The 276,760-nt window shown below is 38.9% G+C and overlaps 3 protein-coding genes across 7 annotated transcripts; 2 read left to right on the top strand and 1 right to left on the bottom strand.

Annotated features, from left to right (window-relative positions):
- Positions 1–1,064: 1,064 nt before the first annotated feature.
- LOC127415070 (ras-related protein R-Ras2) lies at positions 1,065–74,103 on the top strand. Its single transcript, XM_051653612.1, has 6 exons — positions 1,065–1,390; positions 62,741–62,828; positions 66,856–66,958; positions 69,476–69,584; positions 70,190–70,308; positions 70,996–74,103. The coding sequence occupies exons 1-6, from the start codon at positions 1,289–1,291 to the stop codon at positions 71,081–71,083; spliced, it is 609 nt and encodes a 202-aa protein (XP_051509572.1). The 5' UTR covers positions 1,065–1,288; the 3' UTR covers positions 71,084–74,103.
- A 3,997-nt stretch (positions 74,104–78,100) lies between these two features.
- Positions 78,101–210,929, top strand: LOC127413044 (tubby protein homolog). 5 transcript variants are annotated; one of them, XM_051649908.1, is made up of 12 exons: positions 78,101–78,225; positions 154,698–154,749; positions 173,784–173,946; positions 179,717–179,851; positions 188,816–188,992; positions 189,811–189,932; positions 198,857–199,048; positions 199,585–199,697; positions 201,010–201,124; positions 201,434–201,532; positions 203,291–203,462; positions 206,223–210,929. In XM_051649908.1, the coding sequence occupies exons 1-12, from the start codon at positions 78,164–78,166 to the stop codon at positions 206,354–206,356; spliced, it is 1,536 nt and encodes a 511-aa protein (XP_051505868.1). In that variant the 5' UTR covers positions 78,101–78,163; the 3' UTR covers positions 206,357–210,929. The 5 variants fall into 5 exon arrangements, with proteins under 5 accessions (XP_051505868.1, XP_051506182.1, XP_051506016.1 ...); XM_051649986.1 differs by lacking the exon at positions 78,101–78,225 and adding an exon at positions 147,783–148,246; XM_051650139.1 differs by lacking the exon at positions 78,101–78,225 and adding an exon at positions 150,688–150,727.
- A 10,886-nt stretch (positions 210,930–221,815) lies between these two features.
- On the bottom strand, positions 221,816–229,393 carry LOC127439760 (protein RIC-3-like). The gene is made up of 6 exons (XM_051695989.1): positions 229,276–229,393; positions 226,322–226,530; positions 225,769–225,847; positions 224,868–224,955; positions 222,735–222,880; positions 221,816–222,651 (listed from the first exon to the last, which is right to left on the bottom strand). The coding sequence occupies exons 1-6, from the start codon at positions 229,391–229,393 to the stop codon at positions 221,816–221,818; spliced, it is 1,476 nt and encodes a 491-aa protein (XP_051551949.1).
- Between the last annotated feature and the right edge of the window lie 47,367 nt (positions 229,394–276,760).

The raw sequence follows: 276,760 nt of genomic DNA on the forward strand, positions 1-276,760 counted from the left end.
CAAAAACATTTTTTATTTTTTTTTAAATTGGAAAGAAAACGTAATATGTAATGAAAAATATTAATATTTGTTTTGACAAGTATAAAAATACATTACTTAAAACAAAATGTATTTATTTATTTATTTGTGATGGGGCCAATGAAAATGTTGGCAGGGTAAGTAAAAATCTAAACTACTGGCCCGACTGGGTAAACTGAAAAAATCCTTAGTGCAGAATAACCTAAAGGTTCACCCAAAAATAAAAACTTTCTCATCATTTACTCACCCTTATTCCATCCCAGTTGTGTATGACTTTTTTATTCTGCTGAACACGAACAAAGATTTTTAGAAAAATATCTCAGCACTGTAGGTCTGGTTAAATCCATGTCTTCTTAAGTGATCTAATCGGTTTTGGGTGAGAACAGACCACAAACCTCCTTTTCTTACTATAAGTCTTGGCATCAGCAGTCTCATTGCCGATCATGATTTCAAGCTTGATTACATTTTCTAGTGCCATCTAGTAATGATCTGTGCATGCGTCAAGCACTAGGAAGAGTAATCGAGCTTGAAATCATGATCATGCCTAAAGACTGCAAAGGCAAAATGTACAGTGAAAAAGGAGTTACATTTTGGTCTGTTCTCACCCAAAACCGATTGGATTGCTTCAGAAGACAATGGTTAAACCACTGCTAGTGTCGTATGGATTACTTATATGCTGCCTTTATGTGCTTTTTCATTTGTTTTTTGTTAAGTTTTGGTTACCATTCACTTGCATTGTATGGACCTACAGAGCTGAAATATTCTTCTAAAAATCTTAATTTGTGTTCAGCAGAAGAAAGAAAGTCATACACATCTGGGATGGCATGAGGGTGAATAATGATGAGAAAACTTTCATTTTTGGGTGAACTGATTATTTAAACTCCACCATACAATGTTCAAAAGCTACAAAATAACCATTAGACGATTATTATTACATGAGTGAGATTGTTAAAATCCACACATTCTGGCTGTTGTGGGCGCCCCCTAGCGTCGGCTGTTTGTATTATACGAACACATTACTACCCCTATCTTCCCTTCATCTTGCAGCACAGTCAGGGCGTATGGGCTTGAGGCAGCAGTGAATGCATTTCCCCGCTGACTGTGGTCGTACTTTCCTCATCTCGTACGGATTACTACCGAGTTCACACCACGATCAGTCGCCGCTTTGCGTTTCCCCGCTACATTTCCCCATCTGAAGGCCTGTCACAGAGTACAGTGGCTCGGTGTGTGTGTGTTTAGACAGCGGCGAGAGAGCAGCAGTGTGTCCCCGATGGCTGGCTGGAAGGACGGCTCAGTGCAGGAGAAATATCGCCTGGTGGTCGTCGGAGGTGGTGGCGTTGGGAAATCAGCACTGACCATTCAGTTTATCCAGGTAAGTGGACGGATGGCGGAATGTTGTTTTCTGCCCTTTAAAGAGATGTGAGGGTGTTTGAGAGATTATGGGTGTATCTTGAGCACAGAAATGGGGACCCCACAAGCGGTAAAGGGGGTTCAGGAATCCGAGCGAGGCCTGCGTCACTTTAAATCGTCGCTTTATGCAAGAAAAATCATGCTTAAACACAATTATAAACACATCAGGAGGAGTTTAAGTGGGAATTCATTTAGGAAGAGTGAAAACTCTTCGCATGTAGTTCATAGGCAGTCAGAAACACTTTCGGAAACTGTTGCGTTAGACTGTTGCAAAATCATAAAAAACACACGACAAAACTACTACTTAACCCTTGTGTTTCAATAAAAAAAAGTTACTTAGAGGTCCTTCGAGGACAAAAAAAAAAAAAAAAAAAACACTGCCATAAAATTTTATATATTAATATTATTTTTCCACTTTCACTGACTTTTCACTGACAGTGATTTTTTTAATCAACATCTGCACAGATAAATGCCATAACTACCAAATATTCATTCATTTTAAGGATTTTAACCCTTTAAATGCCAGTTTGTTTTTATAATGCCACCGTTGTTACACACACCCACACACACGAAACACACTCTGACATAAATACCAACACACCCACACAATTTTAGCTGCATCATTTATTCAGCTGGCCTGCAGTGCTCTATAATACAGCAAACAGAAAACAGGAGAAAAGCATGTATTTGCTCCATAGGCTAAACATGAGAAAAATGGCGCCATCTGGTGGAAAATATAAATGTTTTAAATTTTGAAGCCAGGACTCAGAAATGAAAGTATAATATCATACAATTCATGATTTTATGCTTTAATGGCACTGGGATCAAATATTGCAGTTTTAATGGGTTTCAATGTGGACATTTTTGTCCTGAAGGTCCTGAGTGTAACTATTTTGTGTACACAGTGTATTATAGATGTATTATAAGAACTAAGGTTGAAAAATCAAAATTCCCCCAAAAATGCACACCTTTGGCAAAATTTATGCCATTGGCATTAACACAGCCAAAATGATTGTAAAAACAAAAATGAAAAAGACAAAAAGTCCCGAAGGTCGCACAAGGGTTAATCTGTTTGATTAGACTTAATTCAAATCAATAAAATGGAGTAAATTAAATAACTGCTTTCAAACAAAACTATACAACATTGTGTGTTTTGTAGTACTAATTTTTTCTCCCCATTTTCTCTTTTGGGTACTTGACTGAGTCCCTTGCTGAAATTCACAATGGTAACCAAAGTTTTCGGAAAAATACCAGTTAGACCTAATACAGTTTTATTGTTAACATCAGAAAGGCCACCCGCCTACCTTCTCTCTAACAAAAACACTTAAATCTTCATTTGTCATGCTTAAGGGATAACTTTATTAAAGCAGTTCACTAGGTTTTGAGACCTATCCCAAATCTGTCCCTCATATATGATATGGCCACATCATTGTTTTTTCTGGATTAACCTCATTCAGCAGGGGATTAATAACATCTAGCTGCAGTACATAACAGCAAATTACAGTGTAACTATATAAAATAATAAATCGGGATTGGAAGAATGTCGATAAACTATTTTGGACATTATATGAGATTGTGTTTATATGCCATAAGGGGTTGAATTATTGTAGTGATTAAATAGAATTTCAGTTTCACCTCTTATATTTGGGCCTAACTATTGTGTCTAGACTTGCTTTAAGAGAAAGTATCTTAAATATAAGTGTATTTTTTTCACTTGGTTATACTTCTGCGAGTGCAGTGAAGACAAAATATACTTATATTCAAGATCTATTCTCTAAAAACAAGTCTAAATATCTTAAATGCTGCTTCTCAGGTGAATGCATCTTTTTTTTTTTTTAGGTATTTTAAAATATTTTATTTTTAATATTATATTCATCATTCTCAGATAACACTTTTTTTCTTCTGCAGTATAGCTGCTAAAGAAAATGTACGATGTTTTAAAGAAGTTTTAGATATTTATATTGGAAAACAAACAAAAACAAATAAAAAATGTATTTTGTTGCAGTGTATAATGGGGCGAAGACTACCCTCTCTCACCTTTTTGTTCACTTCAATCCATCTTTAACTCACAAAAAACAAACATTCTTATTAATAAAGCCGTGTATTGCCAATTTTTTTCAAGATAAAAAATGCACAGTGACATATATTATGATTCAATAAGTCGCAAACCATCACAAGCAAGCGTGCGTGCTCGAGGGACAAGCGTCCCCGCGACAGAGTTTGCATAAGCCGGATGCAGTTTCAAACTCTCCCATTTAGATCGGGACACTTCGCACAACTCATAGAAGAGGCGCTGACCGCACAGAGAAATGACAGTTTTGGAATTTGTAGTTATTTATATGACCTGCTTCCTTATTATTTGAACTTTAATAAAGCTATAACAAATTAAATATAACTGCATTAAAGATGTAAAGAAGTGTTTCCTTTAAAGACGCTCGACATGCAAGTTTTGCTTCAGCAGAGCGGCAGCTCCGGCTCCGCTTATTCCACACCGAGAGTGCTTCTGTATTTACTTATTTTGCATTTTTGTATAATTCCCTCATACTTTGCGATCTACATCACCTGAAGCTGGTTGGAAAATTTGGAGTGCGTCTGTGAGCTGTTTTCTTCCCCTCTTCAGTCAGGCGCGAGCTGCAGTGCTGCTTTCACGTGCCATCATTAGAGTTTAATGTGATCTCATGTTACGTTAAATGAGATCAAATGCCTATTCGACAACGAAAATTTTTGTTGACCAATTTTTATGTTATCGATAACATCGACTAATCATTTTAGCCCTACTCATAAACTACTTGATATTAATGTCTACTTTTCATAAAAACAGGTATTCTCACGGGTGGACTGGGAAGAGAATTCGGCCCTGGGTTTTACATAGAATATGGCCCAAATGGGGGGTGGGTGTTGCTGTCCTTTTCTGCATATCGCGGCGCCATCCAGCATATCGTGGCGCAATTTTGCAGCCCTCTTCAACCAGTCGCGGTCTGTTCTGCATAACGCAGTGGCCCGTTTCAGCTTATCTCCGCCTGCTCGGCCCCGTTTTGCGGCTGGCCCACCGGGAAAAGTCCCAGTTCTCCCCATGGCCAGTCCGCCCCTGGGTATTCTCACTCTCCTGACCTGATGGTCTTAAAGGAATATTTCAGCATAAAATCAAAATTCTCTTATCATTTACTCACCATCATGTACAGTTGTAACGATTATGAAATTTGGCTTACGATTAATTGTCAAACTAATAATTGTGATTATGACGATTAATTGTCTGTTTAAGGGCTATGATGATTATTTTAGGGCTTTCACAACTAATTGTCATATAAAGTGTCATATTTCTTTAGGTGCATGTGTGCTTCATACACCTTAAGTAATTTTTACATACTTAAATTCAGAAATATAAATCAGGGGCCTGGGTAGCTCAGCGAGTAAAGACACTGACTACCACCCCTGGAGTCATGAGTTCGAATCCAGGGCTTGCTGAGTGACTCCAGTCTGGCTTCCTAAGCAACAAAATTGGCCCGGTTGCTAGGGTAGGTAGAGTCACATGGGTTAACCTCCTTGTGGTTGATATAATGTGGTTCGCTCTCGGTGGGGCGCGTGGTGAGTTGTGTGTGGATGCCGCGGAGAATAGCGTGAAGCCTCCACACACGCTATGTGTCCGTGGTAACACACTCAACAAGCCACGTGATAAGATGTCACTATGCCACCCCGAGGATTTAGAGCGCAATGGGAATTGGGCATTCCTAATTGGGGAGAAAAGGGGAGAAAATAATATATATATATATATATATATATATATATATATATAAATAAAATGTATATATAAATCAAATAGGGATATATGAATTCCTTTTAAGGCTTTAAAAACGTATGAATGACATGAAAAATAATGTTAAATATCAAAATATTTATAATTACTTAAAATATGTTGTTGGTCAACTTTACATTTACACTGTTTTTGGAACTCATATATTTTATATTATATATTTAAAAAATATATAACTGTTATATTTATATATATATATATATATATATATATATAATTTTATATTTTTGTTAAATATAAAATATCCTAATTTCTTCACTTTCAAACATTATTTTAATTCTCTGATTAAACCCACAAGTACTTATTTTTCATGAGATTTGAGATTTCGTATCATCATTTTATCACTCCACAGAAACAGTGTAAGTGTGCGTCTCCTCATCTATGTCAGTGCGTGTCATTAACACTGCTTTTATGAACCTGTTATGACCAGGAACATTTGCCATTAAGTAATCGTTCAAAAAGAAGCCGTTCACTGTCAAAATTTATATTTGTTTGTTTCGCGGGAATATGGCGTGAGCCTCTGCTGACAGCATGCGCATCAGAGTGCTTGAGAAACGCTTCATGCACTCTTCCAGACAGGAGCTGCTCTGGATGACATTTGTGGTACGGCTCAGTGACGCTCGGAGTTCAACTAATGTAAATGACACAATAATGCGCCATTCGCTTACAATTCGCTTATTTGGGCATTAAAATGTGTTTGGAATTTGAAGTGCACAATAATCGGTTATTTTAGATAAAATAACTGCGATCAGATGATTAATAAATAATTGTGACATGCTTACCCTCATGCCATCCCAGATGTTTCTGACTTTCTTCTGCAGAACACAAACAATGATTTTTTTGAAGAATATCTCAGCTCTGTAGGTCCATACAATGCAAGTGAATGGTGGCCACAACTTTGAATCTCCAAAAAGCACACAAAGGCAGCAAAAAAGTAATCCCTAACCCCTAAGCGGTTAAAACAATATCTTCAGAAGCGATATATATGATAAGTGTGGGTGAGAAACAGATTGATCTACTTCTCACCCACACCTAACGCTTCTGAAGACATGGATTAAACCACTGGGGTCGTATGGATTACTTTTATGCTCTTTTATGTGCTTTTTGGACCTTCAAAGTTCTGGCCACCATTCAGTTGCATTGAATCTTTGTGTTCTGCAAAAGAAAGTAAGTCATACACATCTGGGATGGCATGAGGGTGAGTAAATTATGAGAGTATTTAAATTTTTGGGTGAACTATTCCTTTAAATGTGTTTGTTATAAACAACAATACAGGCCAACAATTGATGTCTGAACTAAATCAGGTATGTTGATCAGTTTAAAGAAGCAGATCGATATCAGAATAGCCTTTATAGTCTTTCTAGTAATATTGCTTGTCTTCCTTAATTCCTTCATTCATGCCAGATTACTAGTGGCCTTTACTTGAAATAACTAGTCAAACAGATCTCCTCACTATAAATCACTAACTGAAATGCCGTTGTTATTAAACTTTGTACTTGTAGGCTTTTTTGTCCACATTTTTTGCAAGCAATTTAGAGTGGAATTATCACTGTGTAAAAAGCTTGATCACCTTATGACCTAATGATTTTTACTAATGCTTAACTGCTGCCGGAAATGCCACACATGAGCTTAACAATCAACATTTGTTGATATCATGATCTGTTACTGGCAAATGAGCTGATTAAAATCCCTTAAAATAGTTATGAATGGGAAAATTAGACTACAGTTATTCAATAACTAAACACGCAAAAAAAGAAATCAACTGTTTTTTGTGTGTGTGTGTGTGTGTGTGTGTGTGTGTGTGTGTGTGTGTGTGTGCCTTTTAGAAATCTGTCTACTATTCTGTATATATACTCTTATTCAGCATATGAAATTATACTGTTGATTTGCAGGGGCGCCCACAGGATTTACTCTGAGGGTATGCACAGAAAGCTGCCTAATAAATCTTATGTCTAGGGGTGTCCGGGTGTATGCTCCCCCGTGAGTTTTTTTTTTTTTTTTTTTTTTTTTTGTTGCTGCAAAAAACAACAACAAAACGTTCAGTGATGGTGACTTTGAGATAAGCATTTGTTTTATTTTCTCGAGTATGAGTAGCATTCATGTAACTATTGGTTAAAGCATTTCTTCCAGTAACCGTTCAGACAGACGCGTTTTCATGCTAAAAAAGCAAATCGCACCACAACCAATAGAGCAGAACGCAGGTGTCTCGAGATGTGTTTTTATCAGTTGAAGAAATTCTTTTTAACTTGACACTGCGTCTAAAAATGCAGCGCTCCCGTGAGAGATGCTAAAAACACAGTGAAACGTGAGACATCTATCTAGCGATTGTTTATATGGAAAACGATTGAAAAACGGCTCGAGTGGACACGTTCAGTTTGAACAGCCCCTTGTTCACATGACAGCACTAGTTGAAGTTTCTCAAAGTTACCTCTGAAAAAGACAGACTTTTGTTTCAGTTCACTGTTGGTACATTTCCACTATATCCAGCGCTGTTTATTCTGTGTGTTCTTAAATATCCCGATACTGTTTTACTGTGTGAGGAACCACTCCAAATGATTCAGTGAGAGAGCGGTCCGAACGAATTGTACTGAATCACGAATCGATTCAGACAGATTTGCAAGCCCGTTTGGCCAATTCACTGAAAAGAACCGACTCCAAAGAATTATTCATTCGCAAATTGGGCATTGCTAGTTCTTTTAAACAGCCAACAGAAATACGGAACACATTTCATGATTGGTGAAATATTCTGTGAGTAAATATTTCTCAGGGCAGTTGGAGCACTCATGGTACGCACAGTGCGTACAGCCGTACAGCTGCAGGTGCCCCTTTTAATTTGTAAATGTACTAAATGTGTGAAAATGAGAGTGGTCCAAAGAAAACCTTAGACTCCATAGAAATACCCTTCCTGTTCGAGTGTTTCTAGAAGTCACTGCTGGTGAGAAAGCAGCCCAGCTGTTTTCTGGCTCTAGGTTTTCCCATTCAGATGTGAGTTATTAAGGTTTCATCTGAGTCATGTTGGGTTAATGACCATGGAGAAGCCGGAATCTGGCCTCTGAAAGAGGATGTCCCTCTACTCCTGCTCAGTCTCTAAGGACCTCCTGGATGTATATGAGAAACTGTGTGCTGCCTCTTGACTCGCACTGATTTGCGACAATGTGTTAGGTGCTTGTATGACATTCTTCATTAGTTATGCTGACTGGAACCTAACTGATTTCTGTCAAAGTTTGATTGAAGATACTGCTCATGTTATTGAGCTGGGAATAATGCATTAACTTCAGTGGACTGCTACACATTTGTAACACACAGACTGCACAGTGCCGACACAATGACTTCACTACAAAAACAGACTGGTTGATCTCAAATAGAGTCATGACATGAGCCATGAACAGTGCCAGCCAGGCATGTGACTCAGACCAGAATGGATTAGTTTACATCATTGTGATGCAATCCAAGCTGCAGGACTGTTTAGCATTAAGCATAGCATTTGAGGTATACACTTATTACCAGCCCGACATGGAATCTGTGCCCGCAGGCAGAAAGCTCTGCAAATTTGGCAGAATTCACATGCACAAGTTCTAGACAAAGTTCTACACATTCCTCTCCTTTTGTGTGTACAATTATTACATATTTTGGGTAATTTGCTAATGCTTTCAGTTACCAATAAAGCCAGGTTCACACTACGATTTTGACAACGATTTTGCTGTCTGAGACAATTTTAGGGATAAAAAAAAATTACTGTCTTGTAAGGCAAAATCATCAGTCTTCGTTCACTTAGTTTAACGTGTTCAGCCGGCCAGTTAATTTAATTTGCAAATTTTTTTTTTTTTTTTTTTTGCTTTAAAAATGGACTTTGTGTGGTAACATCTAAATAAGCTGGTTTGATTTGAGTCAAAACTATTATTTAACATGTCTCAAACACCCTGACTAGATTAGGTTACACCAACAAAACTATTTTTAAGAGAACATTTAGGTTAAAATTGCTCCTTAAGCCAACAATTGCATGTTACCACGTTTTCAATCCATTCCACTAAATTCGGCATATTTTTTTCCACAAATTAGTGCAAAAATTAAAAATATACAGAATATAAATAACAATAAAATCTGACAATAATAGTATCATAAATATTGCCTCTTTAGCTCAGATTATACAAAAAACAAATTTTTCAGGCTGATAGAGCGAATGCATTCTAGAATATTTTGATGTACTCTGCGCATTCCAGAGTAAATAAAACAAGCAATATGTCTATTAAAAAAGTCTATAGGCTCTTTTAATTGAAATGTTGGACTATTCCTACAGTCGCCATGTTGAGTGTTACGATTTTGTTTTTTTTTTTGTCAATTTTAATTTCACTTCCAGTTGATAGCCTATTTACGTCCACTATGTCCATGTGAATTTGTATTATTTTATCTTTTGTTAACTTTCAGACCGTTTTTTTTTTCTGCAGTTAATATCATACTTAATGATTTGTGTCGATTAAAAGCTACAATGACATCAAAAAAATTCCTTGTGTCATTGATGGTGTTAGTCTTCAGCTATTCACTGATATGAAAATCTCCATTCACATGAGCAACTTGTCAGTAACAGCTCTTCCTCAGTAGTTTAAAATGTAAAGTGTGAAAGTGAAATTGTTGCAGGCCTCACTGACCTCTCCTCAGACTGTCTCTGAGAGAGCGTAGCATGGACACGATCACATGTTAGCTAATATTAGCTCTTATCGCTGGCTCTCTCATTTCTGGGAGAACGGACTCCCTGCAGCACAGTTTCCTTGCAATTGCACCATGGTCAGACCTTGACGGTGTTGTATGAGAGTGAATTAGCTTTAAACAAGGCCCCTTGTATAATAATAGGGAGCAGGAACAATTATCACCAGTTAAAATGCAAATTTTAACAGTTTAAATTACCAGTATGTGTTGGTTTAGGGCAGGGGTGGGAAACATTTAAAGAACGGATAAGGCCCGCTAGGCCATTTTAACTGGCCCTTGAGGCCATTCCATTAATTAATTTAAAAAGCTTAAAAATGGCCTTGATTCTGTAAACTGTAAAAAATAAATAAATAAAAGAATTAGATAATGATTAAAAATAATTTAAAGCTGCACTATGTAAGATTCTTTTAAAGCTACACTATGTAACTTTTGGCCCTCTAACAGTTGAAGCATAGAACTGCAAGTTACTTGTGGAGGAACATTGTTTTGGTAATTACGTGAGCTGGGATTCGGCTCTGCTCTTCTGCGCGGATGAATCTGATAATCTGATGGTTTGAGGAGTACCGGTGTAACCATGGTTACAGGTGATCAACTTATCAGAGCGAATGTCACTAATAACAACAAAACTTGCCCCCTTCCCTCAAAAAATAAAACAAATAAATAATGAAAGGAAGAAAAAGACGGAAATCCGAGGAATATGTCTTATTAGCAGGTAAGTAGCATATCTTCCGCTGTTGTTTTGAATTATAGAAAACAATTGTTTTAAAATAAATAGTGTTACAAAAGTTAGGCAACAATGACATTAGACATAACGATTGCTAGTCATATCAAAATTAGCTGGCAAATAGACCAATGTAGTAACTGGTGTAGAGATTGGCATTGTTACCAGCATAAAGTTATTTTTTCCCATTGTCTTTCCTCGAAAATGAAATCAAGCACTGCATTACCAATCCATAATAAAATGCCCCATTAGAGTGGCTAACGCTATCTAACGAACTACAGCATTAAAAGAGCTTCCTGGCTAACTATCGGCCCAGTAAAATATCTTAGCTGTCGAGCAATAAAAGCCATCTCTGTGTCAGTTTATATCTTATCTGATCTCAGAGTTGTTGCCACCTCTGAAAAAGCCACGGCGATGTTGTTTCGTGTTTTATTATTACTGGCTCTTTCGCTTTCCGTTTTTGCTTGCATAACCTTCTCGGTTCGAGGTTCCTTCGGTTCAATCCCTAGAGGGTTGCCCTTTTGAGTGATCCATGGTCAATGAAGCTTTCAGCTTCAAACTACTACCACACCTATCACCACACATATACATGCGCTGTTGTAGCTCGGGACCTTCTTTTCTTTATTTACGGACATGACGTAAAAACGCATGGACAAATGATGGAAGTATGCAATTTCCCACCAAATCCATCCCGACAGCTCTAAAATAAAAATAATTATTATAGACTTTCCATAGTGAACCAGGGTGTGGCAAATACATAGTTTGGAAGACAGATTGTTGGTGTACTTGATCATTTATGAAATTTCGTTCATTTCTAACAAAAAAATCTAACATATAATGTAGCTTTAACAAAAGGACATCAGTCTTTAGATGGATGTTTATCTGTTTGGTGAAGTTGTTTGCTTGTTATAATGCTTGGATATGTTTTCTGGTATGGTTATTGAACCTTATATTGGTTATCATGCTTTACTGAACCGAACATTACTCGGAGTATATTGTGTTTACTGATCGCGATGTGTTTAATAGGCTACTTTTTCCAGTGAAGTTACTTTAACGTGTTTACTAATATTCACGACCTCTGAGTATTTTATAATGTTGCTGCAATATTAGAGATTCCCTAAACTTGTGCGTGCCACTGTTTTCTTAATTCTTGTACCCCAGTCGCAGAAATTGTCACTTTCCATTGGCCTTTTAGCAGATGTGTTTAAATGTAGACAATTTAAAATTGCATCTAAAAGCCACTATAGGTAAGGTAGTTCCCCCTAAATGTATGCTCATCTCAAGGCATTTAAAATGTACAGATTTTATATCACAGTAATGTACGTATTATTTTATTTAGCATGTAACCATCTATCTATTATAACTTTACTTACAAAGAACCGATTAAAGAAACTGTTTATTGTTGTAATTGTTATATTTCTGCATATTATTTTCATGTTTAATAAAGTATATTTTATCCCCATCATTTCTGAATCCTCTTTTTGTTTTGTTTTTTTAAATTACAGTCTTATTGTTTGCATGCATAGATCTACTATTGTAGTATAACGGTTTACTTGCACTGTCCACTGAGGCTGTCGATTGTAATATACAACAGTTAGTTCCAGTCCTCGAATCTGATTGGACGAAAGACGTTCCATGAGCGCTGATGGACTCACACCATAAGCACTCGGACACTTCACTGTGTGTATCACTCCGCTTGTGTTCATCCCGTTCTAAACTAATGTGTAAGAGCAATGCCGATGTGTTAAGAGCTATCTGTCTCTTTACATTTCATTTTGTGACATTACATATTTTAGCCAGCAGGTGGAGGCAAAAGACCATTTTTGTGTGTAATATGATCCAGTTGGTGATGTGAAGTGAGTCAGCGTAACTCAGTGTTTATATTCAACAGCACTCCGTGATTGCTCATATTACTACTACACTACTAAAGCTAGGAAATAGCTTTAAACTAACAACTTCAGCATTAAGGCTCATCACAGCTGAGAGACACAACAGACTGATTAATTACATAAACTCAAGGCGCTTAACTCTTACCTGGACTGGTAGGCTGGTAACATTTCTGTAAGAAAACATGTAAAACTTGGATTTTGGTGGGCTTAATTGGGTCCCTTTCCCTAACTTATATAGAACACACAGATTCGAGATCATTAAAACTTCACGTTGTAGATCGTGGGATATTTTAGACCATACTGTTTTATTTTGAAAGTAAGTCAAATAATAGCATGCTGTGTGAATACAGTTAATAACAAACTGTTACTCAACCCTTGTGATGGTAATATTTTAGGTGAATTTACCTGCATGCTCTCCCGGTGAGGACTGACATGATTGTCAGAGTAGATCAGGGATGGGCAACTTTGAAGGGGGCGAGGACCACATTTTTTCTCCTTTCTACCAAGGGGCATTGTAACTTGCATTTTTACTAAAACATGCCGTTCACTTGTACAAATTCATGTTCAATTGACATGCAATGTACTTCAGTCTCATTTGCATTGTCTACATTTGCAACAGACAAACACACTAATGAACAGACAACATTTTAATAAAACAGCTTATAGGTATTAGTTAAAATCTAAATATTATCATCAATAACAATACTGGAAACAAGAACATAACATTTCAGTGCATTAATACAAAACATTTCAGCACCACAACATACACGCACAGACCGAACAGTCCCGTGCGTCAGAGAACATTCTTTCTATTCGCAAGACTTCAACAATCAGTCAGGCATCTCAATCGCGCATTTCTTCAAAGTTTCTCCCTCTTATAACAACTTTTCCGTTTTTCACAAGCACGAGCGAAACAGCATTAGATGTCTTTGGTGATTCCCACACTGTCATGGATTTCGTAAAACTTTTGATACCTTTTACCCTTTACATCTGTGAGAAGAGCAGCTCTGGAGTATATATCTCTCATACTGTACGCCTCTTTGATCACTTGGTGTATTTGCGAATCAAATTGAAATCTTTAATGACAGTTTTCATATCCAGTTAAACAAAAGACATGGGTTCCACCTGCATACATTAACAATATCGTGCACATGTCACTGACAAGCTGAGGTAAAATTTAGCTCAATTGACCTTATAAATGATGAGCAAGTGTAAGATGTTGCATGCTATAATGTGATCACCTAGAGTGATCAGCAGGTCTGCTAAGAACAAGCGACCTCTTCTGGCCAATATTTGTAATAACATCATAAACTGAATGCAGTCTTTACATAATCCCTTTTTCAAAGAAATAAAATCAATCCTCAGTCCTGTCCGACGGGCCATATTCAACAATACAGAGGGCTGTATATGGCCCACGGGCCTCCATTTGCCCTTCCCTGGTGTAGATAATACAGGGAGACTGGTGGATCAACAGTGCTTGTTGTCATGTTGTACTTTAACACACTATCACAATTTATGCAGTAAGCGTAATGTTTATCTGTAGAGAAATGCTCCATTGATCCACTTCATTTTTCTCCTCAATTAGGAATGCCCAATTCCCAATGCGCTCTAAGTCCTCGTGGTGGCGTAGTGACCCGGGTGGCGGAGGATGAATCTCAGTTGCCTCCGCGTCTGAGACCGTCAGTCTTATCACGTGGCTTGTTGAGCGCGTTACCGCGGAGACATAGCATGTGTGGAGGCTTCACGCCATTCTCTGCGGCATCCACACACAACTCACCACGCGCCCCACCGAGAGCGAGAACCACATTATAGCGACCACGAGGAGGTTACCCCATGTGACTCTACCCTCTCTAGCAACCGGACTAATTTGGTTGCTTAGGAGACCTGCCTGGAGTCACTCAGCACACCCTGGATTCGAACACACGACTCCAGGTGTGGTAGTCAGCGTTTTTACTTGCTGAGCTACCCAGGGCCACCTGATTGAATATTTATTAACATCCCTAGTGTATGAGCTCATACAGAGCACACCTGTACTTTAATTTGAACCCACAATTAGAAATGGCAAGCCATTGTATTGCATGCAAGTAATTTTGTTAATGCTCGAATGGCACTTGATAGGAAAACGGTTCCCCACCCCTGGTTTAAAGGATACCTTCATCTTAGTTTTTTGGTTATGAGAGGTGGAGGAGAACATTACACCACATATCCAGAAGGTTGTCAATTCAAAGCACAAGGTGTCTAAATGCAGCCCTTGCTATTTGGACTCTACTATGCATCTGAGAGTTATCAGAGCTGATGTTACATCACTAACCAAATCACTGATTCAGAGGGAGAAGAAATGTATCACTATTTGTGTCTGGGATTCACCACATCCCTTGAAAAGCAGTTCATTTTCTCAAGCCATTCTTTTAATATAGAGCACAACAGAGTCTTTTAAACTAATTTCTGTCTTTTAATTCTTTGAATTAAACAAACCAGTACATTACCAGTGTGAAGGACTGTGTGTGTGAGGCAGTGTGTTTGAAAGTACTACGTGAAGCAGGTACAGTGTACTCCAGGAGAGTGTAGTTGTTTTTTTTCTTCCTGCAGACTCACCTGTTAAATTCTCACACTGCTGATTTAGCGAGTATACTGATAAACACGGTACTGTTTATATCTTTCCCAAGCCTTATGTGACTTAAAAGCTTTGTAAATGTAGATTCTCTTTTCCAAGTTTAAGAGGACCTCCAATTTCACATTACCATTCACATTCCCAGGATTGGCAATGAGGTTTTGACATGTACACGTAATTGTTTGCTTCTTTTATACAGATCCATTGACGGGAAATTATTGGGGAGAGAAATAGAGGAATGTAATAGTGATGTTGTTGGTCAGTAAAGACCTTTCATTAAGCATAATGCTTTAAATAATAATAATAATGTAATTTAATTTAATATAATGAACTTGAAAGGCTTTTTGAGCACGTACAATCACTAAATGGTGACGGAATGTGTAAAACGTATTAAACAAAAACTTGACTGGTGTATACAAGAAACGGAATGTATTGTTTTTTTCTTGTTTGAATTGAAGGTGCCAGAACACAGTTTTGGACCACTCTGACCTAATTTATCCCATGACCCTAACAAAATAGTATACGTTTTTTTTTTTTTTTTCAAATAAATAAAATTGTGGATACAGTGATGCTGGGTAGTTGAATAATCTCAATACTTAGTGACGCTGTTTCACGTGCTCAGCTAAATTGTAGTCTTTCCTCTTCTTTCCTCTATTTTAATAGCTGTCAACTCAAGCAAACCAGCTAGCTAGTAGCTCAATAATATTAGTTATAGTGTTGTCACAGTACCAAAATGTCAGTAGTCGTTACCGATACCAGTGAAATTTTACAGTTCTCGATACCAATTTTGGTACCACAGCATAAATATGCTAATATGACAATGTGCTATTGAACACACCCATTTAGCCTATTTAAAAAGTTACATTTCAATGTAAATAATAAATGAAAAGAAATGCATTTTTCCTTTAAGTGTTTTTCGATCAAGGATATATTGCTTAAGTGTTTTTAAGGAGCACCCTACTGAAATCTGTTTTATTCTTTACCAAATCATGTTTTCCTTGTTGTTGTTGTTGTTATTATTATTATTATTATTTTCCAGAACTCCATGTTTTAGTTTCATTTCATTTCATCATCAAAATGGTGTTTAATCAATTAATTCTTAAAATTTTAACAAGTGAAAATGGAACTTTTCAACATGTCATTGCATTTTACTGCTAAACTTTTATTCAACAGCTGTCTTGCTTGTGATATATTGCATTATTATTATAATTATAATTATCATTACAGTGAATATAACATTTTACTATACAGTTGTAATATATTTCTGTCACAGTTTCTTCAATTTCAGGGCTCTAGCTTATATTTTGAAATGGGCTTTTTATTATGACATGTATTTTTTGTATTGTCTGATCAGCCTGTTAATGGAGTTGCCTTGTCTAATAGCCTACAACAAATGCAATACTTCAGCACTGGTAAATTGTAATGATAAATTTATCTATTAACCTTTTTTTTTTTTTTTTATTTTTTTTGTTTAACGACATTAACCGACAAAGGAGAATTTACTTGCTGCTAAACATTTGATAACTTTTAATTTGACATGGAGGAAAAGAAAAGAAACTAAAATTTCAAGAGCTGGATGTTCTTGTTGAGGAAATTACTGCAAGGAAAAAATTCTCCTTGGGAAGCTTGATAATAATATCATGTTGGAAAATAAGAGGTGTGTAAATGGGAAAAGGTGGTAGAGGCTATCTCCGTTGTGCGGATAGGTGGTGAAAAAGAAAGTCTCAGCTTTCTAATGTTATAATTATTATGTTTCTATGAACTCTAAAGATTGCGGAGAGAGCTCTATATGCAGCGCATCTGTTTGAATAAGCATGATTGGCCACCACATTAAGAAGCTTCAAAACAACTTTTATTGTTTGAATTTGGTGATAACATTTACATGGTTTACAAGCTGAAAATAAAAATATAATTAAACACAAAACAGTCAAAAATTTCTAGGTAAACAGCCCATTGCGACTTAAGACTCAACATGAAAAATTCATTAAACATTTTACCTTTTAGGATTTAAGACATCTGTGAGGTTATCCTAACTTTAAGATGTAATTTACTTTTTTTTTTTTTTTTGAGAATTTGAATGCTTACGTTTTTTTGGGAATACAAAATATTCTTACCTTTTTTTTTTTTTTTTTTAAGTTAGAAAATGGTAGTTAAGAAGAAAATTCTTCTTAAGAACGTTTCGTGAATCCAGCCCCTGGTGTTTGCGTATGTGGTAATTTTTAAATGTTATGTTTTAAATTGTATTACTGTAAAGCACTTTGGTCAACTCTGTTGTATTAAATGCTCTATAAATAAAGCTGAGTTGAGAGATTAAAGCGTAAATGCTGCAATTTAATTATATAATTATATAGTTTACATGTGCGTGGTTCACAGTAGATTAGTGCTCTGCTCTGTCATTTGATACAACATGTCTTGAATGATTCTCAATGTCTGTGGAGTTTCAAGTGTATGAGTGGTCAGGTTGGACTTATGCATTCATTCAAAGTACGCATTTCTTCCACACTAAGATTGCAGCATTTAGCAGATTAATAAATCACACTAGGACATGTCATGATTTTAATTTGATTAACTGTCCATTTAGTAACAGAGCACGTGCTCCAAATTAGAATTTTAAAGCAGTCGTGTGTCAGTCATACTGCGCACTGGTACCGGATTGAGTCGGTGCTCGGTACTACCGGTACTTTGGACAACACTAATTATTTATAAGTGTACTCTGACAATTCACACAGCAAAATCTGAAAACATTGGTTATTACAATTTGGAATTAACCTGATGTTTTTGTCTTGTGAGCACTGTTGAGGTTAGCATGTCAGCTAACTCAAAACTAGTGATAGACATAGCCGGCCAGGTTAATTAACCGGCCAAAATTGGCCATTTTAAGATTATGGAATCAGCCGATGACCATGTCCTGATTAACAGATACCTCATGGATAATAAACAGTTACTGTTTTCAAAGTTTGTAAGTGAATTTTGAGTTGCTTAAATATTGTGTACAAAAGGTGTTCATTTACATAAAAAATGTTCAGTACTTCTAAGTTGCTGTCATTAAATTGTTATTTACAGTATAAATCAGCATTAAATCGGCCATCAGTCACCATCAAAATAACATTATCGCCATTTTTTTTTAGCAATCAAGTTGTTAAATTCTCCATGCTTATAGCATGTGTGTTTTTTTTTGCTTTGAATTCGTAATTTCATTTTGTTCATTGTTGTTCCTTATGTATCATTTTTTTTTTGTTAGTGGATTACACAGCTCTCTTTTGGCGAAGCCTGAAACACGCTCTGTGTTCATATGGAGCAAATATATAGTACAGCTGTAATGTGATCTACATGTCATTGATATCACATGCTAGTGGGAGAGGGTGTTTTTTTTTACCTGTCAGTGCTGAAAAACCACACAGAAAGTTGGTGAGTCAAAGACAGAGATCTAATGTCTTGTCATGTCTTTGTCCACCCTACATATTGTGCTGAAGGCCAATTGTAAGGACCACTTTTGTAAGTGCTGGCAAAGAGAAATAAACATTATAGTTCAAAATGAGCACAGCAGAGTTTAAAGAACCTATATGGCAGGGGTGTCAAACTCAATTTCAACCCGGGTCGCATCAGAGTTATGTGTGCCCTTAAAGGGCTAGTTGAAAATGTGGCACCTGATTTGGTAGCACCCATGCAATTACCAATAATATTGTATCTTGTAATATTAAATTCACATTCAACAGTAAGCACTGATTTTGAGGTTGGGGTGCAGATGTAAATGTTTATGCTAACAGTAACTTCTTTGAACAAATTAGGCTAACACCTATTTTATAAAGGGCTAAACTGAAAAATCTGACAGAGCAACTAAGTTGGGTTTTCTTTACATATTCCTTTCACCAGGCTCCTAATACTTATTATAGTCATCTTTTGGAATTTCTGAAGGCAAACAAAACCAGTTACATTTTCCACAGTCAGAGAGCATTACAAGAGAACAGATTTTACACAGAAGGAAAACTGATACATCGGTCCATAATAATAATGAAAATGTATCATTGTTCTTCCATAGTTATAGAAATGTTATTTGTGATAACACAGTGGTGACCACATGTAAAACCATGCATGTCTCCTCACTACCATGGTTAGTAACTGTGGTTCCAATAATAATAATAAAAAAACATCTATGGCATTTTTGTAATGAAAAACAGTAGTTTAAGTACATTTAGAAACAGTTAGTGTTATACAGTTAATCCATGGTACATTTTAGGAAGGTTTGTGATGTGTGGATTACAAAAACCTTCTAATACAGTATATGGCACAGTGTTTTCTCCTGTTTTCTTTGTCAGTGCTGTTAAGAATGTGTTAAAATGATCTGAAACTAGTTTAATCACAGAGACATTTGGAGTTTTGCAACAGAATTGTATGCTTCAAACGGGATTCGCGATCTACGCCGCGCTTCCCATGAGCGCATCCCATTCCCGCAGTGCCCTTCAAGGGCACAAAAATGCAGTTTGGAAAATGGCCAGTAATGGTCTGAGCTGCTGTGTGTTCGAGACCAGTCCACGAATAAACACATCTGCTTTGCTCTCGCGTAACTCTTTCCATGTGGTTGTGCTGATAATTGATCCAGGTAAGGGCTAGCGCTGTTGATAATGATCTGTGCAGCACAATAAACACAACTGAGTCTGCATTCACTCATGCCGCTCTATCCAATGACCCGTGCTGATAACTGGTGCGGCCATTTCATTCTGCTTTAGGAGCGAGTAAAATGTGCTTCAAAAAATATGGTTAGGATGACGAGGGAAGGCTCATTAATATTGACGAGGAAAGCGCTAACTGATTGGTCAGTGACACATTCTGCTGACCTGCCATCCTACGTTTCTGAAATAAGTTTGCGACATGAAATGAGTTGTCGGGTCGGAGTTTGACACCTGTGCTATAGGGCCATAGCATACAGCATTCCAGAGGGCATGATAGCACACGCTATTCACAGGGTGATATGCAGCCATATCACCCAGCAGCTTTCGCCTGGTAACCCACTGAAACTAAGTAGGGTTGAGCCTGGTCAGTACCTGGATGGGAGACCTCCTGGAGAAAACTAAGTTTGCTGTTGGAAGAGGTGTTAGTGAGGTCAGCAGTGGGTGTTCACCCTGTGATGTGTATGGGTCCTAATGCCCCAGTATAGTGACGGTGACACTATACTGCAAAAAGGCACCATCTTTTGGATAAGACATTAAACCAAAGTCCTGACCCTTTGTGGTCTTTAAAAATACCAGGGCACTTTTCTTAAAAGAGTAGGGGTGTAACCCCGGTGTCCTGGCCAAATCCCATCCCCCCCTTCTCAGTCAGGGCTTCCTAATAATCCCCCATCCATTAATTGGCTTTATCACTCTTCTCTCTCCTCTCCACCATGTGGCGAGATTATTGGCGCACTGTGGCCGTCATTGCATCATCCAGGTGGATGCTGCACACTGGTGGTGGTTGAGGAGAGTCCTCTGGTCACTATGTAAAGTGCTTTAAGTGTAGTGTCTGAAAAAGCCCTGTATAAGTGTAACATTCATTCACATAATTCCCTAAAGCATCCATCATCTTTGTTAAAGGTGCACTCAGTAATTCTTTAGTAATGTTGTCTTGGACTTACTCTGACACTTAATGGTGTAGATGCAGCATCATTTAAACACAATAGTTTTCAGTTTCATGTGCCATTGTAGAAATTCAGTATTCACAGTCAGCCATGATTAATTTAATCCATAAGTAAAAGTGTCCAATAACAGGGTGCTTCCTGGGATTAAGCAAGTAGTATTTGGCTGGTGATCATGTGATCCTAACATGGCAGCCCTGATGAGGGGGCCCCTTTCCATGGAGAATAAAACAGCTTTTATAAGGTTATTGATACGACTGGAGTCTTTGGCTGTGTCTCATTTGGAAGGCTGCATGCTAGGTAGCACGCGTTCTTTGAAGGCTGCAGTATACCGAGTGTCCTCCTTTAAACAAGCCTCGTTTAAACGAGACGGCATTCGTAGGACAAATGGAAATGAAACGTAACATGGTTGCTATGGCAGCACGCCACTCTTTAACAAGGAGAGTTATGATGTAAAGAGAAAAGAAAATAGATTTTACAGGTGTACTTTTAGTCTAATACTTTATTTTAATTATATATTATATAATTATACATATTATATACTCTGCACCCATCTACTGAGGTACTTCAACTTGGGAATTAACATTCCTTGCATTTGAACATCATATTTACGGGCAAATTGACATTCAAAGGCTGCAATCGAAGTGTCCTACTCGCTTTTCTGAAACGAGAGATATTTGCATTTAAGATGTTCCTTCTTTTCTAAGAAAACAGACCAAAAATAGTTGTGACTCAGTACGCACTAAGATTCTTGTCCAATCAAATGCTGTCTAGAATGAGAATGTCCCTCACCCTTTTGCTACCTGCAACCAACTAGTAAGTAGCAAACCAAAATCCAACAGCCTATTGGCTATTTAAAATAAGGGGACAATCCCTTTTTTTCAATTGGGAAAAACATCAACACAAAACTAGACTCGTCAAGCAAATTCATGGGGTCTTTCAGTGACAGTACCTTGATCAGACATGAGTCAGGGACTGATAAAGACGGGCTTTGCTTAATTTGAATCAAGAAAGAGGATCTCGGCCCACACGCTTCACCATGATCCTCTAATCGGTTGCCTAAAAGAAATCCATTGATGCAAGCTAGCACATTAGGCAGATGCTGTAAATGTAAACATCTTGGGTTACTCTCTCTGTCCCAGTTGTAGCTCTGCTGACTTATCCAGTTCTTTAATAAAGGACACCGACAGGCCAATTCATCCCAGTGTCTCAGGAGGTTGCGCCTCTTTATCAGAAATGGAGCACACAACGTACCTCATTTACTTAGCTGTCTATTGTAGGTTACACACGCTGGGCTCATCTAATAATATGCTGCTCATGTTTTTCATCTCTCATTTAAATGTAGTTACTCTTTTTAGATTTGCATTGCTACTGACAACACGGCTTTTCACTAGTTATAGTAGCAGTTTGCAGAAGTGGTAAATTTTTTTTTAAAAAAAGTTTTGAGTATGCGTGTGTGTTTAAAGGAGAGTAGATGAGTGTATAGAGTCTTCAGAGGAGGGGGAAGGTGTGTAGGCTGTGCGTCTGTTTGTCTGATGTTTGTTGAGTGGCGCCCACACGTCTCTTGCTCACATACTGCCTCTTTCGTTAACTTTTGTGGCTTTTATGTGGCTTACTTTCTTCTGAGGTATCCTGTTTACTTGTGCTATCTGTTGGATGAAAATATATGGGCTAAGTCTGCTTCACACTATGCTACACAAAAAGACAACATTTCCATTATGCAACAAACATATAATCGGAGGTCTTTGTTTACTTGAACAGATGTTAAAAATACTCTTAGCTTACCTTGAAATCATTCAGGTTATACACTGGTGGTCAAAATTATGGAATAATGTACAGATTTAATAATTGTATTTATTTTTCACACATTATACATTTGCACATATACAGTGAAATTCTTTTTTTCCACATATCCCAGCTAAGCTGGGGTCAGAGTGCAGGGTCAGCCATGATACAGCACCCCTGGAGCAGATAGGGTCAAGGGCCTTGCTCAAGGGCCCAACAGTGACAAATTGGCGGTGCTGGGGCTTGAACCCCCGACCTTCTGATCAGTAACCCAGAGCCTTAACCGCTGAGCCACCACCACTGAGATTTTGCTCTTATGGAAAGCAATTATTCACCAAAGTGGCATTCAACTGATCACAATATATAGTCAGGACATTAATAATGTGAATAATTACTATTATAACTGTGTTTGATATAATGGCAAGTGATTTTCTAGTACCAATTTAGCAATTTAGCATGATTACTCAAGGTTAAGGTGTTGAAGTGATGGCTGCTGGAAATGGGGCCTGTCTAGATTTGATCAAAAATGACTTTTTTCATATAGTGATGGTGCTGTTTTTTACATCAGTAATGTGCTGACTATACTTTGTGATCAGTTGAATGCCACTTTGGTGAATTAAAGTACCAATTCCCATCTGAAACAGCAAAATCTGTACATTATTCCAAACTTTTGGCCACCAGTGTATATTTGTGTTGTTTGAAAAAAGATATTTGTGTTCTCCCAAAGGGACTTTCAAAAGTTTGTATTTCTATAATGCTAATAGTTTATAAGCTTATAAAAGGAGATCTGTCATGTCAAGCAATCTGCACAGAAGGTGCATCTGCTGAGCATTATCATAAGTCAGATATGTCATCTGCTTTAAGATCATCTTTTTGACGTTTCCAACATTTCATTACAATCAAAAGTGTAAGAAGTTGTTATTGAGTCAGAATTTATATCAACAGCAAACATGAGATGTTTTTTTTTACTTTTAAGGCTCAAGATTTAAATATCTGTTGCTATAGGGTAGTTGGCACATAACATACCCATAAACTTGTTTTTTTCCAATTCTTTATTCAACCTTTACATTTTATTTTTTATTTTATTTTTTTAAAAAGACATTTTGTTTTTCACAATTTTGCCAGTTAATTTATTTGTCCTTCTCCAACTAAAATAGTTCCAAAAGAAGCCAAGGTCCTCTCATCTTTTTAAAGATTGCTTATTTTCAGCTTTTCACCATTTTAATAACCTTTTAGCTTATTTGCAGTTCACTTACTGTAAATGGCCATGTGGTGTGACAAATATAGTTTTTCATGTACAAATTTTCCTTCTAGCTCCTCAGTTAATATGAGATCATAATAACTGCATGTAGCTATAATAATTACCCAATAATAATTATAAAAAAAATACTGTTTAAAATAGTTTTAGATGAAGTAAAGCATGCCATACTGCGGGACACCGATGTCATGGCTTGAAAGTCTATGTCAGCAGCTCAGCAGCTCAGTATCTGGTCTCTCTTCTTGCAAAGTGGATGAAAAGTTGTTTGGTTGCTAAAGCTGGGTGGGTAACAATACAAGTATTTATTGTGGTAATAAGTGTGGAACAGTCACACACAGGAGAGATGTTATGAAAGTGCTGATCTGATATCACACTCCCAGACAATTGCTCTCTCTCTCTCTTGCTCTCGCTATCTCTATTTCATTATTTATTTCATTGTGTTGTGGAGCAATGTTTAAGCCTTTTGGCAGTGCCTGCTCTGTTTATTTTCCACACAGGCACGTGCCACAGGGTAAGTGGATTTATAGTGGACTTTGATGAATTACAGTTCAGCTGTTCTGTCAGTCACTGAGCTCATGGCCCCTTCCCCCAGAAGCCTGGCCAGTGAATTAGCCCCTCTGCCTTGCATTCCTCATGTGCCCTCAGTATGCATGCATACCCCACACCACACTCTGCCTCAGCCCTATAGCACCATCTGCGTTCTCTCTCTGCCCCAGTCCAGCACCATCTACCCTTTCCCACAGCCCCAGTCAGCTGTAGCCTTACATCATCCACATTTTACCCCACCCTTCACCCACCCATCTCAACACTGTCCACCATCTCCACCAGCATTTGCCCAGCACCATCTACCCTCTCCCTCTCCCTAGCCCAAAACCATTCACCCTCCAGCCCAGCACTTTCCACCCTCTCCATTAGCTGTACCCCAACACCATCCACTCTCTCCACCAGCTCTTGCCCAGCACCATCTATCCTCTTACCAGCCCTAGCCCAACACCATCCACGCTCCAGCCCAGCACGATCCACCCTCTCCGCTAACTCTAACCTATAACCATACAACCTGTTCCCAGCCCTAGCCCAGCATTATCCACCCTCTTCTCCAACCCTCGGCCAGCATCATCCACCTTCTCCCTCAGCCCAAGCCCAGCACCTTCCACCCTCTCCCCTAGCCCAGCACCATCTACTTTCTCCCCCAGCAAATAGCCCAGCACCATCCACCCTCTCCTCCAGCCCTAGGCCATCACTATCCACCCTCCAGCCCAGCACAATCCACCCTCTCCACCAGCTCTAACCCAGTGGCATTCAGCCTCTTCCTAGCCCATCACCATCCACCCTCTTCTCCAACCCTAGGCCAGCACCATTCTCCTTCTCCCTCAGCCCTAGCCCCACACCTTTATACTCTCTCCCCCAACCCTAGCCCAGCACCATCCACTTTCTCCCCCTGCCCAAGCCCAGCACTATCCCCCCTCTCCATCAGCCCTAGGCCAGCACTCTCCACCCTCTCCCCAGCTCTAGCCCAGCAAAATTCTTTCCCACAGCTGGGTAGCCTAGCATCAACCACCTTTCCCCCCACCTTTAGGCCATCACCATCATTTTAAAAGAAGACATTTGAAAACAAGTCTCCTGACCTTAATCTTTAGACCTTAAATTGGCAAAAATATTCAAGGTGCCAGTTAATAATTCATTGATTATCTTATCTAAAATATTGAGACATTTTGTTGACCCATTATTATGTACTCTATTATTTAAAGCTAGGGGTTATGACTCTTTCTGCTTAAAAGTAACTGCAAATTGTGAATATTAACTGAATAACCAGAATGTAAACTGATAAAAATGTTTATTTTCTTTGAATGTTAGTAAATTGATGTAACCAATTAGTGCATCCTCTAGTGGTCTAGTTATTTTTCTTCTTTCTTTCTTTGGAGCAACATCAGTGTTAGTATAAACAGTATTAGTTGTGCTTAGAAAATATTTTTCTTCTTCTTGGTGGCTAGTTCTGTCATAAGTGACTGAGGTTACATCAGTAAGAACTTTAATCGTGGAATGTTCTTCATGGTTTGTCAGTGTTTCTGTTTGCTGAGCTCTGACAAACTACTACGGTCATCTAATGCCCTGGATTCCTGAAATTCATTTGCATTGCTATTGCTATATTTGCTTGTGTAAAGCAATGAAATGAGTTTCACTCGATATTGTTCATAATAAAAAATGGAATCAACTTTCCTTACAGAACAGCAAAATCCCTCACAATTTTCAGACAGAGGCTCAAGACTCACCTCTTTTAACGATACTTGGATTAATAAAAAATTGCATTGGTTGGATAGATTATTTGCTCTAGGTTCTTATTTTATCTGCATTCTGTATTCAGTTAATTTGTGCTAGTTAGCATTTGTTTATGTTCATACAGCAAGCACTTCTTTTCTGTACAGATAATGTTCTAAATTTCATGCCTGCCATTTATTAATCACAACAGTCACAAATGTGAATATAAAATACTTGTTGACTACTGCTGAAGCTGTGGGTCCAGTTCACAGGGAGCTGGGTCTGCTCAGTTGTCACAAAGAGAGACAGGTTCAGTTAAGGTGGGGCGCCTGGTGAGTTGCGCGTGAAGCCTCCACACGCACTATATCTCCGCGGTAATGCGCTCAACAAGCCACATGATAAGATGCGCGGGTTGACGGTCTCAGACTTGGAGGCAGCTGAGATTCATCCTCTGCCACCTGGATTGAGGCGAGTCACTACGCCACCACGAGGACTTAGAGCACATTGGGAATTGGGCATTCCAAACTGGGAGAAAAAGGGGAGAGAAAAAAAAAAAAGATGGCTAAGCTGAGTCCATTTGTGGTGCAGCTGTTGCAAGGCTGTTGGACAGAAAGCAGGGGGCCGAGAGCTTCTCAACAGGTGATGGACGTGTGTCTCACAGGCTGCTTCATTACCCAGAGGAGAAGAGACCATGTGGCTCACAAGAGCCACTTGGCCTCAGAGCACAAATGTCAAGTGGGTCTGATAAATGTTTGGAATACCCGACCAAAAAAATTTATTTTCCTTAAGCAAGGCCTGACCCCTGATTGCACTCATATGTTGCATTCAAGTTGTGTCGAATTTACTGTTATTACGAGATGACAATATTGAAGATTCTACTCAGAGCAGTTCACGTCCTCTGACTCGGAAATTATTTGTTTCTATGGCAATGCTCGTGGCACAGATTCATGTGCGGCTTCGATGTTTATGACAGCTACATTTTTAATCACTTCTTTTGATTAATTAGTTCACCTCTATAAGTCCTTGCTAAATGTTTAAGAACAAAGAAAGCACACCATAACACTGGCTGCAATAAAATGGCATATCAGATAGAAATATGTATAAACTACAAATCTGGTTCTTTTTACATACCATTACAATGGTCAAGTCAGAGTTTTCAACTTATAATTAGGCTGCAAGTTTGACAAAGACGTGAGCGGCAACACAAGTCGGAAACTTGTAATTATGGTATTTCGGACATGTGAATGCACCAATAGTTCTGGTTGTGGTAAACTCTAATCTGCAGCAATACTTTTGGGATTAGGAGCCAATTCCTCTATCAGAATAAAGTGGTGTTTGTTGAAAACGAGGAGCGCTTTGATTTAGCGTGATCCATATCAGCTTCCCTGGGTGTAAAATGGTGTCTGGATATGAGTTGTACTGCAATCTCCTCGTGTTCTCCAACAGAAGGGCTTGTGAAGACAGCCGGTGCGTAGTGCCATTAGCTCATATTTATTACGAGCAGTCTGGTGCTTTAATAGCATTTCTGTTCTCTGTGTGTCGGGAGATTGCTGGCCTAAAACGGTAATGGTGCTGTATTTCTGTCAGACTGCCAAGCAAAGATCTCACTCTGTTAGTTTTTCTGGAACAACGCACAAGCCTGTCTTAAACTTCTAAAATATTACAATATCACGTAGCTAGAAAGCATTGTGAGGTTTTTCAGAAAATTCCTCTTTTGTCTTTAGAAAGCAGCCATGCCAGTGGAATTCTGACCATGTGGGTGGTTAACATTGAGCTGAAGAGCACCAGCTATATAAAATGTTTTTTGATTAGACAGAGGTCGAAAGAGTGACAGCTCTTGGCTCTCTTGTTCTGCTGATAGTTGTTTTTGACATGGCTGACTTGTTCCACATTCCAAGCATTGAATGACTGCTGTATGCTAATGCATGACCTCATCTAACTGTGTCGTACTTCTTGGAATTTGAAGTGGTCCTGTAATAGGTGGTGCTTGCTTAGGCAAGGAACACTATTGCTCCTACTTAGTTTTAGGGATTTTAACAAACTAAGTATTAAAGGGGTCATGACTTACTCTTTTTATAATTTTATTGTCTTTCCTGAAGTCCACTGATAATCTTAGTTAAGGTTTTTTTTTTTTTTATTTATTTATTTATTTATTTATTTATTTTTTTGTTGCACCAAAACAGTCATAATGTAGTAATATATGATAATTTCCCACCCTGTCTCTGGCCCTCAGTCTGAAACTCTCGGTTTTGGCCTAAATGCCTCTTTTAAACTTCAATTTAAACACCCAATGTTCTGATCGTCTAACATCGTGCAGTCCCTCGAATACAGCCATATTTGAAACTCATTGAAGAGAATTAACCAGCTCCACAACATTATAAAACTAAATTTCAAGGTTTACACATAACACACACCCAAACGGGGCAGACTGGGAAGAGAAATCGGCCCTGGATTTTACATAGAAACTGTCCCAAAAGTTGTTGAATATAAAATAATTTTGTTAAACAAGTACAATTTGTTTAAGGAACAACCTTCTTGATATAAATGGCACTTACAGTTGAAAGGAGCCGTCCGACTCCTGGTTGTCCACTCCCATATTATCACAGGATAGAAAAGTGTCAGTGTATGCACACTTCAGAATCTCGCCAGAAATCGGAGCTTTATGGATATTGATGATTCAGACATAATACTCAATTGACATACTGCTTTTGGCATACTATACAAAAGGGAAGTATGCAAATTCTGATATGGGTTTACATTGAAGGAGGGACCAGATTAAAATAGAACCTTGTGGGTGGGCTCTTTTGATTCGGGCCAGTAAGCAACCACCTAGAACACCCTGGGACGAATTCACTAAGCAGTTGCCCCACTTTTGCGTGTGGTGTTTCAGCACAAAAACCTTTGTCTTATTCAATAACCATCCCCAATATAAATTAAGCAGGTGCAATCAGTGCTGAAATTGTACTGCATCTTGAGTATTTAAATGGAATGACAATCCTGCGCAAACACGTATTGGTAAAATGAATTTTATTTAAAAGAGTCACGTGTACATTTCCTATCCATCATATCAGCAGTAATTCATTAAGTAGGCCTACTGTATCTTAATGTGTTTATTTAGCCTAATGATCAAATGATGGAGAAGAGTGTTATAACCTGGCATATATTCAGATGCCTGTTGTAGTCAAGTGCATTTTCGACATGTTAAAGAAATGACTCGGGTGTCTGGATCGCAGTAGTCAGTGATACTGTTCAGTCCTACCAAAGTGTGTCAGATAACGGTGGTCTACTGCATCTTCCTCTATATAGTGCTCAGTATTGGCCCACAAGATTGTAATTTGTGGGCGCGTTTATGCTGTTGCCTGATTTACATAATTCCTTTAGTGAACCGCCGCTTTTACCCACTGCAATTCATTCTTAGTGAACCCCCCCCTCCCTTTAGAATATTTACAAAAACGAATTGTTGTATGTAAAATATTTTTTAGTATGATTCATTAAGAGGTGAAAACCACATTAAGACTCTTTTAAGAATGGCTAGCTCACTTGACGTTTCACTTGTCCGGATTTTTTTTTTTTTTTTTTTTTTTTTTTGTGGTTGTCCTAGACAAGCAGACAACCATTAATGTTGAATCCTGACATGGACATTAATAGATGTATGAGCTCATGCATAGGATAGTTTTACTCCATTAGTCAAGCCACAAGTTAGCCTACTTGTGATGAATGAGGTTGAATAGTTAATTTTAACCATGATGTATTGATTTTCTTGGCTTAAAATGGGCATACGACCAGTTGGCCAAACAACACAACAGAAAGGTACTCCACTATAGTTTGTTGTGCCACAAAAAAAAAAAAAGAAAAGAATACTGTGGTCCCAGTATTCAGAGTCTGACGCCAACCATTACAAAAAGTGTTTTCCTCTCACAACAACATCAGCGGAGGGCACAGTGGCAGCTTAGCAACATTGGTAGCAAAGCTCTGGCTCTGGGGCAGTTAATGGAACGGGAAGGCTGAGAATGTTGTATGACCCCATTCAGTAGAGCTGTGGAACGTGAACGATTCTGCATCGATGTATAAAAACAAAAGAATCGATTTATAAAAAAATTCATTAAATATCATATACAGTATATGCCATACTGTTTTTAAATAAAGTAGTCTTATTAAATATTAATAAAAAAGTTGCCTATGTCCTTGATAGGAGACATGGCGGAGGGAGAGCAGCAGCCTGTGCTTAAAAATGCACCTAACTTCTTGAAAGCAGATATTTGTGCACATTTCGGTTTTGCTAAGATAAGTAGAAAAATGAGCTTGATAAAAAAATATGCTGTATGCAAGACATGTCGAACCAAGATTAAATACTTCGGCAACACAACATATATGAGGAATCACATCTCCCTTTTTCACCCAGAGCTAAAGTTAGCAGCAACCCCGCAAAACGCAGCTAATCAGCCAACAATACAACAAGCGATGGTATCAAATTTACCTCAGAACTCTGAAAGAGCAAAGAAGATCACACAGTCCATTGCCACATTTATTGCAAAGGATCTCCGTCCTTACTTGGTCGTGGAAAACACCAGCTTTCGCTTCCTTCTCCATACCCTGGAGCCACGATACAGAATCCCTTCTTGGAGTTTTTTCACAGACACCACTATACCTGTTCTGTACAGTGACACAAAATCCAGAGTGATGGAGTCGATGTGTAACGCCAGCCGAGTGGCTATCACCTGCGATTCCTGGACATCCATTGCCACAGATTCATATGTAACGGTAGCTGCTCATTATTAATAAAAGAATTGGAGGACAAGATGCATCGTGATGCATCGAGAATCGTTTTATAATCGAATCGTTACCCTCTGAATCATAATCTAATCATGAGGCAAGTGAAGATTCACAACTCTACCATGCTGGGTTGCAGACTGCGACTAAATGGTCGCATTTTGAGACTGCTTTTCCTGCCAGTGCGACTAAGTTTATGCACTGCCATTTTCTGTAAAGGAGTATCAACTGGCAAGCGCATCACCCGGATCAATGGACAGATCAGCGTGAGCGCAGATCAGATGCGTTAACTCATGGACAAATCTTGAGCTTTCAACCGCGGTGCGCAGCGCTGATCATTGACGGTACGTGTCCACTTGCATCTTTCCAACTGTAAATGCACATAGAGTATATAAGATTATATTTTTGCTCGTGTACTGAAAGCTGTGATAGACTATTCACACTGTCTTTACATGTTACAAACACACGCCCCAAAGTGGCTGCTCTCTCGGGCGTTGTGAGCGTCATTGAGTGCATTTCTTCTGCATAAGTGGACATGCACCGAGAAGCAGTGAGAGCAATGCAAGAGTCGTGGAAACCATTTGAATTCTCTGGTGCAAGCCTCTATAAAAACCCTAAATGAGTAAACTAGATTAAAACCACATTAAATGGCCCGATATTTTAAACAACATTTAAAAGATGAACAGGATTTACTGTGACGTGCACTGATATAAATCAGCAGACTTTTCACACATCACTCTTAAATGACCATGAATTTACTATTCCAACTGTATTAAATATAGTATTTTAGAAAAAAATATATTCATAATAAATATTATCATATAACTACTACTTTAGTTCTATTAAATTCATAATATGCTACATAGAAGTGAGGGAATAACATACAATTTATTGCAACTATGGCAGTTTATAAATGTTTATATTTTATATTTATAGTTTTTAATTGTGTTTAGGGTACTGGTTTTCGTTACAAAAAAAATGCCATAGTCTGTTTTATAGAAATCATGTTACAACTATGGTAGCGAAAATGCTTGGTTTTACCTGAGGTTACCATGGTCTTGTTAAAAAAAATAAAATGTAATAATTATAAAAAAAAAATATAAAAAAAATAAAAACTATGGTAAATTTTATAGGGACAAATGGAATATAGAATCAAGGGCTTTAAAGCCTGGATCTTTGTGAATTATGGACATAGCTAGTTTTTCTTCTGTGTAAAATCTGTTCTCTTATAATGCTCTCTGATTGTAGAAAAATCTAACTGGTTTTGTTTGCTTTCAAATTTTCAAGAGATGACTGAACTTGAATCAGCATTAACCTGATGAAAGGAGTCCAAATTCAGTCACACAATCAGAATAAATTAGCCCTATCTAAATTAAGTGTTAACTTTTTACCTTTTATAGATGTTATAGATAACCTTATAGCCAGTAAATTTAAATCAAATCATATCACTTTTATTGTCACACAGCCATATACACAAGTGCAATAGTGTGTGAAATTCTTGGGTGCAGTTCCGAGCAACATAGCAGTCGTGACAGTGATGAGACATATACCAATTTACAATAAACATCAGATTAACACAACACAATTTAAAATCTAATATACACATAATTACACACAACACAATATATAAAAAAAAAAAATTAAATATACATTTTTTTAAATAAAAAATAAAAGTATTTAGCTCATCCGGGAGAGAGGCAGCAGTGTTCACGGCGGAGTTTTTATTCCCTTTAAAGTCCGTGATGATATTAATTCCCTGCCACATGCTTCTAGAGTTGGTGGTGTTAAACTGTCCTTCAATCTTGTTCCTGTACTGGCGTTTTGCTGCTCTGATAGGTCCGCACATTTAGTGCTTTGCGAACATCACTATTAATCCAAGGTTTCAAGTTCGGGTAGATCCGTATTGTTTTGGATGGAACAACATCCTCTACGCACTTTCTGATGAAACACGTTACGCTATCAGTGTAAACCTCGATGTCGTCATCAGAGGCGGACCGGAACATCTCCCAGTCCGCGTGATCAAAACAGTCTTGTAGCGTAGAGTCTGATTGGTCTGACGAACTCTGGATCATTCTGAGGGTGCGTGCTTCCTGTTTCAGTTTCTGCCTGTAAGCGGGCAGAAGCAGAATGGAAGAGTGGTCCGATTTGCCAAATGGTGGGCGGGGGAGGGATTTGTAGCCATCCCGGAAGGGAGAGTAGCAGTGGTCCAAAATCCGGTCCCCTCGTGTGTTGAAACTGATGTGTTGGTGGTATTTTGGTGCAGTTGATTTAAAATTGGCTTTGTTAAAGTCACAATGAACGCGGCCTCAGGGTGCGCGGTTTCCTGCTTGCTTATAATCCCATACAGTTCCTTGAGTGCCCGGTCTGTGTCGGCTTGTGGGGGGATGTACACAGCTGTGATAATGACTGCTGTGAATTCCCTCGGTAGCCAGAATGGTCGACACAGAAGCATGAGAAATTCCAGATCAGGAGAGCTGAAAGACATGATAGAATGTAATTTTTTTTACATCTGCATACCAACTCAAAATCAATGCCTTAACATCCAATGAGCATTTCAATGGGGGGAAATATGCAATATTATTGGTATTGCACTTATTTTTGTAATATAGTAATAATATCACTTTTATTATTAGTTTCTGTCTTAAAATGTTTAGGCCGCAGACCCCCACCCCTCACCAGTGCTACCAAATTAGGTGCTGGTGCCACCAACTGTTGAACTGCCACCACTCTTAAAAGTTAGTCTGAAGCCCTGCCATTGGAAAGAAAATTTACAAATTAGAATGAATATTTCTGTTGTTTCTTCTAGACAGTGCAATTATATGCTGTACAAATTGAGTCATTTGCTTTGACTGTCTGCTTCTCAGATTTTTCTCCTGACAAAATGAACATAGTAATCTCACATGTGTCTCCTCTCGAGTTTAGAAGAGATCTCAACAATGTCTCAGACTTTGTTCAGATTTGGTAAGAAACCATAATCTGAAATCAAAAGTCATAGATTTCAATTTGAAATATTAAAGGAGGACAATGTAGGGGAAGGCATTCTTTTTTTCTATTCTTTGGGTGCATATTTCACTAAATGAAAATGACAATGATAATTCACCATATGCTAAGCAATTTCACATTGATCAGAGGAGTGATGACCCACTTGTTTTCTTTTTGTTCCAGTTTGGCTTTGGTGTGATTTAGAGCAAAGCCAACTGTGCAGGTGACAAGGAAGTTTCTTTCATAATCAAAAACCAGTTCCTTAAATTGCAGTAAAATATAGGGCACTACGTACAGCAGTCAGCTGTCAGTTAAAGCCAGTTGCGTAAAATGAGTGTGTTGGTTGGGGAGGTGTCTGGTTGTGTGTCTTCATAGGGCCCCCTGGTGAGTTCAAACGGAGAGTTTAGATCACAATGATCTTTTGCAGAGCTATTGAAGCCCTAATGCCACTGAAAGTATTGGGAGGGTTTGGTCAGCTCTCTCATTCTCTCTTTTGTGTTCTTTTAATCTCTGTGGGAATCCGCCCCTTGCTGTGCATTGCCATCAAGTGGCTCTTTGGAGCAAGCATTGAACAAGTTCAGGTGTATAAAGCTTCCCGTTCCCCTTTTCGTAAACTAGGCCTATTCACAGGTGTCCTCACTCGTACTACACACTCATCTATGTGAAGAGATCAGATAGCGTGGACTTCACATGATCTGTTTATGCAGCTTTGTGTGACGTAAATGTCTTTTTAAAAGTATATACTTTATTTTATAGCAGAACATCTGCAGATACCTTCATCCAAATGCAGATAGAGGTTTTCATGCTTGACCTGCTGCTCTGAGGAGTTCCCTGGGCTCTCAGACGATATGCTTGGACCACTGCTGGGAATGATCTGGCTAGAATCCTTGATTACATGCTAAAATAAAGAGAGTCATGTGTCTTTCTGTTGGTGCTGCAGCATTCTGCCTCCAGCTGTGGTTCATGTGATGAGAAAATCCATGGCAATGCATTTTGTTGTCTGAAGAACATCAACAGGAAGTTTGCCGTGTCCCTCAGGTTTCGGATAAGGACCAGCCCATTTCATTAGTTACAGAGGATGGGGGCAGTTAGATATTGTAGATGGGGAAGATTCAAGATTAATTTCATCAGGTGCTGTTGTGCATCTGACATCTGTACGAGCACTTATTATACACTACATCATTACTCAAAACTTTTGCATGAAACATTGCAATCCCCTGCACCCTTTCAAGAATTACTCCCTACACGCTCACTGTTCTCGTTCATATTGTTATTACTAAATGACCTTTCTGGCTGTTGCATGAGCTCATGGGGAAGGTAGGCGTTTCCACAGGAAATGGAGGCTCTTTTGTGTGTTGAGGTTGGGCAAGTCAATCTGTGCTGAACAAGAGGGAAATTGAGGCCCATGTGGAGGCAGCATTCATGGGCTGTGTCCAAAACTTAAGGCAACTGCCTTGCTGCCTCACTGCCCAGTCATGCAATGACTTCATAGGCAGCATGTTAGTATGAAGGTTCCTCCTGAGAAAATTGGTTTCAGACAGGCTTGCAAATCCAAAAAAAAAAAAATAAAATAAAAAAAAAAATAAAAAAAATTAGCTGGTCATCAGCATATGTTTGAATTCTGGTCAACAACATGGGATGCTGGTGTGTTGGTATTTCAACAAGGCCTTTTGACTAGATTAACCAGAAAGTCTTCTTTGTTAACCAGCATTACCATAAAACCATACTGGTCACCAGCTTCAGCAGCTAAGTTCAGCAGCTAACATGACTGTGGTACCCCAGCTAGACCAGCACCAAACCAACACTGACCGCATAGACCAGCATGGAAATTGTATGCTGGTTAATTTGATCTTCTCAGCAGTGAAGGCACAATTAAATCATGTCCAATTATCTGGAAAAATAAAAATAAATTGTGCCAAGCAAATATTTAGAGATAAGTTGAAAACATGGTTCTTTCAACAACTACATTTCAACTACCATTTTTATTTGTCCAAAAAATGCACACACTGGATAGTGGAAATCCAAGGGAGCACTGCAAAAAATAATTTTCTTAATTAGTATTTTTGTCTTGTTTTCCAGTATAATTATCTAAATTCTCTTAAAACAAGATATACTTGACAAGTAGAATGGCATAAGATTGAAAGTCTTGTTTTCAGAGAAATTTGCTTAGAACAATAAACAATCTGTTGGTTGCTTAAGCAAAAATAAACTTGTTTTCCTTTTTAAATAAGTTTATTTTTCTTATCCCATAGGAACATTTTTTTTTTTGTTGTTTTAATCCTAAACCTCACTAAATTTAGTCAGATTTCTCTGAAAACAAGACAAAATATCTCATGCAATTTTGCTTGTCAAGTGAATTTATCTTGTCTTAAGAATGTTTAGATGTACAGAAAATTGCTAAAATTTCATTTAACTTTTATTTATCATTATTTTCACTCACAATTTCAGCCATCCTCAACTTTGTAAAAATATAATATATTTATATTTATTATTTAATAAAATAATCGCTGCGATGGCAGCTTCTCTTCGTTTATTTAGTCATATAGGGCTGGGCGATATCGCTACAAAATTATATCTCGATATTTGTTAGCTTAATGAATATTTACAAAATGTTTAACGAAGCCATGTTTTCAAAATGTTTTCCACTATATGAACATAAGGGAGAATGATATTTAATCATTATTTACCAACCTTTTCTTTTCTTTTTTTTTTTTTTTTATGGAATGAATGAATGAATGAACAAGGTGTGCAAAATTACAACTTCACACTTTTTGGAAGCCAGAATGTTGAATGTGGGGCCCAGTCAAGTTTATTATTATAATATAATACTGAATTATTATTTTGAGGATTAGATATGTTTTAGACAATATATTTCTTTGGTATTTACTTTACCTTCACCTGGTGCTTTTATTAGAACTGAAAAATGAAAGTGCAGTGTGAATCGCATCATTTTCTTTGATTGGCCTACTGTGTGGAATTTATATAGATGTATAATAAATTGTAGCTCTACAGATGTTTGGAATTGCCTGAAGGAGTGAACCTGCAGCAGTTTGCTTTCACATTGCACAGGAACTGCTCTGAGACACTGACACGGCCGGGATAGCCTTCTTTTAAGTGTCACAAACTGACACAACATTTGTGAGCCAGAGGGACACAGTTTTGATCCAGACAGATATTATACACGTTTTACAGGAAGAAATATGAGCGCTTCACAGGAATACGCCCTTCAAAGGAAGAAATTGCTGGATTTGTGCACGTTTTGTGAGGTTAGTGAATTAAATTTGAAAAGAAATTGTTTTCTTTAAACAAAATATCTGCATTTTTGCAGATGATATGATATGATTTGCTTGTCCAGTGTTCAGAGGAACACTATAAGCATAGACTGGTAGCCTAGTTTAGAGTCTATTGCTAAAGAGGATCATTCAGATCTTGTAGCTGTGTGATGACCAAGTCCCTGGCCTTTCTGTATTTTGTCATCTTGTCTTTCATCATGTTTATCTTCAAGACAGGGGGTTTTCTTGTAGAAAATAGTCACTATTTAAGCTGGAACCATGAATGGCAGTCAGCTGCACAGTTTGATTGATACATGTCTCTTTCTTTCTCTCAGCACTGTGTCTTGGAGCCAATTGGCATTGGAATTTTCAATTTAATTTTAACTTTCCCAGAAGTAGCTCCTTCTCATGAGATCGGTTTCCTAGATTTACTGTTTGTAAACTAGATAGAAATTCTGCATGTGTGTGTTATTTAGTTGTCTCAAGTTGCACAGTATACACAGTGAAGCACTATAACCACGTTCTCACCTTATCGCTGTGCTCAGTGCTATCACTCTGTCTTTGGTAATGTCATATTTCATATCCTGTCTGAAGACAAACACCACTTGCACACCTGAATAGTTACGGGTTTGTAGGAAACACTGACGGGCTTGCGAAAATTAGTTCAGTCCATTAACCAACGATGTTACGGTCAAACAACCTTTTACAGGCATATATGTGCCTGTATGCTTGAAGTATCTCTAAGATCGTTTCCCCAAAATGTCTCTGCTTAATAAATAGATGGAATTTTGCAAGCTCGGCCAGCACCCAAGACTTACTTTCTCCTTTGCTTACGTGTGAATGTCATATTTTCTACTCCCTACATTTCTAGGGGCATGGGGTCATACATGTGGATGGGTAAATGTAAAAAAAGTGTGTGCTTCTGTTTAAGATCTGGCATGGAGCCCTTGGAGCGGATGTGTTTTGGCTGTGTAAGAACTGCCTTGCTTTAATTAAAGAAGCAACACTTGTATCAGGGCCTCCGTTGAATCTGACTCCAGGCCATACACCTGTCGTCTAAAAACACACTCACTTCACATACTCATGTATACATACACACACGCACACTCAATGAGAAACAGAGATAAGTGTCTGAAGGATTTGCTTCATTCTTGCACAATTCACGGTCCCTTTAGCCATGGCAGCGTTCACCCCAGCATTAATGAAGCTTTAGGTGAGCAAATAAGCATGCACTTGTGATTTAAATTATTTATTTACAAATGTTGAATTTTTTTTCCCCCCAAAAGGTAACACAGAATCTAGTTTTGACAATATGTTAGTAAAAGTGATGTAATAGAATAGTGATATTTTGTTTTTTCATATTGAAGTATTTTTTCCTATCCCAGCTTAATATGCACAGACAAATATATAGTGAGACATTTGTAAGCTTATTTCAGTGGATCTGTGGTGCTTTTAAAATATTGCTTGATTAGTTTGAGTGGCTTGTCTTAATGACAAAGTAATGACATCACATCAGTGGTGTGTGTTGGACTTTTAAAATTAGGCAGCAGATTGCCATCTCAGTTCTTTTTTTTTTTTTTTTTTAATAAAATTTTTTTTTTTAATTTATTAATACTTAATTTCCATTTAACATTTACATTGTTTTCAGCTAGGGCTGCATGATATATTGAATTATTGAAATATTGCAAATTTACATATACATTTTTGGCAGATGCTTTTATCCAAAGCAACTTACAAAAGAGGAAAACATAAGCGAATCATCTTAAGGAGACAGTGGTACTAAAAGTGCCATATTACAAAGTTTTACTAGCATCAGAATAGCATTCAAAACAGATTAAAGTGCAACAAGGAAATAATTTTCTTTTTTTTTTGACTGGTTAAGTGCTCATGGAAAAGATGTGTTTTAATCCGTTTTTTTGAAAACAGAAAGTGAGTCAGCTTCACGGATGGAGTTGGGAATGTCATTCCACCAACGTGGTATGATGAAGCCGAAAGTCTGGGAAAGTGTTTTGGTGCCTCTTTGTGTTGGTATAACAAGACGACGTTCCTTAGCCAACCACAGGCTTCTAGTGGGTGCGTAACTCTGCAGAAATTATTTTAGGTATGCTGGCGTAGACCCAGTGACTGTTTTGTATGCCAGCATGAGAGCCTTGAACTTGATATGTGCATCAACCAGCAGCCAGTGAAGAGAGACAAGGAGTGGTATAACATGCGCTCTCTTTGGTTGATTAAAACCAGATGTGCTGCTGCATTCTGGATCATTTGCAGGGGTCTAATTGCACATACAGGGAGGCCTGCAATGAGAGCGTTACAGTAGTCCAGTCTAGTTATGACAAATGACTGAACAAGAAGTTGTGTGGCATGTTCAGAGAGGAAGGGTCTTATTTTCCTGATACTGTAGAGTGTAAATCTACATGATCTTGTGGTCTTTGAGTTGTGGTCTGTGAAATTTAGCTTGTTATCGATGGTTACCCCTAGATTTCTGACCGTTTTGGAAGGCGTTACTGTAGTTGCACCCAGCTGTACGGTGATGTTGTGTTCAACAGCAGTGTTGGTTGGAATGACAAGGAGTTCGGTCTTGGCTGGGTTAAGTTGCAGGTGGTCTTCCTTCATCCAGGCCGAGATGTCTGCCAGGCAGGCAGAAATTCAAGCAGTCACTGTGGTGTCGTTGGGCTGGAAAGACAAGTAGAGTTGCGTGTCATCAGTGTAGCAGTGGTATGAGAAACCATGTGCCTGAATGATGGGTCCCAGTGATGTTGTGTATATAGAGAAGAGAAGTGGCCCAAGCACTGAACCTTGAGGTACCCCAGTAAGTAGCTGATGTGGCTTGGACACCTCACCTCTCCAGGCTACCATGAAGGACCTACCTGAGAGATCAGAATTAAACCAGTCAAGCACAGTTCCTTTGATGCCCAGCGAAGAGAGGGTGGAGAGTAAGATCTGATGGTTGACTGTGTCGAAGGCTGCAGAAAGGTCCAGTAGAATCAGGATGGATAATCTGGATTCAGCTTTCACCTGTCTCAGTGACAGACACCAGGTCAGTCTCGGTGGAATGTCCACTTTTGAAGCCTGACTGATTGTCATCCAGCAGCTTGTTCTGTGAGAGATTTGATTGAAAACTGCCCTTTCAAGTGTTTTTGCCATGAATGGGATGAGAGAGACTGGTCTGTAGTGTTCTATTTGTGTAGGGTTAAGTGCAGGTTTCTTCAGCAGCGAGGTTACTCGAGACTGCTTGAATGTAGTGGGAAAAGTGCCTGTAAGTAGAGATGTGTTAATTATGTAAGTGAGTGGAGATAAGATGGACGGAGAGATGGACTGGAGAAGGTGAGAAGGACATAGAGATGAAGGAGTTGCATACAGGAGATGGGTGTTTGACAGGGTATGGTGCTGAGAATGTATTGCTGATGGTTGTAACCTTATTAGTAAAAAATGTGGCCAAGACATCTGCTGTCAGTGATGTGTCATGTGGTGTAGGAGGAGGGCAGAGAAGTGTGTTGAATATTCTAAACAAGCTGCGAGTGTCTGTGGTGCTTTTGATCTTGTTCTGGTAATAGGATGTTTTTGCAGATTTAACGTTATCTGAAAAAGCTGCAAGCAGAGACTGATACTTACCTTGATCTGCTGGATCTTTAGATTTCCGCCATCTCCTCTCAGCTGTCCTGAGGTCAGTCCGATGCTCACGAAGGACATCAGAGAGCCAGGGGCTGGGTGGTGTAGTACGTGCTGTTGTTAAAGTAGAGCTTAGTGTGTCTGTGGCAGTGTTTATATCAAGGGTGTAATACATTTTGTGTGGGAAGAGAGGTAGAGACAGCAGTGGAAATGTTTTTGTATTACCCAGATTCACTGTGGTAAGCCTATAATAATTATTTTTTTAAATGATTTTAGAGCTGTCGGGACGGATTTGGCAGGAAATTGCATACTTCCGTCATTCGTCTGTGCGTGTTTACGTCATGTCCATAAATGAAGAAAAGAAAGTCCAGCTATACAGCACATGTATAAACTGATGAGCCAAAACATTATGACCACCTGCCTAATATGCTGTTGGTCCTCCGCGTGCTCCCAAAACAGCACCGAACTGCTGAGGCATGGACACTACTAGCCTTTTTCCACCAAAATTGCGATGGTTCTCGTGCCGAGCCTGTGCTCCGCTGGTTCACGGCCAAGTCAATCTGGAGCCTATCGTAAACCAGCCGTGCTTTTTCAGTGACCTGAGAGCTGAACGGTGACGTAATGGATCACTGTTTACGTGGTAGTTTCACATGACTACCTCAAACATAAAAAAACATGGCGCGTCACAGTGTGTTTGTATATAGCTTTTACTCTTGCTTTTGAGGACATATTTAAACATACGGATTAATGCAATCCATCATAATTACATTGCTCAACAAGATTGTCAGAGACGACATCTACACTAAAGACGACTGGTAATGTAATTACATTATATTGTATGAACTATGGCTTAACTTGCTAAATTCTGTAAACTGTTACAGTGGAATCATTATTAACGTTGGTGTAGCAGGTGGTTGTATTTCGATTTTTACCATAGCATATTATATTATTGATTGAGAATCCCACCGTTTTACTTAACAGATAGCTGAAATCTTCCAAACTTAGTGAGTAGCTCGTCAAAAATCCCCTTACAGAACAAAACAATGCACAAAATAAGATGACAACCGTGTAAAAGCTAACAAAGTTAGCAAATATAACAACTTACTGAGATCAGCTGCAGAGGACACCGGCGATTCACTGTTTATCACGAGCATTACTGGCTGAATTCAATGTCCCGGTTAGTTAGCAGGCTGGTTGGTGTTCGAGTCCAAAACATCGTTGCTCCGTCCACTGTCTCTTTTGCTTATGTCCTTCTTATGATCCCTGTACTTCCTTAAGTGTTTTTCAGTTTGTTTATGATTTGGTCAATTGTCCAATTGAAGGTGGCGTGCATCATTTCATGCTGTATCTTCATTCTCGTAGAGATTTTTTCCTTTGCGATCTCTCAGGTTGATCTCGGATCTTCGTAAATACCATATCGCAAATAGAGCAATCATTGCGTTGTGTTACCTGAATACTTCTGATGTCTGATAATTCTGTGGGTTTTCTATTGTTGTTATAGAGCGAAGTACTCCTTGCTGCAGATGGTACCTACTGTTGTTGTTTGGGAAAACTTTACCATGGTGACGAAACATTATCCCGCCCTCCGTCCCCTGACATAATCGGTTCCTGTGTAGAGACCAACAAGCTTTTAGGGCCAGTGCGGAACCAGGTTTTCGGCCCAGGAACATATTTTTCTGCGATGGATATGCATGGAACAGTTCCACCATGTCGGTGGAAAAGGGCTATACAAGACCCCTGAAGGTGCCCTGTGGTATCTGACACCAAGACATTAGCAGCAGATCCTTCAAGTCCTGTAAGTTGTGAGGTGGAGCCACCGTGGATTGGACTTGTTGGTCCAACACATCCCACAGATGCTCAATCGGATTGAGATCTGGGGAATTTGGAGTCCAGGGCAACACCTTGAACTCTTCATCATGTTCCTCAAACCATTCCCGAACAATGTGTGCAGTGTGGCAGGGCGCATTATCCTGCTATGAAGGGCTATACCTGGTCTGCAACAATGTTTAGGTAGGTGGCACGTGCCAAACTGATGTCCACATGAAGGGCCAGACGAACATTGCCCAGAGCATTACACTCCCTCCACCGGCTTGTCATCTTCCCTCAGTTCATCCTGGTGCCATCACTTCCCCAGGTATACGGCACACACTTACACGGCCGTCCACATGATGTAAAAGAAAACGGGACTCATTGGACTAGGCGACCTTCTTCCACTGCTCCAAGGTCCAGTTCCGACTCTCACATACCCATTGTAGGCGTTTTCGATGGTTGACGGGTCATCATGGGCACTCTGACCAGTCTGCCGCTACACAGCCCCATACACAGCAGGGTACGATGCACTGTGTGTTGTGACACATTCTTCCCATAACTATCATTACAATTTCCTGTGATTTGTGCCACAGTAGACCTTCTGTCGGTTCGGACCAGATGGGATAGCCTTCGTTGCCCTTGCTCATCGATGAGCCTTGGGTGCCCAACAGCCCGTCGCCGGTTTGTGGTTTGTCCGTCCTTGGACCACTGTTGGTAGGTACTTACCACTGCTGACCGGGAGCACCCCACAAGCCTTTCAATTTCAGAAATACTCTGACCCAGTTGTCTGGTCATAACAATTTGGCCCTGTCAAAGTCCCTCAGGTCTTTACTCGCTTCACCAGTGACTGGTCATAATGTGCGGTGATAGGTGTGTTAGTATTTTGAAGCTGAAAGCTTGTAGCCACAACAAATGAGCATCACTGACCATGGATCATTCAGAAAGGCAACCCTCTGGGGAATCACCCGTTTTCAAAATAAAGAATCCTCAAACCGAGAAGAGTCTGCAAGCAAAAAGAGAAAGCGACAGAGCCCATAATAAAACACGAATCAACATCAGCTTGGCTTTTCAGAGGTGGCAACAACACCGAGATCTTAAAGGATTTAAAACCGACCCAGTGATGGAGTTTTTCTTGCTCAACAGGTAAGATATTTTATTGGACCGATAGTTAGACATGTGGGTCTTTTAGCCTGGTAGTTCATTAGATAACGTTAGCCACTCTAATTGAACATTTTATTATGGATTGTGGTACTGCAGTGCTTTCAATTTCATTTTCGAGGAAGGACAGTGAAAATAATTTCACATTCTGCTGGTAACAATGCCAATCTCTAAACCAGTTACTACCTTGTACTAATTGCCTGCTAGCTAAGTTTTGTTTGTATAATAATAGTAATAATAATAATAATAATAATAATAATAATAGTTTGACACTGTTTGACTTTATCTGCAATGACTAGCAATCGTTATGCCTAATGTCATCATTGCCTAACTTTAGTAACACTATTTATTTTAAAACAATTGTTTTCAATGAGTCAAAACAACAGCGGAAGATATGCAACTTACCTGCTCATAAGACATATTTTTCGGATATCCGTATTTTTCTTCCTTTCGTTATTTATTTATTGAGGGGAGGGGGTGAGTTTTGTGGTCATTAGTGGAATTTGCTCTGATAAGATGATCACTTGTAACCGTTGTTACACCAGTACTCCTCAAACCATCAGATTATCAGATTCATCCGTGCAGAAGAGCAGAGCCGAATCCCAGCTCACGTAATTACCAAAACAATGTTCCTCCACAAGTAACTTGCAGTTCTATGCTTCAACCGCTAGAGGGCCAAAAGTTACATAGTATAGCTTTAACAGGGTAACTAATGAATATTCAACAATTAAATAGGCTAAATAACTATAACCTCTTATCCCACAAAACTATTAGTAAGTAAGGAAAGTAAGAAACGTGAAAAGCTCCAATACAGACTACTTATGCACATCCCGGACACAGATGACGTGTTTCAAGTGACTGGAGCTCATAAGTCATGACACAGGACAATCCACGCTGTGCATTCAGAACTGCATAACTGTTAGATTATACATTTTGCGGGGGCACAACCTGTAGCTTTTTTACTGTTAAACCATTTATTAATGCAGTGTCAGATAGAATTTGCAGAATAATTCCTGACAAATACACTCCACAGCACCTCACAAATAAACCTGTGGATTATGCATAGTACATTATGCAAAGCAGAGGATTTGACGTCAAACAGTGAACAAGCGGTGCTTTTGATGGCTGCAAAAGCGGTGCATTAAAGGACTGAATGTAAAGAATAAAAGGGAAGAAACTTCTCAGAGAGAACATCTGTTCATGTTGAACTCTGCACAAATATAGCTTCCTAGATTTATCTATCAATCATTGTATTAGCATTAAGCTAATTAAGATAAGCTGTAATTTTTCTAATAAAAAAATAAAAAATAAATGTTTTTTTTTATCTGGTAGATGATTTTAAAATCTTTTGTCTCAGAATCAAAATATTTTTCCATTCCTAAAAGTAATGCTGATGGCGACGCAGATAGCCAAGAATGGAGACCAGATGGCGTATTTAAAACTCAGACTTGGCTTGTTTATTGGCTGCGGTGGATCTGTGTTAATGGATTATCTCATTAAATCTTTCCTCTCAGTCTGAAGTTCAGCGTGGACTGAGAACCGGTATGATAAACCAACGCAGAAAGCAAATGTCTATGGAAAGTGCTTCTGGACAGCCTTTTTAAAAATGAAAAATAGCTGTTTTTACCATTATGGCTTTAAAAAATGTGTTCAAAGCAAAATATTTTTTATATATTACTTTTTAAGACAATATCCCCTGAAATTGTATCACATTTACAATTTGCAAGATAGCTGTAAATTACAGATTTATGCCTTATATAACCCCATATAAGTGCTTTACAGAGATTAATTCATTATATTAACCTCAGCCATACTTCCATTTACACGTGTGTTTGATGTCCTGATACCATTTATTTTGAGAACGAGTACCGATACTTCATTTTTGGCACTCGCCGATACTGATTTTTAAAAAAAATTTTTTATTGAACTCCATATCAACAGTTTATTTCAATTTTATCATCAAAATGGTGTTTAAATAAATGAATTCATTAAAACTTTAATCAAATGAAAATAGAACAATTAATTTTCAACATAATACTGTATTAGTTTTTTATCAAATGAAGTGCTTATATACAGTACCTCACAGCACAATCCAAATACAACATTGGAGTTATATTTTGTCAAATAAAGTGCTACATAACAGAGCATCACAGATGTTAGATATTGCTTAAGTATAATACAATTTCTACTGATTTATTATTATTATTATTATTATTAGTAGTAGTAGTAGTAGTATTACAGTGAATATAACATAACTTTACAGTAGTGATATATTTCTGTCATACTTTTTTTTTTTTTTTCCTATATATTTTTCTTATATTTTTGACAGAGCTTTTATTTTGAAGTGTTTCTGTGTTGTTTTGACCAAGGAGCTCTGACATTATGACGCCAGCTTCCCACTCTGGAAAAGCCGGTCGTTACTTGACTTAAGTGATTATTAAACCGCAAAAGGCAGCTACTTAATTAAATAAGTATGTAATTTGTATGTACCTCGTGCTACAACGTGAATTTGCACTCTGTTTACTGTCATCTGCTACGAACAGAGTGCGCAATGCTCATGACAGTGTTTTCTCTGTATGAGCCAAGGAAGAGCCTTAAAAGGTATGAGCAGCCGGCATCAGCACTACACTGTCTCCCACAAATTCACAAGCACTCACATTTGAATTACACGCAAACTATACATTTTCTCATTAAATCGCAGCTTTTTCGGTTAAATAGTCTCACAAGGACATAACACTATTTTAATTTGTGGGCTGAATGTTTATGTAATGACATTGATACATCAGATGGCATCGGTTTTTGGTATCAGAGCATTTTTATGAGTACCAGTACATGAGTGCGGTATCGGACATCCCTGGTTTTCGGTCACCCGTTTAGTCATGCTGTCAACTTTTGGCTGGTGTTTTCACAATCATGATCAAAGATTTAGTCACCGAGTTAAAGATTTTATTGTTGGCTGAATGTAATTATAAACATGAATCCCTGAGAGAGGAGACCTTGCTACTAAATTGGTTGTGACGTAATATATATTAGGTATATATTAGGCCTAATATATTATTTAAGAATGTGGATATAAACATGAAATTAGACAACCCAAACATGACCAAAACTGACTGACACACAATGCACAGGATTTTACCTAGTTCAGAAATGAGACATGTAATGGGTGTGTTATGAGGATGAAATAAAATAGGATGATATAAAGTAGTTTTAAATGTCTTCTTCGACTTGAACAGCTCTGATTTTAATAATAGCCATAGTGATTTTGCTTCTTTTTCTATATCAAATGCCATTAGCATGTCAAATTAATGATTACATTACAATGATTAACATTACCTAGTTGTTAAATGTAATACATTTTGGATCCTGAGCAGCTCAGATTTTCAGCCACATGTTTAATCAGGGTTTAACCAAGCTTATTACGTTTCATCAGTGCACGATACATTACAGTTAAAAAATGTGACGATGTGCATCATGGAGATTATTTATATATATATATATTATACCACGGGTCTGTTAATGCTTGATTCTGATTGGTTCACGGACATTCTAAGGTGTGCAATTATTTTTCAAGGAAATGCACGGCTATGAAGTAGTTCCAGGTCTTGACCGCATAATGGTTCCATATCACTTTGGCAAATTATTTCAGTTATTTCAAAGAGCCCTACAGGCTAACATAACAAAATAACCAGTTAAATCAAAGACATAGGTTAAAGTAAATCAGTTAAGAAAGTCAAACAATGTCTTAAATATCCTACATTTGTTTCAATTTCAGTTAAAAGCCCTCGCACTCCCATGTCTCCCCCGCACTTACACACGCTCACACACACATATGCACACACACACATTGAGACTCAAGTCTCGACCAACAAATAGAGCTGCACCCCCACGACTTAATCAACACAGCAATTTCTATTATTCGAAATAACTTTCAATGTTTCAATGTATTTCATCCTAATCAGCATCCTCCGTTGCTAGTTCTAACATGACGATTTCGAATTAGCAACGAAGGCTTGAGCTGTATCAACGCTAGATACACTTGATCAGTACAACAGTTCCTATATTATCTGAAATATCTCTGTGAAAAACCCTCGTGCTCCCCCTCTCTTTACACACTCCCACACATGTGGACACACATTATACACGTAACGCACACACTTAAGGCCCAAACTTACTCGTGAGAGAAAAACAGAGTAATCATGTCAGCGCACTCCTGCATCTCAGTGGGGATGAAAAAAAGTTGTTAAGGTTTATAACGGGAATATGGCGACACACATCTTGGCGATTTTGAAGCGATGTTACTTCTGACGAGAGCTGCAAGAAAAAAGGTAATCCCAGAAGCTATCTCTCTAATTTTCTGAGTTTCTCTCTTTCGCTCCCTCAAATACAAACACACACACACACACACACACACACACACAAACACACTACCTTGTTACTCCAGTAAGTCCTCGAGTATAGCAGCGCTAGACTCCGTTGTTAGTTCTGAAGTGACATTTTTGAATTAGCAATGAAGACTTGAGATGCATTAAAGTAAGATGCTGAATCTGTGGCAGAAGAAAGTAGTTCCTCTCATAAGAGCATTTTAGGGAGGAAAACCAGAAAATGTCTTGAGATAAAACCCTGAACAATGTCTTAAGGTGTGGACCGTGGTATAAGCAGCATAACTGACTCCGGTCTGTTGAAAATAATGCACACTCCGCTGCGCGTCGTGACCGCATTACCACCTCGGGTGTGCATTATATATATATATATATATATATATATATAATAGATACACATATACACACTGGCGGTCAAAAGTTTGGAATAATGTACAGATTTTGCTGTTTCTGAAGGAAATTGGTACTTTAATTCACCAAAGTGGCATTCAACTGATCACAAAGTATAGTCAGGACATTACTGATGTAAAAAACAGCACCATCACTATTTGAAAAAAGTCATTTTTGATCAAATCTAGACAGGCTCCATTTCCAGCAGCCATCACTCCAACACCTTATCCTTGAGTAATCATGCTAAATTGCTAATTTGGTACTAGAAAATCACTTGCCATTATAACAAACTCAGTTGAAAGCTATTTGGTTTATAAATGAAGCTTAACATTGTCTTTGTGTTTGTTTTTGAGTTGTCACAGAATGCAATAGACCGGCATGTCTTAAGGTCAATATTAGGTAAAAAATGGCAAAAAAGAAACCGCTTTCTCTAGAAACTCATCAGTCAATCATTGTTTTGGGGAAAGAAGGCTATACAATGCTTGAAATTGCCAAACAAAATTAAGATTTTTCATACAAAAATTAAGATTTCATACAAAGATTTCATACAAAGGTGTACACTGAGATGCTCAAGATGGCGCGGAGTATGGCTGCTGCGTTGCAAGCGCCGACCCAATGTTGCAGTTTTTTTTGTCTACAATGCTTATGTTTTTTGTCTTGGATGTTGTCTGCCCTATTGTCTACGATAGACAAACACTTTTAGACATTGGTTCTGCAATAGCACACCAAAAACCGGACTTTAAATTCCTCAATGCCGACCCGCTGTTTACAAACACGACAGCGTAGCCCTTTGTCTGGGCAGCCCGGCCGCAGAAACTTAGCCGGAAAAGGGGAAGGAGAGCCGGCGTTCTCATCAGACGAAGACGTCATGCAAATCGACCCCCGCTACGCAGCATTCTACTGGCAAATGTTCAGTCTCTGGACAACAAGCTCTGCGAGCTGAGAGTGCGGATCTCTTTCCAACGAGACGAGGGACTGCTGCATTTTCTGCCTTACAGAAACTTGGATGTCTGGAGAGATTATAGACTCAGCCTGAGGTTCTCCGTGCACCGAGCGGACAGAGTGAAAGACCTCTCAGGTAAAAGCAGAGGTGGTGGTGTATGTTTTATGATCAACAAATCCTGGTGTGATCAGAGGAACGTACATTCTATCAAGTTTTTCTGCTCTCCTGATCTGGAATTTCTCATGCTTCTGTGTCGACCATTCTGGCTACCGATGGAATTCACAGCGGTCATTATCACAGCTGTGTACATCCCGCCACAAGCCGACACAGACAGGTCACTCAAGGAACTGTATGGGAGTATAAGTGAGCAGGAAACCACGCACCCTGAGGCCGTGTTCATGGTGACCGGGGACTTTAACAAAGCCAACTTCAAGTCAGTAGCACCGAAATACTACCAACACATCAGTTTCAACACATGAGGGGACCAGGTTTTGGACCATTGCTACTCTACAAATACCTCCCCCGCCCACCATTTGGCAGATTGGACCACTCTTCCATTCTGCTTCTGCCCGCTTACAGGCAGAAACTGAAACAGGAAGCACCCGCCCTCAGAACGATCCAGTGCTGGTCGGACCAAATCGATTATATGCTACAAGACTGTTTTGATCACGCGGACTGGGAGATGTTCCGGTCCGCCTCTGATGACGACATCGAGGTCTATGCTGATACCGTAACGTGTTTCATCTGGAAGTGCATAGATGACATAGTGCTGACCAACACAGTATGGGTCTACCCTAACCAGAAACCAAGGATTAATAGCGATATTTGTGCGGCACTTAATGCGCGGACCTCTGCTTTTACTTCGCTGTCCTCACGGTGCCTTTTTGCGGCCCTCTTCAGCCTGTCGCACCCATTCGGCATAACAGGGCTGTTTCTTGGCCGGCCCACCCCTGCCTGCAGTAGACAATCATTCACAGACTGCGCTCGCACATGGTGATAGAATGCAGCTGCAGGTTTGTTTCAATGAATTGTAAGTAAATATCCGCTTCATTCAGCATTGTTTTTGTCTTCTGTCTCCTAAAGCATCCCGTTATTGTTTTACTGTGTCAAAGTGCTTCCAACGATTCATTCCGCATGTTAGACAAATTCATTGAGAAGAACCGAACTTGGCATACTATCCATACTACTCTCACTGTTCCTGCCATACACAGATATAACAGAAACAGTAAGAGTAGTATGGTAGTAAGGCATTTAGTACAGGGTCTATATGTTTTGTTGGGGGCGCCACAACATGTTTCAGAACGCACAGGGCACATTTTGTTCGACACAAATTGGACACACAATGAAATTGGTTCGGTAAATCGGCGCCCTTTCAGCACAAGGAATCGAATGTCCATTTGTAGTGCAAGAGTGATCTGCTCTGACTGTGTGAGAGTAAATTAAAGTTTACAGAGGTTTGGTGCCATATTAATCTACTATATATAATGCTGAATATTGTGTATAATAATGCTATGGGGAAATATAATCCTAATGTCAAATGTCATGTCAGATTTGATTTCATCAGTAAATTATTATTATTTAACTGAATAAGCATGCACTTCCATTTTTGGAGGGTCTGGGCAGCTCAGCAAGTATTGCCTCTGACTACCACCCCTGGAGTCGTGAGTTAGAATCCAGGGCGTGCTGAGTGACTCCAGCCAGGTCTCCTAAGCAACCAAATTGGCCCGGTTGCTAGGGAGGGTAGAGTCACATGGTGTAACCTCCTCGTGGTCACTATAATGTGGTTCTCACCCTCGGTGGGGCTTATATGTTAGCGTCATAGAAATTACTTTCCAAACTTCAGCTTTAACAATGACTTAAATTTTTTTAAATGTTGACATTATGTTTACAAAAAAAAAAAAAAAAACATGCAATAAAAATGTCAAAATACAAACTAAAATTAAATTAGTTAAGTGCTTTATTGTCCATTACTCTGGAAATTTGGCTTTGGCTTCTCTCACAGATCTACAAACACAGAAGTTGCAAAAGGCCCAAATATTTCTACATGAAGTAGCATAAAGGTCACCTAAATGTTCTTTGATCACTAAAATGTTCTTTGATCTTTTTGCATCAGAATTAATTCCTCATTTTCCATCATATCTAATAGTACAGATTTTTAAATACATATATGTGGTATGTATGGATTCCAGCCATTTTATACATTCAGTGTTATGGTATGCATGCGATTCATATCTCAAATGTGTTAGACAAATCAATGTGTAGAGCTGTCTCTGGTTAGGAAGTGGGTGAATAGTGCAGTAGGAGTAAAGATTTGTGCACACCCACATATCTTTTTTCATGTTTGATTTTTATTGTCAAAGAGAGAGCTGCCGATAAAAGATCTCTTTTTGTTACTCAGAAGTCTACAAACATCCCAATCTGATCTACACATAGACTGCTGTTCTTCACATTGACCATGATTCAAACCAATCCACTCTGACCTGTTTTTTCTTGGGCAAACAAGTGCTTACTGTTAATGTATGAATTCACTGGGTGGATAGAGGATGCATGAATGGATGGAGGGATAGGAGGGTTTTGAAAGAAAAAGAAGTGACTGAAGTGGAAAGGAGTGTCCTCATGTGCAGAGGAAAGGCGGGTGGAACGGGAATATCTCTTTTGTGACATCATCACCACCCAGAAGACTGTGCTTTGCTGGCTATGGGTGCAGTAGGTGGAGTTTCCGTTTAGGCCAAAGTGGAGTGTGATGTTGGAGGTGCCCTGTTGACTTCCAGCCAACTGGAGTGGGCCTTTTCCTCTCCCAGAATTCTTTGCATCAGGTGACTTGAATCACCCATTATGGCAGCCGAGAGTTGTATGACACAGCTGGAAACTCTGGCTAGCACACTTTAATTGGCATACCTTGGCACAGAGAGTATTTAAACTGTGTCCAGGGAGTTTGAAACCTCACTGAAAATGCCGAACGACATTGATTGATGACTGAAAGGAATAGTTCACCCAAAAATCACAATTCTGTCATCATTACTCTGCCTCATGTCATGCTCCAAAGTCACAGACTTTCTTCTGTGGAACACAAAAGGAAAACTTTTATTGAATATCCTGGTTTGTCTTTTCAATACAATGGCAGTTGATAATGATTCACATAAAAAAAAAAAAAAAAAAAAAAAAAAATAAGCACTCAAAAGTATCATAAAAGTAGGTAGTCCATGCAGCTTGTTCATCATATTCCAAATCACGGTTTTGGTGAGGAACAACCTGAAATGTAAGTCATTTTTCATTGGAAAATATTGTCATCTATTGCGCGTTCATGAGAGCTATGAGTGAGGATCTTTCACTGTGGCACATGTCTTCACACAAGAACTTGCGTTGTGAACTTCTCTCATAGTTATAATGAACGTCCAACCAAGACGTGGGTTGATTGTGGGTTGATTTTCACCAAAACCTATTGTATGGCTTCAGAAAAGTTGAAAACTTTTATGGGACGTGTGGGTCCTTTTTCAAGCTTTAAAGTAGGTCACCATCAACTGCCATTGTTTGGAAATCAGGGATCACAGCATTTTTTAAGACAACTCCTTTTGTTTTTTTGCTTAAGAAAGTCATGGTTAGGGCTGTCACAATTATGAAATTTGGCTGACGATTAATTGTCAAACATATAATTGTGATTATGATGATTAATTGTCTGTTTTAGGGCTGTGACGATTAATTGTCTCTTTGAGGGCTTTCACGATTAATTGTCATATAAATTGTCATAGTTTTTAAAGTGTGTTTTTTTTCTGCATGTGTGCTTCATACGCCTTAAGAAATCTTTTTTTTTTTTTTTTATATATTTAACTTCAAATATATAAATCAAATCAGGGCTCAACGCTAAGAATTTTTTCTACTGGCCCGATTGGGCCAGTGCTTCAGATTTTTACTGGCCCTGCCAACATTTTCACTGGCCTCAACACAAAAATGACAAATAGCTGTTTTTACCATCATGGCTTTAAAAATATGTCCGAAGATAAATATTTTTTACATATCTTATGTTTTTAATACAATGTCCCCCAGGGGCCTGGGTAGCTCAGCGAGTAAAGATGCTGACTACCACCTCTGGAGTCCAGGGTGTGCTGAGTAACAACCAAATTGGCCCGGTTGCTAGGGAGGGAGAGTCACATGGGGTAACCTCCTCGTGGTAACTATAATGTGGTTCTCACCCTCGGTGGGGCGTGTGGTGAGTTGTGCGTGGATGCCGTGGAGAATAGCGTGGGCCTCCACACGCGCTACGTCTCTGCAGTAACGCGCTCAACAAGCCACGTGATAAGATGCGCGGATTAATGGTCTCCGTTGCAGAGGCAACTGAGATTCGTCCTTTGCCACCCGGATTGAGTCGAGTCACTACACCACCACGAGGACTTAGAGCGCATTGGGAATTGGGCATTCCAAATTGGGGAGAAAAAGGGGAGGAAAAAAATAAAAAATACAATGTCCCCCAAAATTGAATCACATTTATAATTTGCAAGATATGATTTATGCTTTATGTAATCCCATATATGTGCTTTACAGATATAAATTCATAAATACATCATATTAACCTCAGCTGTCTTGCCATTTACACGTGTTTTTAAGCCAAGAGTTCTGTGGAGGAGATGATGGGTTTTCAGTTACCCATTTAGTGATGCTGTCATGCAACTTTTGCCCATGTGTAGTGTTATTACAAGAAGGATCAAAGATTATTCACTGAGTTAAAGATTTGATTATTGGCTGAGAGAACAGACTTGCTACTAAATCGGTTGTGATGTGTAATATACAATAGGTAGATATTAGGCCTAATCTGTGAATTAACAATGTGTATATAACATGAAATCAGACAACCCAAACAAGACCAACACTGACTGATATACAAAGAACAAAAACAAAAATATGTTTTATGAGGATGATATGAAGTAGACTGTTTCAAATATTCATCTTCACCCTGCAGCTGAACAGCTCTGATAATAATAGCCTAATAGCCATAGTGATCTTGCTTCTTTTCATATCAAACGGTAGTATCATGTCGAATTAATGTTTACGTTTTGAAACATTACCTAATTAAATTTATACTTACTTTTTGGATATTGAGCAGCTCGTGATTTCCAGACTTGTGTATAACTTGGGTTTAACAAAGTTTATTACGTCTCATTTGGCGCTTTATCTCTAAATATATATATATATTATATTATATTATATTTATAGTATATTTTTATTATTATGCAATAGTAAAACATTTATTTCCTAATTTCTTCACATTCACATGTTATTTAAATGCTCTGATTAAACCCACAAGCTCTTATTTGTCATGAAGCAAAACCTTTGAGATTTCATTTTGTCATTTTATCACTCCATAGAAATGCAGCGTGCATCTCCTCCTCTGTGTCGCTGCGTATCATTAACACTGTGTATGAACCAGTAACATTTTCCATTAACATAATCATTTAAAGTGAAACCGGAGTGCTTTGCATTCACTATCTAAGTTTATACTTGTTCGTTTAGATTTTCGCTGGCATTTGGCGCAAACCTTTACTGACAGCACAAGCATGAGAGTGCTTCACACATGCTGTTCAGGATAGGAGCTGGTTGACATCGGAGTTGACACTCTGAATGACACACAAATGTGCCGTTCATGGCATTAATACAGTATATTTGCTTAAAATGTCCTTATTTGTGCATTAAAATGTGATTGGAATTTGAATGCCCAATAATTGCGGTTGTCTCAACCACGGTTAGATCAGATAACCGCAATCAGATGGTTATTTAATAATTGCGACAGGCCTAGTCATGATGGTGAGTAAATTATGACATTTTTTAATTTTGGTGTGAACTATACCTTTAAGTGTTTATATCAGGGATTGAACAGCTCTTTACCAGATATTACAATAACAACAGTTCAGCTGAATTGAATGGTATAAATAGTAGGTCTGTTTAGAGGGCAATATTTGTGATTTGCATTTAGTCCAGTATAGTTGTTTCTAGGAGCCCTCCAAGAACGCCAGATATTTACCCCATTTCCCCATAAACAAATCCAAATTCCCCAGTCTTCTAGATGACCCTTCTTCAAAAGCCAGCACCCTGCCCATCTCCGAGCACCACTCCTGAAATGGGGGCACTCCAGCCGACTTCCATCCCCTTAAAACTACTTGTCTGGCGATCACGACACCAGTTAGGACCCAATTTTTTTATGGGTTTATTCTCTATATTGATGACCGCCCCCATCGCCTAAAATATAGAGTCTGGGGCACAATGAAATTTGAGTGTCACACATAAAACTCTGAACCTTCAACAAAAATTCTTGGATCTGAACACACCACCAAAAAACATGGGTTGTGTCTCCATCTTCTGATTGGCATCGCCAGCAGGTGGGTGTGTCTTTAAGACCAAGCCTGTACAATCTTGAGAGGGTCTAATAGAATCGATGTAAAATCTTGAATTGCATAAGGTGAACCCTTGTATCTCTAGATGCAGACTTGACGTTTTTTAATCCTAGCCCACACTCCCTCCTCCAGTACCAAGTTTTAACCTTTCTCCCATCTCTTGACAGAAGTTAAAGCTCCATCCCTCTGAAATAGCAGGGAGTAATACACAGAAGCCTCATGACCTTTTCCAAAAGCAGTAATCAGATTAATCCCAGAGTATCTGCCGCTTTAGGGGGGTGTGTGCTACTCCCAAAAATAGGACAGAGCAGGTGGCGCAGCTGTAAATACCTAAAGAACTGAGATCTGGGAATCCCAAAATGTTGAACCAAATTTTCAAAGGATCTCAAGACTCCACTCTCATATAGGTCACCGAGTGTATTAACCTCCCTCACAATCAACTCTGACCAGTAGAAAGAGGACTTATTAATACATAATTTTGGGTTCAGCCATATGCTCGAGGCAACATTTAAATAAATGTCCGAATTAAACACTCTGGACAATTTTGTTTATACCGAGTGCAAATGCGAGATAACGGGTGTAACTCAACTTCGATTAGTTTGAACTTCCTGTTCAATACAAAACCAGGGAGGGGCTCTCTTAGGTGGAAGCGGCCAATGCGGCAAATGTCTGAGACCGAATGCATAATAATAAAACAAAATCTTGGGTAGGCCTAGCCTACCTTTGTCAATCGGCCTATGCAACTTACTGAAATGTAATCTGGGACATTTACCATTCTAAATGAAGGACTTCGCTATGCTATCAAATTGCTTGAAATAAGAGAGAGGGACATCTATAGGGAGAGACTGTAGCAGGTAGTTGAATTTTGGAATACAATTCATTTTAATTACATTAACCTTCCCAATCATAGATAAATGTAATGAAGCCCACCTGCCCACATAGCTCGAAAACCTTTTTATTAAAGTGTCAAAATGAACAAAATGAAAATCATCCTTCTTTCTTATCGCAGCTGCTAATGGTTCCAGGGCAAGACAGAACAATAATGGGGAAAGAGGGCAACCCTGCCGGGTGCCCCTATCCAGAGTAAAATAATTTGAAATTAATCCATTTGATTGTACCACTGCTACCGGGTGTCTATAATGTAACTTAATCCAACCAATAAAAGTATTCCCGAACCCGTACATTTCCAAAATCTTATAAAGATAATCCCATTCTACAATATCGAACGCCTTTTCGGCGTCAAGTGAGATGGCAGCGACCAGAGTCTGATCATTCGCCACTGACCACATGATATTGATGAAATGCCTAATGTTACCAGAAGAGCTACGGCCCCGAATAAACCCCACCTGATCTATATGTATAAGAGATGCCATAACTTTACTTAATCGGTTAAAATAACTTACTCCATAGACTTTATGAAGGGCATCGCTTGCTGGGGACATGTAAATGTATTACGGCCATCCTTGGCATCTATTCTCAATTTGGCCGGGAACATAATTGCAAAAGTGACCTTTCGTTGATGTAAGAGTTTCTTGCATTCCTTGAATCGATCGCGTTTCTCTCGTCGAATTCGCAAAGTCTGGGAACAAGAAAATGCTGTGGTTCTTCCAAGAAATCCTTCCTTTATTCCTCGCCTTGCGTAACACAAGAACACGAGTGTATTGAATCTCACCGGTTTATGACATTAATAGTGTTAAAATTAGCAAAGTGTGCAGAGCTCGCCGTTTATACGTCCGAACCTCGCATGGCGTCACTTGACCCCCACTGAAGCATTATCTTTAAAAAAATATATAAATATTACTGTCAGCATTAAACGGCATTTGAACCGATACGCCATAAAGTAAATAAATGAATCGCAAAAATAGTGGTGAACAGCAGCATTTAACTAAATATTCAGCAGCAAATAAGACATGCAATGATGCAGAGGGTATTCTGCAGGAAACACAAATAAATCATTCTTTTATGCAGTTCATCTACATGAATTATCCAAAGTAACTGATTCACTGAAATAAATCAGATTCCTAATACTTTATATAACAGGGAGAGGACAGTTTAGGAGACAACATCACTAGGAAAGTCGACATGTTGTTCAGAGAGTTTCAGTACTCTAGGATCGGCCACATTATGCCAACTCACAGACAAGCACTATCTCCTATCAGACATTTTTGCATCGGCTCCAGTGTGTTCACCTTCCCCTGTAGTGCAACAGGAGCGTGTTGCGTCAGTACCATAGGAGACCTGGTTTCGTGGAAACCAGAAAGTAATCGCGTTTGCATAATCACAGGTTGCATTTTTCCCTCTAACATGATATTTTTACTCCGCTAATGATTAGGTTTAGTTTTGGGGTTTGGGTTGGGGTAACAGTTTATAAAATATGCATTTCTCTTTACTTTATTACAGCCTGTACAGCTGAAATCAACTCACTTCACAACTTGTTAAAATGCAAACGAAATGATTCACAACACTGAATTGGACTTTCTAATGATTCATATGAGAGATCGGTTTAGGGTACCACGTTTGATCAGCTTTTTCTTGAATAGTGTGCTCACATGGGTGAATGCGCTGGGAAAATTTACATTCCGGGAATTTTATTTTTCCAGGACAGATGGCAAAAAAAAATAAAAAAATTAACAGTTCTGGAAAATCCTGGATGTGTGGCAACTCGACCCAAGCTCTCTTTACAGCACATGCAGACAAAGCATGCATGTGAGAGTTTGAAAGCTGGAAGTCAAACAGTGTGCAGGTACTGAATTGATACAATACTTGGTGCTATCGGTCCTGTGTGGAAAGAACCAAAAGTATGCGGCACCCAGTTTGGGAGATACTGCTATAAATTATCATTACTAGATTTAATTTACTTTTACTCTTGTGCCTCTAAAATATTTTAGGCTATACAGAAAAGATCTGGGGCTATAGTCCTCTCAGGTCAGGTCTAGCGAAGCCCCTAAATTTATAATAAATACATTTAGGGTTTGTAGACAGCACAGGTAAATTGCACCTTATCTGTGCATTTGGAAGCACATTTAGGCCTGTAGGTCTAGAATTTCTTAATAGTCCTTAATAAAAACGCACCTCGCTGGTCTGACGCAGACTCTGTGAATGCATGCACTGAGTGTCTGCGCTTGTGCTGCTGTCAGTCAAGCACACTCTGCACTGTTCATATGCTGCTCCACTCTGCTGTCTTCAGAGTAATGAGTAATGAGAGGGCATGTATCAGAGTAAAAAAGTATATATTTATTAGCAAAGTAAAAGCTGCAACAAATTTAAATACTCAAGTAAAGTACAAATAATAATAATAAAAAAAGCTGCTTAAGTACAGGAACAAAGTATTACATGGGCCAAAGCAGTTGGACCCCCCCCCCACTGTTGGAGTAAGCAATTAGTACTGGTCATCTCATAAAATCTCATAAAGGTAAGCTGAGGCTTGCCGTCACACAGCAGAGGCAGGACAGGTGGGCATCGAGTTGGGAATGCATACAGGTGGGCATTGATAAGCGGCTATAAGCAGGCTTTATTAACTGTCCCCAGTAGTTAATCCTCCCTGTTGGGGACATCCTCAAATATTAAAATTATTTATAAATAAAGCATTGCATTTTAAAATATACGATGTATAATTATTCTAAAAATGCAATGCTGAGGTTTAGTGTTAGAGTTAATCTGAAGAAATGACCATAAGCTTAATTGTATTATTATTTTATTATTTTAATTATTATTATTATTTTTTAATTTTTTTAAGCTTTCATTTGTACAGAAATTCATACATAGGCACAATTTACATTGGTCTATAAAACGAATTTCAAGCATTTAAGCATAAAACAAATATCTCTAAGTATATTAAAACCTGATGTCACCTGAATTTTTGGGGATCAATGTTTCCCACTAGGCAAACAGCTTTATAAACATTGAGTATTCATAGTGATGGTAGTGTCATCTTGTGAGCCCTGGGAGGTGTTGCTCTGCAGGAAACTCTGCTTATTGTGGAATGTGTGAGCTCCCACAATGCATCATGACTAAAGGTTTAGACTGATGATCACATGCTGCATGATGTCTTGATGCTTTTGAACTCTCTTTCTCAATTACTCATCAGTCTAAAGTGTCACTTTCACTCTCACTGGCACAGAGCATTGTTACTCCGATGCATACTCATTCTAGGGCATTGTTTGTATCTTCATAATGTGTACTGTACATATCTTTGTGTGCAAAGCTGTAACACATTATAGGATTGCCAATATGTTGGCAGTAATAGCAGGTAGTCTCTGTCTGTCCATCAGTCTCGCTCTCTCTCACCTCATTCTGCCTGTATCCCCACTGCGACGAGTGATTGATGAAGTCAACTGCATATGCAGGATTGCTGATGAATTATTAAATAGTGTAAAGTGGACGTGATGGTGGCTTGCATGTGGTGCATACAGAGGAGCCACTGTGTGAAAGGATGACTGATGTCAAGAAAAAAAAGTGAGGTGTTGCAGGCAACTTTGTCAGCAGACAAATGCTAATATACATGCTTCGTCATTTACTTGTTTTCAAAAAAGTTTCTCATGTAATCTAAATAATGTACTTTGAGCGCACTTTAAGGCCACATCCACACTGGTCCGTTTTCATTTGTTTGCACCTCTCATCCACACTGGAACGGCGCTTTCTTCCACCAAAAGCAAACACTTTCGAAAATGCTCTCCATAACCGTATACTTTGGCAAATGAATGGCATTAGGAAACTGAAAACTGACTTTTCAGACTTAAACTGATTAGTTTGGATGTGGTCAAAATGTTGTAGTACAATGGAAAAAACCCTATTCTTGGCGAAAAATCTATTATATTCTAGGGAAAAAAATCTTTGTCTTGTTTTTGGTAAAAATATTCCAACATCCTTAAAGCTTCTGCAATACATTTTTGGGAATACCATGGGTAAAATGTCCCTAATACCTGACAGAAATCACTGAAATGGGTGTCCTGTGAAATTTCGCAAAGAAGAATCTGACTGTGGCTTGCACATGTCAGCCGATCAGAAAACGTATGTACACTTTGAAAACAGTAGTTGCGTTCCAGTTTGCAGGGTCCCTACGTAGTGTTAACTTCTTCTTTGTCACTTGACAAAATTAATTCATTTGGAATACCCTGCAACGTCATCAAACGCAGACAACGCTCTAGTTGCTCTGATTACAGGGTTCAAGTAAGATGGCACAATATACTCGTGTAAATGCATAGAAAGAACCTTACATCCATATGTATACATTTATATAATACATCCTCATGCATTCTTAAACAAATGTATTGTTATATATTAAAACTGATATATAGACCTTTCCACCAAAAATGTATCAAAACTCATTAACCTACTTATTAAAAATGTCTTAGTGCATATTTCCATCATTTTATGTATAGTAAGTCATATAATTTATGCAAATAAAAAACAATGTCATATTTTTTTATCTCATAAGAAACTTTTAATTTGCATTTTTTTCCTGCTTTTTATTTTATTGTATTTTTTGCAAAATAATGTCTCCTAATACACATTTGGGAGAGTGAAAAAGCTTTGTGTGTGTGTGTGTGTGAGTACATACACCGATCAGCCACAACATTAAAACCACCTGCCTAAAATTGTGTAGACCCCCCTCATGTCGCCAAAACAGCGCCAACCCACATCTCAGAATAGCATTCTGAGATGCTATTCTTCTCACCACAATTGTACAGAGTGGTTGAATTTACTCAGAATGGTGCCAAAAACAAAAAAACATCCAGTGAGAGGCAGTTTTGTGGATTTAAATGTCTTGTTGATGAGAGAGGTTATCAGAGAATAGCCAGACTGGTTCGAGCTGACAAAATCTATGGTAACTCGGATAACCGCTCTGTACAATTGACCCGGAGGGTCTACGAAATAACTTTTTTTTGTATAACTTCCTTTAAAAAATTAATTTTTATTTTTTATTTTTACATCATCAGGTTCGGATCACCTCCGTGAAGTTTCAGTTAAAGTTCAGTTGATGTAAATCGGTGTTAAAATCTAAAACGGGTCAAATTGACCCGGATGGTCCTTCAAGGGTTAAGATGCCTGAATACAAGTCCACTTCGCGGGACCCTATTGGTCGATTGGAACACACCGAGTGATCATTTTTGCAATTTCATTTGGTGATGCTAGTGTCACAGAGATTTCACAATTCAGCTATAAGGATGTTCAGATATTTACTGGAAAACAAGACCAAGACAGTGATTAAGAATATGAATTTTTGTTTTGCAGGAATGTATTCTCTCTCAGAAGTTAAAACTATCCTCTTGTAATTCAGTGTAATGGATGGTCTATGCAGAAAGCAGAACAAAGCTACTACTCTTGTTTTGGAGCTTCTCGTTTCGCTGCTAAAAACAGATTACTCTGGTTGCAGCATCATCAATAGTAAAACATATAATTGGAAGCTACTGCTTTGCCAATGTTGTGTGTTTGTGTATGAGCATGTGTTCAGTTGACACAGAGACAAGTCTGAACATAACGTTCAGCTGTCATCACTTAAAAAGCCTCTTGGGAGGAGAGGCATACAAAATATGGGAAAAATTTGAAAAATGCATCCCTACAACTCAACTGATACAGTGTTTAGATTAGCATGGAAACTTTTAGCCTGTGGAGATGAAAAAACGTATGGCCAAAACGTTAGTGCCTGTGGTTAATTGCCATAATTATCAACCACAAACTGAGGGCCACTCAGATACACTGTTGACATGAACACTGTGTTTGCACCATACACACAAGGGCTGACCTCTTTTTGAGACAAAACAGTTTGTCTGTTAGGTCGTGTTGTCAGTGTAAGCCCTCATTTAGCATAGCTTTCAAAACAAATGCTACTTTTGTAGTTCCCTCAATCAAAGCTGAGGTTAATGATGTTTTACACTGGAAGAGGAGGAGACAGACAACTTCTCCACACTGTGTCCAGATAATAATGATGATCACTCTTGTTGTTTGTTCTCTTCTTCTGTGTTTAGTCATACTTCGTCACTGACTATGACCCCACGATTGAAGACTCCTACACAAAGCAATGTGTGATTGACGAGAGGCCTGCACGGCTGGACAGTAAGTATGACACTGATGGATGAGGGAACATGACTGTCAAACATACTCCCATAGGATGTAGGGAAGCAGCTAACTGCTCACCAGCCACAAAGATGAAGAATTCAAGGTTTGATAAAGAATACATAACAGGGATCAACCGATAATTTGCAGAGGAACTGATGCAGTTTATTATTTTGTTAATTTATTCATATTGTTCAAAATAATGTCATAGTATTGAGTCTGAATGCACTTAGGTGGTCATACGATGCACACATAGCAGAGCTAGAGGTGGTGTGGCAGATCTTTGCTGCTGACCAAAAGAGTGTCAGTGTACTATCAACCCTTGAATAAGTCACTTCAAGGAATAATCTAGGTTCAGTACAATTTAAGCTCTATAGATTTTGTCTTTTTACTTTACTAAATAAATTCAACTCGGCTTCTCAGCAAAGTTAACAGTAATGTACTTTATTTTCAATGGAGGTCAATGGGGCAAGGCATTGCTCAGGAATAGGCTAAATGTTAAAATACACACTGTTACAGAAAGGATAGCTGCAACACTTAAACATCATATGTCTTAGCTTGAGATTGGTGTAATAAAATTGCTTACTAAGCTTGTCTGTAAAAAGTATTCACTCTTGGTCCTGTCATGACTAGGAATGTAACGGTTTCAAGGTTTCACAATATACCTCGGTTTTAAAACGGACGGTTATCATACTGTTGAAATCTTCTCATTGACGGTATGTCATGAATATAAAGACAGATTTTTTCAGAAATGTTCTAAAATCCAAATCGGTTTAATTAAGACAGAATCAGCGACATTTACAGCATTATATAAACTTGGCGAGATAAAATAAATCTCTAAATTGCGCCTTCCACATGTTACATTCGATACACTCAATTTTAAAGGTGACATGCTGGTGTCGCGAATGCAGCGCATCACAAACACATCAGAAGTGCGGCACGAGTGCAGCACGAGCACATCATACAGACATGTCCGAGCCTGAACCTTTATTTCCTCCACCAAAGCAGTTGAAGTCCACTGTCTGGGATTACTTTGGGTATGTTAAAGACCCACGAGGCACCATCAATGTTGATGGTTACCCAGTCTGTAAAGTTTGTTGCAAAAACGGATCGGCTCAGATGGGAAACACCTCAAACCTTAAGCACCTTCTCTGTGAGCACCATTCCACGGAATTGCGGAGATGACGTAAGTGGAAATACAGTATACAAGATAGTAAATTAAAGCCCCTGTTTCATAAAAACACCAGATTCTATGTAGTTTTACATCATTTGTAATGACTAGGTAGGATAAAGTTATGTTTATGCTTTGTCACTTTCACAAATGCAGCAAACAGATTTAAGCACTCGTTCAACATAACAATGTGCCAGCTGTTTGTTCATATGCCTAAGTGCAGCGCAACAGTAGGCCGGCAATGTGTTTGATACTACTAATAATATGTTTTACTTGTAAAACATTGTACTAAATAGGGTATACAAAGTGCATGGCTTTTGGTGTGCAGGAAATCGGCATTGACAATATGCATGCAGGAAACTGACTGTGAAACTGTGTCAGAAAATAGACAGTATTGGACAAAATAACAATAAATAAACTGCAAATGAATAATATATTTTCAGTGGATATTGTTTAGAATTAAACTAAATGACAAATACAACAAATTCTGAATGCATACATGTGCATATCTGAAGTGTTAACCTGAATTCAATTTCATAAATCATAAAATAACAATACATTTATTTTTTGTTATGTTTTTTTCTTTTCTTTTTACCTTATCAGATAAAGAGAGTGTCCTGATGTTCAAGATCAAAATTTAAAGGATTAACGTTGAAGAAATCCAAAATAAAGTTCAAGAATTTGTTATAACTGAAATATTTCTCTGTGTGTTTATCAGACATATTGCATAACCAAATATTAAACTGCTTATAATATCATCAATGCACCTCGGTACCGTGATACCATAATACCGTGGTAATTTTTGTGATGGTTATCATACTGTGAAAATGTCATACCGCTACACCCCTAGTCATGACCACGTTAAACCACTGTAACTTTTGCATTATAAGCGCAAGGAAACCAGAAAGAACCTTGAAGCGAATGTTCTATACCATTTATTTGTCTTGTTGGTAGGAGTAACGCTAGTGCGTGGTGTGCAGTGCAAAATAAGCGGGGTACCCGTTTACGGTCTGCGAAACGACGGATGCTTCCAGTGTAGACTGCTTCATTGATTATATTGGGAGCAATTTATGTTTGTGGCATCGTGCCGCGCCACTCGCGTCTGGTGTAGACAGTGTGAAACTGTTAACGTAATTTTGATTTGATAATTTGAGTTTTTTGCAGTCTGAGGGATGCATCGCAGTTATTATCTCTGGTAATTGACAGGATGCTGTTTTTAGAGCTGAACTTGTAATAAACCTGAACATTCCTATAACCCCAAGTTGCTCCAGAGGGGTTGTAATATTTTTTTTATTTTTTGGACTATCTAATATATATGTAATATAGTTATAGTAATTTATATATATTGTATATACTAATATATATATATATATATATATATATGTACTGATCAGCCACAACATTAAAAACCACTGACAGGTGAAGTGAATAACATTTATTATCTCATTACAATGGTACCTGTCAAGGGGTAGGATATATTAGGCAGCAAGTCAACAGTCAGTTCTTTAATTTCATGTATTGGAAGCAGGAAAAATGGGCAAGCATAAGGAAATGAGCAACTTTGACAAGGACCAAATTGTGATTGCTAGACGACTGGGTCAGAGCATCTCCAAAACAGCAGGTCTTGTGGGGTGTTCCCAGTAAGCAATGGTTAATACCTACCAAAAGTGGTCCAAGGAAGGACAACTGGTGAACCGGCGACAGGGTCATGGGCGCCCAAAGCTCACTGATGCTTGTGGGGAGTGAAGGCTAGCCCATCTGGTCTGATCCCACAGAAGAGCTTCTGTAGCACAAATTGCTGAAAAACGTAATGCTGGCCATGATAGAAAGGTGTCAGAACACAGAGTGCAGCGCAGCTTGCTCGCATGGGGCTGCGTAGCCGTAGACCGGTCAGAGTGCCCATGCTGACCCCGTCCACCGCCAAAAGCGCCTTCAGTGGGCACGTGAGCATCAGAACTGGACCATGGAGCAATGAAAGAAGGTGGCCTGGTCTGATGAATCATGTTTTCTTTTAGATCATGTGGACAGCCGGGTGCATGTGCGTCATTTACCTGGGGAAGAGATGGCAGCAGGATGCACCATGCGAAGAAGGCAGGCCGGCGGAGGCAGTGTGATGTTCTGTGCAATGTTCTGCTGGCAAACTTAGGGTCCTGGCATTCATGTGGATGTTACTTTGACACGTACCACGTATACCCTTTCATGGCAACGGTATTCCCTGATGGCAGTGGCCTCTTTCAGCAGGATAATGCGCCCTGCCACACTGCAAAAATTGTTCAGGAATGGTTTAAGGAAAATGACAAACAGTTCAAGGTGTTGACTTGGCCTCCAAATTCCCCAGATCTCAATCCGATTGAGCATCTATGGGATGTGCTGGACAAACAAGTTCGATCCATGGAGGCCCCACCTTGCAACTTACAGGACTTTAAGGATCTGCTGCTAACGTCTTGGTGCCAGATACCACAGGACACCTTCAGAGGTGTTGTGGAGTTCATGCTTTGATGGGTCAGAGCTGTTTTGGCGGCAAGAGAGGGGCCTACATGATATTAGGCAGGTGGTTTTAATGTTGTGGCTGATAGGTGTGTGTGTATATATATATGTATATATATGTAGTAAAATCAACTATTTTTGCTCCAGAAATGGTTGTGTAAAAAGTGTTGTATTTAAGTGATAGAAGTCTTGAAATGCCTTAAATCCAAACTTGCTATATCGGGCAGTTCTTTTTTCTAGCAAGAAAATTCCTTTACTTGAGTAAAGCCATTACATGCATGTAAATGATCAAACACATAGAAGTTAATCGAGTGCTTAGCTGCATGTGCAGTGTGTGGGGGGCTAACATGGGCATTGTGTGTTTGTTAGTCCTGGATACTGCAGGACAGGAAGAGTTTGGAGCCATGAGAGAACAATACATGAGGACAGGGGAGGGCTTCCTTCTTGTCTTCTCTGTCACTGACCGGGGAAGGTGAGCAAACGTTCCACTCACGTTTTCTTTCAACTTTCTCTCTTTCTTCCCCTTTCCCCATACATTTCAATTCTCACTTTCACTTTCACTCAGTTTTTTTTCCCTTTGTTTTTCTCATTTCTCCCTTTGCTCTATCTCACTTTAATTGTAGTTTCACTCATTCACCTTTTCTGTAACTATCTGGTATTTTAAAGTATTGTCATGCTAATTTTAACCTCCTGTTTTATGTCTGTTTTCTCTCAGTGTGCAGTACAGTGTGTATGGTTGGGTAATGTGGTGCGTGTGGAGTGTGTTCAGCCATTCAGTATGTGTTTGTGCGTATTGTGCCCTCTTAGGGTCCTTTCCACTTTGTGTTTATGGTGTAAACAGTCTTTCCTTCCTTCGTTTACATTACCCTGCTCAGAGCTGATGGCAGAGGGCTCTCTGAATACAGTCTCTCCAGAGTCTATAACAAGCATTTCCTCCTGCAGTATGACATTTACACTGCTCCGCTCCCCTCAAACTGTTAGCATAAGAATCAACACAACCGAGACAATCAATGTCCCTCCCTCCCCAGCTCACACACACTGTTCTCTATATGATGACTTCTAGCAGTCTTGCAACGTTACTGGAAAGTTTATATCAACAGCATGAGAACAGAGTGACCTCCTGTCATCCCGTGTACTGTAATGCAGTTGTGTGGCCTAAGAGTGAGAGATAACTGGTCATCAGCTGGAAGGGTGGGCTTGCATTCCTTTTAGGTTTTGTGATGAGGCACTCCCCTTTGTGGGTGTGTGTACTTGTGTTACACTTGCGAGAGCCACATTTTTGAAAATGTCTTCACCAATTTAGCAAAACCTCTCTAAATTGGCTTATGAGGACGGTCCTCACTAGTTAAAAAAAAAAAAAAAGATTCATAATTAGACCTAGTAAGTTTTGGGGAAAAAGGGCAAAACTTCTGTAAAGGGCAGGGTTAAAGTTTGGCTTTAGTAATTTTTCTTTCTAGCTTATTTTGAAGGATTAGTTGACCCAAAAATTAAAATACTGTCATTATTTACTCACCCCCTGTTGCTCCAAATCCATTTTTGTGTCTTTCTTCTGTGGAAGACAAAAGAAGACATTGTGGGGGGGCCTGGGTAGCTCAGTGGTAAAATACGCTGGCTACCACCCCTGGAGTTCGCTAGCTCGCTAGTTCGAATCCCAGGGCGTGCTGAATGACTCCAGCCAGGTCTCCTAAGCAACCAAATTGGCCCTGTTGCTAGGGATGGTAGAGTCACATGGGGTAAACTCCTCGTGGTCGCTATAATGTGGTTCGTTCTCGGTGGGGCGCATGGTGAGTTGAGTGTGGTTGCTGCGGTGGATGGCGTGAAGCCTCCACACGTGCTATGTCTCCGTGGCAATGCACTCAACAAGCCACGTGATAAGATGCGTTGGTTGACAGTCTCAGACGCGGAGGCAACTGGGATTCGTCCTCCGCCACCCGGACTGAGGCGAATCACTACACGAGGACTTAAAAGCACATTGGGAATTGGGCATTCCAAATTAAAAAAAAAAAAAAAAGAAGACATTGTGAAGAATGGTCACGCTGATCTTTCTAATACAACAAACACACTGTGATCACTGGCTATCAAGCTCCAGAAATGGCAAAAAACTCTAGTAAATTATCCATACAACCTGTGTGCAGCAGGGTCTGAACTTAACGTGGGGCAAAATTGACACAAAAATGTCCCTGAAATTTGGTGGGGGAAAAGGCTAACATTTGAAATGTTTTTTATATTCTATTCTAAGCCTAGTTATGCATATTATGGCATACATTTAGTTGATATATATATATATATATATATATATATATATATATATATATATATATATATATATATCTCAAAGGTAACAAATTATTCAAATTGAAAATTTATTTTAATACATTTACTTGAAGTACAGTATTTGGCATAATTATTTTGTTGGATAAAGAATACCCTCATAAAGATAAAACATTTCCCTGAAAATGAACTCCAGGGGGCAAATGTCGCCCCATAATGCAAAGGTTCATTTCTGACACTGGTATGCAGTATTCCAAATCTTCTGAGTATATATGATAGCTTTAAAGAAATGCTATCACAATTTACTGATGATGTCCCCTCCACCAGAACTCTCAAATCCCATTAATGCTCATTTTGAATCTTACCGCATCATGCACGCAAATGCATAATGCCAAGATTGATGTCAGTCACACCAAATGGCATTAGATCTAACATGTCTCGTAATCAAACAAATCCCAAGTCGTAATCGAGTTTGAATGTACTGAAGCATGAATGCAGTTTGAGAGCTATGAATAGAATAACTTGAGGGTGTGTAAATGATTTTTCATTTTTGGGTGAACTTTTCCTTTTAAGAACAATAATAATAATAAGTCGATGGGAGATCCTCACAAATCTATGTGTAAGTGTCTATCTGGGTATGCAAGTGAAAATGCATTGCAACCTTCATTGCTGATTAGATTTTGTTTTTACTGGTCGTGTCCCCCCTTGTTTTCCTTAGCTTTGAAGAGATCTACAAGTTCCAAAGACAGATCTTGCGAGTGAAGGACCGGGATGAGTTTCCCATGATTCTAGTGGGTAACAAAGCTGATCTTGAGCAACAGAGACAAGTGAGTGGCATGAATCAATTCAATTGCTGTCGTTTCAGACAGCTATACTGAATCAAGATTATAATGAACATTTGAATACCCTTTGCACTGTCTGCAATCATAGCATGTCTTTAAAGTCTGTTGTATTCATTGCAGTCTCCATCTATATAGTGTCTATTGCAAAAGGACGCATTTATATCACACACTACACATAACGACACAAAGCTCAGTGTCACTTTTAAAAGGTAATGAATACCAGTGAATGAAATTAAAAAGTAAAGAGAGCTGAAAAATGTGTGTATGTGTTTGAGTTAGATGGTAATAAAATGCTATGGGGTTATTGAGTACATTCTGCAGTGGTTTCACACTCAGATTGTGTTACACTGCCACCTAGTGGAATGTATGTTTAGAAAGGATGTCAGCCCATGCTAATTAATTGCATCAAATGTGCATGTTTCCCCAATTGCCATTGTATAATATTTGGTAAAAGACACTTTAAAAGAGATGCTGTTTTAATCATTAATCATCAATTAATAAGCATGATATAAATGTACAAGTGCATAGCTGGATTGTAGTTGTAAACAGCTTCTTTTTCTCCCCTGTACTCGTCTCCTCCTTAATCTCAGGTGACCCAAGAGGAGGGCCAGCAGCTAGCCCGACAACTCAAAGTCACATATATGGAGGCCTCAGCTAAGATCCGTATGAATGTAGACCAGGCTTTCCATGAGCTGGTTAGAGTCATAAGGTGGGTCTGTGTTCTGAGGTACCACCAGATGGTGGCAGCACACAAATAGCAGAGCTAAAACAATTCAGGACATAGTTGTAATGGAAAACCAGGCTGAATTCGGAATGGCATACTACCATACTATTAATGTTCCTGCCATATATGGCAAAAATAGTAAGAGTAGTCTGGTAGTATGCTATTTCGAATTCAGCATTATTGTAATGTTTACTACATTCTGTGCATTGTTTACACTGCATACTACTGTTTTGTTTAAATACGTGTGTGAAACAGTATGTATTATGCAACGATAAACATGTCAAACTGTAGTATGCTACTTTTGTTGTCACACAAACTCATTACATTGCGTGTATAATATGGTGACCAGTTATTGTCCTGCAAAATAGATGAGTTATTTTTCATTTCTGATCCAGTTCTGCAAACAAAAAAATTGCATAATGCACATCATATACATTCTGCACAGCAGAAATATAATGAGGAGTATGGTAGTATGCTATTCTGAGCATGGCCTATAGTGATCAATAATACTGTACATATGTGGCATATTTTTTACATATTTTTTTACATCAGAACAGAAATATTGGACTGAAAGCCAAAAGGCTTGTATGATGTGTAAAGCCAGTACAGACAGACCTTAATTTAAAATTTGCAGAGTTTTGTCTAATTGTCACATCCTGATTCCTTTCTCAGGAAGTTCCAGGAGCAAGAATGCCCACCCTCGCCGGAGCCCACGCGCAAAGAGAAGGACAAGAGCGGCTGCCATTGTGTGATTGTCTAATTGGCCTCTCACTGCCGCCATTCACCTAGCTGCTGTCACCAGTCCCTGTCCCCCACCCTGCCTTCTGACATCACATCCTATTTGGATGAACTCGCTGCCTTTCTACATGTGCATGTCTTCAAAACAGCAGTCTCTCTCATAGCCTTATCAGGGGCATTTCCGGCCTCTAGGACTTCACTACTAGAAGAACCAAACTGACACAATCTTGATCGAACTCACCATTCTACCTTCGACTAGAGTACTGACATCAATGTGACTTCACAAATAGAATATGGTAAACGTGCCCCAACACTAAACATCGCTTCTTACAAATTTGCTATAAAACACACACAATTCTTTTTTTTTTTTGAAGGATTTATTTCCTCTGCCTTGTGACTTTTGCTGATCAAAAGACTTAAAAAAAAAAAAAAAAAAAAAAAAAGACTTAAAAAAAAAAACACCTTTTGAATTGTTGAAGAGTAACAATTTTAGTCACTGACCTTTCATGAGATCTAAAGTGAGATGATGTTCTGAAGCTTTGTGTGTGTTGTGCCATATCTGTTTTTACTTCCATATGCTAAGCAGCAATTGTACATACGTGAAGATTTGTGTGAGTCGAGACCGCCTTTATAATGACAACTCAATTGCCAGAGTACTGTGTGTGAGATTGATGAGCTTGTTTTGACATGCATTAATACAATAATGTACTTGCATAAATGTACATAGATAGATAGCCTCTAACATTATGTCCTTTGTCAGCAGTGATATCAATTACCTAACTTTTATTTTGGTCAAGATACCATTTTATCATCAGTCTTTTTAGTTTGTAAAGGGCCGTTCAGACCAAATGCGTTTTTGCTCTAAAAAATCTTAACGCAGCACAAAGAATAGAACAGGATGCAGGCGTCTCAAGATGCACTTTTAAAAGTTTAAGTTCTTTTTAACTTGGCATGGTGTCTGAAAATGATGCGCTCCTGTGTGTGACGGGAAAAAAAAAAACATGGTGCAACGGTCTAAGATTACCGTCTTGCTCTTTTTTACATAGGAAAACAAGCGCAGACAGACACAATAATGTGTTTGGTGTGAACGTTCTCTAAGGCTTCTTGGCACGTATGGATTTGCATTTTTTTAGTTCTGTGATCTCAGATTGTGAAATGTATAATACATGACATGTTGCCAGATTGTTCAAGCCTTTTTGACTCTCAGCTCAGATTTCTACAGACTATTTTCAGACTCGGGTTGCTCCATTTACAGCGCTTTTACAACGTTCTTACAATGTGCAACGCTTACTCACTAGGAGTGCACAATAGGCTATTCTGTTCTGTACTAGGTACCCAACAAGATCGATGATACAGAGAAGTAGTCTCTAAACTAATCATATCTTTGTTCTGGCCTTATATTTCAATTTTGTTTTGTATTGGTTTTGAAATGTATTTAAATGACTGAAACAGCACGAGGACAAATTCAAATGGACAGTGGAACTGCTGACATCAAAGGCATCTTTTAAAGGAACAGTTCAGAATTTCTGTTGTTATTTGCTCACCCTAATGGTGCTTCAGACCATATGACTTTCTTTTTTGTGTGAAATACAAAAGGAGATATTTTAAAGTATGTCACATTTGCTGATTTCCATACAGTAGCAGTTGATCATGACTTTCTTTAATAATCAATGAGGTTTAATGTTATTGGTGCGTGGCCATATTTGATTTGGGCTTTGTATACACGAGCTGATCAATTATTTGATTTGAGTGAATAATGACTTAATTTTTTATCATACAACGTGATCGTGTGCCTTCAGAAGACTTGGAATATGATGCATGAGTCTGATTGCTTTTGCAAACTACTTTTATGACACTTTTGGGTGTTTTTTAAAACTTTAAAGTGAGTCACTATCAACTGCTATTTTCAGTAAGATCTGTAATCTCCTTTTGTGTTCCGCAGAAGAAAGGCATATGGGTTTGGAAAGACATGGGGGTGATTTATTTTATTTTTTTGGGGGGGGGGAAAGTATCTTATCACATCAGAGAAAATGAGTCTTTTGGGCCATTTTTGCATCCAATGCATTTTTGATACAATCCAGCAGAAGTGCGCAAGAATTCATACATCAGAAATCCACATTCCCTCAAGAGTGGTCTGTTTTTAATATGGTTTGAGTGCAAGGTGAGGTTGATGTCTCTGTGACATTCACACTTCATCATGGTATTTCTCATGTGTCAGTCTGACAGCTGATCATTTCCTTCATACTCCAAGGGTTCGTATCACTATTGCATCATGTCACATCTTATGTTTTGTCTTCCTTTTTTCAGCGTGCATTTCTGTTCGAGGAATACAAATAAACTATTTTAGTTTTGTGTTTTATCATGTAATATAAGAAAAAAGATGGAAGTGATCTTTTGAATGGACATGATTAAATGTTTTTATTATATACTTTTATACATTATTTTCTTATCAGGCTAGTAATGAGTATTTTTATATGTTTGTAAGTGAAAATGCTCTTGTGGCACAACTATGTGTATATGTAAAGAGGAGTATTTAATGATCTCAGTTTGAGATCAACAATAACAACAAAAAATAAATAGGCCAATTGATGTTGAACTGTAGTCAAAGACCTTTCCAGCTTTGGTGCTCTGAAGCTGGTTATCAGCCCCTGCCCAAAAAGTTGTCCACCTCATAGACCATAATTCAGGCCATCTCCACTGGTGAATTCTGGGCCAATACTTCAGTCATAGGCCCTACTGTGACGACTCGTTTTAAGGTTTATACCCTACCTAAAAAAGCTTGTCCTTTATACCAGTCACCAACAAAACTGATCAACGTGAAAGGGAAAGCTTTGCCAACACTGTTTGGGTTTGTGCTGTTCAGTATACGTCATGGTTGAGCTAGTGAAAATAGAAGCACAGCACTAAAGGATGGAACAAGTGCAGGACTCTTCCTCTTCTTAGCAGAGTCTGTGTACATCTAATCCATACTGTGTTTTATTTGTCACATCTTTCCCACTATGTATAGCCTCTGATGGTATAATAAAAACAATAATTAATGTATTGGGCATCTTTTTTTCTTTTTGTCCTTAAAGAGGCAACTGGTTAAAACATTCAAATGAATGTTGCACAAAATTCTAGTTCTTGTTTTTTGAATGGACATTGAAAACCAAGTGACAGGTAGATTTATATTTTGCTGCATCAGCCTTAAAGTACAATACATACCCAGTGATTTACAAATCACTTGATTTGGTACTTTTCTTGGAGGATGCTGATACTGTGATAAGCTTTATGGAAATGTATACTGTTTTTTTTTTTTTTTTAATTATTATTACTAGTAAGTGTATTGTTACTGTATTTGTTTTCTCACTAACAATGTGTTCGATAACATTATGAATATGTGCATAAGGAATAGGTTGCGGTATCTCGGAGAAGACTCAGTTTTCATGCACTGACAGCTATAAGTGTGAAGCAATGGAATTAAAATAATGTGGTGTTTGCAAGGACAGCAATATATATATATTGTTACTGTAAGTGTGAGTTTTATATGAGCTGTTTACGAGCAGTTGAAGGGATAGTTCACCCAAAAAAGAAAATTCTCATGATTTACTTGCACTCATGCCATCCCAGATGTGTATGACTTTCTTCTGCAGAACACAAATTAAGATTTTTAGAAGAATATTTCAGGTTCTCACAATGCAAGTGAATGGGTGCCAAAATGTTGAAGAATGTGAATCCAAAATCAACTTATAGGGAGCATAAAAGTAATCCATATGACTCCAGTGGTTCAGACACTAATCCATGTGTTCAGACACAGTATGATAGGTTTGGGTGAGAAACAGGCCAATATTTAAGTTATTTTTTTATCATAATTTCTCCTCCCTCCCAGTAGGGGGTGATGTGCATGAAGAATGTGAATCACCAGAAACAGAAGAAGAATTGGGAACATGAAACTGAAGTGGAGATTGACTGAGCAGGGAGGAGAATTTATAGTAAAAAAAGAACTTAAATATTGATCTGTTTATCACCCACACCTATCATATTACTTCAGAAGACATAGATTTAACCACCTGAGCCTTCTGGAGCACTTTTATGCTGACTTATGTGGATTTTGGAACTTCAGCATTTTGGCACCCATTCACCTACAGAGCTGAGAAATTCTTCAAAAATATCTTTGTGTTCAACAGATGAAAGAAAGTCATACACATCTTGGATGGCATGAGGGTGAGTAAATGATGAGAGAATGTTCATTTTTGGGTGAACTGATCCTTTAATCTGTATATACAGTCACTATTAAAGTTTAAGACTTGTAGTACATTGCCAGGATGGTTTTGCTAATTGTAGAGCTTATAATCTCACAGAGCTATTCCCATGAGTGAGTGAACAGTATGAACAAAATGTTTGGCCTTGTTTTTCACCTGTACAGCCAATTGAATTTGAACAATTGTAATGTCACCAATTGATCTATTTCAGTCAAACTAGATTATCCCTCCTGTCGTGCCCCAGAACTCCACATTTCCACAAGCTGTCTTTGAAAATAAAGACTTAAGAGCAATCACCCATAAATCTTAAAATTAATAATGCATTAAATGCCACAGAGGTTTAACCACATTGATCAAATGCGTAGAGGTCTTCAGAAGGATTAATGTGAAAATGGGGAGTAACAAAAATGTGTTCTCTTGGTCTGTTTTTGTTGTGGCATTCATATTGTGTGGGTGAGCACTCTGTTAACTTGTCAACATCGCCCTGGGCAACAACACATTCACGTGGACAAGTGTGATGGCATAATCATCCACAACTGCTGGCAATGAAGGCTCGTAAAAGGAAAGAATAAAAGGAGAATTGGTGACCGAATAAGTGTAATGTAGCTTAACAATTTCACAATCCTGGATGGCTTGTCTAAACATTTGTCTACCATTGAATGACCATCAATGGAAAAAGATGCATTTTAAAGGTTCATTATGCCAACATAATACCAAAATCTGTATAACAAATGTCTCTGAAATTTACTATTTCATACATTTTAATGTGTCAGTGGTTGAGTCAACAGTCTCTGCAACTGGTATTTTCTCCAGTATTTCTTGGGTTAGTCAATTTGGCTACAGAATCAGTCACTTTGTTTAGTGACAAACATTCCAGATCTCCCACCTCTTGTCTCTTCCCCAGCACTGTTTCTCTCTATTCATGCGGTGGTATTGTCAAGGAGTCTAGATCTTACTTGGGGAAACCTCTCATTATCATTTTGACACATGCCAGTTCTCCAGAAAAGAGCTACTGGTCTGGTTATATGTGGCCCAATTATTGCTTGATCAGTTTTTCTATCTGTCTTACACAGCGACTGCTGTTCTTTTACCCTCAGTGTGGACCTCAATGTTTTAAGTGACCAACCAGGACACTGCACACAACCTAAAACATCATATACTGTAGCTTTGTGTAATGTCCTTGAAATGATACTTTTTGATCTTTATTTACTATAGATTAGTATAGCGATAACACCTTGGCCTAAATAAGATAGATCTCAAAAATCTGTCAAGAAAATCTCCTAGTCATATTTAACCCCAAATAAATAAAAATGAATAAAAAGTTTTGCATGAAATATTTTTGCTTTGTGACGTTATTTTCAGGACACTTAAGTACATTTTACCACCAATTCTTATTATTGAAATGCATCCAAACTTCTAACTCATCTCATTCAGTGATGATTATCATTACAGTACCACAGTCATTTGACATTTTACATAATTTACTCTATTACAGTAAAAAACATGCAATTGTACAATGATTTTTTATTATTAATAAAAACAGTGAAAACGAAAGGCAGTACCAAGAGAGTACTGCTATGATGTATAAATACTGTACAGTTTAAATGATATACAGTACTGTGCAAAAGGTTTAGGCACTTGTGAAAAATGTTGCATATTGAGGATGTCTTCAAAAATAATGACATAAATAGTTTTCATTTATCAATTAACATCATACAAAAAAAACAAACAAACAAAAAAAAAAAAACATAAAAAAGCTAAATCAATATTCGGCGTGACCACCTTTACCTTTAAAACAGCACCAATTCTCTTAGGTACACTTGGACACAGTTTTTGTTGGTTGTTGGCAGAGAGGATGTTCCAAGCTTCTTGGAGAATTCGCCACAGTTCTTCTATCTATTTAGGCTGTCTCAATTGCTTCTGTCTCTTTATGTAATCTCAGACTGACAGGATGTTCAATGGGGGGCTATGTGGGGGCCATGACATCTGTTGCAGGGCTCCCTGTTAATCTTTTAAATTTGCAAAAGTAATGTTTGTGAGTCTAACATTTATATTTCCTATTGACACACTAAAGCTGAAGATATAAATAACCATCTTAAGACAAAAGCTTTTGTGAAACATCTTATGTGCCTAAAACTTTTGCACACTACTGTATATCATTTTCTTTTTCTGTTTGTGGTAATGAGAAAATCATAATGACATTTTCTTTTCCGTATAATGGTAATTAGAATTGGGGGGTAAAATTGTGCGTAACTACCATGAAAACAATGTCACCTAAAAACTGATTTCATTTTCTATTTGTAAAATATATTTTTTTGTTTGTTTCTTCTGATTTTGGAGTAAATAGGACCAGGGTATTTTTCTTGACAGGTTTCATGAGAATCACTTCTAATGATCTGTAGTAGGCTAAATTGCAACTGCAATAAACAAATGAATAGCCTAGCTCATACTGAAATATTTAATTAAATTAATTACTTTAATAATTTTACAGCCACTGTGTTGTAGTCTTTCCTAATCTAAATCTATGCAATGGTTGACCCTTTACCTCCCAGCCTACAATTGAGAGATATACCTGTACTATTTAAACTATATACTGCGCCTCCCACTGTAACACTAGCAACAAGGGTGATTGAAATATAATTTCCTCCAAGAAAATATCCATGAATACAAATGTGCGCTCATTGTGAATTCATTCCCCTCTCACAAGCAGTGGTTCAGTCCACCTATTTTAAACCCCTCAACCACACCATTTACTAAGACTTCGCAGTTCCACTGTAGAAACATCTGAAGACGTTTCCTGTAAGAGAAGACGGAGGATTCAACACAAGACACCAACATCGTTGTACAGTCGAAGTCCACGGATGACCATGGACGGATTGAGCAACAGCAAGAGCATGTCATACAGCCGATGGAGTTATGACAGGTAAGTTGATCTTGTAGACAGACTGCTATAATCTGTCTTGATGTTTTAATAAATGATGTGATCAGAGTAAATCAAAACGCTCGCGAAGTCAAGGAAACGGCTGATTACGGTAACGGATGACGCTAATTTTAAGGACTGAAGTTGAGGACAAAGTGAAGTTCGTGAGAACAACAAACGCCGTCTTAGGTTTTCTGGTTGCTAAAATGTATGGCATTTTGAAAATCTGCTGACGCTGTCTTTCTCTTCTTCTGGTGTAAAACATAACGACCAAAGACAATTCTCTGACAGCTGAGTGAAGGACTGAAAACAGGTCTTCAGTGAAACAGCTCACTGGCTGTAAAAAAAATAAAGGATATTTTTTTAACGTAATAATCAACGATGCTTTACGAGATTCAAACGTAACGTTCTGTCAACACTTTCATCTCTCGTGCATTTATTATTATGGCTTCAGCTTCCTCTTATCTCCACTGTCAGCATCCCTATTCTCTACAGGCATCATCATATCTGCCTCAGTGCCTACTCATGAACCCGTGGATGATGCTGGAGTCCATCGGGTCTGGAGTAGGTGACACATTTGAAGATTCAGTCAAAATCCAGAGTGTGATTGATTGGTATTCTAAGACTGTGCTCTCATTGCTCCCCAGAGGGACAACAGTATGATCCTGTAGTCTACTGCCGCACTGTATCATAGGCCATGCTACAGAGGAACAGGCATAGCATCCCCCGTTCTATCATTCGGTGTCTCTTTCCTCTGAGACCCTTGGCTTTTAGCTAGCTCAGTGTTGGCGGATGTGTGTGTGGGCGAGATAGGGCATGAAGGCAAATGGAGAAAGTGTTCCTATGGCAAAGGCAGTGCTTCAGAGAACAGCTGGCACCTTCTCCCAACAAAGGGAATACTATCCATCGCTGAGCGCTGTTTCTGATGAATGGATAAAAGAGACAATACCAAAAGCACTGACAGCACATCAGCCTGGAGTACATCCCAGATCACAGTTTTATCAGTACGAAACCGAGAGTGCAAGGTTGTGCCGTGATAGAGACAAAGCCACAGAGTGTTTCATTTCAACTGATTCTAATCGCTTTCAACTAGCACTGCAGTAAGAGAAGAGATTTTGTGTTCTCCGCTCATAACATTTTCCTCGGCAATTTAGTTCGCCCTCTACCTGCAGTTAGATCCGCTCCAGATTGATGCATTGAGATGGTTTTGAATTTTACAGATTTTGTATGCGCACAGCTCATGTAGGCATTACAGTTGACAGCTGTGCTCATCAGGACTGATGCTGCTCTCAGACGGTCTAATTAACAATCCTGTGTACCCAATAACAATGCTGAAAGATTCAGATCAGGAACTAAGGTGTTTGCCACAGATAGTTTTCAGCATGGATACACTTTAACTGTCGTAGTTAAACATTGTCATATTTCTGTCAAAGAGGAGTCTGCTCCAGTTACCCAAAGAAATGTCAAGTGATCTCATAAGAGACTGAAAAGGTACCTTGCAACATCAAAAAGTCAGCAGCTTTACAGCAGCGTAGCGTCATATTTAATTGTTGAGAGGTAGTCGGGGTAGAAGTACAGTCTCTTCAATGAGTTGTACAGTTGTTTAAATTGGTTCAGCTGACGAAACATTGAAAAATGTTCTTTCCAGAACATTTTCAGTAGACAACAAACTCGAGATGTGAAAATCAGATGTGATGTAGGACCTTTCTCCACAGTTTTCCTGACTAACCAACGAACCAAAAACGGTCATTGTGACTTACGTAAGTATCAGGGTTATTATCAAAATAGGGTGACAAACACGTCACTTGATTTTTTTAGTCATGAAAAAGATTTCAAATAGTCAATAAACCCCATTTAAAAGGAATCACTCTATAACCTAACCTTTTATTAAATAATATGAAATGGTTAGACTCTGTATTGTTTTACACTTGAATTGTCAATTGCTTGAAAAATCCCTTGGCCCCTTCAGCTGGTACACCACTTAAAAGTTATGTGTGTTTATTTTTTACTCATTTGTTTTCTCAGGTCAAGCATTAGTGCAAGGCCTAACAAGTGTGCAAAAAAGCTAAACAAATTAAGTAATTAATAATTTAACTACTTTAAAATGAATGTTCCTCCCTTATTTCATGTCATTGGTGTTATAAATGTTAAACACTTGTATTTTGAAAATACAAAAAGTTGTCGAAAAGAACTTCCAAGGTTAAAGATTAGAGTAAGAAGAGGCTACTCAAATCAGAGATCTTATATACTGAGATAACAACCTCTGCGTTTTTACCATAGGAGAGAGCGTAACAGTCAACTAGTGTGTCAGTTTTATCATAGTAAACTCCACACATAGTTTACTTCAAAAGCATTGTTTAGTGTTATACAAGTTGAAGATTAGCGGACAGTCGGTCAATTCATTAAGTGATGAGCTGCCTCACAAAAGCAGTTTATTCAGCACACTCAAGCATCTCCTCCATAGACATATATAAAAAAAAAAAAAAAAAAAATGGCCTCTTGTCTCCTCGCCAGTGTACCGCCCATAGAATGTCAATGGGACCGCTACGTTATGCAATGCTTTTCTAATACTAAGGGAGCTTTCTAGGCTCCCATGATAGAGGGGCTCTGGCTCAAATGTGCATATAATGATTTTCCCTTCGTGATGAAAAAGTTTTTAATTTACATTTTAAGTGTAATTTGTTCACATCGTTCTTTTAAATTTGTTATTGGTGTTACATTGTTTAATGTGCATGTGAACATTAACATTGATTTTAGTATGACCAGTGGTGTGATGCAATTGACACCATCTTAGAAAATATATCTTTTAAGAGAATTTGTCACTGGTGTTATCGTCACTGATGTTAAAACCCTTGCTTCCTTCATGAAACAAAATTAAATGATAAGATAAAGAACAACAGTCAAGTTGTCCTTTTGAATTAAAATAATGTCAAGATGTTAAAAAAATATTTACCCTCAGCATGGTTGAAAACTGAACTGAACTGAAAACTTTTTGGAGAAAGTGAAGCTTTTTGGTAGGGATGGGCGATACCACTTATTTTCTTTTTGATCCGATACCAATAATTTCAAGTCCAATATCGTCAATACCGATACTTCTATTTTTTTTATTTTTATGATTTATTTATTTTTGCGATTTCTTGGGTTAAAATTCATTTAAAATATAATTTTTAGTCATCAATATTATTATTTTTTTTTTTTACATTTATGAGCCTAAACAGAAAATGATTAGATTTCTGTTTTGTTTACCCTTACAAAGATTAACCATGGTTTCACTACAGTAACTATAGTTTAACCAAGGGATTTAGTTAAATCATAGATACCACACAATTAACCATGGTTACTACTACAATCTTACTGTAGTAAAACCATGATTTCATTTTAGCGTGAATTTATTCCAGAAGCTGTTTCTCTGATTTATTTATCATTACCTATATAAGGCACTGATTCCTCTTGTTTGAACGAGACTTGTGATGGTGCAAGCGCTTGACTGCTTGTGTCTTTCAGCATTTATGCATGTTAAGATGAGCGGAAGAAGAAATTGTTCCCATCCTGCACAAGTATTTGCTAATATAGCCTAATCTTTTTATTTCATTTTGAAGCTTATGAGTATTGTTCATGTTCATGGTAACCAAATAATAATAATATCCCTAGTGTAATTTATTTTTATTTTTTTAAATGTTAGAATTGATATTTTTGTGTGAGGGTTGATATTTTTGATACAACATCAGTATCGGAAGTATCGATACTTTAGGATCGATCTGCCCATCCCTAAATTTTGGAGAATGACCCACCAGCACTATGGGAGTCACATGCTTTTTGATACAGCTTTAAGCCTCAGTCACACCACACTTCGCACTCCATTCATACGCATCTGAACACAAGAGACCAGAAACGCAAGTTCATGCAAAAAAAAAAATTGCATTCCACCCCTGCATGCAAAAGTCCAAGTATGGTGCATGGGTGACAGCTGCCACCCTAAAAATGAGCTTTGCCACCCCACTTGCCACCCCAACTCGGAACCAGCTTGCATAATGGAGATGGTGCGCAATCGCTTAACCCGTTCGTGTCATGCATGTTCTGCACGTTTACAACATTCCACCTCATTACCCACTACCCCCAGTCTGACATCTGGCTGGGTATACTTTAACGTTACACAACGTAACACACTTGGCTCTATACAAGGAATACATATTTCAAAGATGTGTGGTTTTATTGTTGCAGGAATGTGAGGATATGGAATATTTGTTTTAATTTTTTTATCCCCTTTTCTCCCCAATTTGGAATGCCCGATTCCCACTACTTAGTGGGTCCTTGCGGTTACTCACCTCAATCCATGTGGCGGAGGACAAGTCTCAGTTGCCTTCGCTTCTGAGACCGTCAATCCGCGCATCTTATCACGTGGCTCTCTCTGCAGACTCCGCATGTGGAGGCTCATGCTACTCAAAGCGATCCACGCACAACTTACCATGTGCCCCATTGAGAGCAAGAACCACTAATCGTGACCACGAGGAGGTTACCCCATGTGACTCTACCCTCCGTAGCAACCGGGCCAATTTGGTTGCTTAGGAGACCTGGCTGGAGTCACTCAGACACCCTGGATTCGAACTTGTGACTCCAGGGGTGGTAGTCAGCATCAATACTTGCTGAGCTACCCAGACCCCTGGATATGAAATATTTTAAAATTTTAATCTAATATTATGAGTTATTTGTGATTTATGATATATTTAAACCAGTAGCCAGTAGAGTGGCATCATATCCTGGTTTTTTTTGGTTAAGGCCTAGTGTGACTGTGGCATAACAAAGTACATGCCTTTGAAGAGATTGTAAGTCTATCCCTTACAGCCTCGTTTTCATTTCTGTTCAAAATAAAATATGGCGCTACACTGAATAAGGTCTATACAAAACAGAGCGAACAATCAAGGCAAGAATATACTTACCAGAGTGAAAACCTATAAAAAACAACTACCAAACCCTGTATACTGTAGGTACCTTATACGTTTAAACTTATCTTAGGATAATGGAAAATGTGAGGACTGAGATGCTATGCTGGTGAGAAATCGATGGTAGGCACACACTTTGCAGCTCATGGACTGAATTCCAATAGATGTCGAATAGTTCTGTGAAATACACAGAAAATCTAGAAAAGAAGTGTTCTTCTGACAGATACAGTAAGTGGAACCACTGTATGGATTTTACATAGCGCCCCATACTCTCAAAGGGAGATGCTTGATTTGTGGGATTCATTCTGTATTTCTGCTCTGAGAGATGCAGCTGGTATGATTGTTGAGGTTCCTTGGTGGGGGGGGGTCTCTGTTGGATGATATCAAAATTTTCTCACCAAATGAACGGAGGTTGACTCTGAGGTTTAACAGGCCCAGTTAATCATCAGAAGGGTTCTACTGATGTCGCACTGCAGTTGTATTGATACTGATTTCTTATTGGTACCTGTTGAGGTAATCATAACAATCAAAACATGTATACATTTCCTTGCAGGCCACTGATTGACACTGATTGGAAAGATTGACACGCATCTACCAACAACATGACTGAAAATAGGGAAAGCTCTGGATTGCATTATAATACTGCATAATATAAGTGCTGTAAGTGATTTTTTTTTAATGACATGAATAATACGGCTCTATTACCTATCAGATATCACTAAAATAGGTGCCATGAAATGTAGCACCTGTCTCTGTAACAGCCCAAGGCTCGGTAAACAGCAGGGATAAAAGATGTCAGAAGACTTTTGTGCACATTCACAGGACAGCCCATATATGCTCGTAAACATGCCAGTACGGTGTCCTGTGCCCGCGAAATGCAATGTGTCAGATTGCAAAATGGTCAGGGGGATCCTCCCCCCTCCATCTGATCCAACACAATGGTGTGTTTGTGTTTGCGGGTGTCTTTGGAGTGCTGTATTTTGGAAAGATGGGGCGTGGCTTATTCAACAGCTGGTCTGGTGGAAGTCCGAGAACGTCCAAAATCACTTACAGCACCTTCAAGATCAAGTTTCGGATTTTCAGAATATTGCCTCTCTTTAAAAATCGGATCTTTTGATTATCAGATTAATTTAAAGATGTCCGTGTCAGTCAGCAGTGGGCTGACACAACTGGGCAATTTACTGTATGTAAGCCTAAGTAAATACAAGAATCTGCCCCTGATCGAACTCTTGTAGTTTAGAGACCATAGTCTGGTGCAATGGAGCAGATTAATAAGGCTTTTGTTGATTCTGCTCACAATGCACCACTGATCTACTGCAACAACAGCACATGGCTTTATGTGGGTGTAGATCCCATCTCTCACTGCAGTCATGTCTCTCAGGTTTGGCCCTTGTAGCTGTGACCCCCGTCATACTGCAGACTCACCCAATCTGAATCATTTGGTACCCGTTTCTGTGGTAACAATTCGCCGTTGGCTCGATCTATGTAAACCTCCCATTTACTGGGAAGATGTGAAGGGGGTTATGCAGCTTAAAGAGGCATACTCTAGCCTTATTTCTAATGGAGCCGGCATATGTCTTGGCCAAGCGCCTTGATGATAATTCAAGGTTAGATTCAACTCAAGTGGCCAAAGCTCAAGATTCTGCTGTTGGTTCTAATGTAAAACAAGTTTGGTGCTGATCTAATAGGTATACATATAAACATTATATAATTTAATGATATATATGGTAGTGAACTGTAAAATATACAGTGCAAACAGCAATAGTCAGGGCTAAACAATTTGTACACAGTGATGGAACAGGCAACAAATAATGCAATATTTTATCAGAACAGTGAATTGTCATTTAAAGCCAGTACAGGCTGAAAACAGTGGTGTACTGTATGTGCTGAGGGACTCTTAAGACCCTGGTGTCCTGTTTCTTTGGCAGTCTCGGGCTGTGTGGCCTGAGGCTTTGCAGGCCAATGCTAGTCTGAGGACTCAGGACACTGGCCCCAGTGGCCCAGTCCTTACTCCAGTCCTGATTTTCCACCAAGATCAAAGCCCTTTCACTGAAGAAAATATATTTTACAGGATATCTATGCTTGTTTGGACTGATAGGTAATAGTTTAGGCTATAATATTAAACCATTACTCAACATTAAGACATGAAGAATATTGAAAAACCTTTATGAATACTATATTCTATCATCATCTCATTTTCTCACAGTAAGGTGAACATAAGCCTTTCTCCCAAAAGGACAGATGAGGGGCACAGAACAGAGACTGCACTGCTCTAATTACTGTCTCTGAGATGTGGAGTTCGCCCTGGGAAATGCAATGGAATATGTTAAAACAAAGTATGTTAATAGCTGCAAAGAGTGGTTTTCTCCAGTGAGAAATATTAGGCATTCTGAAAGCTTCTGAAATGCCACTTGACTCTAAATCCTGTGGTGTTAATTATTTTTGTTACTCATCCACACATTACCTCCAAGACAAATAATAATAAAAAAAAGACAGAGGTGATAATGAAGGCAAAACAGTCTCAAGACAAGCTGCATAGTGTTAATTGTTTGTTTATGTATCTATTTATTTATTCACCTCTTTAGTGATGAAATCTGAATGCCCTGATTAATATTCATTGATGTTAGGAAGTCAGTTGTCAAGGAGTTAATGATTTAGCAGGAGGAGAGCTGCTTTGGAAAATTATCAAGGTTGAAACTAATAATTTAAGCTTAAGAAATTGTATTAGCTTTTCATTCTTCATTTTTATTTTCTCTCTTTTTTTTTTTTTTTGTAATTAACATTTTTATTGATTCATATGCACATGACAGAGAAAAACAACACATATACAAAGAATCAACATTTTACATTTAAACCCCACAAATACAATCCCACCCTGACCCCCAACAAACACCCCCGTGGTCCCACATAATAACACACACACACAACCCAAAACAAGAAAAAATATATACAAATAATAATAAACATACATGATTAAACTAAACTACAATCTCCACATCCCCTCTCCGAGAGTTCCCCAAAAAAACTAAATATTTGCCCCATTTTTTTATCAAATAAGTCCCTAAAGCCTTCTACTTACCACTTCCTCAAATGCAGCTACCCTCCCCATTTCCTCACACCACTCCGAAAAAGAGGGTGCTCCATTTGACTTCCAACCCCTTAAAATTATTTGCCTGCCGATCATGAGACGGGTCAGAACCCAATTTTTATTGTGATTATCCCTCAAATTCATGACTGCCCCATCACCCAAAATACAGAGTTTGGGACAGAGCAAAATTTGAACATTCAAAACATCACACAAATAATTTTGAACCTTTAACCAAAAATCTTGTATCTTAACACACCCCCAAAAGACATGGGTAGTGTCTCCAACTTCTGACTGGCATCGCCAGCAGGTGGGTGTGTCTTTAAGACCAAGCCTATTTAATCTAGAGGGGGTCCAATAAAATCTATGTAAAATCTTATGCATCTCTAGATACAGACTCAACATTTTTCAGAATCTTAGTCCACACTCCATCCTCCAATACCAAATTCAAATCTTTCTCCCATAATCTCTTGATAGAAGTTAAAGCTTCATCCCCCAGACTCTGAATTAGCAGGGAGTAATACACTGATGCCTTATGACCTTTTCCAAAAGCAGCAATCACCTCTCCCAAAGCACCTGCCACCCTAGGGGGTGTGTGTGCTACTCCCAAAAATAGTACAGAGCATGTGGCGCAGCTGTAAATACCTATAAAACTAAGATCTGTGAATCCCAAAATGATGACCCAAATTCTTAAAAGATCTCAGTACTCCACTCTCATATAGATCGCCGAGTGTAGTAACCCCCCTCACAATCCACTCTGACCAGCAGAAAGGGGACTTGTTGATACATAATTTGGGGTTCAGCCATATGCTTGAGGCAACATTTAAATAATTGTCCGTATTAAATACTCTGGCCACTCTTGTCCAAATCACGTGCAGATGTGAAATAACCGGGTGTGATTTAACTTCTCTGGTTAGTTTGATAGGCTTTGCAGCGGCAAAATAGGGGCAAGAACTTCCTGTCCAATGGAAAACCAAGGAGGGGCTCTTTCAGGTGGAAGTGACCAATGAGCCAAATGCCTGAGACCAAACGCATAATAATAAAACAAAATCTTGGGTAGGCCTAGCCCACCTTTGTCAATCGGCCTATGTAATTTGTTGAAATGTAGTCTGGTATGCTTACAATTCCAAATAAAGGACTTTGCTCAGCTATCAGATTGCTTGAAATAAGTGAGGGGGACATCTATAGGGGTTGACTGTAGTAGGTAGTTGAATTTTGGAATACAGTTCATTTTAATAACATTAACCTTCCCAATCATAGATACATTTAATGAAGCCCACCTGTCCACATTGCTCGAAAACCTTTTTATTAACGGGTCAAAATTAACTAACTAAATCAGACAAATTTGCTGGGAATAAAATACCCAAATACTTAATGCCCTGTTTGGGCCACTGGAAATCGCCCGGCTGAAAAGCCGTTACCAGGCAGTATGCTGTCAGAGCCAAAGCTTCAGATTTAGACCAAATGACTTCGTATCCTGAGAGCTTGAAAAAGGAATTAATAATTCTGTGGAGGCAAGGCATAGATCTAGTGGGGTCAGAGACAAATAATAAAATATCATCTGCGTAAAGCAGAAGCTTATACGCCATACCTCCCACCATCACCCCTGGAAAATCATCCTCTTTCCTTATCGCGGCTGCTAATGGTTCCAGGGCAAGTCAGAACAATAATGGGGAAAGAGGGCAACCCTGCCGGGTGCCCCTATTCAGAGTAAAATAATCTGAAATTAATCCATTTGTTTGTACCGCTGCTACAGGGTGTCTATAAAGTAACTTAATCCAACCAATAAATGTACTCCCGAACCCATATATTTCCAAAATCTTAACAAGATAATCTCATTCTACCATATCAAATGCCTTTTCGGCGTCAAGTGAGATGCCAGCGACCGGAGTCTGATCATTTGCTACTGACCACATGATATTGATGAAATGCCTAATGTTATCAGAAGAGCTACGGCCCCGAATAAACCCCACCTGATCTATATGTATAAGAGATGTCATAACTTTACTTAAACAGTTAGCCAAAAGTTTTGACAAAGTTTTACATCTAGCTGGATTAGGGAAATTGGACGGTAACTCTTACACTCGCTTGGATCTTTGTCCTTTTAAGAATCAGACTGATCCGGGCTTGTGTCATGGTTGGTGGAAGTTTTCCGTTCTTTAATGATTCCGGATTAACTTCTAGCAAAAGTGGAGCCAATTCTGTAGTATAGGATCTAAAACATTCAGCGCCAAAACCATCTGGCCCTGGAGCCTTGCCCATAGATAAGGCTTTAATTACCTCTTCAAGTTCCTCCAAGGTTATCTCAGAATCCAGATAATTTTTTTGCTCAGTTGTCAATTTAGGGAGTTCAAATGGTTCCACAAATTTTCTAATATCTTCATCTGTAGATGAAGACGTGGAACTATAGAGATCAAGATAGAACTCTTTAAAGGCATTATTAATATCAATGGCCGAGGTAAATATTTAACCACCAGCAGATTTTACTGAGGGAATGGTAGAAAAAGACTCTCTCTGCTTTATATATCTAGCCAAAAGCTTCCCTGCTTTGTCCCCCATCTCAAAGTATGACTGTCTTGCCCTGAATAACCAAAACTCCACTTTCCATGAAAAAATAGTATTATATCTGTATTTTAATCGAGTCAGTTCTCTGAGGCCATCAGACGGCATTCTGCACTTCAGCTCTGCTTCGGCACTGTTAATATTCTCTTCCAACTCCACAAGTTCTTGGGCTTTGGATTTTTTGGTAAATGAGGCATATTGTATGATCCGACCCCTAAGAACCGCCTTAAGTGCCTCCCAAGCCATGCCCGCAGAAGATACTGAGGACCAGTTGGTCTCCATATAAACACTGATTTCAGTCTTAAAGGGATACATTAAAGCGCCAACTATATGATTTATTTTTCTCCGTATGTGGCAACACCTCTAAACTCACCAGGGCGTGATCTGAGACTAAAATGTTTCCAATTGAGAAATCAACAACAGATGATATGAGGGACTTGGATATCAAAAATAAATCTATTCTAGAATAAATCTTATGGACTGATGAAAAAAATTTATAGTCCCTACAAGATGGGTTCAAAAGTCTCCAAATATCTGCAAGACCAAGACTTTTACACAACCTGTGAAGTGTCAATATTGCTCTAGGGGGCTTACACACTTTTGCTTCACTATGGTCAAGGACTGAGTCCATCAAAAGATTAAAGTCTCCTCCCAGTATTATATCATGAGGGGTGCCAGCGGCCTGCAACATCCCCTCAAGATCTATAAAAAAAGCCCTGATCATCAGTGTTAGGTGCATAAATATTAGCCAAAATCAACCTTTGCCCTTGAATTTCTGCTAAAACATTAATGACTCTTCCTGATTTATCTTTAATCTGTTAAAGATATTTGAATTGTAGATGTTTATTTATCAGTATAATGACCCCACTACTCTTACTTGAGCCAGCACTAAAAAAACATGTCCAGCCCATATCTTCCCAAATTTTTCAGCTTCCTGCGGGGAGAGATGTGTTTCTTGAAGAAACACTATATCATATTTCTTACGCTTAAGAAAAGAAATAATCTTCCTTCTTTTTATGGGGTGCCCCAACCCATTCACATTCCATGTGGAGAGAGATAACCCACTTATACTAACATTTGACATTTTGATATAATAAAAAAAAAAATTGTGTTTCAAAAACAAGATTATACAGATCACATTACCATTAGTGCAACAATCAAACCCCAAACTTACCCCCCGAACAAAACAAACGGAAAAAATGGAAAACACGCGCATTAACCCCGTGCACAACAGCGCCAACTGGCGTCAATGCCTCTAAACTCAAAAGGTCCATGTGCGCATGCGAGAGCCCCCGCGACAACTTTGCCATCGGATTGCTCAAGTCCGGTGCTTCTGCACAAATTTTGTGAGGCAAAATTACATAACAGAATATACTTTGTAAAACAGACCCCAGCCAACAGGCAGAATAAACAAAAGGAACATGTAGATTCAATCACAGAACTGTCTCGAAGGTGTGTTCCTCTACAAAACAAACTCCAGCTGATATAAAGCCGTTCAGTTTCCTCGGACAGACAAACAATTGTTACATTGGCTGTTTATGAGTACAGCAGATGACGTAATCCTTCTAATATGCCTTAAAAATACTCCACAAAAACAAACTCCAGCCAACAGGAGGCATAAGCACAAGGAATGAACAGATTCATCCACAACTGACCTGAAGGAGTGTTATTCCACAAACAAGCTCCAGCCGCTAGGTGGAACCAGCACAAAAAAAAAACCCGAAACGGGCATCCCAGTTCCTCGGAGGCAGCGCATAAAAAATTTAAAAATACACCATGTCCACTCAGCCTGTCAACTTTATAAAAGATGTCCTTTATGTGAGCATGTAGATATTTTGCAGTCATCCATAGTGTCCATTCTCAATCTGGCTGGGAATTTCAATGTAAAAACTGCAAAAATTTCTTGAAGGAAGTGTCCTTCCACAAAACAAACTCCAGCCGCTAGGCGGAGACAACGCAAAAAGAAAAAAAAATGGCGCCCAGCTTCCTCAGACAATCGAGTGTATATTCAGTGAGTCAAACCACTAATATAAGAAACTTCAAATGGCTTACTCACTCCAATGTATTTATGAATGAGAGTGCCTGGTTGGGACATGTAAATATTTTGCGGCCATCCTTCGTTTCTATTCTCAGTTTGGCCGGAAACATCAATGCAAAAGTAATCTTCCGTTGATGTAAAAGTTTCTACATTCCTTGAACCGATCGCGTTTCTCTCTTGTCGAATTCGCAAAGTCCGGGAACAAGAAAATATTCTGATTCTTCCAAGAAAGCTTTCCTTTGCTCCTCGCCTGGCGCAACATGAGATCTTTATCAGATGATCTCTGAAATTTGGCCAGAATTGATCGGGGCCTGTCTCCCTCAGCAGATCTGCAAGCCGGGACTCTGTGAGCTTGCTCGATTTCCAGTTTGTGGTCTGTTATGTCGAGCAGACTCGGGAAGAGCTCGTCCAGGAATTTCACCATATCTGCCTTCTTCATGCTCAGGAATTCCAACAATCCGTATGTTATTCCTTCGGCTCATATTTTCGAGAAATTCCAGTTTTTCCAGAATGCATTCCAAGTCTGTTTTGGACGCGGGTGGATTAGCGGATAATTCCCTTTCCGAAGACTCCAGATAATCGATTAGTTTCTCAACATACGACACTCTTGTGACCAACTCTGAGAATTTTGTTTCCATCGCCGTGATCAATCGATGTATTACAGTGAGATCCTCCAAGTCAACAACAACCTTCATCAGCATCACCGAGTTGTTGGACAGTTGACGCTGGATTTCATCTACCGACGTGCTTTCCAAATCGAGTCCCCGTCTCTCTGGCCCATCAGAGGCCTCAGCTTGAACACGTAAGTGTATTTTAATGTCTCCAGAGTCTGAGGATTTTGACTTCTTTGCCATGTTTACCTCAAAGAGCAAATATATAATTGGGTATATCGAATCTCACTGGATTATAACATGAAAATAATTAGAAAAACTAGCAAAGTATGCAGAGTTAGTCGCTCACAATCTGCTTCTCTCATGGCGTCACGTGTTCTATTTTCTCTCAGTTTGAGGCATTTAACATTATTAGGCTACACTTCTTAATGTCTCCTGTTCAATTCAATTTGTACAGTATGGGGCTATATAATGTCAAACCAATGTTAGTATAGTTCATTAGTTTTTGATGAAGAGGATTCTGATTGGATCAGCTAGGTTAGATGATGTAGTTAAATAAACAATATAAGCACCCAAGTGACTTTACATTAGTTAAATTCTATTGACCTGTTTCATGTGACATCACTGTATGACCGCACCACCATAATTGTGACCAAAGTTCCATAAACCCTCAGTGTGCTGCACTGTGGGATGCAAAAAAAAAAAGCCAGCAAAATTTTTGTTTCTGTTTATAGATCTTGAAAATGTTATACTGCTGGTTACTTACCAGAGCCAAAAGGTTATTTTTCTTTAAAATAAAGTTATATCTTTCAAGTGACAGCATCATTTTTCAGAAGTTAAGCAGCGATGAATGGGGAGAGCAGGGATAACGTCTCGGTTACGTACGTAAACTCGGTACCCTGAGACGAAGGGAAAGAGACAATGCATCACTAAGCTGACGCATATGGGGAGTGTCCTTCTACACAACCTAGTTGAAACCTCTCTATAATAATGCCAATTCTAATATTGGCTGTGGTGTTTGAGCCCCACCCTTTTCGGCACGAAGCTGTCCACTATAAAAGCGGCATGCAAGCAGCATTCCTCAGAGTTATTTGACTGAGAGACAAAGAGCGCATCACTCGCACCTCAATGAATTACGAGTCTTGTAGTTCGGCCAGCTTACACAATGTCTCATTCCCCCCGTCTCAGGGAACCAAGATTACATATGTAATCGAGACGTTCCCTTACAACTCAGTACACTTGACATTGCTTCACTAAGCTGACGCATATGGGGAACAGAGTCCCATCACGCCGTACTATACAACATAACCTTCCAGAGAGGAAACATGATGCCGAAGTCCCATGGGATGGCGACCGACATGAGTATGCCGCAAGTGAATGACCCTCAAGGTCAGCCAGTAGGGGAACACTCAGAATATATATATATATATATATGAATTATGGTCATATAGTATGGATTAACCCCTTCACGAACCCAGTTGGAAATGAAGTTTATTTATAATGAAGTGCCTGTAACTTTGAGAACACAACGGTCCGAATGCAGGCGGTTGTGCAAAGTGACAGGGAGCCCGTACTTAAAAAGAGGGGCATAAGTATATATTTGGCCAATAAAACAGCAAGCGCTCTAGACAGAGAGGACTTGTTTTGAGAGAGATGTTATGTCTAGGTTGTAAAACCTTGCGATTGTGTTTTGAGAAGACCATCCTGCTGCAAAACATATGTATTCTAAGGACACACTGTTCATCCATGCCCATGCCACGCCTGTAGTTGAATGTACTTTAACACCAATTGGGCAATTCGCACCCTGCGACTTGTAAGCTAGGGTGACCGTATCAATGATCCAGTGAGAAAGTGTTTGCTTGGAGATGGACATTCCTTTTGTGCATCCTCCATAGCACACAAAGAGTTGGTCAGACAACCTAGTCTAAACTAGCGTGTGTGCTCAACGTATGTGTGTAGCGCTCGCAAAGGGCATAACAAATGCAAGCACTGTTCCTCATCCGAATTAAATGGAGGTGGGAAAAAGTCTTGAAGGTGAACCACCTGCACTCTGAAGGGTGTGGTTATAACCTTAGGCACATAGCCTTTTCTGGGTTTGACAGTGGTTTTGAAAGACCCGGACCAAACTCCAGACATGAATTGTCAACCGACAGTGCTTGCAAATCACCAACCCGTATTACTGAGGCCAAAGCCAGAAGTGATGCGGTCTTAAGAGAAAGCACACGCAATTCATATTCCAGAGGCTTGAAGGGAGGCTCTGAGAGCACTTTTAGGACCAAGTTAGGTACCAAGTCAGGGCTGTAGCCGGGCGTGGGGGTTTTAGCTGCCTGTCCCCTAGGAATTATGATTAAATCATGATTTCCTATAGAGGTGCTGGTTTCAGGTGTGTGATACGCAGATATAATCGCCACATAAACTTTAAGCATAGACGGAGTGAGCCCTGCGTCCGATCGCTCTTAAGAAATTTCAGGTATGAGGCAGTTCACTGGGCCTTTGCTGTATGAAAAGCACCAATTAGTGAACACATTCCATTTTAGTGCATAAAGGCGTCTCATGGATGGCGCTCTAGCCTGTATTATGGTGTCCATAACCAACCTAGCCAATTTTGGCTCGTCCACTGTGCTCTGTTTAAAGGCCACACATGTAGGCTTCGCAGCTCTGGCTGGGGATGCCAAACTGTGCCTCGTGTTTGAGAGAGAAGATCTTTCTTCAGCGGTATTTCCCATGGAGGCCCGTCCAGTATTTCTACCATCTCCAGAAACCAGGACTGATTGGGCCATTTCGGTGCAATTAACAGAACTGTTTCAATGCCCACTTGGACTTTGCTGATGACAGAATGAAGGAGGCGCACCAGGAGAAACACATACTTGCGTTTCGCCGGCTATATGTGGGTCAACACGTCATGTCGACATATATATACGTTACTACTGTTGTGTTGTCCGAACGAATCAGAATGTGGTGATTCTCAATATCGGAATGAAAAGCTCTCAAAGCTAGGAAGACAGCCAGTAGCTCTAGGCGGTTGACATGTCACGGCCGTTTCGCACTGTCCAGTTGTCAAAAGTCGGGCGTCTATTACACACCGCGCCCCAACCTGTGTTTGATGCATTTGTGGTCAGCACTTTCCTTCTGAAAACTTGACCCAGTATAACACCTTGTTGGTAGAAGGCTGACACTGTTCATGGTGCTAGGGCAGCCAGACAGTGGCAAGTCACTGTGATGCGCGTGAAAATGAAATGACATCAGTGGTAATGTTTTTGCTGTTTGAACTGAAACGAACTGTACGCGCTCGTTCATGAGGTGCGCATGCATGAACTCCTAAAAAGGAGCTTTACTGGTTGGGGAAAAGTGTGCTTTTGCCCAGTTGACCTTAGACCAGATTTTCCATATGGCAAAGCAGCAAGACTCTGTGTTCGCTCATTAGTGCCTCTGATTGGCTAGTAATAACCATTGCTGAGGTAATTAAAAACACGCACAGTTTTCATTTTCGATGGCGCGAGCACCGCATTGATACATTTCGTGAACGTGCGGGGAGCCAGAGACACACTGAAATTAAGGACTTTAAATTGATATGCAGTTCCCTCTAACACGAATCTAAAAAGCCGCCTGTAACGTGGTGCAATTGGTGCATGAAGTACGTGTCCTTCAGATCTATTAATGCAAATCAGTCCTGAGGATGGATGTGCAATAAGATCTGTTTCTGAGTTAACGTTTTGAATGGGTGCATCGCAAGCACGCGATTCAAGCATCTCATAACTAGAATGGGCCAAAGCCCGCCATCCTTCTCCAGAATGAGGAAATAACGGCTGTAAATCCCACTGTGTGTGTCGCAGTCTGTGCGAGAAATGCGTGGCAAGTCCTCACGGGCGTGTCTGAGCTGGTGTTTACAACGATCAAGCACATCCTGTGGTCGGACCACAGATTATGCTTGATCGTTGTAAACACCAGCTCAGACATGCCCGTGAGGACTTGCCACGCATTTGCGCAGCAGGACAGCAGGCTTATTAATTCATATGAAACAACCTCTATTGCGTTCTTTGCGAGAAGATTGTGTATTTTGGCTCGTAACACCGGCGCGTCTTCGGACGGAACCATGGAAGACAGAACACCGTTGAAATGGGGCGGCTGATGTGCAAATTGGATCGTATAACCATGTTCGATAGTTTTTAGCACCCAGTCAGAATGCCAGTGAGAGCTCGCCACGTGTCCGTGTAACGGGACAGAGGGCAATTTGGTATGTTCATAACATAATATAATGTGCCACTCACTATTGGGAAGCAGTTGTGCATTATGTGTGGGATTTGAAGTGAGAAAGCTCTATTGAAAAATTGTGAGCATCTCATGTATGTGCAGTGAGCGCTGTACTCTTTTTGCAATCTTTGTATGTTCATTACAAGATATAATGCAGCGCTCACCATTGGGAAGTGGTTGTGTGGAATGTGTGAGCTTTGAAGTAGGAAAGCCCTTTATTGAAAAAGTGTGAGTGTCTCGAGCGAGCGCTGTACTCCTTTTGCAATCTTTGTATGTTTATACGTGATATTATGCGCCGCTCACTGTTGGGAAGTGGTTGTGCATAATGTGTGGGCTTTTAAGTGGGAAAGCCCTTTATTGAAAAAGTGTGAGCATCTTGTGCGAGCGCTGTACTCTTTTTGCAATCTTTGTATGTTCATACATGATATAATGCGCTGCTCACCATTGGGTAGTGGTTGTGCATAATGTGCAAACTTTTTATGTGATTAATGTGAGACACAGAAAACAACATTTTCAACAACAATATTCCTTTCCTGACAAACAGCAGTGGGGAAGAGGGGAACAGCCTTGTGTCAGGAGTGCTATTGCTGCTATTGCCGTCGGTGTGAGGTTTATGCTGAGGCAGCTGCCTTCATTTGGGCCATGGCTTGCGTGGCTTTACCAGTGGCTCGGTTGTGACATTTGGCGCCGCTTAGGCAGCTGGTGTGGGGTTTTTAGCCAGATGCTGGCACGAGACAAAGCGGGAGCGAGCTGGTTGTGATTGAGTACTGCTCCGTTTTGGCTTAAATTGTCTCATAGCCTGTGATTATTGCTGAGTTGTAATGTAGCGCTCAGCAAATCTATACACAGAGCCTCTGAAAAGGTTGGCTGGAGACACTGGAGCATCAAACAGAGTGGCTTTTCCCAAGTCACGCATTTCTGTGAGGTTCAGCCATATGTGACGATCCAAAAACACCAGATTGCTCGTTGACTTGCCAGTAGCCTGTGCAGTGACCTTCGTGGCTGGCAGCGCTAAGTCCGTACTGGTGTGGAGCTCTTTAAACATCTCTGGATCGTAGCCTTTTGTTTGAGGAGCTTAGCTTGGAAAACTTAGAGCACCAACATCGCGTGGAGTGCTGAACCAGTTTGGCCCGACGCTAAGTATGCTTTTCCAGCCAGTGTGGACGTTAGTCGACATGACTTAGAAAGATGAATGGGGGGTTCCACGACCTGCTACTCTCTGGGCAGAGATGTGCCGCTACCACCTCTTTCGGGTCTTTTGTCTTCCCCGTGGTCCACTTTATTGAGAAGACTGGAATCGCTGGGCAAGCGAGATGAATAGAGCACGTGCCAGGATTTTGACAGTTCATTATGAACTTCCGGGAAGAAGTTTCCACAGTGTTGCCAGTGTCATCGAGTCATGCTGCTGCTGTGATCACACACTCTCTCACACATAAACAAACACATATTTAAACTGCAACTCAATTAAAATTTTAACTGAGTAGTAGTGTTGTCATGGTACCAAAATGTCAGTAGTCGCACTCGGTACTGGTACCAGTAACATTTCACAATTCTCAATACCAATTTTGATACCACAGAAAAAATAGGTATATGCTATTGAACATATTCCTTTAGCCTAATAAAATTTTAAATTCCAATGTAAATAATAAATTAAAACAATGGCATATTTTTTTTCTGAAGGTGGTTCTCAATTAATCAGTGCTTCAAGTTTTTAAGTAGGACCCTATGAATTCAGTTTTATTTTGGTTCTCAATTCTATAAAAAGTTCCCATATTCCATGTTTTCCAGTTTGTTTTTTGTTGTTTTGAATTCCATGTTTTAAAGTTTAATTCAATTTCATCATCAAAATTGTGTGTAATCAAATGAATCCAAACTTTAATCAAATGAAAATTACTTTTCAGCAAACAATATATATATATATATATATATATATATATATATATATATATATATATATATATATATATATATATATGAAATTTTTTTTTTTTTTTTTTTTTTTTGCTTTTGTAAAGGTCCACCTATCCATCCGTCTTCTAAAGCCACTTGTCCGATGCAGGTTTGCGGGTAGTGCTGGAGCCTATCCAAGCTGTCTTGGGCCAAAGGCAGGGAAACACCCTGGACAGGTGGCCAGTCCATCACAGGGCTTAGTAAAGGTCCTCACAACATAATCTACAACATTGGTCTTATTTTTGTCAAATAAAGTGCTGCACAACAGAGCATCACATTATAAATCTATAAAAACTAATCAGTTCAACAGCTCTTGCTTGTGAGATATAAAAAATTATTGTTTTTGGCGTTAATTTCACACTTCTGGATGAGACGTTGGTTATATGACCCAGTGTGAGTATTGAAGCACAAAATGCTATGATTTAATTATATATAAATATATAGGCGCTGTACAGTGAATGATAGCTCTGTCTGTCATCTACTACAATATGCACAGTGTGTGATAAAATGTGTTGTTTTCAACATACGAGTGGCTTCACACATTCACTTTGCAGTGTTAATAATCACACTAGGACATATCAAATGAGCGTGTGAGCATTTAAAAGCAGTCGTGTGTCACTCGATCAGCACGCAGTGACCATTGGTAATAACAATGCTGAAACTCTGGTATCGTTACATCTTTTTTATTTAGTATCATCTTGGTACCAAAGTACTGGTACTTTTAACATCATTACTGAGTAGCAATGTCTGATTTGTATGTCAGTTCTTTTTTATATGTTATGATTTTTAAGATTTAGTAGTTTGTTGAATTTCTCAAGTTATAGACTTTCTTTGTCATTTTTGCTTAAGAATAAAAATAAGAAAGCCAAAGCATGATAATATAGCTGGTCTTTAACTAAGTGAAGATAAGGCAATTTGATTAAATTAGAGAATACTTCCTCATGCATCTGTGATCTCGTGTCTTTAAACTCATACTTTAAAGAAATCACATCTCCTTTTCATTGAGCCACACTGCTGAAGGCCATTAATCAGACACTTCAAAAAATTGTTTTTGCTTTGACATCCATTAGAATTAGGTGGTGCTTGGAGTCAGAGAAACAGTTTTCACAGTATTGGTGAATTGCATTGTCATGTTTTGGAGCTTTGGCTGTTTAGTCTTATTTTTTACTTCAAAGCTGCACACCATTTCTTTAAAAACAATTGGCATATTCTATTCCCTCTCGATGATGCATCACCCCTTCTAAACTGAAGGGTCATTAGTGGTGAACATAGTAGGGATGCACCGATCCGATACTGAAGCTTTTAGACGGATCGGGTATCGGTCCGACGAGCCCGATCCAAATCCGATACTGTGTGTTAGTCATGTTCGTTACTGTCAAGCTCAAAAAATGACATAAAAGAACCATAAAAACACAATTAAAGTAGTTCATATGACTCGTGCATTTTATTCAAAGCCACTTGAAGACATGCAATAGCTCTGTGAATCACAAAAGGCTGTGTTTTATAAGTAAATATATAAAAAACATGCGCAGTTTCAGCGCGTCAGTGAATGGCGCTGCTCTGTTTACACACACACTCGCGGCTATTTTTAGCCTTCACGCGGTGCGCAATAATTGAGCGCTACTCACGAACCACATCTCAGATGTAGATGCTCAATAGTTCGGTTCACTTAAAGTATGCATTAAGAATGGCACTGGAGGTGTTTTTTTTTTTTATTTTATTTTTTTTTACCAGAAGCGAATTAAACTACTGTGAACTTGCCTACAAACAGACACATACAGGACTTCCTAGAGAGTTCAGAATGTCAAAATAAAAGTGTGAGGGTTTAAAAGTTAAAGGTGCATGATTGAGATATATTACTATATATTACTGTTATAATATTATTAATATCATTTGTTTACAAATTATAATAAAATTTAAGTTGAATGGGTTCCAAAAAAATAACTATGTGAATGAAAAGTGGACTGATATCTTACAACTAAATTGAATAAAAAAGAGATCTAAATCCTTTAAAGTCCAGATACAAGTTGAAAAAAATCTGCAAAAAAAAAAAAAAAGGCTTCCTTTCTACTGATGACTTATACTGGAATTACTGTTAATTTTGCTGCTACATTATCCAGTATACAAGTTAACAATAAAGTTTTTCTTAATAAGCTATACATTTATATTGAAATAATGTGTAGTTAGAGGTTTGTGTTTCTTTACATATTAAAGAGCACACCCAATTAGTTCCACACAATAATGTAAAGATATTCTAAACTGATTATGCAAAAAAAACAACAACACTGGTATCGGATTGATATCGGTATCGGCCGATACTGAGATTTCCGATATCGGAATCGGATCGGAAGAGAAAAAGTGGTATCGGTGCATCCTTAATCCATAGCAACATTTTTTTTTATTGTTGTGGTACAGCATGTGGTTTCAAGTAATCTTCAGTGACTGATACTCTCCTTCACTCTATCCTCTGCATATCGGTTGTGACATCAATCACTAGACATCAATATATTGATAAGATGTTATAAGTCACATACAGAAAGAGGTGATGGAAGATTTAAACACTTCAATCTAATGTCCTCAGCTGTACTCCAACATCACACTTGTTAGTCTACTGAAGTCTCTGTGCTCCATGCAAAAGATGTAAAAATGTATTCTTTGTTCATAACTTCAGTCTTGGTCTGGCATTTGTTGTCATAAGGATTGCATCTGCTATTGACAGGGTGAGTGGGTAAATAATGAAAACACCTCATACAATAAGAGTTTAACACTGAAGCAGCTGTAACTGAAATTAAAAGTTGTGGAAATCAGATCAGGATGATTCAGAACTAGCAGCATGTGTCACCTTTAAAAAAAAGTTAATTAGCACTAAATGTGAGTTTTCAAACATCAGCCCCAAATAGCGCTAATAAAGTGGTGGCTGAATTTAGGGTGCCTAGTTACAATAACAACAAAATTATGCATTGTGTCAGAGAAACAGCCTTAGGAATGACTGTAAGTAGGGCAAGGGTGGACGAACTAGACTGATAAAGAAGAACAATGGTCATAAAGTCAAAACTTGAAACCACAGGCCCTGTTTACATTTGGAATTAAGATGTGTTTCGGGTAATACGATCACAAGTGTTCAGCACTAAAAACAGGTGCAAACCAGGTCCAAAATATTTTGTGATCTGATCATTCAAACCACATTGGGAGGCAGTCTGAAAAGCATGTGACCACATCACATTTGTAGTGTAACCACTAATCCTTCCTGATGCATACCATATAGCAGTGAAGCACCACCCCTCACCTGCAATCAGCCACTTAAAAGAAGGGTTTTACATTTTGCCTGTTACGTGCAGCTTTAACATAAAAAAACAGAAAAACAAAATACACAAAAATATAAATACATTTCACAAAATTTTTTCAGTATGCCTGATATGAACATGCAGTGGTACAGATCATGTAAACCACATCTGAAGCTCTGTTGATACAGATACTGCAAGAAAATAACTAAGAAATCTGCTTTAAATATCATGTTTGTGCTCCTTTTCACAGACTGTGATGACGTGTTTCTGCCATATTTAGCAATGCAAAGCTAGAAAATGTTTTTTTTTTTTTTTTTATTCATTAATGTATAACATTATACTTCATATCATATTACCCTGGCATTAATTACAAGAATTAGTTACCACTGCTGGGACGTGGTTTCAAATACAGTTGTTGAGGGAGTGATGGTAAATTTGGCCTGTTTCTCTCTTCTCACTGTTGTAATCCATCTCATTCAATTTTTTAAGAAAAAAAAAAGTATTCGATTTTTTTTAACTGTTGGAGCAAATGGGAATGCAAAAAAACTAAAAGTATATACAGTTGAAGTCAGAAGTTTACTTAGCCAAATACATTTAAACTCAGTTTTTCACAATTCCTGACATTTAATTGTAGAAAACATTCCCTGTCTTAGGTCAGTTAGGATCACTACTTTATTCTAAGAATGTGAAATGTCAGAATAATAGTAGAGAGAATGATTTATTTCAGCTTTTATTTCTTTCATCACATTCCCAGTGGGTCAGATGTTTACATACAATTTGTTAGTATTTGGTAGCATTGCCTTTAAATTGTTTAACTTGGGTCAAATGTTTGGGGTAGCCTTCCACAAGCTTCTCACAATAAGTTGCTGGAATTTTGGCCCATTCCTCCAGACAGAACTGGTGTTACTGAGTCAGGTTTGTAGGCCTCCTTGCTTGCACACGCTTTGTCAGTTCTGCCCACAAATTTTCTATCAGATTGAGGTCAGGGCTTTGTGATGGCCACTCCAATACCTTGACTTTGTTGTCCTTAAGCCATTTTGCCACAACTTTGGAGGTATGCTTGGGGTCATTGTCCATTTGGAAGACCCATTTGCGACCGAGCTTTAACTTCATGGCTGATGTCTTGAGATGTTGCTTCAATATATCCACATTATTTTCCTTCCTCATGATACCATCTATTTTGTGAAGTGCACCAGTTCCTCCTGCAGCAAAGCACCCCCCCAACATGATGCTGCCACCCCCATGCTTCACGGTTGGGATGGTGTTCTTCGGCTTGCAAGCCACACCTTTTTTCCTCCAAACATAACGATGGTCATTATGGCAAAAAAAAGTTAAATTTTTGTTTCATCAGATCAGAGGACATTTCTCCAAAAGTAAGATCTTCGTCCCCATGTGCACTTGCAAACTGTAGTCTAGCTTTTTTATGGCGGTTTTGGAGCATTGGCTTCCTTCTTGCTGAGCAGCCTTCCAGCTTATGTTGATATAGGACTCGTTGTACTGTGGATATAGATACTTGTCTACCTGTTTCCTCCAGCATCTTCATAAGGTCGTTTGCTGTTGTTCTGGGATTGATTTGCACTTTTTGCGCCAAACAACGTTCATCTCTAGGAGACAGAATGCATCTCCTTTCTGAGTGGTATGATGGCTGCGTGGTCCCATGGTGTTTATACTAGCGTACTATTGTTTGTAGAGATGAACGTGGTACCTTCAGGCATTTGGAAATTGCTCCCAAGGATGAACCTGACTTGTGGAGGTCCACAATTCTTTTTCTGAGATCTTGGCTGATTTATTTTTATTTTCCCACGATGTCCAGCAAAGAGGCACTGAGTTTGAAGGTAGGCCTTAAAATACATCCACAGGTACACCTCTAATTGACTCCAATTAGCCTATCAGAAGCTAATTGCCTAAAGGCTTGACATAATTTTATGGAATTTTCCAAGCTGCTTAAAGACACTGTTAACTTAGTGAATGTAAATTTCTGACCCACTGGAATTGTGATTTAGTCAGTTAAAAGTGAAACAATCTGTCTGTAAACAATTGTTGGAAAAATGACTTCACACACACTTTGTCACACACAAAGTAGATGTCCTAAATGGCTTGCCAAAACTATAGTTTGCTAATATGAAATCTGTGGAGTGGTTAAAAAAATGAGTTTTAATGACTTCAACCTAAGTTTATGTAAACTTCTGACTTCAACTGTGTGTGTGTGTGTGTGTGTGTGTGTGTGTGTGTATATATATATATATATATATATATTCCTTGGTCTCCCATTCACCGCTATAGAACTTTACTCTGCAATAATTTACTTCGGCATTCCTAACCCAGAAATGTGAAAAGGGTCCATAGGGAGAAACTGTGCTTATTTTTTAAGGTTATTTTATTTATTTATTTATTTATTTTTTACTTTTTTAGCTCTTTATAATCAAACAATAACACATTACCAGCTTAAACAGCAATGTTTCTGATCTGACCACTTGTGATCAGATAAACAAGACCTAAATGACTAAAAATATTGCTTCAAAAATAACCACAGGATCAATACAACTCTTCTCAACATAAACTATACATTGTAAGTGTCACAAAGCTAGAATTTATGGGATGGCTATTATTCAGAAACTGCTTAGATCCAATGCCAGGGCTAATAGATACTGTGCATAACCTAATGTGAGGAGCTTAATCCCTTGGACCCCTGGGCAATGGAAAAAACTAATATAGTATGATGAGTCATCTCTCACCCTTCATTTCCTACATCCAGACAGGTTTATGTTAGGAAAACACAAGGGATACCATCAACCCACAATGTCAGCAGCTGTTGAACATGTTGATGGACTGGCAGCCATCTCATAGTAATTATTTTAGATTATGGCTGTGCAATGTTGTCTAACAGCCAAGAACTTTTAAGGACATTTTACTGGACCAGATGATCCCTATGATGTAAACACTCCTATGATATTTCTATATTCCAGTATGATAATGCCCCAAAAAGAGTGGTTTCATGAACACCAGGATGAAATTCAGTAGTTTTCATCAAATAAAAACGACTGTGTTTGAAATAAAAATATGAAATGTGCTAAAGTTTATCCTGTGGTCAGCTGAATGCCCCTTGCCTGTGAAGAAATGGAAAACACCCTTCAGAAATAGATCTATATAAACCAGAAATGAACATAAATCAAAATATGGACAGGTGACAGCACTATAACAATTCACCCTGCTCTTTTCTGCTATTGTTAAGAACATAAATGAGAAATGGTATTTGACTATTATGGTGCAGAATGACTAATGCTGTGTTAAATATCAACTCTTGTATCTCAGACAAAATAGCAAGAAAGAAACATGCATGTTTTAGTTAATACATAATGGGATCACTATATCTGTACAAAAATAATGATATAATATAAAAATAATATAAAAGATATAATATAAAAATGAACCTAACCAGAACCTAACTAGGTCTAACCAGATTATGAAATGTAAGCAGAAAATGGTGTTTATGTAAATGTTCGTAAGAAACCCAATCTGACTTGCAATAGGAAACAGGAAAACAGTCACATTTTCCCCTTTTTGCTAAATATAATTTATTTTTTAAATTATATATTTAAACAAGAAACAAAATCCCGCGCACTGCTCCTGCTTGTGAATAAACAGTTTAATTAATACAACATTTTGGTCATGCGACCTTCGTCAGGAATTTGAGAACAATGCAGCCTCAAATACCTGACAAAGGTCGCATGACCGAAACGTTGTATTAATTAAATTGTTTATTCGCAAGCAGGAGCAGTGCACGGGATTTTGTTTCTTGTTTATTTACTTGTTTTTTTTTTTTTTTTTTTTTATGCACCTGCTGATAATTTATTAGGCGCGCGGTGGTTTTTTCTTCTTTTTTGTAAATTAATTATTTAAAATATGCAAGTATTATTTAAAATTCATGCATTAAAATACTGTATGTAGGTATAATATAGTTTATTTTATTAATTAATATACTCTTTGGACTTGTACGACTGCATTTCAAGACAGATGCATGAGCCATATGTTGTTTCTGAAGAGGCACAAAGTTTAGTTATACAGTATTTGTTTCTGGACCATATGTAGACTTTCTGTAACATGCTACAGATGGACCAATTAGGAGTTTTAGATCTACATGAAATCTTGGTTGACAGAGTTTGATTAGTATGGCATTGTTTGATCAGGGCTGATGAATTACCAATACAAAGAGGTATATCACAGGTTTTATGTTTTCTCTCTGTTTTTCCAAGCTTTTTCCAAGGGTTGTAAGCAATATTTTGGAATACCACACATGAAATGTCTACTAAGGTCTGTTTTAGACTGCAAGCGTGAACAGCACGTAAGCAGCACCTACAACCCCAATTCCGAAAAAGTTGGAACAGTATGGAAAATGCTAATAAAAACAAAAAGGATGGATTTGTAAATTCAATTCACAGTGTGCTATATTGAAAATACTACAACACATTATTTGATCATTGTTTTTTTTTTTTAAAAATACACTCATTTCAAATCAGATGATTACCACTGTGTAACGTCACCATTTCTTCTAATAACACTCATTAAGCATTTGGCGCTGAAAAGTTTAGCCAGCAGAATCTTCCCTCTTTTATCCATTATGTGCAGGCCTTCAGCTGTGCAGTTGAACTTTGTTCTCCAATTGTGAGCTACATAATGTGCCACACTTTCTCAATTGGAGACAGGTCAGGACTGCAGGAAGGCCAATCTAGTAGTGGTGGTGATTTTGATTCATTTCAGTGACTCGGTTCTTTTGATTCTGTTCACCAAAAAGATTAATTGAGATTTGTTCATTGATTTGTCTATTGACCATTTCTTTAAAGGAAAAGTTCACCCAAAAATAACTATTCTCCAGCCTGGTCTCATGAAATTTATGTGAACATGACAACATTTTTACAATTCAAAATTGATGTGCTGTATATCACGTTTGGCTGCAGGTTTTCAGTGAAATGTCCAGCTGGGTGCGCCAAAAGCAAGTAAAATGGTGTTGTATTCAAATGCGGTTTTAAGGTGAGTTTTTATATATATATATATACACTATATTGCCAAAAGTATTCGCTCACCTGCCTTTAGACGCATATGAACTTAAGTGACATCCCATTCTTAATCCATAGGGTTTAATATGACGTCGGCCCACCCTTTGCAGCTATAACAGCTTCAACTATTCTGGGAAGGCTTTCCACAAGGTTTAGGAGTGTGTTTATGGGAATTTTTTACCATTCTTCCAGAAGCGCATTTGTGAGGTCAGACACTGATGTTGGACGAGAAGGCCTGGCTCGCAGTCTTCGCTCTAATTCATCCCAAAGGTGCTCTATCGGGTTGAGGTCAGGACTCTGTGCAGGCCAGTCAAGTTCTTCCACACCAAACTCGCTCATCCATGTCTTTATGGACCTTGATTTGTGCACTGGTGCGCAGTCATGTTGGAACAGGAAGGGGCCATCCCCAAACTGTTCCCACAAAGTTGGGAGCATGGAATTGTCCAAAATCTCTTGGTATGCTGAAGCATTCAGAGTTCCTTTCACTGGAACTAAGGGGCCAAGCCCAGCTCCTGAAAAACAACCCCACACCATAATCCCCCCTCCACCAAACTTCACAGTCGGCACAATGCAGTCAGACAAGTACCGTTCTCCTGGCAACCGCCAAACCCAGACTCGTCCATCAGATTGCCAGATGGAGAAGCGTGATTCGTCACTCCAGAGAACGCGTCTCCACTGCTCTAGAGTCCAGTGGCGGTGTGCTTTACACCACTGCATCCGACGCTTTGCATTGCACTTGGTGATGTATGGTTTGGATGCAGCTGCTCGGCCATGGAAACCCATTCCATGAAGCTCTCTACGCACTGTTCTTGAGCTAATCTGAAGGCCACATGAACTTTGGAGGTCTGTAGCGATTGACTCTGCAGAAAGTTGGCGACCTCTGCGCACTATGCGCCTCAGCATCCGCTGACCCCGCTCTGTCATTTTACGTGGCCTACCACTTCGTGGCTGAGTTGCTGTCATTCCCAATCGCTTCCACTTTGTTATAATACCACTGACAGTTGACTGTGGAATATTTAGTAGCGAGGAAATTTCACGACTGTACTTGTTGCACAGGTGGCATCCTATCACAGTACCACGCTGGAATTCACTGAGCTCCTGAGAGCGGCCCATTCTTTCACAAATGTTTGTAGAAGCAGTCTGCATGCCTAGGTGCTTCATTTTATACACCTATGGCCATGGAAGTGATTGAAACACCTGAATTCAATTATTTGGATGGGTGAGCGAATACTTTTGGCAATATAGTGTATATATATATATATATATATATATATCATATTTTTTTAAACATACCTCCCTAACCTAACACTTTTGCCTGAACCTAACCAATGGTGTTTTAAAATACAAATGAGATGTTTAAAAAGATATCCTTACCAAATCAATGCCTAAACTTAACCATTAGTGTTTTAAAATATATATGAGAAGTTAAAAAGACATCCTTACCTTATCGATGCCTAAATCTAACTTTTAATTTTAAAATGCAGAAGCGAAATGTAAAAGTACATTTTCTGAACCACCCCATATCATGCTGCTTATATGACTCTGTATTGTCACGTGTCAGCTTGAGATCATGGCTGGACCAACCACAGTCCTCTGACCCTTAAGTCCAACGCCCTATCAGGTGAGCTACTGTGCAAGCTAACCGTGTTGCAATAAGTGTATATATGTAGGTGGGTCTATAATAAAAGCATTAAAATGTGTTGTTTTTCAAAAGATGTTTTTAAGTAAAAGTGTGTCAATATCATAAAATAGCATGGTCTGAGTAATAGAGAGAAAAATAAGTATTTATTAAGACATTGTCAGCCAATTAAGTCATGATTTGAGTGAAAGTGAATAAAACACACAGTTTTCGTAGTGCCTCTAGTGTTCATTTCTCCTGGAAACTGCAGGGAATTGTACCTGGAGACACATTTAACTTAAGTTTAAGTTTTGCAAAAATGTACACTCCGGTCAAAAGTTTTTAAACACTTACTCATTCTTTATTATAATTTTGGACTATGTAAATTATGTTGTGACTAAACAAAATCCAAACTAAATCAAAACTATGTTATATTTTAGCATCTTCAAAGTAGTCACCCTTTGCCTAGAATTTGCAGACATGTACTCTTGACATTTTCTCAACCAACTTCTTGAGGTATCACCCTGGGATGCTTTTTAAACAGTATTGAAGGAGTTCACATCTATATGCTGGGCACTTATTTATTCGGTCCAAGTCATCCATTTCAAAAACTTTTTTTTATTTAAATACAATTTTAGTTTTATAATGAAATAAATGAATATGGTGGCACAATTATATTTTTGTCTACAAAACTAATTTCAAACATTTAAGCATCCATCTTCAGATCAAAAGATTTCTAAGATCATGAGAAACATTTCAGTCAAGTGTTTCAAAACTTTTGACCGGTATTGTATATATATTCATGTTTTCACTATGAGACCAGATTGAAATTCTTTCATTATTCACTTACCCTGATGCCATCCCAGATGTATATGACTGTCTTTCTTCAGCAGAACACAAATTAAGATTTTTTAGAATAATGTTGAAGTGCTGTCGGTCATTATCATGTAAGTAAATGGGTGTCATCAGGCTGCTGGCTATTTGACAGTCCAAAAGGCATAAATTTAGGCAGCATAAAAGTAATTCACACGACTCCAGTCAATCAGTTAATGTCTTCTGAAGCAAATTGATTGGTTGGCGTAAGAAACAAATTGATAATTAAAACGTTTTTAACGAAGTTTAATTTGCGCCTTTGTGCCTGTAGATGCCGTAAAATTTACATATTTTAAATCATTGCATTGAACCAAATGGTCAAGTCATTCACGAACAAGTCTATCCTTTATTAAAATTGGCATGCTTACAATTCTTCTAAGAGACTTCAGCATTGCAGGGTGTTTAAGCATCATAAGCCTTTCCCCACTAATGACAACAAAGCATCTATCATATTATGAACTGCTGAGAAATACTTTTCTATCAAGCTTTATAAAAAAATAATAATAAAAAAAAAAAAAAAACATATACTTGCCTAAAAAATAATTATGAGTTTCAATAATGTCCATATGTCATAGTAATGTGTGGTCATCACTCACTTTTATTCATAATTTATCTGGCCCCTTTTCTTATTGAACAATATTGACGAACTGAACAAATGACACGCCAACTCCTCCTCTTGTTCAGCTGAACAGCAGGTCCTCATTCACAAATGAGATGATTGATTCATTCAAATAGTTCATGAATGAGATGATCGACTAGTTCAGTGAAGGGGTGTATTTGTTCAGTGGGTCAAACCAATGATGTGCTCCTTCACAGCCTGCTTTTGATTGCTTTTGGCTCATGCTATATTCTATCTTTAAAAGCAGGACAAAGCAACACAAATGAAATTAGCATGTCTGCAAATGTACAAAGACACTTTAAAAGTAGAGCTTAAACAAAATAACCGTTTTTACCATAAATGGCAGGTCTTATTTTCCCTATATTTTCTCAAATGCTGGGCTTAATTTTTATCAAGACAGAAAAAAGATAAAGAAAAGCCTAAATATCTGTGCATCAAAGCACAACATTTCCATCCGTAATTCATGCCATTTTAACTTTATGGTCTTTCTGCTCATTCATAAATTGAGGATAATTTTTTTGTGTATACCTATAAACTTATCTTAAGTGCATTTCACACCTTTCGCTCCTTGTTAAACGTGACTGACTCACATGGTGAACTGAACGAATGACATGCCTCCTCTCGTTCAGTCGTTCAGCAGATCCTCATTTACGAATGAGATGACTAAGTTGTTCATTTCGTTTGCGTACGAGTTTACCAGTACATTAATTTTGTTCATGAACGAGACCTCTCATCTCTTCAGACTCAAATGACTGGCTAGTACTAGTTCACTGAAGGGGCGTATTCATTGAGCGGGTTGAACCAATGATATGCTCCTTCACATCCCACACTCGAATGCTATATGCTTGTGCTATGATCAGTCTTTAAAGGCATGAAAAGCCATCAAAGCAGTCTTGCGCTTCAAACTACAGCTCATTGGCTTTGAAAGGGAGAGACAACTGTGAACGAGAAATATGAATCAGTGTATGGAGGTGAATGAGAACAATTCGAGAACAGGTGGAAAAATACCAATACAAATTAGATCATAAATACAATTGTAAAGGTAATTGAATAATAATTGAATAATTGAATAATTGAATAATAATTGATAATAATTGAAAATAAACCATGACCTGTAAGTTCTGTAGTTTAACACAAGTCTCATACATTTCTGTTTCATAAGATAGCTACAACTCTGATTGTCAGGGTCAAAATGTGATACTCCACTATATATTCAGAGTTTGAAAATGAACGTTATTACCAAGTCAAGTCATATTTATTTGTACTGTATAGCGCTTTTCACAACATACATCCTTTCAAAGCATCTTTACAGAAAATTATGCTGTAACAAAAAATGACGCTATTAAAATCCTCATTGTGCGGTAATGAATAATGTCATTAAAAAGCTGCTAGAAAACACTGCTGGTGGAATCTCCAAACTGCAAATGCAGGATCTGAGTTTGGACTTTGCGCTGAAAACAGACCTGCTCTGAAACGTCTTTGCGCAATTACCTATTTCTCAGGAAAATTGCAAATTGTGCTTTGCGGCACTTTATTTACATACATACACCCACAGTTAGTGCAAACACTTCCACCCACGGCCACTTGCACTTAGCGCTGGCATGAAAATTGCACTTAGAATTAGCACTGTCACAAAAATTGGGTAAGACAGCGCACGGTCTGTGCACTCTGAAGTGCATTGTGGTATTGTGTCTCATACCCTCAATCACTCGCAACTATCCAGTTCTATTGTATATCTCTACCTCGATATGATCTGTGATTCTTGAAGTGCTTTGATTTATACTGTTATAGTTGCAACATGCAAAAGTTTATTTTGAAAAAATAGCATTGTTGCATACTTCCTTTTTTTCTGTGTTGCACTTGTTTCTTTCAGCCACTCAGTACAGATAAGGAATTCTTCAGCCCAACCTTGTGTGTCTAAAAGGATTCCAAATGTGGTTATACTTTTCTGACCCGATGACCAGTGATCAACTGTTATAGGTTTTTATTTTGACATTGCATAATACAAACCTTTACTGTAAATCACATTACATATGTTGTTAAAGTGTTATGCTAAATTAATGAACTAAATTAAAGTGGTGCTTGCTCAAGCAAAAGTTGAGTTTCGAGTGGTCAAAGTTGTTCATATGTGGTTGCTAAGGTGTTATGCTAGCATGTATTCTGTATGATTGCTGAGTGTTGCTTTGTTAGGTTGTTCGGTGTGATTTCTTACTGTTCCAAGTCAAAAAAGCCCACCCCAAGTCTCTATGATATTTTCATACCAGATATGGCTCAAGCCTCTTCTTCAATGCAAATCTATGGGATTTTCCTGCAGTTTTATCACCTGCCAGGTTGAAATCTTAAAGGGTCACGGCACCCCCTGTTTCAGCACAGTTGCAGCCTCACAACAATTTCAAAAAATGCTAGGGACAGTGGCCGTGGTCAGCGGCGGAGTGGAGGGGAGAAGGGGGAGAGAACACAACAACTGCCTATCTGATCCAGTCAGTTTTATTTCACTAATGCAGTTAACAGCATCAAAGATTCTCACAATTCCTTTTAAGAAAATGCATTACATACATTACACAGAAACACACTGGTCATTTTCTATCTGCAACTTAATTTGCAAATTAATACCAAGCCGTTGTAAAATATGTGTATGCTTTTTAAAAATATTTAAACTTTTGAGACTTATTCCAAGACACTGATTCATAGATGATAGATGGATTGATAGCGTTTGTGTTTTTGAGACTAGCATTTGTGTTCGAGACTATCGGTGTAAACCACGTCTCAAACGAGCCCCAGTCCACCTCACCGCATATCTCAAAACTCTCATGTAATAAATGCCTTTTGTGCGAACATTTAGAAAGTTTTGGCACTGACTGAAAGCCTGTCCTTCTCTCAGCATTGCGGATAATCTGTACAGTCTTAAACACTCGAGGCCCAGGATTACTCACTCACTGAATTGGTTGACGGTTTGAAGCGCTCGTCTTACGAGAATGTCACGTGGTGTCATGAATAATAATGACGTGATGATGTACTATAGTGTGTGAAAGTGTCAGATCCTGTGACGTTAACTCGATATTGATTTTAAACCCGGAAGACGGAAATAGCGCAAAAAAAATCCTAATGTTAAAATTAATGGATGTTAACTTTGTCTTATTCCTTTAAGCTCTGAAGGTTTTTTAAAGAATTCTGTTTTCAGTGGAATACCCAAAATCAAAGGCTTATAACTCTAAAAAAAAAATACCAAAGAGGGTCAATTGTTTGGTATTATTTTAAAGAAAACATTTCAAATTTTTAATGATATAGATTATGATAAATTCTGAGACTCTCCAACTTTCTCTTCAGGAGTTTAGACCCATAAGATGTCTTTATAGATTTTCAGACTCGAGGTATACAAATGCTGGTATCTCCTGAACTCTTTACACACATGCTCCTGACATGCACATCCACTGTTGTTGTTTTCCACCTTCACCTCCTGTTGTTCATCGCTGTTTACATTGTCTTTTTGCGCTTCTCCATGAAAGCAACATCACAATGGTGAGTGTTGCCACCTTGTGGACCCACTTATTAGTGCAAATATCTCCAGGCGCATGCGCAGACAATGATTCTATTCCAAAACTTAGTGAGCTGCCTCGCTGTCTCCTGCCTATAGGCAGCTGTCTTCTATGGCCGCATCCTTACTGAAATGATGCCTCATAAAAGAGCGATTTGGAATGCTCTACATAGACGGCAACTCCGCGCATCATTCAAATAGCGCTCCTCAGGCGTAGCGCATGCAAGACTCGACTCGCAAGAGACGCAAGAGAAACTACGCGATTCTCCAATGAACATAAATACGCATGGCATGCACACATTTTGGGTAAAATAGCCAGTTTTGTATCATTTTAAACTGCTATTCATCTATACTTTTCAGTATTAAATTGATTATACGTTTATAATCAAAATTCATCTCGCATCGTCTGCCATCTTGGATTTATTTTTCTGCCGAGCTCATCACGGTGGATTCTGGGATCGCCTACCCGGGGATAAAATACATACGATGCTACCTTAAAATTTGGCCAAAACAAGATACCTTAAGAGGCAGCATAATTAAGATACCTACCTTTTGAACCAGCCTTTGCATCGGGAGCATGCCTATGATGTCTTAAAGTGCCTCCGGAGGATGCTTACTAGGTTTTGGAACAGACCCTAATCGTACAGACTCCACGCGGTTCAGAAAAATGGTTAATTGGCCATAATTCACACAGTGCTCGATCAATCTGGTTATGCTGAAATTTGCGTCACTCGCCCTGAATGCATACGATAGCATACGTGTAAAACCAAAGTATAAATTGGGCTTTAGTGGTTTGCTCAAATCGCTAATCTAAAGTATGAGCAATAGTAGTGATAATTGCCTAAATATATTACCCTTTTATATAACCTAGTGATGAGTTTTAAAAAATGCATTTCATACAATAAATGGAATGGATTGACAAACAAGCATTTTTTCTTTTCTTTTTGGAATCGAAGGTGCCGGAACGACGTTCTGGACCGTACCTGCCCAATTTAACCTCTGATTAGATTGTAGTAATGATATGTTGGCGTCATCCTCAGGATAGCTCTGATTCAATAGTCTAAAGCTGTACCCACAGATGCTCATTAGGGTACAACGGCACACTCTAAGGAAAATTTACTTTTTTACGGCCACAAATGTATCAAGATTCAGGAAAATCCATTTCTTTTTATTGAAAAATGATGGAGGAACATCATTTATGTGAAAAAATAAAAAATAACAACAGAAGGTTGTTTTGAATAAAATTATTATTTCATGCTATCCTTTCATAATTTCCAGGATATTCATTAGCTACATAAATTTGCAACATTTTTAAAATGATTAAAATTAGATCAAATGACCTCAAAATCAAACTTTAAACGTCACACGCAATGATCTCATGGATCAGGAATATTTTGCAGTTTATAGTGACAAACAGGTGTTCAGGAAAATAACGTGGTAGTTTTTGATGATATTTAGTGTTTTGAGAGAAAATCAAATCAAATGAGCCTTTTACCCCACGGAGCCTTTAGACCCATTGTACCCTACTTATAAGGTGACCCATGCTATTGCGTTATTGATGCTTAGCTAAAAATGTCTCTATAGGGTGAAAAATGTTCTCCATTAAAAGAAATGTTACCTAGATAATGTGATTGTATATCAGAGATCTCCCACACTCTGTGTTTCCTTCATTCATATTTCTCAGTTATAATTATTAGCAGGTGATGTTTGGATGGAATTTAGAACTGATTTATGAATTAGGAAGTATGTGATTATTTGAAGTAGTGAGTGTTATTGAAGTGTTCAGTGTATATATATATATATATATATACGTAACATGTAAGGGTCTCCTTTCCTGTTTTTGCTACATATGTCAACCCGCAAATGTATCTTCACTGATACCATAGACACTGGGTATGCTGATGATATCGCTCTGTCTCGACCCATGAGAATCTCTGAGATATGAGTAGAAACAGAATGCAACTGGAAGAACAAGTTTTGCAGAAATGGGCTACTGAAAATAACATGATCCTTAATGGGAAGAAGTCAGTAGAACTTTGCATTTGCTACTTCAAAAACTCTCCCTCACCTCCTCCCCTAACTTTAGGAGGACAGAATATTGCTTTCAACAACTAAATACCTGGGGTATCATTTAACAGACACTTTTAGTAAAGACTATCAGATTGACCAGGCTGTTACAAAAGTTGTTTCAAACTTGTTTTGGTTCATTTCATCATATGCGTAAAATCATAAATTCAGTACTGAGTGACTATTTACACCAGGTGTAAGTACCACCTCCCACACTATTTACACTATAGTAGTCTGGTGGAAACAGAAATTTACGACAAACTGCTCTATTAGTGTCGCTGCAGTGGCGTGCAACCAGAGTTAGAATCTACCCTTTGCCCCACTCTTTTTCCCATCCTGTTTTCTGACTCCATTCTTAGTATTTCCTTTAATACTACTTATAATAATAAATACAAATGAATATAAAGGTTGAAAGGTTGCAGTGATTTGGTCACGGTGAAGGTCGGGGAGTTGAGAGAAGGGTTTGATCCAAGTAAGAGGTGGGGTTTGTCGATCGCACATCTTCCCTTTCTCATTCGTGGTGAGAGGGGCAAAGACTTTCTCCCATGGCTCAGCCTCGGTAGACTAACCCGTACGAAAATAAACCATGGTTTTTGTATTATTGTAACTGTGTTTTTGGCAGAAACCTAGTTTTGATTAACTATGGTGTTACTACATTAATATGGTGTTTATGTAGTAACCATGTTTAATTACTACAAAATACCATAGGGATAGTAGTAGTAAAACCATGTTTAATTTTTGCAAGGGAAGGTTAGGGTTAGGTTTAGGGGTTGGTGTAGGGTGTCTGTGTAGGGTGTCTGTGGGACTCTAAATAAACACAATAAACAAGCTGCAGTGAAGCCTCTATACTGTATGTTAGTATTTAAATAGGATCTGACACTATTTTACACTATTAAGTATAAGATAAGATTAACACAATATGAAAGTGGATGTTCATTTCTAAAAAATATTCTTAATGCCAATAAAGCAGATTGAATGAAGTAATTATAAGAAGGGAATTGATAAATGCTGTAAGATTTCATATCGCATCAAGGATTGATTGGACTCATGATACTATTACATCATTATCAGAATTTACCTCAATGTAATGTTTTTGTTTTTTGTTCTTTCTAGCAAGGTGCTTCCTGTGATATTATGCAAAATTACGTGGTGTCCTTTTGACAGACATGCAGAGTGGATCTTTACAGTAGAGGATAGTTATTTGCCAGATCTTCATAGAAAAAGTAAACTTCTGATTCTTTGTTTCTTATTGACGATCATGAACTTGTTTTCAAGTCAGGTTTAATCATGGGTTTGAAAATGCCAACCTTTTTGACAGATGCTGGAATCATTTTTCATTCTTTCTCAAGAGTGAATCTGAATAAATCTTGTCTATTAATTCTAAAGCAGGCAAAGGTGACAAAAACCCATAAGTCCAGCCTCGGAAGCAATTTGCATTTCTGTCTCATTTACTCATTTCACCAAGCATTGTTACCCTTTTGTTCCTTTGTCCTGAAATGATATGTTGCTTGACAAATCAATTGTGTTCACTCATATTTGAAAAAATGTTGATTTCAGCTTTCAGTCAGGTGTCAGCTGGCAGTCAGGAGCAATTGACCATCAGAAGTCTCAAGAGTATTGGAGGACTGAACAAATGGAAGCCTATGATTTCGTTTTTCAACTCACTGCTGGCTTCCTTTCACTCTCCCTCTCTCTCTTTTGATGTTTTCTTTATATACTCTATTCTTTGTTTTCTATATTCTGCTTTATTTTTAATGTTTATTTTTAACCTGAAATACCACAAAAAAAATCTGCCTTCATATTAGTTATTTATGATTTCTTAAGGCAAGTTCTCCTTGCATTAGAGTTCAAAACTTAAATCCAGGTGCACGCTGTACGATTTTTACGGTCCTTCCAATTGTGGCTTGTCAGACTGTACAATATGATCCCTGTGAGATCTTGAGTAAAAGGCATTGCACAGTGTGCGACATTATGTCAGACTGTACGATACATATTGTAGTCAAGACTTTGGTCCCAGTCATCCCGACTGACACCATTGTCTGGGTGTTGGATCTCATCTGGTTGTCGTAGGAGCAGTCACACTGCATGACTATTATGAATAATTTTGGACACTGCTAGAACAGAGGCTGAGATTAATCGCAAAGACAATTAATCGGCCCTCTGTGAACATGTCACACTTAGTGAATAAAGGCTGCAGATTTTGCCCTATGACAAGATAAATCTTTGACAAAACCTGAAATTTGTCTCAGATGGCAAAATAAAGGCCAAAGGTGTACTGTGTAAACTTGGCTTAAATCAGTAAAGTTGTTTGTGCTGGTATAAAGGCCAAGAGCATATAGTCATCTTATTAAACTGAACATCGAATGATTCTGCTTAATCATGTGCTTCAACCCCAGCAGTAGCAGTCAGTGAAGGGTGGGTTGTGAGCCTGCTGTTACAGTGTTAATTAGCTTTCTCTCTGATGTGTAAATGATGGAGCTTGGAAACCTGGAAAGAGACTTTTGGTTATTCTTGAGAAAGATATTGTTCAGCAATCTGTAATGTATTCGTTCATTCACATTCCTGATTAACATCAAAAAATAGTGTGGTATTTTAAATACTGTTTGTTTTTTTTTTGTTTTTGTTTTTTTTTTGAGGTGAGCATTTTAGCTGGAATTGTAGAAATGTGTTTTGCTGTCCACTTCTGCATATCACGGACCTGTTTTATGGGCGACCTACTGAGAAAAGTCCCGGTTCTCCCGATGGCCAAGGCAAGTCTGAATGAAACTTTCACCAAACATTACGTCTCCAGAGATTGCTCCATTGGGTGATTTTTATGAAGTATCCTTTCAAGGAAGCCTATGATAACTAGGGATGCACAGATTCATTACATGGATCGGTATCAGCTCTGATACTGAGGCTTTTAGTTGTATCTGGTATCGGTCTGATGAGCTTGATCCAAATGTGTGTGTTAGTCATGGGCATTACTGTCTAGCCCCAAAAATGACATCAAAGAACCATAAAAGCACCAGTTAAGTAGTCCAAATGACTCATCATTTTTTTTATTAAATGTATGATTCTATTTCAGTGAGAAATAAGCATCGTTGTCATAAAATATTTACTTGGTTATTTATAAGGTCATGTCCAGTTGTCCACACCGACTGACTGGACAGCAAGGTAGATGGAGAGAGAGAAAGCAGTAAGGGCGCTTGCACCTGAGCTAGATTATGTTTAACACCTGTCTCTAATTCCAGTGAGCATGGGGCGAATGGCATATAAGCAGCCACGCCACCAGCAGAGGAGTGAGAGAGTCTGGCACAAGGAAGGCCACGGTGCTTCTGAAGCTGTTGCGTTTAATCTATTGTGTTTGTGAAACTGATGTGTTTAAGTAACTACATGCCTGTGAAGCTGATGTGTTTACGTGACTACGTGCCTGTGAAGCTGATGAGTTTGTGAAGTTGTAAAGCACTGAAGTGGCTGATTAAAAGTCTTACCTTATGCTTCCCTGTGTTCTCTTTCCCGTCCATTGTGATGTTCTTTACAATTACATTACTCATAAACATTACTTTTTTTTCCTAATTTCATATTGATGTTAATCTGTTTCTACCCTGCACCATAGGCAGCTTCAGTTTTTTTCCAAATTTTTTTACAATTTTGTATGATGTGACAAGCTCTTTGAAGTGAGCTGTTGCTTAAAGTGCTCTTATTCACCGATAATCTCCCATGGAGCCATTCATGTTCTGCGTCATCCGGCATTCACCACCACTATTTAGTTTAAACTGCACTTCAGCAAACATAGTATCTCAGGTAATTTAAGACTGCAGATCATCAGTGCCTCTGGCAATCTGTTTCCCCCTCAAGTGTGCTGATGTGTGAGGACTTCCTGTGAATGGTAAGTGACATCTCATAACCTTCAACCCTGCTGTAATTATGACAATGTCTGGAAATGTTAGTGACTGTTTATAAACACTGAATGCTTTGGAGCAAAGGTTATCTGATTGTCATCTTTTCCTCGTTATCTCTTTACCTACTCCAATCTATCCCTGCAGAGACATGATAATGCATTCATATGTAAGAGAACAATGACACAGATTTTAGTGAGGAATATTAAATTGCACAGACTGTTTTGCCTCACCTTTAAAATTACTAAAAGAAAACATGTGCTCACCTCTGTTTGTTTGGCAAAGCACAAAGTAGTTCTGACATTTGGGATTCTAGCGTGCATGCAGCACCAGCACGTAGCTTGAAAGTACATGAAGGGTTGGTCTAATTAATCGCCCAAGCTCTTGTTTCAAAGGTCAATTTTCTTGGCCCGTATGTCTCCTTGGGCACTGATTATACATTTTTTGTCTGCAAAACCTCCACATTAACACCCCCTTTAGTGGACACTGTGCTTTCCATTTCTTGCCAGGCACCCTGAAATTAGCCGTGTGGGTGGCAATGCCATTTCTTCACTCTTCTCTGATGATGAATCAGAGAGGTCTGATAAGCGGTTGCTAATTGTAATGGTTAAAAAGAGAACTGCGTTCTTAGGTCTCACTAGCCCTGGCCCATGTGAGAAACCCATGTGGCTTGTTGCTATGGTGAACAATCATGGTGGAGATAGGAGTTGACAGGAGGATGCATGGCTGTGGGCATTAATGCTTCCTTCAATTGCACCTGGGAAGCTCGTAGCTCCGAGTTGAGCATTCGTTACAGCGAAATGTCACGCATTCAAGTGGGAAACAAAATTTGTAAGAAGCCAAACTTAATCCATTACGAAATGAACGACAGCAAAAGCAATTTATTCTGTTGTACTAGTGAATAAACCTGCACCACTTATAAACAACATATATTATTTATTAATGCATGGTATCTAACATATTGATAATTAATTTGCTTAAAACAAACCGCGAAGGGTGTCATTAGTTGACTGTCATATAAAACATATTAATATTGAAATAAATTACAGAAGTTGAAATAATTTAGCAAAATAATTACTTCTATCATCTTTAATGTTGACACACCCCTTCCAACGTCTCAACTCGGAAACTCGTGTATCATCTAGAATTCCGAGTTTCCCACTCATTAATACGACTTTGCGGGGTCATTCATGTGCTCGGAACTCATAATTACTATATTTCCGACTCCACTTGAAGGGCACATAAGGCTGCCTCAGTAATTACTAGAATCCACTCTCTCAGCATTGAGGTGTATAAAACAATGGATTGTGACAGCTTTATGATTGAGGTTGACATTGCAATATTGTGTTAATAATTCATTTATTGATTGGCTGCTGTATGCATGCTTATTTAACTAAGGAAACAGATATTGTCAAGAAAACATGAAGTCATGAAAATGAGATATTCAAAAGGCTGATATTATTCAAACTGATGTAAAGAGCAAATGTTAGAAGTCTTCATAACTGTATTTAGGTTATTTGGTTCCAACAAATGAATGGTGCAGGCTGATAGGTTCTGTAAACTTGTTATCTGTTAGCTAATCAGCTCGCTTATATATGATATGTCAAGCCAGTCGGCTCACATGGTGTAAGTTGACAGGTCCTTTGAGGTGTAATCAGGAAGCTGATCAAATTACATATTCTCTATTTTTCTAACTTTTAAATTGCTCAGTTTGCAAGGAAGCCAGTTTCGCTGTATAGCGCTGCTAGAGTTTTCCTTCTCCTCCCCAGCTTCACTTGTCTAAATGTGCTACATGGAGACTGTATGTCTAATTGTGCAACAGTATGTCATACATGCTTGATGCTGCATGTCTCGTGTTTTTCTAATTGTGCAGCAGAAGCATATCAACATGCTTAACTCAGCATGTCTGTGTAATCTGTATTTTAGCAGTTGCAAGTATCCGTACTTGCTCTGCAGCAGTAACTGCAGCAGCATGGCAGATCGAGTCCACCAAGACCAGTATCCTATAAATATGTCATAACCACATTAGCAAGTTATGGTAAATCTTTCCGAGAGTTGTCATGACTGAAATAAGTTTGCCTTCGAGGAAAAAGAGCTGATTTAAATCTGGCAATCTGTTACCCTGATAAAAAAAAAACAGCATAGCCAACGTAGTCTCATGACTACTGGTGATAATTCATATATATAAAGATACTGAACTACTTGGCTTGTATGGAAAGGTATGACTTATTTTCCCAAACACACCAACCAATCTACGAACAGATTTTCAAATCACATATTTTTCTAAATTCGTACTTTTTCACAAGTTTTCTAAATTGAAGCGAGGGCATGGAAAGAAAATGCAACTAAATGGAAAAATGCTCCATCAGCTCATACAGTACAATGTGTCTCCAACTTCATAACTTGTGAATATTAATTAAAAGAATAGTTCACCCGAAAATAAAATATTCTCTCATCATTTACTCACCCTCATGCCATCCAAGATGTGTATGACTTTCTTTCATCTGCAGAACTCAAAGGAAGATTTTTTAAAAAGAATGTTTCAGCAGTGTAGGTCCATACTATGAATGTGAATGGGTGCCAAAATTGTGAAGCTCCAAAATCCACATAAAGGCAGCATAAAAGTTCTCCAGACGACTCTGGTGGTGAAATCCATATCTTCTAAAGTGATATGATAGGTGTGGGTGAGAAACAGATCAAGTCCTTTTTTTACTATAAATTCTTATAAAAAGTCTTAAATATTGATCTGTTTCTCACCCACACCTATCATATAATGTCTGACCACATGGATTTAACCACTGGAGTCATATGGATTACTTTTATGCTCCCTTTATGTAGATTTTGGAGCTTCCAAATTTTGGCACCCATTCACTTGCATTGTATGTACCCTACAGTGCTGAGATATTCTTCTAAACATCTTAATTTATATTCTGCAGAAGAAAGAAAGTCATACACATCTGGGATGCCAGGAGGGTGAGTAAATGATGAGAGAATTTTCATTTTTTCACTTATTCCTCATTAAACCTCATCTGGTGAAGTATAAATGCATTAATACAAATATATACAGTATATACACTCTATAAATCGATTTTAAAAACTACCGGCCAGTTAATCGTTATCTGCCTTTTCCACCACCTTAGTTACTGGTAACAGCAGAATCCACAATCGGTCAACCTCTAGTCAGAATGCTTTTTCAAAACCCGAATATTTCTCTTTTTTCGTGATTCACAACAGTATTTTTCATATTATAATCATGGTTAGATTTAGGGTTTGGGACTTTTATGGTTAGATTTGGCTTAGGGGTTAAATTTAGGAATTTGAATAACATAGTTCATTGTTTAGTTTATTTTCTTTATGGTAGTAGTAATTGTAAATTTTTATATGAGCCAACTCGTACAATTTCTTGCCATTTTTCCATCTCATACTATGATTACAACTTGTCATGAGACTGGGTTGGGATAGCTGGTCACCAATTGTGTTTTGAATGGTGGTCCACAACACAGGATGCTGGTATGCTGGTGTTTCAGCAAGGCTTTTTGACTAACTTAACGAACAAGACGTCTTTTTTTAACCAGCATTACCAGAAAAACCATACTGATTGACCAACTTCACCAGTTTTGTAAGTTTTGCTGGTAAACAACTCGACTATTTTGGTCCACCAGCTAGACCAGCACAAACCAGAACTAACCAGCCTAGACCAGCACAGGTGTTTTCAGCAGGGTCAAACCTGGTGAACCCAGGATGTTTATATGTTGTTGTTTTAACATGTGCAATAATGCAAACATATTAAATCTGAAAACATATATCTTGTTTTTTCTTATTCAATTTTTTTTTCTGGTTTGTTTGTTTTATATGTAGATACCCATTGAAAGAGCTGTGCGATAATGTAGCCTAAGGTAAGGCAACACATTTTGCATGCCTTTTCTGTTGTGCATAAACAGCTATTAACAGATACAGCTCACCATTGTTGAATGCACTGTCCCTCACCGAGACCTTGGTTTTATTCAGTTATACATACTGAAATGAGATTATACTTTGACTATAACACTACAAACACCTTTAAAATAAAGAAACAGACCATGGAAATGAGAGGGTTTTTGGCAAGATTTTATGTAGCCTATTTGTACATTCTGTGCAGAGAGAGCAGCTTATAGACCGTCTTGCATCCCCAAGAATATAAATGAAGGAACTACACAGGTGCGGTATGGAGTAAGAAGGCTTCCTGCATGCATATGTGACTGTGAAGGCATGAAGGAGTGAGCAGTGGATGTCGATTAAAGCTGTAGGCAGTATAGTCAGTATGAAAGTGGGTCAGTATGCTTGCTGATTAAATAAAAATGACACAATTTCTACAAACTATCATGTTTTCTTTGTTTTGAGAAGTTCTGATATTAGGTATGTAAAATGGAGTTTAGTTTTCTTAGTGACACTGTGGATGGGATTCTGATTCCATTTTTCTTTGATCTTTCTTTTGTTTTTCGTGAATTTGAATGTAATATTCTATGTTGTTGTCATACAGTATACAGTCTATACATCTGTTTTTTCCACAGTGTGTTGAAACAGAAAAACTTCAGACTTTTATCTCACAAGGCAAGTCCGCCATCTTGTGGTTACATCTCATAAACACATTGGCATGAATATGTGATTTAAAGGGATAGTTCACCTTAAGTAAGTAAATAAATGAAAATCTCACCATTTACTCATCATCAGGTTGTTTCAAACCAGTATGACTTTCTTTCTATTGTCGAACACAAAAGGAGATATTATGACTGAATATAAGGGACTGACAGCCTCGCGTCCCTATTCACTTTTATTATATAGAAAAAAGAGCAGTGTTAACATTATTCAAAATGTCCTCACTTGTGTTCCATGGAAGAATGAAAGGTTTGAAACAATATGAGGGTTAGTAAATGATGACAGAATTGTAATTTTGGCTGAACTATCCCTTTAAAGGAATAGTTTACCCATAAATTCTCATCATTTACTCACCCTCATGCCATCCAAGATGTGTATGACTTACTTTCTTCTGCTGGACACAAACAAACATTTTTAGAGGAATATTAGGAGAAAGTCCTCACAATGCTAGTGAATAGGTACCAACATTTTTAAGCTCCAAAAGCACATCAAGACATCATAAAAGTAATCCTTACGACTCCAGTGGTTAAATCCATGTCTTCAGAAGAAATAAGATAAGTGTGGGTGAGAAACAGGTAATTTATTAAGTCCTTTTTTACTATCAATCTCCACTTTCACCTTCACATTCTTCTTCTTTTTGTTTTTGGTGATTCACATTCTTCGTGTATATCGCAACCTACTGGGCAGGGAGGAGAATTTATAGTAACTTAAATATTTGTCTGTTTCTCAACCACACCTATCATATTGCTTCTGATGACATGGATCAAACCACTGGAGTCGTATGGATTACATTTATGATGTCTTGATGTGCTTTTTGACGCTTCAAAATTTTGGTACACATTCACTTGCATTATGAGGACCTACAAAGCTGAGATATTCATCTAAAAATCTTTGTGTTCAGCTGACGAAAGAAAGTCATACACATGTGGGATGGCATGAGGGTGAGTAAATGATGAGAGAATTTTCATTTTTGGGTGAACTGTCACTTTAATGAAACCTGGTCATTTGATATGTTAAGGTTAAGGAAGGGGATTTAATTAGGCATTTTTAAATTTATTTTACATTTAATCACTTCAACGCAGAAATTGCATGTGTGGTACTGACTGTGTCATTTTTAAAATAAGTAAAATGTAAATTTTTCAGAAAGCAATTTTTTTTTTTTTTTTTACAGTATATAGTGAATAAGCTCATTTTAGAAATTGTACCACTAGATGTCAGCCTATAGCATCTTATGAAACTGCATAGGCCCTGGCTTGTTGAATTGAAGAATACCAACTGGATGCTGTCCTAAATTGATTTATACATGTATTATCCATGTTTAATCCATATGACTATAGTGCATATTTTTTAATACACATTCATATCAGGATGGCCAATTAGCAAACTAATTTTGCACTAAGTCTGCATTTCCCGTTCTATCTATGCTCTTGTGTTGCCTTTTTGCAGTGTAGTGATAATAAGGCATCTTGCACTGCTTTCATAGCTAGTAGTACCACTACAGTAGCAGAGCTGATAGCTGCACATGATGTGCTTGATTACGGCTGATACTGTGTGCCATTTTGTTCAGTCTTATATTTTATTTATTTATTTTTGGTTGTAATTAGTCGCTTGTTACCATGGTTGTGCGGGCTACAGTCTGGCGGTGTGAGTGTTAGATGAGGCAGCCAGATGTGGCAAAGACGTCATCTAGCAGCAGTCCGGAGAGAGTGAAACACACACACACACACACACACACACACACACTATAACACGTAATCATTGCTTAGAGATGTCATAAATCAGCAGCCTTTAATATTGCTGTTATAGTAATTGGGACTCTTTAGTTTAAAACCCAGATTTAGTGACATTTAAAGAGGATTAGATGTGGTATTTTGTCCATTAATTAAAGACAATGAGTATGAGGTGTCAACAGGGGCACATTTTGAAAGATGGGCTATAATATCTTATATAAAATAATATAAAATGTTGAAGGCATAAGTATTGGTTATCCCAAAACATCAGGGGAGCGATCAGATTTTTAAATTTGGGATGACGTGTTTGGTTGCTATGGCCATACGTGTCAGTATTTGCATTTTGAAAATACTTTTCAGACAAGCTGTAGACTAGTGCAGTGAAGCTGGGCTGTCACAGTCCAGTGGGGTGCTAGAAATATTTTCAAACTGAAGAAACAGGATCACAGTATGGAGATTGCATGTAATAATATCTATACGTACAACATTGTTAATCGTTAACACGACCACCACACTTATTTCAGTGAAAGTAATATTGCATGATCAACATTAAACATGTAAATTATCTTTTTATTTCTTAATTTTCCCAATATCAGGATAATTGAATGTATTCCCATTTGTTCTGTTTTTCAATCTTAAGTACTTTTTGTTCACCTACTTTGTTTGATGCAATGACATTACCTTGCCAATCATGCACCCTTATACACCGATCAGCCACAACATTAAAACCACCTGTCTAATATTGTGTAGATCCCCCTTGTGACGCCAAAACAGTGCCAACCCGCTTCTCAGAATAGCATTCTGAGATGCTATTCTTCTCACCACAATTGTACAGAGCGGTTATCTGAGTTACCGTAGACTTTCTCTGTTTGAACCAGTCTGGCCATTCTCTGTTGAACTCTCACATCAACAAGGCATTTCCATCCACAGAACTGCCGCTCACTGGATGTTTTTTTATTTTTTGGCACCATTCTGAATAAATTCTAGAGACTGTTGTGTGTGAAAATCCCAGGAGATCAGCAGTTACAGAAATACACAAACCAGCCCGTCTGGCACCAACAATCATCCATGCCATTATCTAATCAGCCAATCGTGTGGCAGCAGTGCAGTGCATAAAATCAAACAGATACGGGTAAGGAGATTCAGTTAATGTTCACATCAACCATCAAAATGTGGAAAAAATGTGATCTCAGTGATTTGGACTGTGGCATGATTGTTGGTGCCAGATGGGCTGGTTTGAGTATTTCTGTAACTGCTGATCTCCTGAGATTTTCACACACAACAGTCTCAAGAATTTACTCTGAATGGTGCCAGAAACCAAAAACATCCAGTGCGCAGCAGTTCCGTTGACAGAAATGCCTTGTTGATGAGAGAGGCAAACAGAGAATGGTCAGACTGGTTCGAAATGACAAAGTCTACGGTAACTCAGATAACCGCTCTGTACAATTGTGGTGAGAAGAACAGCATCTTAGAATGCTATTCTGAGATGTGGGTTGGCACTGTATTGGCGGCACGAGGGGGACCTACACAATATTAGGCAGGTGGTTTTAATGTTGTGGCTGATTGGTGTATGTTACCATGGTAACTAAACTTGGTAACTAAAATTAGATGCATCTTGGAGTGGCTCTTCTTTGTACTTGCCAAGTTGGAAAAGAATAGCTTAGGTTCAATAAGGTAGAGAAGGAATTGCAAAGTAATATACACTATTTACACTTTTTACATTTACACAATTCAATCTTTTTATCCAGATGTGATTATATATGGTAATTAAAAAGTATCTAAATGGATTATTGATAGGAATATTTCTCTGTAATAACATGATGTGCTCTTATATTGAATTCTTAATTTAATATGTTATTTTTTGTTCATTGCTTTGACCGTCAATTAGATTCACAGACTAAAAATACTTTACTAAAATCACTGTTCCTTGAAAACTTTAAGTTGTTTAGGTCAGTGGTTGCCATCTCACCATATAACTCATTCACGATACTCATGGTAAAAGCCATTTTTAAGAAATACATGTAAGCCCAGACTTGACATATTTTAAATCCCACCACAGTTAATAGTCTGCGTTCTTTGCTCTAAAAAAATGGGGGGGGGGAATTAAGCTGATTTTAGCTGTGCCATTTACGAGGACTTCTGAGGCTTTACTGAAATTGCGTTTGGGCTGTCAAATGAAATCACTAAAGTAGATTCAGGTTCAAAGGCTGTTTTAGGAGTTTGCCATCTAAAGATAGTGTCAAGAGTAATGCATGCTACAATGCTCATCAATCACTTCCGCAAACACAAAGATTGAATCATAAGCTATATTGTGATTCCAAACATCTTTTATGTTTGTCACAAATCTCTTTAAATACGACATTTAAACACACTGCAGATCTTTCAGAAAATTACTTGTAGAACACATTTGGATCCATATTTGTTTAGTGATTTGTAGCTACAATTATCAGAATGCCAGATGGGATCCCTCCAGGTCTGCTGCACCAGTAGGTTGACCGTGCTGACTTTTTCAACCTCACATCATTTTCAAATGCATGCACACATTTCAGTCTGGTGGTAGTGGGAATTTGTGGACTGCAGTAAGGGTGTAATGTTTAAAAGTGTGGAGAGGAGATTGAGAAACACCTTGTGCCCTCCGGTTCATGCACCTGTGCTCCACACGACTGCCACAGCTGGCATGTATGTTACGCTGTTCCTTTGATGAAATGGAAATTAACTTTAATTTAACATGCTGTGGGTTCTGGCCACTGTTAGGAGAGAAGAAAACCTAAAGCTGTTACAGTTTTTGTTGACTTTATAAAATGTTTTTCAGCTACTAGTAATTGTATGGTTGGTGTGACGGACTAAATGAAAAAAAAAAGATATACATATATATGAAGAAATAAAGAAAAAATACTACCCTGTATAAGAGCAAAATTGTATTGCTCAAAAGGTTGCTCTTTCATAACTAATTTTCTTAACTTGCCCTCCATCCAGGGGCAGACTGGGAACAAAAATCGGCCCTGGAGAACATTTGTTGAGCGGGGGTGGGGGGATTGTGGCAATGTGTTTCGCTGGCAAAATGATTCACAGGCAGATGACATTTCTGATTGGCTAGTGAAAGGGAAAGTGCAGATTTAGAGTAAAAAAGGACTAAAATTTGTATCTGTTTCTCACCCACACCTATTATATTGCTTCTGAAGATATGGATTTAAGCTCTGGAGTCTAATGGATTACTTCTATATGATTTTTGGAGCTACAAAGATCTGATCAACATTCACTTTCATTGTATGGACCTACAGAGCTGAGATATTCTTCTAAAAATCTTCATTTGTGTTCTGCTGAGGAAAGAAAGTCATACACATCTGGGATGGCATGAGGGTAACTATCCCTTTAATACCTGTCTTTAATTTTTATTTATTTACTGTCGCAGTTTTCGTTTCTGAAATGGCTTGATAAATCACTTTGCTGGTGCATTTTGATTAATTTGCATGGACACCTCCCTTTCTTATATGCATTTGGAGGCATGCCTCTAAATTATATATTAATTTCTGGAAACACACAAAAATTGCCAAGATGTGCTATTTTGCACTTCTGAAAGACGCAGTCCGTTGAAGACAACGTTAGTAGATCAGCTCGGACCTTTTTGTGCGTGCTATCAAGTTTGCACATGTTTTTATACACTCAAACCTTCAGTAAATCAGGGCCAAAATGTGTTTTGTTTTTTTTTGGGATGAAGGGAAGATTAACAGTCATACAGTTTCAGAATGAGATGCGGTTGTGTAAATGATGACAGAATTTTCATTTTTGGATTAATCATTCTTTAACCTTGTGCGCCCCGCGTCCACATGTGTGGACGTTGTATTTTGGCCCTGCTATACGCAATGCATAATTTAAATGAATTAAAACTGGCTGTATACTGTTCGCAGTTAAATAACACTGTTATTTAAGGGTTAAACTTCTGGTACACCGCGTCACGTGACACAACAGCATGACATTTATATACAGGAAGCTACTGGCGCTGTGCCAACAAAAGTGCTTCTGTTAAGAAACCTCTTAAGTTTTTTTGATTAACCCTGTTTGGTTGTAAAGAGCAGTTTCTCAAGTTTTGTTTGATATGTGGCTTTTAAAAAAACCCCACTCCTTTTTCGCGCGTCAGCGTGCTTATAAATACTGTATTATGTCCACATATGTTGAAATTAGGACCGCGTTCCCTCAAAAGTTGAAAAAACATGTTAATTATTTTGAATATTTTTCAACATTAACACATCTGTGGGTCAATTCCCTTCATTTTAATATAAATGTTGTTATTGTTTTTTGTTATCACTGTACAATACGGTTCTATTAATTAAAATTAATAAATGCATTCCTATCTATTTACTCTGCATTTTCACATTGATAATAAATGTATTCATGCAAAAGCTGAAAAATTTTGCTTTCAGAGGCTTTATATGGTGCTAGGATGAAAATAAGGTGCATTTCGAACTGTTCTGAGACCAGTGCAGACAGACAGCACACTGGAGGTTAAGTCATTAACCTCCAACATTAACTGTGCAGCCAAGTGCATTCACTCCTAAAATCCAAAAGTTCAGTTTCAGGCTGCAGATGATGTTTGGACCGCTCAACATGTTTGGCAGACATGGTACAATGATAATCTGTACATAGATTCAGAATTGTATAATGCAAAATGTTATTTTAACATGGTTAGCAGTGGTTGGATGATGCTGGCCATTACTTTTAATAAGAATTATTAATTTAGCTTTATAGAAAATCAGCTGTAATGTCTATAACGTCTCAAAACATGAATAATCAACACTTCTGCACACATAATAAACTATCTGATGAAAGAAATATGACTTTCTATAGCTTGGAAATACTTAAAATTTCACAACTTAATCCCGCTGTCCACATATGTATACATCAATTTTTATGAAAACTATTTGCTCTAGAAAAAAACAAAAGTCAAGTCATTTTTATTTGTCTAGCGCCTTTCACAACACACATCATTTTAAAGCAGCTTTACAGAAGATCATGCATTAACAGAAGATAAAACTGTAATATCAATAATGTCTTTGAGTCATCATTGTTTAGTTTGATAAAATACGATTGTGAATTGTGTTTAAAATAAGTAATTAAATAATAATTGTATTTATAACCCCAGTGAGCAAGCTGAAGGCGACTGTGGCAAGGAACACAAAACTCCATAAGATGTTGGTTAATGGAGAAAAATAACCTTGGGAGAAACCAGACTCACTGTGGGGGCCAGTTCCCCTCTGGCTAACAGCATGAGTATATTGCCAACTTTACTTATTTACATTTACATTTTACATTTAGTCATTTGGCAGACGCTTTTATCCAAAGTGACTTACAAAAGAGGAAAACATAAGCGAATCATCTTAAGGAGACAGTGGTATGAAAAGTGCCGTATTACAAAGTTTCACTAGCATCAGAATAGTATTCAAAACGGAATAAAGTGCAACAGGAATTATAATTATTTTTTTTTAATGACTGGTTAAGTGCTCATGGAAAAGATATGTTTTTAGTCGTTTTTTGAAGACAGAGAGTGAGTCAGCTTCACGGATGGAGTTGGGAAGGTTGTTCCACCAACGTGGTATGATGAAGCTGAAAGTCCGGGAAAGTGTTTTGGTGCCTCTTTGGGTTGGTACAACAAGGCGATGTTCCTTAGCCGACCGCAGGCTTCTAGTGGGTGCGTAGCTCTGTATAAATGATTTTAGGTATGCTGGATCAGACCCAGTGACTGTTTTGTACACCAGCATCAGAGCCTTGAATTTCATACGTGCATCAACCGGCAGCCAGTTGAGAGAGACAAGGAGTGGTGTAACATGCGCTCTCTGTGGTTCATTAAAGACCAGACGTGCTGCTGCATTCTGGATCATTTGCAGGGGTCAGATTTTACATGCAGGAAGGCCTGCAATGAGAGCGCTACAGTAGTCCAGTTTAATTATGACAAGTGACTGGACAAGCAGTTGTGTGGCATGTTCAAAGAGGAAGGGTCTTATCTTCCTGATATTGTAGAGTGTAAATCTACATGATCTTGCGGTCTTTGAGATGTGGTCTGTGAAATTTAGTCTGTTGTCGATGGTTACCCCTAGATTTCTGACCGATTTGGAAGGCGTTACTGTAGTTCCACCCAGCTGCACGGTGATGTTGTGTTCAACAGCATGGTTGGCTGGAAAGACAAGGAGTTCAGTCTTGGTTGGGTTGAGTTGCAGTTGGTGCTCCTTCATCCAGGCCGAGATGTCTGCCAGGCAGGCAGAAATTCGAGCAGTCACTGTGGTGCCGTTGGGCTGGAAAGACAAGTAGAGTTGCGTGTCATCAGCGTAGCAGTGGTAAGAGAAACCATGTGCCTGAATGATGGGTCCCAGTGATGTTGTGTATATAGAGAAGAGAAGTGGCCCAAGCACTGATCCCTGAGGTACCCCAGTAAGTAGCTGATGAGGCTTGGATACCTCACCTCTCCAGGCTACCTTGAAGGACCTACCTGAGAGATAGGAGTTAAACCAGTCAAGCACAGTTCCTGTGATGTCCAGCGAGGAGAGGGTAGAGAGTAAGATCTGATGGTTGACTGTGTCAAAGGCTGCAGAAAGGTCCAGCAGAATCAGGACGGATGATCTGGATTCAGCTTTCGCCCATCTCAGCGACTCAGTGACAGAGAGCAGGGCAGTCTCGGTGGAGTGTCGCACTTTTGAAACCTGACTGATTGCCATCCAGCAGCTTGTTCTGTGAGAGATAGGCAGAGATTTGATTGAAAACTGCCCTTTCAAGTGTTTTTGCCATGAATGGGATGAGAGAGACTGGTCTGTAGTGTTCTATTTGTGTGGGGTTAAGTGCGGGTTTCTTCAGCAGCGGGGTTACTCGAGCCTGCTTGAATGTAGTGGGAAAAGTGCCTGTAAGTAGAGATGTGTTAATAATGTGTGTGAGTGCAGGTAGGATGGATGGAGAAATGGCCTGGAGAAGGTGAGAAGGAATGGGGTCAAGGGAACAGATGGTGGGGTGGTTGGAGAGGAGGAGTTTAGAGACCTCCGTGTCAGTCAGAGGAGAGAACATAGAGACAGAAGAGTTGCATACAGGAGATGGGTGTTTAACAGGGTGTGGTGCTGAGAATGTATTGCTGATAGTTGTAACCTTATTAGTAAAAAATGTGGCGAAGACATCTGCTGTCAGTGATGTGTCAGGTGGTGGAGGGGGAGGGCAGAGAAGTGTGTTGAATGTTCTAAACAAGCTGCGAGTGTGTGGTGCTGTTGATCTTGTTCTGGTAATAGGAGGTTTTTGCAGATTTAACGTTATCTGAAAAAGTTGCAAGCAGAGATCTGCTGGACCTTTAGATTTCCGCCATCTCCTCTCAGCTGCCCTGAGGTCAGTCCGATGTTCACAAAGGACGTCAGACAGCCAGGGGCTGGGTGGTGTAGCACGTGCTGGCCTAGAGGAGATAGGACAGATGTTGTCTAGACAGGTTGTTAAAGTAGAGCTTAGTGTGTCTGTGGCAGTGTTTACATTAAGCGTGGTAAATACATTTAGTGTGGGAAGAGAGGTAGAGACAGCAGTGGAGAGGCGTGTGGGTGAAAGAGAACGGAGGTTATGGCGAAAGGAAACCAAAGGTGGAGACTGTTATCTGTAGATGGGAGAGTCATGTTGAATTGAACAAAGTAGTGATCAGAGACATGTAAAAGAGTAACAAGAATATTTGAGTTGGTACAGTTATGTGTAAAAATGAGGTCTAGCTGGTTGCCCGATCTGTGAGTTGTTGTGGTGTGTAGTCTTTACAAGTCAAATGAGGCCAGGAGAGTATTCAGTTCAGTGGCCTGGGGCTTGTCTTGGTGTATGTTGAAATCACCAAGAACCACAAGTGGCCTATCATCCTCCGGCAAGGAGGACAGCAGGACATCCAACTCCTCAAGAAAGTTTGTCAGCTGACCTGGAGGGCAATAGATGACAACAACATGTATTTTTGTGGGTTGCATTGTAGTAATAGCATGGAATTCAAAACTAGTATTGTTACAAAGTGAAGAGTGTGGTGAAAAAGTCCAGTTGTTATGAATGAAGGAGAACTTGTTGGAGAGAGCAGCAGGTGTTGCTGTATCCTCTGGACATATCCATGTTTCTGTCAGTGCCAGGATGCTGAGGGTGGACTGTGTGGCAAAGGCTAGAATGAAGTCAGCTTTCTTCAGCTTATTATGTGTAGTGCAAGTCATGGTTTAAAATTATTAAACTAAGTAAGTGTTAAGGGTCAGTGTTTAAAACAAAGATTTTGTATGAACTGTAAGATTAATGACTAATGTCTTTGATGTTCATCCTGGATTAGCTGCAGAAGTTCACATAGATGCAATTGTCCTTGTTAGTTGGCTGATGACGGGTTTTGTTGGCAATTAATTGATAGTCTATGTATTCCATTTCAAGAGTGTAGTCCATCATTAGACCGAGGTGATGCAGGCAGATCAGTTAGGTGCATCGCAGTTCAACCTGGCCAGTCATTTTGGTGTGGTCTATCCTAAATCCAAGGTTCAGGCAATGGCATATGAAGTATCCCATGTCTTATAGTTGGAGTTGGCATCAGTTCATCCTCTGAAGTCCATCGTAATAGACTGAAGTGATGTTTGGCTGGCACCGGCTGCTATTTGTCATCATCACACAGCGACATGTAGCAGTGGAGTCTAACATGAAGCAGGAATGGAGCTGGATCCAGCCAGTTCTGGTGACCTCAGGATAGGAGTCCCGAGGTTGAGATGGGGAAACAAATAAAATAATATTAGCATAGATGCCATTCAATTTATTGCGGCGTTATAGATCATGATCACTGTTTCTGGTTCCGGCAGACCTAACTAAAGCAGCATAATTGTGAGTTGAAGGATAAATTAGGTGTATGCCTGGCTAAATAGATAAGTCTTTAGTCTAGACTTAAACTGAGTGAGTGTGTCTGCATCTCGAACAGTGTTAGGGAGACTATTCCATAGTTTAGGAACTATACTAGTTTAAAAATATTTTATTGCTAGTCCTATTAGTTACAAATCAAAAAGGGAAGTTGAAAATGCACACAGCAGTCACACGAGGGTCTCAGGAGGTTAAAAGAATATTCCGGGTTCAATACAAGTTCGATAACATTTGTTAATGATAGCAAAAATGATTTTGGCTCATCCCTCCTTTTCTTTAAAAAAAGTATTAATCAAGGTTACATTGAGGCACTTAACAATAAAAGTAATTTGGACCAAATTTTTGGAGGGTTTGAAGGCAGAAATGTGAAACTTAAAATTGTATACAAGTGCTTACATTAATTCTTTGTGTATTATTATTATTATTATTATTACTGGGATTACAGGGGGTATGATGTTATGTTGTCATTGCAACAAAGTTGTAAAATTGGATATAACTTTACATAGAAAATGTTAGTAAGCGATTTTATCACACTAAAATCATGTTAACATGCATATTGTTTACTTGTGGCAATACTTCTGAAACAGTCAGTATTTTAACGTCACTTCCATTGAAAATACCTCACTGTAACCCAGATTTTAAAGAAAAGGAGGGACAAGTCAAAATAAATTTTTGTGGTAATCAACATTGTGCCACAAATTATGTCGATTAAGCTTAACTTGTATTGAGCCTGGAATTTAAATGCAGCAATGCATGTTGAGTGTTTCTACTCACTTCCCTTTAGGACCATCCCTGATATAATAGCCATGTAATATCATTCTCCAGAGTTGAGAAACACGTTTCTAATCTAGGCATATTAACCTCGAGCTCTGTTCCACTAAATGAGCTGAAGGAGGGGGCAGGTGATTTGGGATAAAGCCTTGGCCTCGTTAAGAGAGCTAATAGACACCGGCGGCTTGTGTCGTCATTGCATTGATTTGCATCTAACAAAGGAGAGAGCTTGGTTGCATTGAGAATAATTGACAGTGTGTTGTATTAAATTTAACATTTATAGATTATGGTGGTGAATTAGAATGAAGGACTGTGTGTATTGTGGAAGGTATTGTATAATATTGCTCATCCCTTACACCTACAGTGACTTAAGGAAAAAAATTGTTCTTCATGAGTAATCATTGAATGACATCTGAATGTCACCCTATAGGCGAATCTGTGACTGCAGGCTGGGGCTGTTATTTCAGTCACAGGTAATTGATGCAGATCATTGGCCAACATTTCTAACTCTCACACTTCCTTTTTTCCTTTCCCCCTTTCCCTCTCTCCCTTCTTTACCACATGAAGATTTACTCCTCAGTTTGAATTAAAGACTCCTCTGTTTGCATAGACTCTCCTCTACAAGCTGCCAGCTGCCCATCTGGGATTTCCAACCACTGCAAATGCAATCTCAATTAGATTTTAGTTAATATTTAGCCTCACAAATATGGCCATAATAAAAGGTCTGAATCTAATTGAGAACCTTTGCCTTCTGGCTGGTTTTTAATGAATAGGTCATCAGATTGTTTCAGAGATTGTAAATCGGTTGTGCTTCTGTGATCCAGTTTCTGCTTAAAGCTACACTATGTAACTTTTTTTGGTTAAAAAATAACAAAATGCTATTAAAAAATTAATCTTCTAAACCATGTCTTTACCCAAATACATTTTGATAAACCTATAATAATGATTTATATTTTAGAGCTGTCGTGATGGATTTTGTGGGAAATTGCACATATATGGTCATTCGCCCGTGCGTGTTGACGTCATATCCATACACAGAGAACATAAGCTCCGGTTACTGTAGCGCATGTATGGTGTGGGATTATCTGAAGCTGAAAGTTTGTTGTCACAACGAATGAGAAAAATTGACCATGGATCATTCAAAATGGCAAACCTCCGGGGAATCACTGGTTGTAAAAACAAAGAAACCCCGAACAGAGTAGAATCTACAAGCAAAAAGTGAAAGCGACAGAGTCCGTAATAAAACCCGAATCAACATCGGCTTGGCTTTCAGAGGTGGCGACAACTCCGAGATCTGAAAGGATTTAAAAGTGACCCAGAGATGGCTTTTTTCTTACTCAACAGGTAAGATATTTTATTGATATGGTTTATGTATAATTGTGTAATCACACACACACTCATGTTTGTGTGTGTGTGTGTGTGTGTGTGTAGTAAAATACAATAATTATACTGTAATCGGTGCAGAACTTTTTGCTTGCTAGCACACGTGTGTATTCTTCTTTATAATGGAAATAATTTATATAAATAAATCCTTTAGTCCTAGGCTTGCCAACGACATGTGAGTCTTGAAATGATGTTGACCACTGGTTGTTAACAATGACAATCTATAAATTAGTTACTACCGTGGTCTGTTTGGCCAGAATATCCTGCGGTTATAAAAACTTTACAAAGTATGACCTTATCAGACTAGCAGTCGTTATGTAAAATGTTAACGAACATTGCCTAACTATTGTAATGTAATTTATTTCAAAACATCAATGTTTCCAATAAGTCAAAACAACAGCATAAGATATGGCACTTATCTGCTCAGATGACATGTTTTCAGATATCTGTCTTTTCCTTTCTTTCATTATTTATTTGTCCATTCGCTCTGATAAGATACTGAATCCATGTGTACACTGATGCCTCGAACCACATTCATCTGCGCAGAGGAGCAGAGCCGAAGACACATGCAGTTTTATTTTTTAACAGCTAGAGGGCCAAAAGTTACATAATGTAGCTTTAAAGCAGGGATAGGCAACTGGCGGCCCGCGGGCCATATACAGCCCTCTGTATTGTTGTATACGGCCCATCGGACAAGACTGAGGATTGAGTTTATTTCTTTGAAAAAGGGATTATGTAAAGATTGCATTCAGTTTATGATGTTATTACAAATATTGGCCAGAAGAGGTCGCTTGTTCTTAGCAGACCTGCTGATCACTCTAGGTGATCATATTATAGCATGCAACATCTTACACTTGCTCATCATTTATAAGGTCTATTGAGCTAAATTTTACCTCAGTTTGTCAGTGACATGTGCATGATATTGTTAATGTATGCAGGTGGAACCCATGTCTTTTGTTTAACTGGATATGAAATCTGTCATTAAAGATTTCAATTTGATTCGCAAATACACCAAGTGATCAAAGAGGCGTACAGTATGAGAGATATATACTCCAGAGCTGCTCTTCTCACAGATGTAAAGGGTAAATAAAATACAAGGGTAAAAGGCATCAAAAGTTTTACGAAATCCATGACAGTGTGGGAATCACCAAAGACATCTAATGCTGTTTCGCTCGTGCTTGTGAAAAACGAAAAAGTTGTTATAAGAGGGAGAAACTTTGAAGAAATGCGCGATTGAGATGCCTGACTGATTGTTGAAGTCTTGCGAATAGAAAGAATGTTCTCTGACGCACGGGACTGTTCGGTCTGTGCGTGTATGTTGTGGTGCTGAAATGTTTTGTATTAATGCACTGAAATGTTATGTTCTTGTTTCCAGTATTGTTATTGATGATAATATTTAGATTTTAACTAATACCTATAAGCTGTTTTATTAAAATGTTGTCTGTTCATTAGTGTGTTTGTCTGTTGCAAATGCAGACAATGCAAATGAGACACATTTTCTTGAAAATAAGTCTGAAGTATATTGCATGTCAATTGAACATGAATTTGTACATGTGAATGGCATGTTTTAGTAAAAATGCAAGTTACAAAATAATTATATTCATTTTTATAAATATTGTTAAATATAAATGTTAATATAGGTAAAAAAAATTTTTTTTAAATACATTGCATTAGTTGTGCAGAGATTATCCACAATAATGAGGAAATTGAGTAAAGGGGTGAACATTGTTAGAGTGCAGATTTGTAGAAAGGAGAAAAAATGTTGGCCCTCGCCCCCTTCAAAGTTGCCCATCCCTGCTTTAAAGAAATAGTTCAACCCCAAATTCTGTAATTATTTACTCATCTCTATGTTGTTCCAAACAAATATGATTTACTGTCTTGTGCATAACACAGAAGATATTTTAAAGAATGTCACAGTTGCTGTTTTCTGTACAATTGACAGTTGACTTGATAGTAACTAACTTTAAAGGTTAAAAAAGCACCCAAAATTGTCAAAAATAGTCCATGAGACTTGTAAGTGATATTTTATTTCTTTTGAAAGCATACAAAGCATACAGTCACTTAGTATGATGAACAGACCAATTCATTATTTACTCTCAAATCAAATTAAATCATTGATCAACTCATGACACAAGAACTATTCTTTTAAATCTCTGAGCTATTGGCATTAAATAAGGAGACAGAAAGCCTTGAAGAGCATCATGGAGTTTTCGTTTTTCTCTGTATTGGACTTAATGTAATTTTGGGAACCTACATCCCTTTTCTCATTAAAAGGCAGTCTTAGAGGGAAGGGAACATGTATTTATCCCCAATTAAAATGGAAAATCCTGGGATTGGTTTTAGAGAGCAGGCAAAGGAAGGAATATATAATGTAATCAAAGGGGCCGAGCAGGTTGTGTCTTCAGCTGTGCTTAGTGTGAAGAAGTCACTTCACTAGCACTCAAGATGATATAGACAAAGAAAAACAAAACTAGAAGGAGAGAGAAAGACCCTTCACCTCCCCATATACCTTCTGTCATTCTTCACAGTAACCATCTTCTCAAATCATTGGCTCGCAGGTTGAATAAGACCCTTGTGATAGCTCTTTTTCTTGTTAGTGGAACCACATTTGGAGAAAATCACAGATCTTTTCTTACTGTCACAATAATGGAACAAGCACAGGCACACTAGGATACGCAATGCAACAAATCATTTTCTCTAGTTTTTTGTCTTGTTACCAATACAAAATAGCTTTTTTTAAACCTTTAACAGCCTTAAAGGGATAGTTCACCCAAAATGAAAATTTTCTCATCATTATTCACCCTCATGCCATCCCAGATGTGTATGACTTTTTTTTTCTTCTGCTGAACACAAACAAAGATTTTTAGAAGAATATCTCGGCTATGTAGGTCCATACAATGCAAGTGAATGGATAGCAAAATATTGAAGGTCAAAAAGCACCTAAAGGCAGCCTAAAAGTAATCCGTAAGACTACAGTGGTTAAATCCATGTCTTCAGAAGCGATATGATACATGTGGGTGAGAAACAGATAAATATTTAAGTACTTTTTTACTATAAATAATTTTTCCTCAGCAGTAGGTGGTGATATGCATGAAGAATGTGAATCACCAAAAACATAAGAAGAATGTGGAAGTGAAAGTGGAGATTGACTGTAAAAAAGGACTTGAAATATTGATCTGTTTCTCACCCACACTTATCATATCACTTTAGAAGACATGGATTTAACTACTGGAGTCATATGGATTACTTTTATGCTATTCATACACTTGCATTGTGAGGACCTACAGAGGCATTCTTCTGAAAATCTTTATTTGTGTTCAGCAGAAGAAAGTAAGTCATGCACATCTTGGATGGTATTAGAGTGGGTAAATTATGAGAGAATTTTCATTTTTGGGTGAAATATTTCTTTAAAGGGATAATTCGACAAAAAATTTAAATTCTGTCACCATTTACTAACCCTCAAGTTGTTCCAACCCTGTATGACTTTCTGTATAACACAAAAGAAGATGCTAGGTAGACTGACAGCCTCAGTCACAATTCACTTTCATTGTATGGAAAAAAAGATTCAATGACAGTGAATGGTGAATGAGGCTATCATTCTGCCACACATCTCCTTTTGTGTTCCAAAGAGGACAGAATGGCATATGGGTTTGGAACAACATGAGGGTGAGTAAATGATGACATAATTTTCACTTGAATGAACTACCTCTTTAAAACAAGCTAAATTTACTTGAAGCACAATTGTGTTAGATAATAAACATCAACCAATTTGGTAGATTTATGCTTAAAAAAAGAAAAACTATTTGCCAATCGAGCAAGAACAAATCAACTTAATTCCAGGTATATTCTCTGAAACCAAGTCTAATTAGCTTACACAATTTTGCATCACAAGTACATTTATATTCATATTGTATTTACATATGTTTTAAGAATGTTTGAGTAATTTTATTAGAAAAAGACAAAAATAGAGTGCACATACTCACTTGTCTGACAATGACAGTGTCACTTGATCAGAATAATAAAGAAGAGCTTGTGCACACACACACTGATACACACATACTCCCGCTCACAGAGCGGTGTAGATTTTATGTTCATTCATCTGCAACCGTTGGCACCTCGTGCCCTGCATGGCTGATGGAGTCTCTGCATTATTAACAAAGATCTTCATACACTGGCTCTGCAGCTGCCCGCGCTGGCCTTGGCAACGCTAGCTAGCACCATGCTACACAGAGACCCCTGTCACAGCAATGAAGCCCCACAGTGAATCAACATCACTGAAAACAACCAAGATGTACTTAGCCTTTCTTCCACTGGTAACAATTTATGATCTTTTGGGGAATTGGCCAAAAGCTGCTTGTGCACTGTTAGCACAGCTTGATAGGGGATACATAATTTTAGGCGCAGCGGACGTGGGTTTAGCTAACAGATCTGTTCAGGCAATGAGCTCAGTATAGTGTGACTTCAAACGGCTTGCGACACCATCAAATATTTACCAGCCATGCTGCTTTTGCACCTGCTCTCCCTCTGCTGAAACGTAGCGGAGCATGTATGATCCAGCAATATCCCACCATGTTTGCTGTTTTTGACCGCTGCTAGGACGAATGTTGTCCTCTGTCCCCCTGCTGGGAAGGTGCGTTGACTTTGGCCATGGAACAGGACATGATGGTTTTAGTATCTTTTTTGCACACCAGTAGAATGCAGGTCTGTGCTAATCTTGGCTTTTGATTCATGTGATATTAGATTAAATATCTAAGTGCTGTTTCTTTTGTCTGAAGGCAAGACAAGCGAGGATTTAGTTTGAAAGTGATTTAATGTGTTTTTTTCATGGCCCAAGTCAAATTAATTGCTTTGAATTGGCAAAATGGAAAAAGGAACACCCAAAAATAAAAAAAATAAAAATTATCTCATCATTTACTTACCCTCATGCCATCCCAGATGTGTATGACTTTCTTTCTTCAGCAGAACACAAACAAAGACTTTTAGAGGAATATTTCAGCTCTGTAGACAATAAAATGCAAGTGAATGGGTGCTATATTTGTTAAGCTCCAAAAAGCACATATTGCCATCATAAAAGTAATCCATATGACTCCAGTGGATTAATTAATGTCTTCTTAAGCTAAACACTAGGTGTGTGTAAGAAATAGATTAATATTTAAAACTTTTTTTACTTAAAATGTTCTCTTGTGACCATTTTGTGGTTTGCATGTTGACGAGGGTAGATTTCAAACTGCCTCTAGCATGACATAAGCATGCAAGACTCCTCTGCATAGATATTCATATGTAGATCCTTTATTAGTAGCTGTTTCTATGGACACAAAAGCAGTTTATGCAGCGGTCTGAACAAGGAGCTTGGTCTGAGGATTCTACTCCATTCACTTGCATTCAAACCAATTCAAACAGCTTTCCTTTTTGACTGTTACAAGATGGCACTGCCAAGGACGTAGGTTTGTTTTGAAAGTTGTTAGGGACATGTTGCAAGAAAGATCAAATTCATATTTTTTGGTATCAAGAAAATGCGTCTGGAAATATTTGCAAAATAAAATAATTTTTCCTCATATAAGAAGTCCCATTTCCTATAGCCCTAACAGATTATATATTAGCCTTTTTTTCCCTAAAGAATAAACAGGATTAGAACTGACCACTAGGGCAGCACAATATGGAAAAAAAATGCAATATGCGCTAAACTTCAAATCAAATCAAATCAAATCACATTTATTGTCACACAGCCATATACACAAGTGCAATGGTGTGTGAAATTCTTGGGTGCAGTTCCGATCAATATAGCAGTCGTGACAGTGATGAGACATATACCAATTTACAATAACATCAAATTAACACAACACAATTTAAAGTCTAATATACACATCAACACACAACAATATATAAATAATAACATACACTGTACAGTATACGATACGCACATTATTCAATAAAAAAAAAAAGAGTATATATAGTAGTATATATAGAATGTACAGTAGGCTGTATTGTACTGTATTGACATTCAGGCTGTTGGTTGATAGATGTTAAGAGAGAATATATATAATAATAATATAATTTATGACAGTCCGGTGTGAGATATAGACAGAGTAATAAAGTGCATTGCTGATGTATTTTGATCGTGGGAGATCAAGAGTTCAAAAGTCTGATTGCTTGGGGGAAGAAGCTATCATGGAGTCGGCTGGTGCGGGTCCTGATGCTGCGATACCGCCTGCCTGATGGTAGCAGAGAGAACAGCCCATGGCTCGGGTGGCTGGAGTCTCTGATGATCCTCCAAGCTTTTTTCACACACCGTCTTGTATATATTTCCTGGAGGGAAGGAAGCTCACCTCTGATGATGTGTCTGGCAGTTCGCACCACCCTTTGCATTGCTTTGCGGTTGTAGGCTGTGCTATTGCTGTACCAGGCAGAGATGCAGCCAGTCAGGATGCTCTCTACAGTGCAGGTGTAGAACCGTGTGAGGATGTGGCGGTTCATTCCAAACTTCCTCAGCCGTCTCAGGAAGAAGAGGCGCTGATGAGCCTTCTTCACAACGACTTCAGTGTGGACGGACCATGTGAGTTCCTCAGTGATGTGGACACCCAGGAACTTGAAGCTGCTGACTCTCTCCACCGGTGCTCCATTGATGGTGATGGGACTGTGTTCTCTGTCTTTTCTTCTGAAGTCCACCACAAGCTCCTTTGTCTTACTGACGTTGAGGGAGAGGTTGTGCTCCTGACACCAGTGTGTCAGAGTGTGCACCTCCTCTCTGTAGGCTGTTTCATCATTGTCAGTGATCAGACCTACCACCGTCGTGTCATCAGCAAACTTAATGATGGCACTGGAGCTATGTGTTGCCACACAGTCATGTGTGTACAGGGAATACAGGAGTGGGCTGAGAACACAGCCCTGTGGGGCTCCAGTGTTGAGGGTCAGTGATGAGGAGATGTTGCTGCCTATTCTAACCACCTGGCGTCTGCTTAACAGGAAGTCCAGGATCCAGCTGCACAGCGAGCTGTTTAAGCCCAGAGCCCGGAGTTTCTCATCTAGTTTGGAGGGCACTATGGTGTTGAATGCTGAGCTGTAGTCTACAAACAGCATTCTCACATAAGTGTTCTTTTTTTCCAGGTGGGAGAGAGCAGTGTGTAGTGTAGATGCAATGGCATCATCAGTGGAGCGGTTGTTGTGGTAAGCAAACTGCAATGGGTCAAGAGAGAGAGGCAGCACAGAGCAGATGTAATCTCTGATTAGTCTCTCAAAGCATTTGCTGATGATGGGGGTCAGAGCAACAGGACGCCAGTCATTTAAGCAAGTTATTTTTGATTGCTTTGGAACAGGCACAATGGTGGATGTTTTAAAGCATGTGGGGACTACAGACAAAGAGAGGGAAAGGTTGAAAATGTCTGTAAAAACACCAGCCAGCTGGTTCGCGCACGCTCTGGTGACGTGGCCTGGAATGCCGTCTGGGCCCGTGGCTTTGCGGATATTCACCTGTCGGAAGGATCGGGTTACATCCGCTACAGAGACGGAGGGTGAACCAACCTCTGTAGCTTCGACCGCGAGAGCTCTCTCCGCGAGGGTGGTGTTATTTCCCTCAAAACGAACATAAAAAGTATTTAGCTCATCCGGGATAGAGGCAGCGGTGCTCATGTTGGAGTTTTTATTCCCTTTAAAGTCCGTGATGATGTTAATTCCCTGCCACATGCTTCTAGAGTTGGTGGTGTTAAACTGTCCTTCAATCTTTTTCCTGTACTAGCGTTTTGCTGTTCTGATTTTCGGAGGGCATAACTGGCTTGTTTATGCTCCTCCGCGTTCCCGGAATTGAAAGCGGAGGTCCGCGCATTAAGTGCCGCGCGAACATCGCTATTTATCCATGGCTTCTGGTTCGGATAGATCTGTGTTTTTCTGGTCGGAACGACGTCCTCCATGCACTTTTTGATGAAACACATTACGCTATCAGCGTAAACCTCGATGTCGTCATCAGAGGCGGACCGGAACATCTCCCAGTCCGTGTGATCAAAACAGTCTTGTAGCATAGAGTCTAACTTGTTGGACAATGTGACGGCAATATGGAGAGACATTCAATTTTCCTTAAATGTATTACACTCACAATTAAGATGATCTGAAATTGCATTTTCATTAATCGACCTCCTTACTTTGCACAGTCCGGTTACAAAAAGCAGAATCCTCCATTGAGTTGCATGCAAAACATAGGAATTTTTTTTTTAACTTAGACAGAAAACTTGTACATGGAAAGTATGCTTGTTAAAATCTATTAATTTCAAGAATTGGACCTAAGATACAAAAGAAATCTGCTGGTGGAATCTCCAGAAAATTATCTGCAGTCATCACAAATGATTGTCGAAAAGTAATTGGTACATCCTGAATAGAGCTGAGAAAAATAACAGATGCCACATGACAACGCTGTATATGCGCTGCTTTAGAAGAGGTTGGCCAATAATTTACACATGAATAACGATACTGAACAACTTAATAGTCATTAAAATTAAAATAAAACATTGTATAAAGTTAAAGTATTTTCTAAGTTGTAAAATTGGCCAAATATTAGTCGGGACATTTCCGATTTTCTGAAAGTTGGTAGGGACATGTTCCTACTAGGGTTGCCACCCGTACCGTAAAATACAGGATCGTCCCGTATTTAAAGATAAAATTTTGCGTCCAATATCGAATCAATATGGGATGCGATTTGTCCCGTATTTATGCTGGTCAGATGGCGTCACTGTGAAATCGTTCCAGATCACTAATTTAACACTGATATAAATTGGAAAATGTGCCTATGGTGGATAAAGGCCGTCCGAAAAGTCCACAAATGGTGCTAAAACTGTGATTTTTTTTTTTTTTTTTTTTATTTATTTTGTTTTATATATAAATGTTCAGTAAGATCAAACAATGTATGAATACAATCACTGAGTGAAGGAAGAAAAAAAAAAAACTTATAAACCAACCAAAATGTATACATAAATAAGATAAAGGACACAAATAATCGAAAAGATAAAAATACATATATTTTTAACATTTAAAGATGTATTTTTTTTTTTTTATAAGTCAGGGGTCAGGAAAGTTCTAATATCTAATTTTTATTAATAACGCATATTAACTCTTAACACATTTATTGCTAAAACTGTGGAGGATGTGGTAGGGGCCGTGATCCCCACACCCTCATTTAAGTGTCCCTTATTTTAAAACTTAAAAAGTGGCAACCCTAGTTCCTACAATCCCTACCTAAATCTACACCTATTGGGGCCACAGTTGACATATCCAAACCAGCTGAATGAGGCATCTATGTATGATTATCTATGCTCCTCTCTTATGAACAACACTGCGCTTCGGTATTGCTTTGTATTTCACGTGTCAGTTCTCACGTGAACATGCCAACGCGCTTATATCACACAAGATGCTGCGTGACCTCGACCCTCGTGAATTTTTAGTAAAAAAAAGTTGTAAAAATTGATCTATTTCTTACAAACACCTAGCGTTTTGCTTCAGAAGACATTAATTAATCCACTGGAGTCATATGGATTACTTTTATTTTGGCTATATGTGATTTTTTTAGCTTCAAAAATTTTGCACCCATTCACTTGCATTTTATGGAACTACAGAGCTGAAATATTCTTCCAAAAATCTTTGTTTGTATTCTGCTGAAAAAAGAAAGTCACACATCTGGGATGGCATGAGGGTGAGTAAATGATGAGAGAATTTGTATTTTTGGGTGAACTAATCCTTTAAATGTCAGAAATAAGAAACATTTTCAAATGGGCAATGGTCTCTTAATCTGCTAGCTGTCTGTTGCAGTGAATGGGTCAGAGCAAAACTGCCTTTTTATGCACCATTATTCAGATTTTGATGCCACTTCAAACTAGGGGTGCCAATTTAATGCATTAATTCAGTGTGATTAACTATTTAAAAAATAACGCATTGAAAAAATAATGCAGTTAATCATGTGGACTGTAATAAGCGACTGTAATCGCTTATTACTGTGGACTGTAATAACCCTGGACTGTAATAAGAATACTCCTACCATCGGAGCAATTCAAGCTTGAAATATCACCTGTTTTCTCCAGGGGGCAGTAAGCGAAACAGTAGCTGTTTAGGCAACACGCATCTTACACAGTGAACAAACCACACTCTTTATATATATATATATATATATATATATATATATATATATATATATATATATATTGAGAAAACAACCTCTGCGGCTCTACAATAGGAGAGAGCGAAATGGCAAAGTGTCTCTGGTAAGGGTCAACTAGCTTGTCACGACAATAAGACACTGTTTGCGAAAACCATATAAATGAGTGAGGGGAGCCGTAATGTGCATCTACCTGTCGCAAAATCCTCTGTGACTTCTCTTATAAAACAACAATTTATCGTAGTAAACTCCATGCACAGTTCATTCCAAAAGGATTGTTTAGTGTTAAACATGTTGAAGATTAGCTGAAAGGCAGTAAATTCATTAAGTGATAAATTGTTTCCTCACAAAAGCAGTTTATTCAGCACACTGAGGCATCTCCTCCATAGACATTCATAAAAAAAAAAAAAAACGGCCTCTTGTCTCCTCCTCAGTGTACCACCATAGAATGTCTATGGGAGTGCCACGTTATGCTATTTTAGGCCATTTTTAAAATAAATGATGACAAAAATTTCTTGCAAGTTCTTTGGCACCAAGTATGAAGTAAAAATATTTATGATGATTTTTTTTAAATGTTTGTTGTAATGTATCATGTACCATAAATTTATTGCGATTAATCACGATTAATTACAGAAAATTGTGCGATTAATTAGTTGCAATTTTTTCATCGATTCCCAGCCCTAATACATTTTTCATGTAATATAACCTACTATTGATGGACCACAGTTTTCCTTGGTTAACAACAATGACAAAAACATAGCACACACAGATACACATGCACACACAATGGCTGAAAACGCTGAGAGCATTTTTATGGTCAGGGAAGAGTGTATGCCTGAGCCATGCGCTAAATCAACATGACTGAGTGTGACACTAAGAAAGATGAGAGAGTCCAGAGGAGTGAAGAGGAAGCTGATATACAGTAAAACAGAATGTGCTCCAGGCTACTGAGGATATTACAAAGAAACGGCTCACAGGAGTGCGCTTGACACAAATACAGAGGGACAAATAATTTAAAACCAGAGACCTAAAGGAATTGTTTTTCACCTAGATTAGCGTTATGTTTGTTTAAAATTGTGGTTTTTCAGCAAAAATCATGCAGCCTTCTTTAATTATGAACATCATCTTGACATTTTATCATTAAAATACAATCCGTACAATGGTGATGACTTCATTTACCTACTGGCGGCTGATGCAGGCGATTTGTAATGATGTTGATATTAAAATATGTATATGAAGTCAGCTCCTCATTTACCTGAATGAAGTATCAAGGGGACCAAAAACAAGGGCAAGCCAACAAACAAAGGCAAAATGGTGCGCTGAGTTTGGATTCAGCATTTTAAATCAAAGACAATTACAACTGTGCTGCTCTGTCCCATGTTTATGAGCCCAACAGTGAATTAAGGGATGAATAAATCATGGCTCAGAAAATGTATTCGAGGCTTCCGCTTTTCACAGCGTTGTGTGTGTTGATAGACCAGCAGAGCATCGCAACAAACATCAAAGCAGCTAGATAAAAGGGATTTACTCTTATATGTCCTGCCCTTCTTGGAGCTGTAAGGTTATAATGATAGTGGTCTGAGAGAGAGAGAGAGAGAGAGAGAGTAAGAGTGAGCAGGAGGGATAAAGAGAGAGAGAGTATGAGGTGCAGTTGAGAGGCTGAGAGAGCCACAATACACAGAGCAGTGTATAAGATTGAACAACCACAGACTATGGCGAGAGACAGACAGTGAGGGTGAACAAAAATAAAACACACAGAAGGCAACTACAAGGACAACGCTTGGGGACAGAAAGACTGGGAACAAACAAATAAGGAGAAAAAAGGAAAACTGGGAGAGAGGGAGAGCAGCCGCAGCAAGGCAGCCTAACGCGGCTCACGATGCCCAAGTGAAGACGATCAGTCACAGACTGCAGGCAAAGGCTTTATAAATGGAAGAGGTGGAGGGTTTCTAGATAGCGGAGGGAGACGTGCGTGTAAGTGTGTGTGTGCAGGGCATGGTTGGACTGCAATGGCTCTGTCGCTGGCATCGCTGCTGCTGTCCTGCTCGGCTGCCTCTACCCTTCCCCCTGCACTCTGAACCCATTCAACACGCACAGAGATGAGCTCCAAACATTCGTCTGACTGGATCCCTTACAGGTACATCTACTGTATCCATTTCTCATCTGAGCATGTGGAGTTTATTAGCCAGCAAGTGAGGTCGTGAGGGCATGTGTACATGTTTGAAGATGTGTCTTTGACAGGGGTCAGAGCGTAATGAATGGTTTGCTGGCAGGGCGGCAAAGGTGGCAAAGGTGAAACTATTGTCCTTGTCTTCTGTCTGCTATGGTTTTGATTGTCACGTGATGCTAGTGATGGTAGTTCAAGGCTGTAGCCTATGTATTCCAGCCTCTTATATTGCAGATGCAACTGTAGTTTGAATATGAGCATGTGTGTTTGTATATAATATGCAGGGTTGGGAGGGTTACGTTTGAAATGTATTCCACTACAGATTACAGAATACATGCTGTAAAATGTAATTTGTAACGTATTCCATTAGATTACTCGAGGTCAGTAACGTATTCTAAATACTTTGGATTACTTCTTCAGCACTGGTAGATTTTTTCACTTGTTTTGACTATAAAAACTCTGTCAGTACAGTAAGACAAAATACACATATTAAAAATACATTCTCTGAAAAACCTAAATATCTTGTGCAGTGTTGTTTCTAAAACAAGATAAATAAAATTGATCCTGTTTTAAGGATTTTTAGATATTTTTACAGGAAAACAATACAAAAATTATCATCAAGAATACGATTTATGCTCTAATATCAAAGGTCTTACTAGAAAAAAAGAAATTATTATCCAACGTGAATTTTCTTGATAAAAAAATATGATCGTGCCTGGTAACATGTGCATGTAAAATGGCTAGAAATAGTATTTTAGCTTAGCGTAAAGCTGACAATTCACACAAGGTTTATTTCTATTTCTTCTGCTCCAAACTTACTTCAAACTTACTTCTCTGTCTGCTCGTATGAATGTAACACATCATAAGAAAGTGTTTCACCGCTGTTCAGATGCGCTTTGGATCACATCATTTATATGTATAAATGTTTCCCATCTGAAAGGACTAAATTGTAAATGAAACAAATGACAATAAAATGCAAAGTAATCTCTTCAGTAATCAAAATACTTTTTGAATGTAACTGTATTCTAATTACCAATGATTTAAATTGTAACTGTAGTGGAATACAGTTATTTATATTTTGTATTTTAAATACGTAATCCCGTTACATGTATTCCGTTACTCCCCAACCCTGATAATATGTTTGTGCAGTTTTGAGATCTTTAATTGAGTTTATTAGTTGCATTTCTTTCTGAAACTGGAAGTCTCATGAAATAGAGGTTTTCCTGATATAAGGTAGACTGTGGCTAGTCAAATGGGGAAGTTGTCACATTGGCTATATCTCAGTAATGAGAAGATTGGTAGTCAAAAGTCCTGTTGTGAAAATGTGTGTTTTCTTTAGCAGTAATTTTGTATGCTGATATAACCCTCTTAAATTAGAATAATTTTTGTGAACTCTACCCTCCAAAGTAAATTTTCACTATCATGATATGTTTGTTATAGCTCTTGGGCAAGTGAAAATAACCAAACCACACTGGCATACATTCAGGCATGGATGAACTATATTAAGTGTGTTCTCAGGCCAAAAGTATTTTTCAAGAAAATCAGGTCAGGGCTTGTCGTCATATTTTTATCAGGGCAGGTTGTCACCGGTGTTTTAAATGTAATAAATGTATACAATTTATCAATTACATTATTTGTTGGCCAAAATAATGTTTTGTATTTGTGTACGTTACCTTTTTCATTTTTTCTGTTTCATTAATTGTTTTGTGCCTCATAATTGTTTTCATTTTTAAATTTAGCAGAAAAGCCTGTAATAGGCTGTTTAATGCAAGCGTTTAAAGAGAGGCAGATTTTGTTTTGGTGGTGGTGGGGTGACATGGGAACGTGTTCTCCCCAACATTCACATGAAACTTGCGTCATTGGTTTAATAGCAGGTTCCGTTGTGACTTCTTACCCTAAACAGTGTGATAACATGTCGTGCTATTGGGGCAGGTTGTCACAAAAGGCCAACGTGTGTTCAATAAACTGTATCTTTTTTCCTGGGCATTTATGGTAAAATTGTTCAATAGTTTTTTTTTTTTTGTTTTTTTTTTTTTGTAGTGAAGACTTAAAGATATTGGGCTAAGCAGAAATTGATTTAAAAAAAGAAACCTACCCTGTGAAATAAATAATTGTGACAAATTGCCCTACCTCATCAGGTTCATTTTTCATCATCTTACTGCTTCTGAACCTTCTTCCTTCTTTAGTAACTTTGGATCATATATTTTTTTTTAAATCCTTGTAATTTTTATGTGCTTATAATCATTGATTCATGTTATGATATGTTTGCTGTGTGAGGCCATTCTGCTGCTGCCGCTGCCTCTCGGAGGAACCTCATTGCCATGGCTGCACTGCCTGCCCCACTCTCTCATTGGCTCTTGGTTGCTATAAGTTACATGCCCACTTTCACTCCACTCTTTCATTGAAGGATTGCTTCAGGGAGCACTTGCCTCCTGTTGCAGAGAGCTGAAGGTAATGTGGGACCTACCCAAAAGTGTGTATGGCTTTCTCTATGGAGCTTGTTCTGTTTGTAAATATCTGCCCTCTCCCACACTCCAGTTTCCTGTGTGTGAGGTCTGTGATTGAGACTGAATGGATTTAAGAAATATTACAAAACACTCTCTTAAGAGCACACTGGATGAGCTGAAGGAAATCAAAATGAAAGGTATCACTCTGAGAGACATATATGAGTCATATGAGTTTTTGTCTGTACCTGTAGCAAAAAAAGAAAATAAGAAAATCTCTTGAGCTCTTTAATATCTCACTTGTTCAACGGAGATGAAAATGAGATTATTAGGGAAGCAGTTTGAGACTTTCAGTTTATTAGATATTCAGACTAGTCAGTCTGCCCTGGTCGGTCACAGCCCATGCACACACACTCTCTGTCTCACACACACATTTTGAACACTTTAATTCTGGCATGCACATACATAAAGAACACATGCTGTTTATTACACAGGATGCTGTCACACTGAGTCAAATGTTCTCCAGACATCACCACCATTTGGTTCTATTGTATTGTAAGATTAATGTGAACTATCAACGAAGGAAGAACTGAGTTCCACTTTCAATCGAAAAAAAAATGCTATTACAAAAAGAAGTATTGATAATTCAATCTTGTTATGAAGATTTATTGATTTGCTTCTTTCAAAAGTGTCCTTTAAGAGATATAAATTTTCCTCATAGGTTTTCTTTCTTTTTTGTTTTCTTGTGAAGCACATCACATCACTCAGTAAATTGTAGCAGATCCATGTTTTTCATGAAAAGAGAGACCAAATACCTTCTCAATGCTGGCGCAAAGATGATGAGAAAGAAATATGAGGAAAAAAATAAGACTTTCATAACTCCATAGAACGCTTCAAAGCTACCATGAAATTGACATTGACTTTCTTCTTTCATAAATCGTAATAATGTGGTGTAAACAAAAAACACTTAAAGGGATAGATCACTCTGTACTCACCCTTATGATGTTCAAAACCTATATGATTTTTTCTTCTGCTGTGGAATTCAAAAGGAGAAATTTAGGAGATTGTTCACGCTGTTCTTTTGAAAGTTGTCAAACTCCAAAAAAATAGACGTGTACTATATTGCAATTCTTCAAAAGCCATACAAAAGCTTTGTCTGAAGAACAGAATGAAATTTGAGTTGGTAGTAGTTGAAAATCACACCTTCCATGTGTTCAAATCAATTGATAGAGAGAGAAACTTCTTTGTTGGCGTATTGCTGTAACTGTGCACAAATTTCATTGCTTCCCATATGTACTGTATCATGATTTGCCAGGTTTGAATGTGCGCAAGCTTTAGCTTGTCAATTCCCTTGACATGCCTATTTTGCATTGGTAATAGTCACTGTCGCTCATCTCACAGAAAATGACCAACTCTCTTTGAAAATTAACAACTTTGGGTCACTTTGTCACAGCAAGTTGTTTTCAGTATGTGTTTCAACGAGGCTTTACTTTTAGCGATTTGAAGCAGTTAAAAAGTACAATATAAACTTTTGATTCAAACACGCACACACACAAACACACACACACACAATAACACAGAGTGAATTGTCACTGTCATCAGTGAAGCTTGGTGGCGAGGGAGAAATTCTAACGCACATTTCAGCAGCTGTCAGAACATATCAATTTATCTCTCGTCCCTAATTTAATGAGATTGTTGACCCTCATTATAACAGCTCTGTTTATGTCATTATCATGTGATCTGATGGGAACTGACACCCTTGACTGCTAAAACTATGCAATGTGCATGTGTTCATTTATGTGTTTTAGCTTCAACAGAGATAAATGTGTGTGAATGAGTTTGACTATTTCTGGATTGAGTTAGAGTGAGTGCATTGAATAGGTGTCTGTATTTTGAATGAGTGTGTGTGAGGGGCATTTATTTTCATGCCCATGTGCATGTGTGATAAAAAAAGGAGTGCCAGTGTTGGCAGTCCATAGAGAGTAAGATTTCTCAGGTTTAAAAAGGAAAGGAAAGAGTTTGAGTTTTCTGCAGCTGGGTGATGGAGACTTTCTTTTGAGAGAGAGAGAGATTTTGTGCTCGTAAAACCTTGCTGAAAAGATGAGCTTAAACCAACTGGTTAGTATTAATGTTGTGCTGGCCTAGTTGGTGGATCAGCACAGCTATGCTGTTCACCAGCAAAACTTTGCTGTTAAAGCTGACAAACATGGACTTTTTGGAGAAACTAGTTAACCAAGAAGTCTTGGTGATTTAAGGTACTGTAAGCAATTTTTAATGGAATAGCATACAGAAAATCTCCCTATTGACAGATATTGCTGAAATAGGTGTCCTGAGATATTACACCTGTCTCTGTAGCTGCGTTTCCATCCACGTATTTTATTTTTTTTTGCACATTTTTGGGATATCGCAAAAAATACAAATAAATTGCTGGATCATGGACACCAAGATGCGAATAAAGTTTTCAAAATGTGCCTAAAAATCTTTTCGTTTGGTTGAGGAAAATATATATTTTATTCGGTAAGAGGACATGGGTATAAACTACGATAGAAACACATTTTGCCAAATATTCAGTATTCTTGTAGAATTTATATAGGAATATAGATGTGCATCAATAAAGTCATAGTCTTGCTGGTTAGTCTTGTAAAAAAAAGCCTTACTGGAACACCAGCACACCAGCATCTCATTTTGTGGACCAGCATTCAAAACATAACATATGCTGGTGACCAGCTATGCTGTTTTTTTTGTTTTGTTTTAGCTTAGTATACTAATATGATGTTGTGCATTATAGAACCTTCTTCCACACCACCCTTGATCTCTCACACTTTTGCTCTCCTACATGACCCACCATATCCACAGAGAAAGCCCTCCATTGCCATTTAATTATCACAGCTTTTGGCTCTGCAATAACAGGAGGCACAAATACATAAGGAGATCTGGAGTGAATGTGTCATAGCTGAATAAAGGGAAAGAGATGAGGGACAGGCAGAGTACAAATGCCTCACCAAAGACCTCCCTCTTCACAGGACCTGAAAGAGGACAATGAGTCAGAGGCATGATTAATACTGCAGCGGTGGCTTTCGCCTTTGAAAAATTTATATTTATACATTATTTTATGTATAGTGTTCTGCCCATATGCAAGGCTTTAATTGATAGAGATTTATGTATTTGTAGCTTGGGTGTTTTGACTGAGGAGGCAATGAATGGTGGAAATAGACAGACTAATTACAAAGTAAACAACTCAATTACCTTGGCATCAATTTTGTCAAAATGACCATTAATGATCTGTGAGTGAGATACTTTTTAGCAACCACTCCGCTCGGTTAAATTAAAGGTGGACATTCTTGCCCGTAATCGTTAAGATAATGTCAACAGCCAGTCATAAAAAATTAAAGCTACACAATATGCTTGTTACTGTATGGTATACCATAGTCCTATAAACCAGTGATTAACTGTGTGTAAATGTACTGTGTAAATCTAGATGGATGAATGAATGAATGGATGGATGGATGGATATTCAGAAGTCCACCACACACCACTGATTTTTAGTTATATTGAGATAAATTTATGTCAGATACCCAATGCATATACATGTTGTATTTTAAGCTTTTCCAATGAAATCTCTGATGCATGAAGAAAGGTCAGTTTGTTGATTATTGGTGTCAGGCCATGTGCAGTAAATTAGAGACTGTTTAATGAAAGACATGAACAGGAGGGAATTGTTTATGTGAAAACTGCCTGTTTTAAATCATTGATTAATCTCTCAGAGTGATGCATTATGCTTTTGTTTTATGGTTCCATTGACACTAGACTATCTGTTTGCACACAATATAACCTCTTGTAAGACAACCACAGTTTGCTGGTTTGACTTATCTCTGTTGGTGCTTCTCTCTCTGGCATTCTGAGGTGCAATCATTTTTTGTAAGGTTTCCCTATTAATTTTGTTTTTGTTTTTTTTGTTTTTTTTTTTCCATCTGCAGCACCTTGGATGATGAGGCAACTAACCAACGGCAACAGAAGCTGGACAGACAGGTGAGTTTTTTTTTTGTTTTTTTTTAAAGAGCCTTCTGTATGCACTGCTGAAAAGAAACCAGTGGAAACTAGAAATAGAAGAATTATCGAAAGATTAACGTCAGGCAGAAGGACAATGAGAAAGAAACCATTGACGCTCACTAACTAAGACAGAGAGACATATTCTCAAGACAGTTTGTAGAAAATTTGAGAACTTTCTGCACACATTCCCTTTGCCATCCCTATAAGTGCAGTCACTTTGAGAGAATTCCTCCAGACAGCACTGAAGACTAATGCCAGCTTTGTCATTCTTTCAGTTAGCAAGACTTGGTTCTCTGTGGTCATTATTTTCCTTGTTGTTTACATTGGGCATGTGGAGAATCCTTTGTTATTAAACACACAGGACTCTAAGGAGAACAGAGGGGGTCCTTGGAAACATTCACAGAGTTTTTAGACAGTCCATGTTGGTTAATCATAATTCTTCAAAACACTTTATTTAGCAAGACTTTGTGAGTTATTCTTATCCACATGCATATTATGTGAGTTTCCACAAATTACCTGTGGAAGTGTTACCTAAAGGATAACACTCCTAAGTCCTTATTTTTTCTTTTCCTTCAAAGGTAGGCCCAAAAGCCCAATCTTTAAAAAATTAGATTTATTTGTTTTGAGATTTATTGAATTATTTAATATCATTAGAAATACATTTTCAGTTTAACTAGCAATATCCAGACTGGTGTTATTCATACAGATTTAGCTGGTTGGCTCTCAAATTTCAGACAGATATAGAAAGATTCTTTGACACATTCATTTTCAAAGCATCAGAGCTAGGACAGATTTGGGGTAATGTTCGAGGAGACAGAAAGAGCATATATCTTAGCCTTGATGTTTGCAAGCTCAAAATTCTTAGTCTGTCATAGTCCTTTCTCTTTTCAGTTGTTAGAAATGACAAGAGATGGAAGATACAATTTTAATGAGCTGCAAACATCAGGAACACAAGCCTCCATTTTCCTGTGATTCTGCAGTGAGTGTGTTGTGAGGAGATCTCCTCGAGGGTGCTTTCTTTGCATCTGTTTGTCTGCTGTTGTGCTTTATACACCAGTGGTTATTGCAACTGGATAGAGAGACAAGCATTATTTGATCCATATCTCAACTCAAGCCAATAGTTTGAGCCCACAACACTCGGCTGCTCTTTAATGAACCTTCCCACTCTCTTCAGAAGACCACACGGCCAAATTACCATATTTATTGCCTGTCTGCTTTGCATAAAACCCTGAAGAAGCTTGGCTTGAAATTGTTGAGCATCACCTTAGCCAAACTCTTTGTACTCTCTATGGCCTCAAGAGTCTTTGGCCATTGCACTTCAACGAAATTTAAGGCACTGTGCAAGCACGTATTCGGAGCCATCAACTTAAATGATACTAAAAAATGTTAGGGCTTATTTAGCAGCGCTGTTTAGCATCAGCTCTGAGAATAGAGGAGATGTAGAGAGCACAGACGGTGAGCGTGTTTAGGCAATGTGTTCACAGATGAACAACTTTTTTTAAGGACATCAATATGGAGATCGGTGTGTGCTGCACAAAGGCATGTTTCCCTAAGCAACAAGGTACTAAGTAGTTGTTCTACACAGAATAGAACAAGCTGTGAACAGAAACCCATGGGAGATGTAATCATGTAGTAATCTGAAGCATTATTAAAAACACATTGTCATTGTATCTCTATAAGAGAGATCCAAATGATAGAACACTCCTGCTGATAGCGTTGTTTATTTGCACATGCAACATGCATAGTTTTAGTTTTCGATTCACTAAAGGAATTATGCAAATTGGGTAGAGCCGCAAACACATCACAAAATAAATTGTGCTGAACGCAGTTTGCATGGCGCAATTCCCCATCTTGCAGTCTGGATCTGAGTTCTAGGTGTTGGAAGATACAGCAGACTACCACATTCTGGCATAATGTACTTTACTGGGACTGTACAGCATTGCTCCACCAACTTGGCTCAGGCATATAGGTACAGTATAGAATAGCATTATTAAGAAAACGAACAGCGACACAGTCCCTATGCTGCAGATGATTCTTTCTTTGGCCCCTGGATGTTGCGGCTCAAAGTTTCCGGCTTCAAACATGTGATGTCAACTATTGTTACAAAAGAAGTTAGAATGATTTATCTTTTTCTTTTCATGGATGAATGCTGAAATCTCGTTCATTGGACGTAGCAGTACTGTATACTGTATATTGACCAATGTTAGTGACAATTTATAGACATCATTTATAAATAACTATGAATGTCACAACAAAAAGAAATATAGGACTATTAATTAAACAGTGCAAAACTTTTATTTATTTATTATGTTTATTCATGGTTTTTTTCAACATTGCTTTATAGTTTTCTTTTGTGTAGAGCTGAATGTCTTTGTTAGAGCAAATGCCAGAGAGTGACTTGTTATACAACTTTAGACTCGTTACACTACTTTAGGTCAGTTTGACCTCATCATGCATTTCTCAAGGGACAGTTATGGCAGGGAAATCTCTTCTGTGCTGTGCGTCACAGAGCATTAGTTATGCAGTTGTTCCTAGCAAACAATATTTGGACAACTCCCCTACTTAATTACCATGGCCCTTTTTTATTATGTTGTCTTACTAGATATTTAAGTGTGGCTTTGTATATTTGTATATGTATATTATACTTAGAATATGGTTCACAAGTCTACTTAACATTTTTATAAATATAAACAGTTTAATTTGAAATATATGGGATGAATATAATATCGAAATTATTCACAAATGCTTAAACACTTATCCATCAATTCGATAAATCTTAATATCCACACACAAATGCCTTTCAACTTGTAATTTATTATTAAATGAATGTGCACCTGTTTGTACAAATAGAGACATATTTGTGAATCTAAATGTTCCCTTTTGTGCAAATAAATCACAGTTTGTGTATGCAACTAAATGAAGATGTTCCAAATGAAACACATAATGGCCTTGTGAAGCATTGAATATGCATTTGTGGATCAAGTGACACGTGTGCATTCATTGACATCTTTTTTTGTGTTTTCTGTTTCATTCGTTTGAATTTTGAGACTTCCTTTACTCTGGTTTTGCCTTGCACGATCCACACGTAACTTTGTGTAATAAAAGCAGCTACCACTAGATGGGGGGCCTTATTCACAAGGTCACTCGGCATGCGCAGTTTACAAGCGCCACTTTAAACTAACAGCCTCTGAGATCAGCAGAAAGAATCAAAGGTTTGTCTCAATTTTTCTCATATATAACCAAGGATAATGTCCTGTCCAGTGGTGGAAATGGCTGAGATTCACTGGAGGGACTCTATTTTATGTTACAATAAAAAAAATTTTTTTTTTTAAATAAATAATGTATTCAAACTTTCTGTTTATCCAAGAATACTTGCAGCAATGCAACTGTTCTGCATATACTGTTAATTAAAGCTGCCAGTTTAAGACCTGTGAGGAGCTTTTTCTCAAATTAGAGACTCTGATGTACTTGTATTCTTGTTGTTGTGTATCTGGGTTGTCCACTTCTCTCTCTTTCCCGGGTAGATCATGTTTGTTTTATTATTTCAAAACAGAAGTGCATGGAATAGCCTTCATCTCTCAAAAGAACGATAGATTGATGAATTTGAGGAGAAATACGTTTATTTTTGGTTATTTTTAAAGAGCTATTTTTAAACAGGTTCATACTTTTATTTTGGGGGTCTACTAGAATAGTAGACATGCTTTAAAGTTAAAAAAACACATACTTTTTCTCATACTGTACATTGCTGCAGCACCTCTTTTCACTCTCTGTCTGAAACGCTCTGTTGTAGCATCTGTCTGTTTCTGTCACCTTTCAGAAAAGCCCAGTCTGCACTGATTGGTCAGCTGGCCCAGTCTGTTGTGATTGGTCAACTGCTTAGAGCATGTGTCGGAAATGTAACGCCCCTTACCATAGAGTTTCAGCTCCCAAGGCTAAGTAGCCCTTAGGCAGGCATTATGCAAATGTGTTACATAGTGACGTAGCTATGTCACGGAAGTAATGGCTGGACTGCAAACCAGGCATTTCAGGCAGTTCAGGAACAGTGTTTTCTGTGGGAGAGAGTAACTCCCTTTGGCATGGACTTTGTGCTTTGTAACTTTGCAGACCTTTTACATGCACAAACAGCTATATTACACACTAAAGGAAAGGAAAATCCCCAAAAGCATTATAGGGCCTCTTTAAAACTGAAATTTGACTTGCAAGTGTAAAGTAACTAAAAAAAACAATCCCTCAGCTGGAAAAAAACACTATATTGCGATTTCCACACTTCATTAAGTAGCACAACCATTTTAACCGTTATAACAAAAGGAAATGTTAATTTAGTACTAAATTAACATTAATTAAATGATTTCTTTAGGATTATTTGACACATTCTTTTCTTAGTAGACTGGAGTAATGGCAGCTGGAAATAGGGCTTTGCCATCATGGATAAACATTTTATTTTATTATAAATAAAAATATAAAACTTATTTCAGATTATAGAGATTATATCTCTGTAACCTATAACCACATTACACTTGAGAAATTAAAATTTTTGGGCGAAACTGAACATTCTGAACATATTTTTTTCTTTTTTGTTCTTTAAAAAAATAGCCAAATCTACTGGATATTTCCCTTCATTTTAATGAATGGGCATTTGCTGTCAGCCACGCATAAACACACCTCCGGCATTGCATGTGTGTATGTCAAGACTGTAGAACATTAATTCTCAAAGAAGAACACCAAAACAAACGGTTCAGCATTTGTTTGTGCATTAAATTACACATACACTTATGTACTTGTGGATGATATTCTGAGCAAAGAAAACAGAAGGATGCACCAGAAAATATTTGTGCATCTTTCTGGTGCATGGATTTGTAAATTGAGCGCGAGTGGATCTGTTGCATGCATGCATGGATCGGTTGCCCATGGATTCCCGTGTGCATCTGTCAATCTGCTGCATGAATATGTTCTGACCACTCACAATAGTCAACATTGTGCAACCACAAATGCAGAAGACCTCACGCATTTATGTGCGGAATCCGCAAAGATTTCGTAGGCTATTTAGTGGACAAAAGATAGAAATACACTTCATTCCCCTAACAAATGTAGCCAGTTTGAACGGGAACGCTGTTCCCCCACGAAATTCACTCCGAGAACTCCATTCCCCCGAGTCCCCCCCCCCCCCATTTCCAGTTCCTGTCACATTAGAAAGCCGAAAAAAGCCAATTTTAGAGTGTAAGTCCTGGTGACAATATGCTTGTGTTACATGCCAGAAGCTTTCTAGCTAATAGGATTCCAACACCTGGCCAAACGGGTCTTTGTTCCAGGTCAGCGTTACAGTCTGCTACTTCAATCTTAACTAAGTTTCTAGACTGAAATTCCTGTCTACACAATGGGAAATATCTGTTTGTGTAGTCTAAGCATGAGTACAATTCTTAATGTTGTAGTATCCAAAAGAGCTGTGCGAAATGGCGATATATATATCGTGGCGATGGAATAAAGTGTCAATCGGTAGAAATGTTTTTGTATCATGGTATGCAAATATCTGTGCATGCAATGCTCCACTTGGCTGAAGGTGAGACTGATAGTGAGAGAGACAAACAAACAAACACAGATGAACAAACAGAATGCAGGACGACTCCGAAACAAGTCAAACACTGGAGGAGGAATATATTTTTGCATTAAAAGTGCAGTCTCACGTTGTTGGAGATGAGTCGTTTATCAGCTGCTGTTAATTACCACTGACACCTTCAAGCTTTCCTACCGACTGTTCTCCCACAAGCATAGAGAGAGAAGCGATTGCAATTACATCAGGAATTAATAAATAACACCTTTGTCAACAGTGCATTTATATCAAGTAGACTATATAGCAGGGGTCGGCAACCTGTGGCATGCGTGCCAGCATTGGCATGTGGAGGGGTAATCACTGGCACGCCAGCAACAGGAAGAGAGGAATAGACTATTTTATTTATATAAATACCGCACCTGCATTCTAATCTACATCTTGATGTAATCCTTCCTCATGATCACGCAGCGTGTTTTTATGAGCTGAATGGAAGGCTAAACAAAAAGTAAAAATGTCACAAGACTGCAGTATACCCAACAGACACGTGCAGCATGTTCAAGCCATTTGCGCATCACGAGCAGGTAGCGCTTCACTTTCTGTTAATCGCATAAATAAACACGCCCGCTTCGGTCAGACAGTCTGCATTCTGTGTTTCATTTGTTTCTATTTGCTTTCAGAACAACACGTAATGCAATAAGAAAAACACCACTATTAATCCTTGAGATTTCCAACCCAGCGTACAGGTACACCATCCTTAAACCATGGACATTCAAAATTACATTAAAAGATTAAAAGAGAAAACATAAACCCACATGGTGGGGTTCAAAAATCTGAGTCTATTCAAAATATAAATTAAACCTGGAAATAAAGTTTTAGGATTTTGCAGGTGCGATTAACTGAAAAGGGCTAAATAGTTGATCGGCTTGTGATGCATGAATGGCTTGCATGCGCAGCACGAGTCTCGTCACACTTTAATACTGTTTAGCCTCCCATTCATCTGATGAAAACATGCTGTGTGATCATGAGGAAGGATTAGGCTACACCAAGATGTAAATTAGAATGCAGGTGCGAAAAACGTCATGTAAATAAAATAGCCTGCTCCTCTCTCACTGTTGCTTTCGTGCTAGTGATTAAATGATTACAGTGACATAATATAAGAATTATTTAAGATTCCACACAATTTCGTGATCAGTCATCAAATAAGCAAATTTGTGACATTAACTTTAACTCATAACACAAAAGGACAGGTTTTCTTTCATTAAAGCACTTTAGATGCTCTGAAAATTCACATGCAGGATCATGATTATATCATAATCATCGGGTTTTGCACAAAATTTTCACTCAAACTGTTTAATATCATTTGTAATGAAAAATAAACTATGAAATTAGAAAAATGCAAAATAGAAACATTTTCATAAGGGGAAAATCACATACATTTGCATGTTTTTAATGCATGTTTGCATGTTACAAATCAAATGACATGCAGCGACATTAATGAATTGTCATGTGTGTTATCATAATTCACTACAGCTTCAGAAGTGTTTTATATGCCTTTATGAATAACCAAAGGAGCTGATAAAAAAAAAAAAAAAAAAATCAAAGTGGTTGGTGAAATTGGGCATTCACAGCCGGCTGGTATGCGAAAAAATTTCATATCTTTTTACCCCAGTGTTAGCTATCAAAACAGCATCTTTCTATTTTCCAACTCCAGTTTTCCTTTGCTCCACCGCTGAACTACCAGCGTCACTAAATAAATTCTATTTTATGAGATTGCAGTCTGAATTGAATGTGGTGACATAAAAAAGCGTGCACCATTAAATAACACCAAAACAATGCGCCTTTCTGTTGCTGTACTCAACAACAAACACGGTTTAGTCAGATTCATGACTAAATGACTCTTATGAGCCGGTACTTTTAAAACAGTGATTCACCAGCTCACGAGTTCTCGTTTGATGAATTCTTCAGTGAATTAACTTTCTGAATTACTCGGAAGGGCTGAAAGAATATGTGATTTTCTGCAAGTTGTTCTCAGTCATGTCGAAATGTTTTGTGCACAAAGTTGATAAAATATGATAATATTGATGAGAAAATTTTGTTAAAGATAATTATTCATTTTAATACATAATTGTAGCAAGGTTCTATATAAATGTTGCCAAGGTGGAAGTGGAGGATGGAAACTTCAACTCAAACGATAGGTTTTATTTTAACACTCTTTTAACACGCTTTAACAATCACACAGCCTCAGCGGGTGCGTGTGCAGGGTTCTCTCTCCTTGCCTCTGGCGTGGTTCCTCCTTATATCGCTCTCCCTAGTGCTTACTGCAATTAGAAACAGGTGTTAGACATTATAGGTGTTATTACTGCTTTCTCTCCCTCTCCGGACGAACACTTGACCACGCCCCCGCTGTCACATACCCCCACCGCCTGACTCAGGCCGGGAAGTCATCCGGTCTGCCCACCACTCCACCCCCCACCCATTTCTGGAAAGGAAGTCCACGACAGCCATCTGCACCCCCGGCCTGTGGACCACCTCGAACCTAAATGGCTGAAGAGCCAGACACCACCGGATGATCCACACGTGGCATCTTTCAGCGGGGCGTGATCTGAACAGATGGTGAAGGCCTGCCCCAATAGGTAGTACCGGACGGCCCACTTGATGGCAAGACACTCTTATTCAATGGTTCTTTACTTAGCCTCGCTCAGAGAGAGATTGTGACTAATGTACAGCACTGGCTGTTCCTCCCCTTCCACCACCTGCGAGAGCACCGCCCCCAGCCCCCTGTCTGAAGCGTCCATCTGTAAAATGAAAGGGAGAGAGAAATCAGGTGAATGTAAAAGCGGTCTGCCACAAAGTGCAGCTTTTACCTGCGTAAATGCCTTTTGACACTGCTCCGTCCACTGGACCAGGTCTGGAGTTCCCTTTCTAGTGAGATCAGTCAGCGGGCTGTGATGTCCGAATAATTGGGCACAAACCTTCTGTAGTAACCAGCCAGCCCCAGGAACTGTCTCACCTCCTTTTTTGGTCTTGGGCAGGTTGCAATCACTGCAGTCTTATCAATTTGGGGAAACACCTGCCCATAACCCAAGTGGAACCCCAGATACTGTACCTCCACCAGTCCAATTGCACACTTCTTAGGGTTTTCTGTGAGACCTGCTCTTCACAGTGACCTCAGAACAGCCCTCAGATGTGACATGTGCCGCTGCCAATCATTACTGTATATGATGATGTCATCCAAATTTAGACACCACATTGACTTTTCTATAATCCACACAGAATCGTACTGACCCATTGCTCTTAGGGACTAGAACAACCAGGCTGGACCAGTCGCTGTGGGATTCTTCTAATACTCCCATATCGAGCATTGCATCTAATTCTTCTCTGACTATTTTCTTTTTGTGCTTGGGAAGTTGGTAGGGACGAGTACGTACCGCTATACGGGGCAGAGTCTTGATATGGTGTTCAATGAGGTTTGTACGACCAGGCAGAGGTGAAAACACATCCGCAAATTCTTTTCTCTGGAACCACCATCGCGAACGCTACAGGGACTGCCTCCCTCCATAATTTTAGGAGGTTGAGATGGTATATCTTATGTGCACCGTCTCTGTCTGAGCATTTAACTTCATAATCGAGATCTCCCAATCATCGTGTGACCTCAAAGGTCCCTTGCCACTTGGTGAGTAATTTGGAGCTCAATGTTGGGAGTAATACAAGTACTCTATCTCCCAGTGCAAATTCCCTTAGCCGAGTGCCCCTGTTAAACAGTTGGCTTTGACATTCTTGAGCTTGGAGAAATTCCTCTGTGTTAGTTGATCCAAAGTGTGGAGTTTTGCTGTAAGATCAAGAATGTACTGAATTACGTTTTTACTGTTTGAAGGTCCCTCCTCCCAAGCTTCCCGCATTACATCGAGGACGCCGCGTGGTCGATGCCCAAACAGTAGCTCGAATGGGGAAAATCCTGTGGAGGGGTTCGAGCCACTTATCCCAATTCCTATCATCCCTGTGCGCAAATTTACAAATTATATTTTTAGGGTCTTATTAAATTGTTCCACCAACCCATCTGTCTGTGGGTGGTAAACACTGGTGCGAATCGATGTAGCACCCAATAATTTGTATAGTTTGCGTAGTGTATGTGACATGAACATAGTGCCTTGATCAGTGAGGATTTCTTTCGGAATCCCCACTCGGGAGATTATTCTGAAGAGTGCCTCCGCAACACTACATGCTGAGATGTTGTGCAGGGGCATTGCTTCCAGATAACACGTTGCATAGTCCACCAGAACCAATACAAAGCGATGCCTGCTTGCCATCTGCTCTAATGGCCCAACAAGGTCCATGCCAATTCTCTCGAAGAGGACCTCGATTAACGGAAGGGGGTGCAATGGCGCTTTGGGGTGGCCGGTGGATTCACCAGCTGATATTCACGGCATGCCGCACACCACCTGCGAACATCCCCGCAAATGCCCGGCCAATAGAAACAGGCCATTAGTCGGGTTATTGTCTTATCCTGCCCTAAGTGACCTGCCATTGGATTACAATGAGCCATCTGGAATAACATTTCCCTACAGCTCAGCGGTATTAACAGTTGGATTGTATCCTCTTTTGTCTGAGCATCCTGCATCGCTCGATACAACCGATCCTTGATAATTGAAAAATATGGATATGAAAGTGCAACACCTGGCTGTAGCTGTAGCCCATTGATAACCTTCACTTGGTCAAAGGCATGCCTAAGGGTTTCATCTCTCGACTGCTCCAGAGGGAAATCCCCTTCGGGGAAATCCTCTAAGGATAGGAGGGGCCGAAGCCTCCCACTGCCTCACCAGCCAAGGCATCGCACATCTCACATCTAATAATTTTCTCACAAGACCCATCCACACATATTCCCTTCAATAGCGTTTTAAATTCTGGCCAATTAGTTCCCAAAATTAGTGGATGGGTGAAGCGGGAATTAACCTCGGCCTCCACTCTATGCTTTTGCCCCCACAGGATAATGGTGAATATCCCCATGCACACACCTCACCTTTACCCTTTTACCTGTGCCCAAAGCCTCGTCTTGAATCAAACATTGCGAATTTGGTGATGGCTTCGGCGGGACATTCCCATGTTTCCTGGGTACCGGGGTAGTCTGTGAAAAGTGGGCAGAGAGAGAGAGAGTGGGAGGGCTCTTCCGCCCTCGGTTATGCCGACATATGGTCTTCAGCCAATTGGACGGCCTCCTCCGGTGATGCAGGGCAGTGGCACTGGACCCACTCCACTGTTCCTTTCGGCAAACGACGAATACGTTTTTCCAGCACCACTAGGTCGATGATTCCCTCAGCGTCGCAGTCCTCAGCCAGCAGCCACTTCTGGCAGGCGTCTCGGAGCTGTTGATCGAAGGCAAATAGGTGACCACGCGTGTCCAGTTTCATCGATTGAAACTGTTGTCATTGCTGTTCGGGCTGCTGCCGACCCACTGCAAGATGGTCTTCTTCAGATCATCATATACCAGGATACTCGCCACCGATTGTTTTTGCGCCGCGAACTGGGCTTCCCCGGACAGGGGTGGGATGAGTCTGGCTGCCTGCTGGGATGGGGGCCACCTCCAAATCTCAGCTGTGCACTCGAATAAGTCCAAGAATGCCTCCGGGTCATCTTCAGTGACTGGAGGCATTGGGGAAGCGGTGTCCGGGGTTGCGGCCGGGCTTTCTCCTGGTGTAGTAAGTTCTGAATCGCCCGCCAGTCCTCTGGGGTTACCTGTATGCTGGGTTGGAAATCTCAAGGATTAATAGTGGTGTTTTCCTTATTACATCACGTGTTGTTCTGAAAGCAAAAAGAAACTGAATGTAGACTGCCATCCATGCAGCTTGACTGAAGCAAAGCCGGCGCGTTTTTTCATGTGGTCAACAGAATGCTGCCAGCTCGTGATGCACGAATGGTTTGCACGCGCTGCATGAGTCTGTTGGGTATACTGCAGTCTCGTCACATTTGAACTTTTTGTTTAGCCTTCCATTCAGCTCATGAAAACACTGCGTGATCATGAGGAAGGATTACATCAAGATGTAGATTGGAATGCAGGTGCAGAATTTATATAAATAAAATAATCTACTTCTCTCTCTCCGTTGCTGGCGTGCCATTGATTACCCCTCTGTGTGCCAATGCTGGCATGCGTGCCATAGGTTGTTGACCCCTGCTCTGGGCAATATATATATATTTAAAAATCACCGGAATTGAGCAATCTGGTAGCAACAGTGTCACGGAAAATCTTGCGAGTGTGCATGGACCGTCGGATTTCTTAGCGATGGACACCAGTTGGGACTGTTATGCACGAGGTTGAAGCGCATTCTGTTCTGTGGGTTGTTGGGTATTTTATTGTTGCATCAATGTTGGATAGTGGTCTATATAATTTAGCCATGGGTACAGACTTTTTCTTTGCATGTCAATATGTCACACTTTAATATACGTAAAATGTTTCTCTCCACATAGAATGTTAATGGGCTGGGGCACCCTATAAAAAGAAGGAAGGTGGTATCTGGACCTGGTTACTAAACTATACCATTAAGTTTAGTATAAAATAAGAACATTTTATGTCACATTCACTTCAGTGAACATTTCTCAATTTAATTCAGGGAGAAATATGAAAAAGGTGTCATAAATCATTTAAATTAAAATGACCTGAAATTATACAATTATAACCAGTAGATTGCTTTTTATAGATCTTATCAAAAGTTCTGCATTTGGATATATATTTAGACATTATCAAAGACATTAAAACAATCACTATTTTTGTCAAAGTTTAGCATTTTTGGGGGGTTTGAGGTTTTTTGAAGTGTTACATTTAGATTACAAACCATGGTGTTACAAAGAGAATAGAGTAAAATTTTTGTTACCTATCATTTATTTCAAACATCCCAATTCAATAAACCAGTAGAAAAAATTAATAAAAAGTGTCAATAAAACCAACAGCAATAAACAGAAATGAACAGGAATGAACAGTAGTAATTAATTTTGTGCACAAACATAAGACTTAGAATAAACATTTGCTCCCACCCCTAAGCGTAAACTTTCTCACAGTGGAAAAAAAATATCTAAATCTCAGCTTTTGGTCTGTGTGTGCGTGTTTGTCTGCGTGTGTATGTGGGCAGGTTTAAGTGGTTTACAAGGACACTTTTTTAGGTTACAAACTGGTAATTACAAGGGTATTATGCTATAAATGTGGTTTATGAGGACATTTCTAGTGTCCCCATAATTCAAATCGCTTAAAAAAACATACTAAACGATGTTTTATTGAAAATGTAAAAATGCAGAAAGTTTTTTATGAGGGTAGGGTTAGGGTTTGGGGATAGAATCTATCATTTGTACAGTATAAAAATCATTATGTCTATGGAGAGTCCTTATAATGATAGCTGCAGCTACACGTGTGTGTCTGTGTGTGTGTGTGTGTGACTGTGTGTGTTGGTGTTTGTGCATGTGTGTAAGTATGCTTGGTGTGTGCTAAGTATTATTGCCTCACCCTTTCATTTGTGTGTGTGTGTGTGTGTGTGTGTGTGTGTCTGTGTGTGCGTGTTGGTGTGCATGCATGTGTGTAAGCATGCTTGATGTGTGCTAAGTATTATTGCCTCACCTTTTCATTTATGTGTGTGTGTGTGTGTGTGTGTGTGTGTGTGTGTTCTCTGTTCTGGATGTGTTATGGTCTCACCCCTTCATTTCTGTGTGTGTTCTGCATAGTGGCTGATTTTATTTGACAAATTGTATAAGAAATGCTCTCTTTTATAGTCTCACCTTTTCATTCCTGTGTATGATGTGTATGTGTGGGTGTGTGTGTGTGTGTGAGCATGTGCGTTACGCATTGTGGATTTGTTATAGTATCACCCCTTAATTTCTGTGTGTGTGTGTGTGTGTGTGTGTGTGTGTGTGTGTGTGTTCTGCATTGTGGCTGATTTGTTCATTGTGGCTGGTCAAATTTGAGTTTTATTGTCACACCACTACACAACCTCAATCCAGCCCATTGTGTGTGTGTGTGTGTGTGTGTGTGTGTGTGTGTGTGTGTATGGATAGCATATGTAGAAAAAGTCACCAAATCTCATGCCACTGAGATGAAGGAAACCATGTTTTTTAAGGAAGCAAATTTCAAAGGGGATAATTTTTGACCCCAAAGCTACATAAGGGTTAATGGATCCAGTCCTTGATAGTGATGCAAAGGTGTGTAGACCCTTTAGAGCAATGTTGACCCTACAGAGGATGTGTAAAAATCTTGGTCTTACAGACATTTGGAGACTTCTGAATCCATCTGGGAGAGACCACACCTTTTTTCATCAGTTCATAAGATTTACTCTATAATAGATTCACTAAGTCACTTATTCCATCTGCCACTGACTGCTCAATTGGGAATATTTTTGTTTCAGATCATGCTTTGGTGTGTTTAGATACGTTGCCGCATATAGAGAAAAGATCATATATATTGATGGCACTTCAATACATCCCTTCTACAGGACCCAGCATTTCAACAAATGTTAAAGACAGAAGTCAATGTTTATGTAGAAACCAATTGGTCCTGAGTGTCCTCTGTAGGCATTGCATGGGAGGTGCTTAAGGCAGTTCTTAGGGGTGGATCATACAAGATGCCTCATTCATTAAAAGATCAAAGCACAGGAATTCATAGAATTGGAAAAATGCTAAAACAGAGCTGAAGCACCGAATGTCATCCAATGGTCTTAGAGAGTTGACTCAGCTAAAGTATAGGTACAGTACTATTTTGTAACAGAAGGTAGAGTTTTGGTTATTCAGGGCAAGACAGACATACTTTGAGTCGGGTGACAAGGCAAGGAAACCTCTTGCCAAATACATAAAACAGAGAGAGTTTTTTCCACCATTCCTTCAGTGAAGTCTTCTGGAGGCACTATATTAACTTCTGCCACATATATTAATAAAGCCTTTAAAAAAATATATAACTCCACGTCTGTGTCTACCGAAAAGTATATTAGCAACTTCGTAGAGCCACTAGAACTCCCTAAATTGAAGAGTGATCAAAAATACTTTCTTGACTCAGATATTACTTTGGAGGCATTTGTTGAGGTAATTAAAGCCTTGCCAACAGGTAAGGCACTGGGGCCAGATGGTTTTGCCACATACATTTTTAGATCTTATGTCACAGAACTGGCTCCACTTATGTTAGAAGTTTACACAGAGTCATTAAAGAAAGGTGAACTACCACCAACCATGAAGCAAGCCCTGATCAGTCTCATTCTTAAAAAAGATAAAGACCCAAATGAATGTAAATGTTATCATCCAATTTCCCTGATCCAGTTATATGTAAAAAAAAAAATTCTAAACTTCTGGCTAATCGATTAAGCAGAGTAATTACTAGACATCTATTAGACACATAGTTCATGTAGGGTTTATTCATGGTCGTAGTTCTTCTGATAATATTAGACGTTTTATAAATATTATGTGGTCAGTAGTGAATGATCAGACCCTGATCGCTGCCATCTCACTTGACGACAAGAAGGCGTTTGATAGGGTGGAACGGGACTAGCATTTTAAGATTTTGGAAATTTACAGGTTTGGGAACACTTTTATTGGGTGGATTAAGTTACTTTATAAACAACCGTTAGTGGCAGTGCAAACTAATGGATTAATTTCAGATTCTCTTTTTCTTGGTAGGGGAACCGGGCAAGGCTGTCCTCTCTCCCCTTTATTGTTCTGTTCTACCCTGGTACCATTAGCAGCTGCAATAGGAAAAGAGGATGATTTTCCTGGCATTGTAGCAGGAGGTGTGGTGCATAAACTTCTACTTTACGCAGATGATATATTATTATTTGTCTCCGACCCTGGTAGATCTATGCCTAGCCTCCACAAAATTATTAATAATTTCTCCAAATTTTCAGGATACAGGGTGAATTGGTCCTAATCGGAAAATCTTGCTCTGACAGCATATTTCCAACCTGGCGCCTTTCAGTGGTCCAAGCAAGGCATTAGGTATTTAGGTAATTTATTTCCAGCAAATTTGAGAGATGTAGTTAGAGTTAATTTTGACCCATTAATGAAATGGTTCTCGTGTGATGTGGATGGGTGGGCTTCACTACATTTGTCTATAAGAGGGAAGGTCATAATTGTTATAGAAACGAATTGTATCCACAAATTCAATTATCTACTACAGTCTCACCAACAGTATATGAATATGGTAAACAATTTGATAGAATATCTAAGTCTTTTATTTGGAATGGTAAATAACCTCGGCTGCATTTCAATAAGTTACATAGACCAACTGACAAAGGAGGTTTAGGCCTCCCCAACATTTTGTTTTATTACTATGCTTTTAGTCTCAGACATCTGGCCCATTGGTCTCTTCCACCTGAGAGCCCTTCCCTGGTACTACATTGAACAAGCGGTCCTTGCCCCAATTTCACCATTGCAAAGTGTTTCTATCAAATTGCCTAGAGAAGTGAAAATGCACCCCATTATTTCACACTTACATTCAGTGTGGACAACGTTTTCCCATATGCTCAATTTTGAAACTTACCTAAATGTTTCCTCAAGCATGTGGATGAACCCCAAACTGTGTATTAACAAGTCCCCCTTTTGCTGGAAAGAATGGATCGAGAGGGGTGTTGCTACACTTGGTGACCTTTATGAAAATGGAGCTTTGAGATCATTTGAAAATATAACACAGCAATTTGGAATTTCTAGGTCTCAATTTTCCAGGTACTTACAGTTGCGCCATCTATTTTGTACTATTTTTGGTGGTAGTACACAGCCCCCTAAAGCTGCAGACACCCTCTGTATGGTGCTCACGGCCTTTGGAAAGGGAAATCATGCCATGCTCCAAATCACTAAGATAACATTTTTTCCCCATTCTGATGGTTGATGTGAACATTAACTGAAGCTCCTGACCTGTATCTGCATGATATTATGCACTGCTGCCACACAATTGGCTGATTAGATAATCGCATGGATGGTTGTTGGTGCCAGATGGGCTGGTTTGAGTATTTCTGTAACTGCTGATCTCCTGGGATTTTCACACACAGTCTCTAGAATTTACTAAAACAAATGTTGTACAAAAACAAAAAACATCCAGTGAGGGGCAGTTCTCTGGATGGAAATGCCTTGTTGATGAGAGAAATCAATGGTGAATGGCCAGACTGCTTCAAACTGACAAAGTCTATGGTAACTCAGATAACCGCTCTGTACAATTGTGGTGAGAAGAATATCAACACAGAATGCTAATCTGAGATGCGGGTTGGCGCAATTTTGGGGGCATGAGGGGGACCTACACAATATTAGGCAGATGGTTTTAATGTTCTGTCCGATCGGTGTATGAACAGCCTTCCAATAATGTCTGTATTGAATTGCTTATTTTCTTAAAGATTTAAAAAGATTAATCACTCATCTAAACTCTAAAGTCCAGAGTGGGCTTTTATGGTGCATGTGTACCATTTAATATGCTCACAAGTGGTCCTGATAAGTATACTAATTTTAGAATACTTTTAAATGTATATTGTTCACATTTTATGAAATAAGCACAACTATTTTTTTATGAATTTTTAGATTCAGACCTCAAAGGGTAACCAATTAAAGAATTGTGGATTAAACTAAAACAATATGGAATACAGCTAAATAAATATACTAATTATTAACTAAAAATAAAATTATTTGACATTTTTCAGCATCCATTCAACAATACCAAATGTAACTCATCAGTCTAAACAAGTTGTTTTTCTTTCTTCACAAATCTGCACTCTCTCCCTCACTCTCTGAAATAGGGTCTTCTCATCAACTCCATATTTTATTGCCAATGTAGCAAGCTTGAGAGATTCCTTTTAATTTTCTTCCCCAGGATGCCCATATTGTCCCTACAATGAAAATGAAAATGTACGTGGTTTAAGTTCATGAATTAAAAGAGTGTCTTCTGAGCACAGTCAGTAAATGTTATTTTATATGAGGTTCAAGTTGTTCTTATCTTAGTGGGCTTAATAAGAACAATGGGGGTCAATGGCACATTCTTGTGACAGTATAAAACATCTACATTTCATGTGAAACAAATAATTTTTCACATCCTTCTGGTCCTTTCTATATTCCAAAACAAAACAACATGTGGGCTTCTATGGTGCATGGGCTTAATAGGATCACTTCCCCTATAGTCATTGATTGTAGTTTGTCTTCATACTGGGGCTTCTAAATTGGAAGCAATACATCAGTTATTTCATCGCAGTTACATTCAGGGCTCCAGACTAAAAACAATTACTTAGGAGCCATTGGCTCCTAAACTGAAACATTAAGGAGCCAAATGGCTGTTATTAGTTGCCAAATCATATTATTTCTCGATTTAGATTGTTGTTCAGAAACAAGATAAAAAGAAAAAGAAAAGAAAGACAGCTGATATCCCATTAATTGGAGGTTTAATAAACAGTATATATAGTTGAGAAGATAAGTTTGCATTCCCTTTTGTCTCATAAATGTTCACACCCCTTTCAGAATTTATACAAATATAACAGATAAAATATTTTTTTTATTTAGTATTGCTCTTCAGAATCTACATTACAGATAATTACATAAAGTATTGTATGCATATAGTAGTTTGTTGTCTTCTTGAGCATCAATGATTGTTTGCACCTTGTGTTTTAGTTGTGTACAAGTCCCTCAATTGTCCTAAGTGTCAAAAGCTTGATTGTATATACTGTATATACAGGTGTGTGTGTGTGTGTGTGTGCATAAAAATAAGAATTAAACTGTTTTAAAATATTGCCTTATTCTATATACCGGATGGCCCCACACACAGAGACTTCAAGGGTACAAATTGAATTAAATTCCAGATGCAGTTTATTGTGCTGCTCCAATCTCAATCAATAATTACCAGAAGAAAATAAAGTGGTACACTATATGGGACTTTTAATTATAAAGAACCACAAAATACACATGGGACTACTATTTTTAAATGTCTGCATTCCCAGATGTGAGCTCAGTGACAGCTGATTTGCTGAGAAATTGAATCTGATTCAAACTGCTTACCTGAGCTCCTGAGTTGAAACTCTCAGTTCTTTTCGGGTAATTCATGAAAAAGACCCTGTTCAAAAGAGTCATTTGTTCTCTCGTGCTGGGTTTGTTGTTGCGTGCAGCCAGCGAGCTCATCACAACAGAAAGGGTGAAAAGCGGCGCGAGACACACTGGTTGTGTGCGCTCTAAAGATGTATTCAATAACTCAAAAGATAATATCTGATGAAACCGCATATGAATGCACACAACCCGCCTGCCGACAATGGCAACTAGATTTTAAATTATTGTCGCATTCAATTAATTTTGGTCGCATTTGCGACCATTTTAGTCGCAGTCTGGAGCCCTGTACATTACTATACTATAAAATATATTTTGCATAGGATATCATATATAACAGTAAGCACAACCCAAATGTCTAATCTGCAATGAAATACTGCAATGTCTAGCCAATAAATAGTAATACGGTATATTCTGTGTGGCTGTTAATGTCTGTTTGCAGCGAGCTCTGCTGGAACAAAAGCAGAAAAAGAAGCGTCAGGAGCCATTGATGGTGCAGTCTAATCTGGACGGGCGATCTAGAGTCCGTAGGACCCGGCAGTCAGAGGAGCAGGCACCACTCGTGGAGAGCTACCTCAGTGGCAACAGCAGCACCATCTACCACGGTACAAAATGCAGTTCAAAGACAGATGGCATGATTTTCCTTTAACAATGTTCCTGCCTCAGGCTTCCCCATTTTACCCATGTCCTAAGCTCAACTCTACTAGCAGATGCAGTAAAGCTGGTTTTTGATTAATTCCAAATGGAACCCTCTAAAATCCCAGAAATGACCAGAGAGACGCAGGCTTCACATTCACTCTCAAGGGCACGAGGCATTATTTCAAGCTGTCACTGCACTGACATGCCAATATCGACCCAAGCTGCTCAAACAGAGAAGCTCACAAAGGCCAGTGATTGAAAATGGAAATGCTTGCTTGCTGATTGTTCGGCAAATAATGCTGCCATTCTTCCTGCTGCCAGCAGTACTGGCTTGAGTTACTCTATTGATCTCTGTCCCAGACTACACACTGTTAGATAAACCCTTCCTACAGTGTCACTGCAGACTTCAATCATCTATACTAAGACCTTGGACAGTGTCAGGGGTCCTTCCTCTGAGCCACGAGAAGCTTTATTTTAGCAGATTCGTGAGCAAGCATCCTATTTATGCAGCATTATCCTGCCATATTTCTGTTTAGAATTTGGTTAAGCTCTACACAATGAAATTGTGTGTTCTGCTGATGATGGCAGAATAACATAGGCAATAAGAAACCATTGTTTGTGTTATAGATGTACATCAGTGATGGGCAGTAGCTTCGCTACAGATAGCAAAGCTATTAGCTTAACTACATTTTGAATAGTGAGATGGTAGCTTCGCTAGTTTTTAATCAAGTAGCTTTTCAGTAGCGAAGCTATATTTTTGATTAGGTAGCGGCTAAGCTAAGCCGCTACATCATGCATGCACCTGGTGTTTACTATTGCCAGTTTTGAATCCGAACTAAAGATGTAAGACTCAAAAGAATCACTCATCTGAGTCGGTTCTTTACAAAAAATTGGTCAAACGTGATAGCAAAGCAGTCTGAATCGGTTCGCGATTCAATCCGAATGACTCAGAAAGCTCACGCACGCGCTGCTGAATCATTTGGTGCATGCTCTCACTTGGCAACACGCTCACGGAATATTTTAAAATATGGAAAATAAAGATAACGCTTGTTGCAGTGGATCTACAATCAAAGGATACCAAACCTGCAAATGCGTCCTGTCGTTTGCCAGTGATGAAGAAGGTCTTTATTAAGTTCAACACGTGTGCAGCTTGCAAGCGACTACTTTAGGTAAAGACATTTTACCACCAAAAGAGTATCAAAACATTCAGTAGCCTACACGAAAACACATCAAAAAGTACCATGTCATTACCAAGTTTTTTTGACATGTTGCATTACTTGGTGGCACCATGTTAAGGCAACAGTATATGAATATGGTAATCATATATCAAATTACAATGGTAGTACCATGGTATTCTTTGAAGTACTTTGAAGCACCATATAAATACAAATTGGTACATTAATATGGTAATTGTATCTCAAAGTACCATGGTATTACCATCTGATACCATCAGATATCACATTGTTATTGCCCAGATGTGCTCACACACACAAGAAATTTGGCCTCTGTCCATAAGCTTCTAGTACAGAAATACAACAGCAAGACACAGAATTACAGGATAAGATTAATAGTTTGTGTACGAAAGGAAAGGAAATTATGTTCAAATGGGTATGGGTTTGTAGAGGTAGTAGTATAAATATGATAAATAAAATGTAAAAATAGTGATTTTTCATTTTGAACACATGGGTTTGTATAGGTAGCATGTATTAATGTGAATTTACATGTTTTTTTTTTACATGCACATACATTTCATATTGCACCATACTGTATACATGTATACTGTATTGCACTATACTGTACTATACTGTACCATGGCTTAGATAAGCATCATGTGAAGTCTTTTAGATGCTTTGTCTGTGACAGTATGCTCTGTGCATCTGGTTGAAAAAAAAAGTAGCTTAAATGTAGCAAGCTACTTTTGGCCTGTAGCTTGTAGTGTAACTTGCTACTTTCTCTTAAGTGTAGCTTTTAGCTTAGCTTAACAAAATATTTTGTTGGGCAGATAGTAGCTTAGCTTGCTACATTTTTAGAGTAGCTTGCCCAACACTGATGTACATTAAGGTCTTTAACACAGCTTGATCCATATGCTCTGTACCATGAGGTCAGAGTATATATTTTACAATATAAACTTTATTTATTTATTTATTTATTTTTTTTTATCGTATTTTACGATTTTTTTTCTCCCTTTCTCTTCTCTTTTAATCCTGACACAGTTTTAGTGCCCATTACCATGCATGGTAAAGTGCTTTATTTGTGGATGCTTAAACATATACCTCTTTCTCAATCAGTCACATGCTGCCAGTTACCTCAGGAAGTAATTTTGACTCATCCCTCAGTTTGTAAAAATAAAAAACCTCATGTATACTGTAATGTACTTGGTAAAAATTTTAAAATAGATACTGGATCACTAAATACCCGAGGTATGCAATTAAGGGTTAAACCCTCTAGAATGGCTTGCCCCATTAACTACATATAAGTGTATCTCTGAAAATGTATTTTTCATTAATGGATGAGTCAAAATTTCCTTTTTTGTGGTAACTGACAGCATGCCACAGATGCAATTAACAGAGCTTAACTTCTATTAAACCTGGAATATTCATTTAATTACATCTGACCACACATAATTTTGATAAGATAAATCATCATTCAGTTGATACTGATTTTGTAATCTACACTGTTTGCATGTTATAATTGTGTTTATGAAAGAGAGGAATGTCTGTTGATGCTTGCAGTACACACTATTATGAATAATTTACAGTTTCCCTCAATGTTGTGCTCTCACATCAAAGAGAGAGTACCTTTGGCTGTAATCCACTCTGAGCTTCACTCAAATAGATGTAAAACTCTAGTAACTGGTCATTACATTTGTGCATGCTGTTTCATTCTTTGAACATTGCATTTGTCAGCCTTAATGGATATTTTCAATGTGTTAGTCTCTCAAAACATGACTTAAAAGAAATTATGATCTCTGAGGTTTCTTTCCATAATCAAACCATTGATAATTTTCCCCTTACTCTTCACGCTTTTCGTTTCATACCTTTCAATTTTAGTGATGGTGTAGCTATGGACAAGTTTCAAACAGACAGAGATATGTCAAAGTACAGACACTCTGTCTGCACATGTAAGAGTGTGTTGACTCTGAGGAATTCTCACAGATCTGTTTCTTACAGAAAGCACAGCAGTCTTGAAGGACAGTTAAAAAAAACAGTCTGTGAGAAGGAATGAATTTTGCTTCAAAGCTTTGATTTCACAGTTGCTCTGACAGCCCCTGAATCCACTTCAATTAATATTGCATTGAGGGGTGCATGGAAATAAAGGGTTGTTTTGTTTTGTGCTTGCAACCATCTCATGGGTGAGCACTGAATTTTTTCACCTGACAACTGGGATAGTTAGTTTACCCAAAAATGCAAATTCTGTCATCATTTACTTACCCTCATGTTGTCCCAAACCCATTTGACTTTCTCTTCTCCTAAAAACACAAAAGGAGATTAGCCTCTGTGCACCATTCACTTTCTTTGCATCTTTTTCAATACAATGAAGCGAATGGTGACCTGGCACAGAGCTGCTTGGACATTCTGAGATATATATATATATATATATATATATATATATATATATATATATATATATATGTGTGTATATATATATGTGTATATGTTGGGCCTCATGTATTCAGATAGAAGACAAAGGCAGGCCTAACACAGTCGTAAAACCTAACTGAGGCCCACATACAAAGTCATAAATCTTACTGATAAAAACCACGCAAAATCAAACAAAGGGAGTCCAAAACAGACTACAAATCCCATGAAGCCTTGCTCACTAAAGGATTGAACTCTCAACTCCTATTGGATGAGTTATACAACAGAACGCCCCTCAACCATGACGTCATCGGGAGTAGAAATATCTCTGAGATGCTTCCGGGATTTGCTTCCAGCAACTTTGCTCGCCGTGTGTAGACGCAGCTCATCGCTGCTCTCAGGTGTAGCCTCGTGGCACAAGGAAGTAACATCCGACTTGAAACTATGAACATAAAATCTCCATCTCGCTGGACGAGTTGAGATTACTCTGTGTTCCACCAAACACCCTAATGGATCCGAAGGAGACCGCTGAGCAATCCGCATCTTCATCCGTTTGCCTGCAGAAGTGAAGAGAAAAGATTTCTCTTCCCTCTTCAATCAAGTTGACGTCGCTGATTTCTCCACCAGCCCACCGAGAATCAGCAGCCCTACCGCCTGCCGACAGAGCGAGGAAACGGCCTTCCTTCATCACCCGAGCCTCGAGGAACCGAGTCAGAGTCAAACGACAGATGAACACACATTCTAGCTGCATCCTCATGCGATTCAAGTAAGAGGTTTACATCTGGGCAGAGATTGAATATTATAGTGTGTTATTTTTGTGTATCAAGGTTATTGCTTGTACAGTTTACGGACCGCCGAGTCCACTCATTGCTGCTAATAATACTCAAGGTATTAATGTAATGTACTATTATCATGAATGAGATCTGCTGTGTTGTAGTCCAACCACATTGGACTGTTGTGTATTTCCGCCATCGCGGGTGAGACCGGCAAACTGAACTTATCCATTAAAGAACCAAAGACTGCGGGACGGTTTACGAACGGGCAGATGGTAAACGGGCAGATGCCATTTACAGGCTTCTCTCCGCCCACATTCGTGGCCATATTCTCTGGCCGGAAATCTCGCGTGACGTACTCTCCACGAGAGTCACGTCCGCCATTTTGTGCGCGTTACACCTCACACACACACACACACACACACATTCACACACACCTACCTTCCTCTCATGTGTTATAGGCTTATTTTGGTTACCAGATCTAATCATGTCACTGTTTAGTTTGTAGTTGTAAGTCGGAAATTTATTGACTGCATTGTATTGATTATTAATTGATATTACTGCATAAATAAACTTTGTTATATTTCAAAGAGAAGTGTTTTGGTTTGTTTTGAATACACCTGAGTCAAATGCTGACAGGGGATGTCAGTGCTCGGATTCAAGCCTTCATTGTTTCTTTTCGAAAACTGATATTCTTTGGATGTCGATTTTCCTAAGAGAACAATCTAATATTGAGACTGTTATACTATCTGGTTATTAGTCCCTGATTCCAGGGTGGTGCCCCGGCGATATTAATCCTCATTAATATTCTATTGATTTTTAATAATTGATAATTCTCTTTGATGATTGTTGAATTTGAAGGATCAATAAGCTAGCATTAATTTTAATCAATGTTTCATTGATGTTAATAATGAATGATTATCTTTGATAATTGTTGATTTAAAGGATTAAAAAAAAGCTAACATTGATTCTCATCAATGTTCTATTGATTTTAATAATTTATTATTGTCTTATATAATTATTATAATATTCCTGGATAATTATTAATTATTGCTAATAACCAAACCCGCTCTTGAACGTGGCGCACTACCTCTCAGGTGACATTTCACCCCACGCACCTTGTAGCACTTGCCATAGATGTGGCTGTCTTGTCGGGCACTTCTCACGCACCTTACAGTCTTGCTGATCCCACAAAAGCTCAATGGGGTTAAGATCCATAACACTCCATATACTGTAAGCTGTGTATCTGCTTTGTGAGGACTATGTCTTTGCTAACTCTCTTTCTTCTCATAAATTTTAACCGTTTTCTTCATTTTCCTCTTGTTTTTTATTTTTATTTTATTCTATCACACTATCTGCTTTTTGTCCCTGGCCTCCTCATTTAGTACAAGAAGCGGAGCAGGAGGACGTTAAAGCTGTAGCAGAGGTTCAGGCCCCTCGCTCGGCTAAAAAAACCAAGCAGCCTACCTCCACTCCTCAGACTGGCAGCGCCAAGAAGGAGAAAAAGGGCAAGAACAAAGGTCAGCTGAGCAGCCTGTTAACAGTCAGGCCCAGCATGTGCACGAAAATCTGTGTGTTTGTGTGTGTTCGTGTGAAGGATGTTTGTGTCATCCAGTAATTCAGTTTGTGTTATGATCAGCATTACCTATTCTATATAGGAGAGAAGAGTACAAATGTTCACATGAGTCATTTGGCCATGACAGACTGGAAACAATTTAAAGCAATGCCGATAGGCAGTTTTGTCCTCGGCTCAGGTTATTCAGTATGCGTATATGAATATTTGCATGTATGTATATGTATGTGTTTATTCATTTTCCTTTTTCATTCTTTTCACATGGATTTCTTTACATTTGTCCATCTTTGTTGCCACCAATACTGCTCCTTTGCTTTGCACATTAAAGTTGTGCACCATGGCTTTTATCAGCTGACATGTAAGGGCACAGTGCCATCAGCATTTTTATTTCTTTTTTCCTGACAGTGCTGCTGAATTGTTATTGTTTGGCATTGCCTTAAATATGAAATTTCTCTTATCCCAGTTTTTTTTAAGTAAGCTATATGTAGGTTTGTTTCCCTGAAAAATTTAGGTCTGTGGCTCTGTGGTGCTGTCAAAACATTGCTCTGTTTGTTTCAGACCCAGCAACATTTGCCTAACCAAAGTTATGAGTTTGCAGTCAAACTACCAACTAATGGCAGATTGGAAAAGTATTCAGAAAACCTTTTTTTTTTTTTTTTTTTTTTTAATGATTAAAAAAAAAGTTTAGTGATACAAATGGTGTGAAATTCAAACTTCAGCTTTAAAGGAATATTCCGGGTTGTGGCATAATATTGATTACCACGAAAAATTTATTTTGACTTACAAAAAAATCTAGAGTTCTGGCAAATTAGCTGCAAACTTGCAACTAATTTGCCACTCGTTATTTTCACATGCAAATGAGCTTGTGAATCACCGCAAATGTTTGCCAGAAATTTGCAGCTCATCTCCAGTAGTGGTGAACCTGCAGCAAACCTCTGGCAACAATGGACAATTTGCCGCAAAGCTTAGGGTGACCATATTCTGGTTTTCTAAAAAGAATACACCTTTTTCCCCAAAAAATAATAGGGTTCAAAACAGTGTTACTATGAATGCAAACTTTAATACAGTGAAAAAGACACTCTATTAGCATAACAAATATATATAAATAAATAAAAATTTACAACATACTTTTGAATGTCCATGTACTAAAATAAAATATTTGATGCCATGAGTGTACCTTTATTTACTATTACTATTATTTTGAATGGCCATGGAAAATGAAATAATGTGATAACAATTTTACCTGGTCGCAAAAAGTAGTACGTTAATTTACCTGATGAACTTTCACCTTGCTGACCCTTTATGCTTCACAGAGCTAATGTGTGCTTCTAAATCACTTGCACCTATATTAGCAACTGACACATAAGTGCCAGCTTTACATGTCATACATTCTGCTTCCCACGGATTTCGACCTAGACGAAAGCATGGGAATCTTTTGTAAATTTGCACTTTCGTTTGGGCATTGTTTCCACTCAGCTGTCATTTGCTGCTACTGTCTAGCAACTGTTTGATGCCGAACACAACAGCACTTCACGAGTTCGCAGAGAGATTGACAGGCAGAAATTTGGCCAATAGTTGCTGCAAGCCTCTTATAATCGACCAATTGGTGTGCGAGAAGGCGAGACTTACAAAGAGGGGTTAAAGCAATGCAAATGTGTGCGCTCACACAATGAAGTATTAGACCAGATGCACATTATAATGCAACTAAAGCCGAATCCCGGACATTTTCGCAAATTTTAAAATCCCGGCCGGACGCTTTTTTAAGGTCCGAAAAAGAGGACATGTCCGGGAAAAAGAGGAGGTATGGTCACCTTAGCTCATTTACATGTGAAAATTATCAGTGGCGAATTTGCTGCACGTTTGCAGTGAACGCTTGGTTTTTGTAAGTGAATAGTGGGCAATTTTTTTGGTTAAAATACTCACTTTTTCAAATGTATAGCCACAAGACGTAAACAATATGTGTGTAAATGATTTTAGTGTGATAAAATCGCTTACTAACCTATTCTGTGTAAAGTTATAGCCAATTTTACAACTTCGTTGTCAACAAACCCTAAAATGACTGTAAATATGACTATTTATACAACTTTATGGCTCAAATAACACATTAGTTTTAATAGAAGAATTAATGCAAGTGTTTTATAAAATTATAAGCTTCACATTTCTGCATTTAAACCTCCAAACATTGTCCCTATTCACTTCCATTGTAAGTGCCTCACTATAACCTCGATTTTTGCTTTTTTAAAGAAAACAAGCGGAGTCAAAATTAACTTTTGTGGTAATCAACATTATGTCACAAATGCTCTCGACTGAGCTTAACTTGGTTTTGCTCTTTTCCAGATGCATACCCTTTTATGTGAGACATTGCAAGTATAAGCAAAATGAGCTTTTTCCACGAAACAAAACAAATATGAAGTAGGGATGTGCACAATAACCATGTGTAATATCCCATTTGCACAAGGGTCTACGAATGGTTATTCGGTTAACTTGACACAGTGTCTAATAAATGCGGCAGTCCTGTGCTAGACGCTGAAAAAGAAAAAGTGAGATGCAGCGCAATGGTCAAAGAAGAGCGTCCAGCACGAGTTTAGATAGAAAAACTATTGGAAAAACAGTGCAGACTCATGTAAAAACATGTGTGAACAGCCCCTAACTCACCCTATTCTTTTTTTTATTTGCATTGAACAATATAATACACAATAATACACATAATATAAACACAGTAGAAGACAAACAAAGCTTCATAGCTTGAATAATCAGCTTGCCCTATTCTTAAAAAACAGACCCAAACCTGGCCCAAATTCCGACTGTTTGTTGGGTGCCGGTGGGTTTGGATTGGGTTGAAGACCTCTATTGCATGTGTAAAAAAAATAAAAAAAATAAAATAAAATTATAGTGATTTTGGTATTTGAAAAAAGGTGCGTCGAACGGTGAACCGAAAAACAGCTATTTGTGCACATCCCTAATATGAACACTATGAAATCAAAACTCTCACTGGAGTCAAACAGCAGCTACTGCAATTTGCCATCTCTCATGTGGTGTGTTTGCTTAAGCTACTGCACCACAGCTACATAACTCTTTACCATGTCTCTGTATTCTCCATACAGTGTTTTTGAATTTCATTTCCCTAGTGTGTTGAGGATTTTCAATGCTTTTCCCACCGCTGACAGCATGGCACATGGCGTTAATGAACAAGTCCCTTGAGAGAGATCAAACCGCTGCACCATTGCCAATCCTTTCTCAAAGATAAAACCCCCTCTAATACTGCTCAAACGAACAGCTGCTCTCCGCCTGTCAAGAGTAGTGCTGAAAAAACTTAATGAAGCCTTCATCAGTAAAAGGCATATACATTTATGAATTACAGAATGTCAGCTTCTCTGTGACTGTAATGCCCTGGCTGTTAGACACATAAAGCTCAATCAGTCAAGCTGTGGCAGTAGTAGTGATGCGTTTAGGTCAAGGTCAGCACCAGTATGATTCACACAAGGGAGCTTGTGGATTTCTTGATGGGCACACATTTTTATTTGCTTTTCATTAAACACTTTGTCTTTTACTGAAGGAATGAGTTTAGGTGGCATAGCTGACAAGGCTGCAAACTAACCTGCGATTCAACAGAGTAAAGCCAAGAAAATAGTTACTGTTCCAGATTGCTTGGTGTAAGAGGTCAACCCACAGAAGTGCCTTCTTGCTTATTTACTGAAGTTTTGAACTTCCTTCAGGCAAAGACTTGGGCAGTCTCAAGCGACAATTCGTGTGCGCATACACAGCGTGTCTGTGTGAGTGAGAGCCAAGCTTATGTTGTTCTGTGAGTATTATTTCAACATATCTGCACCTTGTTATGTTGTTTTGGGGCTGGTTTTACCCATCTGCTGTAACGGTGGCATTTTTCTGTTTGTTTCATAAGACAATAAACGAAACACAACAAAAATATGTATGTATGTTACATGGGGGCTATCGTTTTGCTTATTACTTCATGAAACATAAACGGAATATAGGAAATAGCACATCGTTACTTACATCGCAGCATTGTGATTAAAACAAGTCCAAGCATAACCTAAAGCAGCACATTTAATAAGTTACAGTTGAAGTCAGAATTTACATACCCTTAGGTTGAAGTCATTAAAACTCATTTTTTAACCACTCCACAGATTTCATATTAGAAAACTATAGTTTTGGTTGTTTAGGACATCTATTTTGTGTAATTTTTCCAACAATTGTTTACAGACAGATTGTTTCACTTTTAAATGACTATATCACAATTCCAGTGGGTCAGAAGTTTACATACACTAAGTTAACTGTGCCTTTAAACAGCTTGGAAAATTCCAGAAAATGATGTCAAGCCTTTAGACAATTAGCCAATTACGAAGAACCCGCGGGGTTCTCTGTGCACCGAGTGGACAGAGCGAAAGACCTCTCAAGTAAAAGCAGAGGTGGTGGTGTATGTTTTATGATCAACAAATCCTGGTGTGATCAGAGGAACGTACATTCTATCAAGTCTTTCTGCTCTCCTGATCTGGAATTTCTCATGCTTCTGTGTCGACCATTCTGGCTACCGAGGGAATTCACAGCGGTCATTATCACTGCTGTGTACATCCCGCCACAAGCCGACACAGACCGGTCACTCAAGGATCTGTATGGGATTATAAGTGAGCAGGAAACCGCGCACCCTGAGGCCACGTTCATTGTGACCGGGGACTTTAATAAAGCCAGTTTAAAATCAGTCTCGCCAAAATACCACTAGCACATTAGTTTCAACACACGAGGGCACCGGGTTTTGGACCATTGCTACTCTCCCTTCCGGGATGGCTACAAATCCCTCCCCCGCCCACCATTTGGCAAATCGGACCACTCTTCCATTCTGCTTCTGCCCGCTTACAGGCAGAAACTGAAACAGGAAGCACCCACCCTCAGAACGATCCAGTGCTGGTCGGACCAATCAGATTCTACGCTACAAGACTGTTTTGATCACATGGACTGGGAGATGTTCCGGTCTGCCTCTGATGACGACATCGAGCTTTACGCTGATAACGTAATGTGTTTCATCAAAAAGTGCGTGGAGGATGTGGTTCCGACCAGAACAATACGGATCTATCCGAATCAGATACCATGGATAAATAACGATGTTCGCGTGGCACTTAATGTGCGGACCTCCGCTTTTAATTCCTGGAACGCGGAGGAGCATAAACAAGCCAGTTATGCCCTCTGAAAAACTATCAGAACCGCAAAACGCCAGTACAGGAGCAAGACTGAAGGACAGTTTAACACCACCAACTCTAGAAGCATGTGGCAGGGAATTAACATCATCACGGACTTTAAAGGGAATAAAAACGCCGCCATGAACACCGCTGCCTCTCTCCCGGATGAGCTAAATATTTTTATGCTCGTTTCGAGGGAAATAACACCGCCCTCGCGGAGAGAGCTCTCGCGGCTGAAGCTACAGAGGTTAGTTCACTCTCCGTCTCTGTAGCGGATGTAACCCGATCCTTCCGACGGGTGAATATCCGCAAAGCCGTGGGCCCAGACGGCATTCCGGGCTGCGTCATCAGAGCATGCGCAAACCGGCTGGCTGGTGTTTTTACGGACATTTTCAACCTTTCCCTCTCTTTGTCTGTAGTCCCCACATGCTTTAAAACATCCACCATTGTGCCTGTTCCAAAGCAATCAAAAATATCTTGCTTAAATGACTGGCGTCCTGTTGCTCTGACTCCCATCATCAGCAAATGCTTTGAGAGACTAATCAGAGATTACATCTGCTCTGTGCTGCCTCTCTCTCTTTACCTGTTGCAGTTTGCTTACCGCAACAACCGCTCCACTGATGATGCCATTGCATCCACAATACACACTGCTCTCTCCCACCTGGAAAAAAAAGAACACTTATGTGAGAATGCTGTTTGTAGACTACAGCTCAGCATTCAACACCATACTGCCCTCCAAGCTAGATGAGAAACTCAGGGCTCTGGGCTTAAACAGCTCGCTGTGCAGCTGGATCCTGGACTTCCTGTCAAGCAGACGCCAGGTGGTTAGAATAGGCAGCAACATCTCCTCATCACTGACCCTCAACACTGGAGCCCCACAGGGCTGTGTTCTCATCCCACTACTGTATTCCTTGTACACACATGACTGTGTGGCAACACATAGCTCCAATGCCATCATTAAGTTTGCTGATGACACGACGGTGGTAGGTCTGATCACTGACAATGATGAAACAGCCTACAGAGAGGAGGTGCACACTCTGACACACTGGTGTCAGGAGCACAACCTCTCCCTCAACGTCAGTAAGACAAAGGAGCTTGTGGTGGACTTCAGAAGAAAAGACAGAGAACATAGTCCCATCACCATCAATGGAGCACCAGTGGAGAGAGTCAGCAGCTTCAAGTTCCTGGGTGTCCACATCACTGAGGAACTCACATGGGCCATCCACACTGAAGTCGTTGTGAAGAAGGCTCATCAGCACCTCTTCTTCCTGAGGCGGCTGAGGAAGTTTGGAATGAACCGCCACATCCTCACACGGTTCTACACCTGCACTGTAGAGAGCATCCTGACTGGCTGCATCTCCGCCTGGTACGGCAATAGCACCGCCCACAACCGCAAAGCAATGCAAAGGGTGGTGCGAACTGCCAGACACATCATTGGAGGTGAGCTTCCCTCCCTCCAGGAAATATATACAAGGCGGTGTGTGAAAAAAGCTCGGAGGATCATCAGAGACTCCAGCCACCCGAGCCATGGGCTGTTCTCACTGCTACCATCAGGCAGGCGATATCGCAGCATCAGGACCCGCACCAGCCGACTCCATGACAGCTTCTTCCCCCAAGCAATCAGATTTCTGAACTCTTGATCTCCCACGATCAAAATACATCAGCACTGCACTTTATTACCCTTACTCTTATATCTCACACCAGACTGTCATAAATTATAGTATTATTATATTATATTCTCTCTTAACAACTGACTATCAACCGACAGCCTGAATGTCAATACAGTACAATACTGTACATTCTATATATACTACTATATATACTTTTTTATATATTTTTATTTTTTATTTTTATTGAATAATGTGTATCTATATAGTGTGTATTGTATACTGTACAGTGTATGTTATTATTTGTATATTGTTGAGTGTAATTATGTGTATAACAGATGATTAAATTGTGTTGTGTTAATTTGATGTTATTGTAAATTGGTATATGTCTCATCACTGTCACGACTGCTATATTGATCGGAACTGCACCCAAGAATTTCACACACCAATGCATTTGTGTATATGGTTGTGTGACAATAAAGTGATTTGATTTGATTTGACCCACTGGGAATGTGATGAAAGAAATCAAATCTGAAAATTATTCTGACATTTCACATTCTTAAAATAAAGTAGTGATCCTAACTGACCTAAGACAGGGAATGTTTTCTACTGTTAAATGTTAGGAATTGTGAAAAACTGAGTTTAAATGTAGGCTACGGTGTATGTAAACTTCTGACTTCAACTGTATACAGTGGAACTGTCACAGATGAGCGCTGTAGCAAGCGTCTGTGAATGAGACGTGCATAAGCACAAGCACGCACATTCATAACACACACAAACCACTGCTGCACACGCAGTCTGGCTGCAGGGGTTGTGTCGAAGTCTGTTCCCCCTATGTTTCCCCTTTGTCGAAGTCTGTTCCCCCTGTGTTTCCCCTTTGTCGAAGTCTGTCCCCCCTGTGTTTAATGTTTAACGGCGCTACGGGGAACACTAACCGGGGAAACATAGGGGGAACAGACATAACACCGGCACTAATAAGGATGTCTTTTTAAAATGTCTAATTTATATTTTAAAACATTAATGGTTAGGTTCAGGCAAAAGTTTTATGTTAAGGAGGTATGTTTAAAACTTCCATCTAAAATTCACCTTAAAACCTTGTCTGAATACGACAATTTTACTTGCTTTTGGTGCCCCCAGCTGGACATTTCACTGGAAAACTTCAGCCAGATATGTTATACAGCACTTAAATTTTGAATTGCGAACATGTTGTCATATTCACGTAAATTTCATGAGATCAGGCTGTTTTTTTTTCCATTGACCATCCAACAGATGTGTGACTCATAAATGATGGTATCAAATGAAACTAATGCTTTGAAAGAATAAGCTGATACAAGCAGCTTGTTCATGCCATGAAAACCCTACAGGGTGAACCATGTGTCCTGACTGTTTCTTCTCTCCACACATTGATAGATTGATCAATATTCTCTGTACCATATTTGTTCTCCCTCTGGCTCTTCTGAAAATGACTCATCTTGTTAAGGCCACTCTTGGAAGCAGCCCCAGCAAAGCTCACTTTAACTACAATAACAGTCATAGTCTAAATGCAATACTGATTATTATGCAATCACGGCCACTAATGCCTCTCACCCTTCTATTCAGAGATATTTCTCTGACACTGTGCTTCAGAGGAGACTCGGGAGGGGGGAGAGTGATGTTACTATGGGTCTCTGCAGCTATAATGACTTGTTTGGGCCTGGATGGATGAATGGATAGGAGATGTAATCTAGGGAGTTGCATGTTCCAGTGCTTGGCTGGGACACAAAGGACAGCATGTTCTCCCCCAGTGATGGTGACTTATTGGATGAAATAATACCCAGGCTGACATTAGAGCATTTATAAATAGATGAGAAGCAAACTACTGAAATCCCAGGGGCACTTAAAAGCATCACATGCAAAGTTCACCAAGAGTGTTATATACTTTGTTAAGCTATGTGTTATCACAAGGTTCAGAGCACAATTCTGGATCCATTCTTCATGCATTCAATATTTAAATGTCTGTTTCCATACTTTCATGATGTCTTCTCATAACACCATTATTTTCTGACACCAAAGTGGACATAGAGGTTGATATACTGGAGTTAATGGTGTCACTGTGTTGTGGTGGTACCATAGGGATTGATGGGCCCGCTGCCTACCAGGATGAGGGTCAGGAGCTGGGCAACCAGATTCAGATCCTGACAGTGGGCCACTCACCTGCCCAGGAGAGCGAGGCAGAGGGCCAGGGTGAGGCAGTGGGCAGCACACAGTCACAGGGCAAACAGGACCTACGGGTCACCATGCTGAAGAAAGGTACAACAGTAATGATCCTCAGAGTAAATTGAGTGGAGAGAGAGACAGATGGAGAGGCTTCTACGATCAAGATTAATTCATGCAGATTTGCAGGTTGTCTCTGCAGATACCATGTTTACCCTAACTTGAGTATAACTGTTCACCTAACATGAAATAACATCATGTTCCTGTAATATCATCAGCTGGCAACTAACACTATGAAATTTACCTACTCGCTGTTGAAATAAGATTCAATGTCTGCCTCTCTCTCCTCCCTCTGTGACATATTTGGATCAGCTCATGTATTTACTGTCTGCATGATTTGTTAGAACACCTCCGGGATGTGTCGATCTAGACTGTGGACAATACCTTTGTCCTTTACATTGCTTTTCTGCTAATATGCTGAACAAATAAGGAGCTGTTCAGACCAAGCGTTGAGTCGCGTTCAAACAGTTGAAGTTCTTGTAACTTGACTCAGAGTCTAAAAAAACATGCCGCTCCTGCCTGAGACAAGGCACAATGGTCAAAGATGTCCATCTAGTGCATGCTTACATAGAAAAACTAATGAAATACAGTGCAGAAGGATGTAAAAATGCATTCGGTGTGAACTGCCCCTAAGAGTGAGGAGCTTTTTTTTTTTTTTTTTAAATGTTCTACATTTGTTGATTCGGCTGAATATAACACCATATGCTCTTTAGGCATCGTAGTGCAGTTATTTGCAGTGTTGTTTGCACTGCATAATGCCTCATGTTTGCTTTATGCCTTCTGCTGTTCTCTCCTTGTGTTCAGCTATTAACACGCTATTTAATTAGCACCTCAATATGTTTTCTTGTTCAAAGGCATCTCGAGTAGCATGAACTTCGATGAGGAGGAGGATGAAGATGATTTGGTCAGCTCAAGCTCATCTCAGCTTAATAGCAACACTAGACCTGGCTCTGCCACCAGCAAAAAGTCCAGCAAGGTAGACAGCAATCTACTGTGCTCAATTTCTCTTCTGATTTAGAGGCTGTGGTTCACTTTTCATTTTCTCACACTGTGACGAATAGATACAGTCGGCAAGGAGGCTCAAAAACCTTTAATAAAGCACAACAGTCTGATTTTGGATGTAAAAATCCCATAATTTTTTCCCATAGGGGAATTTACTTATTTTTAATGATGACTTATATTAAATAAAACCTTTATAGACAGACCTACCATGAGCTCTGATGTTGTATGAGAGTATGCGTATGTTGATGGTATATGCTTTTTTTATGCTATTAGTCGGCGTTATTTCAACTTAAAATAAAATCATGTTTAACAGCAGAATTTCTGGTGAAGACCAACACTACCCATGATCCTGAAGGGAAACAAACCACCAATCAAAGAATCCTGGCAAACAAACTGCAGCAGATAAGCTCTATAGTGACCACCCACTCCCATGATGCACAATGAATGACGCAATAGACTTTTCTAATGGAACAGGATGACACATTCCTGCCTTATTCGGCAGCATAAATATAGCAAACATTTTAATATTTTCAATTAAAAATTTTAATTGCTAGGTTCTACTTTTGTAAGGGTGCTAGGTGCAGCGCAACACACAATAACCATGCGCAACATTGAGGGAGCACTAATTATAAGCCCAATTGTCATGCAAGCGAAAAGTGCAAGTGGGCATGGGTGGGAGTGTTGCGCTATCTGTGGGTGTATGCTTGCTAACTGTGAGTGTACTGTACATTAACGAAGTGGCGCAAAGCACAGTTTGCTATTTTCCTGAGAAATAGGTCATTGTGGTAAGATGTTTCAGAAGCACCTCTATTCTAAACTCTAAACTCAGTTCCTGCATTTCGAGATTCTACCAGCAGGTGGTAATATAGTTCATCCAAACTCTGAAAATAGATTTGAACATCAAATTATGTCCCTGACTGTCACTGTTGTAGCTGCTTTATGAAATAAAAATGTATGAGATTTTAAGTTCATGGTATATATTTTAATTATTATAATTATAATTCTGTTTATATTTACAATTGTATTACAGTTGTATTTGTATTAATATTTTTTCACCAGTTGTCATAGAGTCATTTTTAAGTCACTGCAAAAGAGGCTGATGGAAGAAGTTGGAGAGGGTAAAATATTTGGATTTTACGGGAGGTGGTTATATAGGTGTGACAGATCACTTATATTCTTCTGAAGGAGGAAGCGAGAGCTGGTGAAACAATATAACATAAGTTTTATTCACACTTCTTTTTATAACTCAAAGTTCACACGTGGTTTGCATTTCAGCAGTAACACATGCACACAGGTCCGGTTTGCTTTTCAGCAGTGAGACACACACAGCTTCATGCATCTCTCTCTCTCTTCTCTGGCAGTTTGGATTGCCCTTTTATCCCTCTCCAGCTCTCACTGCAACACAAAATATCCTTACCGTTCTTCCTCTCCCGGCCTCGCTTTCCATAGATGTTGTTTGGCCACGCCCCCATCACCACATACCCCCATCGCCCGAGTCAGTCTGGGGAGCCATCCAGCCTGTCACTTAATCCGCAACAGCCATCTGCGCCCCGGCCTTTGGACCACCTCGAACTTAAAAGTCTGGAGAGCTAGATACCAACGGGTGATCTGCACGATGGAGCCACTGGAGCATGGCGTGGTCCGAACAGAGGGTGAAAGCGTGCCCTAACAGATAGTACTGGAGGGTGAGGACCGCCCACTTGATGGCCAAACATTTCTTCTCTGTTGTGCTGTACTTAGTCTTCCTCAGCGAGAGCTTACGACTAATGTATAGCATGGGGCACTCCTCCCCCACCACCATCTGGGACAGTACCACTCCCACCCCCCTGTCCATCTGCAAGATAAAAGGGAGAGAGAAATCAGCAGAGTGCAATAACGGCCACCCACAAAGTGCAGCTTTCACCCGCGTGAACGCCTGCTGACATGGCTCCGTCCACTGGACCGGATCTGGTGCCCCCTTTTTAGTCAGATCAGTCAGCAGGCTGGTGACGGTCGAATAATTAGGCACAATCCTATGATAATAGCCAGCCAGCCCCAGGAATTTTCACCTCCTTTTTGGTCTTAGGTCTCGGGCAGGCTTCAATCGCTGTGGTTTTATCAATTTGGGGCCACACCTGCCCATGACCCAAGTGGAAGCCCAAATACCGTACTTCCACCCGCCCAATTGCGCAATTCTTTGGGTTTACCGTGAGTTCCGCTCGTCTCAACGACCTCAGGACAGCCCTCAGATGCTGCAGGTGCTGCTGCCAATCATTACTGTAAATAATTATATCATCCAGATAGGCAGCAGTGTATGCAGTGTGCGGTCTAAGTATTTGGTCCATGAGCAGCTGAAATGTAGCCGGGGCCCCAAACAAACCGAACGGAAGCACCATGAATTGGTGTAATCCGAACGATGTGGAAAATGCCGTCTTTTCACCAGACATGGGAGTTCAGGATCTGCCAATATCCCTTTGTTAAATCCAGTGTAGAATAAAAGTGAGCCGTGCCTAACCGATCGAGCAACGACTTTTCTATAATCCACAAAGAACCGGACTGAACAGTCACTCTTCGGAACCAAAACCACTGGGCTGGTCCAGTCACTGTGTGGTTCTTCTATTACCCCCATATCTAGCATGGCCTTTAATTCTTCCCAAACAATCTCTTTTTTGTGCTCTGGTAATCGGTAGGGGCAACTGCGTACCACTACCCCTGGGGTCGTTTCGATATGGTACTCTATGAGATTCATGACTGGGAAGAGGCAAGAACATGTCAGAGAATTCTCCTTGCTACCTAGCAACCTCCATGACTTGTGACGGTGAGAGGTGGACTCGATCGGTGGCTTTTAAGTACACCTCCGGTCCGAGCTCCTCCCTCTCCGGAACCACCATCACCAAAGTTACGGGGACCGCCCCTCTCCATGGTTTTAGGAGATTGAGGTGGTAAATCTGACGTGCTCTGCCTCTGTCTGTTCGTTTAACCTCATAATCGATTTCCCCGACTCGCTGTGTGACCTCAAAGTGACCACTTGGTGAGTAATTTAGGGCTCGATGTGGGGAGAAATACAAGAACTTTATCTCCCAGTGTAAATTCCCATAGCAGAGTACCCCTATTATATAGCCAGCTTTGACGTTCTTGAGCCTGGAGCAAATTCTCCTGTGTTAATTGCCCCAGTGTGTGGAGTTTTGCTCTCAGGTCAAGAAAGTATAACATTTTGTTTTTGCTGTTTGAAGGTCCCTTCTCCCAATTTTCCCTTAGGACATCGAGCACGCCGTGCAGTCAACGCCCGTACATTAATTCAAATGGGGAGAAACCCATGGAGGCTTGAGGGATAATAAATTCGTACTGCAAATAATAGGGGCTCAAGCCACTTTTCCCAATTTAAAGCATCTTCGTGTACAAACTTACGTATTATATTCTTTAGTGTCTTATTAAATAGTTCGACCAAGCCATCTGTTTGGGGGTGGTACAATTGGGTTATATCCTCCTTTGTCTGAGCGTCCTGTATCACTCGATACAACCGATCCTTAATAATCTAAAAATATGACAGGGCCTGGGTAGCTTAGCAAGTAAAGACACTGACTACCACACCTGGAGTTACAAGTTCGAATCCAGGGCGTGCTGAGTGACTCCAGTCAGGCTTCCTAAGCAACCAATTGGCCTGGTTGCTAGGGTGGGTAGAGTCACGTTGGGTTAACCTCGTAGGGTCTCATCGTAGGTTGCCCTGGCTCCACCTCCCCAGCCAGCAAATCGCAAACCACACACCGAGGCACTTTGTTACAGGACCCATCCACACAAATTCCCCTCAATAAAGTAGTAAATGGCGGCCAATTCGTCCCCAAGATTAGTGGATGGGTGAGGCAGGGACTAACCGCAGCCTCAACACTATGCTTTTGTCCCTGAAATTGATTGATGACCATCACTACAGGGTAACTTTGAACATCCTTATGCACACACCTTACCTTCACCCACCAGCTTGTATCCAAAGCTTCAGATTGAACCAAGATTTGGTAAATGGAGGTTTGATTACAATCTGAATCCACCAAGGCTTTTTAAGTACCCCCCTTAATACTCACAGGTATCCAGTATGCTCCTGCTTGATTAGGGGCGGCTTGTGGCCTGTCGGGATCCAGACCAATGTCTCCACCTCCATTGCTGGGCATCGGTCCTGGAAATGCCCAGATTCTCCATAGCTCCAGCAGACTGGCCCAGACTTCACTGCCACACCCGCAGCAGCGGATTCACCAGCCTGTGGGGGAGAGCAGAGAGATTTAGGGAAAACCAGTGGGTTGAGTGGCCCACAAGACCAGGGAACCAGTTTTGGGGTCGGAATTCCCTGTTTCCGGGGAATAGGAACAAGACGGGGGAAAGGCGAGGGGGAGGGAAGAGAGAGAGAGAGAGAGAGAGAGAGAGAGAGAGAGAGAGAGGGCTTGCCAGCCCCTTAATATGCTGCCAAGTGGTTCTCAGCCAGCTGGATGGCCTCATCCAGTGACGCCGGGTGGTGGCACTGGACCCATTCTGTCGTCCCTTTCGGCAGTCGAGAGATTAATTGCTCCAGCACCACCAGATCGATCACTGCCACGACGTTGTTTCCTGTTGCCAGCAGCCACCGCCGGCAGGAGTCACGGAGCCGTTATACAAATGCAAACAGCCGGACGAGCTCGTCCAGCGTCAATGCTGGCGATGCTGTTCTGGGCTGCGGCCAACCCTCTGCAAGATGGCTCGTCGCAAGTTCTCATACTCCAGGAGGTCTGTCCAGAAGCTGTTGGGCCGCGAGTTGAGCCTCCGCGGTCAACAGCAGCAAAAGTCGGACAGCCCACTGGTGGTTGGGCCATCCCCAGGATTCGGCCGTTTGCTCAAACAACTCGATAAAGGCCTCCGGGTCATCTTGCGGGCCCACCTTGATGAGTGTGACATGGGAGATGGCCGAAGCTGTGGCCGGGGTCGCGGCTGAAGTTTCCTCCTGGGGTACTAAGCTCCATAACACTTGCCGGTACTCAGCAGGTGGGGCCTGAAGGAGCACCTGGAACCGCTGTTCTTGCTCTGCGCGCAGATCCAGGAGGGTCTGGTGCTGGGTTTGGTGGATATCAGCGAGTATCTTGATCACCTCAGCCAGCGGTGAGGATTCCATAATGGCATATCCTCCTCTAAATTCCCGGGTTTCAGCACCACTGTAACAGATCTCTAAACAATATAACACAAGTTTTATTCACAGTTTTTTTTTTATAACTCAAAGTTCACATGCGGTTTGCTTTTCAGCAGTAACACAAACACACAGGTCTGGTTTGCTTTTCAGCAGTGACACACACACACAGCTTCGTGCGACTCTCTCTCTCTGCCGGCGGTTTGGATTGTCCTTTTATCCCTCTCCAGCTCTCACTGCAACACAAAACAGCTGTTAGAGGTGATTTCCCACAGGTGTCAATCCTTACCGTTCTTCCTCTTCCGGCCTCGCTCTCCATAGACGTCACTCGTCCACACCCCATCACCACAATAGTATTTTTAACCACATTGTTATTATTATTATTATATTTTTCATTTCGCTTGGTGTAATTTGAATTTTGAATATTTAAAGCGGTAGAAATGAAGCGCATGCAAAAATCCACAGCCTAACCAGAAAAGCCGAAATAATCACTGTTTATACTAGCCATGATTTGTGTGTCACTTGATCAATATGATAAATAATCCTTACATTCTCTATAAACTAACGGAGCCTACATCCAAATCCTGACGAGAACCAAATTTTCCATGCGTTTAAAAGGAGCGAGTCACTGTCATTTAATGAATGTCTGGCAAATTTAAGGTTCTAATTCATTGCATACAGTCCATTTACACTACCAACTTCTTATGAATGTGCTGTCTTTGTTTATATCCTTGGTGCTTGAGAGAGAATGGACTAATAATAGAACAGATGGTGAAATAACTGGAGAAAAACCTTAAATTGCACATTAGCACTTTGCGCGCACAATTTTGCCAAACCCACTTGCGCCTAGACTTAGTGCGTGCCTGCACAAAAATATCAAAACTTAATGGCCATGCACATTGACTTTGCGCATATTAATTATCGCATAGCGCTGCAATTAGTGCAACGGTTCTGTAGGGGTCTGTATTTTCTTTATTTATTTTTTTGTGCTTCATTTGTAGGGCAAAAAAACCACACACAAACTAACAATCAAACTAAATTAAAATTGTAAATAATAATAATAATAATAATAATAATAATAAACCAGCTAAAAATCAAGATGTAGGCCAACAACTGACATAATATTTCTAACTTGGGTAAAAAAAAGCACCACTGAACTCGCACTGGGACAATAATGTATTTATTTATTTATTTTTAAATTAAATGCCAAAAGTCATCATTGTCATTGCTCTTTCAATATTGTATTATTCAAGGGGGGGCATTGGATTTAAAAAGGTTGAGGACCACTGCTGTAAATAGCTCAACTGGATATTTTGTTTCATTTCCCCCATAGAATTGAAAGGGTAACTATGTCAACTGTGATTTGTTTTCCTCCACGTTAAACCACACCCTCAGTATATGATGTGCTGCACACTGTGTCTATTATATGCTTGTCGTTTGCATAGTGCAGCTATAGGTCATCCTTGTCCATTCCTGACTATTTTGAGAGACTTAAATTGACAGTGGACTGCCATTTTAAGCTGTTAGCTCAAAATGTGAACAACTCAGTGGCCAGATGTGTTTCACATTCAGTGCTGTCACAAGCAGATAATATATTGTCCTGCTAGGATGTATTCTCTTGTGTCTGTCACAAAGTACAAAGCCCACAATGCTGGAAATGGAGGGTCACAGTCCTGTTGTTTCCTATGGCAACAGTGAAATGATTACTTTCTTAAAATAACTTGGTGATGGAAACTGTGCCTTTTTGAAGCCCCTGCTCTAGCCAAAAGCCCCTTTCACACATACAGCCTTTTCCAGAAAATTTACTGCATTTTTCAAGTTTGAGGTCATGTGTGAACATAACCTTTTTGAAAATACTGGTCAGTTTTGCTCTGGCAATTTCTCTTAATGAGAAGTTGTATCATTGCCTATAAATTTCCATACTGGTGGTATGTGTTAACAGCACATGTAGTACATTTACCAGTAAAGGCAACCCAACGATTTTCCTGTAATTTACCTGGTTGCATGTGTGAATGGGGCTAATGGCTCATTGGTGATCTTTCTGACTTGTATAGTCTTCTGTTGAAAATAAATATTGTTTATTTGTGTATGATGTGTATTATAGTTATAATTTTCATGGATCTTTTTGTGGAAAGTCCTGTGTACATACATTGTTAGCAGATAAGTCAGATGGGGAGAGGGTAACAGCAACAAGAGTTTGCTACAGTCAGTGTAACATGCTATAATTTATCTAAAATTATTTTACACAACATTTTTGTTCATTATGCCATCATATTAATTGAGAGACTCATGGAATACTTTTACTTTTAAAAATGTTTTTGTCACACTGCTGTAAAAAATAAATACAAATAAATAATAATATAATAATAATAATAATTATATATATATATATATATATATATATATATATATATATATATATATATATATATATATATATGGTTAAGAAGGTTTTACTCTTAAAGAAATGAATTTCATTTTGAAACATATGTATAAAATCATGACCACTTACATGAGACTAGTCATATCAGTAATCTTAAATAAAAGCCGTTTTATTCTACATGGGGCAGAGGCGCACACATGGGGGCTGCCATTTTAGAATCACATGACCAGCTGAATACTACTCGCTTAATCTCAGAAACCTTATTGTTTTTGGACACTTTCACTCTTGGATGAAAGTAATCATGGCTGATTGTGAATAGTGGATTTGTACAATGGCATCTGCAACTGAAAACTATTGATTTTGAATGATGCTGCATCCACACCATAAGGTGTCACAGTAAGTCCAAGATGGCATGAACAAAAGATTACTGAGTGCACCTTTAAACATTTTGGGAAAACTTGCACAAAACCTAAAATACTGAAAGCAGCTTTGAGATTTCAGTCAGGACCACTCTGTTTGATTAGAATTTGTTTTGTATAAGCTTTTGATAATAGTGTTTGGCAGGAAGGCTCCACTCTGAAGGGATCAGCTTCTATGCTGAACACATGTAGCCTATAACAATTAACCAGATAATTTACAAGCAAATTGACAACTGATTGATGACAGATCCAATATATGGTAATAATTCAGTACAAATAGTGATACAGTACAATGGTTGAGTTCAGAATAAGGAATCGGGAAGATGAAGATAACAGTATATTGTGCTGAAAGATGAGGTAATCTCATGAGGTAATGCATGCAGAAAGGCTCAGATTGGCTTGGGCATGATGGGGAGCTGGGGATGGGGATGGGGGTGGGGGTGGGTGAGTGAACGTCTGTGCGACAGACTACAGCAGGTGTGTGTTCTGAATGGTGAGTTTATATGTACTGCCTAATTGGTAGGAGGTGGAGTTCATAGATCAGCTAAGTGTCAGCTGATGAGCTGGTTGGCACTATGTGGTCTGCCTGAACTACACTTAAGCTCCATTTCAGTAAACTAGACTCAAGTCTTTTTTTGGCTCGTATCTTTGTGGTTGTGAACTGGCTTATCTGCGTCAATTGGGCTTGACCCTGCTGACGTCAGTGGGCTGCTTTGTTGCTCTTTAACATTTAACTTTTAATCCCAGCTGCTTACATTCCAGACAGTGAACTTTTCCCTCATTTATTTATTTTAATTCATTATCATTTGGCCTGGACTCTAGCTAAGACTGGGCCATGACTGTGTTTTCATAAAAATATATATAATAGAAAAATATACAGTATAATATATGTATAAAATATATAAATATATACAGATGTATGTTTCTTTCAGTATGTAAATTTGAAAATGACTTGATCCTAATCAATGTTACAGGAGGCGACATCAGCATCCACCCCATTGGCCAACGAGCCGTCCATCGATGTGGACGATCTGGAGGAGTTTACTCTCAGACCTGCCCCCCAAGGGGTGACTGTGAAGTGCAGGATCACTCGGGATAAGAAGGGTATGGACAGGGGCATGTACCCCACCTACTACCTCCATATGGAGAGGGAGGATGGCAAAAAGGTAAGGCACACCAAAAGTCTATTCCCAGTTTTTCGAAAGAGTTTTGGGTTATTTTGAATCCTCGTTGTCCTCCTGCAATCCAGTCAGTGACACTCCATTTCTCCAAATTGCTAAAGGATTTAATATGATTTATTTTTATGGAAGGGGCTAAATTTAGCCACATGCCAATGCTTATAATATTGTTCTACTGGGCAAATGTTGTTTTAAAAATGTCATGACTAAATCACAAACTATATGAGATGTAAGAACAGTGTGTTCCAGCTTTTATTTACCAGATGAAATAACATACAGTATACAGTAACATACAGCAGCCAATTTATCATTCCCAGCACTGCCTCAGAGGGTAAAGATAAAAGCCAAATATAAAATATATTCTTTTTTTTTTTTTTTTCTGAAATGAAATCAGATTCTCAGAAACGAAATATTGTTCTTTTGTTGTCAGGTTGTTTGTTTATGCAAGGTCTCCAATCTTTGATTTGGATCTCTTTTGATGTCAGTAACGCACATGCCCAAGTTAATTCAGTTGTATACTGTAGGTGTTCCTTTTAGCTGGGAGGAAGAGAAAGAAGAGCAAAACATCCAATTATCTCATCTCCATCGACCCCACTGACCTGTCTCGAGGTGGCGAGAGCTTCATTGGCAAACTAAGGTATATTTAAAGATGATTCATCATGTCATGATTCATAAGGTAGTGTAACCTAATTCTATACTAGTTGAGACAAGAGACGTGTATCTCTCTAAACGTTTTAGTGAGATCTTTAATGATTTTGTGCAGGCACGTGTGCGCTGCTCACGCAACTGCATTAGCCTATTTAAAACAGTAATTGGGTTCATTACTGGTGTCCGAGCACTGGAGTGTCTTTATTTGTATGAGGAGTGAGCACCTGTGTGTCTGTTGACATTAGAGTGTAGTTAAAGCACAGCACATGTGAAAACGTATATCTGCAGTGCAGATAAACACAGTATTCACCTTAGACATGGAGTAAGGGTATGTGTAAGTGTGTGTCTGAGTACATGCCTTCATTCTGTTACTACTGAGAAAAGATAACATCTTAACAATAGAGACAGCAAAAGTGGGGAGTTACAATCAATGTTCAAAATAATAATAATAATAATAATAATAATAATAATAATAAAAGAATACATGGAGTGATGTTGATATTTGAGATAATATACTTAATCCATTATTTGTCATAACTGATTTGAAGTAACTAAAATCATTTTAAAAATATCTAATTATTATTATAGTTATATTAGAAGTTGCACAGTAGTATTAATATTATCATTTTGAATCATATTGTAAAACTCAAATAGAATGTAGTCAGATGTGAATTGACACAATTAATGTTGTTTTCACCACCCCTCCCCCAATTACTGTAATGCATCCAGACATTTGACTTGAGTCTGTATGTAATTGTCATGATTCTCAATGATGATTTTCATAAAATTCTGATTACTGTAATACAATTTTTTTTTTTTTTTTATACTTTGTAACAGTAATGTTTTTAAATTAAATCAGCATATTTTCTATTATTAAAATCAGGCAGTACAGTGATGTATGGATACTTTACAATTTAAATAGTAAATTCACTGAGTGGCAATGACTGGGCTCATAGTTTTTTCCATTAAAGAGAATGAGATTTTACTGTATATTTTTAATGTGTATTTACTGTGCGCTATAGTAATGAGAATTATTGGGGGAAATATGCTTGATTGTCATGGAAATAATGTCACAATGCAAAAAAGTCTAAATGGTACAAGAACAAACTTTTACTTTATGCTAAATATATAATATAATAAATAATCTATTCATCTTTATTTATTTATTTATAAATATGACCCAGGCATGTTCTTGACATCCTTTGTGAAATGAACTCCTTCACTGTTTTGTGACTGGGATGTGCTCTAAAAATGTCTTTTAAGAATCACCATTTTAAGAATTGCTTCATTTTACCCCACAGATCAAACCTCATGGGCACCAAGTTTACAGTATACGACAGTGGTGTGAACCCAGTCAAAACCACCTCCAGCCTAGAAGCCGACAACTTACGGCAGGAGCTTGCAGCTATCTGCTATGTGAGTTTATGTGAATGGTCTTCATCAGTGGCCAGCACAGAGCCAGCACCCAGCCTTATGGGCACTAGATCTCTCTGTCAGTCAGTACAGGCACAAGAAGACCATGAACCAAGCCTGGCTTCTGGTGGTTACTTATGGTATAGCAATACCTCTAGTGGAGGGAAAACAGGAAGAGCTCTTATCTATAGACAAATGGTTTCTAAGAATTTCTCATCTGTCAAAAGATTTGTGAGTCACATGTATATGCAATCATAGAGGCAAAGGGCCAATTCAAATGTGAATGATTCTGTTTGTTCTTCTGTTCGGCAGGAAACTAATGTTCTAGGCTTCAAGGGACCTCGAAAGATGAGTGTTATTATTCCAGGAATGAACATGGACCACGAAAGGGTCTCCATCAGGCCTCGAAATGTAAGTGCATGGCTTTTTAGAAACCTACAAGTTGGCTGTTGTCATGTAGGCCTGTGTAAGTGGACTGTGTGTATATGAATCCTTTCATGGTCTTGAATCTTGAGGGACACAGATATTTTGAGAGACAGTGAGTGAGTGTGCCAAATGTGATAGCAACCTGACAGCATTCCTTGAAGGCTGCTGACCTTAAGGGCAAATGTTCCTACTGTATCTTTTAGATGTTATTTCCATGGGAGACACAAAATGTAGATTCAAAATAAAAGCAATATTTTGAAGGGAAACATGACATTTTATTATTTGAGTCCTAATGTGTTGGAAAATAGCAATAGATTAATTTGCGGGGTTATTTTCTATGTTCCTGACCTTTTTAAGGGTTAATATTTTAGATGAGCCAGAGTCTCAACAGTGTAATGCATCATGTATATCAGTTTGATACTGACACGTATAGATGTTTAGCCTGAGTAAACCAAAAACCCCTGGCCTATATTCTATATTCTATTAAGTTTGCTGATGACACGACGGTGGTAGGTCTGATCACTGACAATGATGAAACAGCGTACAGAGAGGAGGTGCACACTCTGACACACTGGTGTCAGGAGCACAACCTCTCCCTCAATGTCAGTAAGACAAAGGAGCTTGTGGTGGACTTCAGAAGAAAAGACAGAGAACACAGTCCCATCACCATCAATGGAGCACCAGTGAAGAGAGTCAGCAGCTTCAAGTTCCTGGGTGTCCACATCACTGAGGAACTCACATGGTCCGTCCACACTGAAGTCGTTGTGAAGAAGGCTCATCAGCGCCTCTTCTTCCTGAGACGGCTGAGGAAGTTTGGAATGAACTGCCACATCCTCACACGGTTCTACACCTGCACTGTGGAGAGCATCCTGACTGGCTGTATCTCCGCCTGGTACGGCAATAGCACCGCCCACAACCGCAAAGCACTGCAAAGGGTGGTGCGAACTGCCAGACACATCATCAGAGGTGAGCTTCCCTCCCTCCAGGAAATATATACAAGGCGGTGTGTGAAAAAAGCTCGGAGGATCATCAGAGACTCCAGCCACCCGAGCCATGGGCTGTTCTCACTGCTACCATCAGGCAGGCGATATCGCAGCATCAGGACCCGCACCAGCCGACTCCATGACAGCTTCTTCCCCCAAGCAATCAGATTTCTGAACTCTTGATCTCCCACGATCAAAATACATCAGCACTGCACTTTATTACCCTTACTCTTATATCTCACACCGGACTGTCATAAATTATATTATTATTATATTATATTCTCTCTGAACAACTTACTATCAACCGACAGCCTGAATGTCAATACAGTACAATACTGTACATTCTATATATATATATACTTTTTTTTATATATTTTTATTTTTAATTTTTATTGAATAATGTGTATCTATATAGTAAAAAAAACAAAAAAAACAACGTATTGTATACTGTACAGTGTATGTTATTATTTGTATATTGTTGAGTGTAATTATGTGTATAACAGATGTTTAAATTGTGTTGTGTTAATTTGATGTTATTGTAAATTGGTATATGTCTCATCACTGTCACGACTGCTATATTGATCGGAACTGCACCCAAGAATTTCACACACCAATGCACTTGTGTATATGGCTGTGTGACAATAAAGTGATTTGATTTGATTTGATTTGATAAAGGCTATTAATGTTAGCATTAGCAACAAGGCTATATGCTTTAATGGAAAGCTAATCCATCCCTCAACATCTGTCTTTTGCTTTGCAGGACCATGAGTCTCTGCTGGCTCGATGGCAGAACAAAAGCACTGAGAGTGTGATAGAGCTCCACAACAAGACGCCTGTGTGGAACGATGACACTCAATCATACGTGCTCAACTTCCATGGAAGGGTCACCCAAGCATCTGTCAAAAATTTTCAGATCATTCATGACAATGACCGTGAGTTAAAACATAATTTTAGCCCTTTGTACTACTTGCAATGGTTTGCATCTAGACCCTTTGGGTTAAAGTGGAAGTGTGTAATTTCTGTGCCATTAGCGTCACTAAACGGAATTGCATAAATAATCACGGTTTTCAAACAGATTGTAGAAAACTCCTGCGTCTTCCATTGGTTGTACATACAGATAGTCTCGCCTAAACTCACGCCATTAGTTGAGCCAATGTTGCAGTGTCGGGCTAGACAGTCTGCTCAAACAAACAGAAGAATGTTTTGATAGTCCCACAGAGCCACAGTGTCACACTCATAGGGAAAATCAACCTACAAATGGATTACTTTACTCTGCATTTTAAGATGGAATATGAGAACATCTAAAAATTACATACAGCTTTAAGTGCTTACATGTTTACAAGTTACAATATTCAGATTTGATATGGTGGTTGTGATGTCACGCTATTGAAAAATAATAATTTTTAGCCAAGTATATATCAATATTAAAGGGATAGTTCACATAAAAATGAAAATTCTCTCATCATTTACTCACCCTCTTGCAACTCCAGATGTGTGAGACTTTCTTCTGCAGAAACAATTTTGAAGCTGCAAAAAGCATATAAAAGCATAATAAAAGTCATCCAAATGACTCCAGTGTTTTAATTCATGTCTTTAGAAGTGATATGATAGGTGTGGATGAGAAACAGATCAATATTTAAGTCCTTTTTTGCTAGAAATTCGAGACTGTCCTCACTACGGACTGTAGCGTGATGACGTATTGGATTTAATCCATTACGTAGTCGATTTCCGTGACATACTGTATGTTTTTAATGTGCACACCACAGCTACATATTATATTACATTCTCTTCACAACAGTATGTTATTTAGTGTTGTCAGTACAGCATACACACAATTTTGTTTGACAGGTTATATTAGCCTAGTGGCTAACTAAAAGTTAGTCGTTTAACTACTGCCGGTAGATCTGTGCCTATATAAGCTTTAATGGATAATATTTAATAAATTCATCCATAGCGAATCTCCACGAAACTGCTCTATTTGTGCCGTATCGTAATCGACCATTGCAGGAAACACAAAGATAAACGTTTTCATTTTTTTATTCTTGTATCTCAAGTAAGTCATATTTTATAACAATATATGTGTTGTCCTTAATCCACATAACTTCGTTTTTTAAATAAAATCTACCGGCCTATACATTTTTATGTTTCCTTTTTTTTGTTGTAAGGTTTAAAGACTGAAAATTTCTATCTGTAACTGTTTAATTATTCTGTTGTCTTATAGAGACATTATTAGTGTAGCAGTCATCGGCCTGTAATTATCATTAATGTATTGATCAAATAAAGGTTATATATTTCTTTGTCCATATACGTGATAGAGTATAAATACAATTTTAATCCCAAATCAAATTAAAGAAATAGGACAGTATTTGTCCTTGAAACTGAACCAAACAAATTCACTCCAAATACTCAGCAACCTCTCATTCTTAGAAGACTAAAATCCCGATGCTCAAAAGTTATTAGTATGCTATACTATACTACTAAATATATATATACACACACATTACCGGTCAAAAGTTTTGAAAGACTTGACTGAAATGTTTCTCATGATCTTAAAAATCTTTTGATCTGAAGATGGATGCTTAAATGTTTGAAATTAGTTTTGTAGACAAAAATATAATTGTGCCACCATATTCATTTATTTCATTATAAATCTAAAATGTAATTAAAAAAAAGGTTTTTGAAATTGATGACTTGGACCGAATAATAAAGAAAAGCAGCCAATAAGTGCCCAACATTGATGGGAACTCCTTCAATACTGTTTAAAAAGCATCCCAGGGTGATACCTCAAGAAGTTGGTTGAGAAAATGTCAAGAGTACATGTCTGCAAATTCTAGGCAAAGGGTGACTACTTTGAAGATGCTAAAATATAACACAGTTTTGATTTATTTTGGATTTTTATAGTCACATAATTTCCATAGTTCCATTTATGTTATTCCATAGTTTTGATGACTTTTTGTCTACATCTACGTAATGGATGTCTGTGACATAGTAGATGAAATCCACAATGTCATCGTGCTACAGTCTGCAGCGAGGACCTCTTGAGAAATTCTTCTCCCTACCCAGCAGGGGGCGATATGCACAAAGAATGTGAATCACCAAAAACACAAGAAGAAGAATGTGAAAATGAAAGGTAAAGTGGAGATTGACTGAGCAGGGAGGAGAATTTATAGTAAAAAGGGACTTAAATATTGATCTGTTTCTCACCCACACCTATCATATCGCTTCTGAAGATATTGATTTAACCACTGGAATCTTATGGATTACTTTTATGCTGACTTATGTGATTTTTGGAGCTTAAAAATTTGTAAATGTCTTCAGTTCAGCAGATGAAAAAGTAATATACATCTGGGATGGCATGAGGGTGAGTAAATGATGAGATAATTTTCATTTTTGGGTGAACTATCCCTTTGAACTCTGCTAGAGCATATTAAAAGTTTAGATTTACAAAATTTGAAGTGCACTTTCAATTCTTTTGTACTGCTAAAGGAAAAGCACTTTTCATTAAATAGTCACTTTAACAGTCCTTCTGGTAAAACCACAGGTGTTAAGTTAACATATGCAGTCTGTACTAGATATACAGCAGCATATACTGTATGTGGAGCACATAGATTCCAGAGATGAATTTTAGATGAAAACTGCCAGTAGAAAAACATTACATTTTTCTGTATGTTTTCACCCATTCATGTACACAGCGGACTACATAGTGATGCAGTTTGGTCGTGTAGCAGAGGATGTCTTCACTATGGACTACAACTACCCCATGTGTGCCCTTCAGGCATTTGCTATTGCTCTATCCAGCTTTGACAGCAAGCTGGCCTGTGAGTAGCCGTCTCTCTGCCAGCCATGACCACATAAAGACCCAGCCAGACTGCTTTACAATCAGAATCACTGAGTAAAGGGCTGCGGTGAACTCCACGGCAGCAGAGTCCCTCTGTCAACAACCACATGTGGAGTCATGAATGAGTATGGCCTTTAAAAAAAAAAAAAAAAAAAAAAAAAAACTTTTGTCCCTCAAGACAGTGGGGGAAAAGCACAAAGACTAAACCACTGTTTTTCCTTTTAATCTGTTAAAATGTGTGTGTTGGGGGGGGGCACAACATTATAAGAAGATACAGTTGAAGTCAGAATTTGACATACACTTTAGCCAAATACATTTAAACTCAGTTTTTCACAATTCCTGACATTTCACTGTAGAAAAAATTCCCTGCCTTAAGTCAGTTAGGATCACTACTTTATTTTAAGAATGTGAAATGTCAGAATAATGTAGAGAGAATGTTTCTTTTATTTATTTCATCACATTCCCAGTGGGTCAGAAGTTTACATACACATTGTTAGTATTTGGCTGCATTGCCTTTAAATTGTTTAACTTCAAATGTTTTGGGTAGCCTTCCACAAGCTTCTCACAATAAGTTGCTGGAATTTTGGCCCATTCCTCCAGACAGAACTGGTGTAACTGTGTCAGGTTTGTTGACTTCTTGCTCGCACATGCTTTTTCAGTTCTGCCCACAAATTTTCTTTCAAATTTAGGTCAGGGCTTTGTGATGGCCACTCCAATACCTTGACTTTGATGTCCTTAAGACATTTTGGTGTTCTTCGGCTTGCAAGCCTCACCCTTTTTCCTCCAAAAATAACAATGGTCATTATGGTCAAACAGTTAAATTTTAGTTTCATTAGACCATAAGATATTTCTCCAAAAAGTAAGATCTTTGTCCCCATGTGCACTTCCAAACTGTAGTCTGGCTTTTTATGGTGGTTTTGGAGCAGTGGCTTCTTCCTTGCTTAGCCGCCTTTTAGGTTATGTCGATATAGGACTCGTTTTACTGTGGATATAGATACTTGTCTACCTGTTTCCTCCAGCATCTTCACAAGGTCCTTTGCTGTTGTTCTGGGATTGATTTGCACTTTTCGCACCAAACTACGTTCAACTCTAGGAGACAGAATGCGTCTCCTTTCTGAGTGGTATGATGGCCTTGTGGTCCCATGGTGTTTATACTTGCATACTATTGTTTGTACAGATGAATGTGATAACTTCAGGCATTTGGAAATTGCTCCCAAGGATGAACTAGACTTGTGGAGGTCCACATTTTTTTTTCTGAGGTCTTGGCTGATTTCTTTTGATTTTCCCATGATGTCAAGCAAAGAGGCACTGAGTTTGAAGGTAGGCCTTAAAATACCTCCACAGGTACACCTCCAATTCAGTAAACCTCCCATCAGAAGCAAATTGGCTAAAGGCTTAACAGTATCTTCTGGAATTTTTCAAGCTGCTTAAAGGCACAGTTAACTTTGTGTATGTAAACTTCTGACCAACTTGAATAGTGATATAGTCAATCAAATGTGAAACAATCTGTCTGTAAACAGTTGTTGGAAAAATTACTTGTGTCATGCACAAAGTAGATGTCCTAAACAACTTGCCAAAACTATAGTTTGGTAATATTAAATCTGTGGTGTGGTTAAAAAATGAGTTTTAATGGCTTCAACTTAAGTGTATGGAAATGTATGACTTCAACTGTACATTCATTTGCATCGCAGTCAAAATGGAATCTCCTTTTTCTTTCTTAACGGACATTATTGTGTTTTGCAATATAACACTAACATTTTGTTAATGTTAAATTAAGAATATTTTACAGTGATAAGTGTGTCCCTAAGTAAAAAAAAAAAGAAAATTTTCCAGGGTCATAATTCTACAAGAATAAAGCTTAATGTTCACTAACAATTTAAATATTATTTTTCACGAGAAATGTAATATGTAGCCGTGATTTATAACAGATTGGATATTTGGTTTACTTAATGAACAGACTTTTGTAAAGTGAATTTGAATGTCACTGTCATATGTGAAATGGCTCCAGTTATACATAAGTCACCTGTGTCATAAAACACTGAAATATGAATTGTATCAATAATACATCATGCTTCTTGAGGGCTCCATAGTTATTTTCCAGTGTATGAAGTCATATTTATTATGTATTTATATAGATTTCCATACCATATGCTGCTTTTGTCTTAGCCCATTGCCAATAATTCTCTGTGCTTCTAGCACAAATGTTGGGCACTTTCACACTCAGATTTTTTTTGCAGATGCATTAAATTCAAATGAGTAATGTGTAATAGTTCTACAAAATATATGTAATCAATAGGGGTTCATAACCAGACTGCATTAGTTTCACATCAGTTATCAACCCAGATCATGTAAAACCCATATCCCACTTTTTATGTGGACCTTAGTGACGTTACTTCGTTGCACCAAGTGTACACCAATAGAATGACCCAAAATCAATGGTTTACCAGTTCCGCATGCACACCAATAGCTCTAGTGTGAAAGTGCCCAAAGACCATAAAGGTGCACTCAGTAATTTTTTTCCTCATTTAAAAAGTTTTACTTCTAAAAAAATTAATAGTAATTTTGAAACATGTATAAAATCATGACCATTCATGTGAGATGAAGAGTTCAGTTATATCAGTAACCTTATAAATGCTCTTTTATTCTACATGGAGCAGGGGTGCCCTCATGGGGGCAGCCATGTTAGCATCACATGACCAGCCAGATACTAACCACTTAATCTCAGTAACTGCCCTGTGATTGTACACTTTCATTCATGGATTAAATTAATCCTGGCTTAATGTGCATAGTGAATTTCTACAGTGGCATTGATACTGAAATCTACTGTGGTTGAATGATGCAGCATCTAGGCCACTGGGTGTCAGTGTAAGCCATACTTCGACATAGTTCAAAAAGTTACTGAGTGCAGCTTTAATGGTAGCAAAACTGTGATGTATGTTATTTTATGTGAGGGTCATTATCAGGGTAAGTACAATATCATCTCAGTCATACTGACTCACTACATTGAAGGGGAATGTAGTGAATGGAGCACTTTATTCAGAGTTTAATGGTGGAAAGCTGTAAATATTGTGCCTTTGGACAAGACACTTGCGATGCTTGAAGATGCTACATTGTTTACTCCAGCCAGTGTTTATTTATCATGCAGCTACCTGAGCTTCTGTCTTAGTTCTTGAGAACAACTTGTATATTTACAGTAAACCTACAGTATACTGGGCAAGTCTGGTTTAGTTGCCTGCTTGTGTAAAAGCTGATTTTTATAAGAACAGAAAAACAACTATTTGGATTCTCATTGACAAAGTGAGACTGACATATGCAGTTTGTTCACAAGCCATCCATAAAATGTCCTGCTGCATGCATATAAGATTGCTGTAGTGCAAATTTTACAAGTGTGTGGAATGAACAAATTGTCAAAGAGGACAGTCAAATTAAAAAAACAAACAAAAAAAAAAACTAAATTCAGCATACTTTTTCTACTAGTTTGTTAATGTACGCATCTTTCCTAAACAATGCTGATGAGTGAATCAAGGAAGTAAGTGGTGTATCATCAGTGATAATTTAATTGAAATATCCAAAAGCCTGCTGTGTGATATTCTAGCTACCTATTTCCCTTAAAGCCAAATTGTTCTTAGAGCATTTTAGAAGTTTTATTTTCATTTATAATTCATTTAAATGGCCTCACTAATTCAGAGGAGCACTGCTTTTTTTTATCCAAAAGCATGCCTGGATGTTTTGGTTGATTATTATATTATTTATAATTTCAGTTAAAAGTCACCGTAAAACTTTGCAGAAAAAAGCTGCAGATATACGAATCTTTTGTTATTGTCTAATAACTAACAACATTAGTGTTGAATGAATGTGTTATGATAATTTAATCTATCATAGTTCTTTTCCCCACAGTCTCATTTGACTTGGTGGTGAAAACTGAATCTTCCATCACAAAATAGATTTACTATTGACTAGAGAAGTTATTACTGCTTTACTTTTTTTAAGAATACAAGATAAAGGCTAGACATGTGCTGCAAATGGCAGACCTTAATTTTCTTTCATATTTCAACACCCAGTAGAAAACTGTCAAAACATTATCCAGTGCTATTTCTTCCATTTTTAATATTCACTTTAATCATTTTAAAATTACAGATTCAGACACAACATTTTAAAATATATTTTCCCCCAGAAAAGTATTTTAATATTACATTTTTAGCAAAGAATATGTCTAAGATTACATTCTTAGACATATTAAAAAGAAACCTGTGATGTTTACTGTAAGTAATTAAAGTTTGCATTTTTTTAAAAGGCTCATGAAACCATTCCAGCACTTTCTATTCTTTATCAATGTTATGCTCTAATTTTGGGGTTGCTTTGGTAAAAATACTAAAAACGTATTTGTTTTTCTGCTATTTTTATCTGTTTGAAAAAAAAAAAAAGAAAAAAATCTTACCACTCTGTTAAAGTGATAATGTATAACTGTTACGTCACATTGTTTTGTAAAATGTGTACATTGGTCAATACAGTGTTTGTATACAGTACTCAAGATATATAAAATAAATAAATCTGAACTCCAGTGACATTTCACAACCACGATATTTAGGAATGAATAAGTCATTTTACTTACAATACTTCAAAACTAAATTGTCAGATGAAATAAAGTACATACACAAACATATCTGTTCACTAAACTTTAACTGGCAAAGAATTTTGTTATAAACCGTTTTTTTTTTTTTTTTTTACAGATCATCTATAATCTAACATGTGTAGGCCAATTATTACGCAAGCAAGAGTGTTGTACTGAATATCAGGAATGTGATTCAGCCGTATGCATAGGTGATAGGTAATCACAGCCATGCTGATATTTAGTAATATACATTTTTAATGTATTCTAAATTTGCAATAAAACCACATGTATGCAAAAATCACATGTATGCAAAAACAACTAAAAAAAAACAAACACCCGAGGCCCTAAAACCAAAGAATATGTTTAGTCAAAATGTACTAAGTAATGTCTCCGGCTATACATGTAACCTCAGTTTCCTGAGATAAAGGGAACAAGACATTGTGGTAAACATTTTTGGGGAATTCCTTTGATCACCTAGTTGAAGCCCTTGTATATTATATATATATATATATATATATATATAAATAAAATACTGTATATTAACCTTGACGTTAATAACAGCAAATGCGACTCTCGCAAGACTTTCCTAGTCTGGCAGACGCCAGTTTCCTTCTAGACATGACCTCTTTTATAAATCAAAGCTACACGTAATCAGCTACATTTGAATGCAGAAATGATCCCCGATCGAGCTATTGTATGGTTCCCTATCGATTCAGTTCACTCGACATTGCGGTAAATGCTTTTGGGGAATTCCTTCTCCGACGACCTAGTTGAAGCCCTTGTATGATTATGGCAATCTTATGATTGGCAATGGTATGAGCCCTGCCCCTTTCGGCACACAGTTGGCCTATATAAGTGGGTGCGCGAACACCATTTCTTCAGAATTTTCGGACAAGAACGCATTGCTCGTACCTCAAAACTCTGAAGTAGTAGTGCGCAATGGTTTCGCAATGTCTCGTTCCCTTCATCCAGAGACGTGTAACCGGAGACGTTCCCTATCGATTCAGTTCACTTAACATTGCGGTTAATGGAGAACAGAGTCCCATCACGGCACACTACATGACATCATACCCCAAGAGATACACCAGGGTATAAACACTTGTAAAATAATATGTATACGAGGTCACAGGCCCGCTGGGTGGTGACTTATTACAACATTTTAAGTGTATAGAATAATGAATAACCCCAAATGTTGACAACCAGACTGGAAGTTAATCTTATGCTGGGGATAGAGTCATATAATATACACAGTATAAATTTAACCCCTTCATAGCCAGAGGTAGGGAGGGAGGTTTATTCTTATTGGAAGTGCTTGTGACTTCTAGTGGGAGTAAACTGGATAAAAGCCTACACAGGTGGTTGTATTAAAATTTTAACAGGTAGCCTGCCCGTAATAAGGAGCTCGGCTCACCCACTGTTGTTGGAATAGCAAGCTTTCTAGACAGACAGGACTTGCGAAGCGATGGACGCCACGTCTATATCATAAAACTTTGCAAATGTGTTCTGCGAAGACCATCCTTCTGCAAGGCATATATTCTGTAGTGATAAACCGTTTGTCCATGTCAATGAAGACACCATGCCTCTGGATGAATGCGCTTTCTCACCAATAGGGCATCTCACACCCTGTGATTCATAAGTGAGGGCGATCGCATCAACGATCCAGTAAGAGAGCCTTTGCTTAGAGATGGACATGCCTTTTGTGCATCCTCCATAACAAACTAAGAGCTGATCTAACAGCCTAAACTGGTGGGTGTGCTCCACATACATGTGTAATGCCCACACAGGGCATAACAAACAAATGCATCGACTGCTCATCCGAATTAAATGGTAGGGGAAAGACGGCTTGTAGGTGGACCGCCTGAGCCCCGAAGGGCGTGCACAGAACCTTAGGCACATAGCCTTTCTGGGTTGATGGTGGCTTTTGAAAGACCCAGCCCAAATACCAGGCATAAGCGGTCAACCTACAGCGCCTGCATATCACCCACCCATTTAACTGAGGCCAGAGCCAATACGAGTGCAGTCTTAGAGAAAGCACACGCAACTCAACAAATTCCAATGGTTCGAATGGGAGGCTTGAGAGCACCTTCAGTACCAGGTTTAAATACCAAACTGGGACTGTAGCAGGGCGAGGGGGTTTAGGCGCCTCGCTCCCTTGAGGAACTGAAAAATAGAACATGTTTGCCCATGGAGGAGTCAGCCTCCGGGGCGTGGTATGCCGACATAGTTGCTACCTAAGCATCGATGTGGTGAGATCCACATCCAGCCGCTACTGGAGGAACGCAAGGATCTCAGCTATGGAGCAATTCACTGAGTCTTCACCACCTGAGGAGCACCAATTTGTAAAAACACGGCACTTACCGCATACAGGTGTCTTGCGGACAGTGCTGTAGCTTGCAGAATGGCATTCACCTCAGCGGGGCATGGCATTTATGTAAGCTACCAGTGTCATGTTGTCCGATCGAATCAGAAAGTGGTGATTCGCTACCTCGGAATGCAAAGCCTTCAAGGATAAGAGACAGTTAGTATTTCCAGACAACTGAAGTGCTAGGTGCCAAAAACCTGACCCAGCATGATGCTGTTAAAAAGTTGGAGCTGTCCAAGGTGCTAGAGCAGCCAGACAGCGGCGAGTAATGCCAATGCGCATGCGCCCATGCACTGGCGAGGTTTCATGTAAAAGTCATAACAGTGCGATGGCTGATGCTTTTCGCCTAGGCCTCAGAGTAGTAAATTCCCGTGCTTGCACAACAGAGCCTCTGATCAGACTAATAATAGCCCATAATAGAGGTAGTTTAAAATGCACACGTTGCTCAGCTTCAACGGAGCGAGTGCTGCATCGATACACTTGAGAGTTTAGAGAGCTAGGACTCTGAATTAATAAGCTGTTCTCTCGAATGCGAACCTCAAAACAGCCTGAGATGAGGTGCAACTCGTACGTACGCGTGCATCCTTCAGATCTATTGACGCAAATCAGCCCGAGGATGGATAAGCGGTAAGATCTGTTTTTGAATGGGCCCTTTGCGAGCACATGATTCAAGCATCTCAGATCTAAAATGGCAAGTATCTGTGATTCAAGCATCAGTTCTATCGCGTTCTCTGCGAGGAGATTGTGAGTTCCTGCATGCAACATAGGCCCATCCCGAGCTGGGACCATAGATGACGTAAGCGAGATAACGGGTACGTCGGTAAAAGAAACGTTAAGGGCTTCTTTGAGTGTGTGCGCCTCGTGCAGTGCAACAAGTGCTTTTCTCTTTATGAGAACATCCATTATTAAAACACAACACACAGAAGCAACATTCTGTGCAATATCCCAGTCCCAACAAACTCCAGCAGGGAGGGGGAAAGAAATTAGAATGTTTGTGTGTCTCATGAAGGCATCACAAGCGTTTTTCTCTTTTTCTGTAAGAATCATTCTTTATTTAACACAACACATAGAAACAAAATTTCTGTGTGTGTGTGTCACATACAGCGAATGATTTCTCTTTTATGCGAGAACATTTATATGTGAACACCACAAACAGAAACATATTTGTGTATCATCTCAGCGACCTACGGTGGGGAGTAAGCAGCATATGAATGTGTGCATCTCAATATTTGCGACAAGCACATTTCTACATTTTTATGAAAACTTGTTTCTGTGAACACAGTACACAGAAACAGTCTGCATGAAGCCTCTCAGTGAACCCCAGTGGGGAGGGGAAGCGAACAGCGTGTAAATGCGCGTGTGTCGAGCATGTGCAGCGCGAGTAGATGCAACAATCACTTTATTGTGTGAGAAGATTATTTCTGTGTGATGATTTTCACATAAACAACACACTTGCAATCTCCCAGCTAATTCCGGCGAGGAGGGGAAGTGAACAGCGTGCAAATGTGCGTGTTTCTCGGACTCAAGATGGCACCGAGTATGGCTGCTGCGTTGCGAGCTCCGACACAACATAGCAATGTTTTGTTTGTTTTGTTCACAATTCTTATATTTTTTGTCTTGGATGTTGTCTGCCTTATTGTCTACTACAGACAAACACTTTTTGACATTGGTTCAGCAATCTCACACCGAAAACCGGACTTCACATTCCTCAATGCCGACCCGCTGTTTACAAACACGCAAGCGGAGCCCTTTGTCTGGGCAGCACGGCCGCGGAAACGCAGGAGGAAAAGGGGAAACAGAGCCAGCGTTCTCATCACAGTAAGACACCGCGCAAATCGACCCCCACTACCCACTATTCTACTGGCAAATGTTCAGTCTCTGGATAACAAGCTCTGTGAGCTGAAAGCGCGGATCTCTTTCCAACAAGAGACGAGGGACTGCTGCATTATCTGCCTAACAGAAACTTGGATGTCTGCGGAGATTCCAGACTCAGCCATTGAACCCGTGGGGTTCTCCGTGCACCGAGCGGACAGAGCAAAAGACCTCTCAGGTAAAACTAGAGGAGGTGGTGTATGTTTTATGATCAACAAATCCTGGTGTGATCAGAGGAACGTACATTCTATCAAGTCTTTCTGTTCTCCTGATCTGGAATTTCTTATGCTTCTGTGTCGACCATTCTGGCTACCGATGGAATTCACAGCGGTCATTATCACTGCTGTGTACATTCCCCCACAAGCCGACACAGACCGGGCACTCAAGGAACTGTATGGGAGAATAAGCGAGCAGGAAACCGCGCACCCTGAAGCCGCGTTCATTGTGACCGGGGACTTTAATAAAGCCAGTTTAAAATCAGTCGCACCAAAATAACACCAGCACATTAGTTTTAACACACGAGGGGACCGGGTTTTGGACCATTGCTACTCTCCGTTCTGGGATGGCTACAAATCCCTGCCCCGCCCACCATTTGGCAAATCGGACCACTCTTCCATTCTGCTTCTGCCCGCTTACAGGCAGAAATTGAAACAGGAAGCACCCACCCTCAGAACGATCCAGTGCTGGTCGGACCAATCAGATTCTACGCTACAAGACTGTTTTGATCACATGGACTGGGAGATGTTCCGGTCCGCCTCTGATGACGACATCGAACTTTACGCTGATAGCGTAATGTGTTTCATCAGAACGTGCGTAGAGGACGTGATTCCGACCAGGACAATACGGATCTATCCAAATCAGAAACCTTGGATCAATAGCGATGTTCGCGCGGCACTTAATGTGCGGACCTCCGCTTTTAATTCCGGGAATGCGGAGGAGCATAAACAAGCCAGTTATGCCCTCCGAAAAACTATCAGAACCGCAAAACGCCAGTACAGGAGCAAGATTGAAGGACAGTTTAACACCACCAACTCTAGAAGCATGTGGCAGGGAATTAACATCATCACAGACTTTAAAGGGAATAAAAACTCCACCATGAACACTGCTGCCTCTCTACCGGATGAGCTAAATACTTTTTATGCTCGTTTCGAGGGAAATAACACCGCCCTCGTGGAGAGAGCTCTCGCGGCTGAAGCTACAGAGGTTAGTTCACGCTCAGTCTCTGTAGCGGATGTAACCCGATCCTTCCGACGGGTGAATATCCGCAAAGCCGCGGGCCCAGACGGCATTCCGGGCCGCGTCATCAGAGCGTGCGCGAACCAACTGGCTGGTGTTTTTACGGACATTTTCAACCTTTCCCTCACTTTGTCTGTAGTCCCCACATGCTTTAAAACATCCACCATTGTGCCTGTACCAAAGATACCAAGTTATCAAAAATAACTTGTTTAAATGACTGGCGTCCTGTTGCTCTGACCCCCATCATCAGCAAATGTTTTGAGAGACTAATCGGAGATTACATCTGCTCTGTACTGCCACTCAATCTTGACCCGCTGCAGTTTGCTTACCGCAACAACCGCTCCACTGATGATGCCATTGCATCTACAATACACACTGCTCTCTCCCACCTGGAAAAAAGAACACTTATGTGAGAATGCTGTTTGTAGACTACAGCTCAGCATTCAACACCATAGTGCCCTCCAAGCTAGATGAGAAACTCAGGGCTCTGGGCTTAAACAGCTCGCTGTGCAGCTGGATCCTGGACTTCCTGTCAAGCAGACGCCAGGTGGTTAGAATAGGCAGCAACATCTCCTCATCACTGACCCTCAACACTGGAGCCCCACAGGGCTGTGTTCTCAGCCCACTACTGTATTCCTTGTACACACATGACTGTGTGGCAACACATAGCTCCAATGCCATCATTAAGTTTGCTGATGACACGACGGTGGTAGGTCTGATCACTGACAATGATGAAACAGCCTACAGAGAGGAGGTGCACACCCTGACACACTGGTGTCAGGAGCACAACCTCTCCCTCAACGTCAGTAAGACAAATGAGCTGGTGGTGGACTTCAGAAGAAAAGACAGAGAACACAGTCCCATCACCATCAATGGAGCACCAGTGGAGAGAGTCAGCAGCTTCAAGTTCCTTGGTGTCCACATCACTGAGGAACTCACATGGTCCATCCACACTGAAGTCGTTGTGAAGAAGGCTCATCTGCGCCTCTTCTTCCTGAGATGGCTGAGGACGTTTGGAATGAACCGCCACATCCTCACACGGTTCTACACCTGCACTGTGGAGAGCATCCTGACTGGCTGCATCTCCGCCTGGTACGGCAATAGCACCGCCCACAACCGCAAAGCACTGCAAAGGGTGGTGCGAACTGCCAGACACATCATCGGAGTTGAGCTTCCCTCCCTCCAGGAAATATATACAAGGCGGTGTGTGAAAAAAGCTCGGAGGATCATCAGAGACTCCAGCCACCCGAGCCATGGGCTGTTCTCACTGCTACCATCAGGTAGGCGGTATTGCAGCATCAGGACCCGCACCAGCCGACTCCATGATAGCTTCTTCCCCCAAGCAATCAGACTTCTGAACTCTTGATCTCCCACGATCAAAATACATCAGCACTGCACTTTATTACCCTTACTCTTATATCCCACACCGGACTGTCATAAATTATATTATTATTATTATATTATGTTCTCTCTTAACAACTGACTATCAACCGACAGCCTGAATGTCAATACAGTACAATACTGTACATTCTATATATACATATACTTTTTTATATATTTTTATTTTTAATTTTTATTGAATAATGTGTATCTATATAGTGCGTATTGTACACTGTACAGTGTATGTTATTATTTGTATATTGTTGAGTGTAATTATGTGTATATCAGATGTTTAAATTGTGTTGTGTAAATTTGATGTTTATTGTAGATTGGTATATGTCTCATCACTGTCACGACTGCTATGTTGATCGGAACTGCACCCAAGAATTTCACACACCATTGCACTTGTGTATATGGCTGTGTGACAATAAAGTGATTTGATTTGATTTTGATTTGTTTGTCGAGCATGTGCAGTGCGAGCAGACACAACCAGCACTTTCTCTATCGTGTGAGAAAATCGCCACGCAGAAACAACAATCATGCAATCTCCCAGCGAACTCCGGCGAGGAGGGGAAGTGAACAGCATGTAAATGCGTGCGTGCGGAGCATGTGCAGTGCAAGCAGACACAACCAGTGCTTTTGTCTATTGTGTGAGAAAATCATCACACAGAAACAACAATCATGCAATCTCCCAGCGAACTCCGGTGAGGAGGGGAATTGAATGGCGTGTAAATGTACATGCGTATCGAGCACGTGCAGAGAACCAGCGCTTTCCCTATTGTGTAATAACATTGTTTATGTGAACCCAGTATACCCAGCAAGGATGAGCAGCATTTCTATTTCTTGTGAGAACATTCTCTATTTGAACACAACACAGAAACTATTTGATGGCTCGGCTGTCTTTGGCAAAGCCGGAGCAGCGGGGGCGGGGTTCTCTGCCAGGCGCTGACCTGAAATAGAGCAGTGAGTCATCAGGCGAGTCACAGGTGACTTTTTGTGACCTGCAACACCATCTTGAGGCAACCACGAAATTTCGTGTCACATCCATGACTCTGTCATAGCACGTATCAGCTTGAGGTGGCAGCTGGTTTTGAACACGGTCCTCTGACTCCAAGGCAAACACTTAATAAAGCCGGATCTCCGGGAAGAATGGCGCTGCCCTTTGAGACACAGTCTTTTGATGGCAGCTGGACTGCAGGACCACTCATCCAGGCGAGATATTTCCGATTATGTAAACAGAGCTCCTCAACCACCCACGAGGGGATGCGAATTAGCTCTTATCAGTGGCATGCACATGCTCCTAACCCTCACTGGGGGAAGGGATGGTGAAATCCTCTGTGGACCACTCGCACATATCTGATGCTCCGAGGGACACGACGTCGTCCCCACTGTCAGAACCGGCAATGTGATAAGGCTGTGCACTCCGATAGAGGGCCGGAGCTCATCATGCATATACTGTACTGGTGCGAACGCTACATCAGAAGATCGAGGTGCTCGTGGAGCTTGCACCAGCATGGGATCTTCCTCGACTTCATCCAACTCAACCTCAATCTGCCGTGCCTCCCTGTGTGAACCTTCGGGATCTAACACAGGAGGCGGCGGGTGGGTGGGCGCGTGAGACGGGATCGTCCCTCAGAATGAGGGCAATCCTTGAGAGGAGCTTCCGGAGACTCATGCGCTCACAGTGAGGTCAGTCTGTCTCTATGAGAGCCCAGGCAATGAACGCAGCCCTCAATGTTCATCTGACGGTGGGATGTGCTGCTCTCATCCGGAACACTTGTGGAATGACATCTTTAAAAAGACACACTGCATGCAAGCGGCTCTTTATCGAGTGTTTTACATCACATGGACGGAATATTATATATATATGTTATGTATTTATTTTATTATATTTTTTTTTCCAAAGGATACAGCTCCTGCCGGAATGCTGCGAGAAGCGGGTAAGTGTCTCGCTGAGGCGAAGAACCTGATGCCGGCGGCGAGCTGGAGAGACTCTTTGCCGGAACACCAGAGGGGGTGGTGAATCTTTCACTGCAGGCGCTGAGAGTCAGGCAATGAACGTCCTGATGCGTCTACAGGGAAGTCCCATCCGCTGGAGGGTGTCCTTTGACGCCGAAGAGAGGGCTTTTCAAGACGAGACGGCGTCGGTCTTGAAGGAAGAAAATTCTGAAGAAATGGTGTTTGTGCACCCACTTATAAAGGCCATCTGCGTGCCTAATGGGGCAGGGCTCAAACACCATTGCCAATCATAAGATTAGGTTATTATACAGTACAAGGGCTTCAACTAGGTCGTCACAGAGGGAATTCCTCAAAAGCGTTTACCGCAATGTTGAGTGAACTGAATTGATAAGGACCAATACAATAGCTTGATCGGGGATTGTTTCTGCATACAAATGTAGCTGATTATGTGTAGCCTTGGTCTACAAAAGAGGTCATGTCTAGAAGGGAACTGCCATCTGCCAGAAAGACTTGCGAGAGTCGCATTTGCTGTTATTAATGCCAAGGTTCGGGTTAGGTTCAGAGCTAGGTGTAGGATTACATTGGGACTCCAAATAAACAAAAATATTTTAAAAATGTGACTTTTGAGAGTCTTTCCCAGCCAGACAGTTTCCTTATAGGCAACATATAAAAAGCTGTTGATTCTGTTTCCAATGGTAATGGCACTCTTGACTTTATCTTGCTACATGTGCTCTCAGACAGCACTCAGAGAGTGACAAATGGCTGTACACAGATGAATGGGTTTTGAGATTGTTTGGTCATGTGTTATGCAAATTACTAACTGTGGGCATGTGCTCCCTTATTTAGAATAATCTAGATTCACCAACAATAGAATGAGGGTAAGAACTCCTGTTTTGAATTTGAATCCAGCGGACAATTTGTGTGAACTTTTTCTGTGCGCATTAGTACAGAACTTATACACATTTATTCGTAAATACGACCCAGTGTTGCACACCAAGGAATAGGAATTTTACAGTATGTAGCAAAACAGATAAGCAGAATGATACAAACAATTAAATGTTATAAGAAATATCAACAAACTTGGAACTGTTCTTAAAGACAGATCAGTGAAATCTAAAAAAGCATGAATGGTAACAGAGAACTTGTCTCCTTGATCAAAGCACAAAGATTCACAGTAAAGTATGTAACTTAATACAGAGGTAGTGTAGCATTCTACAGGAACAAGTAAAGGCTAATCGAACTGAATTTCATTGTTTTATTTTAAAGGTGCACTCGGTCATTTTTTGAATTTGTGATTTTGGACTCACGCTGACATCTAGTGGCTTGGATGCAGCATCGTTCAAACACAATAGTTTTCAGTTATCACAGTCAGGCATAATTGATTTAAAGAGCACCTATTATGGTTTTTCAAAAATTACCTTCATGTAGTGTGTTTTATAGCTGTTTGTGAATGTAAAAAGTCTGCAAAGTTTCAAAAATCAAAGTGCATGTCAAATGGAGTTATTGACTCCCAAAAGAAAGAACCGATTCTGAACACCTGAAATGAGTCGTTAATAATTCCAGACATACTTCCTGTACTAACCTACATAATTTGGTAACAAAAAACCCACCTCTGGTCTTCACAGGCTGCTCGCGAACAGCTTTGACCCGCCCTCAAACACTACACTAAGCGGTAGACCAATCAAAACAGACTGGGACATCTGACCAATCAGAGCAGAGTAGGCTCTCTGAAAGGAGGAGTTTAGAATGAATCCTTTAGAACGGATCATTGAACGAGTCGTTTTTGAACTGAGATTAAGCGAACAGTATTCTGCTGGTCATGTGATCCTTTCATGGTGGCCAACGTGAGGAAACCCTCTCCATGTAGAACAAAATAGCTTTTATATGGTTACTTATATGACTGGAGTCTTCATCGCATGTAAGTGCTTATGATTTTATACATATGTTTCAAAATTACAATTCAAATAATTTCTTTAGGAATAAAATTTTTAAATTAGGAAAAAATTGAGTGCACCTTTACGTTAGGTCACTTCTTCACCTTTTGTTTATTATGATGCATTCTAAGTGTCCCACAGTCTTGAGCTACAGTTACCTCAGGTTGGTATGTTTGAAGGAAGTCAAAGAGGTCCACTTCCTGCTCTTCAGGATCACATTCGACATCATCATTAAAGCCCAGACTCTCAGCCTCCATCAGTGGGTCCTCCTCTTTCTCCTCTTTATCACTCTGCCCTTCTTCATTCCACTGATCTCCCTCCTCCTCTTCCTCTTCACAGTCTTCATCATCACCAATTTCTTCCTCTTCATTCCCTTCATCCCCCTCCTCTTCTGCCTCTTCTGCCTCTTCTCCTTCCTCATGCTCTTCCTCCTCCTCTTCCTCATACTTGCAGCCAACAGCACCACCCTTTGGATAATGGTAGACATATCTGTGATCACTAAAGGTGATTTGTCGTCTTTTACTGCTTGCTTTCTGTTTCTCTTCCCTTTCACCTAGGCACTTCAGTCTCTCATCATTCTCATCAATACTTTTAGGAAGACAGGGCTGGTCCTCTCCAGTCTCTTCCTCATCATCTTCCTCTTCCTCATCATATTTTTCTTCCTCCTCCTCCTCTTCATCTTCTTGTTCATTGTCATCTTTTTCACCCTCTTCTTTTATTCCATTTATCACATCTTTCACCATATTCTCAATTGTACACAAGTCATTGTCACCTGACTCATTCTCATCTTCTCCCTCTTCTTTCTCCATTCTTTCAGCCAGCTCCTCAGCTGTGAGTATAACTTGGTCTGCCTCTTCCAGGATAACACTTGGATACCTGCGTCTGCGGCAGGGCATATCATATTCTGGGTAGGTCTCCTCTGGAGACCCTTTGGAGGTAATGAATATAATTAGACATGGACACTGGGCAACTGAAACAGCAATGGGCCTAATACAAACCCCTGAGGTATACCTTCCCAGTCTGCAGAGTGAGGGGCCTCCTCCGCCTCCTCTTCTGGGGAGACTCCTTCTTGAAGCTGTCTCTCCCACATCATGTGGGTGATCTCCCTCAACTGTTTCAGCTTTCTCTCCTCTCGCTTCTGTGTCCCCCTGCGTGACCTGAAGCCAGGGAACAGAAAGGATGGTGAGTCAGAAACTAGATCAGAAGTACTAACAAATCTAGTCAGCCAAAACCTCTAAAGCAGTCAAATGTTAAATTCTAATGTGAATCATAGAACTTCAAAATAAATCTTTTTCTAATTAAAATGCCATTTCACAAACCACGGGAAGCAGAGCCACAAGGGTGAAACTAGCAGAACTTAAATGAATAGTTCACTCAAAAATAATATTCTGTCATTATTTTCTCACCCTAATGTTGTTCCTAACCCATATGACTTTCCTTCTTCTGTGGAACACAAAAGGAGGTGTTAGGCACGTCAGGGACTGTGTAACCATTCACTTTTATTGTATGGAAAACAGATGCAATGAAAGTTAATGGTGCATGACTTAGGCTGACATTCTGTCTAACTTCTGCTGATGTTTGTGTTCCACATGAGGAAAGATAGTCATACAGGTTTGAAACAATATGAGGGTAAACTATGACAGAATTTTCATCTTTGGATGAACTATCCCTGTAACTTTAAGGGGTCATGACGTGAGGAATCAAAATGTTCTTGATTTTTTGACATATAAGAGGTTATTGTACTATTAAAAACATACTGTAAGTTTCAGACTTCAAACTTCCTCCTCACTGCAAAAAGAGCATTTGTTGAAACTAAGCTACCAAAACTAATCGTTCTCTATTTCCTCCACATTGTGACATCACACTGTGATAGACATTTGCATTTGACCGCCTCCACAACAACACATGAATGCCTAACTTTCCTTATAACTTGCGTAGCCCGCCCAGTAGTGGTGAGCAGTGAGATGGCAAGGAGAGTGCAGGTCAGTCAAGAGCAGAGAGCCAATCATATCAGAAGTCTTATAGGAGAAGCAGCAGCAAAAACAAACATTTCTGACAGAGGGTCAGAATGAGGGTGAAAAACGATAATGTTTTACATATATATGACAAAAAACATTACTAATATTAAAAGTGAACCTCAAGGAACATATTCAAATAATAAAAAGGCATGTCATGACTCCTTTAAAGAAAATGTAAGATTAAAGCAAACACCCCATGGAGTTGTGCAGGGACAAATAGCAACTAATTACATACTGCAAACTGAGAACAGAAAAGTTATTTGCAAAAAAAAAAAAAAGTTTCATCACCTCATATAATAAAGATTTGCATGATGTGTTTAAAATGTGCAGGAAATATGACATTTTGTGAACATTTCAGAGATGGAAAATTAACAAAATATTTTAGAAAAGTCTAAAAAATTTGCCCTTTTCCTTTTTATTATTAAATTTTTTTATTGATTCCATTCAACAAATTAAATATTTTAATATTTCAAATTATATAAAATTAAATCCTTCCCCCGAACAAACATGCACCCCAGTGGTCATAAATATTTAGATACATAAAAAAAAAAAAAAAAGTATACTTTAAAGAAAAAAAACTGCACACACACACACACATTTAAAACTACAGATCCCTCTCAATTGCCCCTCCCTGAGAGCCTTCAAAAAAGGACAATTATCTGCCCCATTTTTTATCAAATAAACCCAGATTGCCCAGCCTTCTATACGACGTCTCAAATGCCGCTACCCTGCCTATCTCCGTGCACCACTCTCGAAATGAGGGCACTCCATCCGACTTCCATCCCCTAAGAATAACCCGTCTGCTGATCATAACACTGGCCAGGACCCAATTCTTTATGTATTTATCCTCTATATTAATGAACACCCCATCGCCTAAAATACATAGTCTGGGGCATAATGAAATTTGAGTGCCCAATATGCCACACATAAAACTCTGAACCCTCAACCAAAATTCTTGGATCTTAACACACCACCAAAAAACATGGGTTGTTGCCCTTTTCCTTTTTTATTTTTAGGGAAAAACTGAATTTGTGTCAGAGAGGCTCCGTCAAAGATCGCGTTGGCCCTGTCAGTTCTTTGATCAGAGGTGAGGGATAGTGGAACGAAAGAAATATGTGTTGTTTACCTGGAAGATGGTTGGACAACTTTAGACATCCTCTTTTCTCTCACTTGTTCACTCATTCTGGCCTGCAGCTGGACCAGCTGACAAGTAGCTGCCAGGGAGACATTCGAAAGGGGTTTAGACAGTGATCCCTTTAGATAAAGTGATTCATGCAGACACATTGTCCCCACATGCTAAAGTCTCATTGTGGCAATACAGTCAGCCCGAGAATGACAAATAAAAGATTTTGCCCAAATTCTTAACAGCAAAATCTTTATGACTTGGTGGGCTGGAAAAATAAATTAGTCACCCCTGGTGTCTTAAACTTCCCAGGATCTTATTGGTCATGCTTTCTTCATGTAATCCTTGTTCCATATACAGTACAAAGCTCTTCTTTGTGTCACAAATGCAGTTGAATATTCCGATATATGATATAGCCCTCACCCCAAGATTTGTAAAAATTATTTGTGCATTAGAAACGCAGACTGTACAGGGAATAAGTGCAGTACTGATTGCTTTGTCACATTTGCCCTCCACCCTCTGGCATCCATTTAATGAACAGAGCTAAACCTCTAAGTACTGATCCAAAAGACATGCAATTAATTGCTATTAGGCACTGCTAGGCTTATACAACATCACTTCTGATTGCTAATCCTGGTCTAACAAAAGCAGAGAACAAAACTTCCCAGGTCTTGGACAGGATCTTAATCTATCTGGAAATGCATGTGGTTAGCGACTGATATGCTGAAAGCACACACCTCAAGGACGGAACAGAAACACAAATATATATATATTAAAAAAAATAATAATAATAATAAAAAAAAGTGTTTTAACTTGACAGTGTGGTGATATTAAGATTATCTAGCATCATGACAAGTTAGTTATGTTTTCCAACTACGATCATAAATGTAAATGTGAAACTTACGCATCTCTTGAAATGTGTATTCTGGCTGCATGATAGGGAATCTGCACCGTTTTCTGGGAGGCTTGTCCTTAGATGTCAGCTGTTGAAAGATCAAGGTAAACCTGTTTTTATTTTGTTTTTTTTCCCAATAAAATAAATTTAAATGACTCTTCCTAGCCCACTAAGTGCAGGATTATAAGTGTAGCCATATTCAAACAAAACAAGAAACTAATTTTCATTATAGATTTATTATAGCAGAAGAATGTTAAAGATGCAATCAGTATTTATTGATTTTTTCATGTTGCAATGGCTGATATGGCAAAATAAAACAGCTTTTATTAGGACACATTATGGATGTGTCAGGAGTCTTTATCTTATGTGAGTGTATGTTATTTTAAACATTATTCAAAAATACTGCTCAAGTCTATTTTTTTAATGAGGAAAATAATGCATAAATTTAAAGTTTTAATTTTAAGCTTTAATGCATCAATTCAATCTCTTCTTCAGTGTCAGTGTTGTTCCAGGAATACTGCTGAACAGAACAAATTTCACAGGCGCTTCTGGTATGGCTTACCTTAAAGAACAAGTAGATAATATAAAGGAAGATCCCAAAGCCATAGACAGGGATAAACTGACCCAGAAGATTTGGCTTGCTAGCACCCTTGGCTCTGGCGATGACCTCTGGGTTGTAATGCTTGATGTAATGAGACCCTGTATCCCAGTGATCTTGATCTCTAGAGAATGAATGGCTTTGTCGTAAGGGAGGAAAATGCCCTGGCCCAACTTAAAAATAATGTAAAAAATAAAATAAAATAATAATACCTTGCCTTAAGTCCCACACACACACACACACACACACACACACACACACACACACACACACACAAAAAAAAGGCAAGCAAAATGCTACTGGTTTATGAATCATATACTGTGTGTGTGTGTGTGTGTATATATATATTTATTTATTTATGTATACACACACACACACACACACACACACTTAAAAGCATGGTGTGTTTAAAATGTGCATGAAAATGACATTTTGTGAACATTTCAGAGATGGAAAATTAATAAAATATTAAAAGTTTGGAATAATGTACAGATTTTGCTGTTTCGGAAGGAAATTGGTACTTTCACCAAAGTGGCATTCAACTGATCACAAAGTATAGTCAGGACATTACTGATGTAAAAAACAGCACCATCACTATTTGAAAAAAGTGATTTTTGATCAAATCTAGACAAGCCCCATTTCCAGCAGCCATCACTCCAACACCTTATCCTTGAGTAATCATGCTAAATTGCTAATTTGGTACTAGAAAATCACTTTCATTTATATAACACACAGTTGAAAGCTATTTGGTTCGTTAAATGAAGCTTAACATTGTCTTTGTGTTTGTTTTTGAGTTGCCACAGTACACAATAGACTGGCATGTCTTAAGGTCAATATTAGGTCAAAAAAGGAAAAAAGAAACAGCTTTCTCTAGAAACTCGTCAGTCAATCATTGTTTTGAGGAATGAAGGCTATACAATGCTTGAAACAGAAAAGAACTGAAGATTTCATACAAAGGTGTACACTACAGTCTTCAAAGACAAAGGACAACTGACTCTAACAAGGACAGAAAGAGATGTGGAAGGCCAGATGTACAATTAAACAAGAGGATACGTACATCAGAGTCTCTAGTTTGAGAAATAGACACCTCACATGTCCTCAGCTGACAGCTTCATTGAATTCTACCCGCTCAACACCAGTTTCATGTACAACAGTAAAGAGAAGACTCAGGGGTGCAGGCCTTATGGGAAGAATTGCAAGAAAAAGCCACTTTTGAAACAGAAAAACAAAAAGAAAAGGTTAGAGTGGGCAAAGAAACATAGACATTGGACAACAGATAATTGGAAAAGAGTGTTATGGACCTTAACCCCATTGAGCTTTTGTGGGATCAGCTAGACTGTAAGGTGCATGAGAAGTGCCCGATGAGACAACCACATCTATGGCAAGTGCTACAGGAAGTGTGGGGTGAAATGTCACCTGAGTATCTGGACAAACTGACATGCCAAGGATCTGCAAAGCTGTCATTGCTGCATGTGGAGGATTATTTTTGAGGAGAACTCTTTGAAGTAGTTTAAGAAGTTCTGAAAAATACATTCAAATTGTAATTTTTCACATTATTAATGTCCTGACTATACATTGTGATCAGTTGAATGCCACTTTGGTGAATAAAAGAACCAATTTCTTTCCAAAAGAGCAAAATCTGTAAATTTTTCCAAACTTTTGGTCGCCAGTGCGTGAATACACACACACACTCACCGACCACTTTATTAGGTACACCTGTACATCTACTTATTCATGTGATTATCTAATCAGCCAATCATGTGGCAGCAGTGCAGTGCATAAAATCATGCAGATACAGGTCAGGACCTTCAGTTAATGCTATTCTTCTCACCAAAATTGTACGGAGTGGTTATCTGAGTTACCGTAGCCTTTCTGTCAGCTCAAACCAGTCTGGCCATTCTCCGTTGACCTCTCTCATCAAAGCATTTCCGTCCGCAGAACTGCCGCTCACTGGATGTTTTTAGTTTTTGGCACCATTCTCTTTACACTCTAGCGAATGTTGTGCATGAAAATCCCAGGAGATCAGCAGTTACAGAAATACTCAAACCAGCCCGTCTGGCACCAACAATCATGCCACGGTCCAAATCACTGAGATCACATTTTGTTCCACATTCTGATGGTTGATGTGAACATTAACAGAAGCTTCTGACCCGTATATGCATGATTTTATGCACTCCACTGCTGCCACACGATTGGCTGATTAGATAATCGAATGAATGTACAGGTATGAGGTGTACAGGTGTACCTAATAAAGTGATTGGAAAGTATATATATATATATATATATATATATATATATATATATATATATATATATATATGAGATACACAAATAAGTTGCTTGACATGTTTTAGTGGGACTTAAAACAAGCTGAAGTATATTCAAGTTTTGTAGTTGACTTAAAAATAATAAAATATTAAAGAATAAAAATAAAAAATACAGGGAAGGTGTTTAAAAATTGATCAATGTCTATAAACATACTCAGTAATCAATATCTTATTTTCCCATACAAAATTCTATCCATAGTAACTATGTCATCAAAAAAGAGAAATTAATCAAAATGACAAAGATTGTGGAAGCTTCTTATTTAAATGAAATCCCATGTTAATTTATTATGCTTTTGTTGTAGTAGTAACAATAACTGCATTATTAACTAAGGTAGGCCGATTTCGTCGGAAACTACTACTATGGCAAAGGGATAAAACGTCACCAGAAAAGAATGAAAGAAAAAGGGAAAGTGTATTGTGAAAAGGACAAAGAAAAGTGATGCTCACATTATGAAGGCACACACACTTTAGGGACATGAGGTTAATATGGGACCTGGGGAAAGAGATCACAGGGATGGTCAAATCCAGCGGTCACACTATGCGACCATTAAATCAGGGATGAGGGATTACACATTTCACTGAAGATCTTACCCTCCGAGTGCACGATTTCTTTCTTCCCTCTGGGTAAAAACATTTTGGGTAGGAATAAAGACATACACAGGACGGAGCAAGAGATGAAGGTGATCTTCTGACATGTTGAAATAGCCATAGCGGTGCAAGTGAAAAATGCCTAACTACTGGAAAGCATCGACACCACTTTTACGACATTTCTTGTTGATTCGCTGGAGCGGAAATGACTGAAAACATTAAACCATCATCCGGGAAAGGAGATTAACTAACCCTGACACTGAATCATGAATCACAACCGTTGCCGTTATCAACCTGTTTTATAAGGCATTTTAGTATTTTACTCGTTGTTGTAGTTTTCTCGTAGCCCTAACATTACGACACATAGCCTAACACAAATAAACAGACGCATTTAAGATCGTTAAACGAATAAAAACGGCCTAATTAGTAGTAGTACAAGAATTATTATTGTTCTTATTGCTGTTATTTACCTATTTGTCCAGTAGATGGAACTGCTGCCTTTATTAAACGCCATTAAACTCGCACTGACATTTCAGTACGAAGAGATTCATGCTATGCTATTTGTGTTTCAGTTGTCAATAAACCGTTTGTCCCTGCTGTGACAAAAACAATATTCTATGAAATACCAAGAGTAAAGCATAATGTGTCACCATATGTCATCTCTGTACACTTTTAGCACTGTGCTACAACCAGTTTTGATTTCACCAGTGTTCTTTAAAGCAGGATGTGGGATGTAATTTGGACTCTCACACAACATGTCGTTTAGTGATGCTATGTTTTTACTCCTACCACAGTCCCCTCCCAGTTAATATTTATATCAGCCCTGTTGGGAACTGGCTACACAGTCATTTTCATTTTTATGGCAATTGTGGTGTTGTTAAAATAATCCCTTAAGGCACTCACTAAAACCTATGAGCACATACCATGCTCTACATATGTTCATAAAATAGCTCAATTAATATTGTGCATTTTTTATCATTTCAAAAGGGAAATATTACATTTTGAGTTTCACTACATAAGGATATGAAAAAAGGTTTTCAGTTTTCAACAAACAAAAAAAAAAAAAAAACAAAAACAAAAAAAAACAACAACAACAACAAAATACTGGGGGGAAAGTTACGGTGAATTGGTCCTTTAAGAAATAGTTCACACAAAAATGAAAATTTTCTAATTTACTCACACTCATGCCACCCTCATATTTTTTTTTTTTTTCTTTTCTGCTGAACACAAACAAAGATTTTTAGCAGAATATTTCAGCTCTGTTGGTTCATACAATGCAACTGAATGGTGGGCAAAAAAATTTAAGCTCCAAAAATCATATAAAGGCAGCATAAAAGTAATCCATACGACTCCCATGGTTAAATCCATATCTTCAGAAGCGATATAGTGTTTTCAGAAGTGTGGCTGAGAAAAATATCAATATTTAATCCATTTTTTTTAAAAAATATTAAATTAATAAAATTAATTTTTACTATTAATCTTCACTTTCACTTCCACATTCTTCTTCTTTTGTTTTTCTATTCGCATTCTTCATGCATATCGACACCTACTGGGCAGGGAGGAGAATTTATAGTAAAAAAAGGATCATATATATGTGTTGGGAAAGGCACTATACATTTAACCACTGGAGTCATATGGGTTACTTTTATGCTGCTTTAAAATTTTAATACTCATTCTCTTGCATTGTGAGGACCTTCAGAGCCAAAATATTTTTCTTAAAGTCTTCATTTGTGTTTAACAGAAGAAATAAATTCATACACATCTGGGATGCCAGCAGGGTGAATAAATGATTTTTGGTGAACTATCCTATATTCAACATAGTGATGCATTGGAAAAACTTTGTGTTTTTGTGTGTGCGTGTGTGTGTGTGTGTGTGTGTGTGTGTGTGCGCAAGTAAGCTGATATAGCCTACAGTGCTCATATTTTATCCGTTTACTGAAAAGCTCTGTTATCAACAGTTTAACTACCTAATTATTCTTCATTAGGCTCAATTTAAGTACAACAGATGCATTGCCACAAAAGTCACACAGTGTCTGACACCTCATAAAAACATGAAAGGCCGAGGCAAAAGTTGCCTTTTTATGTTTTCAGAAGGGAAAAAATGCTTTGTCTCCTTTTGTATGAAAGTCTTCATATTGTTTATGCTAACAGCAAAATAAGCCTTTGACTCTTGCGAAATGCATGTGCCCCTTCCTGTTGTGTGAGCGATAGATTCACATACATGGCAATCAACACACCTTCACCAAACAAAATTGCTTTCAGAAATAGCAATCGTTGTCTTTCTCTATATTCATGCGAGTGATTTGTTGTGCAATGTCACCTTACTCAGTGGTGGCGGACCAGGTTTGCATCGAACCCCTTTATCGCTCTCTCTCTCTCTGGCTCCATCTAAATCAGTCAATTTATTTCCAAATTGCAAGTTGAGTCTGGGAGCAAGGGCTTCTTTCACTGTTGGGGTGAAATATTAAATCAATGCGCACACTACCATATATCGAGTGGGCTTTAATTTTTATTTAATATTGATGGGAATGAAGCTGGCTTTGAGTGTCGTGAAGGACATTCTGTTACAAATCCAGGGGCCTTTATATTCATGGAGGAGAGACAGTGATGGTGAGTGAATGTGCTGGATTAATGGGGACCTGAGGAAGCACGGCTGTGTGGGCCAGGCCTTGAGACACTGCCCAATTGTCATCCTCCATTTATAACCATGAGGAGAGCGAGACAGCACAGATGGTACTCAGATACTGTCAGTGAGAAACTCAAAGGTGGAAAAATAATCTCAGTTAAAATGCTTGCAAGACCTTCGAATATGTGTTCTAACTATGGTAGGAGGAAGTGATGTCAGATGTCTGACTGTATGTATGAGTGTAGTGTAGTAAGAGTAAAACATAACTGGACAGTGCTGTGAATGTGTTGATGATATATTATGCGGTGAAGGAAGGCAGCAGATGAGGATCCTGATTACGGCTGAAATGCAGTGTAAACAGTAATCTGATCTGTAGGTGTGCTGTGCAGGTTGGAGAGCAGCCTGGGCCACATCCAGAAAGCCCTGATCTCCTACCAGCTCAAGACATTGCATTACTCTCTACTGCTCTACTGACTCAGGCTAGACTGTATACAGTAAGGGGTAGTTGCCAAATGGGAAAGTTGTCACAAGGCATACATATCTCAGTACCTATAAGATTCTGTCAAAAATCCAGCTGCACAAAAACTTGTTTTCTGTAGCAGTGGTTTTGTATTTTGATTTCAATTACCTTCCAATACAAATTCCATTCCATTAAGAGTATCATGTTTTTGTAAAACAGCAGCTCTTGGGTCAGTGATATTACACTCATTTTTTATTTTTTTTTATTTTTTATGGATCTACGTTATTTAAAAATACATTAAAATGCAATTCATATAAAACATTAACTTGAATACACCTCTTCTTTGATGAACAGGTTTTCAATTACTGTGTTCAGTCATTTTGAAAAAAAAAAAAAAAATTCTGGAGCTTAAAGTAAAAAATATCATGTGGTGTAACTGTCCAGAGACAGTCAAAAAAAAATATCATAAAAATTGGTAAAGCTAAAATTCTGAAGAAAAAAATAAATAAAATAAATGTTGGCATGAGTAGTGCAGAATAAGCAGTGAAACAATTGTTTTTATTTTTAATATTAATATTATTCATTTTATTATTAATATTATAAAAATGTTTCTACTAAATCAAGTCAGGTGATGTAATATATATTAATTAATAATATAATATATATATTGTACCTTGAAAAATATGTTGGAACATTTTTAAAAAAAATTCTTTTATTTAAACTAGATTTAAAAAAAAAAGATTTCTCATTATCGCCCCAGACAAACTTATTTGAACCTCTTGGGCAAACAAGGAAGCTTATATTTAAAATATTAAAAATATACACTACCAGTCAAAAGTTTTGAAACACTCATTCTTTATTATTATTATTAATATTATTATTATTTTCACATTTTAGAATAATAGTAAAGTCATCAAAACTATGGAATAACATAAATGGAACTATGGGAATTATGTTGTGACTAAACAAAATCCAAAATAAATCAAAACTGTGTTATATTTTAGCATCTTCAAAGTAGTCACCCTTTGCCTAGAATTTGCAGACATGTACTCTTGACATTTTCTCAACCAACTTCTTGAGGTATCACCCTGGGATGCTTTTTAAACAGTATTGAAGGAGTTCCCATCTATATGCTGGGCACTTATTTATTCGGTCCAAGTCATCCATTTCAAAAACTTTTTTTATTTAAATACAATTTTAGTTTTATAATGAAATAAATTAATATGGTGGCACAATTATATTTTTGTCTACAAAACTAATTTCAAACATTTAAGCATCCACCTTAAGATCAAAAGATTTTTAAGATCATGAGAAACATTTCAGTCAAGCGTTTCAAAACTTTTGACCAGTAGGGTATATTAAAAGGAAAAAATATGAAGAAATATTTTAAAGGAAATATTTACCACTCTGAGAAACATGCAAAATTCAAATATTTAATAAAGGAAGGTATTAACCCTAAATGTCATTCTAACTGTGTATTCAGAAAACATTTTTTTTCCTGTCAGATCAGGGAAGGTTGTCACATGTTGTCATTTTGTACTATTCATTGATAATATTTGTTGGCCAAAACAGTAGTTTGTAATTTTGTTGTTACTTTTTACATTTAGGCTATTAGGATCATAATACTATTTAATGGCAGGTTCCCATTGTGACAATTTAGCACATATAGTGTGATAACATGCCCCAATTTTTATTTAACATAAATTAGCTGTATCTTTCCCCCCCCCCTGGGTTATAACAATGGCAATAATGTTCAATAGCTTTAAAAAATAAACATACCTTGATAAACATTTACTGGAGTAAAGAGTACAACTAGACCCAATCTCACCTATATTGCCCCATGGATTACAGACATCTGTGGTTCCATTTACATTTACATTTATTCATTTGGCAGACACTTTCATCCAAAGCAACTTACAGAAGAGGAATAATAAGCGATTCATCTAAAGGAGACAGTAGTACGAAATGTGCTGCATTACAAAGTTTCAGTTGCATCAGAAAACTGCTATCCAAGACAGATTAGAGTGCAACAAGATTAATATATATATATATATATATATATATATATATATATATTTTTTTTTATTATTATGAGTGTATGGTCAAGTGCTCATGGAAAAGATGTGTCTTCAGCTGTTTTTTGAAGACAGAGAGGGTATCTGCTTCACGGATTGAGTTGGGAAGGTTGTTCCACCACCAAGGTACAGTGAAAGTCCATCCACTACAAACATTATTTAAGGAGAAAAATTAGTATACCATTAACTAGTGTCGCATTTGCATTCAGATGACTGTTTTCGAAACTAAAGCTAGTCATGGGTGTCTCGCATCTGACCACATTTACATTTGATTAAACTTCTTTGTGACACACTACTTATGCAGCAGAAATGTCAGTGTATTTTAAAAGTGGTGTAAATTCCTTACAGCAAGGTAATTATATGTGCCCAACCTATCGTTTTAAAGGTAAGCCATAACCGATTGTGTTGTCACACAGGAAACAAGCAATTGATTGGCTTTGTTTGACATCTAGAGTTGTTTGGCAGTGAACTGCATCTTTGTTGTGGATGCCGTATGTGGTGGAGAGAGAGCAGGCAGGCAGGCGGAGAGGGCCACTGTGAGGGTGGAGAAGACGTAGAGGTTCAGCTGATAGAAGCCTTAATCTCAAACAGCAGGGGGGAAATTACACTATTTAAGGTGCCTCACCAGCACGACACTTCAGCACAGTGAGAGATGCACTGTGAAATTGTAGGCTCAGTTGCACATGGTTGAAATGACAGACTCACACACACACTTGTGCATAAACACATAGACATGCATATTAGCAGGAACCCCCACATAGGCGAGCCAGCATCACAAGTGCACACATGTCTCACAGGGAGGAATGCTTCAAATACATGTGGACTCTTCAAGTGTGACAGAGAGATGTTTGTTTTTACATGGGTTGACTCAGAGTGGATGCCCGACTAAAAATTCACATCAGGAAAGACGAATGAAGAGAATTAAGATTTGGCCAAAAAAAAAAAAAGTTGCAATTACTTTAAACAATATAACTTAATTTGCAATCACCTTAAACAAAATGACTTTTAAAGCTGAAGTGTGTCATTTCTGCGCCACTGAACAGTATTGCAAAAATAACTCTTTTTGAATATACAGTATGTCTTTCATTGGCTGACCATACAGATAGTCCCGCCTCAAACTCATGCCACTGGCTAAGCCAATGTTGTTGTGTCAGGCTGGACGGGGCGCTGAATTAAAAAAGAGCAATGGCTTTCTTACTGTTGTCTCTGAAAATTAAGCTGAGATATTAGAAAGTATTTTAACACTGAAAAAAATTACACACTCAGCTTTAATATAGACTGACACTGTATAATAATGACTGCCATAACATCTGTATAACATATAATAATTTATCCAACATATATCATATATTGAGTCCCGGTCCTCAAATCTCATTGGCCAAGGCGTTCCCTGAAAGCACCCAGCCAGACGTCTATTTGATGTGTGTGTTTACATTTGGAAGACATATTTTTTGGGTCGTTTGCTCTTCTGCTATAAGACATTTCCTCTCGGATGTCAATAAAACATTTAGGACATTTATGATTTAAAATATTTGTAAATCTGATCTTTTTAAGGTGTTTATCAGATGTTAATGAAAATGCAGTGCTTTCCAGAGGAAAAGATCTAAAACAGACATCTCAGATGTGCTGCCTGGGTTTGTATCACCCTGCTTGTCTGTGTTCCTGGCTTTCCAAATAGTGTTGATTTTGATTCAATGTTCATTTTGATTTTGCTTACTGATTTGTACAGTAAACATTTCTGCAGATTAAATCTTCATGCCAGTAGGTGGTGACAAATTAGTGTATTTTATGTTATGGCTGAGTAATTGAATCAATTGACTCAAGTTCACAACCAAACAATGGATGAGAATGAGGATGATTTGTTCACTTAAACGATTCATTCAACAATACTGATTCATTCACGAACGAAACACCACTAGTTTGAAACCAAAGCAGTGCAGAGAATAGTGTGCTTGGGTTCTCTTGGAACTATTTTCGCTAGCAGACAAGAAATGCTTAAACTCATAAATTTTGGTCTGAAACGTAAGTCATTTATTTTCATTTGCTTGTTTGTTCAACTGTATCAGCTGACAATAATCAGCCAAAGAAACGATCACACTCAATGGAATGGTACGCGTGCAAATTTCTTTATTGAATTCTAACAATACTGGACGAGGACAGGTTCAATTGGAGCCTACAGTATGACCAAATTCCAAATGACCCCACTCAAAAGTGAGCAACTGAATCCCATGACGAAGGGCCCTTCCACAAGGCCGTTAGCGAAGGATATCCTATATGCAATGGTCAAAGTGTGGAACTAACTTCGCCATTTAAAATCACGATTCTGTGTGACTTGTCCGTGCGATTAATTTTGAAAACAGAGGTAATTGTTGCAGGGATTTAAACCCCTTTTAAACCCAACTGGAAATATGCAAACGTTTTATACAATCCATCCACAATACAGCTTTCTGATGTAAAAGCTCTACTCCAGCATACATGCATGCTTGTTTGATATTTAATTAAACAGAGTACAAAATGATTGCTTTGGCATTAAAAGTTTACAACGTACATCAAAAGTAAATTGCAGCTTGAGTCAGATGAGTGCATGATTCATACAAACGACCAAATGCATTTTAGATATAAATGTGGAACATTTACTCTTTTATGGTTAAATGCTCTTGAAAACCTCCTTATTCATAAGACACACTGCATCTCTCTTAATATATATGTGTCTCCAATGACTGATGAGTGTTGTGAAATATTGACCTTTAATTTGTGTTAAATATCAGAACAAAATATGTAGAATATATCTGCTGGTTTTCAAAGTAATCTTTAATTATTTTTTCCTCCTTAAAATAAATCTAGTTGTTGCTTTCATATTACATAAATGTAGACTCATAGATCAGTGTATATGGTCTAAATAGGTGGTCACCCTCTGGAGGAGGAACATCAGGAGAACTTCATTAATAGTAGACCATTCATGTCAATTAAGCTGAAGGATGACAGAAAAGCAGTCAGAGAGGGACCAACTATCAGTCGTGTGTCCCTCTTGTGTTCAAGGCAGGCACCTTAAATGCCCTTAACCTGCTCTAATAGGTGATGATTAGTTTTCTAAAAGAGAGAGAGAGAGAGAGAGAGAGAGAGAGCGAGCTTCTTCACTAAATTATTAACAAGTTAACATTGTAGTGGAGACACTTTATCCCTGAGGACAAACAACCCAAATGTTTGCAAAATATAATTAAGCCGAGGCATCTTTAAATGTCATTGCAGCCTGTGCCATGCTTCAAATTGTTCTGCATCAACAGAATTTAACGAGATGGCGAAGGAATCCATTCCCTGCAAGCATGTGATAAGCCACACATACAGTGGAGCACTTTCATTGATTGCCAAAATAAAGCATTTTGTATGCAAATGGGGGAATGGAGTGGGTAAGCTGATTCAGCCTCATGGACACCAAATAATGGCCTTTACAATTAATACTCTCGCATGCTAGCCATTGAAACTTTCATCTCCTGTTTAATGGCTCTGAAACATTTATACATGCCCCCACCTCCCCCTTCTTTCCCCCAAAAAAGAAGGGGAAAAAAAAATGGATTAATATGAAAGCCAACAAATAAATAAAAGTCCAAACACCCTGTCTCCACACAAGCCCCCCTCCAGTTCTTGGCTCATTCTCGCTCTTTATTTTTATTTATTTATTTATTTATTTTTTTGCTGCTGTGTTTTGGGAACATTTTGGATTAACTGATATCTTTGAACATGAAGGAAGGTCTGGGATCCCCCAGGGGGATGTGCTGGGGAGTGTGAGGTTGACAGGGGGATTGGGGCTGATGTGGCATTGTTTGAATGTAATGTGCTTGTTTTGTACTTGTAAACATGCCTCTCTTTGTTTTAGTAATACCACCCCTTCCTGTGTAGATTTTTCTGCTGGAGCAGCACAGGTTTGTACACATGGAAGCTTGATGGGCTAACAGTGATATGTGAGCAAGACTTGATCAAATTTCCTGAGGGGAAAGCTTAAGGCTAGCGGGCAATGAAAGTCAGACAAGTATAGCGTCAGCCAATTTTCTTTCCTGTTTAAATGGGGAAAATAAACTTGCCACTAATATCATCACTAACCAGAATTCCCACTTTACTACCATTTTTTTAAACATGAACTGTGGTAGTACTATGATAATCTTTAAAGTACCTTAGAGTAACATGGTAAATTAATATGGAAATATTCAGTATAAACTGTGGGACCTTTTGAGAGTATGTTCCAACTGTACTTCTCTCAGGACCTCACTAATATCTGAACTGTTTATATCAAAGTGATACATAATATTAGATGTCAGTTTAAAACATTGGAAAACTACAGCAATCTTAATCTTGTATTTAGTCAAAAAGCCTTGAATATGTGAAAAACTCAATTCATTTTATGATACTTGTTTATATGCAATGTCAGGATGTTTGGCTGGTTACTAGGGCATTGATAGGGTGTTGCTAGGTGGTTGCTAGTGTAATGGGAGCAAACTGGTATGTGATAGCTTTGCGGTATGTGTAAAACTCACTCCCCTGGCCTCAAGAGTTGCACTAGCAACTGCCGGTAGAGGCTGTAGCCTTTAGCCTCCTCGGTAGCGCACCCGCCTTGCATGCTGGCTGATGCCAGTTCAAATCCCCCTCGGAGCGGGTCGAAAAAGACTGGTTACACTAGGGCATTTTTAAATTGTGGCTATATGGTTGCTTACTGGCCTAAGTCAAAAGAGACCATCACCAAGTCTCTGTGTGCGGGTACCTTTTAAATGGGATTTTTATGCTATTTTTTTTTTTTTTTCGATTTACAGGCAGACATTTATATTTTGAGATGAAAAATATTTTAAAATATAAGCCATAATTCTGTATTTGTTTCAAACACATGCAATATGAAAGTATTCCAGTTATCTGCTTTTTTCACTCAACATGACGGGTTTATGGTATATCTACTTAAAAGTATAGTACCACCACCACTGACATCATGATGATCATCATCATCATGATGGTGCCGCGGATGGCTGCCTCGGTGTGGAGCGCCTCAGTTCTTTTGTTGTTTTTGTTTGTTTGTCCTGTGTTTAGTCATCTTTTTCCAGTCAGTTTTAACATAGACGAACTGCTGAACATTCAACAGCATATACCAGACAATTTTTTCCCGGTTTTCGAATATTCAGACGTTTTGCTAGACATTTTAGTTGGAGGTGCAGCTCTGCTGTTCAAGAGACGCAGGCGAGGTAGACGAGCTGGTGCGCTGGTCAAACTCCGTCGATGCGGATTTCGAACAGCGCTGCCGAGTATTCACTTAGCGAATCTCTGCTTTCTTCCTAACAAAATGGACGAACTACATCTCCTCACCCGCACAAACAAGGACTTTTCAACCTCTGCTGCCTTGTGCTTCACAGAAACCTGGCTGAGTGAAGCCATTCCGGACAGCGTGTTACATCTGCCGGACTTCCAGCTGTACAGAACGGATCGCATCACGGAGTTAACGGGGAAAACGAGTGGCAGTGGAACATGCTTTTATATCAGTGAAAGTTGGTGTACAGATGTAACAGCGTTAAAGAGGATATGCTGTCCTAATTTGGAAGCGCTCTTTATTAACTGTAAGCCTTTCTACTCGCCGCAGAGTTTTCCTCGTTTAGTTTGGTGAGTGTGTACATCGTGCCAAATACATGTGTGAACACAGCACTGCAACAGCTGACTGATCAAATCACAGACACAGAACAACAATACCCAGACTCAGTTATTATTATTCTTGGGGATTTTAACAAAGCAAATCTCACATGTGAACTGCCCAAATACAAACAGCACATCACATGCCCCACCAGAGACAGGAACATACTGGATCATTGTTACACAACAATAAAGGATGCATATCGCTCTGTCCCTAGAGCAGCTTTGGGACTCTCTGATCACTGCCTGGTTCATCTTCTTCCAACCTACAGGCAGAAATTAAAATCAACCAAGCCAGTAGTATTGACTGTAAAGAGATGGACCAACGAAGCAGAGGGGGAACTACAAGCCTGCTTCGATTGCATGGATTGGAGTGTTTTTGAGGCTGCAGCCACAGAACTGGACGAGCTCACAGATACTGTGACATCATATATCAGTTTCTGTGAGGATATGTGCATTCCTACTAGGACTTATTTAAAGTTCAACAATGACAAACCGTGGTTTACAGCAGAGCTCAGGCAGCTTCGTCAGGCCATAGAGGATGCTTACGGGGTGGGGATAACGTCTTGTACAATCAGGCCAGGAACACACTGAACAGGGAAACCAGAGTGGCTAAAAGGATATACTCCGAGAAGCCGAAAAACAAGTTTTCAGCTAACGACCCTGCATCAGTGTGGAGTGGCATGAAACAACTCTCAAATTACAGGACTCCTACCCCCAACCCTGTAGGGAACCAACAACTGGCTGATGATCTGAATGTGTTCTACTGCAGATTTGAAAGGCCCAATCTCACACCCTACACCCACTCTGACCTTCACTTCACACAAACACCAACACCTCCTGTAACCCCCCTCCTCCCCCCTCCTGCTACTAAACCTGCACTTAATATCTGTGAAGATGTTCAGAAACAAAAGACGAGGAAGGCTTCAGGCCCAGATGGTGTCTCACCGGGTGTCTTCGATCCTGTGCTAACCAGCTGGCCCCCATCTTCACACAGATCTTCAATAGATCACTGGAACAGTGTGAAGTCCCATGCTGCTTCAAACGCTTAATCATTATTCCTGTCCCAAAGAAACCAAAAATCACAGGACTTAATGACTACAGACCTGTTGCCCTGGTGTCTGTGGTCATGAAATCATTTGAGAGACTGGTGTTGGCCCACCTGAAGAACATCACTGGACCCTTCTAGATCCCCTTCAATTTGCTTATCGAGCAAACAGGTCTGCAGATGATGCAGTCAACACAGGATTGCATCATATCCTGCAACATCTAGACAGATAAGGGACATATGCAAGGATCCTTTTTGTGGAATTCAGTTCAGCTTTCAACACCATCATCCCATCTATACTCCAGAATAAATTAAACCAACTCTCTGTTCCCATGTCTATCTGTCAGTGGATTACCAGCTTTCTGACGGACAGGCAGCAGCTTGTGAGACAGGGGAAATTCACTTCTAGCACCTGTACAATCAGCACTGGTGCCCTCCAGGGATGTGTGCTCTCCCCACTACTCTTCTCCCTCTACACCAATGACTGCATCACCAAGGACCACTCTGTCAAGCTCCTGAAGTTTGCAGACGACACCACTGTCATCGGCCTCATCCGAAATGATGATGAGTCTGCATACAGAAGGGAGGTTGAACAGCTGGCTGTCTAGTGCAGTCAAAACAACCTTGAGCTGAACACGCTCAAAACAGTGGAGATCATTGTGGACTTTAGGAGAAACACCCCAACACTGACCCCCCTCACCATTCTAAACAGCACTGTGGCGGCAGTGGAGTCATTCAGTTTCCTGGGCACTACCATCTCACAGGACCTGAAGTGGGAGACCCACATTGACTCCATTGTGAAAAAGGCCCAGCAGAGGTTGTACTTCCTTCGCCAGCTGAGGAAATTCAATCTGCCACAGGCGCTGCTGATGCAGTTTTACTCAGCACTCATTGAGTCCTCTGCACTTCAGTAACTTTAGTCTGGTTTGGTTCAGCTACGAAATCAGACATCAGAAGACTACAAAGGACTGCTGAGAGGATTATTGGTTGACCCCTGCCCCCCTTCAAGAGCTATACACTTCCAGAGTGAGGAAAAAGGCTGGAAAAATCACTCTGGACCCCACTCACCCTGCCCACTACCTTTCTGAACTGTTGCCTTCTGGCCGACGCTTCAGAGCTCTGAGCACCAGAACCAGGCACAGGAACAGTTTTTTTTCCCTCAGGCTATCCATCTCATGAACAGTTAAATTGCCCCATTGAGCAATAACTATGTTACTATGTTAATAACTACTCAGTTTAGTCTTTCTTATATTTATCCAACACATCCAACCTCTTCTGCCATTTCATTCCTCTGAAAAAAAAAAAAAAAACATTTGCACTGTACATAACAGATTGTATAAGATTTACACTTCCCATGTGTATGTGTGTATGTATGTGTGTGTCTGTATGTATGTGTATAATTATTTTTTATTTTTTATTATTATCTATGTCTTGCTGCTGTTTTTGTATTGTTTTTGTATTGTTGTATGCTGGAAGCTCCTGTCACCAAGACAAATTCCTTGTATGTGTAAGCATACTTGGCAATAAAGCTGATTCTGATTCTGACATAGGTGACACTCTTTCCAGATGAAATGCTACCATAAAAGCTTGTGTTCAGTATGAAAAACAAGCCTACTGTGTCGGTTGTTCTTGTTTATCAAAAGGGAGGTATGCTGTATATCTTTTGTACTCTACCAGGTCTTTTATGACCCGAGCAGAAAGATGGCTTGGAATGTTCTCCAAAACAGAAGGGTTAAGTAATGCAAACATTTCAAATGAATTGTGTGTAAGAAAAGAGATACGCAATAGTGACAACATGAATAACAATATTATAGAAAACCTCAAGAATCTGTGAACTTTTGGCTGTGCAATGCTGAATGGAGAATGGAACTGATCCTGTAACTCTAATAAACCCATGCCACTTCCACAAGGACTTGAAATGAAATGAAAATGTGCCATAGTCTCTTAGGTTTGGATATGGGGTAAAATCATGATGACATTAAACCCTGAAATGACAAAAAATACAAAAATAACAGTAGCTCTTAGCTGCTTTAGACCAAACACATTATTTTAATTACTGTTTTTGGAATTGTAACACTGTTTTGCTTAAAGGTGGAAAACATGCCACTATCTGTTTAACCTTTAGGAACAGATTTTAATTGACTTTTTTTTTTAAGCCACTTTTTCACTTGTACTTCAGAAAATGCTATACTCAAGTTCTTTCTATCACAATCACATTCTCTCTCAAACTGATGGTTATAATGTAGCAGTGACTACATAACATGCAAAGTGAATATTACATTTAACCTTTGTGCTAATTCTTTATGCAGGTAGGAATCGCCGTGCCTGACCCTCTGAGTATAGTTACCTCTGCTGGAATTATCCAATGTCCCCAGGTATCCCTCCTGCATTGATTCATTCATATGTTCTTCATGTCCTGATATCACATTATCATTTTGACATCTTTGTCCTTCAACTCATCTGAGCATCTGAGAAAACTGTGAAAGTCAAGGACAGCTGTAAAAGTGTTGACAGCAGTGTTTGAGGGCTCAGGACAACCACACCAGCAGGGAAGCAAGAAGGAGTATGTGTATACTGTATGTCAGAGAAAGTGTATGTGAGTGTGTGTGTGTGTGTGTGTGTTTGAGAGAAGTGCTGGTGATAGAGCCGACCTCTTGTGGGACAAAGAGGGCAATAGAATCTCCACACTGCTGCCTAGGCTGAAATTTATGCTTGGGATAAAAGAGCCTACAGCTCTGCTCTTTAGGTTGCCCTTTGTGTCTACTGTAAATGTGTTTGTGTATATGTATGTTGGGGGTGTGACTACTATAGGATTGATTGGATAATGGCTCTGCTGTCAGAGAGGTGAAAGTGAGCTAGAAGAAAGGCTGAAATTACAGCTTCATATCTAATGATGAGTTCCTCTCCTTAACCTTATGCAGAGACACCACACAACTGACTGGGTCTGTTTTATACAAGTGAGGCTGTGGGTATACAGCATGTCATATTACACTGTAAAAAGCGTTAATATGCAATTGTTATCTCTTAAATGAATAGTTCACCAAAAAATGATAAATCGCTCATGGTTTACTCACTCTTACCCTTCCAGACTTTCTTTCTTCTGCAGAAGACACACACACACAAAATATTTTGAAGAATGTATGAGGTGTTTTTTTTTTCCATACAATCCAAGTCAATGAAGACCAGAACTTTCAAGCTCCAAATAGCTCATAAAGGCAGCGTAAAAGTAAACCATATTGCTTTTACGTGGCCATACTATGCACCTGCTACCCTCTGTTATTGTCTTTTATGATGAATTTTGTGAATAGAATCCACGTCAATTCGATTGGTAGAGGCCTATACCACATCTTCTTAAGCAATACTTGGGTGACAAACATACCAAAAATTCAGTCCTTATTCTCTTGAAATCTTCACAATTTCTAGTGAATAATGGCAACGCCGCAATGATGCCACTTCTTGCATGTGAACCCTCATGCTCATGCAGATGTGTCAACCAGGGGTGCGTTCCACGCAGAAGTGATCATCAACCAAAAATGAAAATTCTCATCATTTACTAACCCTAATTAAAAGTGAACCGGTTTCAAATGATTCACCAATCCACTTATACGTAGCTTTTGAAAGTCCAATTCATTTGAATGAATTGGTTTGTTTGGAAGGTTGTAATGAAGCTGTTCAAATAAATGATTCACCAAATATTAAAACATTTTTTTCCTTTTATTAATCGCTTCATTGCAGTTAGCTACTTCTTTGAGTGGGGTGGGGGGCGGCTAATATCTGATCTTGCCTATATGTGTGTCAGGACCGCCATTGGGCAAAATGTTGTCCTTAGTCACCATTCACTGTCATTGTATGGAAAAAAAGATGCATAGAAAGTGAATGGTGACTTAGACTTATGTATTCCATAATATCTCCTTTTGTGTTCCATGGAAGAAAGAAAGTTATAAGGGACTGGAACATCATGAGGGTGAGTAAATGATGACAGAATTTTAATTTTGGATGAACTATTCCTTGAAATATTCTACAAACATACAAACTTGAAGATTTTCTAGTGTTCTAGATATCACATGGCTTGTGCGACACCACTCAGTGAAACATATTTCCAATTTTAAATCCACTGGACTGAGTAAATACATGTTTTTCTTTTCAATACTGACACTAAATTGAACACATTGTGTGTGAGAGATATCTATCCATCATATCTCAGTTACAAAGCAAAGGCAGGCCTCTTCAATCTTTCTCGAGAAGCACCAGGATTGCTGGTCACTGCTATGCCCAGTGACTCCCTGTTGTTGTTTTTGTATTTAATTTCGCTAAGCTGCCTGGGCGAAAGGGTGAGCGAAAATCTCCACTAAGTCTTTCACCCTCTGCGCAACCCTAACAGATATTCTCCACTGAGATAAAGCAAAGTAAAATTGAAATTTTACAAGCGACTAAAGAGATAATACATTTTGAAATAATCTTACTGTGGATGCTGAACGGTGTCAATAAACAAGCATGCTTAGAACAAAACGCTCCTGCTTTTATCTTGGTGCAAAATCCATAAAGTCTTTACTTCAGTCTGAGAAAGAGGTAAAGTGGTTGTTGCTTTTATGTTTCACCTTGTTTTTCACAAAAGTGAGACCCCATTTGGGATTTGAGAGGCATGTTTTCTCATGGTTGACATTTATCTTGCACATGTAAGGGATGAAGGAAAGAGGAAGTTAATAGAGAATGAGCATTACGCTAATCTTATAGAGCAAACAGTTTATTCACTCGGCAGGACAACTATAATCTCATGGCAGGAACAGGCATGCAGTTAAGTATTTATAATATTTTTCCACTTTTGATTTGTTTTGGTAATTAAGATTACCAAATCCCTTTCCTGAACTTAGTAAAGGTGGAAGGTGCACTCCAGCTTCAATATTTCGCCACAGTTTTTGAATGTAAATAGTACTGTTACAGGGACGCCCGCATACCATGCCGTATTATCTTTGTAGCTTCCGTAAAAAGCTCTACAATATCGTATTGACTGATGAAACGTGTAGTAAATAAATAAAAGATTATGGCAAGATATTTTTTGTCTATATGTTTATTATAAAGAAAAAACACAATGTCACTGCAGCGGTCATTTAGTCCACGCTGCATATAAAGAATATGCTTTCAGCCATTGAAATGTATTCCACTACAGATTACAGAATACATGCAGTCAAATGTAATTTGTAACGTATTCCGTTAGATTACTCAAGGTCAGTAACATATTCTAAATACTTTGGATTACTTCTTCAGTACTGGTAGATTTTTTTCACTTGTTTTGACTATAAAAACTCTGCCAGTACAGTAAGACAAAATACACATGTTAAAAATACATTCTCTGAAAAACCTAAATATATTATGCAGTGTTGTTTCTAAAACAAGATAAATCAAATTGATCTTGTTTTAAGGATTTTTAGATATTTTTACAAGAAAACAATACAAAAATTATCAAGAATATGATTTTTGCCCTAATATCAAAGGTCTTACTAGAAAAAAAGAAATTATGATCCAACATGAATTTTCTTGATAAAAAAATATGATCGTGTCTGGTAACATGTGCATGTAAAATGGCTAGAAATAGAATTTTAGCTTAGCGTAAAGCTGACAATTTACACAAGGTTTATTTCTATTTCTTCTGCTCCAAACTTACTTCAAACTTACTTCTCTGTCTGCTCGTATGAATGTAACACTTCATAAGAAAGTGTTTCACCGCTGTTCAAATGCACTTTGGATCGCATCATTTATATGTATAAATGTTTTCCATCTGAAAGGACTAAATATTAAATGAAACAAATGACAATAAAATGCAAAGTAATCTCTTCAGTAATCAAAATACTTTTTGAATGTAACTGTATTCTAATTACCAATGATTTAAATTGTAACTGTTGTGGAATACAGTTATTTATATTTTGTATTTTAAATACGTATTCCGTTACATGTATTCCATTACTCCCCAACCCTGTCTATGAATAGAATCCACATTAGATAAGTTCAATTACTTTTGTAACCACTCGATGATGATTGAAAGTTATATACTGTATGCAGTAGATTACGTGTAATTCATAATGTTTTCTGCATTAGTGGCAAAGTTTTATGGCGCTATTGCTTTTATGTGGCCATACTATGCACCTGCTACCCTCTGTTATTGTCTTTTATGATGAATTTTGTGAATAGAATCCACGTCAAAATCCTGAAAATTGATTTCTCGATCGCTATACTAAAACACACACACACACACACACACACACACACACACACACACACACACACACACACACACACACACACACACATATGTTGGTGCAGCTATCATTATGAGGACTCTTCATAGACATAATGATTTTTATACTGTACGAACTATAGGTTCTATCCCCTAAACCTAACTCTCACAAAAAACTTTCTGCATTTTTACATAAATAAAAAAAAAACATTGTTTAGTATGTTTTTTAAGTGATTTGAATTATGGGGACACTAGAAAGGTCCTCATAAACCACATTTATAACATAATACCCTTGTAATTACCAGTTTGTAACCTAAAAAAATGTCCTCGTAAACCACACACACACGCAATTGCACACCGTAAACCGGACTTCAAATTCCTCAATGCCGACTCGCTGTTTACAAACACGGCAGCGGAGCCCTTTGTCTGGGCAGCCCGGCCGTGGAAACACAGAAGGAAAAGGGAAATTGAGCCGGCGTTCTCATTAGAGTAAGACATTGCGCAAATCGACCCCCGCTACCCAGTATTCTACTGGCAAATGTTCAGTCTCTGGACAACAAGCTCTGCGAGCTGAGAGCGTGGATCTCTTTCCAACGAGAGACGAGGGACTGCTGCATTATCTGCCTTAAAGAAACTTGGTTGTCTGCTGAGATTCCAGATTCAGCCATCGAACCCGCAGGGTTCTCCGTGCACCGAGCGGACAGAGCGAAAGACCTCTCAGGTAAAAGCAGAGGTGGTGGTGTATGTTTTATGATCAACAAATCCTGGTGTGATCAGAGGAACATACATTCTATCAAGTCTTTCTGCTCTCCTGATCTGGAATTTCTCATGCTTCTGTGTTGACCGTTCTGGCTACTGAGGGAATTCACAGCGGTCATTATCACAGCTGTGTACATCCCGCCACAAGCCGACACAGATCGGGCACTCAAGGAACTGTATGGGATTATAAGCAAGCAGGAAACTGCGCACCCTGAGGCCATGTTCATTGTGACCGGGGACTTTAACAAAAACAACTTCAAGTCAATAGCACCGAAATACTACCAACACATCAGTTTCAACACACGAGGGGACCGGGTTTTGGACCATAGCTACTCTCCCTTCCGGGTTGGCTACAAATCCCTCCCCCGCCCACCATTTGGCAAATCGGACCACTCTTCCATTCTGCTTCTGCCTGCTTACAGGCAGAAACTGAAACAGGAAGCACCCACCCTCAGAAAAATCCAGTGCTGGTCGGACCAATCAGACTCTACGCTACAAGACTGTTTTGATCATGTGGACTGGGAGATGTTCCGGTGCGCCTCTGATGACGACATCGAGCTTTACGCTGATAGCGTAATGTGTTACATCAGAAAGTGCGTAAAGGATGTTGTTCCAACCAAAACAATATGGATCTACCCCAACAAGAATCCTTGGATTAATAGCGATGTTCGCGCGGCACTTGATACGTGGACCTGATAGAGCAACAAAACGCCAGTACAGGAACAAGATTGAAGGACAGTTTAACACCACCAACTCTAGAAGCATGTGGCAGGGAATTAATATCATCACGGACTTTAAAGGGAATAAAAACTCTGCTGTGAACACCGCTGCCTCTCTCCTGGATGAACTAAATACTTTTTATGCTCGTTTTGAGGGAAATAACACCGCCCTCGCAGAGAGAGCTCTTGCGGCCGAAGCAACAGAGGTTAGTTCACTCTTCGTCTCTGTAGCGGATGTAACCAAATCCTTCCGACGGGTGAATATCCGTAAAGCCGCAGGTTCAGATGGCATTCCGGGCCGCGTCATCAGAGCGTGCGCGAACCAACTGGCTAGTGTTTTTACGGACATTTTCAACCTTTCCCTCTCCTTGTCTGTGGTCCCCACATGCTTCAAAATGTCCACCATTGTGCCTGTACCAAAGCAAAACAAAATCACTTGCTTAAATGACTGGCGTCCTATTGCTCTGACCCCCATCATGAGCAAATGCTTTGAGAGACTAATCAGAGATTGCATCTGCTCTGTGCTGCCTCCCTCACTGGACCCATTACAGTTTGCTTACCGCAACAACCACTCCACTGATGATGCCATTGCTTCTACAATACACACTGCTCTCTCCCACCTGGAAAAAGGAACACTTATGTGAGAATGCTGTTTGTAGACTACAGCTCAGCATTCAACACCATAGTGCCCTCCAAGCTTGATGTGAAACTCCGGGCTCTGGGCTTAAACAGCTTACTGTGCAGCTGGATCCTGGACTTCCTATCAAGCAGACGCCAGGCGGTTAGAATGGGCAGTAACATCTCCTCATCACTGACCCTCAACACTGGAGCCCACAGGGCTGTGTTCTCAGCCCACTCCTGTATTCCCTGTACACACATGACTGTGTGGCAACACATAGCTCCAATGCCATCATCAGGTTTGCTGATGATACGACGGTGGTTGGTCTGATCACTGACAATGATATTCTCTCTTAACAACACACTAGCAACTGACTATCAACCGACAGCCTGAATGTCAATACAGTACAATACAACCTACTGTATATTTTATATTTACTATATATACTATTTTTTATTGTATAATGTGTATTCTATATTTTGTGTATTGTATACTGTACATTGTATGTTATTATTTGTACATTGTGTTGTGTGTAACTATATGTATATTAGATTTTAAATTGTGTTGTGTAAATCTGATGTTTATTGTAGATTGGTATATGTCTCATCACTGTCATGACTGCTATATTGCTCGGAACTGCACCCAAGAATTTCACACACTATTGCACTTGTGTATATGGTTGTGTGACAATAAAAGTGATTTGACACGTCTTTTCTACTCCAATAACCTAACTAGTAACGGAAGTTTGTGCTGTTTCAATGAAGAATACTTAAACAGTCGTGTAAGAAAGTAGTTCTACACACAAATGCATTTATGGGTGAAAACTTGAAAATTGTTTTGGATAAAAATTTTTTGCAATTATGCACTACAGTTGTCATAGCAATGTCTAAGTTCTCGTCTTTTTAAAGTCAAAGATTTCCTTGAACTGTTCACTTGGCCCTTTTTGTGCATGAAACTGTTGAAAACTTGCATTACCTACAGTGGCTTGGGTCTTTACACGGTCATTTCATGCGTTTTTTCTGATCAGATTGCTATCCGATTGAAAAAGCACATTCCATTTACGCTTGGCCACACTAAAAGGGATTGTTCACCCAAAAATGAAAATTCTCTCATGATTTACTCACCCTGGCATCCCAGATGTGTATGGGTGCATCTCAATCAGTTCCCTAATTCAGTAGTGAGGGCGCTGATCAGGGAGTTTTAATCTCAATCGCAAAATTGTTCCAGTGCACTGAAACGTTCGCTCCCTAAAAAAATCCCACAATGCACCATAAAAACCAGGGAGCATCGTTGCTCACTATGTTCTCTTACCGGAACGTCGTCATGTCTTCTGAAGTCTCTCAAGTCGTTAGATGATGAGCACATGTGTAAATATATGATGTCAAAGCCATATTTAAAAGAGATGTTGTTTGTCTGTCATCCACAATGAAAGGGAAACAATCTTTTAAATATTTTAGTTGTAAACAGAAGGTTTAAAATGCACTCAAATATATTTTTATTTATTTAATTATGCCCTTTTATCTGTTATAATAACACTGTATGTTTGAATATCTTCAACGAAAATTAACGATAGTTTCCATTTATTCAGCGATGGTGCTGATTAATAATAGCATGTGATTCACGTGCGTTCAGTGCGTGAGCTCGTTAACGTGTTGCAGGTGATTGAGTCATAAGTGTCCCATTGTTCATTGGTTCAGTACCCTTACCATTGCCCGAATTCGTGTTCAAGATTTAATGATTCATGACAGAGGGAGCTAGGGAGCTGAATGAGACACAGGGTATGACTTTCTTTCTTCTGCTGAACACAAATTAAGATTTTTAGAAGTATATTTTAGCTCTGTAATCCATACAGTGCAAGTGAATGGGTAATTCATGTGACTCCAGTGGTTAAATCCATGTGTTCAGACACAATCTTAATTTAAGAGGAAATCTTAATTTAAGAGTAAGGCGGAGTTGACCTGTTGCTATGGATGATGTCACATTTTATGAGCGCACTCTTTTAAATCGCCCAAAGTGATTGGTAGACAGGGAAGTGCTATTTCTCAGCAAGTTCCTTATAGACAGATAATGGAATATATCTAACAAATATAATATAAGATTGACAGATAGTGGAAAATATATATCAAATAGGCTATAATATATAGATAGATAGACAAACAGACAGACAGATTGATAGATTGATTGATTCATCCATCCACACTACAAAGTTTAGCTTTGACTGTGGCCAGAGAGTGCAAAGTTGTCAAAATTTATCTCTGGTGTAATTGTGTTGTTGCGGTTCATTGGAGAGTTAACTGCATCTCTAACTAACTTTGCAATAATGAAAACACAGCAATTTAGACGATACCTTTTTTAAAGGTTAAGGTCAATGTCAATATTATAATTTTTATAATATTATGATGTTATATTATTAAAATACATCCACTCAATTGTGATCCAGGCGATATCTTTTAAAAAGATTGATGCCATAATATTCTAATACATTGTTTTTAATGTGGATTGATGACGGAAGGCATGCTTTGGATCACTTGTGAGTCACTCTTAGGGATTTAGAAGTCCTCAGGAGGACTTCTAAGTTGTCGTGGGTTTAGGAGCTACTTTTAGCGTTAAAATGCTTCATGAATTACTCTTAGATGAAAATTTTACAAGTCCTACAATTAGGAGTGACACGCCCCTAATTTTTAAGAGTTGCTCCTAAATTTCCGCATTAGGGGCTACTTTTAGCCGTAAGATTATTTTTGTGAATACGGGCCCAGATCAATATTTAAGTAATGTTTGGTCATAAATTCTCCTCCCTGCCCAGTAGGGGGTGATAAGAATGTAAATCTCCAAAAACAGAAAAAGGATTTAAATATTGATCTGTTTCTCACCCACACCTATCATCGCTTCAGAAGATAGTGATTTAACCACCAGAGTCGTCCTGAATACTTTTATGTTTCCCTTATGTGGCTTTTGAAGCTACAAAGGTCTGATCACCATTCACTTGCATTGTATGGACCAAAAGATTTTTATTCTTCTAAAAATCTTCATTTGAGTTCAGCAGATGAAAGACAGTCATACACATTTGGGTTTGCACGAGGGTGAGTAAATTATGAGAGAATTTTCATTTTTGGGTGAACTAAACCTTTAATGTGTCTCCGCCAAACAGATATACTGTAAATCTGATCTTCAATTCCCGCACTGTGTATTTTTTTCCCTCGGGGCTTCCCTAAACAATCTGGCTCCACAATATCTTTCTGAGTTGTTGCACCCTCACAGACCATCTAGATCTCTTAGATCTAGTGGTCTTGACCTGCTTACTATCCCTAGATCCAGACTTAAAAACAGAGGAGACCGTGCATTTTCAATCGTCGGTCCCAAGCTCTGGAACAGTCTCCCGACTCATATTAGAACTGCCCCTTCTGTTTCGGTTTTTAAAACTCGACTTAAAATTCATCTATTTTCTTTGGCTTTTAACCTTCCTTGAATTTTCTCTGTTCCCTGTGAGTGCATTTTAATGTTTGCTTGTTTGCTTTGTATACTTTTGACTGTACAGCACTTTGGTCAACCTTGGTTGTTTTTAAATGTGCTATATAAATAAATATTGATTGATTGGTTGATTCTTGTAGGTGAGATGTGTCATGCACATTAGCTGCACTCATTGTCATTGTTTAGTTTCAGTTTTGTCAGCAATCTGCATTAAATAATTTAGGAAAAATTTTCTGTCCCCGACAACAGGCATCCGTGTCTTAATTTGTCATTATGTATTGCATGACGTGAGCCCTATGCAAATACTTGGTAGCAGCTGTGTTTCACTTTTTTCATATCCTGACGTAGTCTTGTTTGGGCGAAGTAAAGTTTACATACTGTATGTTGCTTGAACAGCCAGGGCATTGACACTTGACCAGAGGTGGTTTGAGTGATTGGATTTATATCCGTCTCAAATCCATCTTGGAGGGCATTTACAATTGTGCTGCATCCGAAACTCTGTACTGTCACAGTATGTACTGAATTTGATGAAGGACGTACTTACCTGCCAGCAAAACAGTACGTTTTTTAGGTATGCATGCGAGTAGTATGAACAGATTTCGGACATACTTTATCCGGGGATGTGGGCATTGTCTCGTGACCCGAATATATGATGTAAGAACAACAACTGCGAAAACTATCTGCTCTGGTTTTGTTAAACAAGCACCATTTCAGCACAAGGAAAAATTATCTTGGAATATATAGCACTTACAGTTGAAAAGAGTCATCTGACTCATGATTCACCGCTATTCTTTTAAATGCAGTGTTTTGAACGTGATGTCGCCTCAGCTCCCGAGGGATTATGGGATCGTTATGTGTCCAGTCGATCCACACATCAGAATAATAGCCGGAAATAGTAGGTTATCTGGGTATTTCTCACTTACTGCTTCGTGAATACTGAGGATTCTGACATACTTCTCCATTTGCATTCTGTTTTCGGCATGCTATGTTGTAGGGAAGAATGGATATGCGGACGCAGCTTTGGTCTTTTCATGATCAAATAGCAATCCAATCAGCAAAAACGCATGAAGTGACAAAGTGTAAACACCTCCAAGTTTAAGTTTCATGTGAACACTGGGAAGGACATCTCAACCAATCGCTAATCTCCATCACACCTGTTTGTCTGTGTTGTCAGAACATCAGCGGCTGTTAGCAGTGGAGAGAGAGCTAGATATATATGGTTGCCAGATTGCGCAACTAAAGCATGACACTAGCAGAATATTTCCAAATGGTGCAAGTGAAAATATTTGATTGGGAGATTCCCTTTCTTGATAACTGGCAACCCCAAATATGTCAAAATCTAATTCTCTTTGGCTAATCGCTGTGATTTGAAGTCTGTTATTTATCAAATATTGGGAATTAAAATCCTACTTTCATGATTAGTTTTAAGTAATACATGACACAATTGATTTAAAGGGGATGGTAAGTAGGGGTGGTTGGTTTTACAAGGGGGATGGTTTTTGCCATTTCTTTCAACGATGGGGATGGTATCCTCTTCCATGCCCCCTCAACTTGAGCCCCACATATGATTTTCTTTCATCCATGAAACACAGGAGATAGCTAGAGGGGTGAAAGGTGGTAATGATTCTATGAGCCCACAGGTCCAGGGGGGCCCCACAACAAATTCTAAACTGTATTTTTTAATAGGAAAGGGGCCCAAATCAATATACAGTCAGGAGCCCCAGAATACCCAGCTACGGCCCTGTCAGTTACCATTCACTTTCATTGCAACTTTTCTTCCGTACAAAAAAGAAAGTAGATGCGGGTTTTTGAACAGCATGCAGACAAGTAAATGATCAATGAATTTTCCTTTTTTAGCTGCACAGAAGAGGAGTGACAATTATATTCAGCTGTAGTTTGCTCATGGCCATAGAGTTTAACATGACAAGGTGATTATGTCTGATCAAGCAAATAAATAAATAAATAAAAGATAGACCCTTACAATCTCCAGCTCAATATAAAGTGGAATCAGACGGTAACTGGGCCTGTATGTCTGCAAACACACCCCAAGTAAAGTGAGTCTGTCAGCTCCTAATAAGTGAAGTGAATGTCCTCATGAGTTCAGTGCACCTGACACAGAAAGTGACCTCATCAAAGACTTCTGTCTCTTCTATCTGGTGGCAAGACAGAAGTTTTCATGATTGTGCCTTCTCTCTTTAGTGTCAAATTGAAGAGCTGATGATAGAAATGACTCTCTCTGTCCTGACTGAGTTAATTCAAAATCTCACAACCGGACCTGCACAGTTTATAAGAAATAATGAAGAAATAATGTATTGTAATGTATTTTGGGGGAAGAAGGTAACAAAGTCCCTTTAGAAAAGAATGTATGAGGTACATTTTAGGAGAGTTATAATGATGTAAATTGAAAAGAAAATAGATTTTACAGGTGTAATTTTAGTCTAATACTTTATTTTAATTATATATTAATATAATTATACATATTATATACTCCTTAGAAAAGCCCTCATAATAAATATATCTCGGACTGATTGATGAATTCAATTGCAAAATAGATTGCTGTGATCTGTAGGCCAATGCTAGGCAGATGACATAAGTTCAATAATATGGAAACAAACAAAATATTGCACACTAAAGCCAAAAGTGGGATTTTGTGTTTTTGGTAACACTTTACAATAATGTTACATTCGTTAATATTAGTTAATGCATTAGGAATCATGAACAAACAATTAACAATATATTGTTTACAGCATTTATTAATCTTTGTTCATATTAATTAATAAAAATACAATTGTTGATTGTTAGTTCTTAGTGAAATAACTTATGTTAACAAACATAAAGATTTATTAGTTTATGTTGAAATTAACATTAACTAAGATGAATAAAAGCTGTAAAAGTATTGTTCATTGTCAGTTCATGTTAACTAATGTTAACAAATGGAAACTTATTGTAAAGCATTAGTCTTGTTTAATGCTTTACTCATGTGCCACAATGATGTAATGCATTTTAATTATCTATATATATTTTCTAAATAATATATATAGTTTATTTATAATGATTTAAATAACTATTTATAAGTATTTTATCATATATTAAATTATTGTTATTTGAGGGGCTTTCTTAGCAAATATTTATATATGTGATTAATTTGCATGGTATGCGATTAATTAATCGGCATACCATGTCATTGATTTGATTAAAAATTTTAATCGATTGACAGCCCTAGTTTTTTTCATTTTTTATTATTCACACAGTACAAGACTAAGTCTCAAAGAAAAGACCTGTATAATTGTAATTTCTTTTCATCATTGATGTATCTGTAAAATGACATGACGGTGTCAGCTGGCTTGCAATTTTTTTTTTCTTGGTGTCAAGGTCCAAAGAGAACAAAAAACGTTTAGAAACTAATGATTCACGTCACTTGGGCACTATTATCATGTTTTCTTTGACGTCTTGGTGTGTGAAATTTGATTGGTTAAGAGGAATGCAGACAATATGCTAATAATAGCCTTTAAAACAGTTCAGCAAAGCTGAGGAGCTCAATCTGTACCAAAGACAACTTTCCACATCACACTTGTTGAATAAAACATCAGCCTGGACACATGCTAATGGTTGACAGTAGATTCTTCACACAAACAAAACCTTTCTCTCCCTCTATTTATTTTTCTCTCTGTCTGTGCCCAGGAGTTTTAGCTTTGATGTGTTTTACATCAGCCTCAGTGTTGACAAGCTATCTGTGACCTGTAAAGAGGGACCCCGAAACGGCAGCGCTGAAAATCCATCTTCGCCTTCCCTTTTTGCCTTGAATACTGGCGGAGCAAACAAATAGGGCCTAAACAATACAATATATACCACATATCAATTACACTAAATGCCTCAGTATCTATACTTCACTGTCTCAACCACACACTGGTTACAAGGCAGACACGCTGCGGTGGGATGATAATGGGCCGGCATTGTTCTCCGCCATCTGGAGTGCTGATAAGACTCGCCTGTGCATAGTTGATAATAGGAGCCAGCAGAGGAAGAACCGAGTGTTAAACATTTCCTTGGCCCATGAAAAAGGTTCCATTAAGTCCACTGACCCCAATTGAATATTAATGAGCTAATTAACAGATTTATTGTTCTTCGCAGTTTCTGGAGGGGCCTGTTTTTTTAAAAAGTACTATTATTTTTTTCCTAATTATTTTTTGCACTTTGTATAATTGAATCTTTGTAGCTGCCAGCATCCCAAGCGTGCCTTGGCAACACAGAAAAGAATTTGGACATGCATTTTTTTTCTTCTCCTCAATTCCTTTAGTTTCTGCCCCCAACAACAAAACCAATATGTTTTCTTTGCTGGCAATGTGTTTGTAATTAGGCTTTCCCCCCCTCCACACTCCTCCTATCCCCCCATCTTGAACGTTAGAGTTTAGTCCTATGAATTTTATATTTAAAGGGGCTACAATGTTTCTTCCAGGAAGGACCAGGGTGAGGTGTTGGATTACAAAACAGCAATCAGTGGGGTTACACTCGACTGCATCACTCGGAGGATCTGGCAGGGCTCTTAAATGAGCATTGACAGCTGTGGCTGATAGATAGCATAATCAGCTGATGAAGAGGATACACTGCAGAGCTGCCCTCAATGGGATCTTTGAATAGTGTTGCTGCAGTCACACACCGGGTTGCTGTAAAGGTTACCTTGAAAGAAAGAAATACAATTAGGAAAGTGAATGATCAACACGGACGATAAAGGGGAACTGTTAGCTTTCTGTGGAATCCACCAAATCTTGCTTGTCTTGGCGTCTCTGTGATGGATGGCATGCTTGCACAAATGTTTTGTGTTTCAAAGAAAATGCTTTAAATTCTGCTTGATGCAAGGACACACTCCAACACTTGCTTTTTTGTGAAATAGACATGCGACAGAATTTCAATAACTGTACAGGCATGGCGGTTGGTATAATCACGAATGTTCTGACAAGTGCACCTCCTTTTGAGATATGCAAGGAGAGATTGGAAGGAGGGGGTGGGAAGGGATCTGCCGGTGATGACCTTTTGATAACTACAATATAACTATTATTGCATTTTTGCTATCTGCAACTTTACTTAATTCTGTTTATGCCCAGAATCCAATTCCGGCCAAATAAAAGCATCAATTTCTTTTGGTTATTCCACCAATTTAATTTAGAATAATGAACTCATTTTGCTGTTATATGGAAATAGGGTCTCATTACAATAATTTTGTCTGATGCACAAGCCAGCTGATATTAGGAGCAGGCCCCTGGAGTCAGAGAGGTTATTATACTATACATCACAAACTGCATTAGGCTCATAAAACCTGTCACCAAAAAGGTTGAGAAGTTTCAGTAGCCAGCCCTGTGGGTTTACATATCTCCTCTAAAAAAGGAGACTCAAATGGATCAACCATATAGAAGATTATAAAAATATATATATATATACACTATATTGCCAAAAGTATTCACTCATCTGCCTTTAGACGCATATGAACTTAAGTGACATCCCATTCTTAATCCATAGGGTGTAATATGACGTCGGCCCACCCTTTGCAGCTATAACAGCTTCAACTCTTCTGGGAAGGCTTTCCACAAGGTTTAGGAGTGTGTTTATGGGAATTTCTGACCATTCTTCCAGAAGCGCATTTGTGAGGTCAGACACTGATGTTGGACGAGAAGGCCTGGCTCGCAGTCTTCGCTCTAATTCATCCCAAAGGTGCTCTATCGGGTTGAGGTGCAGGCCAGTCAAGTTCTTCCACACCAAACTCGCTCATCCATGTCTTTATGGACCTTGCTTTGTGCACTGGTGCGCAGTCATGTTGGAACAGGAAAGGGCCATCCCCAAACTGTTCCCACAAAGTTGGGAGCATGGAATTGTCCAAAATCTCTTGGTATGCTGAAGCATTCAGAGTTCCTTTCACTGGAACTAAGGGGCCAAGCCCAGCTCCTGAAAAACAACCCCACACCATAATCCCCCCTCCACCAAACTTCACAGTTGGCACAATGCAGTCAGACAAGTACCGTTCTCCTGGCAACCGCCAAACCCAGACTTGTCCATCAGATTGCCAGATGGAGAAGCGTGATTCGTCACTCCAGAGAACGCGTCTCCACTGCTCTAGAGTCCAGTGGCGGTGTGCTTTACACCACTGCATCCGACGCTTTGCTTTGCACTTGGTGATGTATGGCTTGGATGCAGCTGCTCGGCCATGGAAACCCATTCCATGAAGCTCTCTACGCACTGTTCTTGAGCTAATCTGAAGGCCACATGAACTTTGGAGGTCTGTAGCTATTGACTCTGCAGAAAGTTGGCGACCTCTGCGCATTATGCGCCTCAGCATCCGCTGACCCCGCTCTGTCATTTTAGGTGGCCTACCACTTCGTGGCTGAGTTGCTGTCATTCCCAATCGCTTCCACTTTGTTATAATACCACTGACAGTTGACTGTGGAATATTTAGTAGCGAGGAAATTTCACGACTGGACTTGTTGCACAGGTGGCATCCTATCACAGTACCACGCTGGAATTCACTGAGCTCCTGAGAGCGGCCCATTCTTTCACAAATGTTTGTAGAAGCAGTCTGCATGCCTAGGTGCTTCATTTTATACACCTGTGGCCATGGAAGTGATTGGAACACCCGAATTAAATTATTTGGATGGGTGAGCGAATACTTTTGGCAATATAGTGTATATTCTGATGGTTCTGTATTTCCATTGGCGTTAGAGTTTCCATTTTTTTCTGTAGTTTCTGTTGTTCTTATGAGATATTTAGTTCACTTTTTCCTTCTCAGTACAGCTGTGTTCCTCTAAAATGTTGGTGATCTTAAATTGAGACTTGATTAATTAAAAATACATTGCAACTGTAATATGGTTGCAGTGTCTATACACAAACAAATGCAAATATATCAAATCAGACTGATCACATGGGAAAATTGGAGATGGGACTCGGGAAATTAACTGTTTTGTCAGCTGAAGTCCGTCTTTGCGTTCCAAATTTCTGAAATATATGAGAAGTAACTAAATTAATATACTCCTAACCCAAACCCTAACCTTGACCGTACAGAGACCAAAATAGCATTCTTTCACTTTCTTCTTTGCAAATGTAGTATCTCACTAGTCAGAGATCAAAAGGAATGTGATGTAAAAGACACAGCACATGCTTTTTTCGTTGCATGAACATTTGCAACATGGTGGCGCTCATCTGGAATTCAGCATACTGGGTCCGAGTTTAGGTGGAAAAACATTTGTAACTAACATGCCAATTTCCAGTGTGATCATGTTGAACAAATTACTCCAGAATTAGCCAATGAGTGTGTTTATATGCACAATATGCTGATAACTACAAACATTAGCTTGTTCAAAAAAACCTTCAATGCAAGAAAACCATGTTTACTTGAAACTTTACATCAATGGATTATTCTCTGTTTTTTATGTCAAAATGTAAACAGGCATGTGCACAACACTCATGTACATTGGATAAGCCAGTGTGAACATCAGAAAAGGGTTTACATGCAACATGAAATCAGGGTAATGGGCAAAATCTACCTCAGTCGATTGGTTTATGCTTTAACTGTTTAAGACCTTATCCCGAGGAAGGAAAGATGTTTAAGGAGTTTATGGACACACAAGTTGTCAGCATATTAAACATAATCGGTGCATGCTCAAAGTCTTTTATCATATCGATGGAAAGCTTCTATAGAGATCAACATGCTAGTTGTTTTTATTATTATTATTATTATTATTATTATTATTATTATTGTAATGAATGATACTGTATGATGATGAATAATGTTTTTCGGAATTTAATTCAAAAAGAGAAAAAATTATGTTGGCTCATGCGAGCTAATCTTCAAGCTTGTTTTAAATGGCTACATTTGGGGATTTAGGCTCAAAAAACAGATGCTGGTCCTTATTGGAAATTGTAATGTGGCATTATTTTAATTGCTTCATTTCCGTGTAGCAAGCTGCTTGGTTCTTGACAGTTTGTCATAGTTCTTTGTGTTGGGCGCTGAGGAGCGGATGGTGAGAGTGATGACATGCATCTGCTGTTGACGTGAAATCATTTGAAGGAGGTGTCGAAAGATTTGGCTATACTTGCCAAAGCAAGTAGAGAGTTTTTAGCATGCATCTATAGAGAAGAGTAACCAGAGCTGTACCTTGGCTAGTCAAGAGTTTGAGACAAAAACAGCAAAGTGCAATAATTGTTTTTGGAGCTATGTGCCAGCGGAAGCTTGTGATGCTGAAAGCAATGCTTTCTTCCATTCCAAACTCCCAACAGTCAAATACGGTTCCGCAATCACTACACGTTTTCTCACGGAAAGTAATCTTTGGTACCAGTCATTTACAATACATTTCACTCTTTTGTCAGCTCTTCATATTCTGTACTGGGATCTGGTAAACATTCCTTCTTTTACTTTTAAATATCACACAGTGTTCATAGGGAACACTGAGACATGGAGGAGTTAGGCTTCAGAGTGATTAAAATTCAGATGAGACTTTCTCTCAGTAGGGGAAATTAGGATAAAACAATGATTTATTTTTTTAAACAGATTGAATTACTGTTACTGTAAATTTTTTTGTTGTCTTTTTTGTAGTTTTCCTCTTTGTTGCTCATTTTCCACTTTCAAAGTAAAGTGCATACTCTGACTTTGGTAATGACTGTATTATGGTAAAAGGAAAATAGAGCTATATAAGGCAGTTGTATTTGTCATCTTGCATTGGAGCTTTCATCCACTAATTTGCAATGCAAATTCAGGAATGTCTTGCCAAATGCATTGCTGGGACCAGTTTATTCCAGACTTCACCATGCCACAGAGTTCTGGCACAACATTTAGGTTAATATTAGACCCTGGAAAAGATGCCTATTAAGGATGCATCAAGTAGGAATTATGAACCCACATTATGTAATAAATAAAATTTGAGGGTGTTTTGGAATGACACACCTCTTCCGTGGATCATTGTCACCCTGCCTCTTCAGAGGGCTGTTATTCAGCCATGCACACTTGAGTGGGCAGAGGAGAGAGAGGAGGGGTGCAGTGACTTTACCCCGTTTCATGGTGCATGATGGGGTTCACCTGAACTCAATGAAGATCCTCATCACTGCTGCCTTTATAACCCGGGCAAATTAGACGCATCGCCGGACCCGTACTTCGGACCACCGGCACGAATTAGATTACTAGCACCTAGACCTTACCCTCTCCTCACTACCTTTCCTGCACATAGCCCCATGCATCATGAAGACACCAGATTCCCCTTTGTTTTGGACCCTTTCCCCTTTAGAGACTTTATTCCTTTTTTTCTGTTGTTATTGCTTTAAATAAATGCCTCTCTGAGGCATGATGCCACAACCACTGTGTATGTCTCTTTCTCACCCTGCCACAGTGGTGGAGAATGCGGGCACCTAATGTGAGCAGGAAATGGCATGCGCTCTCCCACTCGCCGGTCTACTGAGAAATCCAGATGGGGATTTCAATTGCATCTATATTTGCAAATTTACCCTGCGGTTGGTTGAGGCTGTCATCCTGGTGTGAGTGAGAGAGCTGACTTGGAGAAGCATCCTGACTCGACCGCTTCGAGAGTAGGGCCTGGCTGAGGAAGTAGAATTCCCAGGTGGCAGAAGAAGAAGCATCTCCGGCCCTATAATTTATTACAGCTGACAGTTACGTGAGCAAACAAGGTTTGAACATCAACCATAACAAGATCAGATTGAAGTTCACAGCTTTTTAACAGTTCTGTGTACAAATATGAAGGCTGCTTATTGGATAAATACAGGTAAACGTCATAATATGCAACTACGTATTACTTTACGGAGCGCTTACGACCTACTAGTTAAGTCTTGCCTTAAGAACAGGTGGTGCAACCAAATTAAGCACTCACTTAGTTACAAACTAACTAGTAGTTACTAAGCCCTTAGTGTAAACTTTACGTCCTAAATTACGTGAGAACTTACGCACAGCTGGTGCAACCCTACCCCGGTCTCTACCTGCTGGCATCTTCGTAGGTCCAGGATTAGAGCAGGGGGTGGTCCGGCGCGAATTAGATTTGTTGCCAGACCTGCACTTCGGACCCCCGGCGCAAATTAGATGCGACACCAGAGATTGGAGCACGCGTTGCGGCCGACAGGCAGAATGTCAGGCCGCTATCCCCCTTGAGCACTGAGCCCAGGTAAGCCGGGCCACTCAAGAAGACCTGCTGCCCCACATGGCACAGAATCTATGAGGGGATTGCGTGTGGCCGCCGGATCCTGCCTAATAGCATCTGGACCTTACCCTCTCTGCACTACCTTTCATGCACATAGCCCCATGCACTGCGAGGACGTCAGATTCCCCTTTGTTTTGGACACTTTCCCCTTTGGACAATTTATTCCCCTTTTTCTGTTTTTTATTATTTTAAATAAATGCCTCTCCGAGGTCTGACGCCACACCCACTGTGTCTGTCTCTTGCTCACCCCGCCACAAGGGATATTTGCTTGTCTGTGACCAGCTGGTATCTGTTAAATGTAATAAGTGGACAAAGGTGTTGAGATATGTGTTGATTCAATTCTAATGCCTTGTTTTAAAAAAATGTATGCATAATTTGACTCAACTAGGACTACGTGATCCAAATGTTACTTGGAATAGTGATACAAACATTGCTCTGTCATTGCCTTGTAAGTGTCAGTGAGAAAAAAAAAAAAGCAATATACATAGATTTTAGGCTAACATTTCAATTATGGACTTCATCATGAATGGTAGCATATTCCTCATAATTAACATAAAATGGAATATATCATCACACAGCACTTCTATTTTAAAGCAATCAGGGCACAATTTCCATTCGATTATGAATGAGGTTTTCGACTATACTGGGCACCTATTGAAAGCTAATTAATTTGCAGTGAGGACAATTATCAGGGAACTCATCAGTTAGCACTGTATGTTTTTTTTTTTTTTTTTGTTTTTTTGCCTAATTTCATTCTTTCAGTCAGAGTGCTGAGGAATGAGGCTCTTGTAAGGCCTCTAAATATCAGTGAACCATAGCTATGCAGAGGGACTTGAGGTTTTGGGTTGGAGCTCCAATTCTTAATGTTACTATTTCTCAAGCACAAGCCAACTGACTCGCCTTCTTGTATGCCTGGCTGCCTTACAGCTCTAGCACTACTGTACTGAATGGTCCACAGATTGCTACATTATTTCAGTACAGCAGCAATGCAAGATAGACTAAATAGCCATTATCTGAGTGAGTGAGACCATTGGAACTTATTACACGTGTGACCTATAAAAGCCTTTCCCCATTACGGATCTCAGGTGAGAATTTACTGGAATCCATATTTTATACTTAGGCAGATGGAGGCCCTTCGCAAAAAGGAAATGGATGAACAAATGAATGAGTGAGTGAGTGAGTGAATGAGTGAAAGAATAGCCTAGTCCTTTGTGAAAAATGCTGTCATAAAAGGAATCCACCAGAGCTGCTGGAGATGGGCAGGATTTTAAAGCACCTCTAATATCTCTGTGTCCCTTCTTCTCAAATTAAAGAGACTTTGAACTGGAGAGGCAGAGGAAGATGCTGGAGTATTGTGCTTAATCAAGGTAGAAATACAAAGCCGGCACAGGTTCCCCAAAGGATCACATCAAAAGGTGCATCCCACTTTGTGCGCTATTTAATCAGTTAAAACACAGATGGCAGACTGCCTCAATTAATTAATCATATATGAAGCATCCAGTACCTATGAGCGGAATGTGTGTCAATGCTACCGAGATCTAATTTGGATCGCAATGTACCTCAGTATTCATCTACAACAAAAAAGACCTGCAGTTAAAAAACTTCTTTCATTTTGCAGAAAGTGCCAAGCGTAGTTAGTGCTTCATAAACTGTATTGCAAAAGTTGCTGCACTGCACAGCCTTTGAACCTCCTTATCCCCCTCTGACTGACAGTTTCTCATTTGACTTGCCTCTCATTGAATAACATTGCTGATGTTTACCCTAGATGCATGGCTTGAAATTTGTTTTAGGCCCATTAGTTGTGTACCTGAGGGATATAAAAACAGAAGATATGCATATTATGTGTGTCTTTCTAAAAAAAAAAAAAAAAAAAAAAAATGAAAGGCATATCTGCTTCAAAGCAAAAATTATTTTAGAATTAGCCTGTAAAATTCTCTGACGGCGAGAATATCAATGCAAAGGCAGCTGTCAACAGACTTCTCCATCTCCAGTTTGTTAAGCTTTTTTCATGAACCACATTTTTGAGGGAAAATAGGAAAATGTCAATTCCATTAAAGACCTCACTAACCGTCTAGATTAACCCTTGTGGTTATATCTGTTGAGTTCTTGATAATGAGAACTCCACAGATGGAGAAGTGAATCTGCAAGTTTACTCAGAAAATGCCTCTCATATTAAAGGAATTGTTCACCCAAAATTGAAATTCTGTCATGATTTACTCGAACCACATTTCTTTCCAAACCCGTATGTTCTTTCTTCTCTGAAACACAAAAGAAGGGTCTTGTTTGCCGATGTCAATACAATTGCAGCTGATAGTGACTCACTTTAAATTTAAAAAAAGGACCCAAAAGTGTCATAAAACTAATCAATGTGAGTCATACATCTTATTTCAAGTGTTCTGAAGGCATACAATAGGTTTTGGTGAGAAATAAGACAAAATATAAGTAATTTTACTGTAAAAAGCCTTTGCAGGTGCATGTGATAAAAGCAAAAGGGAAAACAGCACTTTTCAAAGATTTTCACAGTAAAATAACTTACATTTTTGCTTGTATCGTATGTCTTCAGAAGACTTGGATCATAACGTATGAGTCACATGGACTACTTTTATGATATCTTTGGGTGCTTTTAGGTTTGAAGTAAGTCACTGTCAACTGCAATTGAATGGAAATCAGGGATAGCAACATTCTTAAAAATATCTCCTTTTTGTTCAGCAGAAGAAAGTCATATATGGTTTGCAACAACAAAGTAAACAATGACAGAATTTTCTTTTTTGGGGAACCAACCACTTAAAGGGATAGTTGACCCCAAAAAGAAAATTCTCTCATCATTTACTCACCCTCATGACTTTCTTCTGCAAAACACAAAGATTTTTGAAAGAATATTTCAGCTCTGTTGGTCCTCACAATGCAAGTGAATGGTTTGGACCAGAACTTTGAAGGTCCAAAAAGACATAAAGGGAGCATAAAAGTAATCCATAAGACCCCAGTGGTTAAATTCATATCTTCTTAAGCAATATGATAGGTGTGGGAAAACTTATCATATTGCTTCTAAAAATCTTCATTTGTGTTCTTCAGAAGAATGAAAGTCATATGCATCTGGGATGGCATGAATTTTCATTTTTGGGTGAACTATCCCTTTAAGAAGCATCTGAGTCTTCTTTTTGGACTGCTAAGTTTTGCATGCTTGGTTTTGGGATTCTGTTGACTCCCTGCCAAGACTGACCAGGTTGCTGTTGGTCATCATATGACAACCATGTTTCCTACCATTTCAGTCACCTGGGCATGATTACCAGCTCAAGTCTTTTGCCACCCCAGATATGCAGTGTGTTGCTGTCCAGGTAATCAGACTACTTTGGAAAGTCTTGTCACCTTGTAAAAGTAATTACATTTCCACGAAAGCACCATGAAGCATGTTTAAAGGATTATAAAAGTAAGGGTAATGAATGTAGACATGGGGCCTGGAGCAGCTAGAGAGAGAGACATGGATATGTTGTAAAACAGCAGCCGTGTGGGCCGAGAGGCCCTTGAGTCTGGACCTGTTGCCCCACACAAGCACTTCTGAAGCTGTGTCAGGGTGGCCCTGTCATTCTGAGCTAGGACTCTTATACAAGCACACACTCCATACTGACATACATACATTAATATCTTCATGCTGATATGCATACAAACCAATGTAGAGAAATATTTCTCTCTCTCATATCATCTCTCTTGATTTCTCTCTTTTACACACAGACACACATTTGTTTCACTATAACTGTAGATGCAATGTTTTTTACCCCCCCCCCCCCCAAATAAACAAAAGAAATTACCATTTATAATTTAATACAAACAAAACAAAAAACATTATTCATTATAAAAGATAACATTACATTATTTATGTATTACAATTATATTATGCTAATAATATAATTTGTAATTAACATTTTTGTTAAATTATAAACTAGTGCAAAATAGAAGCACTTTAACTTGTGGACCCCATTGTATATTTCCTATAAAACAAACATAATAAAATAAAATAAATAAATAAATGCTATGTCATACTCAAAGATACATGTACAGATAACAGTGAGACCTTTTTAGCACGTTAGTTTCCACGTACTGCTCTAGAGAATGGTGCCACTCTTGAATATGCCATGGTCCGCAATTGACTGAAGCGGAGCATTCAAGGAATGGAATGGATTAAAAAAATTGATTTTATTTTTTAACTAACGCCGTTCTGGACCATTCTGGCCCAATTTAACCCTTTCTGGACCAATAACCCAACCTCCAAACCTAACCCTCATGCAAACCTGTTAAAATCAGTAGATTTAAAACAAAACATAATTTGTCCGATTTATGAGCCTTTTTAACTGGTGAGGTCTATTTCAAATGTCCAAAATCTTCCAAAATCTTCAAATGTTCAAAAGTTTGGCCCTCAGAATGAAACCTGTATAAACACACACACATGCACGCACACACACACACTCACAAACAAACACAGATGCCTATCAAGATTGTAGTCTAACCACCATCACTCTTTATTCAGAGTGATGATGAACATTCTTTATGTCTCATACCTCCAACTCCACCAAAGCTCAATAAAGTAGATTTATATTTCAAGGGTGTCTGAGCTCCACTATGGAAATGACACATATACAACTGCAATTTAGCTGATCCCTCATAGTCATCTCCTGTGATCTGTAGAGCACTCTAACTCTCCGTTTCCTGTCTCCCCTCCTGATGCCAGCTAAGCCCGGAGGCAGCATGTACCCTGCAGATGGTGCTGTTTTAAAAAGGATGGCTGCATGAAACTCGTCTTCTGTGTTCAGTTCTCTTCTCTGTCTTACTGGTAGCACTTCTTAATAAGCTGGCTGAAACAGATAGTGAGACAACTACGCCATTAGTTGGTGCAGCACCAACAGCAGTGCTTTACAGCTTTGCAGTCTTTTTCTACTTTATATCTTGAATGTGTCCTCTTAAAGGCACAGCTATAGCATGTGTATGCAAACTCTGAACATCAAAGGGAGCTTTTAGAACACGTTGGAGATGTGTTTCTTTTTCATAGAAACAGATATTGATGAAAACATCAACAAGCTAAGGACCCTGGAGGGTGGAGCAGAAGTGTTATTGTGTTATTAAGGAGCTGGAGGACTGCAGTGATTGAGTACACTGTTTGTGCATTAGCAATGTACGGCTGTGGTTAAATGAATGTTGCATCAAAGCTGAGTCAGTCAGCAGCAACACATGCAGTTATACCCAGCTCACCTTCTCCCAGCACAGAAGCGAGGCACCCTGTGACCCCAGTACTGAGAAATAATTTGGAAACAATTTAGAAAACAGAGTTCCAAAAATACCAACCAAATTATGGTTCATTGATAAACTCTGATGACAAGGCCGATTTGAGCTGAGGCAACTGTGTGATGTTTGTGCCATGGTGGTGCACTGTTCGCTGGGTTCGAGAATGAAATATCTAACCGCATACTCCCTTTTAGAGCCTGAGCTCACATTGCTCTCTGGCTTGTATCAGTACTTAGAGCAATAGAAGACCACGTCAGCCCGGAGAGAAACTTAATCAACAGTAATATATACACTGTGCTCTGAATCCATTTGCTATATCCTACAAGGTGATTTTCTCTCTCTCTTCCTTTCTTTACAAGAAAGAGAAAATTGCACATCTAATGAAATCCAATTTTATATTTCATTCTGAGGAGCACAATAAACAGAGAACAAGCAGTAAATAAGCTTTTCAAAAAGCTGATTACCAAAGCAATTTATTGCCAAGTCCAAAACCATAGCAAAGCAGAGATGTGTTGGAGGTGGATGGGGTGGGAGGCATTCTTTTCTCTTTTAAATTTTTTTGCCTGCTGTGTTATTATTGGTAGAGGTAGGGGGATGGCCAGGGGCTCAAGTTTTTCTATATGATTCCATTGTCTTGTGATGAAAAATAAACTAGGGCAAAAAAGGGGTTTCTGATTGGGGTCAGCCCCGCATCCATTACAGCAGTAAATGAAGTGGAATTCAAGGCTCCTCTATTATCACGGCCTTCTCTCATTGTTCAGATCTGCTTTCCATACAGCAGAGAGTCCCTCTCTAACCCAGGGCTGATTGCAATAATGACATTTTCCAGCCACAATAGTGCCGATGTTTCCCTGATTGGAATACATAGCCAGTGTCCTTAAATAAATGGGCCTCACCTGTCCCTTGCCCCCTCTGAACAAAGGTTTCTAGCCCATGCTATGAGACAAATTGTCTCCCAGTTACAGCTGTATCATATTATTCTGTTGAGCTCATTTACTGGAATAGAAAGATGATAATTTCATTGTATTGTTTGTGTAGTGGGTCCACTGATACTGCCCTGCTATTCATGAGCTTTTCATTATTGGATTTGGATTCAAGACGTCTGGTTGGGCAGATCTTTGTCCTCTAGGAGTGAAAATGTATAGACTCATCAAACTGAATATACATCTATCCATTTGTCTTAACTTTAGATACATGTTTGTGCTTGGGATAGATTTTCAGTTTTTATGTGTCATCAGCATTCAAAATAGTGCGATCTTGCTTGACGAGGAGATGGACTGACGGGGGTGGGCGGGCTAATATTCAAAGAAATAAACTGAGCCAGCATACAGCGCGGGAAAAGTGCACAGCACAGATTATTCACAGTTATATAATGTATTGGGAGAGAAACAGGCCCTTCTCATTTTGGTCACTTATCCCTTATTGTAGAGGGGATGTATATTTCATTGCTGCTGCAGCAGCTTAGAGGATACATTTCAAAGCAGCAAATAAAAATTGGCTAAACTTCCAAAATTAGCACTTCAAAGTCAAAACAAGATTTTCAGTGAGGAAGAGAGAGGGGAGGGAGAGAATGTGACTGAAATTTCTTGTCTGTATGTGTGTGTGTGTGCGCGTGTGTGTGTGTATGTGTGTGTGTGACAGGGGCTAGTGTATAAAACACTCTGTGTGACCCTAAAACCAATTTCTAGGCAAACTGGTTTAATTTAAGAATGAGATCATAGAATAAGAAAAATGCTGCAAGGGCATGTTTATGCATTTCTGCATTTATGTCAGTTTTCCTACAGTCTGTCCAATTGGAAGTGTGTAACGGGAATAATTTTACCCAGGGGTGCACAAGCAGGTCAGCTTGCTATACAGCGCATGTTATCAAACTAACATACACATTTTACAGTGAAGTACATAGTCTCAGTCCGACTGAATTTTAATAAGTTATGTCTTTGATGTTTGATGCTTTCCGCTTTTTTGATCACTTTGCTTATTACTTGACCTAAATGGGCATAACAGGAACAGAAAAATGTTGTCTCTTGATCATATACTGTAATATATATATATATATATATATATATATATATATATATATATATATATATATATACACACACACATACTACCGATCAAAAGTTTTGAAACACTTACTCATTCTTTATTATAATTTTTTTTTTTTTTTTTTTTTTTCACATTTTAGAATACTAGTGAAGTCATTAAAACTATGGAATAACATAAATGGAACTATGGGAATTATGTTGTGACTAAACAAAATCCAAAATAAGTCAAAACTGTGTTATATTTTAGCATCTTCAAAGTACTCACCCTTTGCCAAGAATTTGCAGACATGTACTCTTGACATTTTCTCAACCAGCTTCTTGAGGTATCACCCTGGGATGCTTTTTAAACAGTATTGAAGGAGTTCCCATCTATATGCTGGGCACTTACAGGCTGCTTTTCTTTATTATTTGGTCCAAGTCATCAGTTTCAAAAACGTTTTTTTTTTTTAATTACATTTTAGTTTTATAATGAAATAAATGAATATGGTGGCACAATTATATTTTTGTCTATGAAACTAATTTCAAACATTTAAGCATACACCTTCAGATCAAAAGATTTTTAAGATCATAAGAAACATTTCAGTCAAGTGTTTCAAAACTTTTGACTGGTAGTGTGTATATATATATATATATATATATATATATGTATATATTACAGTATATGATCAAGAGACAACATAGTATGAATAGCCAACCAAGTCCTCTGTTATGACCTTTGTCCAAACAGGGCCTTAATCATAACAGAGACATAGAGAGAGATATGGTTTAATCCATGTCTTCTGAAGCAATTCGATGGTTTTGGGTGAGAAACAGACCAAAATTTAAGACCTAAATCACTATAAATGTTGACATTCGAAGTCAGGTTTGGGCTTTTCACGCCCAGTTGGGCTATTTTGAAAATGCATACGTGAGTTAAAATTATAGAGTTGCGAGATTGAATACTGGAGTACCTGAAGCGTCAAAGCATTTCCTTCTTATAGCCTGCACCAATTTTCCAATTAGGATGGATTTTAAGATTTTTAGTAAACAAGGACTTAAATTTGTATCTGTTTCTCACCCAAAGCGATCGTATCGCTTCAGAAGACATGAATTAAACCACTCGAGTTGTGTGGATTACTTTTATGCCGCCATTATGTCCTTTTTGGAGCTTGAACCTCAATTGACTGGAGTTTTGGACTCTGTTGACTTAAATTGTATGGACAAAAACACGTCCTATATTCTTCCTAAAAAACCTTTCTTTGTGTTCTGCAGAAGAAAGCAAGTCAAAATGTTTGGGACAACATAAGTATGAGTAAATGAGGAGAGAGATTTAATTTTTGGTTGTTATTTCTACCTGATGTAACCCTTAAAATTAGTTTTGTTGGTATAACCTATTGTATTTAGGTTGATTCAGTGATAAAATAATTCAGTTGTAAAATTATGTTTTTGATTTACCAGTCAATTTAGATGTTACCACATGAAGCACATTTTTGGGTCAAGTCAAGTCAAATCAATTCATTTTTATTTGTATAGCGCTTTCCACACCACACATCATTTCAAAGCTGCTTTACAGGAAATCATGCATTAACAGAAAATGAAAACTGTAATATCTAGTCTTAAGTCTAGTAAGTCTAAAGAGTCATCATTGTGTAGATTAAATATGATTATAAATTGTGTATAAAAATTAAATAATTAAATAATAATTGTATTTATAACCCCTGTGAGCAAGCTGAAGGCGACTGTGACAAGGAACACAAAACTCCATACAATGTTGGTTAATAGAGAAAAATAACCTTGGGAGAAACCAGACTCACTGTGATGGCCAGTTCCCCTCTGGCTAAACAACATAAATATAATGCCAATATTAGTTATTTGTGTGCAGTGCAAGTCATGGTTTAAAATTTGTAAATTAAGTAATCGTTAAGGTCCATTGCTTAAATAAAGATTTTTTTATTAATTTTAAGATTAACATTTGTTCTTTCAACATTTTATTAAATGCTGCGTGGAGCTGTATTTTTAGGTCAAGATTTAACACACATCTAGTGGTGATTGCACAGAGAAATGCACTATGGCACTGACCTGTAGTTTTAATTACACACATTTCATCTTTAAATCACCATTAAGTACATGTACGATGGGTGTTTGTGGGTGCAGATGTGTGTGTGAGGTAATGCTGCAGCTGGGGATGATCTGAGTGTGTAGTTGTTTATGTAGTCTTTTCCTCATTATTTTTCTCGAAAATGAGCAATCAGGCGTCTTGTACAGAGGCTGATTGTCTCCCTCTGTAAATCAATCCAGGAGCTGCAATTAAAAGGTACACTTATGCGGTGTAATTGCTGTCTTGCTAATCCTTTATTTGCACACCTGCCAGTGAGTCTGAATTTTTAATGAATTTCTAATTAATGCACATTGTACACTTGATTTATTTGTTAGCAAATGATGTCGCTGGTCTGCTTCTCTGTTGGAGTTGCTGTTTCCAGAAAGTCTTCCTTCATACACAATATAAGCCCATTCTCAACAATTTGAGTGGAAACTGTATGCCGGTGTCTGGCCTAAAGGTCAAAATCCACATGTTGTCCATGTGTGGTTATAATCGTCTCGCCGATGCAGGTAGAGAACGCTGTTAAAAGTTTATGATTTGGCAATTGTTTGGGTGCTTTAATTCTTCCACTTGATGGCCTGTTATGTTCACATGTGCCCAGTATGTGTGTGCACCTGTGAAAATGAGCAGTTTTATCCTTATTGTGCTGATGACAGAAATTAGATGTCAATCCATTCTTTGAGAGTGGAATGTTACAGCTTAGTTTTGTGTTTGTGCGCGTGTATTTGTCTTGGTGTTTTCCTTTATTTGTTGCCTACCTTTGTGTGCTAACAAACTAAAAGTTTGTTTATGAAGAAAAAATTATGAAACAACATTTCAAACCATTTTTGGCAATCTTATATTGTAATAGATAAAATGCATATATATATATATATATTTTTATGAAATTAATTATTATTGCATAATATTTATGCAACAACAACAAAAAGTGACCTACCTGTCCTGATTTGCCTGAATGGATGCCAGTGTGGTTTTAATGTGCTTTGATTTTAACCCAACTGATTTTATTAAAATAATAATAAAAGTTAAAAAAAATTACTTGATACTTGCCCAGTTGCTATATAGCCCAACAGCAAAATACACTTCACTGACCCCTGCCTGCATCAGTGCTTTACTTTTTGGATGTACTACAAAGACTCTTCGTCTATTGCCTTGTAATGTAATAATAATTATTACAGCTTTAAACACTAACTTACTGTGTGTGCAAAAATGTGTGTGCAAATGTAGTGTGTGGAAAAAAATTATTGTTGATTACAGTGTAATATTACTTCCTAATGTCTTGTAACATTACTTTGATGGCTACAACAGTCAGAATCTAATAGAGTAGAAGTTGAAGGTGATGTGTGAATTTTTTTTCTATGTTAAAGGAATAGTTCACCCCAAAATGAAAATTCTCTCATCATTTACTCACCCTCTTGCCATCCCAGATGTGTATGACTTTCTTTCTTCTGCAAACAAAGATTTTAGAATAATATTTCAGCTCTGTAGGTCCATACAAAGCAAGTGAATTGTGGCCAGAATTCAGAAGGTCCAAAAATCGCATAAAGGCAGCAGAAAAGAAATCCATATGACTCCAGTGCTTAAATCCATGTCTTCAGAAGTGATATAATAGGTGAAGGTAAGAAACCTATTTCTAGAAAAAAAGCAAACATGTCATGAGGGTAAGTTATGAGAGAATTTGTATTTTTGGGTGAACTACTCCTTTAATGCTCTATTGATATAACCTACCTCTTTATCCTAAATCTTAAACCTAAACCTAACCGATATTCTAATAAACAGCAAATGTGAAACGAAAAACAGATGAGGTTTTTAAGGTGGGGTTGAGGTTTTAAACTGCTGTGATATGTACAACGAGTCACATGAAAATTATTTAGCAAAAATGTAGGTAGTAACATGATTCAAAGAGACCAGGTTGAAATGAGCCACTGATAGGTTGGAAAAGTGTGTACACGCTGTAGCTCTGTGGCACTAGGGGTGAAATTATATATCGTGCCACGATATATCATGATACAGAAATGCAATGGTCCGCATCGTGTGTTTAAAAAAAATTATTGCGATATAAAACAACAGACGGTGGAATCAGCATAGGCCTATGCATCATGTGTTGGTATGATATATGATGCATCATTTCTCTAAATAACCATAGTTATGTGTTATGAATGTTACATTTTAAATCATGATGTTATTTGAAGAAGCACAAACCTCCATTGCTCATTTACCATAAGGATTCAGATGGATCACTGGCTGTTGATTAGCTCTATAATTAATTTAAGTGTACTGCAACTGTAGTTTACACCTGGGAAGGGATCATATTGAAACACTGCAATCAGAACTGCGTTATGATAAAACTGATCATCTCATATTGCTGCGTTGCTAATACTGAGATGCACACTCACTTCACTCTGACAGAAGCGCACAAGAGTCAGCGATCTATCTGAATCTTTAAGGTAAACATTTTACAATATATGATTTAATATGTAACATCCATGAAAGCACACTATAATAATCACAGCTTTTCGTTTTTTTGATGGTTTCCTTTCACCAGTGGTGCAACTTGTATCTAATGGGCCCCAGTGCAGAGCACCTGTCGGGGCCCCTGTTTGTTTTCGCTTTCTGAAGGGGGAGGGTGTTCCTCCCTCGGCCATTTTCACCTTCAATCGTTTCCTTTTGGGGGGCCGTCGCAGGCCCCGTCTCACACTGGGCCCACCCTGCACAGCCTATAGTTATGCCACTGCCCCTTACCATGTAAGCAAATAATACATTGAGCACCAGGAGCTAGAGAGAGCGTCTGGTGAGGCTCGAGAGTGAATCTGCTCTGTACAAGAGAAAATTAAAGTCTACAGAGGTATAATGATAGTGCTATTATATTAATCTACTGTATATAATGCTGAATATTATGTATAATAATTCTATGGGGGAATATAATCCTAATGTCAAATGTAATGTCTAATTCGATTTCTTCAGTAAATTTAGGTAGAACCTTCATTATTCAACTGGATAAGCATTCATTTCCGTTAAAATTTATTTTTTGAAAATAATATTTTAATGTAATCAGTGTCAGTACTAATTTAGAAAAATAAAATATTAATTTAGATTTTTCTAAACGTATGTAATAAGTGACAGTGTGTAAGCATATGAATGTAACATAATTCTGTATTTTCAGCTAAGCAGAATAATGAATATTTCTGTTTTTTTTTCTCTATCTTTTAATCAGTCCATATCTGATGGATCAAAATGCACTTTAATGAACAGTATATTTAGTCAAGTTTTAAAGGAAAGGAACTGTTTTGTATATGTCTTAAAATTTATAATAATAATAATAATAATAAAACTTTAAATCTTGATTCAGGCTTTGTTTAAAATATGGTGAGCCGAACCGAATCGTGAATTCAATATCATGAACTGAACCGAATCGTGAGATGATTGAATCTTTACACCCCTATGTGGCACTATCAAAACTTTGTTCTGTTTGTTTGAGCATCCAGACCAGCCCAACACAGCAACTTTGACTCAGCCAATGGTGTGAGTATGAGGCAGGAATGGAATATCTGTTTTCCAATCAATGGCTGGCTGAGGTGTGTCCGTGAAGCCTGTTTGAAAATAATCATTATTTTTAATTTACCATTAATTTGGTTTGGTGTCGCTTGAGGCACAGAAAATACACACTTAACCTTTAAAAGTCTTGGAAATGGTCATAAATGCACCTTAAAAATGGACAATTTGTCTCAGCTTCATAGACAGCCTTTAACGACAAAAAACATTTCAGTTTGGATTTCATGTTTGTTCTTTTTTATTACTTTGTGCCCTTTTAAATTGGAAGTTTTCAAAGCATTCTGGGAAATGGGAAGAGTTTTCGTATGAACAGCATGAAAGACTCCATTTAGTGAAACTATAGCAAAGAGTCTGCTTTAAGTATTGGACATCTGTAAATGAAATTTCAATATGCTGTACAACCCCAACTGATTCCCTTCCCATTTCTTCCCCACAATGAATGAAACTAATTGCTTTAAATGGCAGATCCTCTGTGAAGCAGCTCTCCTGCGGTTCAGAGCTCACAGAAAGAAGAATTACCACCAACAGATGAAAATCAAAAGTAATGGGACAGAAGATTGTGTCACCTCAGTTGCAATCCTTTAATTGCACTTCTTTTGTTCATGAAAGCCATTTGGATATACACTGCTTTTGAGAGAGCAGTTTAACTCTCACAGTGCCTTTGTGACATAAAAAAAAAAAAGAAA

This window comes from Myxocyprinus asiaticus, chromosome 1, assembly GCF_019703515.2.
Source record: "Myxocyprinus asiaticus isolate MX2 ecotype Aquarium Trade chromosome 1, UBuf_Myxa_2, whole genome shotgun sequence".
Classification (NCBI taxonomy): Eukaryota; Metazoa; Chordata; class Actinopteri; order Cypriniformes; family Catostomidae; genus Myxocyprinus; species Myxocyprinus asiaticus.

Bases quoted from the DNA above. Each gene is read 5' to 3' on its own strand.
- LOC127413044 (XM_051649908.1), top strand. From the start codon at position 78,164: ATGACCATGGACGGATTGAGCAACAGCAAGAGCATGTCATACAGCCGA. The intron at 199,698-201,009 runs GTATATTTAAAG...TTTACCCCACAG, and splicing joins AGCTTCATTGGCAAACTAAG to ATCAAACCTCATGGGCACCA. The intron at 201,125-201,433 runs GTGAGTTTATGT...TCTGTTCGGCAG, and splicing joins AGCTTGCAGCTATCTGCTAT to GAAACTAATGTTCTAGGCTT.
- LOC127439760 (XM_051695989.1), bottom strand. From the start codon at position 229,393: ATGGCTATTTCAACATGTCAGAAGATCACCTTCATCTCTTGCTCCGTC. The intron at 226,531-229,275 runs GTAAGATCTTCA...ATTATTTTTAAG, and splicing joins AGAAATCGTGCACTCGGAGG to TTGGGCCAGGGCATTTTCCT. The intron at 224,956-225,768 runs GTAAGTTTCACA...TCTCCCTGGCAG, and splicing joins ATACACATTTCAAGAGATGC to CTACTTGTCAGCTGGTCCAG.
- LOC127415070 (XM_051653612.1), top strand. From the start codon at position 1,289: ATGGCTGGCTGGAAGGACGGCTCAGTGCAGGAGAAATATCGCCTGGTG. The intron at 62,829-66,855 runs GTAAGTATGACA...TGTGTTTGTTAG, and splicing joins GAGGCCTGCACGGCTGGACA to TCCTGGATACTGCAGGACAG. The intron at 70,309-70,995 runs GTGGGTCTGTGT...TTCCTTTCTCAG, and splicing joins GAGCTGGTTAGAGTCATAAG to GAAGTTCCAGGAGCAAGAAT.